We start from the raw sequence: 288,358 nt of genomic DNA, 5'->3' as shown, positions 1-288,358 counted from the left end.
TGCTGTTCTCTGATATTTTATAGATTTTTCACCCTCCTTCTCATGCATGAAAAATATGTACTTTCCAGCATTCTATGCGAAGGACTCCCACACTTGACTGTAAGATACTATGCCACTGACAGGTGGATTAAGTCTTCCACTGGAAACTACCTGTGGAGTGACTTTGTTACTTTGCCCAGGTCATCGTAGATGTTCAGAGGGTGGGAGATACTCCCTCATAAGGGTGAGAGCAGTCTTAGGTTTGACATTAATGACCCTATCTAATTTTCCATTGACTGATTTTGGAGTAACATTCACAAAGCAATATCCAGCTGCCCTCTCAACCAAGGATGGTGCATGGTCGTGGAGAAACCAAGATGGATGGAAATAGGACAAATACTTCCCGAGATGTTTATTTTTATTTTATTTTTATTCAAATATGTTCAATTCACTTGTGGTGCTTTAAGACCAAGTTGAAAATTGCTCCTGTCAGCACCACACTGTCTAGGGTTGGAATGACTAGTATGCCCACATGAAATTATTTTTCCCATTATGATTACATATATTAACTCAGGCTTTGAACTTGGGAGAAAATTTCTCCAAGATCAATAAATGCAAAAAGAGAACTGGATTTTATAAGAAAAACCTGTTAAATCAAAAGACAATGGCAGATAAAACCAAAAGAAAACAATGCCAGAATGAGAAATGGCAAACTTGAAAAGCTGTTCTCAACATTTGTTCACATGTTTGTGAAGTTGGTTAGCTCAGTTGGCTGGATGACTCATTTGCAATGCAGAGCGATGGCAATAGTGTGGGCTCATTTCCTGCACAGGTTGAGGTTACCACGAAGAACTCTCCTTCTCAACCTATCACTTGCTCAAGGTGTGGTGACCCTCAGGTTAAACCACCACCAGGCATCTGTCTCTAATGAGAGTGCAGCCCTCTGGTCTGGTATGACAATGGTTACTTTACCTTTACTTTGCCTTTACTTGTTGGGCCGAAGGGCCTGTTTCCACACTGTAGGGAATCTCATCTAATCTAATCTTACCTTAACCAACATGTTTAGTGATACACTATAATCCTATGGGATCTGTGCCAACAATTGCAAATTGTGGAGGGTGGAGATGGTTTGTTTTAAAACGGATGTGTTTTCTGGCACATCCAAAACTGCATGGGTATGAAATGAATGCCCCAAACAACAAGCCTTGATTGATGTTGGACTACAGCATTGTTGAAGTATCCTGGGTTAGGTTACAAAGGGGGAGATTTTGCTGAATGAAGACACTGTCTAATTTTTATTCATTCATGGGGTGTGGGTGACACTGGCTAGGTCAACATTTTGTTGTTCTTCCCTGATTACCCTGGAGAAAGTGGTGGTGAGCTGCTTTCTCAGACCACTGCTGTCGTTGGAGGGTAGGAACACCCACAGTACCATTAGGAGATGTAAGGAGAATGTGCAGATGGTGGTGCTTCTATGTATTTGCTGCTCACTGGTTTGGGTGATAGAGGTGGTGGATTTGGAAGGTGCTGTCAACGGAGCCTTGAAGAGTTATTGCAGTGCAACTTGCAGATGATACACACTGCTGCCAGTGCTGGAGGGACTGAATGAATGCTGAAACATTTAGATTGAGTGCCAATCAAGCCAGTTTCTTGAGTGTGGTTGGACTTGTACATATTCAGGCATGTGGACAGTATTCCATAATGCTCTTGCCTTTTAATCAGTGAATGTGAGATTAGACTGCACGTTATCAACAAATAGGAGTAATCAACAAATAGTTCTTTTCAATCTAATGTAGTTTGAGATGCCTGTTTTTCCTATTTCCAAATTATTGAACACCGTTGTAGTATTTTCCCGGGTACCTCGTGATATTTGCCTGCACTATCGGTGTGTGGTACTGATGGGTATGAATTTTGAGGCAGCTCGCTGCCACCAATTCTCCTTTGCCTTTGTCTTGGTTTGTGTCAGTCTAGTTACAGAGAATAAAGCAAATAGAGTTTTGTATTGGTTGGAACCACGTGGATCTTACTGACTATGAGATCCTTGTTTGGGGTTGTTAAACTGAGCCAATCAAGCAGGCTTAAGTGACAGACATAAATGGGAGATTCAGAACTTCCTTATTTCAGGAGACTGACTCTGAGCTGGCTGACCACCCAGTGTACTGTGCACATGTAAATAAAGGATGACTTGATGACAGGATACCAGCCTCTGTGCAGTTATTTCAAGTTTCTACAGAAGAGGTACTGTTCTTAGATAATAAGAAAGTTTATTACATGAGAGTATAAAAAACACAACTGAATTTAACCAAGCATGATTACTGCAACATCAGCAAACTTGTAGAATACATCTCCTCCATTCAAAAGCTAGAGTAGGACTTATTATCCCCAGACACATATTGTGTGTGACATCAGAAGAATGAGCCAATGTAAAATGAACCATTATCCTATACAACGTCACTGCCCCCCGCCAAGCTGATTCTACCATTGTTAATCCATTATTAACCATTTTACATCTAAAACTAAGATAATAAAATGTGAGGCTGGATGAACACAGCAGGCCAAGCAGCATCTCAGGACCACAAAAGCTGACATTTCGGGCCTAGACCCTTCATCAGAGAGGGGGATGGGGAGAGGGAACTGGAATAAATAGGGAGAGAGGGGGAGGCGGACCGAAGATGGAGAGTAAAGAAGATAGGTGGAGAGAGTGTAGGTGGGGAGGTAGGGAGGGGATAGGTCAGTCCAGGGAAGACGGACAGGTCAAGGAGGTGGGATGAGGTTAGTAGGTAGCTGGGGGTGCGGCTTGGGGTGGGAGGAAGGGATGGGTGAGAGGAAGAACAGGTTAGGGAGGCAGAGACAGGTTGGACTGGTTTTGGGATGCAGTGGGTGGGGGGGATGAGCTGGGCTGGTTGTGTGGTGCAGTGGGGGGAGGGGACGAACTGGGCTGGTTTAGGGATGCAGTAGGGGAAGGGGAGATTTTGAAACTGGTGAAGTCCACATTGATACCATATGGCTGCAGGGTTCCCAGGCGGAATATGAGTTGCTGTTCCTGCAACCTTCGGGTGGCATCATTGTGGCACTGCAGGAGGCCCATGATGGACATGTCATCTAGAGAATGGGAGGGGGAGTGGAAATGGTTTGCGACTGGGAGGTGCAGTTGTTTGTTGCGAACTGAGCGGAGGTGTTCTGCAAAGCGGTCCCCAAGCCTCCGCTTGGTTTCCCCAATGTAGAGGAAGCCGCACCGGGTACAGTGGATGCAGTATACCACATTGGCAGATGTGCAAGTGAACCTCTGCTTGATGTGGAATGTCATCTTGGGGCCTGGGATGGGGGTGAGGGAGGAGGTGTGGGGACAAGTGTAGCATTTCCTGCGATTGCAGGGGAAGGTGCCGGGTGTGGTGGGGTTGGAGGGCAGTGTGGAGCGAACAAGGGAGTCACGGAGAGAGTGGTCTCTCCGGAAAGCTGACAGGGGAGGGGATGGAAAAATGTCTTGGGTGGTGGGGTCGGATTGTAAATGGCGGAAGTGTCGGAGGATAATGCGTTGTATCCGGAGGTTGGTAGGGTGGTGTGTGAGAACGAGGGGGATCCTCTTGGGGCGGTTGTGGCGGGGGCGGGGTGTGAGGGATGTGTTGCGGGAAATACGGGAGACGCGGTCAAGGGCGTTCTCGATCACTGTGTGGGGAAAGTTGCGGTCCTTAAAGAACTTGGACATCTGGGATGTGCAGGAGTGGAATGTCTTATCGTGGGAGCAGATGCGGCGGAGGTGGAGGAATTGGGAATAGGGGATGGAATTTTTGCAGGAGGGTGGGTGGGAGGAGGTGTATTCTAGGTAGCTGTGGGAGTCGGTGGGCTTGAAATGGACATCAGTTACAAGCTGGTTGCCTGAGATGGAGACTGAGAGGCAACCAACAACTGCACCTCCCAGTCGCAAACCATTTCCACTCCCCCTCCCATTCTCTAGATGACATGTCCATCATGGGCCTCCTGCAGTGCCACAATGATGCCACCCAAAGGTTGCAGGAACAGCAACTCATATTCCGCCTGGGAACCCTGCAGCCATATGGTATTAATGTGGACTTCACCAGTTTCAAATTCTCCCCTTCCCCTACTGCATCCCAAAACCAGCCCAGTTCGCCCCCTCCCCCCACTGCACCACACAACCAGCCCAGCTCTTCCCCCCGACCCACTGCATCCCAAAACCAGTCCAACCTGTCTCTGCCTCCCTAACCGGTTCTTCCTCTCACCCATCCCTTCCTCCCACCCCAAGCCGCACCCCCAGCTACCTACTAACCTCATCCCACCTCCTTGACCTGTCCGTCTTCCCTGGACTGACCTATCCCCTCCCTACCTCCCCACCTACACTCTCACCAACTATCTTCTTTTCTCCATCTTCGGTCCGCCTCCCCCTCTCTCCCTATTTATTCCAGTTCCCTCTCCCCATCCCCCTCTCTGATGACGGGTCTAGGCTCGAAACGTCAGCTTTTGTGGTCCTGAGATGCTGCTTGGCCTGCTGTGTTCATCCAGCCTCACATTTTATTATCTTGGAATTCTCCAGCATCTGCAGTTCCCATTATCTCTGATACATCTAAAACTACCGATTTTCTCCCCTCCCCCCGCCTAAGCCAACACTCCAGGAAGATTGGATGTTTCACACTTTTCTCAGGATGCATTCACTTTGCATTTGGATGAATAGTAGATCTTTTGTTGGAAGACTATTGATCCTGACTCTGATCTGTGGACACTTCTGTGCTGGAGGATCCTTTATTCTTCGGATATCCTCTGTGGAAGACATTGCACTTTTTAGATGTTGCAGTTTGTTCATGACCTTACCTTGGTTTCCTGAAGTACCTTCCTGGAACATAGCTGCACTGTTTAAACAAATTATTTCCTCCTCACTGTATCCTGGACTTCTGGGCTTCGCAATCACTTTCTAATTGAAAGGGGTAGGATGAGCATACAAAATATGAGCAGATATAGATCATTCCACCACCCCAGCCTGCTCACCATTCAATATCCTGTTTAAAAAGGGAGGGAGGCAGAAGACAGGAGATCATAGGCCAGTTAGCCTGACTTTGGTCATTGGTAAGATTTTAGAGGCCATTATTAAGGGTGCGAGTATTTGAAAGTCCATGGTAAAACAGGTCAGCATCAGCACAGCTTTGTCAAGTGGAGGTCAGGCCTGACAAGTCAGTTAAAATTCTTTGTGGAGGTAATGAGCAAGTTAGTCAAAGCAAGTTCTGAGGAAGGGTCACCGGACCTGAAACGTTAACTGTTTTTCCCTTCACAGATGCTGCCAGACTTGCTGAGCTTTTCCAGCAACTTTTGTTTTTGTTCCTGATTTACAGCATCCGCAGTTCTTTCAGTTTTTATTAGACAAAGGAGAGCCAGTGAACGTGATCTGTTTGGATTTCCCAAAGGTCTTTGACAAGACACCGTACAGGAGGCAGCTAAATAAGATAGGAGTCCATGGTGTTAGGGACAAGGATGGAGGATTGGCTGACTGGCAGAAAGCCGAGCGTGGGGATAAAAGGGATGGCAGCCGATGTGTAATGGGGCTCCACAGGGCTCTGTTTTGGGACCATAACTATTCACGTTATACATTAATGACCTAGACAAAGCAACCGAGGGCATTGTTGCCATATTTTCAGGTGACACAAAGAGACTGGGAGGGACTAGTAGTTTAGAGGGAGCAGGAAGGCTGCAGAAGTTCTTGGACAGGCTAGGAGAGTGGACCAAGAAATGGCAGATGGAATACAACGTAGGTAAGTATGACAATATGCACTTTGGTAGGAAGAATAGAGGTGTACAGTATTTTAGAAATGGGGAAAGGCTTTGGAAATCTGAAGCACAAAGAGACTTAGGAGTCCTAGTTTAGGATTCATTTAAGGTTGACTTGCGGTTTCAGTATCTGTGAGGAGACAAATGCAATGTTCATGTTCATTTTGAGAGGGTGAGAATACAAGAGCAGGGATGGACTGCTGAGACTGGTCAGAACACAGTTGGAATATTTTGAGCAGCTTTGAGCTCTGTATCTAAGGAAGGATGTTCTGGATGTGATCCAGAGGAAGTTTACAAGAATGATCCCAAAGATAAGGAGCTTGTCACATGAGAAGCAGTTGAGGACTCTGGGCCCGTGGTCAATGGAGTTTAGAAGAATGAGGGGAGTTCTCCCTGAAACTTACAGAATGCTAAGTGGCCTGGATAGAGTGGACCTGGAGAAGATGTTACCACTAGTAGGGGGGCTAGGACCCAAAGACACAACCTCATAGTGAGGGGATAACACTTTAGAACTGAGACGAAGAAGAATTTCTTCAGCCAGATAGAGGTGAATCTGTGGTACTCATTGCTGAGGAAGGTTGTGGAGGCCAAGTCATTGACTGCATTTAAGGTGGCGATAGATTTTTGATTAGTAAGGAGCATGTGTTTTAGAAACATATCAGCCATGATCAAATGGCATAGCAGGCTTCATGGGCCGAATAGCCTAATCATGCTCCTATACCTCATGGTCGAACGTCACAACAGAGCATTTCTTTTTCTTTGGAATTCTACATTCCCCATCTACACCCAACAACCTCTGATTCTTCTGGCTAACAAGGATCTATCTATCTCTTCCTTAAAAAAAAGCTGACTCTCTCTACCATTTTCTGAGGCAGATTTCCAAAGTCTCACAACTCTGCTGAAAGAAAGCTCATCTCTGACCTAAAAAGGAACATAGTTCTGGATTCACTTACAAGAGGAAATATTAAGCTGAACATCTACCATATTTTGGTAAAGTATAATTTTCGTCAAGTTACATGGGGGATTTCTTTCCACAAGGATAAGTGGGTTTTCTTGCAGGATAACGGAAACTTCGCTTCATTAACTACCTGCCCTATTGCTGTGACACCTCTCTTGTCCAATGCTAGCCTGGTGTTCCTACTTACTGTGGCTGCAAATGCTGGCAGACCTTGGCATTGGTGCCATCTTTAAAAGGCCATTGTGTACAGGACCGTGGCACAATCTGTTAGACACTATGGCAGACAAGAGGAAATTGGTGTCCACTTTCAGAGACGATCTTCAAGGTCTTGGAGGGTAGGACCATGCTGAATTAGAATTAGAATTAGAATTAGCTTTTATTGTCACATGCACTCGAATGAGTGCAATGAAAAGTTTGTAATGTTCGTGACACCATTTAGATACAGCATACCTAGGCACCAGATACTTAGCTAGGTGTTATAGACTTGAGAGAATCATAAATAAAAGTTCAGCATATAAGTAAAGGATAAGGAAGCTTCCTAATAAAAAGTGCTTGCACTGTAATGAAGTGTGTGCTAGCTTTCAGACAGTTGAGCCAAGTGTATAGGAGATGATGGGCATCAATCCTGGAGGCCTCACTTGCAGGCCCTAAGAGGCTTGCTGCTGCCCCCATGCTGACGTATACTCCACTCACCACAGCGACTCACCTGGACTTGCTGCCTCCATCCAGCCCGGCCTGGGCCCTGCCTCCGGGACTCACCCCCTCCCACGCCAGCCTGGCCTGGGTCTCGCCTCCGTGACTCACCCCCTCCCACCCCAGCCTGGTCTGGGCCTTGCCTCCAGGACTCATCTTGACTCACTGCCCCAGTACCAGTCCCCTTCGGTCTCCACCAGTCGCCTCCAGTAAGTAAAAGCTGAAAGTTTGAAAAAAAAGAGAAATAAAGGAAAAGAATGGGGTGAGCAGAGGAACTTGGGCTGGAGCAACTTACTGTACCGCCATCTTGCTGAGCCATCATCTTCCCTCAGGTTGCCACAGTGCAACAGTGTAGCAAGAAGGTCAACCACCTTCTCTGCTCTGCCATGTAAGTGCCCCCATCTTCCCTCTGTTACCTCACTTTATCTCTGCTTCCGCTCACATCTCCTGCCAAGTTTTCACTGCTCTCTTCCTTCTTTCACTCTCCATAGCCCTCCGGCCCTATTGTGGAGGTCCATAATCCCAGCACATCCTCTGCACTGTCCACTCACTCAGGATACACCCTCACCTTTCATCCACACTTACCGGCAGTAATATCAGTACGAGCCACTTTCATTTAATCAATTAGGCCTGAGGATTCATCATTGAATCAAAATTCAAATTTAAGGGATACCCCTAGGTCAGTATCAGGAAGAGGTTTGGAATGGGAGAGGTGTGAGTGGGAGTAGGATGCAGGTGTGATCTCTATGAAGTTGCAGCAACAATCCTGTACAAGATTAATGTACAGGCAGGTTCTCTAATGACATAATGTGGTGTCAGCTCCACATTGGACATCACTAATTACTGTCAATGAATACTGAAGATTCCTTTATCAAGGAGGGATTGCTGTAAAAGTTCATTGCTAACTAAGGTGAGCTGACCAGGATAGCACTTAAACAAGTCCGCAAAAAGGCAGGTTCTTGGTTCATTGTCTGCTGATGTTTTATCTTCAGTTGTTCTCCTGGGTGATTTTGTCAATGGTCTCAGCCACAGGCTTGGAAGGCTGGGATTCGGCCAGGCTTTTCTGGTGAGACAGGAAGAGTTATTCACACCATAAGGAAAGTTACTGGAGTTTGCTATTACCTTCCATTCTCTGGGGCAGGGCAAGAAGCTAGGAATCAAATGTATCTCAGCCAGATTAGGAAACAAACCTGTGTGATTGGAATTTAAGCATATAGACATAGTTAATGCAAAATTAGACATGTGAAGTAAAAACTCACCTTCAATTCAATTATAATTAAGAGCATTCATACTTTGACATTACTTGGAACATGGAATTGACTGTGCATGGTAGCATTTCTCTTTTCATATGCCAAAACAACAGACTTAATAACAGTAGCTAGCATGTAACAGAAGCATAATGAATTATATCCATTTTATCACTGGATGTCATAAGATAAGGCATATGGCAGTATTTGAAATGAAACCCGCTGTGTGTTCTGTTCTGAAACCAATATATTTCTTATCTATAAAACTGTAGTAAAATGTTCATTTTGAAAGATAACACATCATATGCAAAATACCAAAATATTATTGTAGCAGTATTTTATTAAAATAAGTGCAGTATTGGAAAGATAAAAATCAAATGAGAAATGTTATTAAAGTCAACACAAAATTCACAGTTAGCAGCTATTATCCATCAGCCCTCATGAATTAAAATAAAACTGTTGTTTACTATATTTGACTGGGACCAGGCACAACATTCCTTTTGAGAGAACAAGGTGTGGAGCTGGATGAACACAGCAGACCAAGCAGCACCCTAGGAGCACAAAAGCTGACGTTTCAGGGCTAGACCCTTCATCAGAAAAGGGGAATGGGGAGAGGATTCTAAAATAAATAGGGAGAGAGGGGGTGGCAGACCGAAGGTGGATACTGGACAAGATAGGTGGAGATAGGGGATAGGTCAGTCCAGGCAAGTTGGACAGGTCTAGTGGGCAGGATGAGGTTAGTAGGTAGGAAATGAAGGTGCGACTTGAGGTGGGAGGAGGGGATAGGTGGGAGGAAGAACAGGTTAGGAAGGCGGGGACAAGCTGGGCTGGTTTTGGGATGCAGTGGGGGAAGGGGAGATTTTGAAGCTTGTGAAATCCACACTGATACAATTGGGCTGCAGGGTTCCTGAGTGGAATATGAGTTGCTGTTCCTGCAACCTTTGGGTGGCATCACTATGCCACTGCAGGAGGCCCAGGATGGACATGTCGTTTAAGGAATGGGAGGGGGAGTTAAAATGGTTCGCGACTGGGAGGTGCAGTTGTTTATTGCGAACCGAGTGTAGGTGTGCAGATATTCTATCATAAAGCTCGTCCTCGCCTCCCTAAACTGTTCTTCCTCTCACCTATATCTCCTCCCACCTCAAGCCGCACCTCCATTTCCCACCTACCAACCTCATCCCGCCCCCTTGACCTGTCCGTCCTCCCTGGACTGAACTATTCCCTCCCTACCAATACTCTCCTCTCCACCTATCTTCTGTCTGGCCTGCTGTGTTCATCCAGCCCCACACTTTGTTATCTCAGATTTTCCAGCATCTGCAGTTCCCATTATCTCTGATCACAACATTCCTTTTGCTTGCTTTCAGGATAATGCAGATTGTTAACTGCCACAATTAAGAATGTAAACCACAATTCATAAACATTTTTTTGGCTTTCAAATTTTTCCAACCCTTTGGGAATGAGCACGAGACAGGAACGCTGGCCTAATAATGTAAGTCGGTGTCAAATAGTGTGCTGGCCATCCTCCTGCAAACGGGAGAGAAGAGGTGGCAGAAATCCCAATCGCCCAGAACCAAATTGTAACAAATGGGTGCCCAATCAAGTATCATTTCACAACAGAATGAAGGATCATCTGTTACAGGTTACTGTCAGATAAACACTTGGTGGCCTCCCACTTGGCTCCAGAGGGACAGCCTGCTATTTGGCCACTCTTTGGCCCACACATGGAGTCCTTGCATTGGCAATGGGGCACGGTTACCTTCAGTGACCTCTGACCGTCTGACCTCTCTGAAGTCAGCCTGCTTGGCCTGTACCTTCCAATATTCTGGAAATACAACTAATGGGGATTTCAGCCCATCTTAGACACAGCAGTCAATACCTGTGACAGGATAGAGGAGCAGAAATCTTTTAATTACATGACCAAGAGTCTTCCTCAGGCCAAACAACATAATGGATGACTGAGTGACATCCAGCATGATCAATAACTCGAAGGAAATGTCAGAAATCACACGACATCAGGTTATTGTCCAGCAAAGTTTATTTGAAATCACAAGCTTTTGGAAAGCAGGGCCTCTGGTGTCATGTGGACTGTGTCCACCCCAGTCCAAAATTGGCACCTCCACATCATTGGAAATGAGCTGCATATGACTCCGTGTGTGCCACACCAAAGATCAAAGGCTTGGTCAAGAAATAAAAACTGCTCGATCGAAACATCTAGGAATCTGCAGGAAAATAATTACTGCGGAAAGGGCTGGTTTAGCTGTCTATAAATAAAGTTCTTGGGTGCAACCAAAGTCAATTAAAGAAATTAAGGTGATTGAATTCAATGATCAATCCTTGGGCCTAATCAAAAATGGTTTGTAGCAAAAGAAAAGTCACGTAAATCAAAATTCAAAAGCTGTCAGTTTTGCCCAAATGTCATGGACAAGGGATGAAATAGAATTCCCAGTGTCACCTGGTCGTGTTCAATTTATTAACTGTTACTTATCTGATGTCAGGTTTATTAGCTTCCAGCAATGGCTTATAGAGACTTTATGCTTTTGAGTTCTTGTATTTCCTGAGTGAATTAGGGCCCTGACGACCACATATTGACTGGACATATAAAAACATTCACAGAATCACTACAGTGTGGAAACAGGCCCAACAAGTCCACACTGATCCTCACAGCATCCCACCATAACCCACCTAATCTACTCATTCCTAAACACTGCAGGCAATTTAGTGCAGCCAATCCACCCAGCCTGCCCTTCTTTGGACTAGGGGAGGAAACCAACACAGTTGCCTGAGGGTGGAATTGAGCCTGGATCCCTGGTGTTGTGAGGTAACAGGGCTAACCACTGAGCCACCATAGTTTTGCTGCAATTAACCAAATAACCCAAAACACATTACAGGAAGCCAGCGGGACCAAATGAGAGAATGGTATGGGAGGTTATCACGGGCAGAGTGAGTTTAAAAGAGTTGTGTTGAAACTAAAGGAAAAGGTTGACAAGATAAAGACAAAGAGAATGCCATCTAATGGTTATAATGTGATGAAGATTCAGTGTTGATTGTAGAGTGAAGGCAGCAGGGAGGCACAATGCAGTTGAGTACAACAGTTGAAGACGCGCACTAGTACATAGAATGAAGGAGGTTGCAGATGGACCATATGTGAGACAATGAAGGTCAGATCTGGTTTTATTATCATCACCTATACCTACCTGCAGTTACCTTCTGAGCCAGTAAACTGGGCTTATTATTAACGTATGAATAACATGAATTTTACACAGGGGATTGTATAATTATATTAATTTTTCAATTGTGTGAATCCAGTACAGCTTCATTAATAATCTACCATAAAACTCAATATGAACACAACACTGTAAAACTATTTGATTTAGATTAGTCAAGGCTTTTGCTTAAAGTTTAATTATGAGAATATGTATATTATACTCACAAATGTGTTGTGGTGATGTGCTATATTGTGTAAAACTAAGCTTGTCTAGCTTTAAAGCAGACACAAGGAGTCTCTTAAGATTGCTCACAAAAGCCGCTTGAATACCATTGTAGATTCAGCTAGTGCTGGAGTCAGACTGTACTCGACACAAGATTAAATCAGAAGAGACTTTGAAATTTGTGAGCATTTCTAGAGTAAACAATCTCAGCGACATTGACTTTCCCAGGAATGTGATCAGGTCTTCCCAACTCACCAAAAAAGCTTGGCAGAAGAACATAGAACATAGAACATTACAGCACAGTACAGGCCCTTCGGCCCTTGATGTTGTGCCGACCTGTCATACCGACCTCAAGCCCATCTAACCTACACTATTCCATGTATGTCCATATGCGTGTCCAATGATGACTTAAATGTACTTAAATTTGGCAAATCTACTACCGTTGCAGGCAAAGCCTTCCATTCCCTTACTATCTCTGAGTAAAGAAACTACCTCTGACATCTGTCCTATATCTTTCACCCCCCAATTTAAAGCTATGCCCCCTCATGCTCGCTGTCACCATCCCAGAAAAAAGGCTCTTCCTATCCACCCTATCTAACCCTCTGATTATTTTATATGTCTCAATTAAGTCACCTCTCAACCTTCTTCTCTCTAATGAAAACAGCCTCAAGTCCCTCAGCCTTTCCTCGTAAGACCTTCCCTCCATACCAGGCAACATCCTAGTAAATCTCCTCTGCACCCTTTCCAAAGCTTCCACTTCCTTCTTATAATGCGGTGACCAGAACTGTACGCAATACTCCAAGTGCAGCCGCACCAGAGTTTTGTACAGCTTCACCATAACCTCTTGGTTCCGGAACTCGATCCCTCTATTAATAAAAGCTAAAACACTGTATGCCTTCTTAACAGCCCTGTCAACCTGGGTAGCAACTTTCAAGGACCTGTGTACATGGGCACTGAGATCTCTCTGCTCATCTACACAACTAAGAATCTTACCATTAGCCCAGTACTTTGCCTTCCGGTTACTCCTACCAAAGTGCATCACCTCACACTTGTCTGCATTAAACTCTATTTGCCACCTCTCAGCCCAGCTCTGCAGCTTATCTATGTCTCTCTGCAACCTACAGCATCCTTCGTCACTATCCACAACTCCACCGACCTTAGTGTCGTCTGCGAATTTACTAACCCATCCTTCTACGCCCTCAACCAGGTCATTTATAAAAATGACAAACAGCAGTGGACCCAACACCGACCCTTGTGGCACACCAAGAAGAGCTAAGAGACAAGTCACAAAAGTTAATTAACTGGACTGAAAAGACAACGATAGACCTGTCCTCCAGAGCTGGATTAACCCAATATCTAATGTGGAAGCATGATTTACCAGTTTGGAACTAGACCCATTTTTAAGCTTTAAACTGTGTGAAAGCCTGGCTGTGAGAAACTATTTTGTGCACATGTCTCAGGTATAAGGATGTCTTATTGCAAGTTCAGAGGGCCTTGGTGAGAGGAAGTCTGGAATATTGTATGGAATTTTGGTCTTCTTCCCTAAGAAAGGATAATTTTGCCATAGAGTGAGCCCAACAAATATTCACCAGGCTCTGACCTTCTTCAGGGAGGGAGAGAGGGAGTGAGATAGAGAGCAAGAAGAAGACAAATAGGTATCAAGCATTGTTGTTGTGAACTGGGCTACCAAAGGGCATCACCTGCAGTGCTGTATAAGTGAAACAAAGCAACCTGCACTCAGCCGTAGGATCTCTTTTGGCCAGTCCACCTACAAGCACTTACTACTTGATTACAAAAAGCATTCCAGCTGCTGGCTCTAGTTTCTAGTTTACAGCTACCCAAATTTAGCACTGCAGCCTCACAGCACCAGGGATCCGGGTTCAATTCCACCCTAGGGTGACTGTGTGGAGTTTGCACATTCTCCCCCTTTCTGCGCAGGTTTCCTCCGGGTGCTCCGGTTTCCTTCCACAGTGCAAGATGTGCAGGCTGGGTGGATTGGCCTTGCAAAAGTGCCCATCGTGTTCACGGATGTGTAGATTAGGTGGGTTAATTGGGATGAGTCTGGGTGGGATGCTGTGAGAGTCGGTATGGACTTGTTAGGCCGAAGGTCTTGTTTCCACCCTGTAGGAATTCTATGATCTAAGTTTGAAGTGCAAATCGTCAAGTAAGCCAGGCCAGACAACCTCATATTCACCTTCCTATGTAACTTCTACCCTTGCTTAAATTTGTATTTTAATGCATAACATTATTCTGTTTTACTTACATCACTTTGAGCTATAATTGTGTAATAAGCTAACATGTTGTCTTCCTTAAAGTATAAAAGGTGTGCAGCATTTGGAAACCAAAAGTTAGCCAGAAATTCTTAGTAAAGTTTCTTAGTTCATAGATATCTCCATGGACATATTTGGAGTGTGGTCGTGGCATTACAAATTATACAAGTCCTTCAAATTGAGTTGAGTGGGCAGAAAAGTGACAAATGGAATTCAAACTAGAAAGTGTGAGATAATGCATTTGGGGTGGTCAAACAAAGCACAATAACCCGGAGGTTAGAGTCGTAGAGGCAGTGAGAACTGAGAGTGCATGGTCCACAGTTTTTTGAAGGTGGCAGAACAGGGAGATTAGTGATACAGGAAGCATTTGGGAAGTTTTCCTTTACTGGATGAGGTCTACAATACAAAAGCAAGGCTGGAACTGTATAAAACAGATTGGACCAACTTACGCACAGTTCTGGTGACTGCATCACAGGAAGGCCATAATTGCTCTGAAGACAGCAGACGGAAGATTTACAGGAACGTTGCCAGGGTTTAAAAATTGTGGGTGTGAGGGACAATTAGATTGGTTAGTGTTGTTTTTCTTATAGCAGAGGAAGCTGAGGAATGACTTAATTAAAATGTACATAACTATAAAGGGTGTTGATAAATTCGACAGGAAAGACCTGTTTTCCATTTGTAGATGTCAATCACCAGACAGCACAGCTCTAAAGGTGACTGGTAGCTGATTTGAGAGGACATAAAGAAAATAAGTTGGTTGATGTCCGGAATTTGCTACTACATTTGTTGGTGGACACAGAAATCCCAAACCACCTATAAAAGTAGTAACATAAAAGCACAGGAAACCTGGAACAGGAATAGACCATTTTCCCATCTGCTTTATATTATCATGGCTGATTGTCTATCTCAGCACTATACTCCCTCTCTCTCCCTATGCCCCTGAGATCTTTGAGATCTTTGCCATCTAGAAATCTATCTAGTTCTTCCTTAAATGTAATTAATCACTTAGCCTCAACAGCAGCCTTAAGTGGTATAGATTTGCACAGATTCAGCACCCTCTGAGTGAAGAGATTTCTCCTCATCTCAGTCTCAAAAGACCTACTGTGTATCCTGAGACTGTGCTCCAGACTCCACACCCCAAAAGAAACGGGAAACGTCATCCTTGCATCTAATCTGTCCAACCCTGTCACATTTGCTAAAGTTTCAATGAAATCACTCTTTTTCACCTAAACTCCAGTGAATGCAGGGCAAATCAACCCAATCTCGCCTCAGATAACAAACTTGCCATTCCAGGAAGCACAGATAACAAGGTGTAGAGTTGGTTGAACACAGCAGGCCAAGCAGCATCAGAGGAGCAGGAAAGCTGATGTTTCGGGTCTGGACCCTTCTTCAGAAATAGAGGAGGGGAAGGGAATTCTGAAATAAATAGGGAGAAAGGGGGAGGTGGATAGAAGATGGATAAAGGAGAAGATAGATGGGGAGGAGACAGACAGGTCAAGGATGGGGTTGGAGCCAGTCAAGGTGAGCGTAGGGGGGGAGGTAGGGAGGGGATAGTTTGATCCAGGGAGTGTGGACAGGTCAGGAGGCAGGATGAGGCTAGTGGGCAGGAGGTGGGGGTGGGGCTTGAGGTGGGAGGAGAGGATAGGTGGGAGGACAGGTTAGGGAGTCAGGTATAAGCTGGGCTGGTTTTGGGATGCGGTCGGGGGAGGGGAGATTTTGAAGCTGGTGAAGTCCATATTGATACCATTGGGCTGCAGGGTTTCCAAGCGGAATATGAGGTGCTGTTCCTGCAACCTTTGGGTGGCATCGTTGTGGCACTGGATGGACATGTCATCTAAGGAATGGGAGGGGGAGTTGAAATGGTCCATTTCTGGGAGGTGCAGTTGTTTGGAGCGAACCGAGCGTAGGTGTTCCACAAAGCAGTCCACACCTTGTTAGCTCAGATTCTCCAGCATCTGCAGTTCCTACTGTCTCTGTAACAATTCCAAGAAGCAGTGGGTGAATTTATGATGTACTCGCTCTATGACAAATATCTTTGGTAAGATCATCAAAATTGCACACAGTACTCCAGGTTTGTCACGCCGAGGCTTTCTGAACCTGCAGTAGGGCATCCTTCATGATTGTACTAAAACCCTCCTGCAAGGAGGGCCAACATAACAGTTACCTTAACTACTTGCTGCACATGCATGCTTGCATTCAGTGTCTGGAAAGTCAAGTAAATAAGCATCATTAAATCATAAGCATGTCTGAAATGGGGTGTCTCACGGGATTACTATTGCTGGTTATGAACCAATTATTGTTTGATTTATTTATTAATTATGTTCGAAATCATATTATTAATTTCTAATATAAATATTAATTTTATAATTATTCTTTCTCACCAAGGTATCTGATCTGAAACAATTTAGACCATATTGGAGCAGCAGAAAATGATCTAGAAATACATGAATCATGTCGGCATTAGTAATGAACCTGAAACAGTAAGGAATCAGTTGTTTAACAGAAATGAGCAAGACTGCCTTTTCAAAAAAATGTGTCAAGATGCTTTTCAAACTAAAATTAACTGTGATTCATTATGCAGCAGCCAGGAAATAAGGTGAATGCAATTGACAAAAGACTGAAGTGATCTTACAATTTCATCACTTTTTAAAAATGTCTAAAATACTGAGCACAGAATTTCTACAGAATAAGCAGTAATTAGGTATACTGAAAATAGATTTAAATACATTTGTTACATATCGTGGAATACACTTAAACTTGGTAAGGTCTTTCTTTTTAGCCAGCACTCCAAATTCAAATATCCTTTCATATAAATGTATTTTTGTTGCAGTTATTGAACTGGTGATATAGTTAACAGAGTCTAATGTAAAATGTACAATCTTTTGGTTTGATTCCAAATTCAAACACCATAATGATCAATTGTAAAGTAATTAAAACAATATTTTAATTATTGTAACCATTTCTGCGACATGTTTATTTCTTGTGGTGGTTTTTAATTGTTAAATACTCATCAATAATCCAGAATTGTTTTGATATCAGGGTAGTACCTGTGAAGTCGCTGCTGCATGTGGATCTTGGAGGTCCCACATTGAGAAAAACAGACTGAGTTTTGCTCGAGCTTAGCTCTTTTATAAAGACTGTAAAGAGATCAGAGTAGCCCTGCCAGAATCCAATCTGAGCAACAGTGAGGAGGTTAATAAGTGCTGCTTCATAGCCCTGTTGACGACACCTTTTATTACTTTGCTGATGATCCAGAGTAAACTGATGGGGGTGATAATTGGCCAGATAGGAATTTTTCCTGACTTTTAATGAACAGAATGTACCTGGCCAGTTTTCTATATTGTCGGGTACTTGGAATACTGCGTCCAGTTCTGGGCACCCTATTATAGGAAAGATGTGGATGCTTTGGAGAGGGTTCAGAGGAGGTTTACCAGGATGCTGCCTGGACTGGAGGGCTTATCTTATGAAGAGAGGTTGACTGAGCTCGGTCTCTTTTCATTGGAGAAAAGGAGGAGGAGAGGGGACCTAATTGAGGTATACAAGATAATGAGAGGCATAGATAGAGTTGATAGCCAGAGACTATTTCCCAGGGCAGAAATGGCTAGCACGAGGGGTCATAGTTTTAAGCTGGTTGGTGGAAAGTATAGAGGGGATGTCAGAGGCAGGTTCTTTACGCAGAGAGTTGTGAGAGCATGGAATGCGTTGCCAGCAGCAGTTGTGGAAGCAAGGTCATTGGGGTCATTTAAGAGACTGCTGGACATGTATATGGCCACAGAAATTTGAGGGTGCATACATGAGGATCAATGGTCGGCACAACATTGTGGGCTGAAGGGCCTGTTCTGTGCTGTACTGTTCTATGTTCTATGTTCTAATTGTTATTATCCTTTACAGCTGCTCACTGTGACTACTTTAGAGTCCGTGTTTTAACAAACTAACAACTTTTATCACACTACACTATGCAGAAGCCATCAAAAGATTACAGCACTGTATATTCTCAAAACGACCTTCATAACGAATGACCAAAAACTAAATTTCAAAATGCTCAAATCTGAAAGAAATTGCTTCAGTTATAACTTTTATTATGATTTAAAATGAACCTTGTAAACAGTTTTGAGTCACAATGCGTTTAAAATTTCACAAAGCAGTGGTTATCTTTGCAAAGCTCTTGCCAAACAGTTGAAGTCGATACAATTTATATCACTGCAATGCAAAAAATATTTTATTACTAGCATGTGAAAACATCCTTAGGAAATGACTGATCTGCCAACAAGGTTTTGGGAAAACATTCTATAACAGAACCGGTAGCTGAAAAAGTTAAAGCACAAAGACTGTCCTTCTCCCCTCATGATGACTCAGCGAAATGGTGCATATGTTGTGTGCCACTGAGCCATTCAAAGCAAAAGTGTTCTATTTGAATTTCTATCTTTTGCTGGCTGTGAGTTTGTTACAAGTGCTTTCAATATTTTCAGGCTACATTGGGCAACCATTCATCAACTATTCCTGGAAGTTCACATTTATGGATACCCGGCAATGAGTAAGATATGTTTTCTCTTTACTCCTTCCAATTTGCTCATTGTTCTCCTGAAGGCACTGACTGTTACCTAGCAACAATTAAATTCCACAGGCATGTGACCAATCTTCATATATTAATCTTAATAGTGTGGCAAATCAAAACTTTGGTGGTTTCTGACAAGGCTAATACACTTTCAGAATGTGCCAGTCTGCAACACTCGGTCAAGGTCAACTCCTTGCTCTGGAAGACCAACAACTTTTGGGAAGAACAAACAGGCTTTCATCAAGTTGATCACCTTCAGGCACAATCAATGTTTGTCTCAATGTGTGTTCCAGGAACCAGACAATAGAGCACAGAGTCCTGCGTCATGGTGCTGCCCGAGTTAAATCTCAACAAAAACCACTGCATCTATCTCCAGACTTCCTTTGCAAAGGCACATTCCAGAAGGAGATGTGTAAAGGTCTCTACCCTGTGTAGCCATTCACAGGGCAGTGTGCAGTGACACAGAGAGCAGGGGCGTACATGAAGCATTCTCTCAGGTAGCGCCCTTCTCACCACCAACCTTGCTGGTGCTTGTTGGAAAGTGTTGATGAGGGATTCTGCCGAACGACTCTGACAGTCTGCTCAGCAACAACACAATAGGATCCACCCTGTTCCAGCAGGATCTCAAAGATGCCAAGTGCTGACCATTTCATGATGGACTTGTGGTCAATATTTCTTCTCACATTTCTCCATGAAGGACAGGTAATACAAAACGGTCCAACTACCTGGAGCATTGAGCAGCGATGAAACCAGACCTATCGTTCGCAACATCGGGGACAGGTAGAACCTTAGTACGTAGTGACTCTTGATCTTTGCATACCAAGCGTCTACACACAACTTGATGTAGCCAAAGGTGGCTATCAGGATGAAGGTGGCGTTGGATACATTCTTTCCCTCATTATCCAGAGTTGTGTTCATGGTATCTCTGTGGACATGGTCCATCTGAGACATTCAGATGAAGTGAAACTTGGTGACTGCAATGATGCAGACTCAGGGAATGGCCCGGACCTGCGCCACATACAACGGAGAGAGTGCCTCACATCTGATGACAAGGTTTTTTATCTACAAAGGAGTGGGAATGGTGCTTCTAAAAGCTCAGTTTCTGCCTCACCTTGGTATGGTACTCCTCCTAGGCTTTTGCTCAAGCCCCAATCCCTCTGAACCATATTCCCTGCACCTTCAGGTAGTCTGCCCTGATAGTGAAGGGGAAAAAGGATTGGTTGGCCCAGTGTCCAAAGAACATGTACCAGTTCTTGCTTTCTGTTTGCCTTGGCTCCCAAGGCGAGTTTGAACTGGTCACAGATATCCAAGAGTCTGCACATGATGGCAGATCCGAAAAGGAAATGTTCACGTTGTCCATATACAGGGAGGATTTGACCTGCAGGACGCTGCTACCTGGAACAGTTACCCTCTCAGGCTTGTATTATGCCTGAAGGACCCAACAAAGGGCATGCTATAATATATAAACAAGGCAGGTGGGAGTGGGCAACCCTGCCTGACTCCAGATCTGATTGGGAAGCTTTCTGATTCCCACCCTTTGACTGAGATTGCACTAGCGATGTTGGTGTAGAGCAGTCAGATCCAATTACAGATTCCCTCTCCAAAGCCCATTTAGGAGAGCAGGTCCCACATGTAGGTGTGTGATATCCTGTCAAAGGCCTTCTCCTGGTCCAAGCTGATGAGCCGATGACCACCCCCCTGTCCTGCACGTAAGCGATCATATCCCTGAGGAGCGCGAGGCTTTCTGTGATCTTCCTGCTGGTACAGCACAGGTTTGGTCAGGGTCAATCACCGAACCCAGAGCAGACCTGACCGGGTTGGTGATGATGTTAAATGGAATTTTGTAATCTGCATTCAGCTGTGAAATTGGTGACCAATTTCTAAGTTCCTCCCTCTCCCCCTTCTGCTTGTCAATGAGGGTGATGGTGCCTTTCCTCATGGATTCGCACATGGTACCTGACTGAAGCTTACTGTCATAGACCTCCAGCAGCTCCTGGCCAATCAAGTCTGACAGAGCCGAATACAACTCAGTCAGTATGTTGTCACTTCCAGGAGTTTTATTCTTTTCTAAGGACTCGAGGGCCTTGGTCAGCTCCTCCAGCAATAGCGGCTGGTCCAGCCTCTCCTGCGCGCTGTCATCTAAGACCTCTGTGATAGAGGATGGGATTGACTGGGAGGCTGTGCTGCCAGTGGGCTTCATGTCATACAGCCTGGCATGAAAGGATTTGCTGATCCTCAGGATGTCAGATCGAGATGACGCTACCAAGCCATCTCCTTCCTTCAGGCTGCTGAGCACAGATCTCTCCTTGTGTACATTTTTTCTATTTATTCATGGAATGTGGGCGTTACTGGCTGGCCAGCATTCCTTAACCAATGCTTTGTTGCTCTTTAGAAGGTGGTGGTGAGCTGCCTTCTTGAACTGCTTCAGTCCCCCTGCCGCACGTTGACCTACAATGCCATTAGGGAGGGAATTCCAGGATTTTGACCCAGTGACAGTGAAGGAACGACAAACTATTTCTAAGTCAGGACGGTGAGTGGCTTGGAGGGGAACTTGGAGGTGGTGGTTCTGCCCTTGTCCTTCTAGTTGGAAGTGGTCATGGGTTTGGCTGGTGCTGTCTGAGGATCTATGGTGAATTTCGGCAATGTATCTTGTAGATAGTACACACTGCTGCTACTGAGTGTCAGTGGTGGAAGGTGTAGATGCTTGTGGATGTAGTGTTAATCAAGTGGGCTGCTTTGTCCTGGATGGTGTCACGCTTCTTGAATGCTGTTGGGGCTGCACTCACCCAGGCAAGTGGAGAGTATTCCATCACACTCCCGACTTGTGCCTTGTAGATGGTGGACAGGCTTCGAGGAGTCAGGAGGTGTATTAGTTGCTGCAGTATTCCCAGCTTCTGGCCTGCTCTTGTTGCCAAAGTGTTTATGTGGCGAGTACAATTGACTTTCTGGTCAATGGCAACCCCAAGGATATTGATAGTGGGGGATTCAGTGATGGTAACACCACTGAATATCAGGAGGTAGTGGTTAGATTGTGTCTTATTGGTGATGGTCATAGCCTGACATTTGTGTGGCGCGAATGTCATTTGCCACTTGCCAGCTCAAGCCTGGATGTTGTCCAGATCTTGCTGCATTCGAACACGAACTGCTTCAGTATCTGAGGAGTCACAAATGGTGCTGAACATTGTGAAGTCATCGGTGAACGTCTCCACTTCTGACCTTATGAAGGAGGGCAGGTCACTGATGAATCAGCTGAAGATGATTCAGCCAAGGACACTATCCTGACAAACTCCTACAGAGATGTCCTGGAGCTGAGATGATTGACTGCCAACAACCACAACCATCTTCTTATGTGTCTGGTATGACTCCAACCATCAGAGCATTTGCCTCCAATACCCATTGATTCCAGTTTTGCCGGGGCTCCTAGATGCCACACCCAGTCAAATGCAGCCTTGATATCAAGGGCTGTCACTCTCACCTCACCTCTGATATTCAAATCTTTTGTCCATGTTTGAGCGAAGGCTGGAACAAAGTCAGGAGCTGAGTGGCCCTGGCAGAACCCAAACTGGACGTCACTGAGCAGGTTATTGCTGAGCAGGTGCTGCTTGATGACACCTGCCAACATTTTACTGATGATAGAGAGGAGACTGATGGGGCAGTAGTTGGTCGGGTTGGATTTATCCTGCTTTTTGTGGACAGGACATACTTGGGCAATTTTTACATTGCTGGGTAGATACCAGTGTTGTAACTGTACTCGAACAACTTGGCTAGAGGAGTGGCAAGTTCTGAAGCACAAGTCTTCAGTACTATTGCTGAAATGTTGTCAGGGCCCATAGTCTTTGCAGTATCCAGTGTCTCCAACCGTTTCTTGATATCACATGGAGTGAATCTAATTGGCTGAAGGTTAGTATCTATAATGCTGGGGACCACTGGAGAAGGAGGAGATGGATCATCCACTTGGCACTTTTGGCTGAAGTTTGCTGTGAGAGTTTCAGCCTTATCTTTTGCACTGATGTGCTGGGCTGTTCCACCATTGAGCTTGGGGATATTTGTGGAGTTGCCTCCTCCAGTGAATTGTTTAATTGTCCACCACCATTCATGACTGGATGTGGCAGGACTGCAGAGCTTAGATCTGATCTGTTGGTTGTGGGATCGCTTAGCTCTATCTATCACTTGCTGCTTTTACTGTTTGGTGTGCAAGTAGCCCTGTTTGGTGGCTTCACCAGGTTGAGGTCTCATCTTCAGATATGCCTGGTGCTGCTTCTGGCATGCCCTCCTGCACGCTCCATTGAACCAGGATTGATCCCCTGGCTTGATGGTAGTGGTTGAGAGGTGCATGTGCCAGGCCATGAGGTTACAGATTGTGCTGGAGTTCAGTTCTGCTGCTGCTGATGGCCCACAGTGTCTCATGGATGCCCAGTCTTCAGTTGCTAGATCTGTGTGAAGTCTGTCCCATTTAGTGCAGTGATGGTTCCACACAACATGATGGAGGTTGTTCTCAATGTGAAGGCGGGACTTCATCTCTGCAAGGATTGTACGATGGTCACTCTTACCGATACTGTCATGGACAGATGCAACTGCAGCTGGTAGGTTGCTAAGGATGATGTCAAGTATGTTTTTCCCTTTTGTTTGTTTCCTCACCACCTGCTGCAGACCCAGTCTAGCAGCCATGACCTATAGGACCTGACCAGCTCGATCATTAGTACTGATGCTGAGCCATTCTTGGTGGTGGTCATTGAAATCCCCCACCCAGAGTATATTTTGTGCTCTTGCCACCCTCAGTGCTTCCTCTAAATGTTGTTCAACATTGAGGAGAACTGATTCATCAGCTGAGAAAGGATGGTATGTGGTAATCAGCAGGAGGTTTCCTTGCCCATGTTTTACCTGAAGCCATTAGACTTCATAGGGTCTGGAGCCAATGTTAAGGACTCCCAGAGAGACTGTACATCACTGTGTCACCACCTCTGCCAGGTCTGTCCTGTTGGTGGGGCAGGACATATACAGGGATAGGGTTGGTGATGGTGGTTTCTGGGATATTGTCAATAAGATATGATTCTGTGAATATGACTATGCCAGGCTGTTGCTTGACTAGTCTGTGAGACAGCTCCCCCAAGTTTGGCACTAACCCCCAGATGATAGTGAGGAGAACTTTGCAGGATCGACAGGGCTGTTTCTGTTGTTGTCTTTTCTGGTGCCTAGGTCGATGCCAGGTGATCCTTCTAGTTTTTTGCAGCGATTGGTACAACTGAGTGGCTTGCTAGGCCCTTTCAGAGGGCAATTGAAAGTCAACCTCATTGCTGTATGTCTGGAGTCACATGTAGGTCAGACCAGGTGAGGGTGGCAGATTTCCTTCCCTGAAAATCATTAATGAACCAGATGAAACAAAATCAAAATTGCTGGAAAAGCTCAGCAGGTCTGGCAGCATCTGTGAAGGAAAAAAGTGAGTTAATGTTTCGGTTCTGAGGAAGGGTCACCGGACCCGAAATGTTAACAGTGGGTTTCTCCTTCACAGATGCTGCCAGACCTGCTAAGCTTTTCCAACAGCTTTGCTTTTGTTCCTGATTTACAGCATCTGCTGTTCTTTCGTTTTTATTTAGTGAACCAGATGAGTGTTCTCGACAATTGGCAATGATTTCATGGTGATCAGTAGATTCTTAATTCTAGACTTTCTAAAAAAATTATTGAATTCAAATTCCACTATCTATCGAGGTGGGATTCAAACCCAGGTCCCCAGAACATTAGAGATAATGGGAACTGCAGATGCTGGAGATTCCAAGATAATAAAATGTGAGGCTGGATGAACACAGCAGGCCAAGCAGCATCTCAGGAGCACAAAAGCTGACGTTTCGGGCCTGGACCCTTCATCAGAGAGGGGGATGGGGGGAGGGAACTGGAATAAATAGGGAGAGAGGGGGAGGCGGACCGAAGATGGTGTTCATTTCCTCCCAACCAAATCAAAGGCCAATGGGCTCGACCAGTTCCTGGAGCTGCTTTGTGCTGTAGCCCATAGTCCTGTAGAAACAGGAGGATCGCTTTGACAAAGAAACAGGGTATAAATGCTTTAATAATCTGATAATCTGATGACTGACCTATCCCCTCCCTACCTCCCCACCTACACCCTCTCCACCTATCTTCTTTACTCTCCATCTTCGGTCCGCCTCCCCCTCTCTCCCTATTTATTCCAGTTCCCTCCCCCCATCCCCCTCTCTGATGAAGGGTCCAGGCCCGAAACGTCAGCTTTTGTGCTCCTGAGATGCTGCTTGGCCTGCTGTGTTCATCCAGCCTCACATTTTATTATCCCCAGAACATTAGCTGGGTTTCCTGGATTAACAGTCTAGTGATAATATCACTGGGCCATAATCTACCAAGCTTCTGAAAGAAGAAGCGTGAGCACATCTCATTCTGCTCAGTCATGCAGACCCTGGGCTGGAAAATTATTTTGGAGACCTCCGAGGCAAAAAGTGAGGCTTGCTAGCTCTTCATCTCCTGGAGACCCTCCGTAACATTGACCCCCATCATCTGCAGCAGCATTAGGTTCTGCATATTTTCTAGAGTTTGGACAGTCTCCTCTGTCTCTCTCTTGCTTTCTGAACACCTTTGAGGATGAAGAACCTGTTGATCTTCCGCTTGTTTCCCATTGGAGATTCAAAGACGGGTTTCACAGTTCTCCAATCTGTGTAATCCCTTCTGAGAGGTTTGATGGTTTCTGGGGTCAACAGTTTCATGATCAGCTTCCACATTCCCCAGCCAGCTGCTGGTTATCCTGTAGGTGACAGTCAGCCAGCAGGAGGCAGTGGTCAGAAAAGAACACCAGCTTGCAGTCAATGGCTCTGACCGAGAACGCTCAGGACACGAACAGGAAATCTATCCTTTAGCGGATAGACCTGTCTGGCTGTGACCCAGTGCATCTATGCTCTGCTCAACCTGCAGAGGTGTTGAAGACATTGTGCAGCTCGGCATCTTCAACCATTTCCATCAGGAATCTGAATGTGGCTGCACAGTTTGCTGTCAGCGCCTCTATCTGCATCAATGATGAGGATGAAGTCTCCGGCCAGGATGACTAACCTGGACTTTGCCAACAGCAGTGGGAGCTGCTGCAGGATGGCCAGCTGCTCATTCTTTACCGCCAAGGTGTACATGTTGATTTGTTTCAGAAGGGTGTTCCTGTACATAACAGCTGCTACAACGAGACGCCGACCCTTCGGAGATGATGAAGTTGCCTTCTCATTTCAGAGTATCCAGGCCAGCGGGATGGTGTTCATTTCCTCCCAACCAAATCAAAGGCCAATGGGCTCGACCAGTTCCTGGAGCTGCTTTGTGCTGTAGCCCATAGTCCTGTAGAAACAGGAGGATCGCTTTGACAAAGAAACAGGGTATAAATGCTTTAATAATCTGATAAACTGTCAGAATGATCAATGATTAAATTCTGTTTGATTGTAACATGTCTGCTGTTCTCTTAAAATTTACTACTTAGTATACTTCTGAACAAGTAGCAACTTAACATTTCTCCACATTAAATGTCATTAACTATCAAATGTTATCTGTGGCTCAGTTGGTAGCCGTCTTTCCTGGGAGTTAGATAATTGTGGAATTGAGTCCCATTCTGGGATTTGAAAACAAAAATGCAGGCTGGTATTGTCGCAGGTGTTATCTTTCAAGAGAACCCTGCACACCTACTTAGATAGATAGAAAAAGATTTCAAGGTAGTTTTCCGAAAAGGAACAGGGAAGTTATCGCCTGTGCCTGGCCAATATTTATGCCTCACTCCATCAACATCCCAAAAGTAAATAGGTAAACAGTCATATCAGATTGTTAACAGAAACAGAAAATGCTGGGAAAACTCAGCAGCCCTGGCAGCATCGTGGAGAGAAAGCAGAGTCAACATTTCAGGTGCTTCTTCAGAGCTGTCAGATTGGTGTTTGTGGAGACTTACTGCACGAAATTTGGCTGCTGAATTCCGAACAGGATAACAGCGCTGCACTGGCGGTGGGGGGTGGTGGGGATGGAACGTCCTTAAGCTTCTGAGAGGGTGCTATGTAAATGCAAGTATTTTAAACAATGCACATTACAACCAACCCCCCCCACACCATTTATTTCTGAAATAAAACAACGCTCACTGGAGCAGAAATGCCACGAATAAATATAAAGACGACATTGTGTTGTATTGTACACGAGTTTATTGCTGGCAGTGGGAAAGGGGGTGTGTTGAATTGTTGGACTAGCTGAGCGGATGAGTAGCGGTGGCGGAGTGTGTGTGAGAGAGCCGGGCGGGACCGAAGTGCAGTTACCTGGGGCGGCGGGGAAAAGGGGAAGGAGTCTGGGAGGATGGCGGCGCCTGTCAGACAGTAAGTGACCGACCGTCTGTCCGTCCGTGCCGGGAGAGAGGGAGACGGCCCCAGGGCCCCAGTCCCGCCGGAGATAGACAGCTGTTACCCGGGCGGCGCTGCGGCAGGAGGCCCAGCCCAGCCTCGGTCTCTCCTTCTCCCGTCAGCCGCTCTGCTCGCCTCTGTTCTGGGCCCCTCACCTCAGGCTCAGCGGCCTTCTCTTGGGCTGTCACCAGGAGATTGACCGTGAGGCCGCCCAGGGTCACCTTATTGAAACAAAACAAGCCTGGCAGATAAATAAACAAGTTATTTTAAGTAATGTTTTAAACAGTTGATATAATGAACCCGGCCTGTTGATCCCTGGCACCTTTTTCTGGATTTGAGCTTCTTGAATAATTGACACTGAATAAAACATAGAAAGTGCGAGTAGGCCATTCGGCCCTTCGATCCTGCTCATCCTTTGATGCGATCTTGTCCAGGATAGCAAACTGAAGTGGAGGGTGTAATCAATGGGCCTTAAAAACTAATAATGTTTGGGCAGAAGTAACAGTCTGGCATTGGCAAGCATGAAGCAAAACAAACTTGTTTTTTTTTTCTCTGAAGTAGGGTCCAGGCCAGGAAAAATCAGCTTTCCTGCTACTCTAATGCTGCCTGGCTTGCTGTGTTCATCCTGCTCCAAGCTGTGTTATCTCAGACTCCTGCATCAGCAGTTCCTACCATCTCATTTGTATAGTACTCATGTCCAGAACGTGAGTCTTTTGAGCAGCCCAGTATAGAGGAAGAAATGTCTGAGTGGAGAATTGAAACAGAAAGAAAATATTGCTCAGGGAAGAGTAAGAAACCAGAAGTTATTGTACACATTGGTAGGAATGACATAATAGGGAAAAGGTTAAGTTTGTTAACTTAGTGAATATAAGACATTAGGTAGAAGATTAAAAGGACCGAACCTCAACAGTGGTGATCTCTGGTTTACTCCCAGTCCCAATGAGGAAAAGAATAAAAGCATAAAGGAGATGAATCAATGGTTGAAGACATGGTGTAATATTCAGGGATTTGGGTTCTTGGATCTTTGGTAATTCTTCTTGGACAGAAAAGACCTGTTTTTAAAAGAATGGATTTTACCTGTGCTAGAAAGGGACCAATATTCTAGTGGGAAGATTTGCTAATTCTGTTCAAGTAGACTGTAAACTATTGGGTGAGGGGTGGAGGGATCCTAAGTAGCAGAGTAAATAGAAAGATTGATGCAGATGGTTTTGAATCTGAAAATAACTTAATTAGAAAAGACAAATAAGAGCAAGTCAGAGAACAAAGTATCTGAAAAATTAAGCTGCATTTATTTCAATGCAAGGGGTCTTGCAGGTAAGACTGATGAACTCGGCACGTTTGGCAACATGGGATTGGGATGTCACAGCTATTACAGAAAGTTGACTGAGGGATGGACAGGACTGGCAGCTCAGTGTTCTGGGTTTCACATGCAATAGGAAGGATAGAAAGAGGGCAAAAGAGGAGCTGAAGTGGTTTTGATTAAGGAAAACACTTAATGCTGTAACTAGAGAAGATTTTTCTGAAAAATCGTCTTGTAAAAATATATGGATTGAAATTATAAATTAAAAAAAACCTTGATGGGATTGTATTGTAGATCCCCCCCCCCCGCCCCCGTGGTCAGAGGGAAGTTGAAGAACAAATGTTTAGAGAAATCTCAGATGTATGTAAGAATAATAATGTTGTAATAGTAGATTATTTTAATTTTCCAAACGTTGACTGGGGCTACCATAGTATTAAATGTTTGGATGGTTAAGAATTTGTTAAATATGATCAAGATAATTTTCTTGAATCAATATGTAAATGTTCCTACTGGAGAAGGAGCAAAACCTGACCTGCTGGGTACTAAGACAGGGCAACTGGCTGAAGTGATAGTAGAGGAACACTTTGGATCTAGTGATCATAATTCTATTTGTTTTAAAATAGTTGTGAAAAAAGATAAGACTTCTATAACATTAAAACTTTTAATTGGAATAAGGCAAATTTTAATAGTTTGAGACAAGAACTTGTGAAAATTGTTTGGAGTAGACTACACAGGACATTTGATATGTAGGAGGCTTTCGAAAGTGTGATAACGAGAATTCAGAGTCTTTAGGTTTCTGTTAGAGTGAAAGGTAAGGCTGGTAGGATTAGGGAACAATGGATGAATAAAGATGTTGAGATTCTAGTCAAGAATAAAAAAGAATCCTATTAAATATAAACAACAGGATTCAAATGAATCTCTTCAGCAGTATAAGGAGTGTAGGGACATTCTTAAGAGGGAGATCAGGAAGGCAAAGAGATGATATGAGATAGCCTTGGCAAGTAAGGTTAAGGATTATCCAGAGAGGTTCTGCAAGTACATTAAGAGCAAGAAAACAACTAATGAGAGAGTAGGACCTTCTAAAGATCAAAATGGTTGTCTTTGTTTAAAGTTTGAGATTTGTAGCTTGGGTTCTGGGTGAGGTTGTAGACATGCTCGCTGAGCCGGTAGGTTTGGTTTCAAATGTTTCGTCACCACGCTAGGTAACATCATCAGTGCGCCTTGGTGAAGCATTGGTGTTCAGTCCAGCTTGTTATTTTTATGCCTCAGTGTGTTGGCGTGTTTGGTACCACTCTGGTTCTGCTTCACCGGGTCTAGAATATATTCTAACCAGAACTCTGTCAACAAATACACTGAATTAGACACTGTGTACAAACCGCTGAGAAACAGACCTGGAAGTGGTACCAAACACCCCAACGAACTGAGACATATAAACAACAAGCAGGACAGATCAGAAATGCTTTGCCAGACGCACAGTAGCAACGTTGCTACCGAGCAGGGTGACGAAATATTTACACCCAAACCCACCAGTTCGGCGAGCATGTCTGCAGCCTCTTTGTGTTGAAGCTTTGGAAATGGGAGAGATATTAAATTAATATTCCATGTCAGTTTTTACTGTGGCGAAAGAAATAGGGGCTAGAGAAGTCAGGGAAATAAACATTGATGTTTTGAAAACTGTTCACATTACTGAAGAGGAAGCACTGAAGGTCTTAAACATATGAAAGTGGATAAGTCTCTGGGACCTGATCTAAAGTATCCCAGGACTTGGTAAGATGTTAGTGAGGAAATTGTGGGGCCCCTTGCAGAAATATTTGTATCGTCCATAACTATTGGTGAGGTACTAGATGACTGGAGAGTGGCTGATATTTTGTGTGTTTAAGAAAGGATGTAAGGAGAAACCTGGGCATGATAGAGGTGTGAGTCTGACTCTGGTGGGTAAATTGTTGGAAGTAATTCTAAAAGATAAAATTTATATGCATTTGGAGAGACAATGAATGATTACGGCTAGTCAGCATGGGTTTGTGGAAATCGTGTCTTATAAACTTGATTGAGTTTTTTGAGGAAGTAACCATGAAGATTAATGAGGGCAGAGTGGTAGATGTTATTTACTTGGACTTTAGTAAAGCCTTTGACAATGTGCTGCATGATAGACTAATTAGTAAAGTTAGATCACATGGGGTTTGATGAGATTGGCAGTTGGATACAAAATTGGCTTAGTGCCTTAGGAGACAGTAATGGTGTGGGGTTGTTTTTTGGACTGGAGGCCTGTGACTAGCAGTGTTCCACAGGGATCAGTGCTAGGTCCACTTTTGTTCGTCATTTATATAAATGAGTGAGATGAGAATATAGGAAGCATGATTCGTATGTTCAGGGATGAAACCAAAATTGATGTTCCAGCGGGCCGTGAAGAAAGTTGTCAAAGATGACAAAGAGATCTTTGCAAATGGGTCAGTAGGCAGAGGAGTGGCAGATGGAGTTTAATTTGATGAATGAAAGGTATAGCATTTTGGTAAAACTAACAGGGGTGGCTGGACTTATAGAATTAAAAATAGGGCCGTGGATAGTGCTGTAGAGCAGAGAGACCTTGAGGTTCAGGTACGTAATGCTTTAAAGTTTGCATCACACATAGATAAGGTGGTTAAGAAGGTGTTTAGCACGCTTCCCTTCATTACTCAGACCTTTGAGTATGGGAGTTGGGATCTTATGTTGAAGTTGTACAGGACGTTGGTGAGGCCTTTTCTGGAATATGGTGTCCAGTTCTGGACTAGGGAGGATATTATTATGCTGGGGAGGGTTAAGAAAGAATTTACCATAAATTTGCTGTGAATGGTGTGTTTGAGTTACTGGTAGGGACTGGGACTATTTTTCACTGCAGTTTAAGAGGAAGGGATGACCCTATAGAGGTTAATAAAACCATGAGTGGCACAGATAAGGTGAATGGCGAATGCCTTTTCCCTAGGGCGGGGGGATTTCGAAACTAGGGGACATATTTTTCAGGTGACAGGAGAAAGATTTAAAAAGACACGAGGCAATATTTTTCTTTTACGCAGACAGTAGTTCAGAGGAAGTGATGGATGCAGGTATTGTTACAACGTTTAAAAGACATTTAGATAAGTACAAGAATAAGAAATGTTTGGGGGAAATATGGGCCAAGCGCAAGCAGATGGGACTAGTTTAGTTTGGGATTATGGTCAGCCTGGACTAGTTGAATTGAAGGGTCTGTTTCCGTGCTGTATGATTCTATGAACAGCAGGGAGGGTGTTGAAAAATTGATGGGACTATACAGAGAATACTAATGGAGAATGGGTACTAATGTAATTGCTAAACTAACAGTCCGTGCAGTTGAACTGGAGACAGGAGAGTTAAAACAAATATCTAATAATGTGACATCTAAGATCAGATTTAAGGTGGTTAAAGAAATTTGGGAAAGTTGTGTCAGTGTCAGTGTTAGTTCTTTGAGAAGGTAGATGAGAGTAGACCAGTTGATGTGGTGTATATGGATTTCAGCAAGACGTTCGTAAGGTTCCCCACAGTAGGCTATTGTGCAAAATGTGGAGGAATGGGATTGTGGGAGATATAGCAGTTTGGATTGGAAATTGGCTTGCTGAAAGAAGACAGAGGGTGGTAGTTGATGGGAAATGTTCGTCCTGGAGACCAGTTACTAGTGGTGTACCGCAAGGGTCGGTGTTGGGTCCACTGCTGTTTGTCATTTTTATAAATGACCTGGATGAGGGCGTAGAAGGATGGGTTAGTAAGTTTGCAGACGACACTAAGGTCGGTGGAGTTGTGGATAGTGACGAAGGATGCTGTAGGTTGCAGAGAGACATAGACAAGCTGTGGAGCTGGGCTGAGAGGTGGCAAATGGAGTTTAATGCAGACAAGTGTGAGGTGATGCACTTTGGTAGGAGTAACCAGAAGGCAAAGTACTGGGCTAATGGTAAGATTCTTGGTAGTGTAGATGAGCAGAGAGATCTCAGTGCCCATGTACACAGATCCTTGAAAGTTGCCACCCAGGTCGATGGGGCTGTTAAGAAGGTATACAGTGTTTTAGCTTTTATTAATAGAGGGATCGAGTTCCGGAACCAAGAGGTTATGGTGAAGCTGTACAAAACTCTGGTGCGGCCGCACTTGAAGTATTGCGTACAGTTCTGGTCACCGCATTATTAGGAGGATGTGGAAGCTTTGGAAAGGGTGCAGAGGGAATTTACCAGGATGTTGCCTGGTATGGAGGGAAGGTCTTACGAGGAAAGGCTGAGGGACTTGAGGCTGTTTTCATTAGAGAGAAGAAGGTTGAGAGGTGACTTAATTGAGACATATAAAATAATCAGAGGGTTAGATAGGGTGGATAGGAAGAGCCTTTTTCCTAGGATGGTGACGGCGAGCATGAGGGGGCATAGCTTTAAATTGAGGGGTGAAAGATATAGGACAGATGTCAGAGGTAGTTTCTTTACTCAGAGAGTAGTAAGGGAATGGAAGGCTTTGCCTGCAACGGTAGTAGATTTGCCAACTTTAAGTACATTTAAGTCATCATTGGACAAGCATATGGACATACATGGAATAGTGTAGGTTAGATGGGCTTGAGGTCGGTATGACAGGTCGGCACAACATCGAGGGCCAAAGGGCCTGTACTGTGCTGTAATGTTCTATGAATCTACACTCTGACCTCTGAGTCAGAAGGTTGTGTCTTCCAAGTGTCACTGCACAACCTTAAGCACATCAGTCTCAGCTGATACTTTAAAGCTGTACTGAAATTGTGCTGCATTTTTGGGTCCCAACCCAAAACATCAGTATTCCTGCTCCTCCGAAGCTGCCTGGCCTGCTGTGTTATCTCTGACTCCAGCACTTGCAGTTCTTACTGTCTCTGAATATAATAGACACTGGATCTGTTAAATATCTCACATGAAAAACATATCTCTGAAAATGCAGCCCAGTTTCAGAACAGCTTTAAAGTATCAGCTGAGATTGGTGGGCTCACAGTTGCACAGTGACTCTTGGAAGACAACCCTCTGACTCAGAGGTAAGTGTGTACTGACCCAACTTGGAGAGGTCCTGACCCGAAACGTCAACTGCCCTGCTGTGTTCCTCCAGCTCCACACTGTGTTCACTATTATATTTAGGTTTGGATTCTGTCATTGCCACCGAACCTCATTTCTCTTTGGTGACTTAGGGTCTGTCTAATTAGCAATGGGAGAGGATAGACCATAAATGAGTCTAAATTGAAGAGGCACTTGTCTTGCCTAACAAGGTCATTTATTGCACAATGACAAGATGTACAATTTACATTAATTTGCTAGACATACCTACTTGAGACTAACAGGAGCTTTGCAATATTCAACTGCCTCCACCCACTGAGTATCATTACTAATTGCCTTCTCATTCCTCCATGTCACTTCCAATCCGCTAAAACACAGGCATGTTGTCAGCTGTCACTCAATTCAAGGATGACCTCTATTCAATGTAAACAAGTATGCAGAAAACTGCATAAATTAAAAGGATCATATTTAACTATTTAAATTTGTCACAGTTCAATAATTCACATCAAATTGCAAGATATTATGCTGAAATTAAATTATTCTACCGGTTTTATACTGTTTACTTCCATATTGTGGTGTGTTTCCTGGGGACCTAGTAGTAAACTGTAGCCCTTAACAGATCTATATGTCAGTCCACCGTGATTGGTGTTGGTTTTAGTGTGCTGTAATGATTATCTGTAAAGCTGAACATTGCAAAGCATACAGCTTTACACTTTTGGAGTGCTGTAGGAAGAGAAGACATTCTATGCGGATAATTTTTGTTCAAAATATCCATTCATTGTATCCATTTGTTAATATTTTGATTGAAGTTTTGTTTTCAAAAAGCATTCTTTCTTACGTGATAATTTTAGTCCCTGGTGTTTTTTTTTCTTGCAGTTGTGCCATTCCAATTATGTCTGTGCCAGCAGAAATTACCGTAGTTTCAATAATAAACAACAGGAACTCTTAACACCAAACTGACCTGAGAGTCACTGCAGACATCGGAACTTCATTAAACTGAACCACAGGCTGAGAATGCAGATTGTAATGATTTGGTTCACTTCCTATGTTCTCAAGAGGATAGCTTAACTCAAAAGTCGAGCCACAGCTTGCATTTTTATAGTGCTTTTGATGTTGTCCCAAAGAAAGTAATCTGTGGCAACATGCCCTATTTGGAAACTGCTTGTAGATTACTTGTAGAACTTTCACACTGAGATTACTGCAGTTATTGAAGAAAATAATTGATATGCCATGTCAGGCTTAAATATGAATCTGTTTTATCTGTAAATTACAATTTACACAGGAGTGCGAAATAATGGTGAAATAATGGTGAGTTGTTGTAGTTGATCCAAATAACGTGATCTTGAACACGTTCATGAATTGAAACTTTCCATTAGTAGAGCTCATTCAGTTACCTTTATTTCCATACTTTTTTTAAAGAGGCAGAAATGGAGTAGTCATCCGATTCTTCTAGTTCTTACAAAAGTTGGGTCATCCAAATATTCTAACTGCAGGACATGCACACAAATGCTAACGTATCAGTGTTTTCTTGCGTAACACCGTGAGTTCAAAACTATAGTCATAACTTGTACAAGTACTTTGAAATGTTGAGACCATCACTGAAAATCATCATATTCATCAATGAGTCATTACCAGAATTTCCCTTTCACATTACGGTGTATGCTGAGTGGTATTAAATAACACTTAGGCTGTAACCCATCTGTGCCTTTTCACTCCGTTGAAACTTTGCAATTTGAGTATTTTCCAAACACTTGATGTGTGAATGACAAGTCCTTTATGTTAAGCCAGTACAATACCTGGCAGTGAGAACATAGAACAGGACAGCACAGGAGCAGGCCTTTCTGCCCAACATGTCTGCCGACCCTGGTGCCATTTTAAATGAATCCCATCTGCATTCACGTGGTCTGTTTCCGTCCATTCCTGCCTGTTTTATATGTCTGTCTAATTATCTCTTAAAACTGGATAACACATCTCATTCTACTGCCTTCCCTGGCAGTGTGTTCTGGGCACCTACCATCCTCTGTATAAAAAAGACTTTGCTCAATGCACCTCCTTTAAACTTCTCCACTCTCACCTGTATTCCCTAGTATTTGACATTTCCACTTTGACTCCAACTATCCACCCTATTCATACCTCTTGAAATTTTATACACTTGCATCAGGTCGGCCCTCAGCCTCTAGTGAAAACTGCCTGAGTTTGTCCAACCTTTCCTTGTAGCTAATACACCCCAATCAAATATAACATCTTGCTAAACCTCTTTTACATCCTTTCCAAAGCCTGTACATCCTATCGTGTGGTGACCAGAACTGTGTGCAATACTCAAAGACTTAACTGAAGTCTTATATGGTTGCAACATGATTTGCCAACTTTTATACCCCAACCAATGAAGGCTAACTTGCCACGTGCCTTCTTTACCATGTTATCTGCTTGAGTTTCCACTTTCAGGGAGTTATGGACTTGCACCTGAAGTTCCCTCTGTATATCAATGCTTCTAAAGATCCTGCCACTTATCTTATATTTCCCTCTTGCATTTGACCTCCAAAAATGCATCACTTTACATTTGTCCAGATTAAACTCTTTCTGTTATTTCGCCACCCAACTTTCTAACTGATCTAGACCCTGCTGTATCCTTTGACAACCTTCATCACTATCCACAACTCCCAACTTCCATGATGTCTGCAAACTTACTCATCAGACATTTTGATCCAAACCACTTATATTGCAAACATCAAAGGTCCCAGTACTGATCATTGCAGAATACCACTTGTCACAGACCTCCAGTTCCCTCCACAACTACCCTTTGTCTTCTTTGACCAAATAAATTCTTTATCCAACTTGCCAGCTCACCATGGATTCTATGCGACTTAATCTTCTGGACCAGCCTACCGTGAGGATTTTTTTCAAATACTTTAGTAAAGGTCATGTCAACAACCTCCTTTGCCTTATTCTCATCAATCATCTTTATCACTTCCTCAAAAAATTCAGTCAGGTTTGTGAAACAAGACTTCCCCTGCATAAAGCCACGCTTACTATGCCTAATAAGTACATTCTTCTTCAAATGTGAGTAAATCCAGCCCCTAAGAACCTTACATAATTTCTCTACCACTGATGTAAGACTCACTAGCTTAAACCTTAAATGTGTTCCTTTTTATTTTCTTTTTGATGCCTTAAGGTTCAATGCCCTAAGGTTTCTACCTAGAATTTATAGATGATTTATGTAATACTCAATTCAATTATGTTTTCATGTATTCCCAGGCACATCCGATACACATTAGTATTAAAAAATGGTGTATTTATTCATGATCATGTGAGACTAATTTTAATGCTACCCATACCTCGATAATCTTTGTGCCACTTCCACTGTACCAACAAACTAAAACAATTTTAAAAATTTACCTTCCAAACCAGCAGAGTTAGAAGTGCAATCTCTGGTATGCTAATCGGTGAAATGTAACTGGGATGATTTTCCACAAGCTAGATTTGGGAAGATTTGAGCTTTGATACTTTGTTGTAATACAGCAGCCCCTACTGGAATAGAAATGGACTTTCTGGCAACTATTGTGTGGTTTAGTTGCTACCTCAGGAGCTGTGCATTGTTGAGGAAGGAAGTTGGAGAGGAAGATAATACTTTTCAAACTTAAAATTACAAACTAGAGAACTTAAATGTAGTAGGTTCCATTACAGAGATACTTAAATTCAGTTGTGTTATGTTGTATAATAGACTACATTTGAGGGGGAAAAACAATGGCTATGATTAAATTATTTGCATAATTTCAGAGTTCAGGAAACAGTGCCTAGATGTGTCTGTTGCTTTAGCCTTTCTAATCAATCTTTCTTTAATCATATTTCCTTTTGTTGAACGGTTTGCAAAATACGTTATAATATCAACAGATCTTAAAAGATTTTCATGTAATTAAGTTTGACAATGGCAACAGCTAGTCTTTTGGTATTTCAGCAAATGCTCTGATAAAGAGGAAATTGCATTTGGATAAAATAAGGTTATATTATGTGAGGTAGGAGCAGCTTTTTGCAAGTAACTTAGACTGCTCTGTAAAGCAAACAAATAATCTTTTTTATGTGTAAATTTCTCATGAAATATTTCTGCAGAATAAGAATCAAACTTACAAAATCTGGTGAAACGCACGTTAATTATGAAACACACGTTAATTTATGTCAAGGTTTTGCATGAGTTTTTGTAATTCTCGTCACTCTTCAGTGGGTGAGCTAAGAGCTAAACAAGAATAATTGCTCTTAAATTTTGTTTCCTTTTCCTCTGAGGGAATTTCTTACTGTTCATGATTTGTCTTTCTACTGGAAAGTTGAAAAAACCAAGTTATCTTGTAAAATTATGGATAAAATATCTGTTATGATGGAAGCAGGGTTTCATCTTGTAAGGCCTGTATGTACATAGGTATATAAACTCAACAAATGTTTTCTTGGAGTTTATGCCTACTCCCAGCTTGGGATGGAGAATACTACAAAATTAATCCAATTGTTACTTCATTTGGTGATTTTCTTTCAAACATTCAGCAAGTTTATTAAGGTTTTAATAAAGTAAAATCTTGCGTAATCTCTCTGCTCCCCAATTCTGAAGCCCCAATTTTCCTTGCAGAATTGATGTCAGTTTCAGCTACAGTTTTGGAATTCCTTCCTCAAACTTTACTGTTGCTCTAGCTCTCACTGTTTCTTTTAGGATAAGCCTTAAAATTTACTACCCTTACATACCTGTATTCAGTGTCAGATTATACTAGATAATAATTCTTGTGATGTGTTTTAGGATGTTTTTCTAGGTGGTATTCAAATATGCGCAAATCAATCTATAAGTAAGTCTGAATGGAAGCTTGGAACTTCTGATCTAACTGTGTTGCTTTATAGTTTTAGGAAAAGTCAGAGAGCATGATGAGCCTGAGTACATTGTGCATGGAGTAAATACAATGTTTGATTTTAATTATTAAACTTCAGCATGATGGCTTCAGCACAACAGTGTCCAAAAGAATAGATTTGGTCCATCTGGGGCATTTTATTTTTGCTGATGGAAACTATCAGGCTTTTAAAATAAGACCAAAGTGTTTGATTTTAAAAACTCAAATTTTAGCACCTACATCTATTTTTTGATGCACAATTGTGCAGTTTCCAAATTTCGTGAATGAATGTTATTGCTTGGTGGCAGCAGACAGCAGGCATTGTATTTTAGAGGAGAAGGAGTAACTCAAAGGAAAATTTCTGTCTTCCAAAGTTTAAGACAGAGCTTAGGGTAAACATTGCCTGCCATGAAGAAACCACCTGGCTGATATTAATAAAATTGATATTTAATCAACAAAAGTAAAAAAAATGCACATCAGGAGATAAATCAAAATAGATATACTGTTAAGAAGGCATACAGTGTTTTAGCTTTTATTAATAGAGGGATCGAGTTCCGGAACCAAGAGGTTATGGTGAAGCTGTACAAAACTCTGGTGCGGCCGCACTTGGAGTATTGTGTACTGTTCTGGTCACCGCATTATAAGAAGGATGTGGAAGCTTTGGAAAGGGTGCAGAGGAGATTTACTAGGATGTTGCCTGGTATGGAGGGAAGGTCTTACGAGGAAAGGCTGAGGGACTTGAGGCTGTTTTCATTAGAGAGAAGGTTGAGAGGTGACTTAATTGAAACATATAAAATAATCAGAGCGTTAGATAGGGTGGATAGGGAGAGCCTTTTTCCTAGGATGGTGACGGCGAGCATGAGGGGGCATAGCTTTAAATTGAGGGGTGAAAGACATGGGACAGATGTCAGAGGTAGTTTCTTTACTCAGAGAGTAGTAAGGGAATGGAAGGCTTTGCCTGCAACGGTAGTAGATTCGCCAACTTTAGGTACATTTAAGTCATCATTGGACAAGCATATGGACGTACATGGAATAGTGTAGGTTAGATGGGCTTGAGATCGGTATGACAGGTCGGCACAACATCGAGGGCTGAAGGGCCTGTACAGTGCTGTAATGTTCTATGTTCTAAAGCAAAGCAATAGTACAATGATCATTGATTTAAGAAATTCTTAATTATAGCTTAAATTCTTGATTCTTTCACACAGGGTATTGGATTTATTTGATTAACTCATAACTTTTATTAATAACACACCTCTAATATAACAAATCGTTTAAGGTGCTTCACAGGAACATTATCAAAGGAATGAACCATATAAGGTCATATGTGGGTAGATAACCAAAAACTCGGTTGAAGATGTAGGTTTCAGGAAATATCTTAAAGGAGGAAAGTGAGATGGTCAGAAAGGTGTAGGGAAGGAAATCCAGAGGTTGGAGCCAAGAAACTGAAAGTTCAGTCACCAGTGGTGGAGTGATTAAATTAGGGATGTCCAAGATGCCAGAGATAGAGGAGTGAAGGTATCCCAGAGCATTGTGAAATTTAGGATTGCAGAGAAAGGGGAATGAGTGAGGCCACAGAGGAGTATGAAATCAAGGATGAGAATTTCACATTCAGTGTTGTTTGAGTGGGAACTGGTGTAGTTCAGTGATTGGGGTGATAGAGAAGCAGGACTTAATGCGAGATAAGAATCAGGCAGAAGAGTTTTTTTAATGACTTCAGATATATGAAGCATAGAATGTAGGGGACCAACTAGAAACAGGTTGGAATAGTCAAGTCCAGAGGTAATGTAGACATGAATGAGGAATTTAACAGTATGAATGTTTGTTTGGTATTTGATTTAAACTTTCTTTAAGAAATTAGCAAAGTTCAAATATTTGAAGAAAATCACCTAGCTACACTTGCCGACTAGGATGCTTCACTAGTAGTGAATGATAAACCTGCTGAGTGTTTGTGTTGAAAAGTAAAGTTACCATAGTCTTACCAGACCATAGGATTGCTGTCTCATTAGAGAGAGACTGTTAGTGGTCACCATGCCTGAGGTGATGGGAGCGCTTGAGATGGAGAGTCCTTTTTAGTCGTAACTTCAGCCAGTGCGGGAATTGGATCCATGTTATTGGCATCATTTTGTTGTGTGAACCAAATGTCCAACCACCTGAGCTAACATGAAAAGGATAGGCACTTGTGAGGCTATAGTCACACAGCAGTTTTTGTATTTCAAGTGAAGTCTTTCAGCAGAACTCCAAGAAAAAGTACAGTACTCAAGCCAGGCCTGATATCACTCAGAATACTCAAGGATACCAGATGGAGAAATGCTTTAGCCTGGACCTTATTGTTTGTTGTGAATATCCAGCAATTTTTCTCTCCTTGTTGCTTGGGACTCCAGGAAGCACAATAGAGTGGGTTAAAGAGAAGAAAATAGGAGAAATAGGAATTTTGGGGGTCAGCAAATATTTCAAATCAAGCTTCAGGATTTCCTGTGAGCAGCATAGGAAATCCATGATTTGATTTTGAACTTTGGAGCAAGTTCATGAGTAAGAGGTTGAAAAGTAATTTGGAGCAATCAGAAATTAATGCCAATGTTGTGAAAGTGAAATCAAGTACTATATTTCCCATAGATTGGGGGAGAAATTGGCTAAATTAATGAGATTTGATGGCAATTCAATAATTTGGTGCTGAGCCATGCTCTGATTTTGGAGATCAATAATTCACATTACTAATGCTCCTCTATTTTAGATTCATTTACAATAATTTTCTTTCTCTCTTCAGATATGGGCTCATTCTGCCCAAGAAGACAAAGAGTACTATAGCATTATCCAAACACTCTATTTTTGATGATTCGGATGATGAGGTAAATTTAGATGTTTTACATAACATTATATATCCTTTTAATTTTCCATTTCCTACTGCAGCATGACAGGTAAGTTAGTGATAATTCAAACAAATATTATTGTTGTTGAACGACAGTTGTGAATTTTAGTTTACAGGTCAGTTAAACAGGTGAGAACATTTTGGAGATAGCAAGAACTGCAGATGCTGGAGCCAGACATAACACAGTGTGGAGCTGGAGGAACACAGCAGGCCAGGCAGCATCAGAGGAACAGGAATGTTAATGTCCAGACCCGAAACGTCAACTTTCCTGCTCCTCTATTGCTGCTTGGCCTGCTGAGAACAGTTGGATGCTACAAATTTATTTGATAGTATTGCACTTTATACTTGGAGGAACAGTAAGCCATTGTCATCCTGTAGTTAATCCTGATGGGATTGCAAGAACTATTCTCATACTGTTTTGATCTCTTACCAGGATATTAACATTTGCACTAAACATATTTTAGCCTCTTCAAAGAGGTCCCCTGACAGCAAAACAGTCACATCTCAGTAGACACGCTCATTTTAAGTTGCAGCTCAAGCTTTTGAGCATGTTTTAAAAACAATAAGAAAGTCATGGATTAAAGTCTTCATTAGGTCCCTGTTGTACGGCAATATGATTTTAATGTTCTCGCCTTTAGTTTTCAAACCTCTCCATGACCTTTGTATTTGTATTTTCTTAAGTAACCATGATCCACGTGTTTATGTGTACGGTTAGTGTGTATTTTTGCTCTATGCGGCTTGTCTCAATTTAAGTAATTTTCAGTAGTAAATTTTAATGAATTTAAAAGTAAAAATTGTTTATTATCGTGCACTTGCCTGGAGGTTGAACACAATGTTTCTCACATACTATCAACAACACAAAAGTCTGACAGAGATGAAGACAAACAAAAGCAATACAATTACAATGCATAATTATTTCCACATTTTTTGATAGCAGGCCTATAATTTCTTAGAAGAATTTATGTTTTAGTTCATATAATAGCCTTGGGAAACAGGGAATCCTCAGTCAGCTGTGAGGCCTCTTTTACCAGGAGGTTGACTGTCGGGTAAACTTGAATTTAGAATTGTTTGTGGGATAGCCCTTATCCAACTTTTGAGGTATAGTTACTTTAACTTGGGTTCATATCTGTCTTGCAGTTGGTTTGATTGCTGTTAAGATGGTATTCTGGATGGTATCTGGCACAGTGTTTCTTATCAGAATAGCTTCTGCTACAACTCTTGAAAAGAACAGGTGACAAACATGACCATGTTAGCCGATCAGATGTTATAAGACCAAAGTTGTTTTCCAAATAAGGTGGTGTATTAGCCTGATACACCTCCTGTTATGGCTTTTCACATTTGAGAATTTTGAGGTAACCATGGTCCTTATAGTTGAATAATCCATTCAATTTAAGTTACCCTTTTGAATGTCTTTCAAACAAATATATTGAGTTTGATTGCTGAAGGTGAAGTGGAAAGTTGACTCTAGTGGTACATGACGGTCTTGTATCTGTACAAGGACTCGCGAAGTTCACAAGTGGCTGTGATTGTCCATATTGTAAGAAGGTTTTTGCTGGAGTTTCAAACCCACCTGGAGTTGACCTTATTACAGTCACATGAAAGTCACATCTTAAAAATTGCTGTATCCATTTTTAAAATGTACTTTTGATGTTTGTAATATCTTCGTGCCTGCACTGTGTAATCTCTTATACTCCCACAAATCTCCAAGATGTACATTGTACTAATATCTAATTTTTTTCCAGTTTTCTAATTATTACTTTTTCCACCATCGTTTGCTTTATCTTCGGATGCCCAAAGCTCTTGAATTTCCTTTATAAATCGCATTGCCTCCATCACGTTTTCCTCTCTTCAGACACTTAAGATCTCAGCAGGTCTAGCATTTGTGGGAAGAACTCTGCTATCTCCCCACAAAGAGTGCCATACAAATGCAGCTAGACTTCTGCTTCCCTCCAGCATTTCCTCTCATTATTTCAGATGTCCAGCATCCGCAGTTTTTATTTTACTTCTTAAGACCTTCCTCTTTAACCAAGCTTTTGGCTACCTATCATAAGTATTTCTTTGCTAGGCTCAGTGTCTGATTTTTGCTCTTTAATCCTCCTGTACAGCATCTTAAGGCATATTGCAAAGTTAAAGGTGCCATATAAATATTAATTCTGAAGGTCTGAGATAAAAAGAAACATGCCATAGAAATTCAACAAGTCTGGCAGTGTTTGTGGACTCAACCGTGAGCTCTGTTTTCTCTTCACAGATGCTACCAGACCTGCTGTATAAGTATTTGAAGTACTTTATAAAATATGTATGCAGCCCAATTTTCAAGCTCCTTCACAATAGTTTAATGAATTTATGTATAGTTTCACTGCACTATTTCTAAGTTTTGCTTCCACTTTTATCCCATTTATTATTTTTGTTCCTGATGGAGTATAATTTTGTAGACAGTAAGTGCATGCTTTGTTTTATTACGTTCCTTCAACTCAATTGCTGAACTCAGTGGCAGTCCAAACCCAGTTAAAACAGATATGAAATGTTGTCTTTTTCCAGTGGCTCTTCACTCCAAATCCAATTGCTTACTCTATAACCTCGTAGACCATTTTGACCTCCTTACCCCACACCACCCCTGAAACATTGCACCCATTTTTAAAATTAATAAATAACATGCCTGCATAGAATCCCTACAGTGCAGGCCGTTTAACCCAATGAGTCCACACCAACCCTCTGAAGACCATCCCACCCAGACCCATCCGTCTACCCAATCCCTGTAAACCCTGCTTTTCCCATGGCTAACACACCTTGCCTGCACAACCCTGGACACTACGTGCAATTTGGCATGGCCAATCCACCTAGCCTGCACATCTTTAGACTGTGGAAGGAAACTGGACCCCTCAGAGGAAACCCACACAGACACAGGAGAATGTGCAAACTCCACACAGCTGGTAGCCTGACGGTGGAATTGAACCTGGGTCTCTGGTGCTGTGAGGCAGCAGTGCTGACCACTGAGCTACCATGCTACGTTGCTGTGATCAATTCTAATTTAACCTCGTGACATCAATTAGCTCACTTTAATCAGTAACATAACTTCTGTAAAGCTACAATTAGACAGAATTAACAATGTAGTGATAACATTTATGCTTCCTGTATCATAACATATCTATTCCATTTTATAAACAAAGAATGTAGACGGACTAGGGATACAGGAGCAAGAGGACACTACTTAGTGCATTGTTGTTCTTACGTCCTTTCTCATGCTTCAACAAGGTGCTTGGAAAGTATGATCATAAATAAACAAACAAAGTGTTTGATATTGTTCCTTTTTTATTTATAAAAAGTGTTTGTTTTTCAAACGAGCAGAGTTCTAATAGCAGCTTGTCTTTAATTGGAAAAACATTCTTTGTAGCAGTTTGAACAAACAGGTAAAATCCTTTTTTGTGACTGCATTAATGCTTGATGTGGTTCAAAGTGCCCTGAAAAAGCAATAAAACATTGCCTTTGGTTTGATTGTATCTTGAGGAGATAAGAAGTGTGTTTCTTCAACAAAAATAATTTCATTAGTTTAGTAATTTGTGAATGATGTAGATAAGTAAAATCATAGTAGGTAGGGAATTTCATTTCCTGTGAGGTATGAAGCTGCATGTCAGTTTTGATATTTGAACCTGGCTCTGAATGTTCTGCATAAACTTTGCTGTGCACTTGTTTATGCTTGGTGTTGTGACATTGTACTTACCCGTGCTGGAAGGAAATGAAAGACAGGAGACCAGATTAAGTAGATTTAGTTTAAAATTTGAACACCAGATTTTAAACATTCACGAAAGCAATATATTTTGTGACTGGGAATGGTAGGAGGATATTCTGCATTGCACCATTGAGCAAAGGATATGATAAAAATGATTAGTTGCAGGAAATCATCTATTTGCTATTCATCTGTAGCTCAGTAATATGCGCATATGTTAAACAAGACAATCAAATTGCAATTTTTCTAAATGAGTTCACACTGTTAAAGTCCATCCCATTTACATGTTTTCTTTGTACAACTTTTAAGAAATGATCGAGTGAGGCCATACCTTGTGCTATAACATAAAAGCCACAGTTTTACACCAATCTTTCAGCTGATGTAAACTGGTTCTGGTGTTATATTGCATTTTAACAGTGTAACTAGAGTCTGATCTCAGCCTGACTTAGCAGCAACAAGGATATGATGTTGTGAGAGGCCTTCCATTTGACTGTCTCATGTTATTGAGTTTTGCCCTGTGTAGGCAGAGGAGGTGGCAACTTGGATCTTTGTTCATGCTATTGTTGAATTTTTAAAAAAATCTTCAGTGCTGCACCAAATCTTTTGAGTCCCATGGAAGGGCATTCTTTTGAATGTCTCCTCTTGCCTGTGTCGTGACAACCCCCAGGTTAAACACCATCTCTCTCTTGAGCAGCCCTGTGGCTCAATCGTGCCTTGTGGCACAGTGATAATGCCTCTACCTCTGAAGCAGGAGTCCTGGGTTCAAGTCTCTCCTGCTCCAGAGATGTGTAAAAAGATTTCTGAACAGTTTAATTAGAAAATAACCTATTGAACTTCTACGTGTGTTAATACTGCTGCCTCACAGCCAGCAACCAGGGTTCGATTCCATCTTTGGGCAACTGTCTGTGTGGAGTTTGCACATTCTCCTCGTGTCTGCGTGGGTTTCCTCCAGCTGCTCCGGTATCCTCCCACAGTCCAAAGATGTGCAGGGGCAGGCTTGGTGAATTGACGATTCTCAATTGCCCATAGTGTTCAGGGGTGTGTAGATTCTGTGGGTTAATAGAGGGATGAGTCTGGGTGGGATCTCTGAGGGTCAGTGCGACCTGTTGGGCCAAGGGGCTTGTTTCCACACTAAGTGATTCTGTGACATTCTAGACCAGAGTGACAGCTCACAGCACATCATTAATCTTCTCAGCAGTAAAGTTATGATCTGGATTTTGCGAAATAGCTAGCGACCTCTGCCCTCCTAAGAACAATTAAATGTGGAAGTCCAAAAATTAGTGTTAGTGATTCCAAATTCATCCACAGGGTGTCCTTTTGAAATCCTCACTGATAAAATTGAGACTTCTTTTCAAATTGCCATGGACTTTTCTACCCATTCACACTAATAGTCTCACTGCAAAACCCCTTGAAAATGTTATAGCTTAGAGTAAGATGTATCTATAAGATGTAAGGTTGTCCTTCAGTTACACGGGCCCTGGCCATTCCCTATCCAGATTTCTGTGTACAGTGTTTGTGTCCTTTAAATGTGTTGGAAACAGTTCAGAGAGAAGAATAGATAGTAACTTGATTGATAAGAAAAGTTCCTGAAGTGCTTGACAGAGCAGATGTGGTTAGAGTGTTTCTTCTTTGGCAAACCTAAATTAGGGATTACGGTTTAAAGTCCAGTCTACACATTCAATGTGTTATGTGATGCAACCACCATGCTAAATGGGATAGGCAATAGACTTAGCAACTTCAGACTGATCATGCATGAGGCACTTTGGGACATCAGCAAAATTTTACGCAGTGTAATCTGCAACCTAATGGCCTCCACACTCCCCACTTTACAGGGGATCAGCCCAAGTTTATTGACGAGTACAGGGGAGGTGGGCATTGTCAAAAACAGGACCAGGCATAAGTCAAAATGGGGAGTCAACTTGAGGAAGCAGCAACACTGATCTGCTTGCACACCAAGCAGCATAAGCAGCAAGTGATAGACAAGGCATATTGATCCCACAACCGATGGATCAGATTTAAGCTCTGGAGTCCTACCACATCTATTCATGAATGGAGATTGGTAATTAAACAATTCACTGGAGGATTAGGCTGCACATATCGGTGTAAAGATAAGGCTGAAGCATTTGCAGCAATCTTAAGCCAAAAGTCCAAGTGGATGTCCCAGCTTGGTTTCCTCCTAAGCTCCTCACCATCACAGATGCTATTTTTCAGCCAATTCTGTTCACTCACTCCAAATGATATTGAGAAATAGCTAAAGGCACTGGATATTATAAAGGCTTTGGGCCCTGATAATATTCTGGTAATAATACTGAAGGTTTGTGCTCCAGAACATGCTGATTCCAGTACAGCTACAACATTGGCATCTAAACGATAGTATGGAAAATTGCCTAATTTTGTCTTGAACAGAAAAACAGGGCAAATCCACCCTGGCCAGTTACCACACTTTCAGTTTGGTCTTGATCATCAGTAAAGTGCTGGAAAGGGCTGCTTGATGTTCAGTGCCATTTGTGATTGCTGAGATGCTGAAGCGGTTTTTGGCCAGATGCAGCAAGATAGGGACAGTATCAAAGCTAGGATTGACAAGTGGCAAGTAACACTGTCAATCAATGGCTATCTCTAATGGCTAAGAGAGAATCTAACCATTTCCCCTTGACATTCAATGGCATTGCCATCACCAAATTCCCCCACTGTCAACATCCTGGTGATTACTATTGACGCAAAACTGAGCTGGACAACTGGACTAGCCGTGTAAATGCTGTGACTATAGAAGCAGGTCAGAGGCTCAAAATCCTGCAAGAAATAACTGACAACCTGATTTCCCCAAAACCTGACTACCATCGACAAGGCCCAAATCAGGAATGTGATAGAACACTCCCCAATTGTCTGGGTGAATGCAGCACCAGTAACACTCAAGAAACTATGCTATCCAAGAAAAAAAGTCATTTTGATTGGCACGATATCCATAAACATTCAATCCCTCCAACGCTGATGTATAGTAGCAACAACAAAGTGTTATATCTACAAGATGCACTGCAGAAATTCACCAAGGCACCTTAGGCAGCACTTTCCAAACCCAAAGCTAACACTATGTAGAAAGACAAGGACAACAGATGAATAGGAACACCGCCCCCTGACTTGGAATTATACTGCTGTTCCTCTTAGTGTTGTTTTATCAAAGTCTTGCGACTCCCTCCCTGACAACATTTTGGATTTAGCTGCAACAAATGCATGTCAGTGGTTCAAGAAAGCTGCTTGCCACCATCTCATTGAGAGTATGTAGGAATCAGCAATAAATGCTAGCCAAACCAGTGCAGCCCACTTCCAGTGATTGAATTTTAAAAAGCCACCCATTTAAGACTGAGAGAAGAATTTCTTTTCTTTTCTTTTCTTCTTTGTTGAGTGTCTTTGGAACTCTGCTTCCACCCTGTTTTGGAGGAGGAGAGTCTTTGAATATTTTGACAGCAGAGGTGGATAAATTCTTGGTAGCTGGTGGGAGAGGTTATTGGAAGGGAGCGGGAATGTAGAACTGAGGATACAGTCTGATCAGCTCAAATCTTATTAAATGGTGGTTCAGGCTCAAGGGGCCAAATGGCCTACTTCACCTTTACCTTGTATGTTAACATTTACCATCCACCTATTGCTTTTGGCATGTACGTGATCTTTGAGAACTGTGATATGAGTGTTCGCTCTTCGCAGGACTCTCTCGATTCCACCATCGATTCTGCACTAATGAGTTGCTTTCTTTATCTAGGCCACCAAGGTTCCTGTTCCCCATATTATCAGTCCATTGCTTTGCTCTATCCCTATCCATCGAATGGTTGTCATGGACGTAGAATCATAGAATTTTACAGTACAGAAGAAGGCATTTACTCTTCGTGTTTGTACAGCCTTCTAAAACAACTACATGGCTCGTCCCATTCTCTGGCCCTATCTCTGCAGTACTGTAAATTAACCACTTGCAAATATAGAGCTAGCTGCCTTTTCAAACCTTCTTAGAATCCCCTCCTCCATTCTCCTAGGCAGCGCATCTGCACCAGAACTTAGTGGAAGCTGAATGTTCAGCGTTGTTTTACAATTGGAAATTACTGTGGGCTTTTGTTTCGTTCCCTTAGCCTTGCAGACTAGTACCATCATGTCTGTTGTCAGGTTCTGCAATTTTCATTCATTCTGCTTTTGAACCTTTCCGTTCCATAGTTGGCTGCTGGAGGTGTGTTGGGTGCTTCATCCATGTTTCTGGCACTTCTTAATCAATGCTTGTATTTTTGTTTATTATTTGATGAAGAATTGCTGGAAATGGACAGTTTTGGCATTGAGTTCTCTTGGTGGGCTCTGAGCAATATAGATCTTTTTCCTTAATATTAGACTGTTTCCTTTAATATGATGTCGATATCAAAAAACTGTTGCTGTGAAACCCTTGCTGGTTTTACCAGTCTGATTTGGAATACTTAAATACTATGTTTTGTTTTCTCAATACTGTAACTATTGTGTTTCTAGTGGTGATGTAACTATTCTTATGATTTTCAAGGATCCATTTTTGATGCATGCTTCTCAAGATTTGGTCAGTGATTAGTTCCTGTTCGGATGGCACCTTTGGTTTTCATTATTCCATATTGCACCACATTTTTTTAAACTGATGCCAACAGCCTTCGTTAAAGCAGTTACTTGATCAGATACCAAATCATACAACTCTTCATTTGACAACAGCTTCATACTTTATTCCTTTTGCTGGAGGACTTTTTGTCACTTGCCATGCCTTGCATGGTCTGCTGTTTAGGTGTGTCTTAAACATCTTCGCAACATTGCTTGATCCCATGTGCTGAAAAGAATGTGGTCATCTTGTATAGTGATTTGACTTGTACACTGTGATTTATAGTTGTGACATCATGCAGCTTTTAAACGTTTTTTTTAGTAATTGGAACAATTTCAGGATTTTAGCAGTCCAAGTTTGTAATTTATTTTGTTGTTGATTGGATTTTTTTTTCTTTATTCATTCATGGGATCAGGATGTTGCTGGCTAGGCAGCAATTATTGCCCATGCCTAATTGCCCAGTTGTGAGTCAACCACATTGCTGTGGGTCCGGAGTCACATGTAGGCCAGACTAGGTGAGGGTGGCAGTTTCCTTCCCTAAGGACATTAGTCTATATAAAATGCAAAATGCAGCAGGTCCTGGAGATCCAAAATAAAAGCAGAAAATGCTGGAAGTATTTAACAAGTGAGACAATATATGGAAGAGAGAGACATTCATTGATATTTCAGTCATCAGAACTGGAATGTTACTGATTTAACAGATTTTAAGCAAGTACAAATGTAAACAAAGTTAATAAAAGAAAGGAGCTAACAACAAAGGGAAGATGTGTGATACCATGGAAGCAGGAGTAATTTAAATGGCTGATAGGATAATGAAGTAAGGCAAAAAGCGGATGGTAATGGGGCATGAAACAACAGATGCATTTAGAGGAGGTGTAAATGACAGCCACCATCTGAAAACATGAAACTGGTAGTTATGACCTAATCTTGTATTTATGGGATTAAGGTTTGTGGTACTTATGCAAGTTTTTGTTTTTTTTCATTAAATCTTGTGTTAGTCAATGTTACCAACTCATATACTGCATACATGCATCGAACCAATTTGTTGCCAAGTAATCCTAAAATATCTTTTCAAGCATAATCCGTTTATATGTACCTTGTTTCAATGTGATTTATTGTTCTGTAAAAAGTTTGCTCAATAAAGATCTTTCTACTGTGCATCTCTCTCACACATTGTCTTTTTCCAAACATCAGAATATTTTATATGAAACTTGAACCAGCATTTGTTAATTGTGCTTCAATAATCCAGTACCGCAAATCACAACTTGAGGAATTTGCACTGATAACTGCTTGTATGTTAGTTCTTTCCACAATAAGTGTATTTTAATATATTTATAATTGTATGGAACTGACTGGCTTGTTCGTTTCAGCTACATCTTTCTCCCTAGAAGTTTACGCAAACATCTTTAGGCATTTGAAGGATCCTTTTTTGGAAAAAGGACATTGTGTGAATAAAGGACATTGTGTGAACCGACATCTGGTTCATTTGCCATCTTGTGTTCTGTTTTAAATCTCTAACAAAGTATTAATATTTTTAGTGAGGAGTGAAATGTTGTGTATTATTACCACAATATTAAAAAGAACTAGGGTTACGTGTGATAGTAGGAACTGCAGATGCTGGAGAATCCAAGATAATAAAGTGTGAAGCTGGATGAACACAGCAGGCCAAGCAGCATCTCAGGAGCACAAAAGCTGACATTTCGGGCCTAGATCCTTCATCAGGAAGGGGGATGGGGTGAGGGTTCTGGGATAAATAGGGAGAGAGGGGGAGGCGGACCGAAGATGGAGAGAAAAGAAGATAGGTGGAGAGGAGAGTATCGGTGGGGAGGTAGGGAGGGGATAGGTCAGTCCAGGGAAGACGGACAGGTCAAGGAGGTGGGATGAGGTTAGTGGGTAGGAAATCCAACCTAGCTCTTCCCCTCCCCCCACTGCATCCCATTTCAACTCCCCCTCCCATTCTTTAGATGACATGTCCATCATGGGCCTCCTGCCGTGCCACAATGATGTCGTCTGAAGGTTGCAGGAACAGCAACTCATATTCCGCTTGGGAAACCTGCAGCCCAATGGTATCGATGTGGACTTCACCAGCTTCAAAATCTCCCCTTCTCCCACCGTATCCCAAAACCAGCCCAGTTCGTCCCCTCCCCCCACTGCACCACACAACCAGCCCAGCTCTTCCCCTCCCCCCACTGCATCCCAAAACCAGCCCAGCCTGTCTCTGCCTCCCTAACCTGTTCTTCCTCTCACCCATCCCTTCCTCCCACCCCAAGCCGCACCTCCATCTCCTACCTACTAATCTCATCCCACCTCCTTGACCTGTCCGTCTTCCCTGGACTGACCTATCCCCTCCCTACCTCCCCACCTATACTCTCCTCTCCATCTATCTTCTTTTCTCTCCATCTTCGGTCCACCTCCCCCCCCCCTCCTCCTAATCCCAGAACCCTCACCCCATCCCCCTCTCTGATGAAGGGTCTAGGCCCGAAACGTCAGCTTTCGTGCTCCTGAGATGCTGCTTGGCCTGCTGTGTTCATCCAGCCTCAAATTTTATTATCTAGGATTATGTGTGCTTTGAAGCACTACATTTAATAACAGTTTGATTATATCTCTTAGGCGTTCAGCAAAACAGGAAATTTCTATCAGTCCACAGGCTTGGGAAATGCTTATAGTAAACTGCTGATGCATTTGAATTTATAGTTTTACTTATTTGGTTGACTGTTTTAAAAGATCAAAGTAAATTGTGGCCTTTACACTGGGATTTAACTTTAACCACACTGTTCATTGATTTCTTTGTTAATTTCTGCAATACACTGCTTTGATGTCCAATTTCCACTATTCATAGAAATATTATTTTACCTGGGGAACATTGGTGCCTGACTTTTGGGGATTTCTAAAATTAAATAGAATGTTAATGATTTGTTTTAAAATGGGTGTTTCAGATAATGAGAAATGAATTCAGTTAATGGTTGGATCTAAAAGGATTTCTCCACTGCTTGTCACAGTTCCAGGTCCTCAGGGATAATGGGAACTGCAGATGCTGGAGAATCCGAGATAACAAAGTGTGAAGCTGGATGAACACAGCAGGCCAAGCAGCGTCTTAGGAGCAGAAAAGCTGACCCTTTATCAGAGATGGGGTCTAGGCCCGAAACGTCAGCTTTTGTGCTCCTAAGATGCTGCTTGGCCTGCTGTGTTCATCCAGCTTCACACTTTGTTATCCCCAACACAGGTCCTCGACTTAGTATTATCTGGTAGATTATGATGCAAGTATAAACATGTAGTTAAGCAGCACTTCTTTGTGCTTAAAGTTGAGTTTAGTTTATAGACATCCTGCATATGCTGCCAGCACGTGGATCCTGTACGTGCTGTATGATTGAGCATGTAGTGCCTGATGCATGCAAAATGCTATAATGCTTAGTGGAAGCCAGTGAATGGCTTTATTGATGAAATGACTTACTTTGCTGGAATGATCATTGCAAAGTACATTCCAGAAGCACATTGAAATTGTTGTAACTCTCCTGATTTAGGAAAATACTCTCAACTTTTTATAAGGCACCTAATGAAATTTTACTGTGATCAATGCCAATTTTTCAGCCTACTTCAAAACTCTTTGGATTTATAGGTTTGCCTGTTCATGAATTGGAGCATTTTAATTTTTTTTTGGAACCAACTTCCTTCAAAGACAGTAAATGAAATTTTTGCTAGTTTCTCTTTTTAAAAATAAGTCTAACATGTGAGATGTAGAATAGACCGGAGATAACAATTAATTAATCCAACAAATAACCAAGAATTGTTTGACAGCACCTGCCAAACCCAAAACCTCCACTACCTAGAAAGGACAAGTGCAACAAGTATATGGAAACGTCACCACCTGCAAGTTGTGCTCCAAAACATATATATCAATGATATTGTAATATAAAATTGTATCGCTGTTGCTTGATCAAAATCCTGGAACTTTCTTCCTTACAGCACTGTTAATGTACCGAATTGCAGTTCAAGAATGCAGCTCACCACCACCTTTTCTGGGACAATTGGGGATGAATAATAAATGCTGTCCTAACCTGCTTTATCCATATCCTGGGAAATAATTTTTTTTTTAAAGTCCTGTTACATAGATTATGAAAGGTCAGATTCAAATGTATTTGCTAAATCTTTTCTCCAAATCTCTGGTTATCATTTAGAATCCAAGTGGAATTTGAAAATTTTTTTCAGATGTTCAAACCTGTGATTATTCATATTATTAGGAATTGAACTAAGAGTAGGTAATTCTGTGAAGTTGATATTGTTGACCTGTCCCACCCCGTTGTAAAAGTTCATCAACTCTGCTTCGCTGATTTCAGACTATTGGCTGCACTCTGAGAAGAAATTGTGCAGCACTTTGTCATCTTGATTGTGAGGGTGAGTAGCTTATAGCTACTCTTGCCTACCTGCATAGTGAGCAGTTTAGAACTCAGCAATTAAGCTAAAGACTTGAAATATGCCCTTCTGTGTGATTTGGGATAATTTAGATCCTGACGGACCAGGTTAATAAATGGGATTTGTAATTCTGCTGACATGTGAATTGAGGTACAAAAACAGAAGTTGCTGGTAAAGCTCAGCAGGTCTGGCAGCATCTGAGAAGGAAAAAAAAAATCAGAGTTAATGTTTCAGGCCTGGTGACCCTTCCTCTGATTTCTTTTTTCCTCACAGATGCTGCCAGACATACAGAACTTTTCCAACAATTTCTGTTTTTGTTCTTGATTTACAGAATCTTCAGTTCTTTTGGTTTTTATTTAGTGTAAATTAGTTGCTCTTTTACTATTTTCTTAATTTGTTTGTCTGTTCTTGTGGATTGTGATGTGTTGTAGCATGTGTCTGGAAAAGGGTGCCACCTTAATGCTTGTTTTGTGTTATGAAGTTTTAGATGTATTTCTTGCTGAGAAAAATTAATCTATATTGACTCAATTTGGAGAAAAGTGTAGACCAGACATCATCTTTTCTAAGATTATTTATTTAATTAAAGCATGTATGTAGATGAAGACGTAAATCATATTCGCAATATTGACTTGATGCCATGTTTAAAATCGAATAAGTCACATTACACTAAAATTGCATTTTATTTAGGTTATAAAAATACTTAATACATTAGTGTGAAATTAATGTTTTTAGATGCATTCACCGATTCAAAAAATTTCATGCACATATAATAGCTAATATCATAATATCTAATGTCTAGATTCCTGTTTCTAAGTCTAATGACTATCACTTAGGTCTTTGACCCAATTTAAGTTAAATTTGAATGTTAATGTTTCTCCATTGGATTAATTAATCTCCATGTAAAAATAATAGTAATTATTTATTTATCCTTAACTTTAAAATAAATTATCCCATGTAGCTAAGACTGTGTTCAGGTGTTGTTCAGCACATTTTTATTTTCTGCTTGTAGACATCAGTCAATGAGACCCTTCAGAAGGAGTCACTGAAGAAGAAAGTGATGAAGCAGGTATGTTTCTGTTCAAACATTAAACTTTTTAACCTAAATTTTAACCTATGGAAAAATGATATTTATTTTAAATGTATCTAACTGTGACAAATGCTAATTAATTTAACAAATGCCACAGATGTTAAAACCTCAATGTGATTGGTATTATATCGTGACAGACATTCAAATACTGTACGAGAAAAGTAGTTGGTATTTCTTATATGTGATTACAGTACCTTGCATATGCCAATCTATTCAACCTAGGAGACATGACAGGAAAGGAAAAGGGTAACAAAGAAAATAATCAATTATAATGAAATTATATTAAAATGTAATGCTAAAGTATGAAATTTGTATACAGCAAATGTGTTTCATCTTAGTAAAATCTGAAGCTTCAATGGCCATAATAGTGGCTAGTCTTGAGTGGCTATAAAACAACTGTTGTGAATGACCAAGATATCAACTGGATTGAGTGTATATTAAACTTTCTAATGACTATACGAACATCATGTTGCGCTACGTTTTTTTAAAAAATTTGAACTACTATTGCTGGTTCTATTTGATTTAAACATTTTTCACAATCTCTGTGGCAGACGTATGCTATTTTCAACTCTCTAACATACTTTTGTAGTTAAAAGATGCTGGTACATACAGTACCAAACAATTTGTTTTGAATGTACAATCTAATATTTAGATAGGTGGCTTGAAATGTCTCGCAGAAGTACTAAGATGAAACACATTGAGGTTTTTCGGTTCAGGATGTTTGTTTAACTATATTGCATAGTTATGCTGTCTAATGCCAAATGCATTCAATTTAGACTATTTGTGGTTAAATTCTGGATTTGTATTTTAAGTGACCAAATATGGCTTTGTGAGAACATGCCTCTCTGTAATGCTCTTTGCCATTCAATTTGAACCACATTTACAAATAAAATTTTAATGCACCTTTTTTCAAGATATGATTCTTGAGATATAAGATATCCTTTCTTTAAAAGGACACGGTTTAAAAATAAGTGGTAGGCCATTTAGAACAGAGTTGAGGAAAAACTTCTTCACCCAGAGAGTGGTGGATATATGGAATGCTCTGCCCCAGAAGACAGTGGAGGCCAACTCTCTGGATACTTTCAGGAAAGAGATGGATAGAGCTCTTAAAGTTAGTGGAATCAAGGGTTATGGGGATAAGGCAGGAACAGGATACTGATTGTGGATGATCAGCCATGATCACAATGAATGATGGTTCTGGCTCGAAGGGCCGAATGGCCTACTCCAGCACCTATTGTCTACTGATTCAGGAAGGCTGCTTAGTACTATGTTATAATATTGCTCAATGACTAAAGTGAGATTCCTAAATTAATTAATCCAGGGAGAACATCTAATTGCAATTAAAATTGAGATTTCAACTGAAATCATTGAATTCATCCTGTCATAGCAGTTAAATGATGCATATTGTGGCCATCTGTTTTAAAAGGATTGTTTTGGTTGTATAGTTTTTAATTCTGTAATCATAATTTCCCAGGATACTGCATGGATAAGACAGTACAACAAGTAGCCATTTCAATGCTAAAGAAAGAAGGGAATTTTTTAAATAACATAAGACATCTGAAAATTGTTCTCATCTAATTGATTATTTTGGGGAGCAGTCACTGCCACATGCACAACTACTTGAAGTTGCATTTTTATAGCATTTTTCACAGCTCCAAGTTGCCAAAACGCAATTACTTCCTGTAATATTGTCACACAAATGGGGCAAATTAGTGGTGATGGTGATTTAAAAAATAGACGTTGGTTGCGATTGCAAGATAATTTTTAATGTTGCCAGGTGATCCTAATGAAGTGTCAGAATAGACTATTGGTTTATAATGTTATCAAGTTATGCTGTACAGAAACTGCCTTTTATGTTTTCATTGGCAGAAAATCACTGACTAATTTTTTAAAAGGACAAAGAGAGTGAGTTGTTAAGATAGCTGTTGAGGGTCATCTAATCTTTGAAACAAGCCTCCAGAAAAGGTCTTAATTAAATGGCCTGTGGAGGTGCCCTTCCTTGAACGGACATGTAGAGACAAAAATCATCTGTGGAGTTTGCACTTTTTGTTCTCTGTCTTGCCAAAACCCGATCCCTGGACTTCCAGCCTTATTGTGTTTACAAATTCAAAACTGATCAGACAATTGTAGTGAAACCATGTTCATCTTGATGGGTTTGAATAGCCCCATCCATCCCACATCCATTGAGTAATAATGACTCTGAACTCTAAATTGTACAGGTGGCCTATGGGAGTATTGATTAGATGGTCATATGCCCAAAACTGAAGATAATAAAATGTGAGGCTGGATGAACACAGCAGGCCAAGCAGCATCTCAGGAGCACAAAAGCTGACGTTTCGGGCCTAGACCCTTCATCAGAGAGGCCCGAAACATCAGCTTTTGTGCTCCTGAGATGTTGCTTGGCCTGCTGTGTTCATCCAGCCTCACATTTTATTATCTTGGAATTCTCCAGCATCTGCAGTTCCCATTATCTCTGCCCAAAACTGAGCAGATTTTTAAAAAGTCCTTTATTCAAAAAAAAGAAATAAGCCTGTTTGGAAACAGCAGCAAGTGTGTGTGTGTGTTGGGGGAGGGGTGTCTCTGTCTCTCTCCACCTAATCTTACAAACTTGCACTGTATCTGCTGTTTTTGACTATCCCTGCGGCATTGACAGAGATGTTTTTAAAGAACTCAACCCAGCAGTTATTGTTTCCAGAAGAACAGATAAATAAGGATGTGCATCAGCAGGATCGACTTCACATTCTGGAAATGACATGCCTAAACCCTTCTGACTATTCACCTCCCTCTACTTTTTGAACTTATATTAATATTTCCTTTGGATTATGACTATGCGAATCACTTTGGTATTTATGCCACTACGTGAATACTTGTAGCATTAGTATAGTTTTACAATGTTTCCTATTTTATGAAGAAAAGGTCTTTTCAGTGATTGGCTTACCAAACATGAACTTTTTTTAAAAACAGACTAAGTTAGAAATACAGAAGGCACTGGAGGAAGATTCCACAGTCTATGAATATGACAGTATTTATGATGACCTTCAACAGAAGAAGTTGGAAAGCAGCACAAAGTTGTTGTCTGGTACCAATAAAAAGGTAGATTTTAATGTGTGAAATTTACTTTAAGATTTTTTTGCACACCTGAGTTTCCCCTTTTCTTGAAAAAAAATTTTCCAACACACATTCAATGCCCCACTCTCCTTCCTTGGGATTTCCCATACCATGGATGTAAGAGAGCTGTCAGCTAAGTGCGTCGAAAGTCCTCTGGCAGTACTGCTCTGAACAACCCATCAGGTGATACAGTAAACCAAAATGCAGTGTTGTGCAATCTTGTTTTGTCCCTCTGATCTTAACAATATTTGGTTTTGAAACAAAATGAATGGACACTGAAAACCTGAAATTAAAACAAAAAATATCCAAACATAGCAAATGTGATGTGCAAAATAGTTTTTTCATGCAGTGAGTGATTCCAGTCTTGAATGCATTGACTAGAATCTTTTTGTTTTAAATTTGTTTGTGAGATGTGGCATCTCTGGATAGGCTGACATTTATTGCTTTTCACATTGTTAACCACATAGTTATGGATCTGAAGTCACACTTAGGCCAGACCATGTAAGGATATTGGTGAACAACATGGATTTTTATAGCAATTGGCAGTGGTTACATAGTTGTCATTGTTTAGCTTTCTATTTCAAATTTTTACTGAATTCACATTGCACCATCTGCCATGGTGGGATTCGAACTAGTTCAAACCCATGCCTCCAGAACATTAGCCTGATGTTCTTTGTCACTACTCCAGTCACGTTACCACTGCACCATAGGTTCCTGTCAAGGACAGTTCAATTTAGATGTCCATGAGAGCACTGAATGATTATTTCTATTCAAATAAAGTGCAAGGAAATTGGAAAAGGCACAATGTTTCTATGCAAAATGTTTATGGGATAGAAGTGCAGACATGACTGGTGAAATGGTGCTTCCTGTGCTGTAATCATTCTGAGATATGCAGGAGATCAGGCGACCACTGTGGAGATGGAAACAGATTTAATGCTCAGAATTCTATCAGGCTGACATGGCTATTGTCTATTGGTCAGATACCTGACTGGGAACTCTGTCGGTTCTTTTGGGGAGGCTTGACAGCATCGAGTGACTTTCCTGGTCATAATATGGTCTTTTGCATGATTGAGGTCCATGATGTTAGCGGTCTCATCCAAAGAGAGCTGGCCAACCGGTCAAAGACGAATAACTCCTCGTGCTGCTAATTCAGCAGTGGCAGCCAGTAACATTGCACCTGCCAGGGACCCAGGAACATCGTCATGAGATTCCAAATTAAATCTATCTGTAGGCTAGATGGGGATCAGGCATTGGGATTGAATGAGAGGAAGGAACAAGATGGGGCAGTGTGGTTTTCAACACCTACCTCAACATTGGGCCCCTCAATCAGGCCAGATTGCCTAATAACCCCATGTCCCCATCCCTGAAAGCCACTGGCTATACATTGGGCGTGCTGGATAGTTTTCTAAGGGTTCAGGAAAGCTATGGGGTACACAGGGCATTTAATCCCTGAATCACTACTCACTAAAATGCAGTGTACTCAGAGTCACTTGGCTTATTAATGAGCTTAATGTCTTGCCTGCGGTAGCCAGGACTCGTGCATCAGTCCTTGTCATGTTCCCACCAAATTGGGTTGGTTTTATCGCCCCTGCGTGCACAATACAGACTGTCCAGTCATTAAGTGCGATCACCCACCATGTTTCTCTCTATAAGGCTGCATTAAATCCAGCAATCAGCCTGAAACATGAAGTCTGGTCTGTCTTCTCAAGTCTTATCTGACATGCTGAGTACTTCCACTGTTTACTGTTATTTAATGTTTGACTCTTGGCAGAGGAAGCTTGAGGATATACTTGTAACCTACTGTGCCTCTACAAGTATTATGCTGCCAGGGAGGCGAATCATTTGTTTTTGTAAAAAATGAGTTAATTTATTTGTTGATGAAATAATCTAACTCATTTTGTTAATGTTTTTAATTGGTTAAAGCTGAAAGCCCATTTAAGCTTTGGTTATCAAGGTGCTTTGAATATGAAATATATTAGGAAGAATTGTTGAATAGTAATAAAAACCTCTGTGAAATTAACGTTGCTCAATAATTATTTTGTTTTGGATGCTTGTGTATATATGTATAGAAATTTCCCATAGAAAATTACCATGCGTGTAATTTGCTTGAGATACAAAGTTGTACTGGCATTTATAATTTGATTTTTTCCTAGCTATTTTGTTTCTGAGCATTGATGAAAAGCTGATACATTGTCCATGGAAATAATACTTCTACCTATCAGAATCCACTTGCTAGCCAATCAACATTCTCCTCTTGTACAGTATAAATGTTATTTTGTAGAAAACCTGAGGGAATTTTTGTGAATTATCCTGATGAGTTTGAGACAGTTGTATTTCAGCAATACTCAAGTTCTGTGCTGCCAAACGACTATTTGTTTTCTTTGAAAAAAATTTGCTTGAAATTTGTTTTTAAATTGAAGCTTATTTATTGATAGATTAACCGTTCTCCATTTTTTTTTGGTCTAGATCACTTAGCTAAAGTAAATGTTTATCTTTGCCCAATTGACCTTTCAAACTAAACTCAAAGCATTTGATCCAGCTTTTAATGTAGTAATATCAATGCTGGCCCATTTCAAAATTGCACTCCAGTGTTTTCAAGTGAAAAAATGAGCAAGCATCTGGATAATAAGTTTGAACATTTCTGCAGTGCTGCCTTTCTTTTAATAATATTCAAGAAATTATTCCCCAGTTTGTCTCAGAAAACATGCTGGAAATCATTATCAGCATTTATACAAGCAGCATATTTAGCAGGCTAAAACAAATTTGAAACAAAAAATCTCACATGTCACCAAAACTATATCTTCAATATCACCCTTTGCTTAAGAATGTCCATTATGGAATGCAGATGAAATCTTTATGTCCTGGTTCTCAATTGACCAGGTTTTCACATTAGGATGGAATTTTGGTCTCCTTTGGAGCAATTTCTACTTGTAATATAACATTTCCATTGGAAGATCGAGTAACGATAAAGACACTAAATATTCTGGGAATAGCTCATGTATTATATGTGGCAGTGTAGAACTGGACTTCAGACTAATAATTTAAGAATTTTCCATTTCTGTTGATTGTCTGTGTTCGTTTTTGTAAAATTTTAAAAACTGATTTTAGTTGAAGACTAAACCACATTTTTCTTCCCCCACTTTATCTTTAAAGCCCAAGTACATTGAGAGCTTACTAAAAGCTGTAGGGGAGCGCAAGAAAGAACAAGACAGAAGGATGGAACGAAAAATCCAAAAGGAAAGAGAGGCTGAAGGAGAGAAATATATAGACAAAGATGCATTTGTCACTTCTGCATACAAAAAGAAACTCCAGGAGCTAGCTGAGGAGAAGGAACGAGAACGCAGAGAAGCAGAAAGAGAGGGTGAGCTATAATGTATCTGTACACAAAGAACGGTCAGAAACACTCTTCCTAGCTTGAATACTCCAAGAATTTCAAACAACAGGATATAACCAGTATTCAAAGCATGCACAAGATTACATTTATTTTGAAAGGGACAGTCGTCTTAAAATATCCTTTTACAGGTGGTAGATTCTGACTTGTTTTATGCTCCAAGGAAATTACAAATTCGAGCAGGTATGATAGAGGGACTAAACAGGAGTTTATTTGCCCAAAAATGATTTTCTGGTGCTTTCTGCAAATGATTTGAGCAACTCCAAATTAGCAAGATGCTCCTTAAGAGGTGTTGCTGACCTTGGACCTCTTTGAGAGATGCATTGAATGTGCACCATATAACTTTGAAGTGAGCTGTAACTCCTAACACTCGGCACAAAAACTAAAAAGGCCGCCCATGATCCAATCTATTCTGGCCTCCAAAAGCAATCTTAAAGCATTATTTTTTTCAATATTGTACATTATAGAGGTAAGCTAAGATTTGATTAAAACTAATGAGTTTATAGTTTTTAATACAAGGATTTGTTTTGCTGGCACTAAAGAAGCACTGGCGACAGAAAGAAATACTGTCCAATGAAGTTTATTAGTAGCTAAGTTGAATGCTGGCCATGATTATCATCATAGCTATGAATATAGTTAGGAATTTTTACTTGTTGGCTTTTTTTGCACTGAAGCCTAGTACCAAGTGCTCAAAAAGTGGTGTGACAGAATAGAATAGGAAGAAAACTTCTGAAAAGGGAAACAACAGTTCCTATGAGCCAATCCTAACAAGCAGGGGGCAGTGTAACTACACAGTGTCTTTACAAAGTGAAATCTGCGCACACAACCACAAAAATTGCAATGCATGAGGCAAAGCATAGGCAGAGAAAAATTTTGCAATGCTAAGGAAATAGCGCATACAACTTTTATGCCTTTTAGCACTGTAAAGTTATCCAGGTGCACACCGCCTAACCCAGACCTAAAAGCTGATTTAGATTACTGAAGAACAGTGTTTTCTAAGTTGAAGTAGGACATGAGGGAAAATATGCAATATGTTATGCAAATGCAGTGTCATTTTGGATTGGTTTCAACAATGTCATTAATGTAACACACTTTTCTATGAATTGGAAATTTGTAGATGATAATTTCTCTGCTTAGAATGCAGGGGCACAGAAATTGGAGTCCTTGTAATTTTGTAATGTAAAGCTTGTATAGTTATTTGAGTTTTTTTTTCAAAAGACTTTGGCTGCCAAGAATATTGGCAGTCAGCAATACTTACCTCATTAAAGTGCCTGATTTGTCATTGTGTAGATACTTAGTTATAAATCAAATAAATCAGAACACATTCAAGGATTTAATACCAATCATCCTTTCATCAAATTGTGTCAAGCAGCTTCGATACTTTCCAAGGTAATTTAGTGAATCTGTGCAAGTAGAAATGTTGATTATTACAAATTGATCCATGATTTGAACTTTAGAGTGCAGATATATATGTCAAAGCAGTGAAGCAAATTGTTTTCAGGGCTTAAATTTTTGTTACCATATTCTAAATACTGCAATTTAAGGAAATGTTAATGCAGAAGTTTACGTTTGAATACTGGCTAAAAATATTCAAAAAAAAGTGCAGAATTTGTTTGGTCTTGTTATTTCACTCTCAAAAGAAATATATAGAATTAGTTTTTTTCTTATCTACCTTCTATACAAGAAAAGTCAGTTTAGCTGCTTAACTATTGTAGATTGAACTTGAAGCCGAGTTTACACAACAACATTCTTCCTTAAAATTAACTATGAGACTGCAGTTGACCCAGTATATTATTTGAGAGAAGTTAAGAATATGTGGCCTTTAGAGAGAGCAGATTTAGTTGACAGAGTATTACTTGTGTGACACAATACTGCCATACTAATTATAAAATCATGGCATCCCATGAGCAGTACCACTAGAGATTTCCTGCCTTATTGTTAACCACGTATTTAATGTTTTATTTTATTCTTAATAGCTTCTTTGGATGTAACAAAACAGAAAGACCTCAGTGGTTTCTACCGGCACTTTTTGAATCAGAAAGTGGGTGAAGAGTCAATTCCAGAATGCAGCATTCGTGGAAGCAAAGGGTAAGTTGTATAGTTTTACTGCAATATTAGCCGCTGCAAACAAGTCTCCCAGAATTTATACTCTAAATGCTAAAGGTATCAAATTGACAACATAAGACATGTGCAAAATGTTTGAACACATAACACTAAACCAAATATGGCATTTAGGTCATACTTAATTCATGCAAGCTATTTACAGGAATATGAGAATAAATTCTATAATGCTTAATTGTATGTCAGTTGTGTTTCACTACAAGCACTCCAGTGAAGTAGCTTCTGTGAATTAGAGAGAGTTTCTTTGTGTTTTGTTTAGATCATTTTTAGTGTACTCAAAATCTCAAGAGATATCTTCATTTAATATATACACAAAGTTTGAAGCTACATCAGCATTTGGAAAGAGCTTTTATCAGGTTCCTTTAATTCAATTGGTTTAGATAATTTACTCAGTGAATATGAATATTTATAAGGTGGAAATTTTAGATACCTGACAATTACATCACTCATATTCCTAATTTTAAAAAATAATTCTCAATTTTATTTGTCAGTCCTAATTTTCTTCATTTGCCTCCTCCAGTGTGAAAGAAGAACAACCTGGAAACTATGCTGATGAGAGTGACTATAAAAATCCTGCTGCCATATCAAGGGGATCTGTGGATGAACAAAACCCTGATGCAGACAGTGACTTTGAAATTGACAGTGATGATGATAACACTAAAAATGGTCAAAAAAAATTGGCTACCAAAACAAGAAATGATGAGAGTTCAGATAATAGTGAAGAGAAGGCAACAGGCCATCAATACAGAAGGCATGTTGAGTCCTCTAGTGAGGAAGAGCAAACTCATCAACATAAGAGTCATTCGCACAAAGAAGGAAGAAGTGAGAAAGGCAAGAGACACTCTAAGAGTTATAGAGACAAGGAAAAAAGCTTCAGAAATAAGGAAAGTTCCAGCTATAAAGAGCACAAACATGTGAAGGACAAGTATAAAGAAAAAGATCGTCATAGAAAGGAGAGAGAACATGAAAGATTCAAGGATGGGAAAGAACAGAAGAGAATCAAGGAGGAAAAATGTAAAAATAAGGACTACAACAGTGGAAGGGATGTTAGACATGGAGATTATGGAGAGAAACATAAAGAAAGAGATGAGCAAACAAGAGATGAAAAGCTCCAAGAACGAGAGCAAAACAAAGTGGGAAAGTATGCAAAGAAAAATGACAGAAGAAAGGAAGAAAAGTACAGGGAACTCCCATTAAAGGGAAAGTGGGACAAGGGTATTAGTGAAAAGGAAAAGGACACCTTTGAAAGAACTGATAAGAAATATGGAAGCTGTGATACAAGGGACGATGGCTCAGAGAAAGAAAAACACAGAAAACATGATCATAAGAGAGCTCGATCTGAAGAAGAAAGAATTGAAGAACTGAATGTAGAAAGTAGAGATAATGAAGATAAAGGGAAAAATCTGAATTTGTTGAATGAGCAAAAATCGAAAGATGATCCAGAAAAAGAAACAGATGGGGCTGCACCGCCCCAACCAGTCAGTAAATTTGTCAAGCGCAGCAACCAAGAGACTATTACATCTGCAAAAGAACGATACCTTGCTAGGCAGATGAACAGAGCTTTAACAAAGTCATATATTGAACCTGAGGAAAATGAGTAAATTTATTGGGACTGCTACAAAACTATAAAAAAAATCAGATTTTAAATACATAAAATAACCTTTGAATGTTTTGGCAAGTCTTGTATGAAACCATGACAACCATTAAAAACTATTTTCACTTCTTAATAGCAAGAGAAGTTCATTGTGACTGCATGCATGGAAAATAATTGACACATCACTTTTGAAGCTATATTTTAGCCTATACATATAAGAACATTTTAAGGCAAAGTATCTATTTTAATTCTCTGGTGACTATAAAAGTACATGCTTTGGTGATTAAACATATTCTACTGAATCTAAAACAGAACTTTTTTGCAGTAATTGCAGATGATTGTAGATAACCTTTGTTTAAATCCAAACCTGTTGTGGCTTAAATATTCTGAGTTTTTCCACGAGTATGACATTCTCTACAGAGGAAATCTTTGTCGCCTGGTATTTTATGACTGTGATAAAAAAAAACTAGAAATGTTATCGGCAGCTTGCTTCCTGTTAGCAGGTTTTTCGTTCATCATTCAATTTGTTTGAAGCTATTCATTGGTAGTAGTATTTCTCTTGGTTGCATTTGTGTTGCTTCTGTTTCTGAAAAGTATTTTCAAGTGCAAATACAATTTTGTTTTTTTTAAATTGAAACTGCCACAGTAAATTTTTGAACAAAAATAAAGTAGCTGAAATAGCTCAGCAGGTCTGGCAGCATTTATGAAGGAGAAAACAGAGTTAACGTTTCGGGTCCGGTGACCCTTCCTCAGAACTCAGTAAATTTTTGGTTCAGTTTTGAAAAATGTGGCAGGTCCCTTTGTTGGTGTGTGTTGCAGCAAATGCTGTCCTGAACAGCAACATTGACATCCCATGAATAATTGAAATGAATAATTCCAAGTGTGGGGAAAAAAATGAAGCAATCTGGGCTCACTTCTTGTAGATTCCTACAGCCAGCCTATTGCCTTCTGTGTCCTGGTTCCACACATCCTTATTTGGCAAACCGGCAACCATCAATCAACACACCACGATGGAAGCACATCACTCTAAACCTCCTGTTGCTCGCAGTGCACTATTAAACACACTTCCCTCAAGAATGAATATAATTTTCCAACTGCACTTCATTCATAGAGTCATGCAGCACAGAAACAGACCCTTCGGTTTAACCAGTCCATGTCAACTATAATCCCAAGCTAAGCTGGTCCCATCTACCTCTGAACATTTCTTATTAATTTCTTATTCATCTAACCACCACTTCCTTTGGATGTTCATTCCATAAACAAACCACACATTGTGTGACAAAAGAAAAAAAAGCCCTGTCTTTTTAAAATCTTTTCCTCTCCTTAAAAATATGTCCCCTAGTTTTGAAAGTCACCACCATAGGGAAAAGACATCTGCAATTCACCTTATCTATATCCCTCATAATTTTATGAACCTCTAAGGTCATTTCTCAAAATCCAACGCTCCAGTGAAAGAAGGCCCAACCTCCCCAGTCTCTCCTTACGATTTAAATCCTCTATTTTCGGCAACATCCTGGTAAAATGTCTTCCAAACCCTCTCCAGCTTGATAATATCCTTCCTATAACAGGGCAACCAGAACTGGGTGCAGCACTCCAGAAGAGATCTCCCCAACGACCTGTATAATTTCAGCATAACATCCCAACTCCTGTATCAAAGGTCTGAGCAATGAAGGCAAGCGTGCTAAATACCTTCTTAACTATCTGACCATTCTTTTTCAATCTTTACTCGGAAAATGCCTCAATATATAACACTATCTGTGATGATACCCGGGTTCGATACTATGGCTTTGAGAAGTGTAAGAGGAAGAAAGGTTCAGTCAGAGATACTGAGCAGTCTGCTCAAAGCCAATAAACAGTTTGTGAGTCCTTGGGATTTTTGTTAAAAGTTGGAACCAGAGAAGCAGCCTGAATGAGTGGAGTCAAGCTCCGACAGAACCAGGATTTTTACTTCTGGCTTTCTGCGCTTGCTGGGGTCTTAACGCTGGATGTGGAAGCTCTTATTCCTCTCTCTGCTACAGCTAAAAGCTGGAGTTCTCTCCCTACTGCTGGAATTGCATATGAGACAATCTATTTCACTGCATTTGCCTTTACCAAAGATGTGTTTATGGGATGTTAGTATATTGGAATAGTTAATTAGCAGTAGTTAATAAATATATTATTTTGTTAAGCATTTTAATAGTTAGCTAAGCCAATTTTCTTTTTATTTTGTCTGTATTTTAACTGTAGTGTACAAAGTTGATTAGTTTGACCAATCAGATTGCATCTGGAATACAATGCCTAATACTTGCATTTAAATAACAAAAATTTAGGATCTATGCTATCTTCTTAATATATTTTGAGGGAGTTTGGTCTGTACCCAACACAATTCAAATGTGTACCACCATACTAACAAGCCAAACCATGGTTCTAGATTTGCTCATAGAACATAGCACACTACAGCGCAGTACAGGCCCTTCGGCCCTCGATGTTGCGCCGACCTATGATACCAAACTGAAGCCCATCTAACCTACACTATTCCATTATCCTCCAATGTTTATCCAATGACCATTTAAATGCCCTTAAACTTGGCGAGTCTACTACTGTTGCAGGCAGGGCGTTCCACGTCCTTACTACTCTCTCTGAGTAAAGAACCTACCTCTGACATCTGTCCTATATCTATCACCCCTCAATTTAAAGCTATGTCCCCTCGTGCTAGCCATCTCCAACCCAGGAAAAAGGCTCTCACTGTTGCAAAGTAGCTTTAAAAAAAAGTAAATATGTAGTGTTTGTGATTCTATGTCATGCCGTAATACTTTTTTTTTTATGTAGACTGAAATATAAATTCTGGATTCATGATTGGGGTATCGCACTCCAGTACATTAATACAGTTCTGGAAAGGATTGTCAGTGAATTAATCACATTGCAACCTTCTGCCTTCTGTACAGATGGATATGATTTGTTTTGAAATATGAAAATAATGTGCTGTGGCTTTTCTTCTGTTTTGTTTTGGAACAACAATTTACAAAATGAAAGTAATTCCCTCAAAGAGCAGGATTTCTTTCTTGTTCTATAAAAATAATGATCTCTCTTGAACACAACAAACAACTAAACCTGGACAGCTCATAATGGAAGCCTTGTTGATGGAGCAACTTGTCTTTATTGATAGAGTAGTTTACTGATATTTCTTTATCCTTGTCTTACCAACAGTATTGCTGTCTTACTCATCAGCTTGTCTGGGGGTCAAGATTTTCATTTTGTCACAGGATTAACTTTGTCCTTCACAAAATCTCTCCAACTTTCAGGAAAATGAATTGATTTTTGAATGTTTTAAAATAGGATATTTAAAATATTATTTATTTTATTCTTGTTTTCAAAAACAAAAGGAAAAATCATTACTTTATATGATGCCATAAAAGAACATTATGATTGGTCAGGAAGCAACTAGATGAGCATGGAATATTTTTGCCTCCTTACAAATTTATTAAGTCATTACTCTAGTTAATGGAAATAATAAATTTTTATTTAATCATGTAAAATAATAATAACTGCAGGTACACATTGCAAGATATAATTACCACAACAATTTAGAAATATAATTTGCAACATACAAAAGCTGGACGAAAACATTAGACAGTAACACATAACTGACACAGTCAATAAATGTACAGACTTGAGCAAGAAATACAGAAGACATACAAAAATGGCTTCAATACATTGGCAGTTGCATAAGCAACCTCACAAATATGAAAATACTGTACTCAAAGACAGAAGTGAATGAAGCTGTGTGCACTCTAAAGAGCAGTTAATTATCTCTTTAATGTGCAGCAAATTCCAAGTACTTTTTCAAATGACTGGAATGTTATTGGAATCATAATCAGCATAAGATAATGTTACATTAGTTTATCAGCCATCAATCCGACAACTTGATCTAAAGCCAGTTTATTAGTCCCAGTTTAAACTCAGATTTTCTATGTGTCTGGTTCTTATATCGTGGAATGTTTTGTTGATAACCCAACATGATGAAAAACATATTGTTAATTAGGACTGAACTGCGAAAGCTAGTCAACTACAGGCACTTATCCCTGTGCTGAGTAAGGGAATAAAGGTTAATAGTCCATTGCTAAAGGAAGTGCATCTGTGTAGATAACAGAAAATGCCCTCATAATATAATGATAAAACAGGCAGGTATTGTCATGATTTACAACTAACTTCTGAATCCTTTTATGGCACCATGTTAACACCCTTAAAATCTGTTTACCTGAAAAATCCCATTATAAATGTTGCAAGAGGGGCCTCCTGTTATACCCTGGAACTGTTTAACTGTGTGATCAATGGATAAAAATGATTTAATTCTCCATGCACTACCTGTGCTTGTAGTATATCTAACATTTGCAAGAGATGGCTGAAGGGCTCTCTAGCCCATAATTCCAGTTGTGAAAGGGATAATGTACTTGAGCTTACTTGCCATTACGTTATTTGATTTGAAGTGCTTTATTCCTGCTTGTACAGTTAAGTACATAGGAATGTTCATGACTAGTTCACTTAAATGATAAATATATTGCCATTGAGGGACTTTGGCTGATTTTCCAAAACACAGTTATTGCCTAAATTGTACAAGAATCGGTTTGCAGAAAAAAGTAGACAATTCCAAAATTAACCACTCTTTGCATGAAGCGATTCCTTATCAGCCATAAATGCAATTGTGTCCCCAAGTTCTAGACCCCACCCCAGCCAAAGGAAAAGACCACAGTAACAAGGAATGGAATTGTACCTTTCTTATTGATGGCTTAAATGGTCTGGCTCATTGTGCCCTGAATGGTGGCAATGGTTATCCAAGTAGCAAAAGCAGATTTGGGAAAAAAGGAATGAGATCAATTGGAATTTAATCCAGCAGGAATGGATTCTTTAAACTTCCCCAATTCTTTTGCTTGTGGGAGAGGCAGAGGTAGTTACTTCGCAAACAAAGCAGTACATTTTCAGGGGTTAATCTCTGTGCTTTAGTTAATTGTTTAGTTAATTCACAGTCCAGTGGATGGAGTGCTTTGGTGCACTGCATACATCATTGAATACTTCAGAGGCAGCATTAGATAAGGGTGCCTATGGTTACTAATACTGCGTGGGAATATAGAGTTGAGGCCGCAAGCAGATCAGCAGTTATGTTATTAAATGGCAAAGCAGGTTAGTGGAGCCTAATGACCCATTCCTGTCCAAATCTGTGTGTTGTTATTTGCATTATTGTTTTAATGGGCTGGACCCATTCATCTACTGGGTCTTAATTTAAGTTGATTAATTAGATTCTTAACTAATAATTTCAATTGAACAACACAGTCCAGTGAACAATATATTAAATCATTAAAAACATTTTGTGTTAAGGGAACAACTTCACCTTTATAAATTCACTTTCAGATTGGTTAATATGGGTCACTTTTGAGTGTCTTGTTTGACGCAGGATTGTTCTTACTTTGTTTTAGTAAAAAATATTTTCTATTTTAAAATTTGTTTATTCTTACTGTGTTGTTAACTGGTTTCTTTTGGCAGAAGCAACAGCAAGGGAGATTGAATGAATTGGCTACAATCCTCCCTAGCTGTACAATAAAGTAATAACCATCTGAGGATAAAATGTCAAAATATTTGTTGCTATTGGGAAAATGTTTCTTCTTTGTTGCAATCAAAACAGTTTCAATTAATCGACTTCAGGACAAAATAATTTGGTCTGACCATTTTTAAAAATGAAGTTTTCAATATTTATGTTTATAGTAGTTCAGTAGTGCTTTGATTAGAAGAAATGAAATCTGCATGGTCAGATGCTGTGCCAACATTTTACATGATTATAGGAAAATAACTTTGCTAATCAGTCCCACTTGAGAGCTGAGCCAACAGCATCACAGAGAATAAAAGACATGAGCTCTGACTAACAGTAATCAATTAATGTCTTGTTAATTTACTGAATTATGTAGCAGTGACTTTTTATGGACATAGTGATGAATGTTGCCAGAACAATTACGTGAATGATTGATGATGCCTTTTAATGTGTCTGGGTACAACACATTTTATTTCATGACCCAATGTAAAGTGGTAACTGCAAGGTAAATGGTCTCGTAGGTTTCCTTTATTTGCAAAAGAAATCTTGAACGAAGAAAGAATTGGACTTCCAAATCAAGATGAACTTTTTTTCTTGCACTGTGCAATTCTCTTTTTACAAAGCTGGGGTAAAACACAATGAACTTAAGTTTTCGTCATAACTTGACCAAACTTGACTCAAATACTACAGGCCACTTTATAAGTTGAGAACAGCAGCTGTAGCATCAGTATATTCAGTAAAAATGCCACACAGACGTATTTGTATCAAAATTAGCAGCTCAGTCATCTGTACTACATCTGGATGTAGTTTGAATCACAACAATCTTGTCAGTGGATGCCCGTTCAACTTTCAACATTTCAAGTTGTTACTTGACTACAAAGTCCAGGGTAACCACCACATTAATTTTGAAGAACACTACCTAAGTGAGTTTTGAAGCTTTTTAAAATTAAAAAAAGTTTTATAAAAATTATAATCATGCATTTAAAACAGATCATTTAAAATAATTATGTACAAAAAAATAATGTTTACTATTCCAGTTAGCGCTTCATTTTGGTGACTTTATTTCCCATTTATCTGCAATTTTTGTTTAAAATATAAAAGCAATGACTTAGTATTGAAATATGGAATACAGTGAATAAGGCACCTGAACATAGATGTGAAGTATTCCATCAAACACAACAAAAAAATCAGATTCAGGACTACACTTGGACTAAAAGTCAACATTTTACACTTTTGAACAAATGCGCAAGCTAATCATAATGACTTCATATAACCTTTAATAACTGATCCAAACTCCATCTTATGTTAAAAATCAAGTTTCCAATTATCTTTGAAATGTTGCTTTGGCAGCTTGGTCATAAAAAATTCTGATGTAATTTAACAATAAATTGCTTGCCTTTAATTACAATACCCATTGCTTCAAAATACACAAAATGCATCATTTTAGGACATAGCAACAGTCTCCAGTCACTAGTATTCATTCATTATAAAAACAATGTGTAGCATAATGTTCTGTAGACATAAAAAGGAATACCTTTTTGCTGACTTTTACCATTGAGCTTCTGTGTATGTGTATGTGTATGTGTGTGTGTGGGGCCAAGAATATACAATGACCCCAGTAGAACAGCAAAAGTCTAAAGAACTGGGAGGGAATACTGACATCATTAAGCTGCTTTTTGAGGATTGATCTGTCTCCTCATGTCTATAATTTGGCTCATGATTTTGACCTCTCAAATACCATTGACTGATCTTAGCAGTCAGTCCAGGAAGTTAAGAGCACTCATGGTTGTATCAGACGGAATTCAGGTGGACACCAGAATTAGGAGTTTCATTTTCTTCAACTTCTGGAGTGATACTTCTCAAAATTCGCTGTTAGAAGGTAAGTTTTAAGTAAGTCATTACAAATTATTTCTTTGGTATACAATTAAAAAGCCACTGTATGAATCAACATGGTGCAAATTACAGATTCATACTTACAAAACAAAGAAATTTACCTTTCTTGCATTGTCATGAAATTATAATGGAACACCAGCTGTATAGCACTATAATGTAATCTACATTAGTGCTTTTTCAGTTTTACAGGTGTTTGCCCGATAAGAGTCCAATAAAAACTGCAACCATTCTGCACACACTAAACCTTCACATGGCAACACATCCTGTACTGTATCTGTGTGTTCATGAGCCAACAACTTCATCTCTACATCACAAAATATGGTTAAATTGGTATGGTTCTCTGAGCCAATTAGGGACGGGCAATAAATGTAGTCATGCTTCGATCCCTTAATTGAATATAGAAGAAAATGTGCCTAGGCAGGTTGCTTCAAAAACTAAATGCTTTGTAGTAGAAGTTTTAAGAATATAACCTGAAATTACAGGGCAGAACACACACTAATTCGTCCCAAAAGTGGAGAAATGAATAGCTATCTGTGATGTTGAACGACACAGTTCAGAAGTTTAGCTTAATCCTTATTGGAGTCAATTAGATCTTCAAATTGTCCCCAGAGGCATGGGGAAGTGAAAAAATCTTGACTGCAATCCAGTGGCAGTAAAATGTATCAGCTGTTTGCCAACATTGGTTGAGGACAGAACTGAATAGACTGATATCATACCTAGAATTAAATATACTAAAAGTAGGCACTTCAGCATGGTATCTTAGGCACACTACTTTCAGTGGAACATCACTCTGATATGTATTAACTCCTTTTGGGAAAGAAGCACGATTGCTGTGAATACTAAAGGGTAAAAACTGCTATCAATGACCCATGAAAACTTGCAACAGTCACTTATAATATCGACATAATTCATTTCTCTAATGAGCACAATGATTTCATGACATGATCATTTTATTGGCTAGAAAGTTGGGTTCCTTGTATGTAACTATTAAACCATTAGTCTGATTGTTCACCTCAACAAATAAATCACAATGAAATTGCTGTGGTTTTGATTGAAGGAGGAAAGCAAGATTGAAAGCAAGATTATCACCAAGATTTTGGCCAAGGGTCTCTCGACCCCACTGCCCAGCTCAAAGCGGCATCAGAAGCCTGCATTTTGTGAGAAAGGTGACCAACTGTGATTCTCTCCTAGGCTCATCTTCCATTTAAAAATGTTAAGAGGGTTCCCAAAGCAGCACTAATGAAGCAAACGCTTGCCTCCCAAGGTGAAAGACAGAGGGCAGATGACCTGCAATTTGTCCACCTTGCATCTGTGAAAGTAGCCTAGGAATAGGATGAAACCAGGGAGCCAGCATGCCAGTGGGTAGTGTGAAGTTCCCTGGCTAGCTGCCCCTGTGCTTGCTGCAATTATTGCGTAGTGAGTCAGTTCCATGTTAATAGGTCTGGAATGAGCCTTAAAACTATAGTGACATGACTCAAAGGCAGGAGTCTGCCAACTGAACTAAAACAACACCCAAGGTAAGTGCGCAACAAGGAAACCCCCAGGATGTTCCCTACTACAATATTTGATCTGTGCTGAATTCATTCATCTCAGCCAGGATCTTGGTTTTGGTAATTTCATTTTTTGTTCCTGACTTTAATCGTTCTTTCATGGGATGGAGATTTCACTGGTAAGGTTGGTGTTTTTTACCCATCCCTAACTTCTCATGAATTGAGTAGCTTGCTAGGCAATTTCTTCAGGCATTTAAGAGTCAACCCAGATGTCCATGGATCTGAGCTGTACTTTAGGCCAAACAGGATAAGGAAGGCAGGTTTCCTTCCCTAAAGGACATTAGCAAAGCAGATGAGTTTTTATAACAATGAGTAATAGTTGTCACGGACATCATTACTGGGATTAACTTTATATTAACTGAACTAAAATAGCACCAGCTGCTGTGACAGGGTCTGAAATTGTCCCCAGAGCATTAGCCTGGGCCTCTGCAGCCTGTCTGTCTCTGTCTCTCTCTTCCCCCTGGAATGGAATAATCAGCTCATGTTTCTGCTTCTTAATGCTTTCCAGTGATGCTTTCCAGCGACTCTTTCCAGAACAATCTACATTATTTGTGTCAGGGCAGGAATGGGTTCAGCTGTGCTGCCAATTACAGTTTAATAGGTTTTTACTGCCTACAATTTGGTGACGTGCAGCACTCTGGGCTTTGCACTTTTAACTTTATTTTTTAACTGCCAGATTTGTTTAGGTTCATACTGAAGGCCTGAAATTGTGAAGGACAGGCAATTCAGAACTCCCACTGACCGAGTTTCCCTCACAATTATGGGGCTACCACGAATGTAAAAAGGGTAAGTTTTATTGCAGGGTGTTTAAGCCTCTGGAGCTTTTAGCCCGGCATTAAAAAAATCTTACCCAAAACAGATGAGAAAATTGGCAGAAAAAGAACAGGAAGCTAAATACAAATTTCTCCTACACTTAAACAATGAGAAGACATCAAACACACTTCTAAAAATACACAAATGAATCAGCAAGTTCAAACAATCTGTGACACTTGCATAGTTTTCTTGGAATAATCTGAACATTGTTTGCTTTCCAGGATCGTGCTACCCCCACCTAGTCACTAAAACAGAGTGTAAAGACTTACTTGAACATCTGCCACTTACCTGTTTAAATGTTCCTGGTGTAATTATAATTTTGTAAACCATGTAGGACGGAACACAGATAAATGATGAAGTACCAACGCAGTAGCCAACTACTGCAGTCCAATAGGGATATGTATAATTAAAGAGCTTAAGCTCGAGAGGAGCTGACAGGAAACTGCCAATGATGAACTGTTGAAAAATAGGACAGCTGTTGTTAACAATAAGAGAAACAATCAAATATAAATAGATTTACAACACCCTCTATATCTCCTTTTTCAGTGATGCCAAAGAGTTGTTTATTGCGAAGTTCAATAATGCTGTTAAGCATTATACAAATTAGAGATGACAAAAGTATCAGCCATTTAAGTATGAGTGGAGATGTACTGAATTTGCATTAAACACTCCCAGGTCAGACGTAACATGGGTTGATGGTCATTCAAAGTTTCCCCAAGAGTCTTTCAATTTGCACCATTAACTCCAAAACTCCAAATTCAAAAAAAATTTTGTCACAACAGTCTAGCAATAAACTTAATTTACTTGTTCAACACTTTTCCCTTTAATTTATCTCCAAATTGTGTTTTTAGTAAAACTCAGGAAGCTTGAACAATGTTTTCTTGTTTTTGAAAACTTTGATTAATGATTTGTGGTAAAGCATTTTATACTTGAAATTATGTTAAATAATCTTTACTCTTTGTAACTCTTTACCTTGAGTATCAATGTCATTCCACAATCAAGAATATGTCCTTCTTATGGACAAAAATTGACCACCAATTTTTCTGAAAGGACAATTGGTTGTACAGAGCTTGAATGTTGCTTTAAAAGACTTTTACCAAAGCCTTTTATTTAGCGTATTCCTTCAGATGTTTGTAATGGGAAGAGTACAAATTGTACTCAAACAATTCAAGCTTGTAAAATACAAAGAAAATGCCACGTGTTAGATATCATTCCATGAATAGGCAGCAAGTGCTGAATATTCTTGAGTGTGCTAATAGCTGCAACAATGAACAATTTAGGATGATCCGTTGAGCTCATAGTGTAGCTCATTTATTCTTGCTTGAAGCAACATAAATTCGTGTACAAGTACCTGTTCTCTGCAAACAAAAGGAATATGTTCAAGCCTTGCACCACTTTTTATCTTACGCAGGAGCATACAGAGCTGGTGACCTGTTGCTTTCTTCAGAGCAATGTTTAACTACTGTTTTCTCCTGTGGTATTTGTTTAACATTCGGCATTCTTTAATTTGTCCTGATAAATGCAAAATGAAAAGCTTCGGCAACACATCTCTATTTTCAGCAATGGCTTATTTTTCTCCTCATAAGACCTCTTACAAATGATAAAGTGTCTGTGACTATTATTCATTAATGCAGCAGCAGATTGGGTACAAATCACTGCAACAGTTCATCTTAAATGGTGTCAAGGTGGTATTGCTTGCTTCTCAGATTTATTGGAACCAATGCCCATTTGAACTGAAATATAAATGTATATACATATAAATACAATTTTACTTCTGTTTATATTAATATTAATTTGATGGGACTTCTATATTTCCACCGAATGCATGTAGCCTTTCATGCTACAAACTTCAGCAGACCTAATTTGTGTTATGCTATGAATCAACTTAAAATCTTTAGCAATGTAACACTGCAGTCACAAAAATAATGCACTTGACTTAACAATAAATCGATTTTCTTTATCTCACTCATGGTTGTGGTATTTAGATAATGAACTGATAACTTGGGATCTAAAACCATTATCATCTTATTGTGAAGTGGCTTTACTTAATAGGTTCATTTAAGTTAAATATCTACTCTTAATCGGCCAAATAAATCTTGTTTTGAAATATTCCCTTCCAAGACATTTGACATGATTTTTAGACATTTTTTGCTCTTAGTTTTATGTATTCACAGTTTAAAAAAATCTTGAGACAAAACATCTGCAATTCTGTATGGTAATGTCCATAAACTGCTATGAAAAGGATACTAAATCATGATAGAACTGGGTAGATTTAGGCTAAGGCAGAGAGTACAACAAAACTTGAGATCAGCTGAAATAAAGTCCACTCATCCTTAAGCTGAGATTTTTTCAAAGTTGTCGTGTCATAGGTGTAAGGACTCAAGGGCAAATCAAGTCATATTGAGACAGATACTTTAATTCCATTATTTAAAGAGTGAGCATTTTCAACAAACCATTCTTTTACATGATGAATATCAACAGCATCACTAAAGGAACTGGTTGGGAGATTTTGTTGAATTTGATGATCCAAAGACAATTAACAATCAGTAACCCACAAGGTTCAGTTTCATAGATAAGAGATAATGGGAACTGCAGATGCTGGAGAATTCCAAGATAATAAAATGTGAGGCTGGATGAACACAGCAGGCCAAGCAGCATCTCAGGAGCACAAAAGCTGACGTTTCGGGCCTAGACCCTTCATCAGAGAGGGGGATGGGGAGAGGGAACTGGAATAAATAGGGAGAGAGGGGGAGGCGGACCGAAGATGGAGAGTAAAGAAGATAGGTGGGGAGGTAGGGAGGGGATAGGTCAGTCCAGGGAAGACGGACAGGTCAAGGAGGTGGGATGAGGTTAGTAGGTAGATGGGGGTGCGGCTTGGGGTGGGAGGAAGGGATGGGTGAGAGGAAGAACCGGTTAGGGAGGCAGAGACAGGTTGGACTGGTTTTGGGATGCAGTGGGTGGGGGGGAAGAGCTGGACTGGTTGTGTGGTGCAGTGGGGGGTTCAGTTTCATGTACAGTTTGTCAATTCAGTCCTCCCCATATTGCAAGGTGCTGGTATTCCTCCTAAGCTGTTTCACTGATGCTAGCCCTTGAGTTTAAATATATTACAAAATCTCATCAGGAAAAGATCCAAACAGAGGATGCTGATAATAATCTTTATTATAAGATTTTAAAAGGGGGCCATTGGAAGTGTTAATTATGTTTTAACTTCCAATTCCTGCTCTCCACTTTTGTACTAAGTAACAAAGTTGCTCTTTTGACACGTGTAAAGGTAAGTTTGCCATAGGTGCAGATAGTCCTTAGGCTGTCCTCATCAGAGAGAGATGACAGGTAGTGGTTTAACCTGAGAGTCATCACATCTCCGGTTAGTAGAGAGGTTTAAATGGGGGCAACGTCAGCTGCTGTGCTAATTGAACCCACACTGTTAATGTCACTCTGTAATTCAACCAGATGTACAGCAAACTGACTCCCAGCTATGGGTGGAGTCGCAGACAATAATGTAACCTTCCAATACTAATTAATCTTTCAAACAAGTAAAATCACCATGCTATTTGGAAAATAATACTTGCACAACAGTATTTTCATATTAAATCAGTTTAAATTCCATTGATAGCTCGTCCTTCTGCCAAACAGAAAGTGATCCACATGGAGAAGAAGTTTGGTATATGTTTACAACAGTAAGAACTACTTATATTTGTGGAGGTTCCTGTCACAACTTCAAGGCATCTGTCTTCTTCACTATCAGAAAAGAATTTTATTGATGCACAGTTCCTAATGGAATACAGGGGAAAACTACTGTGAATTTGCATACAGAAAAGTATGACAAACAGCAATGAGATAAATGACTAGAGGACCTTTGGTGCTACTGATTAAGGAGCAAATCGTGGCCTGGAATTCTGGAGAAATCTTCTGCTCTTCTTTCAAATTGTTAAGGGATCTTTTATGTTAGTTTGATCATTGGCGGTACCATTAATAACATTCTCAACTCTGCATGGGGCGATTTGCATGTTAAAATAGGACTGAGTCAGCACTGCTTCGTGAAGGGGAGGTCATGCCTGACGAATCTGTTAGAATTCTTTGCAGGAAGTAACAAGCAAGTTAACAGAGGAGAGCTGGTCTATGTGAGCTGTTGGATTTCCAGAAGGCTTTTGACAAGATGCCACACAGGAGGCTGCTAAATAAGATATTAGCCCATGGTGTTGGGCGCAGGATACTGGCATGGATAGATGTTTGGCTGACTGGAAAAATGCTTTTTCAGAATGGCAGCTGGGATTCAGTGTTGGGACCACGACTGTTCACCTTATTTATTAACAATGCAGACAAAGAAACTGACGGCACTGTTGCCATGTTTGTAGATAACACAAAGATAAGTGGAGGGACAGGTAATGTTGAGGAGGCTGCAGAAGGACATGGACAGGGTAGGAGGGTGGGCAGAGAAGTGGCAGATGGAATACAACACTGGAAAAGCGTGAGATTATATACTTAGGTAGGAAGAATAGAGGCTTGGACGTTTATAAATGGGGAAAGGCTTCAGAAACCTGAAACATAAAGGGTCTTAGGAGTCCTAGTTCAGGATTCTGTTAAGGTTAACACGCAGGTTCAGTTCGCTGTTAGGTAGGCAAATGCAATATCAGCATTAATTTCAAGAGGGCTAGAATGGAAGAGCAGAGATGAACTGCTGAGGCTGTAAAAAGCTCTGGTCAGACACAGTAGGAATATTGTGAGCAATTTTGGGTCCCGTACCAAATGAAGGATGTGCTGGCCTTGGAGAGGCTCCAGAGGAAGTCTATAAGAATGACCCCGATCATGGAGGCTGTTAGATGAGGTGTGGTTGAGGACTCTGGGTCTCCTCAATGGAGGTTGGAAGGATGAGGGGGGATCTGATTGAAACTTATAGAATACTGAGAGGTGAGGACAGAGAAGATGTTTCCATGAGGAGGAGAGACAAGGACCTGAGGGCACAGCCTCAGAGTGAAGGGATGATTCTTTAGGAGTGAGATGAGGAGGAATTTCTTGAGCCAGAGAGTGGGAAGTTTGAGGAACTCACTGCCACACGAGGCTGTGGAGGCCAAGTCATTGAGTGTATTCAGGACCGTCATAGCTGAGTTCTTAATCAGTAACGGGGTGAAGGGTTATGGGGAGATGGCAGGAGAATGGGACTGAGCAATGTATCAGCCATAACTGAATAGTGGAGCCAGCTTATTGGGCCAAATGGCCTAATTCTGCTCCTATATCTTATGGTCTTGTGGTCTGATTTTAACATACAAATAAAGTTAACAGAAAATTGATTGAGAAATGAATGAAGTCTAAGTGCAATTTAAATGCATTTTCACACAAGTGGTCCCAGTCTGGAACGCACTGTCTGAAAATATGGGACAGGCAAGTTCAATTGAGGCATTCAAGAGGGTATTGGACGTTTGTTTCAATTGAAATATTGTGCAAGGGAATGGGGAAAAGGCGGTGTTCAGTCAGAATGCTGACTGGAATGTTAGTGCAGACACAAAGGGCTGAATGGCTTCATTCTGCACCCTAACAATTCTGTGATTTTGCAGCAAGAAACATTGAGAAAATACTAAAAGCCAGCTATCAAAGAGTTCTATTTTGAGTGTCTAAGACCCCAAGGTTGTTTGATTTTAAAGGTCAGTCAATTCCAGGGATTGTGTACTGAAGCACATTCTAACACTGATATTCCACCTTGGTCCATCCAAAGGAGATGAAAGAGCCTTTATATCTTATGTTAAATAGCCCATTTTGATTCTATTGGACACATAGCAGACATCTGGTTTTACATTTGCCACTAACCAGAGTGTTTGTTCAATATGACAAAAGTGTGCAGAAACAGAAAGATCACCCTGATCAAGTGCAGGCTACATTATTGAAGCTGAGGATTAGTGTTATTGTTTCAATGCTGGGGAAATGTTAATCTGATTGCTGTTACAACCGTGTTGTAAGTTTCCTGTGCCTTGAAATGCATACCCAAAGTACTAGATATCATACAATCAAAGCAGTAATAAGTTGAAGGAGTATTGCCATCGTGGTTAATCTTACCAGTAGGAATATTGGGCTAATCGCAAACCAGCATATCTGCCAGAACCAGCCGGGGCTAAAGCCAAGCATTTCTTTAACATCCCTGCAGAAACGTTTCATTCCTAAAGTAGTAAGAATAGTACAGAAAATGAGTATGAATCAATTCAAACAAATGGAAGCTCTACATACAGCAGCTCTTTACTTACACAGTCCCTCTTGGTAATTCTATGTGAGAGCACAACAACTGAATTTTTATCACAAGATCTTCTAATAACTAGTTCATTTCCTCCAAGGGGGTCAAAACTAAGTAAAATTTTCAGGTGGAAATTACAGGATGGAGCACTCAGGAGTTGTGTGAATGTAATTTGGTCACTGAACATATATGGCTTTGTACATTAATCTTCATAATTAATTATCAGAACTTCCTGTATCATTCCAGCACCCAAAAAGCTCCTAATTCAACAAAGGTGGCACTAAATAAGAAAGACACTGATGCAGTCAATGTTGGCAGGGGTGACTTCCCATATGTTTGTCACCAATTTACATTTATTTCAAATAATCTGTAATTATTTTTTCTACTTCAGCGATCCCACCACCTCTTCTTTCAAAGCTGCAAAGCTCAAGTTAATATACAATTTACATATCAGAAAGTGGACATTTGACCCAACTGGTCCATTCCAGTATATATACTACACAAAAAAATCTCCTCCCACTCCACACCAACCAGCCCTGCTGACATATCCTGCTTTATACTTTTTCCCTGAACTCGGTTCCTCTTGATGCGTTTATACTTTTTGCCTCAACTGCGAGATAGAAAGATAGGGACAGAAGTGAGCCATTCAACCCATCCTATTAGCATAGTGGATACTCAAACATTTTCAATGCATAACCCCTTGCTTATTTGTCATAATCCTTCCTGAATGCCATTGGTAATCAGAAATCTATTGATCTCTATCTTAAACACACTCAGAGACAGAGATTCCATGGCCCATCGGGGTAGAGAATTCCAAAGATTCACAGTCCTTCCCACCTCAGACCTAAGTGGCATCCCCCTTACTTTTACATTGTTCAGGTTTGGCAGAAATGTCTTCCCTGTGTCTACCCTGTCTAGCCAATTAAGTATTTTGTAGGTTTCAATCAGATTACCTCTCATTCTTCAAAATTCTGAAGAATACATGCCAAGTTTGTCCAATCTCTCTTCATAGGACAGTCTTGCCATCCCAGGAACAAGCCAGATGAACATATATTGCAGTTCACCTAAGGCAATTACACCATTTGTCAGATAAAGGAGAACTAAAACTGCTCCCATATTCCAATACTACCTCTAATACTACTCACATACTCTAACCAAGCTCCAATAAAATTGGAGCAAATATGGTTACAAATATTACATTCTTAATTCTGTCTGGTTAAGAAAGTGTAAGTTGAGCCCTTTTTGGACTCCTTAATAAATATCATATATGTGCTTCCCAGTTTGGGCTTCTCCATAAATGGTAAGATCTGTACTGAGCCTTCAGTCATGTTTCTTCCCTATCACATCAATTTTATACTTGGGATCATTCTTAATAGGTTTTTCTTTCAGATCTTTTATCGTGGGAGTGGATCATTTTAAGCAATAATCTGATCAACATATTGTAAAATCTCACCAGGAGTAACATGATCAAATGATGTGTTTTTAAAAAGGACAATCCATTAAAGTTGTTTAGGTTTTGAACATTGTGTACTCCTCAAATGGACAATGATCTGAAATATGTTCAGCAATCTATTTTTACCGAACTTGTATTCAAATTCCCACAATGTTGCATATGATTCTGCTGTGTAAATTCACTTACCATAAAACCAAGACACTGCTATTGATTCTAGAAAAACAACAGCGATGATAGCAGCTCCAGTAGCATATTCTTCAAAAAACTTCACCACAAATGCTCCACCCTGAAATAGCAGAAGCATATGACAATGAATGGTCATTTAAAAATATATATATATTACGCGGTGTGAGCATCATTGGTAAGTCCAGCAACTGTTGCCCATCCCCAGATACCCTTGAACAGAATCACTTACTCTGCCATTTCAGACGGCTGTTAAGAGCCATTGTGGTGAGTCACAAATGGGGTTAGAATGGCAGGTTTCCTTCCCCGAATGAAAGCTGAATACAATTTTAACAGCAACTGATTGTAGCTGTCATTGTTACCCTTTGCTGAGACTAGCTTTCAATTCCAGATTTTATTAATTGAATTAAATTTCATCGAGATTTGAAACCGTGCCCACACAGTATTAACCTGAGCTTGGTTACTTAATCTAGTGATAATGGCACAAGACTGCCATTATTCTCTAAATGTGAATTCACAATATGGAGTCTTGACGAACTGTCTCATATTCAGCTTAGCAATACAAGAAAATCAACAGTGCATCAAAAATCATTGCATCAATTTTCTTTTGCTAGAAGAAAGCCTGACTCCCTAAATTTCTCACAAAATGTTCTTAAATAAATGTACAAGACACTTTAACAATAAATTATGTAAATAAATCATTTATTCCCATAGCATTATCATAACATGAAGGCACCCCAATGTGCTTTACAGACAATTAAAAACTTTTCAAGTGCATAAGCATGGCAGCTAATTTGTGTACAGGAAAATACCATAAGGAAGTAATGAATAGATCATTTGTTTGGATGATATTGGTGATGGGATAAATATTGGCTAGAATACTTGCAGGGTCATCAGATCCCTCACATACAAAGTGCAGAATCCAATGTACAGAATTATTAAAAACAGGTGCTTGAAACTTGTTAGATGTAGAGATACATACATTTACATACAGTGATCAGAGAAGAAGGTTTGCCTGACAGAGGTATTAATAAAAAGAATAATATGAATACATTGTGTATGAATTCTCAGGGTTGTCCAGACAGAGCACGAATGAGTGGACAAGATCTCAGGTTATAGAGAACAGAAGTTCATTTTCAATTCATCATTTTATTTGATCAGTGGACCACCAGGAATTAAAATGCAGCTTTGTAGAGCTACACTGTACAACAAATCTGGGAAGGTTCTTTCTGTTTGCACAATTGTGATTCTGATATCTAAAACCAGGATAATCCTACCATGCCAAAAAATATTTGGATTATATTGTATACATAGATGGAGGTCAATAGTTTTAGCCCAGTTAAAATATAGGAACAACCTTCTTTAGTTCTCTGCTCATGCCAAGAAACAATGAGTCAGAAAGATAAGCAAGTATCATTTAGTTCAACAAATGGAATTAACATTATAACAAGTCTAGTTAAATAATAAAGTGTTTGCTTCACATTATGTTGTTCAATAAAAGCAGTTGTGTAACCTACTTAATGGATGGGGTGGAGATGAAGAAAATTGGGAAGGATTTAAATCTTGGGTTTTGCCCAAACATTACAAGTTAAAATTATCTGCTTATAATGGGAGTAGTTGAGTCAAAGCCGTCTACAGATTAAACTATCTTATTCCTCTGAACAAGGAAAATAGCATGGAGCTTTGGCAAGTTTAACTTAACTGGGATGCACAATGTAGCTACATGTTTAAAAGAATCTGCTTGAATTAACCTACATCAGTGAAACAAAGCAAAATTATATTTAAAAAATAACTTTCGGACACTTGTTATTGTGAATGCAAAGTTTCCGTTCTATTTTCCCAATAGCCCAAGTCTTCAGAACCCGCTTCTAAGACTAAGATCAGACAAAATGCTACCTATTTATCTTTCCAGGATTTTCAGACCCAACTTTGATGCAAGTACAATCCCAATAGTGACAGTAAGCAAATCACACAGGCAGCAAAGGAACGGATCTTTCTAGAAGCTGCATGGCAATAACTGCCATGTTTCAGTAAGGAAATACTGTTCACGGCTCCCAAAGCCACTTCGAATACAACTGAGATGGAGGTAGCGTGGGTGAGGGAGTAGGGTTGACAATCGGGTTGATGAGCGGGTGACGGAATAAACAATGACTTGACAAAGCGTAGGCGACCAATCAACACTCTCCTCTCCTGCAGCATTAGTGTTGGTTTCCGCTCTCAGATTGGTATTCTTGCAAATTTTCCTGATGTGCACCATGACAGATTTCAAAGTGCCTCTTTTTCCGGCAATACTCAAATTCATCAACCATATTGTGTGACTATCTATTAAAGTAACTAAGAACCCCTCTGATTTTCGAATTCTAATTCAGAGCTGGGGCTTTGTCAGAGAGTTCCAGACACTGGATCTTTGCCCATTGAAATTGTAAACTTCCTTGGTAATTAGCACACAATCTGTGCACCCAAACTTCCAGAGATAACAAGGTGTGGAGCTGGATGAACACAGCAGGCCAAGCAGCATCAAAGGAACAGGAAAGCTGACGTTTCAGGCCTAGATCCTTCTTCAGAAATGCGGTGGGGGGGGAAGGGGGCTCTGAAATAAATAGAGAGAGAGGGAGGCGAAGATAGAAGTTGGACAGGAGAAGAGATAGACAGAGAGAAGACAGACAGGTCAAGGAGGGGGGGATGGAGCCAGTAAAGGTGAGTGCACGCATGGAATTGGGATGGGGGTTGGTCATTGAGAAGAGAGGGGCTGGTAAGTGGGAGAAAAAAACGACAGGTTTAGGAGGTGGGGACGAGCTGAGCTGGTCTTGCGATGAGGTTGGGGGTGAGGAGATTTTGAAGCTTGTAAAGTCCTTTTAAAGTTCCACCTTTATACAGGCAGAATATGAGATGCTGATCCTCCAGCCTTGAGGTGGCATCGTTGCCCAGGATGGACATGTCGTCCAATGAGTGGGAGGAGGAGTTGAAGTGGTTTGCAACTGGGAGGTGTAGTCGCTTGTCATGAACCAAGCGTGGGTGTTTCACAAAGTGGTCCCCAAGCCTCCGCTTGGTTTCCCTGATGTAGAGGAGGCCACAATATAATTTTAATAAATTTGAGATGTGTAAACAAAGCTTGTACTTTGCCTCTTTGCAGTTTACCTTTTGCTAAGTTACTAATAGTGGTACACACGAGGTGTTTCACCTGGTCCTTATCTAATAGCAAGTTAGTGTTTCATATCTTTGTTTCAGTGTCGCTAATTTTGTGACCACTTTTAACTAAATTAGCAGGGAAAGGGCCTGGGGGCAGGATCTAGGTAAGTTGATGTGGCAACAAGCCAGCACTGATGTGCAGATACAATATACCACATTAGCAGATGTGCAGGTGAACATCTGTTTAATATGGAAGGTTTTCTTGAGGCCTGGGATGGGGGTGACGGGGGAGGTGTAGGGGTAGGTGCTGCTGCAGGGAGAAGTGCTGGGTGTGGTGGAGCTAGTGGGGAGTGTGGAGTGGCCGAGGGAGTTGCGGAGAGAGTGATCCATCTGGGAGGCAGATAGGGGTGGGGAGGGAAATATATCCTTGGTAGTGGGGTCAGATTGCAGGTGGCGGAAGTGGCGGAGAATGATGTATTGAATCCGAAGGTTGATGGGGCGATACGTGAGGACAAGGGGAATTCTGTCTTTGTTGTTATTGTGGAGAGGTGGTGTGAGGGCAGAGGTGCGGGAAATGCAAGAGATGCGGTCGAGGGCATTTTCAACCATTGTGGAAGGGAAATTGGCTCACAGCCTGGCAAACACATTTTGTATTATAAATTCACAGCTGCTGACTTCACCAATTTTCAATTAACATAAGAGCAAGAAAAGATTTTTTGAAGCAATATTTCTATTTAATAGAAATTTACAGTGCAGGTGGCCATTCAGCCTACTGCATCTCTGTTGACACTCTGCTTTAGCACTTCAAAGCTGTCCCCTTCTCTCTTTGCTGCTTCTGCTTCAAATATTTGTTTGTGTAAGGGATGAATTTTATTCGTTTTCAGCTTTTCTTTTGAAAAATGTGAGCAACAAAAGAAGGATTAACAGCACAGAAGTCATTCAGCACATCATATCAGTGCTGGCTTGTGGCCACATCAACTTACCTAGATCCTGCCCCCAGGCCCTTTCCCTGCTAATTTAGTTAAAAGTGGTCACAAAATTAGCGACACTGAAACAAAGATATGAAACACTAACTTGCTATTAGATAAGGACCAGGTGAAACACCTCGTGTGTACCACTATTAGTAACTTTGCAAAAGGTAAACTGCAAAGAGGCAAAGTACAAACTATGTTTACACATCTCAAATTTATTAAAACATAAAGCACCAAAGTAAATATATTCCAATATTAGAGTGAGATTAAAATTAACACATATTAAGGAGGCTGTAATGTAATGAGAAGAGAGAGACAGAAACCAAATGTAATTTACAATGATTGAGGTTAAACCTTTGCACTTACATATGTCAGGGTGCTCAGAGCTCCCAAATAACAGACTATGACCAGGCCCAGCACAAACCATTCACGACGTTTTCGAAGTAGCTCTGAATATTCATCTAGTACTGCTGTTATCACTCCTTCCAGGCCTGCAAACTGAGGAACAAAATCAGAGGATCTGACCAAAAATCTTCCTATTTCACAGGAATATTCATATCGCAATGAATTTTCAAACTCACATGGAAACCATTAATTTACTGTCACTGTTTTTATTGCTATTAATCCTGCATATATTGTTGCAAATGAAAGATGATGATATGTAGTTCATTAAAAATGGTGAGAACCTTTTCCCTCCCCACCCTTATCTGCTTTCCGGAGGGACCACTCTCTCCGGGACTCCCATGTCCGCTTCGCACTCTCCTTCTGCCCCACCACACCCAGCACTTTTCCCCACAACCGCAGGAAGTGCTACGCCTGCCCCTACACCTCCCCCCTCACCCCCATCCCAGGCCTCAAGAAGACTTTCCACATCAAGCGGATGTTCACCTGCGCATCCGCCAATGTGGTATACTGAATCCGCTGTTCCCGATGTGGCCTTCTCTACATCGGAGAAACAAAGCGGAAGCTTGGGGACCGCGTGGTAGAACACCAACGCTCGGTTCGCAATAGACAACTGCACCTCCCAATAGCAAACCATTTTAACTCCCCCTCCCATTCCACAGACAACATGTCCATCATGGGCCTCCTGCAGTGCCACAATGATGCCACCCGAAGGTTGCAGGAACAGCAACTCATATTCCACTTGGGAACCCTGCAGCCCAATGGTATCAATGTGGACTTCATAAGCTTCAAAATCTCCCCTTCCCCGTCTGCATCCCAAAACCAGCCCAGCTCGTCCCTGCCTCCCTAACCTGTCCTTTCTCCCACCTATCCCCTCCTTCCACCTCAAGGCCCACTCTGATCTCCTACCTACTAACCTCATCCTAGCCCGTTGACCTGTCCATCCTCCCTGGACTGACTATCTCCTCCCTACCTCCCCATCTACACTCACCTTTACTCCAACACTGCCTCTTTGACCTGTCTGTCTCCTCTCCACCTATCTTCTCCTTTATCCATCTTCTATCCATGTCACCCTCTCTCTCTCTCTGTTTATTTCAGAGCCCCCTTCCCCTCCCCAATTCTGAAGAAGGATCGAGGCCCGAAACATCAGCTTTCCTGCTCCTCTGATGCTGCTTGGCCTGCTGTGTTCATCCAGCTCTACACCTTGTTATCTCAGATTCTCCAGCATCTGCAGTTCCTACTAGCTCTGAAAGAACTTTAATATGGTGTAGAAGGAAGAGTATGCATTTTTAAATGGCTTTAGCTCATGGTGGTTTTGGAGTAGGTAGCACAGTGGGTTGAATCTTAGTCCTTGATATTGCTGGGGATGGGGGGAGGGGAGGAGGGGTGATAAAGGCCAGCAGATAGGGGAGGTGGCCAATCAGGAACCTCAATGGCCCTTCCACATTACCATCCCAATCACTGACCAGCTACTCTTGAGCCATACCAGCTCCACTGAGAGAGCTGATCATCACTAAGGCAGTGTAAACAATGTGAGAGTACTTCCACCTTACAGGTATCTTCTGAGATGTGAACTTTTGATGTGGGTGAAGCCGGCAGGGTATGTCGGGTGAAACTGAAGCTCTTCCAGTGCCAGCAGTGTGCCAGGGTGAAGGTGAGGGTGGCATCGTTTGTGGCCAGTAGCTCCCTTCCTGAACCATAGAGTCTTGATCTCAAACGGCCAAGCCAGAAAGCTGCTCAGAGGGCCAGCTCCTGACAGCTGGTGGGGGGCAATGGGTCTCTGCACTGGCAAAAAGCTGACTGGCCACTGTTAGGTACAAATGACCAGACCAAAAGCGCTCTTTATTGTGCCAATGATCATTCAAATTGACTGCCCTCCTCAGTTTAGCATCCAGCCATTCCCATCTGTGAGAAATTTCCCTTCCCAGGGGATTGTATCAGGATGCTGTCTAAATGAAGAGTCCAGTGTTTGACCAATTTCCCTGGTCTCTAGATCTGCCATCCAAGGCCAGTAAAACTTCATCCTTTCTTTCAAACCAGAATATGTATTTATTTAATAACAGATAAACCCACAGAGCAAATCCAAGTATACAGGCAAATGTTTAGGCCCCATGTGGTGAAGTGGTAATGTCCCTACCTCTGAGCCAGGAGGCCTTGTTTTCAAGTCCCACCTCCTCCAGAGGTGTCTCATAATGTGAACAGACTGAGTGGAAAACATTTATCAACAAATGTTACTACTTGCAGTTCTATCAAACATGACGCCGTTTGGAGTGTTGAAATATGAAACAACTCAATATTGTTGAGGTGAAAAGAATTTCAGCAGGTGATCAGAATAGAGGATCTATGATCTTTTGCTTACCGTACTGTCCAAGCCCAATGTGATCAACATTAGGAAAAATATTATAGCGAAAAATGTGGATGCAGGCATATTGGTGATTGCTTCTGCATAAGTAATGAAAAGTAGACTGGGGCCTAGGAGGAGAAAGGTAACATCAGGTATTATAACATACTGTCAATATTTTCTTCCTTTAACCCTTTACATCCTAGCTTCTTGCATATACTCCATCTTTCTAAGGTACCAAACTCATGTAAGTAGACTACATACTTTCATTGTTCTTAGTTTTATACACAAATTAGTAAGTGAGGCTTGAAGATTGGACTGATAGTCCGAAAATACTTTGAATAGCATTCCCTCAGTTAATGCTGGAGTCCACCAAATTCTGTGCATGCGTTTGGTTGGTGCATTTAAATCAGACATTGCTGAGATGATAAACGGTTTATAATAAAACTGTCAAACTATTTATTTAGACCCTTAGATTTATAATACTTAAGGTGAATCCCATAATGTACATTGTGATAAAATTAGATTTTTACACTTTTGAATTTAGAGGAGTTATATATTAGAAATCCTTTTTAAATACTGTAAATATTTTAACAAAAGCTTCAGATCTTATTGTCAAAGTTGTTAGTAAGACGTTTTATCCTGCTGAACTTCCACTGTTGGCTTGGCATAATATGTACTCTCACAATTTGAAATAAACTCCTGGAATTCCGTGGACCCATGATATTAGCAACAAATGCCATAATTAGGTAATTGTGCTGTCTGATACTGCATGGTTAAGTTGCACCTCAACAATTTGAATACACCACAGATAAATAGGTGGAAAATTGGGAGCAGCATGGCCAATGGCCACTGAATAAAACCAATGAGACGTGATACTGCCTGGCTCCAGATTTACTGAAAACAGACGTTTAGTGATTATGCAGATGGGCAGACACTTACACAAATTGAAAATGTGGTAACATGATTTACCTCATGCACTGCCTCATGTCTGTTTAATTCACTGGGTGGAACAGTGACCCCTTCGATTGATATCTCTCCCCCATCCCAACTCCCACCAATTTCCTGTTGATGCTGTGCAAATAACAAGGAAACTAGAGACTTTAGATTTCCAGTTGCTCAAATAATTTGCAATGCTTGTGATTTGCTACTAAAGGTGTAAACAGGCACTAACAGCCACATGCCGCAAGATTAACAATCTGTTTTACATAAGAGAGTCACATTTGGATGGTAGGTTAAGGCTAAGTCAACCAACTTCAACCAAGGAAATATCATTTCGGCTGACTTGGCATTCACAAAACTGCCACAATAAATATCAAAATGCACCCAATGAGAGTAACACGATTATTTCTCAATATTGATTGACTGCACAGATTTTGAGCTCACCAGTGGCATTCTGCAATGATATAAGTGACTGTGGCATTTACTGCAGCTTTAATTCTACAATTCCAATCTTGTTGTTGATTTTCTTGGGGGCATTGCTATTAGAATCAATTTTTCAACTTTTCTGTTTGGGTCTGAAGAAATTATAGCGTGTTGTATGCAATGGTTTTTAGGAGCGTCTGTGCTTGGGATATTACATTCTAGCCCAATATCACTTCTCTCTTCTTCCTCTAATGAATGGGTGTTGGTCTCAGGATCTTGACTTAAAAATAATTCCTACAACTGTCATGGCAGTCACAGAGTCATAGAATGCTTCTGGGTTACTGTAATTCTTCGAACTGAGTAACCATCAGCTCACTTATTTTTAGAGTCTGATTAAACCCTGGGATTGTTTGTCAGTTTATCTACCTTGACCATTGAACAAACTTTGTGAGGAACTCCGGAACCACATGAACCACTGCTGTTCAAAGAGTCAGCTGGCCATTACCATTACAAGGGCAATTAGAAACAAGCTCAAAATGCTTAGCTTGCCAGCCATGATCTCATCCTATGAATGAGTTGAAATAAATTCTGATATTGGCAACAAACCAAAGTCAATCATTTTAACTTGTTTGTTAGTGACTTGTTGTGTAATATAGATGTAAGATTCCCTACAGTGTGGAAACAGGCCCTTCGGCCCAACAAGTCCACACCGCCCCTTGGAGCATCCCACCCAGACCCCTCCCCCTATAACCCACACACCCCTGAACACTACAAGCAATTTAGCATGGCCAATCCACCTAGCCTGCACATCTTTGGACCGTGGGAGGAAACCGGAGCACCCGGAGGAAACCCACACAGACACGGGGAGAATGTGCAAACTCCACACAGACAGTTACCCGAGGCTGGTATCGAACCCGGGTCCCTGGCGCTGTGAGGCTGCAGTGCTAACCACTGAGCCGCCGTGCCACCCATATATATATTGATTAAATTATCCTTCTGACAATCATTCCCAGTAATTGTTTATTTAATATCAGATATTAAAGGAAATAATCATAACTATCCATGATTCTATAACTTCTTAATTCCAGATATTTAACTGAATTCAAATTCCACCATCAGCTGTGGCAGGATTTGAACCTGGGTCCCCAGAACATTATCTGCGTCACTGGATTAACAGACCAGTGATAATACCACTAGGCCATCACCTTCCCTAAATTCTATGGCTTCATTCACATTTTGAAACCTCTTTCTTAATTTTCAGTTACCATATTGTTATAGTCAGCAATTCTTTCAGGTAAATACACTGAAAGCTCATGGTTCATGGGAATGGTTTATTTGCCTTTATGCTCCTCTTAGCAATTACATCAGTGAAAATTAGCTGTTTCGTATAATGCATATGCTGGTATATTATAGATGTGATTTCTATCTAGCTGAAAAATATTAAAATACATTATCTCAATAGATTTTTAATTAGTTTTGTGACAGTACTTTCAGTAAAGCAGAACCATAGTTGGCAAAGTTGTTCATTGGTAGCTGAGCACACTGTAAATAAAAATATTATTTTCTATATATGGCTGTCAAATGTAAGCGTGTTTAGGGCCCAGGAATTACAACTCCTCGAAACAACCTTCTGTCCGAACCACTTTTGGGTTTCAGTTTGTGAAGAGTCTAGGGGTTGATCTTTCTCAGAATAGCAAGGCAGGTATGGGGTCCAAAGGGATAGCTTTCTTGGAGCCTCCATCCCTGCTATTTTCCAACAGTTACAAGGTTATTATGCCTGATGAATTTATTAGAGTGATGCTAAGAGTCTACAATGACAGGCAGGTTAGATGATGGAATATAATGTAGGGAAATGTGAGGTGGTGTACTTTGGCAGGAAGATCGATAGGCTGAATATTAATTAAATGGGGAATGACTGCAGAAAGCTGCAGCACAAAAGAATTTGTATGTCCATGTGCATAGGTCACACAAAACTAACGTGCAAGTTCAGCAGGTAATAGATAAATTTATTTGACTGATGACTTTTATTTCAAAGGCAATGGAGTGTAAAAGTAGGAAGGTGTAGCTAAAACTATACATGACACTAGTCAGACCAGACCTGGAATATTATAAACAGTTTTGGATCCTTATCTAAGGAAAGAGAGATTGAAATTGGAGGGAGAGCTAAGTTGATTTCGAGTATAGAAGGACTTTCTTGAGTATATTGAGCTCGTATACTCGTTGGAATTTTGAAAAATGACAGGGGACCTTATTGAAATGTAAGATTCTTAGGGCACTTGACAGAGTAGATGGAGAAAGGAGTGAATCCTCTTTTGGGAGAATCTAACACCAGAGGGCATAGTCTTGTCCATTTGAAACAGAATGAGGAGAACTTACCTTCGACAGTACTGAATCTGCGGCATTCTTTACTGCATAGGGCTGTTAAGGCTGGATCATTTGGCGAATAAAGGCTAAGATAGGCTTTTAATCAATAAAGTAATTGGAATAGAGCAAGAAGGTGGAGTTAAGGATTATTAAATCAGACAATAACATTAAGTTGTGGAGCAAACTCAATTGGCTGAATGGCCAATGCCTGCTCATGCATCTTATAGTCTAATATCTTTATGCTATTGCTTAAAGACCACAAGTTTTTAATGGTAGGAAAGCAAGTTTCAAGTATCCCATTCCTTAACAAACTATTTTCTCACCAGAGCCCTCAATCTATTAAAAACGACTCTTTTAAATAAAAAAAATGGTACACAGTGATTCAAACTGTACATTTTGGGAAACACACCAGTGTCACTGGTTATCAACTTTTAGAACTGTTGGAATTTTGCACATTATTATTGTAATGTCATCCTACCGGTGTCTTTGGCCACATCTGCCACATCTTCATTCCTCTTTTCTGCCATGTAGCCAAGGACAGTAAATATAACACAACCAGACATGAAACTGGTCAAGCAGTTCACAGTGCTGATGACCAATGCATCCCTAAAGCAAGTAAACAAGAAATAGTCCATTGCCTGAATTCAATTTAGGTCACATTTTAATTTCTCACAAATTATTGTTGAGCAAACTTTCTGAATTTTGTTGTAAGATCACCTCATCTTTACATAGAATACTCACTGCATGAGGTTAATGCATTCACACCCCCTATTAATTAAGCTTTGATGCTATACAGTTTGCACATTAAAATGGGTGTCTGAGCTCTATTCAAAGCCTCATAAGATAAAATGATAAATAAAAACCAAAAGAACTGTGGGTGCTGTAAATCAGGAACAAAAACAAAGTTGCTGGAAAAGCTCAGCAGGTCTGGCAGCATCTGTGGAGGAGAAAACTGAGTTAATGTTTCGGGTCCAGTTCTGAGGAAAGGTCACCAGACCTGAAACGTTAATTCTGTTGTCTCCTCAGCAAATTTGTTTTTGTACAAGATAAAATGCAACTGGGAAAATGCAAAGCAGACATTAGGCCGCATTACACAATCAGCTCTTAATCAAAGAGATGATAATTCTTTAGATATTAAAGGCAACAAGAGTACTCTGAGAAAGCAGAAATATAGCATTGAGGTAGAACATCAGCTATGATCATATTGGATGGTGGAGCAGGATTAAAGGGCCGACTGGCCTACTCCTGATTTCTAAATGGGAATGGCTCTTCTACAATGTGTGCAGCCGGTGCAGTTCCTCGGTAGCCATCATTTGTCACTCTGCAGATCAACTCTTTCAATTCTGTTGACTCCCCTCTCTCATGTTTTAACAAAATATGTTGATTTTATAATCCTAAAAACGAGCAATTAATCAGAAGAGAATGTTACATGATAAGAATTACTTCGTTTTTTGGTAAATCATCATCGAAAAATAAGAACAGAAAATGCAGGAAGCAGCAGCTCAGACAGCACCTGTGGACACAGTATGACTCAGGTCATTTATATAAGGTCAACAATCTGAATCATTTAACTCCGTTTTTCTCTCCACTATGCTGCCCATCATGCTGAGCATTTCCAGAAATTTCTGGTTTTACTTAAGAGTTCCAGCATTTGCAATATTTCATTTTATATACTCAAACGTGTAACTCAGCTGGATGTTTTATCATTGTTAGTTTTACTGCTCTGATACATTTTCTATCCAAACCCTAAAGATGTTCCCGATTCATTACTGCTGTGAGTTAGCTTCATCCCATCATATGCCCAAACAGATGGAATGAAAATCTCGATTTACTCTGTTGCAAGAATGGTCCTGTTTCTAAAGTCTCATTTGATTAATTATCTAATGATTGAAAACACACTCAATTTAGCACAAAACTGGTGCAGTACTAGCCAGTGCACCTTTAAGGGTAGAAAATATTATTGAGGCAGCGTTTGATCCTCTGCCCAGCCATTATTCTAATTTACTTTGATCTGAATACTAGGAACTAAAAGTGGATTTTTTTTTCATTTTTCTGCATTGGCACACTCGATCTTACTGGGGGCCAAATGTCAATAATTGCAATGATAAGGGCAAGCCTAAACAAGGTAACTCGCTGCAAAGAAATCCATACATTGTTTAACAGACTGACTTGTAACAGTTGTTATTAAATTTGTTGTAGCTGGCGAATGCCAAGAGCACACCAAATCCTGGGCCAAGAGAAAAGAAAATCTGTGCAGCAGCATCCACCCACACCTGGAAATAAAAGAAAAGAAGCTGATCAAAACCTTACAGCTAGAGATCTCTACATTATTACAATAAACAAATGATGATGCATCAGTAATTGCCAAAGGACATATTAAACATTTAATTCCAACATGCATTTATTTTTAAGCAAGAGGAATGCTACAGTTTATTGCAGATGTAAATCCTCTGCAGACCTATGGCAAGGCACATCAGGGGAACGTCAAAAGGAAAGATCCAAAAGGCAGAGATAATGAGAGTCTGATTGCCCTGACCCTCTCAGCAGGGAGCGATCTTTCGCACATATGTTTGTGATCCCCTTTTGAAGATGTACCAAAATAGGGGTTAAAAATACAACCCTTGGTCTATACATTGGTGGCCTGACATGCTAGCTTGTGGACCGACACGCTGTGAAGGGCATAGCTTGAGAATAAACACTCCTGCACTGCAGGTAAATAAGGTAAGGACAATTTCATCCTCAACTATCAGCAGTCAGCCACTATCAAAAGGAGCCAGGTCAAAAGAATTTCAACAAAGCCAAGAATTTCAAAATCATCTACTCAACTACAAATGTCAGTACTACTGGCATCATTCAAAGTAACGTCCACAACATTACTCAGAAAATTGCTTTCATCATCTTTTTGTACTCACTTCATTTTCGTTATCTGCTTCTATGCATGTGGAATTATTATTAGCATTGTTGTGGCACATGTGGGGTTGGGTAAATAAAGAATAGGAACCAGTTCATTCCTTCTCAGCTGGGAATTCAATGATTTGAGGTATCCCCTCTACAACCATAAGAAATACAGAAACCTCTTCTGAGGACTGGTCATAACACAATGGACCAAGATTTGCCCAATTACTTCAATCCATATATCCACAAATATGTAAACTATTCCCTTCATATTGTCTACACCATCACCAAATTTCCCTCAAAGTCTCTGTTGTTCTAGAGAATACAGACTCAGCTGTCTGGATAACTGTAATTGGATATCAATACATCATTAATGAGTTGGTCATATCACTGTACACTTAGTGTTTCAAAAACTTTTCATGTCCTTCCATATTTAGTCACCCCAATCATGACACTCATTATTTAACAACCGTCGTGGCACTAATGCTGGCAACACACAGATAAAATAACTTATCTCTCTTCGACACATCCAAAGACTTTCCCATCTACTACGTCACAGGTCATGACTCCAGAAATGAAAATCCAATGTCATGGCATAATAAGTAAGAATTGAAGCTGAGTGCGATGTTCTGTTAGGTGGTTAATCACTGTCAATAAATTACAATTTCAAACTGAGTGGGTCTGACAATGTCAGACCATAATCATAAAGATTAATGACTGAAACATTATTTTTGTTACTAATGTAGTACCAATCTGTGGCAAACAGATTCATTTGAAGAATAAAGCCCTCTTGTCCCGTTGCCACCAGTTTGAATCCACATTTCAGAATACCACACCACCTTCCATCTTCAGTACCAACCCTCCTTATCTCCTCATTGAGCAAAATTGCCAATGCTGTGCCCAATAATGGCCAATAATGGGTCAGCATTATTCTAACTAATGTCCTCAGATTACTCATTCTCGATTATATCCAGAACAAGACGGGGCCCTTGTAGTGCAATGTAGTATTGTCCCTATCACTGAGCCAAGAGGCCTGGATTCAAGTCCCACCTGCTCCAGAAGTGTGCAACAATGTGTCTGAACATGGTGAATGGGAAAATACCTCTAACCACATAAAGAAGCAGAAAAACATCCTTCCTTGACTATAGGCCTAAAGATAATACTGATTTAATCCACAGTGTGGACCAATTTTGGATATGAATGTCAGCTGACTTTTCATAGATTTGTTTTAAGATTTTTAAACCTAAAAGGCTATTTTATTCCACTACTAGTTTTGTTGTTGAATTGATATGTTCAGAAGTCTATAAACAATATGACCTAGGCATTAAAGTTTACATTACAGGAAACCAATATCCGTTGGAACATGGGGTTTGGGAGACAATAATCATCCAAACATTAGCTGCCCATTCCTGAGGTAGACAGACATTGAAAATTATTGAGTCAGAGTCCTTGTTGCACCCCCTGGATGGCAAGCCCCTGAACAACTGCTTTGAGCGGTAAACACCATCAAAGCTTCTGAAAACGATATTCCCATATCAACACTAGAAGTGATTTGCAACTTGCATGTACAAATGGTAAAAAAGTAAACAGGGTAGACAGATAAGGGGGTTAAAAGAGGCATCTGGGATAGTTGTCTTTATTAGTTAAAGGCACAGAATTCAAGGACAAGAAGGTTATGCTAGAACTCTACAAAACACTGGAGTACTTCCATGTAGTTTTGGTCACCATATTATGGGAAAGATGTGAGTGCACAAGAGCGCATGCAAGATTTTCCAGCGTGCTGCTTGTACTGAAGAGAGTGAGCTACAAGGACAGATTGAAAAGGTTGTGTTGAGAAGAAACCAAAGCAGAGATCTGGTGATCAGGTAAACATCCACTTGTACAGGGGTCAATAAACAGGGGCAGTTGAGGAGAAAGTCTGGGATGTACTGCTGAAAAGGATGATTTAGTCAAATGAGTCTCAGAATTTTCTAGCATTTAGCTATCCACTTGCATTGCCATAGTCTCTTGGGCTATGGGTCAAAAGCTGGAAATGGGACTAATATAGTCAGAGTCTTGTTGAGTGGCACAGACACAATGGCTGTTTGGCCTACTGTAAAGTACATGTCTGTAAGTCTAACTGGGCAACCACTCAATATACACAATCCACCCATTTTAACTGGGCAGTGGTCAGCCTTACCAGCAGTGCTCAAAACTTCAATGTAGTTTTTTGGATGTAAATTTCATGTCCCAGAGATTGTGAAAGGTGCTATGAAAATGCAAGTTCCTTCTTTCACTTGGTGATATAGTTCTACAATGAAATCCAAGATAACTGATGCTCCATTATAATGCCTGTTGAACAGTGAGTTAATCAATAAGAGTGTATGCTGGGGCAAATTTAAGGAGGAGATAGGCAGATTTTTATTTAGTAATAGGTTGATAGATTATGGGGAGCAAACAGGAAAGTGAAGTTGAGGCTGAGATGAGATCAATCTGAATCCGATCAAAAAGAAGAACAAACTCAAACGGCTGGACTACCTAACTCCTGCTCCTAGTTCTTCTGTTCTTATGAGATCATTTCAATTATCTGCTCTCTATAATCCTAATTGTCTGACATTGTGTGAATCTGAAGGTCACTTCGTCCCTGGAGATAGGTAACGGTTTCTGATAAAACCGGGGATACAGTCAACGAATTATAATATCCTTTAAATTGGGAATCTGGAGAATTGACATGGTTATACACAAGTAATAAATGGTAGTGAAGAGGGGTCTGAATAAGGGTCCAGGCCCAAAACATCAGCTTTCCTGCTTCTCTGATGCTGCTTTGCCTGTTGTGTTCATCCAGCTCTACACCTTGGTATCTACAATAAATAATAGCACCTTGTTTGTTTGCCAAGTCAATATGCATGTCTTTTTATAATTATATTGAACACAAATGGACAAATCCCATTTAATTAAAGCACAGATTAATCGCCACCATGCGTTATTATGCATTTCCAAGTAACACAGGGGGACAATAATTCTTGGGCCATATTTCCATCAGCTGTTTGGGATGCTATTTTAGTGAGGGTGTTTTGTTCTTAAAGGATAGCTACTATTAAACACAAAATGAAAAATCACAATGAAGGGTTTCATACACAGGAAAACCAAACAGCTACCCAGGAACTAAATCTTTTACACATTTGGTTATATAGATTTGCTATACAAAGCTGCTGCTGCAATTTTCTTTAAAATCAGGATTGTGACATGATGAACTAAATAAAAATGAATGTGGAATGGGGTAAATCTCCATTGCGAACCTAACATGGGATGAATCACTTTAAATAAAAACAGTTATTAACTTCGGTTCTAGGACCATAATTCTTCCATATAAAGCTTTACATGCTGTAACATATTTGGGTATTATAATAGCTCTTGAGCATTCATTCCTCAGAGCACTAAGCTTCAAAATCACATTTCCCTCAATAAAAGGTAATTTGAGAAATGGGAACCAATTCCTACACCTCAAATCTTTTTAGAATTGATTCTTTTTTAATAGAATCCCTACAGTGTGGAAGCAGGCCCTTTGCCCCAACAAGTCGACACTGACCCTCAGAATATCCCACTGAGACCCATCCTCCTATAACCCACCTAATCTACACATCCCTTAACACTACGGGCAATTTAGTATGACCAATCCACTTAGCCTGCACAGCTTTGGACTTTGGGAGGAGAGTGGAGCAGCCAGACGAAATGCAAGCAGACATGGGGAGAACATGCAAACGCCACACAGACAGTCACCCGAGGGTGAAATTGAACCCAGGTCCCTGGTGCTGTGAGGCAGCAGTGTTAACCAGTGAGTCATTGTGCCACCTCGTGATTGGAAGAAAGGAGATGCAGCAAACAGCTCTGGTATAGATGAATATAAATACCAATCATTTAATTGTGATAGTAATAATATTGATAAAAGATTCTAACTTTTGGAAAAGTACAGTTACGTCCCTCTCTTTATTAGGAACATCACTCATACATCACTACATGTAAATGTAGATGGGTGGGTTAGTAAGTTTGCAGATGATACAAAGATTAATGGAGTTGTGTATCATGTCAAAGGTTGTCAGAGGATACAGCAGGACATAGATCAGTTGCAGATATGGGCGGAGAAAGGTATATGGAGTTTAATCTGGGAAAGTGTGAGGAAATCAAATGTTAAGGAAAAGTATACAGTTAATGGCAGAATCCTGGAAAGCACTGATGTACAGAGAGATCTTGCAGTTCAAGTCCATAGCTCCCTGAAAGTGGCCATGCAAATAAATAGAGGGTTAAAGAAGGCGTATGGCATGCTTGCCTTTATTGGTCAGGGAGTTGAGTACATGAGTCAGGGTGTCATGTTTATAAGATTTTGTTTAGGCCACACAGAGAGTATTGCATTCAATTCTGGTTACCGCATTACTGGAGGATGCGGAGACTTTGGAGAGGTTGCAGAAGATATCGGAATGCTGCCTGGATTAAAAGATATAAGCTATAAGAAGAGGCTAGAAAAACTCGGGTTATTTTCTCTGGAGCAGCACAGGCTGAGAGGAGACATGATAGAAGTGGAGGAAATTATAAGATGCATAGATAGGGTTTACAGTCAGAATCTTTTTCCCAGATCTGAAATGTCTGAAACTAAGGGGCATTCATTTAAGGTGAGAGACGGGAAGTTCAAAGGAGATGTGAGGGACAAATTCTTTTTACACTGAGAGTAGTAGGTGTCTAGAACATGTGACCAGGGGTGGTGGAGGAGGCAGATATGATAGGGATGTTTAAGGGACTTTAAGACAAACACATGAATAAGCAATGAATGGAAGGCTATGGACCATGGGCAGGCAGAAGGCATTCATTTAATGTGGTGTCATGTACAGTACAACATAGTGGGCCAAAAGGCCCATTTGTGTGCTGCACAGTTCTCAGTTCTATGTTCTATACCAAAAACCAAGATCCAAGAAATGACTGGAGCTGACCTTTATATGATGAGGAGGGTCCTACTAAGTAGGCACCCATGTCTAAGTGTTATGATGAACACAGGCAATTCTTACCATTATTCCCTTTTTTGTTCTTATGTTGTAAGCAATGCTGACAAGGCAATATCTCTTACCCGTGTCAAGTTCTTCTGAGGATGTTATGAGTATGCCACATCTTGTGGATTGTAGACTTCTGTGGGCCAGGCTGGGGAAGGGTGGTTGGCTGCCTTCCCAGAAGGACATTAACGAATCAATTTGTTTTTTATGGCGATCCAGTAACCATCATGGTCATCTTCTCTGGTGCCAAACCTCAAATTACCAGATTTGTTGAAATCAATTTTGTGACTTATTACTGTCTCTGCGTTGCTAATACAGTCCCTACCACTTACAATTATCCAATAATATTATTATAAGCACTGGACAATGCATCATCTTGACAGAGACTAAAACATTTCTCTCTAGCAGCCTAGTAAACCCCTTTCAGTGCATTTATCTCCTTCCTTAAATAAGAGCAAAACTACATAAAGTTTTTAAAATTAGGTTTCTCCAATGATCTGTATGTCTGAAACATAAACATCCTTACTTTTACATTTAATTTGTTTCAATAATGAAAGACAGCATTTCATTGGCCTTTTTAATTACTTGCAGTATCTGCATACTAACTTTTTGTGACTCATCCACTAGAATATCTGGATCCCTCTGTATCTCAGAATTCTGCAGTTGTTCTCCATTTAAATAATCAACACTTTTTTTATTCTTCCTGCCAAAGTGAACAACTTCATATTTCCTCAAGTTGTATTCCATTGGACAGATCTTTGCCCACTCACTCAACTTATCTACTTTCATCTGCATCTTGTGCGCTTTTTTTCACGACATGTTTACTTTTCTACCTAGTTTTGCATCATCTATAAAATTAGCTACTGCATCTTTGCTCCCTTCATTTAAGTCTTTGATATAAATTGCAAAAAGCCAAATAACCAGGACAGATCCCTGCAGGACTCCTGCCAATCAGAAAAAGACGCATTTGTGTACTCTCTCTGTTATCTGCGAGCCAGCTAATCTTCTATCCATGTTAATATGTTATCCCTTAATAAAACTCACTGAGTGATGAGCACAGCGTAGGAGAATTTTTAAGAGATTTAAATATAAATACAATATGATAAAGAGATAGAAAGACTTTACGGAATTTCCAAAATTCCCTAATTTCAGCCCATGATCATCCAAACATTACAAACTGAACTAAAAAGACAACAAGAAAGAGCTTTCATCACAAGGCCAACAATTTCTTTACATCTAATTAAGTACTTTTGGAGTGTATTCACTCTTTTAACAGAGGGAAACGCAGAATTCAATTTATACACAACAAGTTGTTGCAAACAAAAAATGAGATAACCACCTATTCTACGTTTAATGGTATGGGAGTGAAATAAAGATGTAACAGGTTTTGTAATGGTGAGATGTCTAAAGCTCTTGGATGCACTAAATAGCACCCTACTGTGCCATTTTGGCTCTGAAAAATAATTAAGTAATCTCAACATTTTACTATTGTCGGTTTGTAGTCAAACACAGGAGCCAATATGCCGACAGCAAGGCATTGCACCAAGCAATGTGGCAATTGGTCAGAAGATTTCTTTTTAATGGGGTTACTTGAGGTAATAGGTCACCTCCCATGTGATTCTTTGAGTAGTGCTCTGGAATCTTGTACGTCCACCCAAGCAAGCAGCTAATGCCTGTATTTGAAAGGTCACCCAAACACAATATTTCTGACAATGCAGCCCTTCAGACAATCGTTACATTGCTTGGTGCAATGCCTTTCTGTCGGCACATTGGCTCCTGTGTTTGACTACAAACTGCATCGAGGTATCTGCATTGCATGAAAAAGTCTCTAGAGTTCGACTGGAACTCACTGACCTCCTGGTTCAAAGACAAGATAGTGAGTCACTAAGCCAGGACCAATACAGAAAATTCATGATCAGGTCATTTTCAATACCATTTTCTAATATGCATGACCACCATTAGCCAAAATGAGAGAGTAAAATTTCAGCTAGTTATCTTATTCCTGGATACTGACAAAAGAAGGTTATCATTTGGAGTTTAGCTGTGTTTGTGTACTCCTATTTTGCCTACTGTGGTTGTCTGTCTCCCTGTGTGGCTTTGTTGTTGGCTTCATGCTCCAGAAGACAGGCTGCTGGGCTGTAATAATTTGCTACTGGGTGACATTGCTTGCAATGGCAACTGACTCAAGACCAGGGGAATGCTTCCACCTGGGCCAGTTTGGACTTGAACTGCTCATTTGGAATCACAGAGTCATGCAGCAATGGAAACAGACCTTTTGGTCCAACTAGTCCATGCCAAACATAATCCCAAACTAAACTAGTTCCACCTGCCCGCCCTTGGCCCTCCAATCCTTTCCTTTTCATGTATCTATCCAAATGTCTTTCAAACGTTGTAATTGTGCCCACATCCCCACTTCCTCTGGAAGTTTATTCCACATGTGAGCCATGCTGTGTGTTAAAAATTCGCCTCTTCTCTCTTTTTTAAATCTCTCTCCTCTCAACTTAAAAATATGCCCCCAACCTTGAAATCCCCCATTCTAGGGAAAAGACAACTACCATTATCTCTATCTGTACCTCTCATTATTTTATAAACTTCTATCAGGTCGCTTCTCAACCTCCCTCACTCCAGTGAAAAAAGTCCCAGATTATTCAGCCTTTATTTATAACTCAAACTTTCCGAACCCAGCAAATCCTGGTAAATCTCTTCTCTGCCCTCTCCAGCTTAATCATATCCTTCCTATAACTGGGTGAAGAGAACTGGACACAGTATTCCAAAAGAGGCCTCACTAACGTCCTGTGCGGCCTCAACATGACTTCCCAACTCCTATACACAAATGACGGAACAATGAAGGCAAACATGCCAAAAGCCTTTTTATGTCTATATGTGATGGAAACTTCAAAGAATTATGTACCTGCACCCCTAGGTCCTTCTGTTCTGCAACACTTCAGAAGACCCTACCATTAATTGTACAAGCCCTAACCTTGTTTGTTGTACGAAAATGCAATACATCACATCTATCCAGTTTGAGCTCCATTTGCCATTTTTCAGCCCATTGACTCAAAGATCTGTTTGTAATCTTAGAAAACTTTCTTCACAAACTACAATGCCACCAATTTTGGTGTCATCCGCAAACTTACTAACCATGCCTTCTATATTCACATCCAAATCATTATATAAACGACAAACAAAACAGGACCCAGAACCAATCTCTGTGGAATACACTGGTCACAGGCCTCCAGTCCGAAAAGCAACCCTCCACCATTACTCTCTACCTCCTGCCATTAAGCCAATTTTGTGTCCAATTGACAAGCTCACCCTGAATCCCATGTGACCTCAGTTTACTAATTAGTCTACCATGTGGAACCTTATCAAAAGCTTTACTAAAATCCAAATAACAATGTCTACTGCTCTGCCATCATCAATCCTTTTGGTATCTTCCTCAAAAAATTCAAACAAGTTTGCGAGACACGCTTTTCCTCACACAGAACCATACTGACTATCACTAATCAATTTTGGCCTCTGTAAACGTTCATAATCCTATCTTTTATAATCACCACCAACAATTTACCCACAATCAAAGTCAGACTCTCAGGTCTACAGTTCTCCAGTTTCTCCTTAGAACATTCCTTAAACAAAGGTACAACATTAGCCACCCTCCAGTCATCAGGCACCTCACCCATTGTTACAAATGAATGCAAATACTTCTGCAAGGGGTCTTAGAATTTCCTCTGACTTCCCACAACATTCTGGGGTATATTAGATCTGGTCTCAGAGATTTATCCACCTTTATATTCTCTAAGACCTCCCAAAAATCTTCTTCTGTAATGTGAACTGCCTTTAAAACATCAAAGTATTATTTCTTTACATTCTCAAGGCTCCATTTCTTTCTCCACAGTAAAAATTGACATGAAATATTCATTTAGTATCAACTCATGGGGTTCAACACAAAGAGAACCTCCTTGATCTTTAAGAAGCGCTACCTTCTCTCTAGTTACCCTCTTGATTTTAATGTATTGTAGAATCTCTTTGGATTCTTCTTAACCTTAACTGTCAATGCTATCTCATATCCTCTCTTTGCCTTCCTGATTTCTCTCTTAAGAATGTTCCTAAACTCTTTATATTGATTAAGAGATTCAATTGAACCAAGTTAACTATATCTGAAAGAAGATTTTCTTTTATTCTTGACTAGTATCTCAATATCTTAATTTACCATTGTTCCTTAGTCTTACCAGCCGTTCCTGTCACTCTATAACAGGAACAAAATGCCTTTAAACTCTCTCATACTTTGACTTGGAAAATACAGTTGTCAAGCTCAGTAACAGTTCACATCTAATAAACGTGAAAACTGAACTAGCAATCTTCCATAGATAACAACGGCAGTTATGTAGCTGACAGGTTTTGTTGAATTAGAGAAAATGAGAAATATTTGCATATTGTAAAGAACAAATAAGTAAATAAACGTTGGTGGTTTCCTCCATTGTTCTATGACTTGATGAAACTGTTTTTGATTAATGGATACAGGTGTAGTGTAAAAAGCTAGTGACAGCTTTGGTCAATGGAATTAATCTCAACATCTACATGAAGTGCAGCTTCGCTCAAGGAGCTGAACGCAGTCTAGGCTGACACTTCAGTGCAGTATTGAATGAGTGCTGTATTCCTCAGATTTCTTACAGAAGATGCCACATCAGACAGAATAAACAGATGGAAGATATTCTGATTACAATACTGTTGTATATTTTAGTGGCAGACATCAGCCAAGCTATTACACCAAAGCCTACTGTTTACTTACCTTTAAAAGCATACTGAACTGCTTAGGTCTTGGTAGCAAAGTTTCAGCTTTAGGCACTGATAATGATCTGGCCACTAATTATAGAATCCTTACACATTGAGAAAGAGGCCATTTGGCTCATCAAGTCTACACTAACCCTCCTTCCCAGTCCCATGCCATAACCCTGCATGGGGTTTTTTAACCATAGCGAACCCACCTAGCCTAAACATGACTGGACACACCTAACCTGCACATCTTTGGACTGTGGGAGGAAACATACAAACTTTACACAGACAGTGACCTAAGGCTGGAATTGAACCCAGATCCCTGGTGCAATAAGGTTGCAGTGCTAACCACTGAGCCACCACCCCACCCTAATATTCCAAATTGCGCCCATTTTGAGATATGTTATTTTATCATGTGTTTCCAATCAAACTCTTTTACATATTACTGAATACAAAAGCTGCCATGATCCATGAATTAAGAAATTTTTTAAAATTGCTCTCAAAAATATTCCTTGGTATTCTTCAGGTAGCCTACAGCAGTTTGACTAATGAGGTTGAAATGATACTTAATCAATCCACCACTATACCCTGATTCGAAAAGGCCCTGGAAGAGATTTCAAAATATACAAAACTGTATCTTAGTTATACTAGTTACTTCGTAAATTTCATAAAATGCAAACATTTCTTTTTTTAAAAAAAAACTTCTATTGGCCTCCTTGCATCCAAAAAAAACATTTTTTTTTTGCCTTTCCAAATTCCTGTGGATGAATGCCAATAACAAAGACTCCCATTGTAGATTAATTCATTCTGGGAACGTGGGCAGTTTTGTGGGAAGGGCTGGAGCCTAACACAATGGTTTTGAAAGTAATGTTTGAGATCGTGGACATCTGATTTGTATCAAACCTCATAAGTACTTAAAATTCTTCAATCTTTAGGGCAGGTCCCCAGGTCCGGATTACTGAGGGAAGTGAGAAAGGAAATAGCCGGGGCCCTAACAGATATCTTTGCAGCGTCCTTAGACACGGGTGAGGTCCCAGAGGACTGGAGACTTGCTAATGTTGTCCCCTTGTTTAAAAAGGGCAGCAAGAATAATCCAGGTAATTATCGACCGGTGAGCCTGACGTCAGTGGTAGGGAAGCTACTGGAGAAGATACTGAGGGATAGGATCTATTCCCATTTGGAAGAAAATGGGCTTATCAGTGATAGGCAACATGGTTTTCTACAGGGAAGGTCATGTCTTACCAACTTAATAGAATTCTTTGAGGATGTGACAAAGTTGATTGATGAGAGAAAGGCTGTAGATGTCATGTACATGGACTTCAGTAAGGCGTTTGATAAGGTTTCCCATGGCAGGCTGATGGAGAAAGTGAAGTCACATGGGGTCCAGGGTGTGCTAGCTAGATGGATAAAAAACTGGCTGGGCAACAGGAAACAGAGGGTAGTAGTAGAAGGGAGTTTCTCAAATTGGAGACCTGTGACCAGTGGTGTTCCACAGGGATCTGTGCTGGGACCACTGTTGCTTGCGATATATGTAAATGATCTGGAGGAAGGTGTAGGTGGTCTGATCAGCAAGTTTGCTGATGAGGAGTAGCTGATAGTGAAGGGGACTGTCAGAAATTACAGCAGAATATAGATAGACTGGAGAGTTGGGCAGATAAATGGCAGATGGAGTTCAATCCGGGCAAAACGAGGTGATGCATTTTGGAAGATCAAATTCAAGGGCAAACTATACAGTAAATGGAAAAGTCCTAGGGAAAATTATGAACAGAGAGATCTGGGTGTTCAGGTCCATTGATCCCTGAAGGTGACAACGCAGGTCAATAGGGTGGTCAAGAAGGCATATGGCATGCTTTCCTTCATTGGGCGGGGTATTGAGTACATGAGTTGGCAGGTCATGTTGCAGTTGTATAGGACTTTGGTTCGGCCACATTTGGAGTACTGTGTACAGTTCTGGTCGCCACATTACCAAAAGGATATGGGTGCTTTGGAGAGGGTGCAGAGGAGGTTCACCAGGATGTTGCCTGGTATGGAGGGTGCTAGCTATGAAGAGAGGTTGAATAGATTAGGATTATTTTCATTAGAAAGACGGAGATTGAGGGGGGGGGAACCTGATTGAGGTCTACAAAATCATGAGGGGTATAGACAGGGTGGATAGCAAAAAGCTTTTTCCCAGAGTGGGGGACTCAATTACTAGGGGTCATGAGTTCAAAGTGAGAGGAGGAAAGTTTAAGGGAGATATGCGTGGAAAGTTCTTTACACAGAGGGTGGTGGGCACCTGGAATGCGTTGCCAGCGGAAGTGGTAGATGCAGACACGTTAGCGTCTTTTAAGATATATTTGGACAGGTACATGGATGGGCAGGGAGCAAATGGACACAGACCGTTAGAAAATAGATGACAGGTTAGACAGAGGATCTTGATCGGCGCAGGCTTGGAGGGCCAAAGGGCCTGTTTCTGTGCTGTAGGTTTGTTTGTTGGGTCAACTTCAATTAAATTACATCAGAAGAATCTAGCATAACCAAGTAGAGATGCTAACTTATAGTTTGCAGGACAGAAGATGAATTTAAATAAATGCCGATCAATAAACTGTAGAAGTATACAGCTAGGGCTGGACGTTGCATGGAATTGTAAAAATAATTTTACTTTAACAGCCTAGTGAGGGCTCTCTGGGTTCATTCTTAGTGGCTTTCTGAGTATGTATGATCTATGTATATCATGGCTGATGAGGTGCATGTTTCATGCTTTTTGGGAGATCTTTGTATATTCACTTGCAAGGATTGAATGTCATCTTTGTAAATATTCAACCTTTAGATTCTTTAGTTCTCCAACAAGCCTCTCCACTTAGTTAATATTCATTATTTTCTATAAGATGGTCAGGCAAAAATCTACAAAATTAATGGAAGATATATAGAGACATGCTGTTGAAAATTTAGTCTTGCAGGACAGATGCAAGAATATCAAATTTCAAAGTAACAGTAATTTAGACAGCATGCACAATAGCAAGCTGATTGGGCAGCATTTTTAAAAATTCTTTCATGACATGTTGATATCACAGGCAAGGATAGCATTTTGATGCCTTTCTCTAACTGCCCTTGACTGAGTTGCTAGCTTGTCCATTTCAGAAGGCAGTTAAGAGTGATCATACGCTGTTGATCTAGAGTCATGTATCTTCCAGACCAGCTAAGGACAATAATTTTCTTCCCTGAAGGATATCAGTGAACCACATGAGGTTTTACAACAAGTAATAGTAGATGGCAGTCATTATCATTATGGAGACCAGCTTGCAATTTCAGATGCATAAAGTAAATTTAAATTGAGATTTGAACCCACGTCCACTGGGTTAGCCAACATTACCAGTGATATTACCACTGCCGTCATCTTCTCTGATGGATTCTGATAGCATGAGATGTTGTCACAGCAATGTGTTAATAACCAGAGTTCACTTGTTCACCAGTCAGCAAAGTTTTTAGGGTCATTAAGCCATACAGCATGGAAACAGACCCTTCTGTCCAACTCGTCCATGTCAAACAAGTTTCCCAACTAAACTGCTCTCACTTTCCTGCATTTGGCCCATATCACTAATCATTTCCTATTTGTCTGCCTGTCCAAATGTCTTTTAAAACTTGTACCTGGACTTGTTTCTACCACTTCCTCTGGCAATTCATTCCATATACGAACCACTGTCTATGTGAAAAGGATTGCCCCTCAGGTCCCTTTTAAAGTTTTCTCTTCTCACCTTAAGGCACTCTAGTTTCAAACTCCCCCACCCTACCGAAGAGTCTTTGCAATTCACCTCATCAATGCCCCTCTTGATTTTATAACTGCTATTTCTCATGCAGTATAAATTATTATTTCCATTGAAAATTGGCATCCTTACATTTGTCCTGATGAGTGCAAGGTGAAAAGCTTCATGAGCTGTTTCTTCACTCAGCAGTGCTCAAATTCAGTAATACTAAGTGACGATGGTTAAAGAAAAGGCACCTCCAGGGACACAACATTCCTTCAGTAGCACACTAAATTGTCAGCCTAGAGGTTTCACTCCAGTTTTGTAGCAAGACCTATCCCCATGGCTAGCTAGCTCAGTGATCTTATCCTCCACTTTCACATCACCTCAATTCCACATATGAGGTTTACTCATTTGCATTTAGCATCAGGGAGGGTGAAGAAGCCACACTGCAGATCTTTGTGGCATGAAAGAAAACACAGAGAGCTGGAGGAGGCAAAATGGCTTTTACTTTATTCCTTGAATGGGACAGGCTACAATAATACCACAACTGGATATGGTGCACACTGCTTATGTCCCTTTCACTAAAAAAAAACTTGATACAGTTCCCTGACAGTGTCATGTGGTCCTAAAATGGTATTGTACAAGTACTGTTCTTCTAATTTCATAGTATCTTGACAGCATTTAGAGCGTTAAACTATTGAGATTGTGACATACTTTGGCTGCCTGCTAAGTCCCAGAGGATCTGAAATGAGGTAAGTCAGCAGTACTAAAGCAAGGGCCACTGTGATTCTAAGATAATGAAATGTGAGGCTGGATGAACACAGCAGGCCCAGCAGCATCTCAGGAGCACAAAAGCTGACGTTTCGGGCCTAGACCTAGGGCCTATGTCAGCTTTTGTGCTCCTGAGATGCTGCTGGGCCTGCTGTGTTCATCCAGCCTCACATTTCATTATCTTGGATTCTCCAGCATCTGCAGTTCCCATTATCACTGCCACTGTGGTTCTGGTTGACTCACCTGGGTGGTAAGCAGTTTGTTCCATTCAGGTTTAAGGTAGAACAGCAGTCCTCTCCAGGCTCCAGGTAGAGTGGCACCGCGTATCAGGAGGATAAACAGTACAACATAGGGGAGAGTGGCTGTCACCCACACAACCTATACAAGAAATAACAACTTAGGCAATTTTAAAAATTAAAGTAAACATGCATTCGATATCCAGAGATATTTGCAATAAGCAGACTAACTGCTGCAAAGGTGCCAAACCAACCTGCGTAATTTATGACATGATGACGTTAGTGCATGTCAGTTTAAAAACTGTGGTGGTACTTTATTCTGCTGGGGAACATGGTTCCTGAGATTCAGAGCTCTGCAATTACATGCTTCAGTGCAGATTCAGGCTGCAATCCACAGTGCCCCAGGTTGGAAGAAGAACAAGGACAGCTCTGCACGGCACAAATTAAATTTTAAAGCCACATGAGTGGCCTCATGAAACATGCTCCACTGCGGACAGCAGGTATAAACATTTGGCTGTGGTCATCTCCCAGAAGGAATTTCTCAACTCCACCAGAGACCAGGTCAGGACACCAGTCATATGCAAGGCAACATGCCCTGTCCAGGAACTCCAGTGCCACTCTGAACTGGCTGCCAGGAGGAGCTGACTAACAATGAAAAGCCTACTGGTTCATTCATTCATCCAGATAAACCCAACATTTCCATTCAGCGTTGTGAGTAAATATTTGAGAAACAATTTCTCAATACTGTATCTGCCCCACTCAGACCAAGTGCGGAAAAGACCTTATGTTACCAGGCCTACAGCTGTCTCTCTTCATTTGAATCAATGTCTCTTTGTACAATCTGCACTGGTTAAATTAACAAGGTATTTACAGTGTCACTGGCCATCCAATATAATGTCAATGAATAGTCCAGGATGACTCATTTTCTGGTTCCATTTTCCTCCAGCAGTGCTAAAGGTGCTTGGGTTTTAGTGACTATCCATGCTATAGGAGCTCGGGACCTCAATAAACTGGAGATAAAAGTCTATATTTAATTATTTCAACCCTTGCCCTCCAACCTATATCAACCATGACGCAGCACATTGTTGACTGAAAATTGCACACCACACCACTTTCCTGGATACTCTTCACTTTAAAAGTGTCTTTAAAACAGTAATAGATAATACAGCTCAAAATTAAATACATATCTGGATATTTGGGCTTACAAATGACCAACAATTCTCTAGAACCCTGGTGCGGGAAAAGACAGCAAGGTTGCAGGTCTGAGAGACAGCAATCCCAGCCCCATGGGTAATCTCTTTATCCGAATGGACAAAGACTGTGGGAGGCCAGGCCCATTCTGAGCTACAGGCTGGTGTCATGTCGTTGGAATGTGACAACTGCTGCAGCAAGAGGTAATGGAACATTGGTGGAGCTTCCAGAGGTTATGTACATCCATGTGCAGATTACGAAGAGACCAACCGAGCCCTAAGTCAGGTGTGTGCATGTATATGATTTCTAACTTCAAGAGGTTAGTGGCTATCATGGAAAACCTGCTCCAGCTCTCACTCAGTGGATGCCAGAGCTGCACAGAACTCTGCATTCCAACAGCCTTATCTATGAGCTCAACACACCAACTGCAAAATGACGGCAGCCTGAATTCTCCACCAGCCAGGAGAAACACACAGCTTCACTTCAGCTGATTGCTTATTATTATTAACTGGAAACATCAAGCCTTGTTTCTGTTATGTCTTTCACTCATTCTTACTGTTTCCCCAACTGCTTTCTGCTTTGAGAGTTCTTACCCACAAAACAACCTTGTTCCTACAATGAACTAGAAGGGGTGGAACGTGGTGTGACCATCCAGCTCCTCAGCTTTGTCACTGCACACCCAGGCACTGGGCGAGCAGGGCAAAATGAAGGATGCATCATGAGAAGTGAAAACAGGTAAGGTGTTATTGAATCTTTCTGTAAAGGCAACAAGGTTACAGGAACCAGGATGTCCTTAAGTTGGTTTACATATATTTCACCATGCACAGCCTCTGGTCCAAAGATCCCTCATTCAGACTGGCCAGCTGACTCCTGCATATTGCCACGTCAGAGGCAAAATTGTGATGATGTTCTGAAGTTGTTCAGCACACAGCAGATCATTTTAATTCAGGAAACCTACACTGAGGCATGACACACTCCAGCAGATTGATCTAGGCTCTTGAATCACAACTTCAGAAGCCCCAAGGCCAATGGACTGCTCCCTCAGGTCATCTATGGTACGTATCGTCTCTCTTGCATGCATCCATGTGGACTTTCACAGGCAAGAATAGCCATGTCTTTATTTGATCTCTGATTTCCATGTATTCAACCCTGAAAGTGTACAAAGGATTGGAGAAGCTGCCACTGGGGCTGACCAACTTGGGGCTGCCAACATAGATGTTGGCATGTTATGTTATGATGTTATGATTGTCCTTTCTAAATGGTCACACTCCTGCCAGGGCAGACCAGTTGCTGTTAATAAAGACACTGTCAGGTCCATGGGAGCTTTGATAGTCTTGTGTATTCAGTCATTGACAACTTGCACTTGATTGGATCCAGCAACAGTCCCAAAGCCAATGGGCCTCTCTGCCTGACTTTCCAAATTGCTGTGGCATTGCTTATCATCTTGAACACAGCAATAGTCACCTCCTTGATGTATCAAAGTTCTGCAAACTGGGACATTCGAAAAGGAAATCTCCAATGCATTCATAGACACTGCCACAGAAGCTGATAGTCACAGTGATCTTCAGCACCACTGACGTTGGGTGTCCACCAGATCCAATGGGTCTCAGCTTGTCCTCCAGCACAGTGCAGAAATTGGAGATGGAGATTGGGGTTAGCACATGTTAGGAACAGAGATTGGGAATGGCCTCCCTAGAGTGCAATCTTCACTAAGCTCAATACTTGGGTATTTGGATAAGGTTCAGTCTCTGGGAGGGCTACACTCTTTCCTGGAGATTGGCTTTTCAGGGCTCATATCTTTTGATATGCTCTTCATCTCTGGCCTGCGCACCCTCTCCTCTTATTGGTCCCTCACGCACTCTACCTCCAAACTCACTCTAGATACCCTGATAAATGTAAAACCATGGTTACAAGGAGGCCATAGCTCAGAAATACCAGTTATAGAGTAAAGAATATTTTGAAAAGACAGAGTGAAAAAGGAGGAGTAGCCGTAATAGTAAAGAATGACATTAGAACATTAGTTGGAAAGGTTTTTTGTCAAAAGACCAGGAAGTAGAATCAACATTTGAAAAAAAGGAAAATGAAAGCTCTTAAGCCCCCTAACAGTAGTAACCAGTGAACTGTACATTAAGCAAGAAATAATTGAAACTGTAACAGAAGTAATAGAACAATTGTAAATTGTTTTAAATATACAAGGCACCAATCAAATTGTCAGAGGGAAGATTAGATTCCCTACAATGTGGAAACAGGCCCTTCAGCCCAACAAGTTCACACTGCCCCTTGAAGCATCCCACCCAGACCCAACCCCCTATAACCCACACATCCCTGAACACTATGGGCAATTTAGCATGGCCAATCCACTGACCATGCACATCTTTGGACTGTATGAGGAAACCCACACAGACATGGGGAGAATGTGCAAACTCCACACAAACAGTCACCTGAGGCTAGAATTGAACCTAGGTCCCTGGCGCTGTGAGGCTGCAGTGCTAACCAGTGAGCCACCATGCCACTGGGTCACCCTAGGCTGGAAGATGGATTTATAGGATGTCTTCTGGAACAATACATAAAGGTATCAATTAGGAAAAGAGTTACCTCGAATTGAGCATTGTGCAGGGAAGTAGTGTAAACCAGTAATCTCATAATAAAAATTGCTGAGAAACATGATCAACATACAGCAATATGCAGTTTAAGTACAACAGCAAGATACACTGTCCTAAGCAAAATTCTGAAACTTAAAGCAAAGTGTATAACACAGTATGAGAAGGGAGCTAGTTAAGGCTGGTTGGGTAAATAAACTGAAATGTATGGTTATAAATAAATAATGGGGAATATTTAAAGAAACAATTAAAAATGTTCAACTAAAATGTATTTCATGAAAAACCAAAAAGAAAGCAAGAGAGATCCACCTACTAAGCAAGTTAAGGATAGCGTTATATTGAAAGCAAAGGCTTAATGTTGCAAAGATCCGTGTTAAGACAGAAGATCAGGAGTATTTCTAAACTGGTGGAAATGAAGAAAACAGAATGCAGGAGTAAGCTAGCTTGGAAAATGAAAACTGTTTGTAAGAACTTTAAGAGATCATCATGGTCAATTAGGTATAATAAGTGCTTAAAAAGAGTAGAATTTAAGAAAACATCGGTCCCTTAACCGCAAAACCTGGAGAAATTTTGGTGCAGGAATTAAGGAAACAGCCATGACATACAATAATATATTGTGTTTGAATTCACATAAATTCATGCACATTACACACAGGTTAACCAAGAAGCTGAATAAAAGTAAGGAATTCATAAAGTAGTTAAGAACAGTTTAAAAAATGCATTAATGTAGAGAATCTCAAGGAGCTAAAATCTGACCAGCACACCGAATTTTAATGGCCTACATCCAAGAATTCTAACTGGAATTGCTGCAGAGATAGAGGATATGCTGGTTACGATTTTCCAAAATTTCCCAGACTCCAGAATGGTCCTTGCAGACTGGAGTCTGAGAAAGCAATCTGAGAGAAAACAGCCAGCTGTTCTGACATCAGTCATCAAGAAAATGCTGGAGTCGTTTATTAAGGAAGTCTTAACTAAGTACTCAGAAAACCTCAGCATAATCAAACAAAACAAACAGTTTTATGAAAGAAATTGTTCTCGGAAAGTTTATTAAAGGTTTTGACGATTTACTTAATAGAATAAGATAAAGGGGAACCACTAGATGTATTACACTTGGATTTTAAAAAGCCAATCACTAAGGTGTTGCACTAAAAGATTATATGCAAGGCAATGGGATGTAGAGTTGAGGGTAATACGTTACTAGGGATGTAAGATTAGTTAATGTCCTAGAAACAAAGAGTAGATATAAATGGGACATTTTCAATTTTGCAGCTTGTAAAGACTAGCGTATCACAAGGCTTAGTGCTGGGTCTCATTTATTTACAATATACCTTAATGATTTAGACAAAGAAACTGAAAGTAATCTATCCAAGTTTGTGAATGATACAAAGTTAGGTAGGAATGGATGTTGCAAGGAAGATGCGAAGAGGCCATAAAGAGATATAGATGAGTTAAATAAGTCTGCACGAAGATGGCAAATGTTTGAAGTGTTATGCTATTCGCATTGGTAGTAAGAAAGAAAAGCAGGATGCCTTTTAAAAGTGAAACTTGTAAATACTGATGTCTGGAGAGACTTGAGTTTACACATATTAGGAACACAGAAAATTAACTCACAGGTACTGCAAGCAATTAGGAAGCAAAGGGCATGTTGGCTTTGTATTGGAAGGGGGCTGGAGTACAATAAGAAGCCCTCCTATCGTTGTGCGGATTTTTGATGAGGACATCCCTGCATTACTGTGCACCAATTGGTTTCCATATTTAAGAGGAAAAACACTGTCTTGTTGTCAGTACAGCTAGGATCATAGAATCCCTAAAATGGAGAAAGACACCATTCTGCCCATCAAATCTGCACCAACCCACTGAACAGCATCCCACCCAGACCTCCACCCTATCCCAGTAACCATGGCCAATCCAGCTAACGTGCATATCCTTGGACTATGGAAGGAAACTGGAGCACCTGAAGGAAACCCACAGAGACACAGGGAGACCATGCAAACTCCACACAGACAGCCATCTAAGGCTGGAATCAAAGCCTGGTGCTGTGAGGCAGCAGTGCTAATCACTGATCCACCGTGCCACCCACTGGCTCCATTCGCTGGGCTCCAGCACATTGGTGCCTGGATTAGGGGTGACCTATGATAAAGAGTTGAGTAAATTGGGCCTATATTCTCTGGAATTTAAAACGAATCACAAGTGTTGAACGCAAGTATCTGATTAAACATGCAAAATTCTGAAACTACTAGATATCCAGCAGTTGACTGCCCTACCTGGGGGAGATATCTCAGAACAAGGGATTGAGTATCTTACACTGTGATGAGGGGGTATTTCCTGACTTAAAGGGTTGTGAATCTTACAAATTCTCTACCTCAAGTGTTTTGGATTCTCCATTGTTGAAGGCTCTTAGGGCTGCGGTGGACAGTTTTTTTTTGCTTCCTCAGGGAAACAAGGAAAGTGAGGGACAGTTATGAAAGTGGAGTAGCAGAAAAGATCAACTTTACTGATACTAAATTTGTGCAGCAAATTGAAGGAGATGTTTGGTTCACTCCTGCACCTACTGCTAATGTTGTCCACTGCTGGTACCTTCTGAAACTGGTGGGTTTCCCCATTATCAAATGCATTGTGGGTATTGATGCTACTAGAATAATATCTAGTGCAACCGTCTGATTGGGCTTCACCAGAAATTATCCTCAAAATTTGTAACCCCTTCCTGTGTCCATGTCTTTGTGTGGTGCAAGTTCACCCTCCTCCATTCATTGGACAACGGCAAGCACCAGGAAAATATCCCTGCTTTTTAGCACTTCTGCATTTGAGAGGTTCTGGAGGTCATGAATGACAAATTGTGAATGCAAGTATTTTTGTTTTCCCATTGTTAATTGTGAGCCAGACTCTTTTAGGTGTTAAAATGTGAATCACAAGAACTCATCAACTCTGCAATTAATAATGTTTCAATAAAAAATGCATAACATACAGTGCATAAGTTTACATGACAGATATTTGTGTAGCCAATGTGAGAGCTTTTTAAAAGACCTGGAATAGCCAAAGCAAGTGAATTTAAAATTGGAAATTTTGCAATATTTTTAATTACAAGTACAAGCCTAGTGATAAACTAGTTCAAACTCAACTAAAATGATTCAGAAGTTCAGTATTAAAACAATTGTTAACGGGTTAATGCAAGCATCATAAATATCAACTCATGGTATGTACAGAAGAGAACTCCCATGATTCAATAAAGTTAGGAATAGAAATTGGAGTATTAAACTTGGAAAAGGGATTCAAACCTTGGCAATGGAAGCAAAGGGCAAGTTCTGTCTTGGATGAGGTGGCGTAAAATGAGTTTTAATTTTTAACTTTTTTCATGAATTTCAACAGATGTATTAAATTACAGCTATTGTGGGGTCATTTGTACATGGTTGCATTTTGTTTCTCTGGAAATAGAACTCATGTCTTTGGCCAAAAAAACAGCAATTTCAAAGACAAAAGGATGAGATTATTCAAAAATAAAACAAGATTGTTTTGGCTGAACCCAATTATTGGTGTGAACAGCCAAGATCCCTGGTCATTTGTAATCTTGACATGAATTTAGAACATAGAACAGTACAGCACAGAACAGGCCCTTCAGCCCACGATGTTGTGCCGACCACTGATCCTCATGTATGCACCCTCAAATTTCTGTGACCATATGCATGTTCAGCAGTCTCTTAAATGACCCCAATGACCTTGCTTCCACAACTGCTGCTGGCAATGCATTCCATGCTCTCACAACTCTCTGTGTAAAGAACCCGCCTCTGACATCCCCTCTATACTTTCCTCCAACCAGCTAAAAACTATGACCCCTCGTGTTAGCCATTTTTGCCCTGGGAAATAGTCTCTGGCTATCAACTCTATCTATGCCTCTCATTATCTTGTATACCTCAATTAGGTCCCCTCTCCTCCTCCTTTTCTCCAATGAAAAAAGTCCAAGCTCAGTCAACCTCTCTTCATAAGATAAGCCCTCCAGTCCAGGCAGCATCCTGGTAAACCTCCTCTGAACCCTATCCAAAGCATCCACATCTTTCCTATAATAGGGCGACCAGAACTGGACGCAGTATTCTAAGTGCGGTCTAACCAAAGTTTTATAGAGCTGCAACAAGATCTCACGACTCTTAAACTCAATCCCCCTGTTAGTGAAAGCCAAAACACCATATGCTTTCTTAACAACCCTGTCCACTTGGGTGGCCATTTTAAGGGATCTATGTATCTGCACACCAAGATCCCTCTGTTCCTCCACACTGCCAAGAATCCTATCCTTAATCCTGTACTCAGCTTTCAAATTCGACCTTCCAAAATGCATCACCTCGCATTTATCCAGGTTGAACTCCATCTGCCACCTCTCAGCCCATCTCTGCATCCTGTCAATGTCCCTCTGCAGCCTACAACAGCCCTCTACACTGTCAACGACACCTCCAACCTTTGTGTCGTCTGCAAACTTGCTGACCCATCCTTCAATCCCCTCATCCAAGTCATTAATAAAAATTACAAACAGTAGAGGCCCAAGGACAGAGCCCTCTGGAACACCACTCACCACTGACTTCCAGGCAGAATATTTTCCTTCTACTACCACTCGCTGCCTTCTGTTGGCCAGACAATTCTGTATCCAGACAGCTAAGTTCCCCTGTATCCCATTCCTCCTGATCTTCTGAATGAGCCTACCATGGGGAACCTTATCAAATGCCTTACTGAAGTCCATATACACCACATCCACAGCTCAACCCTCATCAACTTTTCTAGTCACATCCTCAAAGAACTCGATAAGGTTTGTGAGGCATGACCTGCCCCTTACAAAGCCATGTTGACTGCATTTAATCAAGCCATGTTCTTCCAGATGGTCATAAATCCTATCCCTCAGAATCCTTTCTAACACCTTGCAGACGACAGACGTGAGACTTACTGGTCTGTAATTGCCGGGGACTTCCCTATTTCCTTTCTTGAAGAGAGGAATTACATTTGCCTCTCTCCAGTCCTCAGGCACGACTCCAGTGGAGAGCGAGGATGCAAAGATCCTCGCAAGTGGCGAAGCAATTGCATTTCTCGCTTCCCAAAGCAGCCGAGGACAAATCTGGTCCGGGCCTGGCGACTTGTCAATCTTAATGTTTGACAAAACTTTCAGCACATCAGCTTCCTCTATCTCTATCCATTCCAGCATGCACACCTGCTCTTCAAAGGTTCCATTCACTACAAAGTTCGTTTCTTTCGTAAAGACAGAAGCAAAAAACTCATTTAGGGCTTCCCCTACCTCCTCAGACTCCACACACAAGTTCCCTATGCTATCCCTGATCGGCCCTACTCTTTCTTTGACCATTCTCTTATTCCTCACATAAGTATAAAATGCCTTTGTGTTTTCCCTAATTCATTCTGCCAAGCCTTTCTCGTGCCCCCTCCTGGCTCTCCTCAGACCATTTTTGAGCTCCTTCCTTGCCTGCGTGTAATCCTCTCTAGCTGAACTTGACCCTAGCTTCCTCCACTTTATGTAAGCTACCTTCTTCCTTTTCACAAGAAGCTCCACCGCTCTCGTCATCCAAGGTTCCTTTATCTTACCCCTTCTTGCCTGTCTCAGAGGGACATATTTACTCATCACTCTCAACAACTGTTCCGTAAACAGTCTCCACATGTCTATAGTGCCCTTACCATGGAACAATTGCCCCCAGTCCATTCTTCCTAACTCATGTCTAATTGTGTCATAGTTTCCTCTTCCCCAATTAAATACCCTCCCATTTTGCCTAATCCTCTCCTTCTCCACAGCTATGTAGAATGTGGGGCAGTTATGGTCACTATTCCCAAAATGCTCTCCCACCACAAGATCTGATACCTGCCCCAGCTCGTTTCCGAGCACCAAGTCTAGAATGGCCTCTCCCCTTGTCGGCCTGTCAACATACTGTGTTAGGAAACCCTCCTGAACACACCTTACAAAAACAGCTCCATTCAAATCTTCTGCTTGAAGGAGGTTCCAATCAATATTAGGAAATTTAGTGGAAGCACAGTCAAATATATGTTGTAGAGCTGGATCAGTGCATAATTTAAGAAGTGATAAATGGAGACTAGAATTGTCAGAGAATCAATGGAGAAGTTGATCTCCACAAAACAGTATGACCATAAGAAGTGCACTTTGGAGCTCTTCCAGAGAGATGTCACAACTGAAATTGTACATTTAGTATTAGATGTTTAGAGCTTAAAAGTCCTGATTCTATCAAACCTGATCACAGGCAAGAAATGACCCAACTTAGGGAGTAAGGAATGTCTGAAAAGCAGAGACATGAGATATTCTGGCAGCAGTAGAAAAAAAAACCTGTGAGGGAGTGTCTACAACTATTCTCTTTCTTGGGCTGAATCCCTTTTATAAATGTTCTGAGCTTACTGATAACAATAACTGCTTGATAACAATTTTCATATGGATGTGAGTTTGCTCGCTGAGCTGGAAGGTTTGTTCCCAGACATTTTGTCACCATTCTAGGTAACAACATCAGTGAGCCTCCGATAAAGCACTGGTGTTATGTCCCGCTTTCCAATTATCTGTTTAGGTTTCCTTGGGTTGGTGATGTCATTTCCTGCGTTGGTGATGTTCATTTCCATGAGTGAATCAGCTTACACCCAGAACAAAATAAAGACCCACTCTTTTGTGGACAGAGAAAAGGAGAGCACAACTGGAAGGAAGACATTGGGTTGGCTGTGCACCCTTGCAACCGGTGGATCTTAATACTGGCTTCGGCCTAACGCTGGTTCAGGGGAGCAGCTAACCTGCAACAATGGCTGCGGCGAGTGCTCGTGCCCCGGGTCAGGGGGTCTGGAACACCAGCCGCGTTTCCGTGAAGAAGGTGGATGAAGGTGCACCTGTGGACTGCACCTTCTTCGTGAAGGCGGTCCTGTTGGACTGTTGTGGGTTCGCTGCTGCGGACATTTACTGCCTGCAGGATTTCCCTGGAGGAGGGTTTTTACAATGTAACCTTCAGGAGTGCCACGCTTTACGAGCGCTTCCTGGGGGTTTTCAAGGAGAAAGGAGGTGAGGGCCCCCTCTTTGTATTGACCGCTGTCCCACTGTTTGTGATGCCGGTGCAGAGGAGCCGTATGGTGAATGTACACATGTACAACCCGCATGTGCCAGCAGTTGATGTCCTGACCTTCCTTGGAAGGTACGTGAAGCTGGAAGGGAACGTAACCAACATAATGGACCCCTTCGGGATCTGGACCAGTAAGAGGCAGGTCAGGGTGACGCTGAGGACAGGCTCAGACGGGAACACCATACACCCACTGTCCAGCTTCGCGATCGGCGGGAGCAAGGGCTACCTGACCTACGCAGGGCAACCTAAAGTTTGCCATGCCTGTGGTAGTTCAGGTCACATGGCGGCCGACTGCAAAGCCACCATCTGCAGGGAGGAGGGACACCTTGCAAAGAATTGCCCACAAGAAAAAAGCTGCAAACTTTGCGGGGAAGTGGGCCACCTCTATAGGGCATGCCCCCAGCGGGGGACCACCTACGCCCAGGTCGCTGGCAGGGGTAATGCGGGGCAAGACCCCCCCCCACCCCTGGAGGAGAGGAAGGCACTGCAAGGACCCCCCGCCTAATGTGCAGGAGGGCCAGGTCGTGCAGGAGGGACCAGCCCCGCAGGATGGACCCGAGGCGAGCAAAGCGCCCCTGCAGGCTCCACTCCCCCCCCAGCAACCCGGAGTCGATGGAGGAGGCAACAGGTGACCCAGGGGAGTGGACGATGGTCTGGAAAGCGAGGAAGAAGGCGCGCCAGCGGGCCCAGGCACCGCAACCATCAGGCGGGAAGAGGCAGCCACACGGGGGTTATAAGAGTTCCTCTGACAAGGGAGATTCGGAGGAGGCCCGCCCAAAGCAGAAGCTAAAGATCTCAAGGGAGAAGGAAAGCAGCACCCCACTTCCAGGTGACGGGAGGCATCCTGAGGCTCCCTCCGACACACAGCCACGAGCCGCTGGGGCACTGGAGGGCCCCCTGGAACTTTCAGGCGGGAAGGAGGAAACAGCGCGTCCCCAGCCTGACACAGAGCCGGACTCTCCTGCCTCCATACCCCCGACGGGGGGATGCCACCCAGAAGGCAGCATGGATGGTTTCCTGAGTCCGGAGAGCGTCCAGCAGTTAGCCCGAGCAATGGGCATGAAGGGACGGATGGAGGGGCTGGACCTTGGACTTGGGAAGGGTACTGTGGTCACTGCCCACAATGGGGGTACGAGTTGCGAGCGTTAATGTGCGCAGTGTCAAGTCCACCGCAAGATGTGTGTCCACGTTGGCCTACCTGACCACCGTCAAGGCAGACCTCCTGTTTCTGCAGGACAGCGGGATACCGCACCTCAGCAGGTACGGGAAATGGTCGGGCGCCTGGACCTGTGGGCTTCGATCTGGTCGGGGGGTAACGACTGTCGGTCCTCGGGACTGGCTATTCTGCTGCGGGGGCGCAACATCGCCATCTCACAAGTTCAGGAGGTGGTGGGGGGGGCGCCTCCTAGTGGCTGATGTCACCTACAGGAACACTCCCCTGAGGCTGATCAACGTGTACGCCCCAGCAGTACGGAGTGAGCGGTTGGCCATCCTGCAGCAGCTTCCACCCCTGCTGGCTACGTCCAGGCCGGTCATCCTAGGCGGAGACTTCAACTGCATCATCGATGCAGATGGAAGATCTGGCGTGGGGACAGCAGGTGGGGGGAGTCAACTGGAAGTCACGTCCAGATTCTTGATGGGCACGGTGAAGGACGCCAAGCAGCTCGACGTCTTCAGCACCCCTGCAGACGGAGCGCAGCGGAGATACACCTGGTCGCGGCCAGATGGGTCTATCCGCTCAAGGATAGACTTCCTGTTTGTGTCACGGGCGTTCTCGGTCAGGTCCACCAGCGTCAAGCTGGTGTTCTTCTCTGACCACTGCCTCCTGCTGGCCGACTGTCACTTACAGGACGACCAGCAAGCCGGCAAGGGGGCGTGGAAGCTCAACACGACTCTGTTGGCTCCAGAGAACATTGAGGAGCTTAAGAGGGAGTACGCTGGTTGGAGAACCATGAAACCCCTTTTTGAGTCTCCTGGGAGACGTGAAGGAGAACATCAAGAGGTTCTTTGTCCTCAAGGGTGTTCGGAAGGCGAGAGAGAGGCGGGGAAAGCTGTCGCGACTCCAGAAATAGGTGCAGAACCTGCTCCTTCTGCAGTTGATGGGGGTCGATGTCACGGAGGACCTCCACAAGGTGAGGGGCCAGTAAGCCTCGCGCTTCGCCACGGAGGCCTCCAGGGTAATCTTCCGGTCCAGGGTTCACTCCGTGGAGCAGAACAAGATGTGCTTGCGTTTCTTCTTTCCAAAGGTGTACAAAGAGAGCTCCGTGCTTAGCTGGTTGAAGAAGGATGACGGCTCGGTGACGTCGTCTCGGCCCGACATTTTGAGGATCAGCAGATCCTTCTATGCCGGACTGTACAACGCGAAGCCCACGGACAGCACGGCCTCCGAGTCGTTCCTGTCGTCTATCACGGAGGTCTTAGACGATGGCACGAGGGAGTGGCTGGACCGGCCGATATCCCTGGACGAGCTGACCAGAGTCCTCAAGTCCTTGGAGAGGAATGAGACTCCCGGAAGCGACGGCTTAGCAGTCGAGCTGTATTCCGCTCTGTGGGACCTGGTCGGCTGGGACCTGCTGGAGGTGTATGATAGTGCCCTTCGGGCAGGGGAAATGTGCAAGTCCATGAGGAAGGGCATCATCACCCTCATTTACAAGAGGAAGGGGGAGAGGGAAGAAATTAAGAATTGGCGTCCCATTTCACTATTGAACGTGGACTACAAAATCCTGGCCAAGGTCATAGCCAACCGTGTCAGGTCTGTCCTAGAGTCGGTGATTCACCCTGACCAAACCTGTGCTGTGCCGGGCAGGAAGATCGCTGAGAGCCTCATGCTCATCAGGGATACGATCGCCTACGTGCAGGACAGGCGGGTGGACCAGGAGAAGGCCTTCGACAGGGTCTCTCGTGCTTACATGAGGGGTGTCCTCTCCAAATTGGGGTTCGGGGAGGGCATCCGCAATTGCATCCGGCAGCTCTACACCAACATCGTTAGCGCAGTCTCGATCAACGGGTGGGAATCGGACAGTTTTCCCGTCAGATCTGGAGTCAGGCAGGGCTGCCCGCTCTCTCCTGCCTTGTTCGTATGCTGCGTGGAGCCCTTCGCCGCATCCACCAGGAAGAACGTGAGCCTGAAGTGCGTGACTATCCCAGGCAGCGGAGGCCTTCAAGTCAGGGCCTCCCTTTACATGGACAATGTTGCCATCTTCTGCACCGATCGTCGGTCGGTGAGTAGGCTGTTGGACATCTGCGGCCAGTTTGAACTGGCCTTGGGTGCCAAAGTCAATAGGGGTAAGAGCAAGGCCATGTTCTTCAGGAACTGGGACGACCGCTCCTTCATCCCTTTACCGTCAGGACAGACTACCTGAAGGTGCTGGGTGTTTGGTTCGGTGGAGCTGGGGCGTGCACTAAGACTTGGGAGGAGCATATCACCAAACTGAAGCGGAAGCTGGGCAGGTGGACGCTCCGGTCCCCCTCCATCGTGGGTAAGAACCTGGTTGTCAGGTGCGAGGGGCTTTCGGTACTGTTGTATGTGGCGCAGGCCTGGCCTATTCCCTGGACCTGCGCCGCTGCAGTCACCCGGGCCATCTTCCACTTCATTTGGGGGTCGAGGATGGACCAGGTCTGCAGGGACACCATGTACAAAGACCTGGAAAATGGGGGAAAGGGCGTACCGAACGCCACCCTCACCCTGACGGCTACCTTTGTGTGCGGATGTATCAAGCTGTGCGTAGATCCTCAGTACGCAAACACCAAGCGTCACTACTTACTGAGGTTCTACCTGTCCCTGGTGTTGCGAAGGATGGGCCTGGCCTCGTTACCGCGGAACGCTCTGAGTAGTTGGACCGTCCCGTACCACCTGTCCTTCGTGGAGAAATTTTTGAAAGGAAACACCTTTGACCACAAGGCCGTCAGGCAGTGGTCAGCGCGTAGTATCCTCGAGACCCTTCGGGGGAAAAGGAGAGGGTGGATCCCGTTGTGTGGTTCCCCACGCAGACTGCCAAAGTCGTTTGGCAGAATGCCTCATCGCCAGAACTTTCAAACAAGCACAAGGACATTACTTGGCTGGCGGTGAGAGGGGCTCTGCCAATGAGATCCTTTATGCATACCCGGAATCTATGCGCCACTGCACGCTGCCGTCGGGGCGGCTGCCGGGGTGGGGGGGGGGGGGGAGGGGGGGGAGGGGAGGGGGGGGCGAGGGGGATGATGAGACTGTCTATCACCTCCTTCTGGAGTGTGCCTGTGCGCAGGAGGTCTGGAGGGGGATGCTGTGGTATTTGTCGAGGTTCGTCCTGAGCAGCTCCATGACACAGGACTCCATGCTCTACGGGCTGTTTCCCAGGATGCACACCGCGACCAACATCAACTGCGCCTGGAGGACAATCAATGCAGTGAAAGATGCTCTTTGGTCTGCCCGCAACTTGCTGGTCTGCCAGCTGAAGGAACTGACCCCGACCAAGTGTTGCAGACTGGCGCACTCCAAGGTCCAGGACTACGTGCTGAGGGACGCGCTAAAGCTTGGGGCAGCTGCCGCCAAGGCGCAGTGGGGAAAGACCACCGTATGAAACCCCTCGTCCAGAATAGAAACAAGGGCCCTATCTGGTAACTGGGCCCAGCTGGCGCCTTCCCCAACTGGTCAGGGGGCCAACAGGGACTGTGTGGGGAGACGACTGCCGGGGTATTTTCTTTGCTTTGTTTTTTTTCCTTTTTAGTTGGTGTACGTACCCGCTGGGTAACCCGGAGCGGCTTGCATAACTGGGTAGGTGTATAAATATGTTTTATTTTTTGTACATCTTATGCATAAAGTATATTTTTTCAAATAAAAATAAGTGACGAATCGTCTGAAAACGAACCTTCCAGCTCAGCGAGCAAACTTACATCCAGAACCTCAATCTGAGCTACAAATCTCCTCAAAATTTGTTAACAATTTTCATATCTTGTCCAGTGATGATATTATGCTCTTCCAAATTTCATTTGCTCCACTCAAGAAAATGAATGACTTTTTAATAATTTTTAAAATCTGCATAAGATTGGCTGTTCATGTCTATGTCTGCTGTGAAAATTGTAAGAATTAAAATGCAGCTACTAACTGCAAAATTTTACCAAAATAAATTACTGAAATGGTCTACATAACTTTACCAAGAATCATTAACTCATTAAAGGCAATATTGATCTTCTTCAGTTGCTCGTCCTGTGTCTAATTATTCAGTCCAATACTTTACATTTGATTTATTAACACAGTAATGGGTCCCATCTATTGCCTGGACGGTCTCCTCTCTGAGCAGCACAATGAGTGTGCGTGTATTAGATGGACTATAGCAGGGAAGTTCAGCACAAACTTCTGAAGGATAATTAGTGATGTGCAATAAATGTTGACCTTGACAATGATACTTCTAGCCCAAGAAAGTTATTTAAAATGCTAGATCAACACACACACACACATACACACACACACACACACACATACTCTCTCACACTCACACACAGACAGTCTCTTTTTCATATGATTTAGGTCCACCTACCTTTCCAGAAGTCTTTACACCTTTCCAAATACTAAAATACACCACAACAAATATAAAGAAGAGACAAAGTGCTAACTGCCAGCTGATGCCACCCAGGTCATCCAATCCGTTTGATTTGTTAACCTGAAGTACTTGGCGACTGCAATGAAAATAAATGTCACAGATTACAGCAATATTTTCAGATGTCAATTTGCAAACAAAATGCATCATTGATTTATTTTAGTCTCAAAGTTCCCTGGGTGATTTTGTTGCCTTACAATCTCTCATTCTCCTTCTTCCACAAGGCAATTAAAGATGGACGACAAATGTTGGCTTCACAAGTGATGAAGGAAAAGTTATCAGAGTGACAGAGAACTATAGGGCTGCTCTCTCATTAGGCTATTGATGAGTTTAACCTAACGGTCACCATGCCTCAGGCGAGGGTCAAGGTTAAGAATGTTGGACCCTTATGAAAGCCTCAGCAAGTGCAGGAATTAAACCCATGCCGTGTGGCATCACTCTGCATTGTAAACCAGCTATCCTACCAACCAGCCTAAAATGGTGAGATTTGCATCAAAGAAAATCTGGAACTAAAAGGTGGTCTAATGGCAGCTATTGTAAAAATCAATCTAATTCACTAATGTCCTCAGGAAAGCAACTGACATTGGAAAAGGAAATCAGGCAGAGTGTTAAACAGATTTCAACATAGCTACTGCCTTCTTTGTGCTGTTGCTCAATGTGAATTTCAGCATCAGCTAGACTTTTAGCTGGTTTGTTTTTTGCAGAACCCTAACATGCAGTCCCTTCTACTTTTCCTATTGTTTTTAAAATACAGAGTACAATAATATCAATGACGGAAGCGTCCACACCAACCTGTACTGGCTCTCTGTCCTCCAGTGGGTTGCTTTCAAGTTTCTCGTTCTTGTTTTGAAATAGCTCCATGATCTAAGCACACCCACCATAAATCTTCGCCAGCTTTACGTTCTAGCTCAGGTTGTTCTAAATCTGGCCTCCTCTGTATCCCTTCCAACTTGTGCTGCACTGTTGACTTGGTCATTATGTTTTTTCAAAAAAATCCTCTTTTGAGTGTGTTTATTAAAATACATCCACATACTTCAACAAGTGAGACTTTTCTAGGCACAAATATGCACATATCTAAGTGCAGTAACATCTTTTCACAGCCAGGGTCTAACATATTTTCTCAACTTTAAGAATGGAAAATGTTCTTAGTTAAGCCACATTAAGGTTTGAAATGCAGGGAGTAATGACTCTACCACTTGTTAGTGTGAGAAACTGGTAGAAGAAAGAGGGAGAAACCTTCCTGAGTGATGGAAACACAAATTTATGCATAACTATTCACATGAGAGATTGAAAAATCAATAAACAATGTCACTACTGTACAAGGAACTGTAATCGGATAAAGCCAAAACAGTGCCAAAGTGAAATAAAACGAAGGTCAGAATTGGGCAACAGCCAAAAGTCCACATGAAAGCAATTCTGACCCAAGTACATGTAGACAAATAATCACCGACAAAAAAAACTTATAATTAACTGAGGAACTGAATGCTTCAGTGATGATTTTATGAAATTTCCTATTTTTATATAGAAGCTTGTGGATTTCATGAATGTATATCCCTATACATCACAATCATATATCACACTATGTGAGCAGTGCATCGACAGTTTATGAAGAAGCGGATGATGACTGTAAAGAACAGTTGTGATGGGTTGGACTGCAGAATGGTATAAAATACACACTAAAGGTAATCTGACAGGACACACTTAATGATATTGTCTCTGCTGTTCCTTTACTGAAGGAGACAATGGCACTAAATTTCCTTCCCCCGCCGCAGAAAACGCTGCCTTTTTGTTGCTTTGAGAAAAGTCCAGGTGAATAGCTAGTATCCCAAACACTCTGCTCTTTTAGTACCACTATAAATTATCAAGTGCTACTCCCTGTCTACTGAGATATTCCCAGAATAATACAGCTCAGTAGGAGGCCATTCAGCTCATCATGACTGTGCTGACAACAATGGAAATCAAAATGGACTGACAATAGTACCTTGATCAAGCACTGACAAATGGATTCTGCAGTTTTGCTTTTAAAGTGACAATGATTCAGGCAGACTCTGCCAAGAGTCATTGGGTGGCATGAAGTTGGAAGTATTTTTTTCTATCTATGCTCCAGCTTCCTGAAACAGACTGGCAAGCCAGTTACTTAACTTGGCTGAGTTTTCTTGCCCGAAGCACAGCATCCAGTTACATGCACTTACATGTAAAACTCTTCTGCAGGAGAGGTGGAGTACTTGGTCCAGGTGATGTTATCTTTTACAAAGTATTGGGTGCAGTTCTGAGTATTCCATTTATTGTTACAGCTGGTCCATGGGAGCTCAGAAGTAAATGATGAGTAGAGGTAGTACAAAGCCCAGGCGATAATGGTATTGTAGTAAAAGGAAACATATAGTGCTACTATACAGATTGCATATCCAATCCCTACAAAGAATGAAAGGGGATAATGTTTGAAGGAATCTGGAAAAAGCAGAAGCTGAAGAACCATTACAATAGTTAGATATTTTACATATAAAAATCAACTAAGATTTCAGTTGATACCTGACTTCCCAACCTTGGTAACTGAAGTACAGAATAATAAAAAGGCAAAACAGCTCTAATGAAGCAGGGCTTAGCTTGCATTCAGTATTGTGTTTTACTGCTACTTTCTATGAGACAAATATTTCACAATGAGATTCTCAGCATGTATGATTGCAATGTTCAAGTGTGATTTTTGTTGTTTCTTTTGAGATAATATGAGAACACCCAGACAGCAATAAGTGAAGGTCCAAATTGAGTTATTGTGCCTGATTTTCGTTATCTGTAATGGAATTGGTTTTGGCTGGGTTAAATTCATTTTAATCATCACTTGCATCCCAATTACAATAGGAATGGAACACAAGTTAACCCACAATTCTAAGTCTCTCTTTACTCTAGACAGCGTATTTTCAAGCTCAAGTGACAAACAAGACATTCAGTGGCTGTGCACTAGCAATAGTTATAATAATAAAATTGACGATCAGAGGCAACTTTAAGACTTACTTACCTAAAACCTTGTAAACTGCACCTAGCTCTCTGTTAGAATTGGAGGAATGGAGAATTGTGTGGGAGGTTTCATGGTATGAACACATTTAAGAGTAAAATCATGAAAAGATTTAAAATTGAGGATAAAGATTGTGAATTTTAGTTGTTGGCAGAATGGAAATAATGTAGAATATTGAGGACAGGTGACAACTTTTGTGCTAGTTAGGATATGGGGAACAGAGAAAGCTCAGCAGGTCTGGCAGCATCTGTGGACAGAAATCAGAGTTAACGCTTCGGTTTGAGAGACGCTTCCTGAAAACTTCCTTAATTCTCTCTCAACAGATGCTGTCAGACCTGCTGTGTATCTCCAGCAATTTCTGCGTTTGTTTCTGATTTACAGCATCCACAATTATTTCGGTATTTTATGGTGAACAGAGTTTGGGAGGACCTGAAATTTAGACAGTATGCATGAAATTTAACATCTATGCCTGGATCTTTGATAACAGAGTATGAACCTCTGTCCTCATAAAAATTGACGTTTGATATTTTACTTTGTGCAACTAACACACAGTATAATCTGATCTAACCTAGTGAATAGCAGCAGCTAATTAAAATTTTTGAGGAGGCTTCACAAACGTCCTCAATAATAGGACAGCATGAAACTTCAGTACAATAGACAAAGCTGATGTATTTGCATCCATCATCAGCCAGAAATGCAGACTGGATGATGCAACTCAGCCTTCTTCTGAGGTTTCCAGCAATCAACCAATTCAATTCACTCTACACAACATCAATAAAGTGTAAAGACACCTGAAATTGAAAAGGTATGCACTCTGACAACATTCCAGCAATCATGCTGAAGAATTGTGCTCTAGAACTAGCCACGCTACTAGCCAAGTTGTTTTAGAATGGTTACAACACTGGCAGCTATCCAATAATTTGAAAAATTTCCAAGGTCCGCAAAAAAAACCAACAGAACACACACATAACCAACCACTTACTGCTCTATCAACTCATAATCAACAACAAAGTGTTGGAAGGGGTTGTCAATACTGGCATCAAACAGCACTTGCTCAGCAATGATCTGCTCAGTGGCACTCAGTCTGGGTTCGGGCAGGACCACCCAACTCCTGATCTCTTTACAATCTTGGTCCAAACAAGATCAAAATTGCTGAACTTCAAAGGTATGATGAGAGTGACTATCCTTGACATCAAACTGTGGCAAATCTAGAATCAATGGGAATCAGAGGAACTCTGCACTGGTTAGAGTCATACTTAGGGCAACAGAAGATGGTTCTAGTTGTTGGAGGTCAATCACCTCAGCTCCAGGACATCTCTGCAGGTGACCCACAGGGTAGTGTCCTAAGCCCAGCATATTCAGCTGCTTCAATGGCCTTCCCTCCAACTTGAAGGCAGCATTGGGGATGTTCACTGATGATTGCACAATGATTAGCACCATTCATGACTCCTCAGGTACTGAAGCAGCACGTGTTCATGTGCTGGACAAGTGTCAGGCTTGGGCTGATAAGTGGCAAGTATGAATTGCACCACACCAACGCCAAGCAACGACTGACTCAAACAAGAACGAATCTAACCGTTTCTCTGAAGAAGGGTCCCGACCCAAAACGTCAAACTTTCCTGCTCCTCTGATGCTGCTTGGCCTGCTGTGTTCCTCCAGCTTCACACCGTGTTATCTAAGGATCTAACCATTGTCACTTGCTGGTCAAAGGCATTACTATTGCTGAATCTCCCACTATCAACATCCTGGAGGATTACCACTGATGAGAAACTAAACTGGACTGGCTACATAAATACTGTGGGTACTGTAAGTAGGTCAGAAACTGTAAACTATGTGGTGAGTAACACCTCAGTGCCTGTCCAAGGAACAAGTCAGGAGTGGGATGAAATTCTCTCCATTTGCCTAGATGGATGCAGCTCCAACAATACTCAAGAAGCTCAATGCCACCCAGAACCAAGCAGTACACTTGATTGGCATTCTATTCACCACTTCCACATTTACTGTACCACAGTAGCAGACTGTAGCATTTACAAGATGCACTGCAGTAACTCACCCAGGCTCTTTTGACATCACTTTCTAAATCTGTGACCTCTGCCACCTACAAAGACAAGGGCAGCAGATGCATGGGAACGCCACTACTTCCAAGCCACACACCATCTTAACTCATAACTACATTGTCACTCCTTCATTGTTATTAGGTCAAAATCCTGGAATTTCCCATAACAACACCGTGGATTCACCCTGCACTAACCCCCTACAAGGCTTATGCAGAATCACTGATTAATCTTTGCTTGAAGCTCTTTGAGTATGAGTTCCCTGGTAGCAGGCAATGGCCTGCCCAACTGAAACTCATCACCTGAGCACTTTAAAAAAAAAGTCAGCAGGCTCTCGTAGCACAGTGACCCTATCTCTGAAATAAGAGGCCTGGGTTCAAGGCCCACCTGTTCCAGAGGTGTGTAATAACATTGATGAGCAGGTTAATAACAAAAGAAACAAAATAAAACAGGTCTGGAAGGCTCTTATGGCACAGTAGTAGTGTCCCAACCTCTGGGCTAGGAGATCTGGATTCAGGTCTCAGCTACTCCAGAAGTGTGCAGTAACATCTCTGACAATTGATTAGAAAATATAAATTAAAGCAGGCCTGCCTCTCTCTTATTGCTGATAGTGTGCATTGTCTATAACTGGTTTTGCACTTGAAGTATTCCATTGGAAGCATGGTACTTTATTGGTGGTTGTTAATTGAAGGAAAACAAAAACATGGTCATTCAGTGATGGCAAAAAAAAGTTAAGTTGTGCTGGTAACACTTTTCGATATAAATAAAATTAAAGCAGGTCAGCAAAGCTGTCTGTCTTGGTCGGAGACTATCCTACATATGCCATCGGTATTCTGATGTAGAACATGAAACAATATTCTTTTCCAAGATAATAAAATGTGAGGCTGGATGAACACAGCAGGCCCAGCAGCATCTCAGGAGCACAGAAGCTGACGTTTCGGGCCTAGACCCTTCATCAGAGAGGGGGATGGGGTGAGGGTTCTGGAATAAATAGGGAGAGAGGGGGAGGCGGACCGAAGATGGAGAGAAAAGAAGTTAGGTGGAGAAGAGAGTATAGGTGGGGAGGTGGGGAGGGGACAGGTCAGTCCAGGGAAGACGGACAAGTCAAGGAGGTGGGATGAGGTTAGTAGGTAGGAGATGGAGGTGCGGCTTGGGGTGGGAGGAAGGGATGGGTGAGAGGAAGAACAGGTTAGGGAGGCAGAGACAGGTTGGACAGGTTTTGGGATGCAGTGGGTGGAGGGGAAGAGCTGGGCTGGTTGTGTGGTGCAGTGGGGGGAGGGGACGAACTGGGCTGGTTTTGGGATGCGGTGGGGGAAGGGGCGATTTTGAAGCTGGTGAAGTCCACGTTGATACCATTGGGCTGCAGGGTTCCCAAGCGGAACATGAGTTGCTGTTCCTGCAACCTTCGTGCATCCCAAAACCAGCCCAGTTCGTCCCCTCCCCCCACTGCACCACACAACCAGCCCAGCTCTTCCCCTCCACCCACTGCATCCCAAAACCAGTCCAACCTGTCTCTGCCTCCCTAAACTGTTCTTCCTCTCACCCATCCCTTCCTCCCACCCCAAGCCGCACCTCCATTTCCTACCTACTAACCTCATCCCGCCTCCTTGACCTGTCCGTCTTCCCCGGACTGACCTATCCCCTCCTTACCTCCCCACCTATACTCTCCTCTCCACCTATCCTCTTTTCTCTCCATCTTCGGTCCGCCTCCCCCTCTCTCCCTATTTATTCCAGAACCCTCACCCCATCCCCCTCTCTGATGAAGGGTCTAGGCCCGAAACGTCAGCTTCTGTGCTCCTGAGATGCTGCTGGGCCTGCTGTGTTCATCCAGCCTCACATTTTATTATCTTGGATTCTCCAGCATCTGCAGTTCCCACTATCACTAATAAATATTCCTTTCCAGTCAGGTTATTCCATACCCACATACCAACACCGCAATGGTTGAAGAACGCAGCTCACCACCACCTTCTCAAGGGCAATTAGGGATGGGCAATAAATGTTGGCTTAGCAAATTATGCCCATATCCTACGAATTAATTAAACAAAAATCCATAGCTCTCAGAATTAATTCATGAACTATTATTCAAGCTACATTTTGCTTAAAATGACACCTATGAAAAGGAAAAAGGTTGAAGCAAGTATGAAAGAAAGTTGGCCTTACCTTTGAAAATTGGGCATATTTTCCTCCATATAGAAATTGCTCCATTTTTGTGATACTGTCCCAATGCTAACTCCATATAAAAGAGTGGGATGCCTCCAAACACAGCCATCAGGAGATAGGGGATGAGAAAGGCTCCTGGAATTTACAAAGTGTAATGACACCGTAAGCATTACCAAGACAATGAATAATCTTCAGAATGTGATGATTTTAACCCTGGCTTCTGGATTATGTGTTAATGACCTGTGCAAATTAGATAGCTATCAAATTTTAGCAAATCTTTTGAATGTTCAGATATTTGTTAGGATAAGTACATATTCAGAAGTCAATAATTCAGAATCCTTGATGAGTAAGTCAATGAACATGAGCCCAAGAGCCAGTATGGTTGTCAGAGAACTTGAATTCAGTTTACAATACTAGAAATGTTTTTTACAGCAAAGCACAAAGCTTCAAAATAGAGAACACAAGTTTAAACTACAACTGCTGGTAGCAATGAAAGAAAAAAAACTTGATTACGTTTGCAATAAGAATACACAATGGAGGAAAGACAATGATCAAATAAAATCATGAAAAGGGAAAACGATGTTTGATCTTAATAGGCTTGGAAATGTGAACTTCAGTGTGAAACTCATTTTAAGGCATCACATCCAAATTAGCAAAAACTCAGTGAGATTATCTTGTAACAGTGATAATGGGAACTGCAGATGCTGGAGAATCCAAGATAACAAAATGAGAGGCTGGATGAACACAGCAGGCCCAGCAGCATCTCAGGAGCACAAAAGCTGACGTTTCGGGCCTAGACCCTTCATCAGAGTGGAAGGGTCAGAGTGGAAGGGTCTGATGAAGGGTCTAGGCCTGAAACGTCAGCATCTTGTGCTCCTGGGATGCTGCTGGGCCTGCTGTGTTCATCCAGCCTCACATTTTATTATCTGAGATTATCTTGATTTGGTTTTCTTGATATTTCTTGATTTTTCATTCATAAAAGGAAGCATATGTGCCATACTTGCCTCAAAGATGCCTTCTGTCAATTTCATGGCAATTATTGCGTAATATTCAAATATGTTAATCATCCCAAGCAACTGAATCTCCTCTTTTTGTTACACATCATTCAAGTTATTTCACATCTTGGTTGTGTGTTTGATCATAGTAACCATAATTATAGAAATTTCGTAATGTAGAATATAAGGGCAGGAGGAGGCCATCCGGCCCCTCCAGTCTGCTCCACCATTCAATATGATCATGGATGATCATCCAACTCACTATCCTGTTCCTGTATTCTCCCCATGCCCTTTGATCTCTTTAGCCCAAGAATACACCTCGCTCCTTCTTGAAAACACTCAGTACTTTGGCCTCAATCACTTCCTGTAGCAGAGTTCCACAGGCTCACCACTCTCTGGGTAAAGACTCAGCATGATAATATTTACAGTACAGATATAATTTCAGATCACATGGGTTTCAGGGTATCTTTTCAATAAATTGCATTTTTAATAGAAGTCCATATTTAATACGCAATTATTCTATTTAATTACCAGCTTTTTGTAGAACTAATGTCTGGCTTGCAGCAGATGCCTCCCTGAAACAAATCTGTGATGATTGTAGGCAGAAGGAAGGTGTTGGAAATGCTTCCTACCACTTAATGACTGATCGCAAATACCTGAGGAACAGTTACATTTTGGAATCCTTGAGACAGTACCTAATTAACCTAATCCTAGAATACAATCAAAACTCAACACCTTGTTAATCCTAATCAACAAGGAAAAGTGTAACAATTCTCAAAATAATTTGCTTCACCCAACAACTATCCAAATTATTTATTGATATCATGGTCTAAAAGGTCCAAATGTAAGATTCAAGAGGGAATCATCTTACATATTGGTGCCTAGTGAGATGTTGTTTCTGATGCGAATTATTTGATTACATATTCTAACAGGGAATGAATATGATTCAGAAATACCCTGTGTCAAAGGAGGTGTGATATTCTCCACATGACTCAATTCAGACAGTCAATAATATAATGGCTTAAACATCCAGGCACGCCTGAGGGAATGAGAAACAAATGCAACCAAAACTAATAATTGTCAAGTACAGGGTATACTGGTACCAGAAGGTTTGGTAACCAGAATACATTGATTCAAATTAATTGGCAAAATTATCAGAGAGGAGATGAAAATGTATTTAAGCAGTGAGTTATCATGATCTGCTGAAAGAGTGGTGGGTACAGGTTCAATGTTTGAAAGGGCAGTGGATATGTAATTAAAAATCCGCAGCACTATAGGGAAACAGCAGGAAAGTTGAGATAATTGATTAACACTGTCAAGGGGCTGCACACACATAAGGGGCCAAATGGCTTCAGTCTGTGCACTATGGTTCTACGATAAGCATCATTGAATTGAAATATTGGCTATGTTTGATCATTAATTAGATTCTACAGCAGCAGGTGAGACAAAAGAAATATATTCTTTGTATGAAGATTTCAGTTTTCCTGGCTTGTTACTTTCTTTTTAAAAGCGATATGTGGAAAAATTATATAATAATTTAATATAATATAATTTGTAGTGCCAGAGATGCAAATTACACTTATCATCAGTACTACTTCCATCATTTATTTTTCATTTTGTAACCTGTCTGTAATATATTGTCACATTGATTATTACAGTCCAAGCTATTTTGTGGTATAAAACTGAAATCCCTCTTGATACATATGATCCAAATACAAATTACAATTGTTGAAAGAAATATGATGTCTGAATTCACTGCTAAGCCAAATGTAATTAATCCATTGCTAAATTTCATCAATGAAGTTGTCTAATTAGTAGTCGGGTCAATTTGAGTGAAATGTCTTATTTAGTATTTCCATTTTATGTCATGTAAATGACCGACAGGATGATTTAAATGGCTTTCAATGTAATGTTCTGATCTTTCTACCCTTGCCTTGTGCAATATTTAATCCTCAGCATGGTCATGATTCAAACATAGCAGTCACTGCTAAGTGGTGTGTTTAATCAAGGTTAATAATAACATGAAAGTTTCAAAACACACAGGTCATCACAAGTTATATTTATATAGTGCCCTTACAAAATGCATTGGGGTTTCCTTTTATTTCCCCAAACGGGACAGCAGCAGCAAACTGGCTCCATAAAAACAAATTCTGCATGTATTTCTTTTTCTCTCTACTACTGTCAATTGTTGCTGGGGTACAGCTCCATGGACGCTGGAATTTTCCCAGAAACTCACACTGATGACCAGTTTTAATGAGAGTTTAAAAATATGGGTATAAACATGCTGTTACTGACAGGATGAGAGATAAAGGAACATGGTCATTACCACGGCTGACCTTCTCACATCCTAAACAGGAATCACTGGTTAAAAATAGTTCAGACAAGATATCTTTTCTCTGCTTCTCCAGCTTGGGAAAGGAAATCAAAATTTAGGTGGCCCCTGCAGAGATAGGTTAACTTTAAACAGATGTAAAATGGACCTTGAACCTTTGTGGTCTGGTTCAGCACCACATAGGGCAGCATACTGACCTACCCACTCACTGAAGCAGCTTTGGCAGACTGGTCAGTCTTAGAACATGATGATGACGTTCTACACAGTGGAACAAGTTACCTGAACACTACATAAGATGACCTGCTGAAGTTAATCTAGAATTCACACTTTAAAATAATATCACCGACATTTATTGACTACAGGAGCGGGAAAAGTTTCTATAATTAAGGGATAAATATTATTTTTTCATGTAACCATTTATTATGGAAAAGTTGCTGGCTGATTAGCTAGTTCTGGTGTGGGAATGATTCCACATAATGCCATGCGCTTCTGTTTTAAATAATATTAATAGATGTATTAATATTGTTAAATACTAAGCTGTAACATTCATTTGGGAAGCAGAAGGCAGATCAAAGTTGCTGAATAACGTAGGTTAATTATATTATTGTAGCAAAAAATAGGAACTGTGTATTCACAGTAATGATTAGGGAAACACTTCCGACTAGAAAATAATGTTTAATCTAGTTACCATTTCACAAACATTATGGAAATCTAAAGATGAATGTTTGCAAAGAAAATAAAAGAACTGTGGATGCTGAAAATCAGAAACAAAAAATTGCTGCAAAAGCTCAGTAGGTCTGGTAGCATCTATAGGCAAAAATCAGAGTTAACATTTCACATCCAGTGAACCTTCTTCAGATAGCTTGAGTCTGAAGTTTCTTTTTTGAAAGCCCTGGAGTTTGTTTGAAAGGGCTAACTGCCCTTATTGTTACAACATCCCCTTTTCACAAGGACCAAACAACACAAGATTGTTAGAGAATCACAGAATCCCTACTGTGTCGAAGCAAGCTATTCAGTCCATCAATGGCCACTGAACAGCATCTTACCCAGACTCACCCTCCAACCCTATAACTCTGCATTTCCCATGGCTAATCCACATCTCCTGCACATCCCTGGACACTGTGGGCACTTTAGCGCAACCAATCCACCCTAACCTACATCCGCCATGGTGGCTCAGTGGTTTGCACTGCTGCCTCACAGTGCCAGGAACCCGGTGTTGATCGCACCCTTGGGCAGCTGTCTGTGTGGGGTTTGAACATTCTCCCTGTGTGTGCGTGGATTTCCTCCGGGTGCTCCGGTTTCCTCCCACAGTCCAAAGATGTGCAGGCTAGGTGGATTGGCCATGCTAAATGTGTTCAGGGATGTGCAGATTAGGTGGGTTCTGGGGAATGGGTCTGGGTGGAATGATCTGAGGGTCGATGAGGACTGGTTGGGCTGAAGGCCCTGTTTCCACACCGTAGGTATCAATTATGACGATTTCTATGATCTTCAGATCGAGGGAGGAAACCCACAAAGACGCAGGGAGAATGTGCAAATTCCACACAAACAGTCACCTGAGGGTAGAACTGAACCCAGGTCCCTGGCACTGTGAGGCAACAGTGCTATCCATTGAGCTACCCCAAAGATTGGACAGAGAAGGAAATATAGCCGAAGGATATAGCTGAGGATTAGGGTTAGGGTTAGGTTTTTTTCAGTGGCATAGATAACAAACAGTTACCACAAGGCACAGATTGAAGATAATTGGCAAAAGAACATGAGGTATGATGAGGAGAATCATTTTTGAAGGACATTGTGAATGTACTGTTTAACTGGATTGTGGAAACAGATTTAGTAGTAACTTTCAAAATAAATACTTATTATAGTCATACAGCACAGAAACGGACTCTTCAATCCAACCAGTCCATACCAACCATAATGCCAGACGAAACTAGTCCCACCTGCCTGCCCTTATCCTCCAAACCCTTTCTTATTCATGAACTTCTACACATACATTTTAAACGTTGGAACTGTAGCTACATCCACCACAAGTTCATTCCACATACAAACGACTCTCTGTGTAAAAAAAAGCCCCATCCAGCCCTTTCAAATCTTTCTGCTCTCACCTTAAAACTATGTCCCTGGTCTTGAAATCCCCCACCCTAAGGAAAAGATACCTGCCATTTACCCTAGCTCTATCCCTCTTGATTGTATAAGCCTCTATAAGGTCACCCCCAGCCTCCTACCACCCGGTGACAAAGGTAACAGGTTTGGGGGAGGAGGGAATGGCAGGAGGAGTGGAACCAACAAACAGTTGCTGGACTTGCGTCAGGAAGGGTCAGTGGACCCGAAACGTTAACTCGGATTCCTCTCCACAGACGTTTCTTTCTTCCTGCAATTCCTGGTATTATTATTATTCGAGCACTTACCGCCCCCGTTCTGGTACGCGATGTAAGGGAAACGCCAGACGTTGCCCAGGTCCACCGCGTAGCCGATGACCGAGAATAAGAAGTCGGCTTTTTTGCTCCAGGTTTCCCGGGCTGTAGCCGGCGCCTTGTCGATCTCCTGCAGCGGCGTTGAGGCCAGGGGAACAGCTCGGTCTCCATCGCCGGGGCTGCTCCGTCCCCCTGGGCTCTGCACAGCCGAGTACCCATTGAACATACGGCCCGCGTCCCCTTTCTCCAAGCTGCCGGAGGGTGACTTATCGTCGTCTTCGGAAAGCTTGTGGCCGGAAATGGAGTTCTTAATCAACACGCCATTCTCCTTGTAATCCTCGTCTTTAATGGGCTCCGAGCCCTCTTTTTCGGAGTTGAGGGGAGAGATCTCGTTGTTTAGGGGGAGAATCACCGCCATTCCTCTGCTTTAACAGACCTCTTTGATGTCCATTGGCAGCAAGAACTCTCCTTGCTTCAGCAGGTCAAGCCGCACCGGGTGGTACCTGGTCCCGGGTCAAAGTTGCTGCACTGTTCCGCTGGGATTTCCGTACTCACCTGGACATTGTACACACAGAGACACAAAGTATCAACACGAATTGAACAAGCAACACAAACCTGAGTTCCAGCATCTCTTATACAGAAAGTTAAGGCGTTTCCTATATCAACAAGGCGAAGCAATGTTTGTATGACACGATAATACCGCACGACACACGCAGATAAACGAAAGGAATTGGTGCGTTAAAAAAGTTCGCCCGAAACCCTGATAATAGTCTGTTTCACTTACGCTTTTACTCTTAAGTACGAGAACATACACTGTGTAAAATAAAGCGTGACTAATACAGGTTAGGTTGTTTGTGCGAGAAAACTGTAACCCGTCTCCTGAGAAAGACGCGTTCGTTTATCTACATTGAATGTACGTTGCTCGACTCCTTCTGAAACTCTTAAGTGTTGGAATTGACTACCTTCTGAATATGAACTTACCTATCCCCTGTTGATTGATCTGCAGAGAAACGCCAGCTATGTAACAACACAAACCAGACGTAACCTTGCAGATGGCTATCACCGATCTTGTTAAACATCTTAAAAATGACTGTGGGGGCCTATCAACATGTTCAAAATATTCAATTTTTATTTTATAAATACTAACTCTTCAAGAGGACTAATCGATAATTGTAAGTGTGATGCAAGTGGAAATTCCCAGGTGTGCTAACAGATATTTAATGAATAAGTTCCAGGAGTTTTTGTTTTGAAATCGAAAAGTGCTTTTTTGTGTTAAAAGGGATGGGAGCATCGCCCTAACATAGGCAGCCGTGGTGTTCCCTTTAGTGATCACGCTTTTTCAGTCCTATCTATCGCTGCAAACACACTGGAGACGGATTGGAAATTGGTAGTTAACTCTCCCATCACTCCCTTAGAAATAAGACCAATGCCATCGTTAGTGATCCGAGGTTCCTCAGTGTACCGTGGCAGCATTACATTCTCCCCATACAATACTTTAATGTAAATACAGACGTTTCGATTAGTTTTGGTGATAGGTCGATGAGGAATGGTGTTATGAAGAAATACGAATTCCAAATATATTTCCCATTTACAAAACTTAACCTAATGTCCAGCCGCTGTTTCATGTTCGATCGTTTTCGGCGATTGCCCGTGCTCAGGTATGTGTGTCTGATTTAGATTTGGATTATCGATACCTGCTTTAAGGTTCCGCTGTTTTTGCTGGATCTCTTTCAGATGCTAAAGAGCGGTCACAGCTGACAAGTTGAATCTGGAACTGTTCGTGTGGCGTCCTGAAATGTTATCAAAACATAAAGGCGCAGGTTGTAAAAACAATCTGAACTAGTTTCTCTAACTGGTCAGCTTGGATAAAGCAAATAACTGTGCCTTCACATCTGGACTCCTAACAACATAAACAAGCAATGCCAGTCAGAGTTCAGGCACAATTGTAAACAATCACCCGGGGCATTGCACAGGGCTGCAAAAACACAGCCAATTCCTCCCGCGGGGGTCACCGATAAAATTGCGAAATTAGAAATTAAGAAATAGAATCAACAAATCATTTGAAGGCTGTTGCCGGCCTGTCGGGGATCTGTTTTCGACGGCATAGCGAAAATACTGCAGATGCTGGAAATCTGAAACAAGCACAGAGAATGCCGAAGAAACACGGCAGGTCTGGCAGCATCTGTGGACAGAGAGAAACAACGTTAACATTTCGAGTCCATCATGATTTCTTCAGGACTATTTTCAGACTGGGGTGTCTACTGTGACGACGCTTCATTTTCTAACAGTACGATTTCCCACAATTACACACTCGCCGGTAACTTCGTCGCAAATTTATAAGTGACTCCAGTCAGCTGCCTTTGAAATGACAAGCGGAGAAATCCAGGACTGTTGACCATCAAACACGTCAAATTTCTCTTGGCTTTCCTCTCCTAAAACACTCGTTAAAACCTTCCCCCTAACCAAAATGTTCAACACGTCATCCAATACCTGCTTACTGTATCAGAGACAATAGGAACTGCAGATGCTGGAGAATCCGAGATAACAAAGTGTGGAGCTGGACAAACACAGCAGGGTTCATCCAGCTCTACACTTTGTTACCTGCTTACTGTAGCTCGGTTCCGATTTTTGATCAGGTTCCCGTTAAATATGTTTCATTATATGAAAGACGCCACAGAAGCGTCGTTTCAGTCAGGTATAGGGTGTTCGTTTCCTGATTAGTTATTGAAATTGAACAAAACTAGAAGTAAATCAACACTCCCAGTCGTTCTCTAGTTTTGAAAAGCCCGCGATACGCTCGCTATTGTACTTAAAATTTATTGCTAAATCCCTGACAGCTTAAGTCATTAGCAGTGCATTTTGCATCCTCATTCGCCCAGGAGTGCAGGAATTACATTTGCTGCGTACATCATGCTTTTTACGGCCTCAAAGGCGTTTTACATCTGACTAAGCGCTTTTTAAAAACTGTAATCACTGGTACAACGTAGATGAGCACCGTCCTTTTTAACTGCATTCGTTTAAAGCCCTCAATTAACATTTTGCAATAAATTGCCTTGTACCGGTAATAAAGTACTTATCTTGAAGATACAATGAGTCCAGCAGATTTCAATGTGCTGGCAATGAAGTTACCTGTACTGTGAAGCCTCATCTTCTCCGCTTACTTCCTCGCATTTGGAGCACAGTCTTTTAATGGTACCCGAGGCACTGGGGCAAGACTCGGTCGCATTAATTGCGAACAGCCGGCTTCTTTATTTTCTATGATTTCCTGAAACAGCCCGCAAAAGAATGAAAAAAAAAATGCTATCTAGAAGCTGTTTGAACACAAACAACACTTACCTGTGGCTGAGTTTGGACAGTCAAGCGGAAGTTTGTTCATGAACTTGTGCTGATTTCGTGCTGTGGGCGACCCGAGATGGACTGGTCAACACTTCCCAGGAAATATGGGCAATCCAACATATTTCAGAGCTTTTGTAGACGAGCTGTCTCACATGGTTTGATTTTCAGATAATCTGGCTGCCAAAGAGCTCTTTAGCGCGTTATTCACGTCACATTAACTCAAGCAAAGTTTATGTTTTACACACAGCGCTCTACACTTTGGCAAACGAGGACGGTCATTGATTTTTTTCCCCCCTCTCTTCCGTGAGTTGGTTCGCAAGGATCCAGTATTCGGACCTGTTAGAATGCTGCTAACCAACAGCGATCCTACGGTGACCTTATGTTTGCATAAACTAGGTTGAAGTTAGGTTACTAATCCGTACCTTTATCTAAGGAATGCTACAATATCAACCCCTTCAAACAATGGCTGCATGTTCTTAATCATATAAAGATATGAAGATTTAAAGTCTGTGCATAGCTAGGTTGTATTTGAATGGCTTTCTTTGGACGTTTCAACTTGCGCAGGTAAGTGAGAAAAGTGAGAATCATGCAATCTACATCTCTAGCTGTCATTCAACTTTTTATTCATTGGACAAGAACAAAAGTAATGTTTGTCGAAACAGAAGTTTGTAGCTTCACAGAGTTGGAAGAATGATGTGCAGACCACTGTCATTTTTAATAGAAATTTGGTTCAATGAGGTATTAAAAGTTTAAATAATTCGCCGTATCGTTCTACCATAGCGGCGGATACAATGGTGATACATTTGAAATGTCCGGCAGTTCCGGCAATGCAAAACTTGCTAATAGCATAGTCACTCTCAGCAGTCATTCAATTATTTATTGTCGAAAAGTCGCCACCCTTCAGGAGATCGGGGTATTGCAGACAGCTCAAACGTATCTCATGCAGTGCATGGCCGGGAAAAGGTTTTTGCTGCAATTAAACGGTATTTACATGTGAGGCGTGTGCATATTTTCTGCAACTTTGACCTTCAAGTGAACTTTGGCCAAAACAGATGGCTTTCGTTTTAGAGCTCTTCTCTAAATGTAGAAACTCCATATGCCTGAGCAAAACCAAATGCACATTGGAGCGTGCAGCAATTCCAAAGTGTTAAAGTTGCCTCTAAAGGAGCAACGAGAATACTACCGGAAATCACATCGTCGCGCCATTTCTTAAAATAGAATGATATCACAGGTGTGTTTGGATTAAAGGTATCTTATTCATAGCGTTGCCTACAAAACAAGAATGAATGCCTATGTTATAGCTCGCTCAATTCAGGGACGTGCCCGTCAGGAAAAGCAGACAAAAATTGCCCATCCGTGATTGCCGTTGAAAAGGTGGTGGTAAGCTGCCACTTAAACCTCTGCACTCCATGCCATGTAGGTACCCCATATGCTGTTAGGTAGGCACCTCCAGGATTTTGACCGAAGGATAGTGAAAGAAAGCAATGTGTTACCACATGGCCTTCAGTAGTTCAAGAAGTTGGCACAGCACCTCAATGATAATTGGGCACAGGCAACAAATGCTGGCCTAACCAATGCTGCCCAAACATTGCAAACAAATAAATCATTAAAACGAATCAGTAATCGGTCTCACCCTGAGAGGGAACACGGATGCATTGGTAGATCCTTGCATATGCTGTTCTAGTTTTTCTAGATGGTGGAGCCTCCAGCCTGGGTATCTTGCTGCAATATACCCTGCAGACAATGTGTAGTGCACTCAAGGTATGTAGATATTAGAGAGTGTGACTATTTAATTCATGTATAGGGTTTCACAGCACACCTGACTTGTGAATAGATATGTTGGGGAGTCAGGAAGTGTCATGGGATATCCAGCTTCAGACCTGCTCCAGTGGGAGCAGCTACCTCCCTCGACATGTGGTGTTGCCAATAATAATGAATAGCCGTAGTATATATGTGGCTGTTCTAGTTGGATTTTAATCACTAACAGTAGGAGCAGCATCAGGCATACTTAAAAATTAGGTGTCATCCTGGTGAAGCAACCAAACTGAACTACTTACATGCACACAGCATGTGGAGTAAGTGATAGACAGAACTAAGCAATCCCATAACCAATGAATCAGATCGAAGCTCTACAGTCCTGCAATTTCCAGTCAGGAATAGTGGTGGTCAATTAAACAACTCACTGAAAGAGTAGGATCCACAAATACCCTCATCCTCAATGATGGAAGAAACCAAAACATCAGTGCAAAATATAAAGCTGAAGCATTTGTAGCAATCGTCAGCCAGAAGTGGCAAGTGGATGATCCATCTTGGTCTCCTTCATTGACCCCCAGCACCACATTTGAGGAGCCCTAGCAAAAATTAAATCAGTGGGTATTGGGGACAAAGTCTCCACTGGTTGGAGTCATACTTGGCACATAGGAAGATGGCTGTGATTGCTGGAGGACAATCATCTCAGCTTCAGGACATTTCTACAGGAGTTCCTCAGGGTAGTGACCGAGGCACAACCATCTTCAGCTGCTTCATCAATGACATTCACTCCATCAAAATGTCAGTAGTGGGAATGTTTGCCGATGATTACACAATGTTCAGCACCATTTGTGACTCCTCAGATACTGAAGTAGTCCATGTTCAAGTGCAACAAGATCTGGACAATATCCAGTTGAGGGCTGACAAATGGCAACTAACATTCATGACACACAAATGTCAGGCAATGAATATATCCAATAAGAGAGATTCTAAACACCACCCCTTGCCATTCAATAATGTTACCATCACTGAATCCTTCACTGTCAACATCCTGGGGTGAACATTTGCCAGGAATTCAACTGGACTTGCCATATAAATATTTTTGCTGCAAGAGCAGGTCAAAGGCTAGAAATACTAAATTGAGGAACTCACCTCCTGACTCCCCAAAGCCTGTCGACCATCTACAACATAAAAGTCAGGAGTGTGATGGAATACTCCCACTTCTCTAGATGGATGTAGCTCCAAAAACACTCAAAGAGTTTGACACCATCAAGAACAGAGCAGCCCATTTGATTACGCACCACACCCACATGCTATCCACTCCATCCACCACTGATGTAAAAAAGCCCAGTGTGTACTATTTACAAGATGCACCGCAGAAATTCACCCAAGATCCTCAGACAGCACCTTCCAAACCTATGACCACTTCCGTCTAGAAGGGCAAGGACAGCAGAAACATGAAAATACCATCACCTACAAGTTGGAGATGGCAGGAACTGCAGATGCTAGAGTCAGAGTCAATACAGTGTGGAGCTGGAGAAACACAGCAGGTCAGGCAGCATTAGAGGAGCAGGAAAGTTGACATTTTGGGTCAGGACCCTTCATCAGGACAGGGGAGGGGAGACGGAGCTGGGAAATAAAAGGGGGAGGAGGGGTGGGGCTGGGGTGAGGTAGGTGAGATGGTGATAGGTAAATGCAGGTAGCGGTAGTGGGGATCGGTCAGTGGGAAGGATAGGGTGGGTAGGTAGGAAAGAAGATGGACAGGTAGTATCAGGTCAGGAGGCAGGGATGAGAGGGAGGTTTGGACATGGGATGAGGCTGGTGTGGGGAGATTTTAAAACTGGTGAATTTTATGTTCACGCCATTGGCTGTAGGCTCCTGAGGCGGAATACAAGGTGTTGTTCCTCCAGTTTCTGGGTCGTGTCATTGTGGCACTGGAGGAGACCCAGGAATGGACATGTTGCCAAGGGAGTGGGAGGGGAGTTAAAATGGTTGGCAACTGGAAGGTGTTGTTGATTATAGCATACAGACTGCAGATGCTTGTGAATCAGTCACCAAGTCTGTGTTTGGTCTCACCGATGTGGAAGAGGCCACATCGGCAGTACCCGATACAGTAGATCAGTTGGAAGATGTACAGGTGAACCTCTATCGGAAATGAAAAGATTGTCCTGGGCAATGGATGGAGGTGAGAAAGGAGGTGTAGGGGCAGGTGTAGTACCTCCTGTGGTTCCAGCGAAAGGTGCTGAGTGTGGTGGGGTGTGTGGGGTGGACGAGGGAGTCATGGAGTGAGTGGTCCCTGTGTAAGGCAGATAGGGATGGGGAGGGAAATATCTCTTTGGTAGTGGGGTCATACTGTAGGTGGCAGAAATGACGGAGGATGATATGCTGGATGCAGAGGTTGGTGGGGTGGTAAGTGAGTATATGGGGGACTCTTTGTTATTATTGTTGGGGGGAGGGACAGAAGTGCGGGAAATGCAAGACATTCGTTTAAGGTCATTTCGGATCAATGGAGGGGCAAAGCTGCGATCCTTGTAAAAGCAGGACATTTGCAATGTGCGGGAGCCGAACATTCCATCTTGGGAACAGATGTGGTGGATTTGGAGGAATTGGGAGTAAGGGATCGCCTTCTTGCAGGAGGGTGGGTTAGAAGAGGTGTAGCCAAGGTAGCTGTGGGAGTCGGTGGGTTTGAAATAGATGTTGGTGCTGAGACAGTTACCAGAGATGGAGACAGAGCGGTCTAGTAAGGAGAGGGAGGTATCATAGATGGTCCAGATGAATTTGAGGTTGCGATGTAAGGCAAACTGTCAGTCCTCAGCAAAGGACTCACATTCATTCCCCTGCACTCACACATGAACAAATTCTATCTCAGGTCTAAGACAATCTTTCCATGTCTGACCGGGGTTTTCCTGTACATCCTCCAATCTGGTCTACTGTATCCGTTGTTCTCGATGTGGCCTTGTCTGTATTGAGGAGACCAAACACAGACTTGGTGACTGATTCACAGAGCATCTGCGGTCTGCATGCTATAATCAACAACACTTTCCAGTCATCAACCATTGTAACTCCCCTCCCACTCCCTTGGCGACATGTCCATCCTGGGCCTCCTCCAGTGCCACAATGATGCAACCTGGAAACTGGAGGAACAATATGTCATATTGGGAGCCTACAGGCCTATGGCCTTGAACATAGAATTCACCAGTTTCAAAATCTCCCCACACTCAACCTCATCCCATATCCAACCTGCCCTCTCATCCCCGCCTCCTTGACTTGATTCAACCTGCCCATCTTCTTCTCCACCTATCAGCCCCACCCTTCCCACTGACCAATCCCCACTAATCCTACTTGCTTCCACCTATCACCATCCCACCTACCTTCGCCCAGCCCACCCCTCCTCCCTCTATTTATTTCCCAGCTCCCTTCCCCCTCCCCAGTCCTGATGAAAGATTCTGAACTGAAATATCAGCTTTCCTGTTCCTCTGATGCTGCCTGATCTGCTGTGTTCCTCCAGCCCCACACTGTATTGACTGCAGCAGTTCTAGAAGGCAGCGCATCACCATCATCTCAATGGCAATTAGCGACAGGCAATAAATGCTGGCTGACCAGAAATGCACACATCCCACAGGTAAATTATAAAAAGCCTAACCACAAGATGTATTTTATTTAGGGTCTTTCTTATTTGTTTTTAGAATATGTGCATTGCTGGCTAGACCTGCATCTTTGCCCATCCTTACTTGCCCTTGAGGAGACAATGGTGAGCTCCTTTTTGAACTGCTGCTGTCTATGGGGAGTAGATACACCCATAAAGCTATTAGGGAGGGAGTTTCAGGATTTGACCCAACAACACTGAAGGAACAGTGATACAGTTCCAAGTCAGGATGGAGTGGGCATGGATGGAGACTTGCATTTGATAGTGCTCTCATGCATCTGTTTCTCTTGTTATTCTAGGTGGTAGAATTTGTGGGTTTGGAAGGTGATATAGCAGGAACCTTGGTGAGTTTCTGTGGTGCCTCTGTGGACACTATGCGCTGCTGTCACTGTGTGTTGTGGAGGGAGTGAATATTGAAAGTGTTGGAAAGGGTTTCAAGCAAAAGCGACTACTTTTTCCTGGATGCTGTCAAGCTTCTGGATTGCTGTTGGACCTTCATTCATTCAGGCACATGGAGAGTCTGACATGTGCCTTGTAGATGGTGGACAGGCATTAGAAGGTTAAGAGGTGAGTTACTCGCCACCAATGTCCCAAGCTCTGACCTACTCTTGTAACCGCAGTATTTACATAGCCGGTCCAGTTCAGTTTCTGGTCAATGATAGTTGTAGTTATGGTAAAGTGATTCGATGTCAATACAATATTACGCTCACTCTTATTGGAGAAGATTTTTGCCTGATCATTTTTGATACCTCTGTGACCAGATATTTATGTGCCAACTCTGGAAACTCTCAAGTGCTTGCAGTGAGTGAGCATTGACTGCTTTAGCACCTGACAAGTTGCAAGTGGTACTGAATGCTCTATCACTGTCAGTGAACATTTGGGTTCTGATCTGATCATAGAGAATAGATGGTGGACAGAGCACCTCACAATATTTGGACCTAGGGTGCTGCCCTGAGGAACTCCTGCAGAGCTGTTCTAGGCAGAGAGGATTAGTCTTCAACGGTCAAAACCATCTTGCTTTGCAATATATCACTCCAACCAGCTGAAAATTTTACACCAGACTCTCAATAATTTCCGTTTCTTTCAATGGCTGCTTGGCATTTCACTAAAACATTGCCTTGGTATCAAAGGTGACCATTCAGTCACTCATCACTGCAATTCAGCTCCTGTATCTATGCTTGGACTAGTTAATGTTTAGTAATTGATAAATGGCAGGTACATTTTAATTTTAATAAAGAAATTATAATCTCTCTGCTAACATTAACAGAGGTACCTAGATCCCCAGCATTAAGTTGGATGTCTGTAGCTCACTGAATTATCGGGTCAGATACGTGTGTGAAGCTGAAGTGTGTGAAACTACTACATCCCCTTGAGGTAGTTTTCCACTATCTGACTAAGCTTAATTTGTGAAACTGCATCACTTAATACAACATGTGTGCTTCAACCACCTCATTTACTCCATTTCTGGCTAGTTGAGATGAGTGTCCCAAAGAAGAAAAGGTGCTGAATCAGGACATGCCTTTGATGGGATGTGAATAAGAGAAGTATACAAAAGTAACATTATGCCTTATACTGATTTTTATCTCACACTGAGGCTTTGTTGCACAGCTCTGACCACTGGCATTAAGGTCATTTCAATGTTATTACATACATGTGTAACCACATAAAAAAACCACAATATAAATCATGTTGTTAACAATTCTGCAGCTTTGCTGCTTTGGAGAAGCAGGCTGATCAGCCTGAAATTATCATCTGACATCCTTCATATGCAGAAGCTTTCAGAGCAGGATAAGAAAAGCAGTCTGACTAAGGCATGAGATTAAATTTATTAATCCCTTTTCAATTTTTCACTTCACCCAATCACATGCAATTGTTCCATTATTGAGCATCACCAAAGGTCGGAGTCAAAAGGTATTGGGTTTACATCAATTTCTAGACATTTGAGCCAAGATCTGGTTAGGCACTCCATTGCAGCTCTGAGGAAGTACAGTCTTTCAGATGAGATATTAAATCAAAGCAATGTTCACCCTCTCTGGTAAGTGGTTCCATGGATCTACTTTGTAAGGAGTTCTTGCCATATCTTATGCCTCAACCAAGAAAACTGAAAACATTTATCATTATCTGAAACATACACTTGTTGCTGTTTTTAGGAGAGTGATGTCTCAAATTGGCAACAGCAATGTAGTTCAAAAACATTTCATTCATGTTGCAACTGTACAAGATGCTAGTGCGGCCTCGTTTGGAATATTGCGTGCAGTTCTTGTTGCCCCATTACAGGAAGGATGTGGAAGCATTGGAAAAGGTGCAGAGGAGATTTACCAGGATGTTGCCTGGTCTGGATCGCAGGCCCTATGAAGAAAGGCTGAGGGACTTGGGTCTGTTCTCATTGGAGAGAAGGAGGCTAAGAGGGGATTTAATAGAGACATACAAGGTGATCAGGGGATTAGATAGGGTGGACAGTGAGAGTCTTTTTCCAAGGATAATGACTTCAGGTTGTACAAGGGGCATAGCTACAAATTGAGGGGTGATAAATTTAAGACAGATGTCAGAGGCAGGTTCTTTACTCAGAGAGTGGTAAAGGCATGGAACGCACTGCCTGCCAATGTAGTTAACTCAGCCACATTAGAGGCTTTTAAACAGTCCTTGGATAAGCATATGGATAATGATGGGATAGTGTTGGGGGAGAGGCTTAGATTAGTTCACAGGTCGGCGCAACATCGAGGGCCGAAGGGCCTGTTCTGCGCTGTATTGTTCTATGTTCTATGTAAAGAGTTTTGAGATAACCTGATATTGCTAAAGTCCTCCTTCCTTCCTTGGTCCTGTGATTTCAATGGTTTCAGCATTTGTAATATTTGGGCGCTTGACTGAAAAGAATTTGAGTTAGATTTTTACCTTAAGTAGACTGTGGGTGAATAGTTGCAGACCCATGCCAGCCAACAACCCGTAGATTCATTCTGAGAGCTACATTTCATTAACATTTGATGGCTGGGCTCTAGCTGGACACAGTACATCATACAATCCTCATTCAAATCCTCTCCAAAGTATTCACTTGGGATAGAGGGTTGGTCTTGACTGTTCTTTTATCTATCCAGTCCCAGCTATAAAATCACTAGCAGTGGTTTCTTTTCCTTCTCAGGTACTGTTACCTAACTAAATTTAGATTTAACTGACTAATTTTAATGTTGGTAATAATAATTAAGTATATCCTTAGAATATCTTGAGGATGGCAGGCCTAGTGTCAAGGTTGCAGCTTGTAGGAGTCACTGGATATCAATTTGACCGAGATCAAACACATCTGTAGTACATGCGTGAAGTTCAAACAGTGTCAGCTCAGACCTTATGAGCTGACACCTGAACTACACAAACCACAATATATCAGGGTAAAGGAGAACTTACCTGAATTCTTTGTGCCAAGAGGCAGTCTTAGGGTTTTCTGTTTTGGTCTGTGTACCAGGACATGAGGGACTGTGGGTGAAGCAGGTAAGGAGACTGAGAGGAAAGGAGCACACAGCCTTAGCCTTTGCAATTGTCCAACTGGTTTCAGATTAATTCAACTTGTCTAATTGAGAATGTGGGCTGCTGGGAGAATGAACTCACTGATGTTGGCAATTTGCTACAGGACACCTGCAGAAGTAGGGATTAAGAAGGATTGTAGTGGTAACAAGAGACAGTACAGTGAGGAGATTGACATCATTCTCTGGAGCAAAAAGCATATGCACAGATGATTGTGATCAGAGATAATGGGAACTGCAGATGCTGGAGAATCCAAGATAATAAAATGTGAGGCTGGATGAACACAGCAGGCCCAGCAGCATCTCAGGAGCACAAAAGCTGATGTTTCGGGCGTAGACCCTTCATCAGAGATGAAGGTGTTGCTTGTGCAGTGCCAGGGCTCAGGATATCTACTCAGGGCTGGAGAAGAACAGAGGGCATTTTAATCTATATATTGACTGAGAAAGGCAGAGAAAAGATAGCACAGATATCCAGATCATTGGATGTTTTCAGGATAGTTTCTTAGAATAACACATTCTGAAGCCAACCAGTGTGCAAGCTATGCCAGACCTGTGAAATGCAACAAGATAAGATTAAGTAATGATTTCATCATAAAGGTGTCCCGAGGTAGTGACCATAATAAGACATAATTTTGCTTCAGGTTGAGGGAGAGAAAAGTGGACCTGAGACCTTTTTTAAAAAATGAATAGTAATTATGAGGTTACGAAAATAGATCTGGCTAAAGTGAATTGGCAAACTAGGTGAAAGCACAGGTCAGTAGGGATGTAGTGGTAGGGATTAAAGGGGATGCTTCAGAACATACAGGATAGATACATCCCAACTGGTAAGGTAAATTGCAAGGGATGGAACCAGCATCCTCAGTTAACTAGAAATGTTAAACATGATACCAATCTTAAAAAAGACATATAGTTCTGCAAAGACAGGTGCAGCTCAGAAGATTTGACATAATATTTAAAAAGAAAAACCAAAAATTGAATAAAGGGGGGAAATTAGTGTACAAAAGAAAGCTAGCCAGAAACATGAAAACAGTACAAAGAGTTTCTATAAAAATATAAAGAAGAGTTAGCAAAATTGATTACATACAAGGTCAGACTGGAGAATTAATAATGGAAAGTGAGGAAATAACTGATGAATTTAACAGTTTTTTATTTCATCAGTCTTTATTGCAGAAGATTAAAAGTAATATCCAAAAAGCAGTGATAAATCAAGAAAAGGAAAGGAGAGAGGAATTTGGGAAAATCACAACTACCAGAGAACTGGTATGAGTAAGTTGTTCAACCTGGGAGCTGGCAAGTGCCCAGGTCCTGATGGACACCATCTGAAGGTCTTAAAAGAAATGACTAATGAGAAAGTTGATGTATTGGATTCAATTTTCTAAAACTTTCATTGGATTAGAAGATGCTGAAAGTAACTCCTTTATTCAAGGAGGGAAGGAGACAAAAAGCAGGAACCAACAAGCCAGTTAACATCCGTGATAAAGAAAATGTTAGAAACTGTAGTGTTGTGTTTAAAAATGATATCTTCAAACCGGGCCATGAGTAACAACATCAGAAATTGCTGTGAAATCTCAGCAGGTCTGGTGGTGTCTGTGGAGAGAAAGCAGAGTTAACCAATGACCTTTCTTTTATATCTGGAAGTGTTATCACACACAACCCAAAGACTTTTCCATCACCAAAACAACATGACATTGGGTCTGCTTTTTCCTTTTCTATACCCAGAAGTGCTATCACACACAACTGAACAACTTGCCCACCACTAACTCACCACAACATTGTATCTGCTTTACTTTTATTTAAAATGTAATAAAGATGTTATTACACACCTTTGGAGCAGATGGGACTTGAGCCCAGGTCTCTTGGCCCAAGGGTAAGGATGCTAACAGTGAGCCACAAGCACCCTTTTGTATCTGCTTTATGAAGGATTCAGATGAGTTCCAGCTGTGAAGACCATTCCCTGTTACCAAAGGAGTTCCTACTCATTGACGGAGATTAACTAGTGATTCTTCATGGATCTTGTTGTGGTTATTGCAATCATTAGGAGAACTGAATACAGAAGTAGGAAGGCTATACTTCAGTCATAAATGGAAGTGATGAGACCACATCTGTGCACAGTATTAGTCAACTCATTTAAGGAATTATGTAAATGCATTGGAGGCTGTTCAGGGAAGATTTACTAAACAAGTACCCTGAATGGTTTGGTTGTCTTAATGAGGACAGGTTTATATCTGTTAGAAGTTAGGAGAGTAAGAGGTGACTTGATTGAATCTGTGAAATCCTGAGGGCTCGTCACATGTAGGTGTGGAGAGGTTCTCTGAGGAGAGAATGTAGAACCAGATTCATTGTTTAAAAATCAGGAGTTTCCCATTTAGAAGAGAAATGAGACAATTATTTTTAGAAGTTCATGTGCCTTTGGAATTCTCTTCCTGAAAAGATGGTGGAAGCAAAGCCCTTGAATATTTGTAAGTCAAAGGCTGATAGATATTTAAGCAAAGGGAAGAAATGCCATTGTGAGAGGTAGGAATGCATATTTAAGATTGCAATCAGATCAGCCATGTTTAAACTTCTTAGGACATTCAAGTGTGAGGCATTCACTTAAATTTGAATTAAACACTGGAAATTAAGCAATTATCATAGCTTCCAAACATCACTTTGTCCCAACCTGGAATATTAATAACTTCCAATAATGGATACATGCAGCAATTTCAAATCACATGACTTTCTAAAGTTGTGTATTTGAGCTTTTTGCTGATTATACATTTGTTATGATGGAGGTGGTGAATTCTCTGGTATTCCATAACCTAAATTAGCCAAATACCCTCAAATGTCCTTTGGCGCTTTGTGTTTGCCTGCAATGTCAAAACAAATTGCCATTTAAACTGCAATAGAAGCCCAGGGACAATAATCTAATCCTGCAATTCATCTGCAGAAAAAAACAAACATTCAAGTTTTCTCTTGTGTTTTGAAGCATTGTTCAGATTTGGTATTACAATGTAATCTCCTGCCAGTCATCCAGTACCATCTATTTGTTTTTCTTAGATTAGGTTCCCTACAGTGTGGAAACAGGCCCTTCGGCCCACCAAGCCCACACCGCCACTTGAAGCATCCCACCCAGACCCATCCCCCTATAACCCACACACCCCTGAACAGTACGGGCAATTTAGCATGGCCAATCCACCTAACTGCACATCTTTGGACTGTGGGAGGAAACGGAGCACCCGGAAGAAACCCACGCAGACATGGGGAGAATGTGCAAACTCCACACAGACAGTCACCCGAGGCTGGAATTGAACCTGGGTCCCTGGCGCTGTGAGGCTGCAGTGCTAACCAGTGAGCCATGCCTCTCAGTATTCTGTAATGAGTATGAAATATGAGAAACGTGATAGTTAAGCAATAAGGACAGAAAGCATTGGTGAGACTCAGCACGACAAACAGCATATCTGAAGAGAGAAACAGAGTTAATGTTTCATGCTCAATATGACTTTTCGTCTGATGAATTTGTCAAGCACTTTTTGTTTCTCTGGTCAGATCACCAACATTGCTTTGATAATTGTTACACAAACCTGAACACTTTTTCTAGAAGCTAGCTAGCCAGGATTGTATTTAACATTGAACAGTTAACATTTTAACTGTTGCTGTTTAAATTCAGGGACTGGGGCTTAAACACAGGAGTGCAAACTGTCTGTTGAAGTAGAAAAGCTCCTTTGAACAGCTTTTTCTATAAACTGAAACTCAGCTAATTCTTCAGTTTTAGTATATATATAGGATATATATATATATTATAGAGTATCACAGTGCAAATTAGCAGAGTATGCCTTGAACAGATACTGGGGGTTTGGTGAGTTGGTAGAATTAGAGAAGGAAGTTCTTTTTTTTAAACTTTTCAACCTGTTGAAATTGGTTTCTCTTTATAGTTACAGGAAAGTAAGATGTTGAGTGAATATTTCTTTTTTTCGCTTTCTAACCTCTTGTAAATAAGCCATAAATTAAGCTGAAGGTATGACAGGGCAATTTGGCCACCCAGAATGCACATCCAGTGGCATGTGGGGAATCATGGATACCTTATGTCACTTAGATAAGCACATGTGCAGGAGAGGAAGCCATAGAGATAACTCCAGGATGATATGTTATGCCCTCATACTCAGGTTAAGGATGTCACCTTTGCTACTGCAGTACATCATTCTGGGAAGAGTGAAAAGCTTAGCCCATGTTAGGACTGCTAACAGAGTTAGGAAGGGACATCTGATCCTCCAGATAGAATTTATGGAGCTAAGTACCACAACCACCAGCATCCATCCCTCCACCACCAACATTCTGTAGCAGCAGTGTGTATCTATAAGATGCACGGCACAAATTCACCCATGATCCTTTGTCAGCACCTTCTAAGCCCACAAATGCTTCCATCTGGAAAGGCAAGAGCAACAGATACATGGGCACACCACCTCCTCCAGGTTTCCTTCCAAGCCGCTCACCATCCTGACTTGGAAATATTTTGCTGTTCCTTTACTGTTACTGGGTCAAAATCCTAGAATTCTGGCCCTATGGGTCTGCCTATAACACATGGACAGTAGTGGTTCAAGATGGCAGCTCATCACCACCTTTTCAAGGGCAACTGGGATGAACAATAAATGCAGGCCCAGCCCGCAATGCCCACATCCCACTAAACAATTTTTAAAAAGGCAGAAAATTAACAAGTAGGATTTCCAAAGTAGTAATCTCTGGACAAACTGCCTATGTCACATGCAAGTTGGGGTGGAGTTGGAATACAGGAGAAATTGAAACATTCTAAACCAGGGTTACAGAGCATACATGTGAATGCACAAAGCATGGTAGACAAGATTGGTAAGTTACAGCTGCATATTGCCATGTGAGTTATGATGTTGTGGCTATAATGGAGACCTTGCTCAAGAAAGAGCAGGATTGGGTGTTAAATATGTCTCAATCCATGGTGTTCTGCAAAGGAAGAAAGACTGGAGAAAAAGGAATGTCCCAGTAAGTTCAAGAATAGAATTAATTTGGCTAGAACTAAGGAGCAAAGAAATGTCCAATTACTTTGCTTGATGTAGCCTAGTGGCAAGGAGCAGAGGAACAAATCTGCAGGGAAGTTATGGAGAGTTGCAAATATTATAGAATAGTTAGAATGGGAACTTTAATTATCCAAATGTAGACTTGGACGTGGTCCTAGAAAGAGCAGAGTGGACATGAGTTCCTAGATTACATTCAGGGTGGCATGGTGGCTCAATGGGACTGTTGCCTCACAGTACTTGGGACCCAGGTTTGATTCTAACCGTGGTTGGTTGTCTGTGTGGAGTATGTATATTCTTCCCATGTGTATGTGGGTTTCCTCCAAGTGCTCTTATTTCCTTCCACAGTGTCAAGTTAAGTGGATTGCCATGCTAAATTGGCCTGTGATGTGCAGGCTAGGTGGGTTAGCTATGGTAAATACAGGGTAGGGGTCAGTGCAGTCTTGATGGGCTGAATGCTTTCCATTTACACCGCAGGGATTTTATGACTTTGAATTTCCCTTCTCCATATGACATATAATTTTTTACAGAAGTTTGTATCCAATCCAATGGCAAAGGAGGCAAGACTCATCCTAGTTCTTGGGAATGAGGTGAGCCAAGCAGATCAAGTGTCACTGGGGTAACGTGCAGGGGACAGTAATTATTAGATGTAATTAGGTTTAGCCTAATGATGGAAATGAACTATGAACAACGCAGAGTAACTAGGGAGAGCTGACTTCAATGGGCAATGGCCCCATAGACTGGACCCACAGTTTGAGAGGAAGAAGTGTTAAATACAGGGGTACCTTTTGATTCACTAGTATTTCAAACACTGAAAAGTGATCTCATTGATGCTTACAAATTCTTACAGGGCGTGACAAGTTGGATGTAGGAACGTTGTTTCCTCTGGCTGATGAGTTAATAATCAAGTAACACTGTCTCAGAATTGTGTCCCTAATGGCACTGTGGGTCTACCTACTACACAAGGACTGCAGCGGCTCAGGCAAGCAGCTCACCACCACCTTCTCAAAGGCAACTAGGGATGGGCAATAAATGCTAGCTAGCCAGCCAGCAATGCCAACGCCCCATGAGTGAAAAAATGGGAAAGAATATGGAGTAGGCCATTTAAGCTGAGATGAGGAGGAATATTTTCATTGAGAAAGCAGTGGATCTTTGGCACCATCCACCCCAGAAGGCCAAGGGAGTTCAATCATTGAGCACATTCCAGACAGTAATCAATAGGTTGCAAGAGACAAATGACACCAAGGGATTTGAGAAGCAACTTTGAGATGGGTGATGAGCCATGACCTAACTGAATGGCAGAGGTGGCTTGACGAACAGAATGGTCTACTTCTGCTCTTATGTTCTTTCCTACCTTGTTTTTGATAAATTAAGTGGATGAATCTTATATGAATCTTCAACTGGTATATTTTCATCTTTCAATCACTGACTTACAATATCTCTGTATTCAGCATAAATAGACAAATAATCTGCCAGTTTCTGTACAATATTTGGTTGCTTATTTTTCTCTTACAAGTAAATAAACATAAACTTATTATCTTGTGGATGTAAGTTTGCTCGCTGAGCTGGAAGGTTCATTTTCAGACACTTTGTCACCATTCTAGGTAACATCGTCAGTGAGCTTCCAGTGAAGCGCTGGTGTTATGTCCCGCTTTCTATTTATGTGTTTAGGTTTCCTTGGGTTGGTGATGTCATTTCCGTGTTGATGTCATTTCCTGTGTTGGTGATGTCATTTTCTGTTCTTTTTCTCAGAGGGAGGTAGATGGACTGCAAATCAATGTGTTTGTTGATGGAGTTCCGGTTGGAATGCCATGCTTCTAGGAATTCTTGTGCGTGTCTCTGTTTGGCTTGTCCTAGGATGGATGTGTTGTCCCAATCAAAGTGGTGTCCTTCCTCATCTGTATGTAAGGATACTAGAGATAGTGGGTCATGTCTTTTTGTGGCTAGTCAGGCAGGAAGAGGCAGCTACAGGGGGGCTATAAGAGCTCCTCTGACGAGGGGGATTCGGAGGAGGCCCACCCAAAGCAGAAGCTGAAGACTTCCACTGAGAAGGAAAGCAGCACCCCGCTTCCAGGTGACGGGAGGCGTCCTGAGACTTCCTCTGACACACAGCCACGTGCCCTGGGGCCCTAGAGGGCTCCCTGGAACCTGCAGGCGGGAAGCAGGAAACAACATGCCCCCAACCTGACCCAGAGCTGGACTCTTCTGCCTCCGTACCCCCGATGGGGAGATGCCACCTGGAAGGCAGTACGGACGGTTTCCTGAGGACAGAGAGTGTCCAGCAGTTCGCCCGGGCAAAGGGCATGAAGGGACAGATGGAGGGGCTGGACCTTGGACTCGGGGAGGGTACTGCGGTTACTGCCCACAATGTGAGTACGAGTTGCAAGCATTAATGTGTGCAGTGTCAAGTCCACCGCAAGATGTGTGTCCACGTTGGCCTACCTGACCACCGTCAAGGTGGACCTCCTGTTTCTGCAGGAGTGCGGGAAACCGCACCTCAGCAGGTACGGGAAATGGTCGGGCGCCTGGACCTGTGGGCCTTCGATCTGGTCAGCGGGGTAACGACTGTCGCTCCTCGGGCCTGGCTTTTCTGCTGCGGGGGCACAACTTCACCATCTCTCAAGTTCAGGAGGTGCTGGGGGGGGGGGCGCCTCCTAGTGGATGATGTCACCTGCAGGAACGCTCCCCTGAGGCTGATCAACGTGCACGCCCCAGCGGTACAGAGTGAGCAGTTGGCCGTCCTGCAGCGGCTTCCACCCCTGCTGGCTACGTCCAGGACGGTCATCCTAGGCAGAGATTTCAACTGCATCATCGATGCAGATGGAAGATCTGTCTTGGGGACAGTGGGTGGGGGTAGTCAACTGGACGTCACGTCCGGATTCCTGATGGGCACGGCCAAGCAGCTCGATATCTTCAGCACCCCTGCAGACGGAGCGCAGCGGAGATACACCTGGTCATGGCCAGACCGGTCTATCCGCTCAAGGATAGACTTCCTGTTTGTGTCATGGGCGTTCTCGGTCAGGTCCACCGGCGTCAAGCTGGTGTTCTTCTCTGACCACTGCCTCCTGCTGGCCGACTGTCACTTACAGGACGACCAGCAGGGCGGCAAGGGGATGTAGAAGCTCAACATGACTCTGTTGACCCCAGAGAACGTCGAGGAGCTTAAGAGGGAGTATGCTGGTTGGAGAACCGTGAAACCCCTTTTTGAGTCTCCGGGCGACTGGTGGGAGACGGTGAAGGAGAACATCAAGAGGTTCTTTGTCCTCAAGGGTGTTCAGAAGGCGAGAGAGAGGCGGGGAAAGCTGTCGCGACTCCAGAAAAGGATGCAGAACCTGCTCCTTCTGCAGTCGATGGGGGTCGATGTCACGGAGGACCTCCGCGAGGTGAGGGGCCAGCAAGCCTCGCTCTTCGCCACGGAGGCCTCCAGGATAATCTTCCGGTCCAGGGTCCGCTCCGTGGAGCGGGACGAGACGTGCTCGCGTTTCTTCTTTCAGAAGGTGCACAAAGAGAGCTCTGTGCTTAGCCGGCTGAAGGAGGACGATGGTTCGGTGACGTCGTCTCGGCCCGACATTTTGAGGATCAGCATACAACGCGAAGCCCACCGAGCCTCCGAGTTGTTCCTGTCGTCTATCACGGAGGTCTTAGACGACGGCACGAGGGAGTGGCTGGACCGGCCGATATCCCTGGATGAGCTGACCAGAGCTCTCAAGTCCTTGGAGAGGAATAAGACTCCCGGGAGCGACGGCTTAGCAGTCAAGCTGTATTCCACTCTGTGGGACCTGGTCGGCCGGGACCTGCTGGAGGTGTACGATAGTGCGCTTCGGGCAGGGGAAATGTGCAAGTCCATGAGGAAGGGCACCATCACTCTCATTTACAAGAGGAAGGGGGAGAGGGAAGAAATTAAGAATTGGCGTCCCATTTCACTATTGAACGTGGACTACAAAATCCTGGCCAAGGTCATAGCCAACCGGGTCAGGTCTGTCCTGGAGTCGGTGATTCACCCTGACCAAACCTGTGCTGTGCCGGGCAGGAAGATGGCTGAGAGCCTCGCGCTCATCAGGGATACGATCGCCTACGTGCAGGACAGGCGGGTGGACACCTGCCTCGTCAGCCTGGACCAGGAGAAGGCCTTTGACAGGGTCTCTCATACTTACATGAGGGACGTCCTCTCCAAATTGGGGTTCGGGGAGGGCGTCCGCAATTGGATCCAGCTGCTCTACACCAACACTGTTAGCGCAGACTTGGTCAACGGGTGGGATTCAGACAGTTTTCCCGTCAGATCTGGAGTCAGGCAGGGCTGCCCGCTCTCTCCTGCCTTGTTCGTGTGCTGTGTGGAGCCCTTCGCCGCATCCATCAGGAAGGACGTGAGCCTGAAGTGCGTGACTATCCCAGACAGCGGAGGCCTTCAGGTCAAGACCTCACTGTACATGGACGATGTCACTGTCTTCGGCACCGATCATCGGTCGGTGAGTAGGCTGTTGGACATCTGCGGCCAGTTTGAACTGGCCTTGGGTGCCAAAGTCAATAGGGGTAAGAGCGAGGCCATGTTCTTCGGGAACTGGAACGACTGCTCCTTCATCCCCTTCACCATCAGGACAGACTACCTGAAGGTGCTGGGTGTTTGGTTCGGTGGAGCTGGGGCGTGCACTAAGACTTGGGAGGAGCGTATCACCAAATTGAAGCAGAAGCTGGGCAGGTGGATGCTCTGGTCCCTCTCCATTGCGGGTAAGAACCTGGTTGTCAGGTGCGGGGGGCTTTCGGTACTGTTGTATGTGGCGCAGGCCTGGCCTATTACCTGGACCTGCGCTGCTGCAGTCACCCGGGCCATCTTCCACTTCATTTGGGGGTTGAGGATGGACCAGGTCTGCAGGGACACCATGTACAAAGACCTGGGAAATGGGGGAAAGGGCGTACCGAACGCCACCCTCGCCCTGACGGCTACCTTTGTGTGCGGCTGTATCAAGCTGTGCGTAGATCCTCAGTACGCAAACACCAAGTGTCACTACTTACTGAGGTTCTACCTGTCCCCGGTGTAGCGAAGGATGGGCCCGGCCTCGTTGCTGCAGAACGCTCCAAGTAGTTGGACCGTCCCGTACCACCTGTCCGTTGTGGAGAAATTTTTGAAAGGAAACACCTTTGACCACGAGATCGTCAGGCAGTGGTCAGCACGTAGTATCCTCGAGACCCTTCAGGAAAAGGAGAGGGTGGATCCCATCGTGTGGTTCCCCACACAGACTGCCAAAGTCGTTTGGCAGAATGCCTCATCACCACAACTTTCAAACAAGCACAAGGACATTGCTTGGCTGGCAGTGAGAGGGGCTCTGCCAGTGAGATCCTTTATGCATGCCCGGAATCTCTGCGCCACTGCACGCTGCCCTTGGGGCGGCTGCGGGGGGAACGAGACTGTCGATCACCTCCTTCTGGAGTGTGCCTGTGCACAGGAGGTCTGGAGGGGGATGCAGTGGTATTTGTCGAGGTTCATTCCGAGCAGCTCCATGACACGGGACTCCGTGCTCTACGGGCTGTTTCCCGGGATGCACACCGAGACTAACATCAACTGCGCCTGGAGGTCCATCAATGCGGTGAAAGACTCTCTTTGGTCTGCCTGCAACTTGCTGGTCTGCCAGCTGAAAGAACTGACCCCGACTGAGTGTTGCAGACTGGCGCATTCCAAGGTCCAGGACTACGTGCTGAGGGACGCGCTAAAGCTTGGGGCAGCTGCCACCAAGGCGCGGTGGGGAAAGACCACCGTATGAAACCCCTCATCCAGAATAGAAACAAGGGCCCTATCTGGTAACTGGGCCCAGCTGGCGCCTTCCCCAACTGGTCAGGGGGCCAACAGGGACTGTGCGGGGAGACGACTGCTGGGGTATTTTCTTTGCTTTGTTTTTTTTTTCTTTATTTTTCTTTTATTTTTTTCCTTTAGTTGGTGTACGTACCCCCTAGGTAACCCGGAGCAGCTTGCATGACTGGGTAGATGTATAAATGTTTTATTTTTTGTACATTCTATGAATAAAGTATATTTTTAAATTAAAAATAAGTGACAACGTCTGAAAATGAACCTTCCAGCTCAGCGAGCAAACTTACATCCAGAACCTCAACCTGAGCTACAAATCTTCTCAAAACTCACTTATTATCTCATTTATAGCATGACCATACATTAAGTTTTTATTCCATTAAACTGTTTTCCTGGGCAAAAATGACATTAACTTATCAAACTGAAGGCCACATATATGTAAGTCCATTGCTAATCAACTAACATTTTCCCTTCTAATTGGAAATTTTAGTAAAAGAAGTGACTGATTCAGCATTGACCTAAAAGATTTTTTCCTAGCAAGAATGAGTTTAAAAAGTGTATTTATCTTTTTTGTTAAAAAGTTGTGGTAGTCCAGAGGTTATGCTATTGGAGATAACCCTGTCTTCATGAACTTAAATTCAGTTGATACATTACTGTTTAATTGGAACAAAAATGTCATACACAATAAACACACTAGCTTTCATTTTAATCCAGTTCTACGTCAGATGGTGCACGATGATAGATTCCCTATCTCTGAAACAGGAGGCTTGGGTTCAACTCGTACCAGGACCAGAAATGTGGGAATATGGTTGGTTTAGATGAGTTGGACTGAAGGGTCTGGATCCATGTTGTATGACTTTGACTCTTTCACACATTGATTAAAAATATATAAACCTCTAACAATCTCTGAAGCTGTCTATTCAGATGTGAAACATCCATTCCAAAACACAGTTAGCAAAGATTCAGGTGTCAGATCAGTTCAAGTAAGGTCTCATGACATTCCAGCATATTTAACCCTACATTGTTGTAGCCTGACTGTTAGTACCAAAGGTGAGACGACGATGCTACAAATCAGTCAAGCAATACCCCCGCTAAGGTTCCTGCTTAAAGAATCACATGGAACTGCCATATCCACAGCCTCAGATCTGCATTTCCAAATATGTCCTGCCCTACCAGCATGTGCACTGGGATATACTCAATGAAAAGTAAAGTACCGTGGATGCTGGCGATCTGAAACAAAAAAAGTAAATGCTGCCGAAACTCAGTAGCCTTGCAGCATCTGTGGACAGAGAAACAAAGTTAATGTTTCAAGTCCGATCTGACTTTTTTTCAGAACTGATTGTGATAACTTACTATATAGTTGGATAGATCTGTCTCTGAAAATCCTTAACATTGATTTAACATTGAACAATAGGGGTATAGGTTAGACAAAGTGAAGGAATTCCTTCCCTCCACCCTCTTAATAGGAATTTCCTATGTAAACTGATCCTGATGTCACTATTGTTGAAGGTTGGGATCTGTAGGTGGTGCTGTAGCTCTACAATATTGTGATTATCTGTGCTGCAATACCATGAGCAATACTATAGGAGGTGTGCTGGCAATTAAAAACAAAGTAAAATAACTGGAAGACTATTATGAGCTGCAAATAATGGCTAATTTCTATTGATGCAACTGGACTACAAATCTCGATACTTCTGACCTCTATTTGGAGGTGGCAATGGTATAGAAATGTAGTCACTGAATTATTAATCCAGAGACCCAGGAAATGTGCGAGGGAACTGGGTTTGACTCACATTACAGCAGAGGGTGGAATTTGAATTCAATTAAGACCTGAAATTAAAAGTCTGGTAATGAGAATGCAACCATTTTTGATATTTGTAAAAATACATCTGGCTCACTAATATCCTTTAGGGAAGGAAAGCTGGCATCTATACCTGGCTTGGCCTACATGCAGATCCACAGTATTGGGCTTAATTTTCAATTGCCCTCTGAAATAGCCTAGCGATCTATTCACTTGCAACAACTGCTAGAAGTCTCAGAAAAAGAATGAAACTGGATGGACAACCTGGCATCAACAAAGGTACCAGAAATGACAATGGCAAATGCAGCCCTTTTGACCCCATAAAGCCCTCCTTACTGACATATTTCCAAAATTGGCAGAGCTGTCCATAGACTAGTCAAGACTGATATAGTCATATTCATGGATTCCTACCTTACAGATAATGTCCCACCACCATCTCCCTTCCTGGATATTTCCTTAGCCATGGATAGGGTGGACACAGCAGAGGTGAAGACACAGTGGCAAGTAGTTGGGAGGGAGTTCCTCTGGGAGCCCTCGACGTTGATTTCACATATGTCATCAGATCAAACGTGGGCAAGGAAGTGTCCAGCTGATTACCATGTTCTGTCCTCCCTCAGCTGATGAGTGAATATTTGTTCATGTTGAACATCACTTGAAGGAAACACTGAGGGTGGCAAGGGCACGAAATATATTTTGGAAGGGGCTTTCAAGACTCACCATCAAGAATAACTTGACAATGCCATTACTGATTAAACTGGTCAAGTAGTAAAGAACATTGCTGCCAGACTGGTTCTAAGGCAAGTGGTGGGAAACAAACAAGAGGGGAAAACATATTTCACTTTATCCTCAAGCAGCTCCACAAACATCCCCATTTTCAATGTTTGGGGAACCCAGCACATCACTGCAAAAGATAAGGCGGAAGTATTCACAACAATCGTTAGCCAGAAATGCCAAGTGGGTGATCCATTTCAGCCGTTTCAGAGGTACCCTTATCACAGATATCCCCATATCACAAACCCCTGTATCACAGATGCCAGTCACCAGCCAATTCGATGCACTCTGTGTGATATCAGCAAGCTCAGCCTCACAGTGTCATTCTTTGAATTTTTGATTGCCTACGCTTTTCCTCCTATCAAATAATTATATTTTGTTAGCTAGTTGTCCTTTTAATTAAGGAGTTTGAATTCATGCCCATTAATAGCTACATGGTTAGGATGCATTAATCAATGTGTGGTACCTCAACTTTGATCTGACACTTTTGCGTAGTATTTGGTACTTCAGGTCTCTCCAATCAGCTATGTCACAAAATAACATGCAATTAGCAATCCTTAAAGAATCAATGAAATATTGGATGTAGGCCAAGGTCATAATTACTCTGTGCTTAAAGTCTTGTTTAATATTTTTAGTTAATTTATCATTTTTGTTAAATCTAGCTGCAAGTTGCCATCACTTGCAAAGCAGATGTCATAGAGAGTCAATGTTCCTACAGCATGGCATGCTAGGCTGTTTATTCTAATCCCAGCATTTGGCTGCTAGTGTTGCATGCCATGGTCTTTCAAGTGTTCATCTAAATACTTCTTAAATGTCTTGAGGTTCCCACCTAAATATCCTTTTAGGCAGTGAGTTCTAGATACCCAATATCCTCTGGGAGAGAAAGTATTCCCTCAAATCCCTTCTGAACCTTCTGCACTTTACCTGGAAATTGTGCCCCTTGGTTATTGACCCAGGAGGAGAAAGGCTTCTCCCTGTCCGTGCACCTCAGAACTTAACACAACTCAATAAATTCCCCTAGACTTTGTCTGCTCTATTGCACAAAACCAGCTTATCTCGTCTCTCCTCATAGTTGAATAAGCTGGCTGAAGACAGATACCATCTTTGCATGGTAATCCTTTTAAAAGCTGGCCAATTCTCATAATGTTATTCAAGTTTTCTGATCAAAAAGGTATAAATTAATAAAAGCTTCTAAATTCAATCAATTGTGTCTGACAGCCGACGGCACATGAGAATAGCCCCTATTTGTGAAACAACCTTCCTTCCTTTGAGTAATACTTTTTCCCAAACATTAATTCTGTTGATGCATTTCAAGACATCATTACACAATAAACAGCCGTGTGAGTGCATGTATTTTTACAAATTTAAATCTGAAACCAGTATGTAGGTGTTCATCACTGCTTAAATTATACAACAAACCAATCAACCATGGATTGAACTATGGAAATTGCTGGCAGTATCCTTTTTTTAATAACAATTTAAGTTATTGCATGTTCCAAGTATGTCAGGACCTATATCCATGAGAAATAAAGATCTGAAAGTTTAGAATGTTTGGGTAATGCTGCATAAATGTATGATCCACAATAATGTCTGAATTCTGAGGATAAAGCAGGTGCACATGTAGCCCCCACAAATAACTGATTAGGAACATGCTCAAATGACAGGGAGGTAAAAATCAACTGTTTCAACAAGGCTACCCCACGCTCATAATTGGTGGAGCATCATTACCAAACACTTCCAGACAGCATCCAACACCCTTCCCTGACCCCACTACCCCGCTTTACCTTCCATCTAGCACCCCTCCAACCTTTACTACCTAGCACAGTCATGTAATGCCCTTGGGGAAACAAGAAAATAGAAAAGCCTCAGGTCAATATGACAGAAATGCATTGAGGAAATTTGTCTCAGGTACCCTCAGGAGTTTTTTTTATGTCTGAAGTTACACTTCATCTGAATGATCAATGGTGCACAATCCAGTGTTCTAATTTTGTTCACATCTACAACTAAAAACAAAAGTTGCTGACAATAATGGGCCAACGATTATACATCCATAAGGCACTCCTCTGTGTGTTGCTTAATAGAACTGGTTAGAATTTTTGTGAATATATTAACACATCTCTGAAAATAGCAGACAATGAAATCTCCATATAATTGTATCAAACATTTCTACACTATTCTTGGGATCTGTAATTTCTGGATATATTTAATAGCAGAATATATTTTACAAGGTTCTTAAAACTATGATGCTGAATAAATTAAGCAGCCAAAGAAATCCTATAGTCTAGCAAGTTACTATTTTATCAAACATATACCAAACACTAGAGTCAACATTGTGTAGCCTACATGTCTGAATCCTGCACATTGCCACAGATTATGATCATGGCTCTATTTGTGATTATTTATCTTTCCGTAAACAGCACACACGTAATACACTTCAAAAGTATGCCTCATAAGCTCTAAAGTTTCCAGATCTTACAGGTCCAAGTTAAATTCTGTTTCTTCTGTATTGATCTTACAATGGGGGTGTATGGCTCAAATTTAACCTCTTCACTTCCTAGAATTCCATTTTTGCTTAATACTATTCCTTCAAATTTGCTTCTTACCTCTTTTCAAGCAATTGCATTACAAATGTATTTCTACGATGGGAGTAATGTTTCTTGTCAAGAAATAAAGGTATTATTTCATAAGGAATTAAAATGTATTTTGGCAACATATTTGTGACTGGAAATGAAGAAGTTAAACTCAATGTTCAGCTGTACAGAAAGGAATTTACAAAGTCACCTTTTGCTTTGAAGCTTATTCCTTCTACCGATGCATGCCAATAGCTCAGTTTAAAAGCTTAGTGTTTGAAGATTGAAAAGGCTTTTTCATCAAAAAGCTGTGTACAATGAAGAAACTACTGGCATCCTTGATCAGAAAGGGGTACTTTTAACTTTTATGCTAGTTCAGCTTGGCACACAACTTTGATAGGATATTTGAGTACTTCAGACTCATGTTTTATTAATCATATCTGAACAGTTCTAACATGCGTGTGCTTGCTGTCAAGTATCCATTTTGTTCACGAGGCATATTTAGGATTAGTAGAATATATTCACTAATAAAAAAATGACAACAAATTTCCAGCTTATGGCTCAAGTGCCATTCGTACCTTTCTTTAAAAAAAGGACACATTGTGATTCTACAACAGATTTGATACTTCTGTCTCAAGGTTTAAGCGGCTTTCTGTCCAGGCACCTCTCTTAGAAAGTCTGACCTAGCATGTTAATAGGTCACATTTTATTTCAGTGAAAATGTGAAAATTGAAGGCCATAATCTAATGTTTTGTCTCAGATCAATTTAATCCATTGTGACAGTGGAGAGCTTTAGTAAAGCCTTCATAAACAAGTTTTTTATTTACAGGGAATCATTCTCAGATGAATATACCACTACCAGATGTTATGTGTAAAATACTTGACCATACAATAGTCAAGAACTTTGTCGGATGTTTCCTTGTGCATATTAAATCTCAATTTTCAACTCCATTAGAACAACGATGTAGTTCCAAACTGCAGCCAAAATATTCACTTAATTCATGCTGACAGTTGATGTAATCTCACAAATCCACTTGCCTGGCACAATCAACATTATCATTTTTCTTCTAATAGACAGGCAGATCATTTTTGGCACTCTGCTTTCTGGTTCCCTGATATTATTATTGTGTACGAGAATCTAAAAGGTTCAACATATGCTCAAAAAGAGCAGCACTTTCTCGTTGAGGTCGTTAATGGAGATCAAGCAATTTTTCATGGAAATGTGAGAGTGGACAAAAAGAAATGGTAGGCAGAATCTTCTAGTACCCTAATGGTATAATTTGTCATAGAAATCTGAGACAATTGCATGAAAAGTCTAGCAAGGCCTTTCTTGACGTTAGGAGCAAGTAGCCACATTTTCCAACAGATTTCCAGACATCAAGATGAGAGTTCTCATTATGGAGCAGTGAGATGGCCTTTAATGGGGATTATTCCTCGTTCTCACCAAATATTGCCTCATTAAATGCAACTTATTCTCATAACATGGAACAAATGGAAACTAGACATAAAGGTTAGAACGAACAGTTGGCAACATCAACGTGTTGTCTACACGTCTGGACCTCCATATTGAATATCCAGTACCACCCTCTCAGGGTACTCTTGGGCAGCAGTCGTGAACAACCCATGTCTATGGACCTTGGCATCTGACACATATCAGCCTTTATGTACCTTTATGGCACATCTCTGCTCCACATGCAGTATGGTTTTGCACTCTAATGCTTCACTTTGGAGAACATAAGAACATAAGAAACAGGAGCAGCAGTAGGCCATCTGGCCTATCATGCCTGCTCCACCATCCAGTAAAATCATGGTTGATGTTTTTGTGGAATCAACTCTACTTACCCGACTGCTCACCATTACACATAAGTCCTTCATTGTTCAAAAATCTATCTATCTTTGCATTAAAAACATTCAGTGAGGTAGCCTCAACTGCTTCACTGGGCAGGAAATTCCACAGATTCACAACCCTTTGGGTGAAGAAGCTCCTTCTCAACTCAATCCTACATCTGTTCCCTCTAACTTTGAGGCGATGCTGCCTAGTTCAAGTTTCACCCACCAGTGGAAACAATCTCCCTGCATCTATCTTATCTATTCCATCAATAATTTTATATGTTTCTATAGGATACCCCCCATTTCTTCTAAATTCTAATGGTTATAGTTCCAGTCTACTAAATCTATCCTCATAAGCCAACCCTCTCAACTCCAGAAAGCAACTACTCTTGATATGGTGCTGCAAAGGCACTGGGACTTGGTGCTTAGGCAGGAAGCCAGCTCACAGATGGAGTTGTATGTCAGCGTTTCTCGTGCTCTCTTCCACAAGCATGCTTGCAGCAACCCCACCATGCCTTGCTATGTCATGCCTTTTAGCATGTTTGTGCCTCACTCAGTGCATAAAGGCTAACTGTACTTCTTCACTGACTTGCTGTTTCATGCTAACACTGAGCTAGGCAGCTTGTTGTGCTTGATGGTAGTGATCATTGCAAGGATTGGGCATCTTGCTACATGGTACTGTGCTATGTCACACTTACACCATGTGCCATCTTCTTTGTGTAGCAAACACACTGCTTTTGCTTCAACTAAATGGCCATGTGTCAAAGTCCATGGGGAGCAGCCCACCATTGAGTCAAAAGGGACACCTTTTAGTCAGGGGATACTGGGACAGTCAATTAAGGGCAGTATCCACTCACCATCCAGAAGCTTGGGAATGGTCTGTTGGCTGCTTGGGGTGAGCATGGAGAGGGGTTCAGTCTTACTACACACCAGGAAGCATACCAGCATCTGTCCTGCAGGCCCAGCAAGCAGTTGGGGACTGGTGAATCATCAGTTGGGGAGTAACAAAGAGAACTACCATCTGGTCAGTCTTTCACCAGAGATGTCCATCAAAGATGGTCAAAGGGGTAGGGAGCAGTCCATCCTGGGGGTGTGCCTGTCAATGGAATGTCAGGGCAGGATGGAAGGGGCCACTGTTGCAAGAGGGAGGAGGGGTGATTTAAGGTTGGGGAAGGGAAGCAGAAGCCTGGGTTGTGGAGGGGTCAAGGATGATGATGGTTGGGAAAGTGAATGTACAAAGGAGTAAATAGAAGGGCACGATTCATTTGGAGTCAGCTGTCAGAGTGGCAGTATCTCTGACACTCCCCTTTTCATCTGTCAGCCAAGGCTCCCTGATTGGACCAGGTTAACAGACCCAATCAGGGAACTCCTATTCTATGAGATCCACCCGGTTACCCTTGTTACAATCATTACATCCCTCCCATTCTGAGTCCACAGACATAGGCTAGCCCTTTTTTCTTGGAGAACCTCCTGGGATGTTTTACCATTGGGTTGGGTTCCTCCAACTCGGCATCTGATAAATATGGTGTGTAACACATGGGAGCTTACCTTGAGCATCAGGAGTGCCTTGGTACAAATTCATTCTTTTTCCAGCAGCAATGTCATCGAGGCAACTACATCCATCATATCCATTACATACTGATTACAAGGACTACAAGGAGGGGGTGAACCCATGGGTTCTGACTGCTTTCTGACTGTTCTGAGGGGCAGAGCACATGTGAATTTGCAGCTTTCATATAGTCCATGTGCTTGTTCAGGACCCCACATTTACCCAAACTTTATACATGACTCGTCCTGATTTCGCTATGACCATGCCACTTATCCATGTAGGATCATTTCCAACAAACTTCACCATGACCCCACCCCCTGCCTCATATCAAACTGTCTCTCTTGTAGTCTTGTATCCAGCACTGGCATTCCTGATGCTGTTTCACCCTCCCCACCAAGATCCGGGAAGACCAGACTTAACCTAGTGTGATGTTTTGTATTCATTAGCAACTCTGCTGGTGCTATTCCTGTAGTTGCAAGTGGGATGGTCCTATCATCGAACAGGAACCAGGACAGTTTGATATCGGTGAAGCTGTAGCCTATTTCTTCAAGCCAGCCTTCAAAGTTTGGACTGCTCTTTCTGCTAGGTCATCAGATAATGAGTGATATGGAGCTGTCCTTATATGTTGAATCCCATTTGACTTTAGGAAAGACCAAATTCTGTGTTGGTAAATAACATTCTGTTATTTGTGGCCAGCACTTTCAGGAGTCCATTTCTTGAAAAAGATGCACGCAGTTTCTCTATCATCATCCCTGGGTTTGATGAATGGACCCTATGCACATCCAACCACTTTAGGCGGGCATCCACAATGGCTAAGAAGATTGAGCCCATGAATGAGGTTTGATGTTGACGAGTAACCGAGACCAAGTTACCCAGCCATTCCCATGGATGTGGGGGAACTCATGGTGGTAATTTTTGTCCTTGTTGGCACTCTAGGCATTGTCCCACCAATGTGACTATCTCTGCATTCAGGCCTGGCCACCAGACTTAATTTCTTGCCAACATCTGCATTTTGGAGATCCCTGAACTTCCCTGGTAGAGTTCAGCCAGTATTTGACAGACACTTTTGCTTGGCACAATCACTCTTGATCCTCATAACAATATGCCATCCTCTGCTGTGAGCTGGTCTCTCCAGGACCAAAAAGGTATTGGTGAACTTCTTGACTCCAAATATGACTGCCAAATTTTCTTCCTTTATTTGGGCATATTTACAGTCTGCATTATCTGAAGACGTGGATGCATATGCTATTGGGTGTTCCCCTTCATTGGGCCACCTATGAGCGAATACCACCCTGGTTCCATACAGGGAGGCATCAAATGTCAATACCAGATCTTTCTTGGGACCATGGTGTGCTAACACCTTCGAGGATGGTGCCTGTTTCTTTACTTCACTGAAAGGTCACTTAGTGGGTGGCGTGGGGGGGGCTGGGTGCCAGGAACACACATAGTCCAAGGCGTATGACGGCTGGGACAGTTGCAATGAGCCTATGAAAGTAATATCAGAAATAAGGCGCCTTCTTAGTAATGTGATCATTCAGCAGTTGCAGTACACAAAAATAACATTGGAACAGTCTTTCAAACATTGGGACATGGAGACATCTGTAATGGAGCCCAATGGAATATCATCATATGAAATTTACACATCATTGTCCTGATCCTGCTGTCCATTGTTCAAGCCCTTTTGTGAACATACAGTAACAGATTGTGCATGTGGAAGAAATAATGATAACCTTTCCCCCAAACCTTTGCAGTACCCAGGAAAGGCAGCATTGTGCATAAGTGAATGTTGTGGGCATTTTATGTTCCAAGGTGTGAGCTGAGCACCTCTTGCAGAATGTGGGACCTGAGAAAGTGATTGGCAATGAGGGTGAATCTTTCTATCCTGTAAGACATTGCATGTGCTTCATGGCCATGAATAAGATTGATTTGTAATGTTGAATAATGTTGTCAAAGGTGCTTGGGGCCCTGATCACTAGCCAGCTCTGTAAGACAATGCATGAGGTTCACATTTGTGATGTCCTTCATCATTACTTGGTGGGTGTCTGTTTCATGCTATTGCCCGTCAAAGGGCCTCATATTGCAGAAAGCAGAGCCCTGTCCCTCAGAGAAAGAATACACACTCGTCCCAGACCTGATGTGCTGAGTATTTTCGTTGCTCATTCATGATTTGGATGAAGATGCAAGACAACTCAAGTAAGTGTTTTGTAGAGTGAATCACAGGCTCAGCCTGTCTGGCTAAGTTCCCTGCTCCCTCCCTAAACCTCTAAGTACCTTTTTTCCTTGCATTCATTGTTTGCTCTTCCCAAGTTCCCACCCAACATGCTTATTGAAATTCTCATCTTCCCATTCACCACCAGAACCCCAGGCATACAGCTCGGTCATGTCAAACATAATCATGAGCTGTAGCCCCACACTCCCCCCACCCATACACACACACACACCCACACCTTAAAACCAGGGTAATCAATGACTTCTTCTGTCGTACCTTTTGCCATGCTCTTGCATCTCCCCTCTATTTAGTTGGATTCCCCCATGCCTCCACCTTCACAATTATAATTCTGCATGCTGCTCCCAATCCCCACAAATGAATTCTCCAAAGTCCCCAGCAAAGTCCATAGCAGTGGCTCCTGTGACACCAACCCGCCCTCCTCACCCCCAACCCCAACTAACTAGAATTTCAATTCCCTGGATTGACTGGAGCTCACCCTATCTCACCAACTGGGAATGATAGCCTCAGCTGGTGACTGAACAGATCTGTGAGTGATTCATTTGCAGCTTTCGACTAACTCACAGACTGGTTGAACTGGACCGACTTTGGACCCTGGACTGTAAACAAAAAAAAGATTCTCTGACCCTGAAAGCCCCAAGTGGCAAACTGACCATGTCCAAGTTTTTGGGTTGAGATCAAACAATGTCTTTGACGCACTGTGCCTTTACCATTGACTAAAGGCAGCTGCTTATGACTTGACTGAAGACAGCTCCCCTAGGACTTTGAGATGTGGCCGTTTGGTTGAAGCGCATTCTCAGTATGCGTTTGTCACATACACTGCTGGAACCTGCTGCAGTGTGACATTGACATGGCACACCCACACAATAACATATCTACCCTTTTGACTGCTGACAACTGTAGCGAGCTGCCTGGCTTTGTGTCTGCACTAGAAGACAAATCAACATGGAAGGACTGCGACCCTGAAAGTTCCAAACGAGGCAGCAAAATGTAAAAAAAAGTTAGACAATGCATGCAGAGATGCTGTGAGCAGAGAGCTAAGTGAGTGAGCACTAAGAGAGGATGCTTTAGATAAACCCTAGCCATATCCATGAGACAGATGTATATCGCTATGCACAAAGTTGTTTGACAGCAGCATTACAGTGAATGGTGCTGCTGCACTCCAAAGTATCAGATTGACGTGGGGAACAACTTGTGGGTTGGAGATATGCTGTGAGGATGTAAACCAGGTACCCTCTCTGACTTCCACTTTGGAAATTGTTGCTGTCTAGTTTCACTCTGACCGGTGAGAGAATAGAAACTACATTTCAGTGATTAGGTGAGATTGGGTAAAGGCATGCAAATACACCTCTTGATGTTCACTACTGAGATTCACATCTTCCTGTTCAAACCTTGGTTACAGAATCATAGATAGTAAGAACTGCAGATGCTGGACAAGCTGAGATAACAAGGTGTAGAGCTGGATGAACACAGCAGGCCAAGCAGCATCAGAGGAGCAGGAAAGCTGACGTTTCGGGCCTAGACCCTTCATCAGAAATGGGGGAGGGGAAGGGGGTTCTGAAATAAATAGAGTGGAGGGAGGCGGATAGAAGATGGATAGAGGAGAAGATAGTGGAGAAGAGACAGACAGGTCAAAGAGGCGGGGATGGACCCAGTAAAGGTGAGTGTAGGTGGGGAGTTAGGGATGGGACAGGTCAGTTTAGAGAGGACAGACAGGTCAAGGGGGCAGGATGAGGCTCGGAGGTAGGAGATGAGGGTGGGGCTTGAGGTGGGAGGAAGGACAGGGTGAGGAAGGCGGGGACAAGCTCGGCTGGTTTTAGGATTCGGTAGGTGAGGGGAGATTTTGAAGCTTGTGAAGACCACATTGATACCCTTGGGCTGCAGGGTTCCCCAGCGGAATATGAGGTGCTGTTCCTGCAACCTTTGGGTGACATCGTTGTGGCACTGCAGGAGGCCCAGGATGGACATGTCATCTAAGGAGCGGAAGGGGGAGTTGAAATGGTTTGTGACTGGGAGGTGTAGCTGTTTGTTACCGCCTTGGTCCAGCAATACCCCACCTACGTCTGTGACACCACCCACCCCCTCCACCTCCTCTAAAACCTCCGATTCCCCGCTCCCCAATACCTCATCTTTACCATGGACATCCAGTCCTTACACACTGGCATTCCCCAGCAGATGGCTTAAAGGCCCTCCGCTTCTTCCTGTCCCGCAGGCCTGACCAGTCCTCCTTCACTGACACCCTCATCCACCTAGCCGAACACGTCCTCACCCTCAACAACTTCTCTTTCAATTCCTAACACTTCCTACAGACAAAGGGGGTGGCCATGGGTACGTGCTTGGGCCCAAGCTATGCCTGCCTCTTTGTAGGTTATGTGGAACAATTCCTCTTCCGTAGCTACACTGGCCCTAAACCCCACCTCTTCCCCCGTAACATTGATGACTGTATTGGTACGGCCTTGTGCTCCCACAAGGAGCTCAAACAGTTCATCCACTTCTCCAACACCTTCCACCCCGACCTCAAGTTCACCTGGACCATCTCTGATACCTCTCTCTCCTTCTTGGACCTCTCTGTCTCTATCTCCAGCAACCACCTAGAAACCGATATCCATTTCAAACCCACCAACTCCCACAGCTACCTCGAATACACCTCCTCCCACCCACCTTCCTGCAAAAATGCCATCCCCTATTTCCAATTCCTTTGCCCCCACCACATCTGCTCCCAGGATGAGGCATTCCACTCCCAAACATCTCACATGTCCTCAATTTTCAAGGACCGCAACTTCCCTCCCACTGATCGAGAACGCCCTCGACCGTGTCTCCCACATTTCCTGCAACTCGTCCCTCACATCCCATGCCCGCAATAAAAAAAAACCAAAACAGAATCCCCCTCGTCCTCACATACCACTCCACCAACCTCCGGATCCAACGCATCACCCTCTGACACTTCCACCATCTGCAATCCGACCACACCACCAAAGGCATATTTCCCCTGCCACCCTTATCTGCTTTCCAGAGGGACCACTCTCTCCGTGACTCCCTTGTCCGCTCCACACTCCCCTCCAGCCCCATCACACCCGGCACTTTTCCCTGCAACCGCAGGAAGTGCTAAACCTGCCCCTACACCTCCCCTCACCCCCAACCCAGGTCCCAAGAAGACCTTCCACATCAAGCAGATATTCATCTGCACATCTACCAATGTGGTATACTGTATCCACTGTTCCCGATGTGGCCTCCTGTACATTGGGAAACCAAACAGAGGCTTGGGGATTGCTTTGCAGAACACCTACACTCGGTTCACAACAAACAACTGCACCTCCCAGTCGCGAACCATTTCAACTCCCCCTCCCATTCCTTAGGCAACATGTCCATCATGGGCCTCCTGCAGTGCCACAATGATGATACCCGAAGGTTGCAGGAACAGCAACTCATATTCCGTTTGGGAACCCTGTGGCCCAATGGTATCAATGTGGGCTTCACAAGCTTCAAAATCTCCCCTTCCCCCACTGCATCCCAAAACCAGCCCAGCTTGTACCCGCTTCCCTAACCTGTCCTTCCTCCCACCTCAAGTCCCACCCCCATCTCCTACCTACTAACCTCATCCTGCCCCCTTGACCTGCCCGTCCTCCCTGGAGTGACCTATCCCCTCCCTAACTCCCCGCCTACATTCACTTTTACTGGCTTCATCCCCGCCTCTTTGACCTGTCTGTCTCCTCTCCACCTATCTTCTCCTTTATCCATCTTCTAATCACCTCCCCCTCTCTCCCTATTTATGTCAGAACTCCCTTCCCCACCCCCATTTCCGAAGAAGGGTCTTGGCCCAAAACATCAGCCTTCCTGCTCCTCTGATGCTGCTTGGCCTGCTTTGTTCATCCAGCTCTACACCTTATTACAGGATCATATGTTAATTTCTCTGAAAATCTCTTTTTCCAAAATTTCACCATACATTTCCAAATGACTTGCCATTGTACATGTTGCTCAGATACAAACAAAGCTCAGCCTAATATTTTATTGAAGGTGAAAAGAAAAAAGGCAAGGACATTTCTTGAAAAATTGACAAATGAAATAACAACCCCAAACCTTGCAAACTTTTCATACATATTGTTAACTATTTTACAAACTTGTTTCCCATTCCCATTAACCCAATGCAGAAAAGAACGTGGAAACACACACTTTGACAAACAGATCTCTCTTCATTTTGTTTTTGCAATTTTTAATTGTGAACCTGTAAATCAACAGCGGGCTCTACCTGTTGTACCATGGTGCAAAGGCAAAACTGATCGATAATAGATGCAGCAGATGTATTTTTATTGCTTTGAATCACCCTGGCCGCTTTGGAGAGTAAGCAATTTATTGCTTGTTTTTTTTTCTAAAATGTAAAGTAAATTGTGTTTGTAGTTTGGCCTCTTGTGTTTAACATTGTGTGCATGTTTCAATAGCTCATTTCTGTGGAAACGGTTTTATGAGAGTGACTTATTTATGGCAAAGATAGGTGGGTGGAGCTGTTTTATATTCAAAACATATGAGCTGGCACCCTTCCAAACATTAAAAAAATTGCATTTTATGTTGCACCTTTCATGATCTCAAGACACCTCAACAGCACTTTTCTTAAGTCCAGAAGTGCTCGTACACACAACTGAATGGTTTATTCCCATCACTGTGACTAAGGCAGCACAGAGGCCCAGTGACTAGCACTGCTGCCTCACAGGGTCAGGGACCTGGGTTTGATTCCATTGTCAGGTAACTGCCTGTGTGGTGTTTGCACATTCTCCCCGTGCCTGCACGGGTTTCCTCTGGGTGCTCTGGTTTCCTCCCACAGTCCAAAGATGTGCAGGTTAGGTGGACTGGCCATGCTATATTGCCCACAGTGTTCAGGGATGTGTAGATTAGGTGGGTTACAGTGAGATGGGTCTGGGTTGGATGTTCTGGAGGTCATTATGGACTCGTTGGGCTGAATGGCCTGTTTCCACACTTGAGGGATTCTATATGAGAAGCACTTGATTTTTTTAAACTTTTTTTTGTTTTTCTTTTTATTTCTTACATCCACTAGTGTTCTTATACACAACTGAATGCTTTTGTTTGCCCCAGCTGCAAATTACTCTCACTCTTCTTATCATTAACCAGCCAATTAAGTACTTACATGCAATGCCCATTAAGGGCAATGCAAACCATCAAAAGTGAGGGAGGGGTAGGGACAGTGGGAAGGGACTAAATCAGATTGGAGTTGGAGGGGAAAATAAATACCGTATCCCCTGCAGTGCCCACCTCTCTCTGAAGGCATCGACAGCATTGATGGACACCATGTGCTCCTTCGCCAAGGACACCCGGGCACAAACTGACTGCAGAATGGGAGTAGAAAGTTCCAAAAGCACTTTATTTCTTGCTTTTATACCCAAAAGAACTTTACAGCCACAGTTGTAATGTATTAAACCTGGCAGCCACTTTGTCCACGTCAGTGTCCCACAAAGAACAATTGAAATGATAGCCAGAAAGTCTGGTAAATTCTTACGGGTTTGGTCTTACAATTGGTAAGGACACTGTCAGCAGGTCGCGCCTACTTTTTTGCCATGGGATCTTTTCATCCACCTCAGAGGGCAGTGTCAGAAGGAGAACAAAGTTGCTGGAAAAGGTCGGCAGGTCTGGCTACATCTGTGAAGGGAGAAAACAGAGGTAACGTTTCGGGTCCAGTGACACTTCCTCAGAACTGGGGAGCTTTTCCTGCGACTTTGTTTTTGTTCCTGATTTACGGCATCCTCAGTTCTTTCATTTTTTACTCAGTGCAGTGTGGGCATTTGGGCATTCCATATCACATTTGAAAGAGGCAATGCAGAAAAAAAACTGACCTCTATTTTTCTTCTATTTAATTGTCCTTTACCAAATAAGTTGTAATACATGTTGAACTGAAAAATTTATTTTTGTATATTGTTCACCTTCTGTACAGTTTATTTTAAAAACTGGTTAATTGGCAATTTTTAACATTGCATTTTTCAACAATAAATGTTTGAATTCACTTTATCAAATATGCGGTTGATCAGTTGAAACATGATAACAAAGTAATCTAGACGTACTTGTGATGCAGTTGTAGTGTCCCTATCTCCGAGCCAGGAGCCCCAGGTTCAAGTCCCACTGCTCCAGAGGTATGTTACAACATTGCTGAACAAGTCAATTAGGACAATATAGCATGGAATTTGTGCAGCTTGTAACAGAATCTCACAGATTGGATAAAAGAAAATTCAGGGTTCATGTGGGGCTGTTTTAGTAACCCTACCTCTGAGCGAGGCATTCCCAGGCTCTAGTCCTGTCTGCCCCTGAGATGTGTAATAACATCTCTAAACAGGTTAACCTATCCTAATATCTGACAAAATAATCACAAGGCAGCTATCTTATCTTAGAGAGGGTTTGTAAAAAATAAATAAATAATTTTGCACACAACACCAATTCACAGTTATTACAGTACAGTCCACTTTGTTTTAACTGGCACTCTCAATAAACCAGCAAAATCCATGTGCCTTAAATACTGCAAAGTTTACTGTTTTACCGCAATCTCCACTATGTCCAAATAGTCAGGTGATGGTGTGATTGAGAAGGCTTTCTGCCACTAAATGTTATTTAAGGCAAGGTTTCATTATTATTTAACTGAGTTAGCTGTAAATAAAGTATAACAGTGATGAGCAAACCCCCTGCATTATGTTTTATTACTTAGTGTGTGTTTTTACATGGATTATGAGTGCCTCTTGATCAACTGGAGGAGTTGGCTAACTGGCATACTTCTGGTCAAGATCTGCTTTAAGAGTTTAAAGCAAAGAGAAGAATTCTTTGTGAGTAGTTAATGCTGTAGGACAAGGCATGCTGTTTTAAATGGCAACAAAATACCAAATAAAAACAGAATGAAGTTGCCATGCCTTGATTTCATCTATATACTAGGGCATCAAAAGCAATGTAATGTTTCTTATCGTTTGTCTCTATACACTCTATACAGCACCAACATTTACATCCATGTGTGCAGAATGAAACCTGCTAGTGTAGCAATCTGGTTGTCAGACTTCCTATCCTGTTTCCCCAAACTCAGTTCCTTAGAACAGACTTTTATTTGTATCTCGTCGAAAGGAAACAAAGAATGACACAGTGCAAATGTACTGGGACAACAAATACTTTAAAATGAAAGCACATGGCAACTCCCACGCAGTGAATTCCAGAATTTCTGTTGCACACTTCAAAGTAGATGTCAGCTAGAGGTAGGTAAGGAATTTGAAGGTCCGTTACGCCACATTATTTGTATACATCCTTGTAATTTACTTCATTGTGGTTTTCGGTGAGGCCTGGAACAAGATCTCTCACCCTCCCTTCGAGATGAGAATCACTGTCCTTGGAAGATTTAAGGAGAGGAAAGAACAATGACCTGTGTATTGCAGTAATAGTGAAAATTGGTAGAAAATGGTTGTTTTTCTTTTTAAAAAAAATTGTTGGTTTGAAACAAGTTCTTTCGTCTGAAATTAAGGCCAGGAATAATGAAAAATGTGAATGTGATGAGGCAAGATACAGCCATGGATTTGGGGAATTGCCAGTCAGCTAGAGGGCAGGAGCCCCAGCTAGCTCTCCAGGGAAGAGCCCATCAGTACTATACGCCACTCAGGCAATTGGGAGACCTCTAGTGGAAGACCCTCAACAAGATCAGAGCTCCAAGATCAAGATCAGAAAGTGCTATTCAGCCAGTCGGTGAAATGCCAGTGACTTTTTGCACTCAGCACTTGTCAATGGGGAGGTGGTCATGTTGGCCACCAAAGGCCCAGAATCTTGGAGCCACTCAGATCAGAGATGATAATGGGAGGGGTTTCGCAGGTTGGGTACTGTGGAGGAGACGGTGTCGGCACTAAGGCTGGTGGGCAGGAGCAGATCGGCATTCAGCAGTCCTTCCTCACTTACATCTGCCTTGAGTAGGCATTGAGTGTCTTTTGCACAAAGGGCTCCCCATCCCTACCCAGTCAGAGACCAGATGAAGACTGCACAGATTTTTCGTTTGTGCTTCCCAACTGGCCAGTCTGTTGCTGGCTTAATACTAACAGTGGTAAGATGAGGTCCTTAAGTGGTCATTAAATGCTTAGTGAGATGGGCCTCACTTTGGGTGTGAGATGGAAAATTTTCCATGGGTCTTCCCATCCTTGACTTAAGTTTGGCAGAGGTGAGAAAGCAACAGAATGCTGCTCTGCTACCCTCCCACCTCACTACGTGCTCTGCCAACTCCAGACAACTCACGAAAGAAGGGATAATATTCTTCACCATACACTCTCTTCTAGGAAATATGTGCCAGAATGAAGTTCCTAAAACAAGGACTTTAAAATGTCTCTTGCCTAATAGATGGTACTTCAAATTGTCATCACCTGACATACAGTAGACTTCTCTCAAGGTTTAGAATGGACGGTTGACAACTTAGACATATAAAGTGGCAGCTGTACACTGCTGTGCCTCACATTATACTTGGACAGAGGTGACTCGATGCAGTCACTGGGTGTTTGTTCTGAGACATCTTTGTTCTTTGTCTTGAGAAACATAATAAATCTCATTTGCAAACAAAGAATTCATGTGAGGCATACTTAATGAAAATATTGACCAGTTTTTGTCAAGGTTGGAAAAGGACACTATCAGTTAAATGACATTAAACATTAGGACAACAAAACAGGAATACAAGTAGTCATTTGCTGGTATGGAATTTGAATATTGCAGAAAAACAACATACATTTCCCTAAGACACAAATCTTTCAAATTTCACTCATTAGGACAATTTGCAAGAAATACAAGGGAAAACAAGGTTTCTACTGTAGGAGTGTATTGATTCGTTGGCAAGGAGATTAATACTGCCACAGGGAATGCACCAGTTAATGGTAACTGATAGCTAACTGCCAAACTTTATTCATAATTTATATTTTACACCAAGCAGGTTGCATCTCAATGGTCAAGATACTGACAAAGAAACATGGAAACGGGGAGCAGGAGTAGACTACTTGGCCCTTCAAGCCTGCTGTACCATTCAATACGATAGTAGCTAATCCTCTATCTCAATGCCATATTCTCATTTTCTCCTCATATCACTTAATGCCTTTAAAATCCATACATCATTGATCTCTTTCTTAAACATATGAGAATTGTACCAGACAGTGGCTGTTATTCTGTTAAGTTGAAACAGGTGCAACATATGTACATGTTATTGCTGTCTGTGAAGAGCAGATACATTAACATATGTAGTTTCCAACATGCGGATCTGACTGACGATCCTAAATTGGTTGTCAGTTTAACTCTTGCACACTCAGGATGATTTAGTAAATGTTATCCAGTGCAGAATCATATCCAAAGTTGAAAACTGTTTTAGGGTTTTATCTGCTGGTCAATGTGGTCAGTAGCTTGCTTACAGTGAATAGCTGAAGGGATATGCTCTGTGTTACAACAGGCAAGATACAATCTAGGATTGTCAATTAATCGCACACTGTGGTGCACTTGTGAAGACTGAAAGGTAAGTATGCTAATACACAGGGTCTTGCAGTTTAAATGTGTATACACACTGTGTTTCAACTCAACAGAAACAGGTGACAGCCATTCTACGGTTTATTTCTCTTGTTGAGTCAAATGTAAATTACACTTGGCAGTTAACTATCAGTCATCATTAAAACAGTGCAATCCCCACAGCAACGTTGACCAGCATTCTCCTCTCAAACAGATATCATTTTCCCGTTACATTGGTACTTCTTGTTAATGGTTCCTATAATTGCAAGTTTAAGAAGCTTAGGCAAAAATGTCTTTTCTTCTGAGGAATATTTCTTTCAAAAATCAACAATTTCGTATCTTATGCTTAGTTCACAATAGTCAGAAGAAATATCCAGCTAAGTGTAGGAACAAATATATTTTTGTAAACAACTTTAACTTTGCTTGAAGAACATAAAACCTTTGTTGTTCATGCAAGAGAGCCCATTGGATCCCAAGCTGGTAGAACTTTGGGTTCCTCCTCCATTATTTTCAAAGTCTCTGCTGATATGTACTTTTTGTCCACAACCACTTCGAAGGTATATTCAGTGAACCAATCATCCAATAAAACCAGGTAACCTTCCAAAACAAAAAGCAGTTAATCAATCATTTGACATGACAACTATTTGCTGTGTGCACCTGCAGGAAATTGTTAAAAATCCTAACATTCATTGATCTAATAGGGCATTCATTTCATCATGTTCACATGTTCGTACTGTTGAAATATTGACTATTTCTTCCTGCTGTCTGACTTTCTGCCTTTTTTCTTAGTTTACATTTTTTCACTGGAAATGCCACTTGTTGATTGCCCATTCACATAAGTTCTCTTAATTAAAAACCCTAAGTATGTGTACATTTTGCTGCTCTCATGTCATTACCCATTATTAGTTAAAAGGTAATACTATACAAGTTACTGGGACTGAAGTTTGGTGGCCCTGCACTTGAAAATCCACACCCCATGGAGGTGAAAGAGATGTTTACAGAGATAATGGTCATCTTTCAAAATTCTATGGATTTTGCAATACTTCCTGCAGTTTGGAAGGCAATACATGGAATCTCACTATTTTTGAAATAAGGCAGAAAGAAAACTGGATTTGACAGACCAATAACCCTGACATCAATGGTGGGGAAAATGCTCGAATCTCAATACTTCTAATCAACATGTTGAGATGTGTTGTAATAAGCATCTGGAGAAGGTAGGACTTGAACCAGGGCCTGCCAGCTCAGGGCTAGGAACACTATAAATGCACCACAACAGGCCCTAAATATAATGACAGTTTATTCAGCAGAGGCAATATGGACGAATGGAAGAGAAACTCTGTGTAACAAACTTATTGGAGTTTGATGGATTTGAAACTAGCTGAATAGATAAGGGGGAGATATGGCATATTTGGATTTTCAGAATGCATTTGATAAGACCCAGCAAAGGGTTAGTAAGAAAAACTGAAGCACATGACATTAGGGGTAACACACTGACATGGACTGAGGATTGGTTAATGGTTAGAAAGTGTAGGAATAAATGGGTAATACCTAATTTGACAGGGACCCCCAGCTGTTCGCAATAACAATGATTTATTCGCATGTGGGAGCCAGATAAAATATTTCCAAGTTTTCTGACAACACAATACTGGGTGGGAATGTGAGTTGTGTGGAGGATGCAAAGATGCTTCAATGGGATTTAGACAGACTAAGGTGAGTGGTCAAGAACGTGGCAGATGGAACATAATTGGAAAAATGTGAAGTTATTCACTTCGGCAGGAAAGTCAGAAATACACAGTATTTCTCAAATGGTGAAAAATTGGGAAGTGTTGATGTCCAAATGGGACTCAGGTGACCTGGTTCATAAGTTATGAAGAGACAGCACTAAGGTGCAGTAAGTAGTTAGGAAAGTAAATGGTGTGTTGCTGTTTATTGCTCGAGGATTTGAAATTGGAAGTAATGGTGTTTTGCTACCATTTTATAAAGCCTTGGTGAGACTGAAGTTGGAGTATTGTGTGCAGATTTGGTCTCCTTATTTAAAGAAGGATGTATTTGCCATAGAGGGATTGTAACAAAAGTTCATGAGACTATCTGACTCCTGGGATTGAGGGATTGGCCTGTGAGGAGAGATTGAGGAAACTGGACCTCTATTTGGACAATAAAAGGAGATCTCATTCTGGCAGGACTTGATGAGTGGAAGCAGGAATTGGGGTGGGGGTGGGGGTTGTTTGGGCTTGGGCTGGATGATAAACAGAGAGCTAGAACCAACAGCAGAGTCTCAGATCAAGGAATAATCCAATTTCTTCACTCAGAGTGTTGTGAATCTTTGAGGCTGTCCACCTTACGTTGCTATGGAGACTCAGTTACTGTATGTTTAAGATAGAAATCGATATATTTTGATAGATATAAATACGTCAAGGCATACATGGATAATGTTAAAAACTATCACTGAGATAGCAGATCTACCATTACCCAACCAATGGTTAATGCTGCTCCAATTTCCTATAGTCCCGACCAATCAAAGCCTACACTCTATCTATTTCTCATGTCTCTAAATCTCATCTGTGTTTTCCTGTCAGATTATAAACAAGTATTTCCAACTCCCTTCATTTAAACAGTGAACATAGAAAGAGGAGTAAGCTGTTTAGCCCATCGAGGTTATCCTGCCATTCAGAAAGATTATGGCTGATGGAACACTTCAGTGCCTTTTACCCACCTTATCTCCATGACCCTGTACATTCACTGGTAATTGGGAATCTCTCAATCACAGCCTTTAATGTACTCAAAGACTGATCTTGCACAGGCCTCTTGTGGTAGAGAATTCCAAAGGTTCAATATTGCTGAGTAAAAAGATTTCTTCTCAACTCCAAGCTATGTGATATCCCCCTTATTTATAAACTGTGTCCCCAGGTTTTAGACTCCCCAGCCAAGGGAAACATCTTATAGAACATAGAGCACAGAAAAGTACAGCACAGTACAGGCCCTTCGGCCCACGATGTTGTGCCATGGAATAATCCTAATCCAAAAATAAACTAACCTAACCTACATTCCCCTCAATTCACTGCTGTCCATGTGCATGTCCAGCAGTCGCTTAAATGTCACTAATGACTCCGCTTCCACGACTACCACTGGCAAACTATTCCATGCACTCACAACTCTCTGGGTGAAGAACCTCCCTCTGACATCTCCTCTATACCTTCCTCCTAACACCTGAAAACTATGACCCCTCATGGCAGTCAATCCTGCCCTGGGGAAAAGTCTCTGGCTATCGACTCTATCCAAGCCTTTCATTACCTTGTACACCTCGATCAGGTCACCTCTCTTCCTCCTTCTCTCCCGAGAGAAAAGTCCGAGCTCAGTCAACCACTCCTCGTAAGACAAGCCCTCCAGTCCAGGCAGCATCCTGGTAAACCTCCTTTGCACCCTCTCCAAAGCCTCCACATCTTTCCTATAATAGGGCGACCAGAACTGGACACAATATTCCAAGCGTGGTCTCACCAGGGTTTTGTAGAGCTGCAACATAACCTCGCGGCTCTTAAACTCGATCCCCCTGTTAATGAAAGCCAACACACCATATGCTTTCTTAACAACCTTATCCACCTGGGTGGCAACTTTGAGGGAGCTGTTCACTTGAACACCAAGATCCCGCTGTTCCTCCACACTGCCGAGAATCCTGCCTTTAATCCTATATTCAGCATTTAAGTTCGACCTTCCAAAATGCATCACTTCGCATTTATCCAACCCAGCTCTGCATTCTGTCAATGTCTCGCTGAAGCCTGCAATAGCCCTCGATACTATAAACGGCACCTCCAACCTTTGTGTCATCAGCAAACATACTAACCCACCCCTCAACCTCCTCATCCAAGTCATTTATAAAAACTACAAAGAGCAGAGGCCCAAGAACAGAGCCCTGCGGGACACCACTCAGCACTGACCTCCAGGCAGAATACTTACCATCTATAACCACTCTCTGCCTCCTGTCAGCCAACCAATTCTGAATCCAGACAGCCAAATCACCCTGTATCCCATACCTCCTAACTTTATGAATGAGCCTGCCGTGGGGAACCTTATCAAATGCCTTGCTGAAGTCCATGTACACCACATCCACTGCTCGACCCTCGTCAACCTGTCTCGTGACTTCCTCAAAGAACTCAATAAGATTTGTAAGGCATGTCCTGCCCCTCACAAAGCCATGCTGACTCCCTTTAATCACGCTATGCTTTTCCAAATAGTCATAAACCCTATCCCTCAGAATTCTTTCCAAAACCTTGCTGACCACAGACGTAAGACTGACTGGTCTGTTACAGGGATTTCCCTATTCCCTTTCTTGAAAAGAGGAACAACATTTGCCTCCCTCCAGTCTTCCGGTACGGCTCCCGTGGAGAGTGAGGAAGCAAAGATCTTCGCTAGCGGCTTAGCAACCTCCTTTCTCGCTTCCTGGAGCAACCTAGGATAAATCTGGTCTGGCCCTGGGGACTTATCAATCTTAATGTTCGCTATAATTTCCAGCACATCAACTTCCTCAATCTTGATCTGTTCAAGCCTGTTTTCCTGCTCCTCAAAGTTCTCATTCACAACAAGGTCCCTTTCCTTAGTGAAAACCGAAGCAAAAAACTCATTTAGGGCTTTCCCTATCTGCTCAGACTCCACGCACAAGTTCCCTACACTATCCCTGATTGGCCCTACCTTCTCCCTGATCATTCTCTTATTCCTCATGTATGAGTAAAATGCCTTCGGGTTCTCCCTAATCCTTCCTGCCAAGCCTTTTTCGTGCCCCCTCCTGGCCCTCCTCAGTCTACTTTTGAGCTCCTTCCAAGCAAGCCTGTAATCCTCTAAAGCTGTGCTAGACCCTTGCTTCCTCCACCTTACGTACGCTGCCTTTTTCTTTTTGACAAGAAGCACCTCTGTACCCGTCATCCAAGGGTCCTTAATCTTACCCCTTGTTACCTGTCTCAGAGGAACAAATTTACACTTCACTCACAACAACTGCTCCTTAAACAGCCTCCATATGTCTGCTGTGCCCTTTTTGTGGAACAATTGCTCCCAATCTGTACTTCCCAACTCCTGTCTGATAGTGTCATAGTTTCCTTTACCCCAGTTAAATATCTTCCCCTGGTAACTGCTCCTTTCCCTTTCCATGGCTATGGTAAACGTGAGGCTGTTGTGGTCACTGTCGCCAAAGTGTTCTCCCACCACGTGATCTGACACCTGTCCTGGCTCATTGCCGAGCACCAAATCCAAAATGGCCTCCCCCCTTGTCGGCCTGTCCACATACTGAGTAAGGAAACCCTCCTGAACACCTGACAAAAATGGCTCCATCCAAACCATCTGCACTAAGGAGGTTCCAATCTATATTGGGAAAGTTGAAGTCACCCATAACAACAACCCTGCCACGTTTTGCACTTTTCAACAGTCTTCCAGCCAAAGAGTTCTTCGATCTCCCTACTGCTATTTGGGGGTCTGTAGAAAACTCCCAGTGAGGTGACTGCTCCCTTGCTGTTCCTAACTTCCACCCATACTGACTCAGTCGACAAACCTTCCTCGGCAACCTCAGCCCATACCACCTCAGTAGACGAGTCCTCAAAGGTTCTTATCTGCATCTATTCTGTCTATGCTATTTAATTGTCTTGTAGGTTTCAATGAGATTATCTCGCATTCTTCAATACTTCAAGAAGAAACAGGTTCAGTTTGCCCAATTTCTCCTCACAGAACAGTTTCACTATCCCAGGAACAAGTCTGTTGAACATTTTTTGCACTCCCTCTATGACAATAATATCTTTTTAGAAATAGGGAGACGTGAACTTCACACAGTACTCTAGATACAGTCTAACCATGCTTCTAAATAACTGAAGTAAGACTTCACCACCCATACTCAAATCCTCTTGCAATCAAGACTACCATTCCATTAGACTTCTTTATAGTTTGCTGTACCTCTTGTTAGCCTTCAGTGAGTTACTTACGAGGTCACTTATTTCCCTTTGTACATCTGCACTTTCCAGCCTCTTATCATTTGGAAACATTTTGCATATTTGTTTCTACTACCAGAGTGAATACCTTCACATTTTTCCACTTTATATGCTATGTTCTTGCCCATTCATTAAACCTCTCCAAATCTAGCTAAGCCACTTTACATTTTCCTCACAACACATATTCCCACTTAGCTCTTGGTCATCTGCAAACTTGGCACATTAGCTTTGGACCCTACCTCCAACTCACTGATTTAAATTTATTCATTTAATTCATTTATTTATTTGGAAAATTTAATACTATTTCGTTTTTGTAAAAGGCATTGCAATCCTCAAAACAAAAAGGAGGATTTAAATTTTTTACACGGCATTCGCATAATGTAGAATTTAATATTACCTCCTAAAGTCTGGCTGCAGCCTTTTCTGAGATAACAAGGCGCAGAGCTGGATGAACACAACAGGCCAAGCAGCATCAGAGGAGCAGGAAAACTAATGTTTCGGGCCTAGACCCTTCTTCAGAAATGGGGAGGGGAAGTGGGTTCTGAAATAAATAGGGAGAGAGGGGGAGGCGGATAGAAGATGGATAAGGGAGAAGATAAATGGAAAGAACACAGACAGGTCAAAGAGGTGGGGATGGAGCCAGTAAAGGCGAGTATAGGTGGGGAGGCAGGGAGGAGAAAGGTCAGTCCAGGGAGGATAGACAGGTCAAAGGGGTGGGATGAGGGTAGTAGGTAGGAGATGGGGTTGGGGCCTGAGGTGGAAGAAGGGGATAGGTGAGAGGAAGAACAGTTTACTGAGGCAGGGACAAGCTGGGCTGGTTTTGGGATGCAGTGGGAACGGCAGATTGTGAAGATAGTGAAGTCCACATTGATACCATTGGGCTGCAGGGTTCCCAAGTGGAATATGAGGTGCTGTACCTGCAACCTTCGGGTAGCATCGTTGTGGCACTGCAGGAGGCCCAGGATGGACATGTCGTCTGAGGAATGGGAGGGGGAATTGAAATGGTGTGCGACTGGGAGGTGCAGTTGTTTATTGCAAACCGAGCGTAGGTGTTCTGCAAAGCGGTCCCCAAGCCTCCACTTGGTTTCCCTGATGTAGAGGAGGCCACATCCGGTACAGCGGATGCAGTATACCATATTAGCAGATGTGCGGGTGAACATCCGCTTGATGTGCAAAGTCTTCTTGGGGCCTGGATAGGGGTGAGGGGGGAGGTGTAAAGGCAGGTGTAGCACTTCCTGTGGTTGCAGGGAAAAGTGCCGGGTGTGGTGGGGCTGGAAGGGAGTGTGGAGCGGACAAGGGAGTCATGGAGAGAGTGGTCCCTCCGGAAAGCAGATAAGGGTGGGGAGGGAAAAATGTCTACACCCTCCCCCTCACCCGCATCCCAGGCACCAAGAAGACTTTCTGCATCAAGCAGATGTTCACCTGCACATCTGCAAATGTGGTATACTGCATCCGCCGTTCCCATTGAGGCTTCCTCTACATTGGGGAAACCCAGTGGAGGCTTGGGGACCACTTTGCAGAACACCTACACTCAGTTTGCAACAAACAACTGCACCTCCCAGTCACGAACCATTTCAAATCCCACCCCCCCCCACCCCCCCCACCCCCATACCTCAGATGACATGTCCATCCTGGGCCTCCTGCAGTGCCACAACGATGCCACCCGAAGGTTGCAGGAACAGTAACTTATATTCTGCTTGGGAACCCTGTGGCCCAATGGTATCAATGTGGACTTCACAAGCTTCAAAATCTCCCCTCCCCCTACCGCATTGCAAAATGACCCCAGCTCGTCCCCTCCTCCCTAACCTGTCCTTCCTCCCACCTCAAGTCCCACCCCCATCTCCTACCTACTAACCTCATCCCGTCCCCTTGACCTGTCTGTACTCCCAGGACTGGCCTATCCCTTCCCTAACTCCCCGCCTACATTCACTTTTACTGGCTTCATCCCCACCTCTTTGACCTGTCTGTCTCCTCTCCACCTATCTTCTCCTTTATCCATCTTCTCTCCGCCTCCCCCTCTCTTCCTATTTATTTCAGAATCCCCTGCCCCTCCCCCATTTCTGAAGAAGGGTCTAGGCCTGAAACATCAGCCTTCCTGCTCCTATGATGCTGCTTGGCCTGCTGTGTTCCTCCAGCTCCACACCTTGTTATCTCAGATTCTCCAGCATTTGCAGTTCCTACTATTTCGGCAGCCTTTTCTCTTGTTTTATAGTTTTTCTTCAGAAACAGAAATTATCCTTTGCTTAATGACCAATGTGCTCCAAAACTTAAGATACATGTATGTGCGTTCCAAACAGGAGGCATATCAGACTCAAAACATTAACTCTTCTTCTCTACAGATGCTGCAGGAACTGCTGAGTTTCTCTGGCAACTTCCTGTTTTTACTTCACATGTAAACTTTGTTGTTTGCACGTCACTACTTCAATGAGGTAAAAATCCCCTCCGTATCGCGAAAATAAGGACAAGTTCCACAGAAGCCATGCGGCAAGTATGTTTTAGTCTTTTTTATGTACTAAACCATTCAAATCTGATCTATTAAAAATCTCACATCTCCTGCCTGACCCGTCCACATCGCTATTTTACAACTGTCTAATGATAGCGCTCTGTCCTTAAAAAGTTAACATTTTATAAGACCGTAGACTATTAAAATTAATCCTTCTACAATATAATTTTACTACAGTACTCAGGCTTCAGGCTGCATTAGGGTTTTACTTATTTTTTCTGGATAATTTTGCTCGAATGCTGTCTAAGTTGTGTAAATGTGTAAGAACAAGTTGATGGAACTAGACACTAAACCTGCTTCTGGATTGGTCTCACAAAGCAACAAAAAGTAGTTATGTAGCTCCTCATTACGTTCCTCAAATTTCCCAAAATATTTCAACTACATTAGACTGTCTTGAAATTAACTAGGTTTTGTAATTCCGCAGAAAACTGCAGTATCCTGTAAACAGCAATGACCCAAATTACCGATCAGTTGAGGGGAGAATGCTCGTTATACATTGGGATTTCTATTCACCCTTATTCAACATCCAGCTCAACATACTAATGACCCAAAGGTTTATCACTTAAACCCTGATCATTTTTCTCTTCTTACGAAGTACTTATATGTAATCATCATCGGCTCACTGACTAAGTAGATCATTACATTAGAAAGCTATCCACCCCTACCACTAAATGCAACATGGCTTGGCTTATACAACATTTGACGTTAATATTTGAACAAAGATTGTGCATTAAAAGGTGATCTATAAGACAGTAAACTCTGAAGCTTGATGAACATACTTCAAGGCTGTTCTATTTTTGCCTAACAAATTAACAATGGTCACTAGAATCAGCTGTACTTTGGAACCTATTTCAAGTAGCTTTTATATGGGCAAAGTAATGGCTGGTTATCATGGTCATGATACAACTTTGGGCTAGTACATACAGTAGTGACAATGTAAAGTTCAACAAGCCCCTGAATCCCAACTATTATACTCAATGCCTCTTTATAAATTCAAACTATGAAAAAGGAAGTAAGACAATCATCAGAGATAATGGGAACTGCAGATGCTGGAGATTCCAAGATAATAAAATGTGAGGCTGGATGAACACAGCAGGCCAAGCAGCATCTCAGGAGCACAAAAGCTGACGTTTCGGGCCTAGACCCTTCATCAGAGAGGGGGATGGGGGGAGGGAACTCTCCCTATTTATTCCAGTTCCCTCCCCCCATCCCCCTCTCTGATGAAGGGTCTAGGCCCGAAACGTCAGCTTTTGTGCTCCTGAGATGCTGCTTGGCCTGCTGTGTTCATCCAGCCTCACATTTTATTATCTAAGACAATCATCAGGCTGTTTTATCATCCTACTAGTTCATGCAACCACATAAACCATTCTCCAAGTGTTTATTTCTAAGTCCAGGAGAATGAAAGAATGAAAAGAACCACAAGACGTAGTCAATTCACAACAGTATTCTAGTAAATATCCTTAACTTAAACCTAAAATATAGATCCCAATATACAGCAAGTTTCAGTATAGCACATCACCTGGTTCTCTCGCCAATGATACATCATAAGACACACTTAGACAATTAACAAGAGCTGGGTGTCCATTTAACACATTATCCATTAATAGTATTCAGGTAACAAAAAATAACTGGAGACTTAACAGTTCTCATATACAAAGGCTCAGGTTGAAAAAAATGTTGTGTTGGTGGTGCATTTTATTAAATGTGTGACCCAGTAAATAAAAGCTGGTAACTGAATAAAGATGAAGCTCTAATATTCTATCCTTAACAACTAGCTACCAGAGTTCTGACAGCTTCCCAATATATCAAAGTCTTTTGGGGTACTGGACTCTTCACCATATGTGCTCAGTTCATTGTTTGCTGTAAGAGTACATTTCCTATGTACATTTTGAGTGCCAACTTGCCATTGCCTTCCACTCTCACTGCAATAGGAAGGGGGAGGTCCCCAGTCTACCTCGGTCAGAAAGGAATCAAACCTGGGCTGTTGGCATTATTCTGAACTACATGCTTATGGGGTAAAGCTGTGAATGTGGGAATTCTGTTCAAAGACTGAGTAATTTCAGCAGATAATAGATTTCATATTGCACTTTATTCTGATACTCTTCCACCGTTCTGTCTGCCAAGGTTTATGCATCACCTTCTTGAAAATTATCATATTCTGTCATTTGTTTCTGATCAAATGTTGATTGTATGCAAGTTCGGCCTTTTCCCTGTCAGTGGGATAACTTGGCGGGGTGGTGGGGGGGGCAGGAGTTGCGTGGTCAGTGTTATCTTTGTGGCATGCTACGTTCTTAACAGGTTTTAAACTAATAAAATATACTCCATGTTTGTTTGTGGAAATGGAGCTTATTCAACAACAACTTGACCTCCTTTGTTTGGACTCATCAGCTCAACGGTCGCTAGGAACAAAATTAAATCTGAACTCCGGGTTATTCACTACGACTTGGCAGAGAAACCATGAGTCACGCTGTTGAGGAAGTTGGGTCGTGAGCTGAGTTAGACTGATTAGCGAAAGGGATACCAGCATGTGCAAATGAAACAGAGCTTGCAAAATGAGAAGACTAACACTGAGTGCAAAAAAAATACGAAAATCAAAAGTTTCACTCAGAAATAAATAAAAGCACAACACCAGATCAGCAAAAATAGATGAAATGAATAAACTAAACCTCACAGCAAGATCAGTACCTTAACAATAAGAAGAATAAAAACAGTTAGAATAGAATAGAATCCCTACAGTGTGGAAACAGGCCACTCGGCCCAGAAGGTCCACACCGACCCACCAAAGAGAATCCCACCCACTATCCCTGTAACCCTGCATCTTCCATTGCTAATGCACCTAATCTACACATCCCTGGACACTACGGGCAATTTAGCATGGTCAATCCACCTAGCCTGCACATCTTTGGCCTGCGGGAGGAAACTGGAGCACCCAGAAGAAACCCACACAGATACAGGGAGAATGTGCAAACTCCACACAGACAGTTGCCTGAAGTTGGAATCGAACCTGGTCCCTGGCGCTGTGAGGCAGCAGTGCTAACCACTGAGCCACCGTGCAGCCCTTAAAATAAGGAAGCCCTTCGTCTCTGGGCGCTTTCAAACCACCGACCTTCCTGTTAGCAGTTGAGCACTCTAACCTGTTGCATCACCAAGACAGGCAAAAATTAACGAAAGCAGGCTGCTGTTTTCGCTCGGTTTCAAACCAGGGACCTTTCGTGTGTTTGGTGAACGTGATAACCACTACAGTACAGAAATATAAGAAAATTCTGTACATCAGGTATAAAGGTAGATGAACTAGCAGATTTTACACCAATTTTGCACAAGCTGAAAGTTTAAGAAAGGGATCTTTTGAGTTTTACAGGTATACAGTATAGAAACAGGCCCTTTGGCCCAACTTGTCCATTCTGACTAGTTTTCCTAAACTGAACTAGTCCCAGCATTTGGCCCAAATCCCTCTAAACCCTTCCTATTCATATACCCATCCAGATGCCTTTTAAATGTCATTACTATACCAGCCTCCACCACTTCCACTGGCAGCTCATTCCATGCACGCAACACCCTCTGCACGAAAACGTTGCCCCTTAGGTCCCTTTTAAATATTTCCCTGCTCACTTTAAACCGTTGCCCTCTAGTTTTGGACTCCTGTACACCTTGGGAAAAGACCTTGGGTCATTCACCCCATCCACGCCCCTCATGATTTTATAAACCTCTGAACGGTCACCCCTCGGCCTCCTACACTCCAGGGAAAACAGCCCCAGCCTATCCAACCCCTCACTATAACTCAAACCCTCCAGTCTCACTAACATCCTTGTAAATTTTTTTTGCACCCTTCCAGTTTAATAGCATCCTTCTATTACATAACTAAATAACTTTGTATTCTATAGAAGTATTTCTAAAATCAATTTTAAAAGTGACTATCTGACCAGCCATTTTAAAATAGGAAAATACTTTTTATCACAACTTAATTGCAGCTTATTGCGTAAGTAATGGTTTTCTATTTTAGTTTCAGAGCACAGTTAATATTTTTACACTACAGAGAAAGTGTAATTTTGTGGCTTTCTAAAAACAGAGTAGTTCTCATCTAGAGTTGGCTTTTGTTGTCAATTCCTATGTAGGTTTGCCAAAAATTAAAAACAGGGCCAGATGTGATTTTGAAGCCAACATTCCTGCATCTGTTCTCTCAGTTAATACTCCAGCTATGTAAACGGCACACATTTATTATACAATTGGTGTCAGCTTTTACAGTGCAATGTGAACAAAATGTATTATATATTGTTAAATAAAATCTTCCAGCTTTCCAGAAGTTAAAGTTTATTCACACAAAGCTACTACTGTACCATTGGAATCCATTCAGAACTGCTTCTGATGGTTTTACGGTTGGCTTCACGTATTTATTTTACTGTTTTTCTACTTAGAACACTTTTGATTGCAAAGGGAATATTTTCGAACAATACATATTTTCAAAACTTTGTCACAGCACCTGTTAGAATCTATTTCAATATCTTTTTTACTGCTAATTATCAAACCACTTTACAAAAAAATTAAACAGTGCCTTTTTGCAAATCTGTAAAGCCGATTTTTCAATTTCAAAACTGATTTGTTTCTCATTAGTTTTATGCTTGTGATATTATTGTTGAAAAATAAATTTGAACATATTCAGATCGTACAATTAGAAGAGTTCTGGGCAATACCTCAGTAGGAAAATAAAATTTCACACAAGGTCATGGGTATGCAGAGTATATTTGCAGAGAAAGTAGTTTATTGAAACACAGTCACACTTTGAAAAGGAGTTGGATTGGTAACTATTATCATCTCCTGAAAAATGGGACTAATATAAAAATCTTCCATTTTTGTACCTTTCATAAGCACAGGAATTGGAACAATTTGAAGTGTAGTTATTGCTGTAATGTAGGAAATGCAGCAGCCAAATTGCACACAGCAAAGTCCCACGAACAGCAAGGTGATAATGACCAAATTTTTTGGATGATGTTGATTCTTGTTGAAATATTAACCAGGACACCAAGAATAACTTCTCTTCTTTGAAATGATGCAATGGGACTGTCCTACAAGACAGTATCTCCAACTAACTTTAGAGTCAACTTCGATTCTTGTGCTCAAATACTAGAGTGGGACATGAACTCTTCCCTTTCCTTGCTCAGAGCTGAACAAGTTATCAACTGAGCTACAGCAGGCACCTAATTAAATCATATATGCTGACAGTCCATGCTGGCATAATCATGCACTGTCTAGATAGGTCTCTATAGATGAAATGGGTTTTTTACATGACTGAAATATAAGGTGAGAGCGGAAAAAATGGATCATTTTAAATGTAAACGTTACCTGTTGACTCTGAACTATAATATTCTAATATTCTTATGTCAAAAGGGGTGCAAGGCACTGGGCGCAAAGAGTCCAACAGATCACTTGCAAATATTTGGATTTTTATGTTCTTTTAATCTTATGAAATAACAAAGTGCTTGTTAGTTATGGTTAATTAATGTTCAAAGTTTAATTCTAAGACTGCTTGGAAGTAACAGTTCTATTTTTGCTTGGGCCATGAACCATAACTCTGTCATAAGTTATCGATGGAAAATAGCAAGAGTTTTTGCACAAATTCTCCAGCATTTGGATTCTCTCCACATTGTAATTAAATAACTTAACAGTAAAGCATTTATCAAGTCTGACAGTAACAATCCAAGCTATTCCAACATACAAACAAACTAATGCCCAGACTAAACAATTGACTATCTACTGCTTAAGATCTAGCTCCTCCATAATGCAACAGATTATGAATCAAATGAAAAAAAATCAAAAAATAACTAATTGGTTTATAAATCATAGCTGTAAGCTCTCTGATATCATTGTCAACAATTGTATTTGGAGTTATTTATGTAGTTGGCAGGCTGAAATAATCAAATCAACAATGAAACTAATGCACTTGGAGTACGTAAACTATATGGCACACTTCAGCCATTTTATTACAACTGGACTTATTTTGTAATGGGTTAGTGTTGAATAGTGCAAAGCAGTGTCAATGCAGTCAGTATGACTTTCTTTGCAGTACTGGCCCCATCCATTGCTACTAACACCACCATGTTCCATGGAACATAGTGGGACGGGTGGAAGTCCTGGTGCAACTATGTCCCTGTGCAGCTGACTCCTTGCAAATTTCCCATGCAATTGAAACTTGCTGTTGGGCGATTCCATGCCATCTGGACCCATCTGAAGAAGTTCCCAACTCTGGAGATTTTGTAAAGTTCAGATTTACTTCTCTTAAGGGGTGCTTTTGAGAGAGAGATAACTTCTAGTCTGAAAATTTCCCTGACTGCTCGTGGAGGGACGCTATAAACAGTTATTAACTGTTTCAGGACTGCGTTCCTATCATGATGCTTAGTAATCTAATGTTGGGTTCTCTGATAACCTTTATGTTTGAGGTGGTCGTGGGGGTAATGTATTGGTTTCAGGATTCTGTGGAGATCTTTGGGTCCCTTCTGTTCCTTAGGAAACTGAGCTGCAAGGTTTGAGCTGGAGTAAGTGCAGACAAGAGCCTGGAGGTGAAAAGAGAGAGATCTGTGTTTAATTCAGAGATACTTACTCTTGAACTATACTGGTGGCAATTATAGAGTCATACATCGTGGAAATAGTCCTTTTGGTCCAACTAGTCCACATTGACAATAATCCCAAACCAAAACAGTCCCACTGGCCTGTATTTGGCTCTTATTCCTCCAAACCATTGCTATTCATGTAATCTTCCAAATGTCTTTTAAACATTGTAACTGCACCTGCACCCACCACTCCCCTCTGGCAGTTCATTCCCCACAAAAATCACTCTCTGTGTAAAAATGTCCTTTATAAATCGCTCTCCTCTCATTTTAAAAAATATGCCCCCTAGTTTTGAACTCACCCACACCAGGGAAAAGAACTAGGTAAAAGTAGTTGGTGCGGTTGAATGTCAGTACAGTTAACCTTCTAGGCGGCTTCGGAGAGAAATTTGGACACTACTGTCCTTTCCCTGTTGTACTGCTCTACAGGTTTTCAACCAAGTGAGGCATCTCTCTCACTTTCACCTTGTCTACATGAGAGAAGATTCCAGTTCGCTGACTTCTCACTGGGCCATTGAGGGAATGGGCTTCTTTTCATCCACAATCCTCTGCCTGGTTTGGGAACATCTTGCTGCATCCCCCTGCTACTTCTGGAGATGACTCTGCTGGCCATATTTTGGCTGCGTCTCTTTCGATCTCCGCTACTTTAGCCATTCGCTGTGTTTGGCTGTATTTGACTGGATGGTGGATCATTCACCACTGGCCTGTCGATATGAAAACCCTCAGAACTCCCATTCCACTCGGCTAAGAAGCGGGTCTGTCAATTCAACTTAAGGTTTATCCGCTTTGACTCAAAGTTCCTACAGTCCCTTCTGTCATTGATGGTCTGGGTTCTGAGTGTTTAACCAGGATTATCCCAACCCTTTTGGATTATACTGCCCCCTGCTGGGCCCTGAATCATGTCCGTTTTCTTCACCTTTGCAGAACTTTGCTGTAAAGCAGTTCAGTCTGAGGCACCTTCTTTCTTTCCCAGGAGCCAGGTCGGATCCCGTTCTTTTCCTATGGATCTCCTCTTAGCCCTAGTTTATTACAGTTACATTATATTCCATCTGCTAGATTTCTGTCCACCTTTAACATATTACATCCTTTTGCAGATTCATTATATCCAACAGGTTTATTTGAAATCACAAGCTTTCAGAGCACAACAGGGATGTTTGAATGATTAAAGATTCAACAGGAGGCAGTCAGTCAGCCATTTTGGGTTTGTTCACTCCACGCACACCAGTTGTATGATCCTTTGATCTCTCTGCTGTTCATCCCTCCACCTATAAACTCTGTGACTGTGTGCTCATCTCCTCTCACCACGCTTGACGAAGGGGCTGCACTCTGAAAGCTTGTCATTTCAAATAAGCTGGTAGGACTATAACCTGTGAGGCTGGATGAACACAGCAGGCCAAGCAGCATCTCAGGAGCACAAAAGCTGACGTTTCGGGCCTAGACCCTTCATCAGAGAGGGGGATGGGGGGAGGGAACTGGAATAAATAGGGAGAGAGGGGGAGGCGGACCGAAGATGGAGAGCAAAGAAGATAGGTGGAGAGGGTGTAGGTGGGGAGGTAGGGAGGGGATAGGTCAGTCCAGGGAAGACGGACAGGTCAAGGAGGTGGGATGAGGTTAGTAGGTAGCTGGGGGTGCGGCTGGGGGTGGGAGGAAGGGATGGGTGAGAGGAAGAACCGGTTAGGGAGGCAGAGACAGGTTGGACTGGTTTTGGGATGCAGTGGGTGGGGGGGAAGAGCTGGGCTGGTTGTGTGGTGCAGTGGGGGGAGGGGATGAACTGGGCTGGTTTAGGGATGCAGTGGGGGAAGGGGAGATTTTGAAACTGGTGAAGTCCACATTGATACCATATGGCTGCAGGGTTCCCAGGCGGAATATGAGTTGCTGTTCCTGCAACCTTCGGGTGGCATCATTGTGGCAGTGCAGGAGGCCCATGATGGACATGTCATCAAGAGAATGGGAGGGGGAGTGGAAATGGTTTGCGACTGGGAGGTGCAGTTGTTTGTTGCGAACTGAGCGGAGGTGTTCTGCAAAGCGGTCCCCAAGCCTCCGCTTGGTTTCCTCATCCCACCTCCTTGACCTGTCCGTCTTCCCTGGACTGACCTATCCCCTCCCTACCTCCCCACCTACACCCTCTCCACCTATCTTCTTTGCTCTCCATCTTCGGTCCGCCTCCCCCTCTCTCCCTATTTATTCCAGTTCCCTCCCCCCATCCCCCTCTCTGATGAAGGGTCTAGGCCCGAAACGTCAGCTTTTGTGCTCCTGAGATGCTGCTTGGCCTGCTGTGTTCATCCAGCCTCACATTTTATTATCTTGGAATCTCCAGCATCTGCAGTTCCCATTATCTCTAGGACTATAACCTGGTGTGTTTGTTTCCTGACAGCTAATCGAGCTTCCATCCACAGCATTATGTTATCAATTACTGTATGAGCTTATTTTACGTAATGGCTTTTATGTGACATTGTGTCAAATACCTTCTGGAAATCTAAGTTCCCCATTACCCATACGGCTTGTTAATTCCTCAAAAAATAAAACTTCAGTAAGTTAGTCAAATTTCAAAAAAACCATCAAACCACAACAACAACAGATTCTGCCTGATTGCATTCATAATTTTCTAAGAGCCCTGCTATATTCATTAATAAAAGATTCCAGCATTTTCCTTAGGCTGTGACTTGTGTTTTCCTGATTTCTGCCTCCCCCTTTCTTGAAAAGAGGAGTCACAGTTGTCATTTCTCAAATGTGGGACATTTACAGAATCTCAAAACATTTTGCAAAATTCAAACTAATGCATCTACTAGTTTGGCAGCCACCTTTTTTCCAAACTGAGAATGAAGCCCATCAGGGCCTGGGAACATATAATTCAAATAACATTTTTCTCTACCCTGCCCTTGTTTAATTGATTTGCGTTCTGTGCTCTCTCACCTCTTGATTATTTCTGGGATGTTACATGTATCCTCAACAATGATGACAAATGTAAAGTATTCAGCATTCCCTTACTTTCCAGTATTAATTAGCATACTCTCCATATCTATAATGGAAAGTGACTTTATACAACTGTCATACCCATATTTACACCCTGTCATTGGAAGCATTACAGTACCAATGACAGAGGGTCTAACTGTAGCATGAGAAGTTCACTTAAACAATTTCTATTATCAATGTGAACCATGTCATTTATAATTTGAATATAAAAATACACAACGTATAATTCTAAACTGGGGAGCGAATTATGTCTCCTTATCCTTGCTGAATTATCTCGACCCTCTGATTTTTACTCAGTTAAAGTTTACATAGAACACAGAACATAGAACAGTACAGCACAGTACAGGTCCTTTGGCCCACCATGTTGTGTCGAACTTTTACCCTAATCCTGAGGTCTATTTAGCCTCCACCCCTCCCTTATACTATCATCCATATGCCTGTCTACTAGCCGCTTAAATGCCCCTAATGAGGCCAACTCCACTGCCTTCTCCGGCAATGTATTCCATGCCCCTACCACTGTCTGAGTGAACAGCCTATCTCTGACATCTCACCCATATCTACCTCCACTCACTTTAAAACTATACCCCCTCACAATAGCTACCTCCACCCGAGGAAAAAGTCTCTGGCTGCATACTCTATCTACACCTCTGATCATTTGGTACACCTCTATCAAGTCACCTCTCATCCTTCGTCGTTCTAAAGAGAAGAGTCCTAGCTCTCTCAACCTTTCCTCGTAAGACCCTCCCTCCATCTCAGGCAACATTTTGGTAAATCTCCTCTGCATCTTTTCCAATTCTTCCACATCTTTCCTGTAATGAGGTGACCAGAACTGGACACAATACTCCAGATGTGGCCGAACCAGGCTTTTGTATAGCTGGAGCATAAATTCACGGCTCTTGAACTCAATCCCTCTTTTAATGAAAGCTAACACAACATACGCCTTCTTAACAACTCTATCCAACTAGGTGGCAGTTTTCAGGGAACTGTGGACATGAACCCCAAGATCCCTCTGCTCCTCCACACTGCCAAGAATCTTCCCATTAACCCTGTATTCTGCTTTCACGTTTGTCCTTCCAAAATGAATCACCTCACACTTTTCGGGGTTAAACTCCATCTGCCACTTCTCAGCCCAGCTCTGCATCCTATCAATGTCCCTTTGTAACGTAGAACAGCCCTCAGCACTATCCACAACTTGACCCACCTTTGTATCATCCACGAACTTACTAATCCACCCTTCCATTCCTACATCCGAATCATTTACAAAAATCACAAATAGTGGAGGACCCAGAAGAGATCCTTGTGGTACACCACTCGTAACTGAGCACCATGTTGAATATTTTCCATCCACTACCACCCTTTGTCTTCTAAGGGTCAGCCAATTCTGAACCAATCTGCCACATTTCCCCCTATCCCATGCCTCCTTACCTTCTGCACGAGCCTACCCTGGTGAACCTTAACAAATGCCTTACTTAAATCCATGTATATCACATCCACTGTTCCACCTTCATCCATGTGTTTGGTCACCTCTTCAAAGAAATCAATAAGGTTTGTGAGGCATGATCTACCCCTCACAAATTCATGCTATCACAAATCAAACTTGTTTGAACAAGGGAATGACGTTTGCCTCTTTCCAATTTTCCAGCACTATACCCGTGGACAGTGAGGACGAAAATTACATCGCCAGAGGCCCTGCGATCTCGTCCCTCGCTTCCCATAGAGTCCTTGGATAAATCCCATCAGGCCCGGGAGACTTATCTATCTTCAACTTCCTCATAATTCCTAGCACATCTTCTTTACTAATATCAACCTCCTCTAGCCGACCTGCCTGTTTCACAACATCCTCCTCTACAATTAGGTCCCTCTCAGTTGTGAATACTGAATAAAAACATTCATTAAGGACCTCTCCTATCTCTTTAGGCTCTGTGCACAAATTCCCTTTACAATCCTTGATCAGCCCTACCCTTTTCTCTGGCCATTCTCTTATTTCTCACGTACGTGTAAAAAGCCTTGGAGTTTTCCTTGATCCTAACTGCCAAGGCTTTCTCATGCCCCCTTAAAGCTCTCCTAAGCTCTTTCTTCAGCTCCTTCCTGGAGAACTTGTATCCCTCTAGAACCTTTTCTGTTACTTGTTTCCTAAACCTTATACAAGTATCCTTCTTCCTCTTAACCAGTCGTTCAACCTCTCTTGAGAATCAAGGCTTCCTCACTTGACCGCATCTTCCCTGTCTGCTAGGGACAAATACGCAGTATTCATTCCTTAAACAATCTCCACATTTCAATAGTGCTCTTCCCTGACAGCATCTGTTGCCATTTTATGTTACCCAGTTCTTGCCTAACAGAAATGTAATTATCCTTCCCCCAATTATAAACCTTACCCTGCTGTATGTACCTATCCTTTTCCATGACTATTGTAAAGGTAACAGAGTTATGATCACTACTGCCAAAATGCTCTCCTACCAGCAGGTCTAACACTTGGCCCGGTTCATTACCAAGCACCAAATTCAAAGTGGCCTCTCTTTGTGTTGGTCTATCTACATACTATGTCAGGATTTCTTCCTGAATGCACTGGACAAAATCCACTCAATTTAAACTACCACAACTAAAATGTTTCCAATCAATATTTGGAAATTTGAAGTCACCCATGACTAGAACCTTGTGACTTCTGCACCTTTGCAGTATCTGCCTCCCAATCCACTCCTTCACTTCTCTGCAACTATTAGGGGGTCTGTTAAAAAAAAACCCAACAAAGTGACTGCTCCTTTCTTGTTAATGACCACAACCCAAACTGACTTCGTAGGCATATCATTCTCAAACTACCTTTCAGCACCTACTATACTAGCCCTGACTAGCCACTCCCCCACCTCTTTTTCCACCCTCCCTATTTCTTCTAAAGCATCTAAATCCTGGAACTTCCAACAACCATTCCTGTCCCCGAGTTACCCAAGTTTCTGTAATGGCCACAACATCGTAGTTCCAAGTACCGACCCATGCTCTAAGTTCATCCGCCTTATTTCTGATACTGATACTTACACTTAGTGTTAAATCACAATTACAAATGGATTAGTTTCCACAAAAAATGTAAGATACCCGTGGTTGAGCTAAGGCTATTTGGATCATTTTAATTCAGCTGCCAGTGACTAACATAAATGTTTCCCATTTAATTGATAGATCCAGCGATATTTGCTCCTATTACTTTGCACCAGAAGCCTCTTTCAAGGACTGCTGATGAACCTTCTGAAATCAGTCCGAAAGTTAAGTTATTAATGTATTTCTGTGTCCTTTTATCCTATACTCATGGTATTGACTGTTGCAGATGCTTGCTGTCCAGGGTGTAAAGCTCCATGTCTTTACTGTCCTGAGCATAAAGTCCGTGTCTCTCTTACCTTTCCCCATAACTCAGACTTGTTACTAGGAATCAATCTCGACATTCTGCCAGCACTTGAATATCACCCTTGTTTCTCACTGACCAGAACTGTACACAGTACTCAAAGTTTAGTTTGACTAGAGTGCGGTACAGTTTGATCATGACCTCCCTTGACTTATATTCTCATGTTTTGGCTACGTTGCTTAACATTCTACAGTCTCTGTGTGAAATTTTCTACGGGACCATATGAACAAGGCACACACTACTAATCTGACAGTTGATCGAATGGTAAATATTTGAAAAAGCGTCCAAAATGATTTGTACTTTTAATAGGCTGCCACAACTCTATAAGTTTATTACAAACACTCCGACACAATGAGCACTGACACTAATTGCTCTGCATGTAGAGTGGTTAGTTGGTTTTTAAACTGTGTTCGTTTTATGTCATTGTGCTGTCATTCTTCCCTGAATTTCATCCCCCAACTCCTGGCCCCCAGCAACTGGTTGTAAGACCCCTTGTGTATGCAAGTAAGGGGATAAACTGCAATACAGATGTGTGAACACTGGGACATAGCTCTTTCCACAAGACCAGAACAAGACTTTGACTTCATTTGAAAGGCAACTTTCAAACAGAACGATTACGAAATAAGTTAATACCAGAAATCAAATTCCACAGATGTCCAAACAGTAATGATCTAAAAGAATAAAGTGAATTAGCTTTAATTTAAATGGTGTCAAGAGTAATTTATGATTTTAAAAAAATCAACGATTTTTATCACTTGGGGCTGTAACATTGTCAACACTTCAATTTAAACATTACCAAATATATTTAAAATGATTTAATCAAGCCCCTGCAGGACTAATTCTACAAATTTATGTTCTTAATTCTTGAATTCTTGAATTAAATGATCCACATTATAGAAGAAGTGCTAGAGGTCTCAAAAGGAAAGTTAGATAAATCTCTGGGACCTGATCGAGTGTATCCCAGGATGTTGTGAGAAGCTAGGAAAGAAATTGTGGGGCCCCTAGCAGTGATTCTTGTATCATATATAGCTGCCGGTGAGGTGCTGGAGGACTGGAGGGTGGCTAATGTTTATTGAAGAAAGGCTGTAATGAGAAGCCTGAGAACTATGGTGTGGTGAGTCCAACATCAGTGGTGTTGGAAGAGAATCAGAAAGAAAGAATTTACATGTATCTGGAGGGGCAAGGAATGATTAGGGATAGTCAGCAGGGCTTTGTGCATGGGCTATCATATCTCACAAACTTAGTTGAGTTTTTTGAGGATGTGACCAAAAGAATTGCTGAGGGCAGAGCAGTAGACATTGTCTACATGGACTTTAGTAAAGCCTTTGACAAGGTTCCACATGGTAGAGTGGTTAATAAAATTACATCACATTGGATTCAGGGAGAGCTTGCCAACGGGATACAAAATTGCCTTGCAGTTAGGAGACAGAGGGTGGTGTTGGAGGTTTGCTTTATCGGACTGGAGGCCTGTGACCAGCAGGGTTCCACGGGGATCAGTTGTTTGGCATTTATTTAAATGATTTGGATGAGAATTTAGGAGGCATGGTTGGTAATTTTGCAGATGACACCTAAATTTGTTCTACAGTGCACAGTGAAGAAGGCTATCTAAGAATACAAAGATCTATTGGACCAATGGGCTGAGGAAAAGCAGATGGAGTTTAATTTGGATAAATGTGAGCTATTGCATTTTTGGTAAAATAAACAAGACTTATATAGTCAAGGGTAGGGCCCTGGGTAGTATTGTCAAACAGAGACCCAGGGATTCAGGTACATAGTTCTTTGGAATTTCTGTCACAGATAGACAAGGTGGTTAAGAAGGAATTTAGCACACTTGCCTTCGTTGCTCACACCACTGAGTATAGGAGTTAGAATGTCATATTGAGGTCGTACAGGATGTTGGTGAGGCCACTTTTGGAGTACAGTGTACAGTTCTGGCTGCCCTGACATAGGAAGGATATAATTAATTTGAAGAGGGCTCAGAAGAGATTTACAAGGATGCTGCTGGGACTGGAGGGTTTGAGGTATAAGGATAGGCTTGTTAAGCTGGGACTTTTTCTGCAGCGTCAGAGGTTGACAGCTGACTTTATCAGTTTTAAAAATCATGACAGGCATAGATAAGATGATCAGCAAAGGTCCTTTCCCTAGAGTAGGAGAGTTCAAAACTAGAGGGCATATTTTTAAAGTGAGAGGCAAAAAGAGTTAAAAAGGAACTTTTTCACAAAGAAGGTGATTTGTATGTGGAACGAACTGCCGGATGAAGTAGCAGATGCAGGCACACTTACAATATAAAGACATTTGGACAGATACATGAATTAGGAAAGTTTAGAGGGATATGGGTCAAACACAGTCAAGTGGAACTAGTTTAGTTTGGGCAACTTGGTCGGTATGAACGAATTGGATGGAAAGGTCCTGCTTCCATGACTCTATGATTCTCTGATTCCATGACAATAGCTCTACCAATTAGTAGTTGGAATGATTAAGATGGTGGTGGAATGAGGATGCATGTTCTATCAACAGATGCACAGAGGGGTTGGTGGTTTCCTTGGAAGGTGTAGAATCTGTGTGGGCAGAGTTAAGGAACCGTAAAGGGAAGTTTGATAGGAATTATGTACAGGCCTCCGAGCATACTCAGGATATGGGGCAGAAAATAATCAGGAGAAAGAAAAGGCATGTAAGAAAGGCACTATTACAATAATCATGGGGGACTAAAATATGCAAGTGGTCTGAGAAAGTCAGGTTGGTCATGGATTTCCATGAGATGGTTTTTTGGAGCAGCTTATGGTAGAGCCCAGTGGGGAACAGGCAATTCTAGATTTGGTGATGTGTAGTGAGGCAGACTGGATGAGGGAACTTAATGTGAAGGAATCCCTAAGGGGCAGTGACCATAATATGATAGAATTCACCCTGCAGTTTGCAAGAGGGAAGATTGAATCAGATGTAACTGTATTACAATTGAGTAAAGGTGACGACAAAGACATGAAGGAGGTGCTGGCCAGAGCTGGTTGGAAGGACAGTCCGACAGGGAAGACCATGCAGCAGCAATGGCAGGAGTTTCTGATAGTAATTCAGGAGCCACAGCAGAAATGCATCCCAAGGAAGAAGAAACATATCAAGGGGAAGATCAGCCAACCATGTCTGACAAGGGAAGTCAGTGACAGCAGAAAAGCAAAAGACAAAGTACATAATGCAGTGAAAATTAGTGGGAAGCCAGAGGATTGGCAAGCCTTTAAAACCAGCAGAGGACAACGAGAACAGACAAAAGGGAGAGAAGATGAAACAGAGGTTAATCTAGCTATTAACATAAATGAAGATTGCAAGAGTTTTTTTTAAAGAAATATAAAAAGGGAGAGGCAAGAGTGAACAATGGACCACTGGAAAATGAGGCTGGAGAGTTAGTAGTGGGGAACAAAGAAATGGCAGAGGAACTGGGTAGGTACTTTACATCAGTTTTTGCAGTGAAAGACACCAGAATGTGAAGAGCTTCCAGGGCAGAGGTGAATGTAGTGGTCATCATGAGGGAGAAGCTGCTGGGGAAGCTGAAAGATCTGATAAATGACCTGGATCAGAGGGATTAAACCTAAGAGTTCAAAAGAAGATGGCTGAGGAGATTGTGGTGGTCTTTCAGGATTTACTGGAGTCAAGGAGGGTCTCAGAGGACTGGAAAATGACCAATGCAACATTTCCTTTTTAAGAAGGGAGGGAGACAGAAGATGGGAAATTATAGGCTGGTTAGCCTGACTTCAGTGGCTGGTAAGATTTTAGAGTTAATCAAGAAAGAGATTGTGGCGTACTTGGAAGTACATGGCAAAATAGGACTGGGTCAGCACAGTTTTGTCAAGGGGAGGTCATGCCTGACAAATCTGTTAGAATTCTTTGGAGGTGGTAACAAGCAACTTTGACAAAGGACAGCCAGTGGACATGACCTATTTGGATTCCCAGAAGGCCTTTAACAAAATGCTGTGTAGGAGACTGCTAAATAAGGTAAGAGACCATGATGTTTGGGGCAAGGTACTGCGTAGATACAGGCTGACTGGCAGAAGGCAGAGAGTGGGAATAAAGGGGTCTTTTTTAGGATGGTAGGTGATGACTTGTGGAGTCCCACAGGGGTCAGTGTTGGGACCACAACTATTCACATTACACATTAACTATCTGGATGAAGGAACTGAAGTCATTGTTGTTAATTTTGTAGATGACACAAAGACAGGTATGAACAGATAATGTTGAGGAGGTCAGGAGGCTGCAGAAGGACTTGGACAGGCTAGGAGAGTGGGCAAAGAAGTAGCAGGTAGAATACAATGCTGGCAAGTGTCAGGTTATAGACACGGTAGGAAGAATAGAGGGGAAAGGCTTGGAAATCTGAAGTGCAAAGAGACTTAGGAGTCCTAGTTCAGGTTTATCTTAAGGTTAACATGCCGGTTCAGTTGGCAGTAAGGAAGGCAAATGCAGCGTTGGCATTCATTGGGCTAGAATACAAGAACAGAGATGTACTGTTGAGTCTATAAAGGCTCTGGCCAGACCGCATTTAGAACATTGTGAGTAGTTTTGCGCCCTGTATCTAAGGAAGAATGTGTAGGGGATGGTCAAGGAGATAATAATCAGGGACAGGAGTGTGGCTATCCACAGCAACCCCCCCCCCACCCCGCCTGCTCCACGTCCACAGCCTTAGCCAGGCACTGATTGACTTTGATCAAGGGACTCGCTGGTTGATGAGCATCTGGCAGCCATTCTTTTGTCAGGAACACTCAGTGATAACAGGCCCTCCCGTATCTGGGGTAATTCCAACAGCAAAGGCCCTCAAGTGGTCCTCGGTTGGCCACTCGGGGTGGAGGGCTAAGTTGATGCTGAGTCAGGAATACCAAACATGGACTTTCCTGCCTCAAATTTAATCCTGGTGGAGGTGGGTAGGCAGGCAGGGTCGGCTGTGACACTAATTTTCCCGACCCGCCTCCATTGTTCCCTCCAAGCTGCGCACAGAGCCGCTTGGATGACCTGTGCATGGCGATCAGTGCATTCAGCATGGCATTGACTTCTGAATCCCAAAGTCCTGAACCCTGCTTGTTTCCCAGCTCATCCCCAGATTTCTGGGCCTCTTCCCTCCTCACTTCACACAACATTTTTTTAGTGACAGGTTATGTAAAACAGTGCTTATTCTGTCTTGAATGATGGACTTTTTTTCTCATGAAGGGTCTAGGCCTGAAAAGTCAGCTTTTGTGCTGCTTGGCCTGCTGTGTTCATCCAGCCCCACACTTTGTTATCTTGGATTCTCCAGCATCTGCAGTTCCCATTATATCTGAGGTCAAGAAACGGTTGGAGGCACTGGAAAGTGCAAAGGCTATGGACCAAGACAAGATTCCAGCAATAGGACTGAAGAGTTGTGCTCCGATCCTTGCCACTCCATTAGCCAAGCGTTTCCAGTACAACTACAACACTGGCATCTACCTGACAATGTGGAAAATTGCCCAGGTATGTCCACATACATTAAAAGCAGGACTGATCCAGCCCAGCTGATTACCTCCCCATTAGTCTACTCTCAAACAACAGTAAAGTGATGGAAGGTGTCAGTAACAGTGCTATCGAGCAGCACCTGCTCAGCAATAACCTGCTCAGTGACGCCCAGTTTGGGTTCCACCAGGGCCACTCAGCTCCTGACCTCATTACAGCTTGGGCTCAAACATGGACAAAAGAGTTGAATTCCAGAGGTGAGGTGAAAATGACAGACCTTGACATCGAGGCTGCATTTGCCCGAGTGTGGCATCAAGGAGGCCTGGCAAAACTGGGATCAATGGCTATCAATGCTCAACTGGTTGAAATCATACCTGGCACATAGGAAGATTGTCGTGGTTGTTGGAGTCAGTCATCTCAGCTCCAGGACATCTCTGCAGGAGTTCCTCAGTGTTGTGTCCTGGTCCTAACCATCTTCAGCTGCTTTCAGTGACCTGCCCTCCAGCATAAGGTCCAAAGTGGGGATGTTTATTGTGCAATCATTAATGTTGAGCACCATGCACAATTTCTCAGATGCTGAAGCAGTACATGTTCAAATTCAACAAGATCCCAACAATATCTAGGGTTGGGCTGAGAAGCAGCACGTATCATTCAAGCTACACAAATGACAGACAAAGACCATCACCAATAAGAGACAATCTAACCACCACCCTTTGGATTCAATGGGTGTTACCATCACTGAATCCCCCACTATCAACATTCTGGAGGTTACCATTGACCAGAAACTCAACTGGACTCAACATATAAATACACTGGCTACAAGAGCAGCTTACAGGCTAGGAATAGTGCAGCGATTAACTCACCTCGTGACTCCCCAAAGCCTGTCCATCATCTACAAGGCACAATTCAGGAGTGTGATGGAATACTCCCTATTTGCCTGGATGGGTTTAGCTCTATCAACATTCAAGAAGTTTGATACTATCCAAGACAAAGCAGCCGACTTAATTGGTGCCACATCTACAAGCATCCACTCCCCCCACCATTGACACTCAGTAAACACTACTGATACTACTTGCAGGATGCACTGCAGAAATTCACCAAAGATCGTTAGACAACACGTTCCAAACCCATGACTATCTAGAAGAACAGGGTGTCGGATACATGGGAAAACCACCATCCCGACTTGGAAATACATCGCTATTCCTTCATCATCACTGGGTCAAAATCCTAGAATTCCCTCCCAAAGGGCACTGTGGGTCAACCTGCACCATGTGGACTACAGAAGTTCAAGAAGGCAGCTATTACCATCTTCTCAAAGGCACCTAGGGATGGGCAATAAACATTGGCCAGCCAACAGTGCCCATCTCCCACGAGTGAATAAAAAATGCAAGGAATGTGGAACTCACTACTCCTGATGATAGGGTTGCCCACAAATGGTTCTCTTTGTTTCTGTCTCTCAAGGCAAATGGGGCCAGTTAACCTCTGCTCCAAAGCTGCATTCCACTACAAAAATCAACTCAAGCCACCGTGGCAATCATTGTCTTACAGGACGATAATGCTTCGAATGTGTTTGAAGTGTTTTACTAATGGTTTAGCACAGAACTACAAACCAAAACTCATCATTATCAGAACCACTTTCAAGAATGTTCAAACACTATGTAGAAATGAGATACAAGTCAGTACAGACATGTTGACTCCCTCATTTCTTATTTGTCATTCTTCACACTTTTTAAGTCAAGCCCTTGCATTGTTATCCTAAGGAGTGGTGGGAAAGAAAACGTTCATATAGTTCCATTTGAACTATAGACAAAAAAAGACCTTCGAAGAGTCAGCAAACACAATGGGCAAAATTTCAGCCTTCTGTACTGTAAGATCAGAATAAATATTCATGTACGATCATGAACAAAAAGTTCCTTTTATATTGTGCCATTTGTAATCACTGAATATATCACAGTGCTTTATGGATAGTAAAGTTTTTTCTTAGCGTAGTCTATGTTGTAATGTAGCAAATGTGCCACCAATGTGAACGCTGCTCATTCCCACAAACAGCAATGTGATAATGATCCTGTTCTATCATGATTCTTGTTTGTAATGGTACCATGGGGTCTTTTATATCTGTCTGAGAGACAGGGCCTTAGATTAACATCTCATCCAAAAGTAATGTCTTCTGAGAGGGCTGCCCTGCCCGTCCACATGTGAATGTCAGCCTCAATTACTATACTCTTGTTCTCATGTGGGGCCTGAATTGGGAATTACTCAGATTTCACAACAGCCGCAGCAAAAACTTCTAATGTGACCCATATGTTTTACTCATTGTTTGTCCTTTAAAATTTTCCTTCAGACACCCAGCAATGCGAACAGTATCTCAAATCTTAACTGCAAATCTTTCCATTCCCTCACTGGGTATTAGGACAAGAGAGAAACAGTGCAGTGCTGCAGCTTTTGATAAGGTCTCACAGTCACAAGGTCCATCATGTGTTAGTAGCATGTCCAATGAGCCTAACAACTTTGAGGAGCAAGGTTGAAGCTACTCAAAGTCTGAGCTTCCACTGTAATTTTGCAATTAGACCAGGAGAAATAGGAACAGGAGTAGGCCATTTGGTGCCTCAAGCCTGCTCCACCAATCAACAGAATCAAGACTGATCCAACACTCATATCCACTTCCCTGCATTTTCCCCATAACTCTTGACTGATCCTGAATCTAACTATCTCAGCCTTAAATTTATATAAGGACTCTGGTCCCATAGCTCACTGTGGCAAGGAGCTCCAAAGATTCACAACCTTCAGAGAAGAAATTCCTCTTTATCTCAATCTTAAATTAGTGCCGCTTTATTCTAAGACAATTTCAGTTGAGACAAGAGATAGTAAAAACTGCCGATGCTGGAGTCAGAGATAACACAGTGTGGACCTGGAGGAACACAGCGGTCTTCAGCGGGAATTTCCTCAGAAATTCTGATGAAGGGTTCTGACCCGAAACGTCAACTTTCCTGCTCCTCTGATGCTGCCTGGCTTGCTGTTCTCCTCAGTTCCACACCGTGTTATCTCCAGTTGAAACAAACTGTTTTTATTTCATTGGTGAATCTTCCTCTGCAATGATAAGTATTTGAATATAGTCCAAATCATGCATCGAGATCCATAAGGAGAGATGAAGCTCATCATCTACAGTGGTTTTAAACGTCTGCCAGCCAGCGATGGAGACTTTTCAGCGACTACAGTCTCTGACATGAAATGTTCCAGCGCCTCGATCAGAAATCTTTCCACTTCAAAGATTATTTACTATGTTATGTCTACATTTCTAAACAGAACCCAGCCTTTCCATTTGATAAAACAGAGCATGCCAGTGAGCAATCAGAGCATTTTGGAATTGAAACAGCAAACAGGTTCCAAAATTGCACTTTAAAAGCAATGGGGCAGACAGATGCCTCCATTGATAACTTCAGTGGGCTGCAGCAACATTATGGAGTATCAAACTATAAGCAGTACACATTTCTGCCTTCAAAAAGATGTGATAATTCAATTTGCCAATATCTAAGTAATGTGCCCTGGATCTATGTGCCTGTGCTATGAACAAAAGGACCTTGAACATTGTTCAGTTGGATCCTGTATTGTACGATGCTCCAAACTGAAAACAAGCCATACTTTACCATTCAAAATCTATCCCTCGAGAAATAATTTCTACTGTCAACTAATGGGGAGGTGATGGCCTAGTGGTATTATCGCTAGACTATTTGTCTAGAGACCCTGGTAATACTTTGAGGACATGGCTACGAATCCTGGCATGGCAGATGGTGGAATTTGGATTCAACAATTATCTGGAATTAGGAGTCCAGTAATGATCATGAAACTTGCTGATTGTTGGAAAAATGTGTTGACTCATGCCCTTTCAAGAAGGAAACTACCAACATGTGACTCCAGATCCACAACAATGTGGTTGACACTTAACTAGCTTCTGGGCAATTAGGGATATCCAGTGATACTCACATCTTGTGAATGATTAAAACAAATCTTCTTGCAAACTAATAAATAACCTGTTAAGAAAGTTTTTGAGATACTTGATTTTACAAATGAGGAAGATCAGTGCAAAATTACAGAATCATTGTAAAATGTCATAATTCACTGGTTAATCCTCACCTCGAATTAGTGTGGGCACCACACTTTAGGGAAGAGGTCAAGGCCTTGGAAGTGAAATAGAGAAGCTTTACCAGGAATGAGGGACTTGGTTTACATGGAATGGCAAAATTGGCAGAATTCAGTTTACATTAAAGATGATTAAGTAGAGGCTACAGAGGTATTGAAATTTGAGGGATTTTGATATGGCAAGTTAACAAAACCAAATTTCCTCCAGTGAATTGGCGAAGGTCATACATTTAAGCTAGTGGGTAAAAGAAATTGGAAGGGACGTCAGGGCAATATCTACACGTACGTATACACACACACAGACACACACACACACACACACACACACACACACACACACACACACACAGCTAGTGGGATTCCATCAAAACTTTCAAAAAGTTAGTGTGTGTTCCAAGAGGACTAATTTGTACAATCAAAGGGAAGAAGGTAAGGTGTGCAACTAAATCAACATCACCCGTCTACGTCAAAGGAGCTGAGCCTGACGTCTCCCCGACTTCCAACGTAGATGCGACAGACAAGAAGGCACAACAATGCCTCTTCTTCCTCAGGAGGCTCAGGAAATTTGCATGTCCGTAAGGTCCCTCACTAACTTCTACAAATGCACCATAGAAAGCACACTGTCCAGGTGCATAACAGCCTGGTATGTCAACTGCTCTGCCCAGGATCATAAAAAAGGTGATGTGCACAGCCCAGATCATCACAGAAGCCAACCTTCCATCCATGGACTCTACTTACACACTCACTGCCACCGAAAGGCGGTGAACATCATCAAGACCCATGGCACCTTGGTAATGATCTCCTACAACCTCTTCTGTCAGGCAGGAAATACAGAATTCTGCAGAAGCAGGTTCAGGACCAGCTTCTTTCTGGCTGTTATCAGACTGTTGAATAGACTCTTGCCTCAAAAAACATAACCTGCCATATAACCCATGTGCCTCTAAGTCCGTTTAATCTGTACATACTTTACTTGCTGTGATCTACCTGTATCCTTGCAAACAAAGCTTTTGTCTGTATTTCGGTAAACATGACAATCAATTGGTCAATCAATCAATTTACAAACTGCATGATCCCATAAACAGCAATGCGATACTGACCACATAATCTATACTTATGATGTTGATTGAGGGATTGATATTGGCCAGGATTCTAGCGATAAGCCCAATTGGAATGGTGCCACGGTATATTTTATGACCATTTAAGAAAGCAGGTAGAGTCTCAGTTTAATTCTTATTGAATGACCTCTGACAGTACAGGATTACAATGGACCATCAGCCAAGACTGTTGAGCTCAAGGCCCACCCCACAAGCATCTGACTCAGTGGTAAGTGCCATCAACTGAGTCATACTGACACACAAATAGGATTCCCAATTATGAAACAGGAAAAATATGAGGGAAGTATATGAAAAAAAATCATCGGGAGATCTCTGCACTTCTCAATGGATTGTAGTATGGGTCCCTTTACAATCTAGCAATGTGAATGTATCAAAATGATAGTAGTTCTTATAATGCAGCATTCCCTCAGCATTATACTGTGGCTTCAGAGTAAATAACATTGTCAAATCCTTGAGTAGCACGTAAAAGCACAAGTTTTAGACATGAGCTATCAACTAAACCAAAATTCTACAAATGCACTCTAGAACAATGAAGGGGGAATAACTTACGTAAAATCTTAGTCTCAACCTCAGAAGGGCAGTTTCAAGGAAATTCAGTGATTATGCTGTTCTGAATGGTTTCTATTCTGTCAGAGATAATTAAACTGTAAGAGTAAAATATGGATTTCTATGCTTACAGTAAAATTTTAAAAAAGACTTCTCCAGACAAACTTATACACTCTATAGGCTAAGAACAGTGGGAATCTTCCAGAAAGGCCTTGGGCACCACATAGGAATAGCATGTTAGGAGACAGAGGAAGGGAAATGGGAGAACAGAAACAACAGAAAGGGATTGAAGCAAACGATACCAGGTACAGCCAAGCAAGGACACAATTATGTGGTCCCCGACTGGGTAAATGAGATATCAACCTGGGCCTAGCATATACAGCAGTTTCTTATGTTCATACGAAAAAGATTGGAATTTGAATAATGAGTTGTCTACCTGACTCAAAATGATATGAAAGATACTGCAATTTCCTATATTCCTTCGAGTTATTCTGGCTTAGAGTATACATCTATACAATGTAAAAACAAAAATACTGCAGAGACTAGAAATCTTACATAAAAACAATGCGCTGGAGAAAGCCAGCAGGTTTGTCGGCAGGTTTGTGGAGAGTGAAACAATGTCCTCATTGTGCATTTTACCGTCCCAGCCGTGATCAAGACACTTGGATTTTAGTGATTTAAATAATGAGAAGAAAGGGGAGCTTTCTCAGGCCACAACTCTTGGTAATTGTATTTATTTAAATTGAAGAGAGAAATCTACCTGCAGCAGTCATGGAAAATTGTTGAACTGGCAGCAAGGTATAAGAATCGAGACTGAAACAGGCACCTTGCAAAGTGTAATGGAGAAGCATGTAAGCAATCAACTTTACCCCAAAAACATGCTGTGAATATTCAGTGAGATGATACCATCTCCACCAAGGCTGCCAGAACTGCAGAGTCTCTCCAGCACTTCCTGTTTTACAAACCTGTTCAGACGTGTGATGACACATTTCTGGAGCCTGTGGAACCTGAACGTGGACCTTTTGGCTCAGAGGTTGGGGCATTGCCACAAGAGCCCCCACCTTCTGTTTCATATTAGTGTATACTCTCCCCGCGTTTACTTAAATAAAAGATTGTAAACCTGTGTTTGGACCCCACTCTTTGAATTTTAGCGGGTAACACAACAACTATTTCTGTTGCTTTCAGGAACTCAGTAAATAGCCATTTCATGGTCTATCAGCTGTGTTTTCCATTATGTTCTGTCCCTTCTACACAGCATGTTATTTTTATCCTATCAGGTGAATATTTAAACCACTCCAATAAATTCCAATCTTCTGCTCATAAAATAAACTAGTTAATGTCTTCATTATGATTGCAGCTAGAATTATGCAATAGTTTAATTTATTATGAACTTCTTGCAATGTGTTTTGCAACTGTCAAACTACTTGCACATTTTAAGCAATGAGCCACCAGTGAAAATGTTTGAAGTTATGTTAGAATTCGAGTTACGGTTTTCATCTCCCATGACAGGCATTCTACTGATTTTCTTTTTTGTGTAAGGCTGCCATTTAATGATGCATTAAAACAGAATTGTATAACCTTTAGGAACAGAGGGCAGAGAGTGCTATAAACAGACCAGAATTTAATTATTTGCCAGTCTTGTAGAATTAATTAAACAACACATTATGTTTGAAAGAGACATCATTCATTCTGAAGCAAAGTGTTAAATTTGAATAAGGGAAATAATTATGAAGGTAAGGCACAAATTGGCCGAGGTGGATTTTGAAAGTGCATCAAAAAGCATCTCTGAACGTGATTATTTAAAGACTATCCGCTGCCTCATTAAAGACTTACAGCAACTATACATTCCTTCAAGGCACAAAACATCAACAAAAAGGGTCAGTGAATCTAGCTAACAAAGGAAGTTCAGCATTGTATGAAACCACAAGAAATGGCCTATAAAGTTGCCAAACACAGCAGTAATTCTAACGATTGGGAGTTTTATGGAATATAGCAAAGGAGGACCAAAGAACTAATGAGGAAAGGGAGAGTAAAATATGAACACAACAGAGCAAAAAACATAAACGTGGACTGCAAAAGCTTTTTACAGATATGTTTGAAAAAAATATTTGGCTAAAACAAATGTGAATCCATTACAGGCAGAGTTGAGATAATTTATAAATGGGAATAGAGAAATGACAGAGAAGCTAATGATTACTTTCAGGTACCACAGCCACATCACCTTTCTCAGCACCTGCCCCAGGTACCACAGCCACATCACCTTTCTCAGCACCTGCCGCTCTTCCCCCCCACCCACTGCATCCCAAAACCAGTCCAACCTGTCTCTGCCTCCCTAACCGGTTCTTCCTCTCACCCATCCCTTCCTCCCACCCCAAGCCGCACCCCCAGCTACCTACTAACCTCATCCCACCTCCTTGACCTGTCCGTCTTCCCTGGACTGACCTATCCCCTCCCTACCTCCCCACCTACACCCTCTCCACCTATCTTCTTTACTCTCCATCTTCGGTCCGCCTCCCCCTCTCTCCCTATTTATTCCAGTTCCCTCCCCCCATCCCCCTCTCTGATGAAGGGTCTAGGCCCGAAACGTCAGCTTTTGTGCTCCTGAGATGCTGCTTGGCCTGCTGTGTTCATCCAGCCTCACATTTTATTATCTTGGAATCTCCAGCATCTGCAGTTCCCATTATCTCTCAATGATTACTTTCTTCTATTTTTACTGAGTAAGATAGCACCTGATCCAAATGGCTAGCGAGAATGAGGAGAATTAGCATTAGTAGGAAAATCATACTGGAGAAATTAATGGAACTGCAAGTTGTTAAATCACCAGGACCTGATGGTCTACATCCCAGAAAGTTGAAAGGGCTAGTTACGGAGATAGTCAATACAATGATGATTATCTTCCAAAATTCTACGCATTGTGGAATGATTCCTGCGGTTGAAAAGCTAGTAAATATTACAACCCCTATTCAAGAAGAGAAAAAGAGAGAAAACAGGGAACTAGAGATTTGTTTGCCAGTTTTGCCATCTTTGAACCTTCCTCAAAAATAGGCACATACTACCGCACAGGATGAAAAACAAAAAATTATTGAAATTTGTTTTAACAGTTTCTTGTAATGGAAACAAACTAGTAACCTCCCAAATTCTTGAACTCAAGCTGTTCAGAAAACACATTCTAACCAAATGACTTGAATTTACGAAGTCTTACATTGTAACTAAACTTTAGAAAGAAATGAAACACAAAGCTGCCATACTGGAAACTGAATGGTGCATGTACAATAAACACTTGAGCACATAAGATTAAAGGGTGATCTATTCAAGATAATTATAGACAATAGATGCTGGAGTAGGCCATTCGGCCCTTCGAGCCAGCACCACAATTCATTATGATCATGGCTGATCATCCACAATCAGTATCCTGTTCCTGCCTTATCCCTGTAACACTTGATTCCAGTATTTTTAAGAGCTCTATCTATCTCTTTCTTGAAAGTATCCAGAGAGTTGGCCTCCACTGCCTTCTGGAGCAGAGCATTCCATATATCCACCACTCTCTGGGTGAAGAGGTTTTTCCTCAACTCTGTTCTAAATGGCCTACCACTTATTTTTAAACTGTGTCCTCTGGCTCACGACTCACCCATCAGCGGAAACAAGCTTCCTGCCTCCAGAGTGTATGCAATTAAAACATTAAAAAGGAGTTAAAAGAGAAAATGGAAAAACGATCATTTTTAGTGCAAGAAGCCAGAACAATAGGGCATAATTTTTGAATTAGAGCTTGTTCATTTAGGACTGATGCCAGGAAACCTGAAACTTTGACCTCCAAAACTTACTGACGCTCAGTCAATCAAAAATTTCAAATTGGAGATTGGTAAATGCTAATTAGACAATAATATTAAGGATTGCAAAAAGAAGGCAGGTAGATGGAGTTAAGCTACAGGTCAGCCATATTCTAATTTTATAGAGCCTGGAGGGCTGAATAATCTATTACTGTTTGGGGACCGCTTTGCAGAACACCGATGCTCAGTTTGCAACAAACAACTGCATCTCCCAGTCGCGAACCATTTCAGTTGCCCCTCCCACTCCTCAGACATGTCCATCCTGGGCCTCCAGCAGTGCCACAATGATGCCGCACAAAAGTCGCAGGAACAGCACCTCATATTCTGCTTGGGAACCCTGTGGCCCAATGGTATCAATGCGGACTTCATAAGCTTCAAAATCTCCCCTCCCCCCACTGCATCCCAAAAACCAGCCTAGCTTGTCCCCGCCTCCCTAACCTGTTCTTCCTCCCACCTATCCCCTCCCCTATCTCCTACCTACCAGCTTCATCCATCCCCCTGACCTGTCCGTCCTCCCTGGACTCCCCCATTAACTCCATCTCTACACTCACCTTTACTGACACCACCCCCACCTCTTTGACCTGTCTGTCTCCTCTCCACCTACCTTCTTCTTTATCCATCTTCTATCTGCCTCCCCTTCTCTCCCTATTTATTTCAGAATACCCTTCCCCTTCTACATTTCTGAAGAAGGGTCTAGACTCGGAACGTCAGCTTTCCTTCTCCTCTGATGCTGCTTGGCCTGCTGTGTTCATCCATCTCTACACCTTGTTATCTCTATTAGTGTTCCTGTTTTAATTTTTAAAAATATAGAAAGATCAGTGTGGACACATTTAATTTCTAACGTTAAACGTTGCTTTCATTGTTTCTTATTTGGTTTTTGAAGATTTACTTGTGGTGTATATATCTCATGAAAATAACAACTTGCAAACATTTCGGTTAATCTGCTGCAGATCCAGACTTCAGCATATATGTTCAATCATTCAAAGCTACATAAAATGTTTGCTTCTATCCTGATTATCCTAATCCAAGCACAATATTTATTTTAATAGCCATACTTTCATCAAGATTCACACTGGGTGATCTGAGTCAATCTTTTACATACATATTTTCTTTAAACTTACCTTTGTTCCCACTGTCCTCTCCCCATGAATTTTCCACTCTCCACTTTTCAAATCCAGCTTCGTTTCCAACCTGTGTGCCAAAGTATACAATAACAGCGTGTCAACAAAGACTTTAGTTATAATATTCAATGTACATTAATTTAATGAATATGTATTTTGGGGAATAGTGTAATGCAGTAGCCTTTCTCCACAAACTGTAGAGTATTTAAATTAAAAACAACTAGGCAAATAGATTTTGGGGTGCATAGCTCTCAAGTGCTTTCTAGTTGAGGCAGCAATCCATATTCATTCTGAACTGACACCATCTGGTGTCCCTGTGGCTATATTAGCAATGACAACGAGTGTAATTTTATGAGTGATTGAGTTTTAAATCCTACTTAGGTTTTGCTTTCTCTACATTAAAAGCAAATCTAATTTCATATGATTTTTCCAAAATTATGATTTTTTTCCCCTCTCAAATCTCCTATTTAATACCAGCATCATTTTCATTTTGAATTGCATTGCGACTATCAAGCTTTATAAGCCACTTAACTTAAACTACACTTTCACAACACAATTGGTCTGGCTTCAATCTCAAATTACAAGGTCGAACGGTTAAATTAATTTTCCACGATGAATTGTGGCCAAATGCTTGTAGGGGGCAGTGCGGTATGTTTTAAGACAGTTGACAGCGTTGGAAGGAAGTTACAGATTAATTTAAGTGAGTTTTGACTCCAACATGGTATTATACCTGACGTGACAATGCTTGTTATCTTCCTAGCATAAGAAACTAGAAGTGGTTATCATGATATTGAACAATCCAAGACATTTATCACAGCTGGCTATTATAAACAGACATTACATTCACACGCACATATGTGTTAGGTTAATGTTAAAACTGTTAGAATAGAAAATATGAACATTTTCCAAGTGAACCCACAGTGAAATGGAGTATGCGATCTTTATGACATCAGATCACATGCAGTGATGATATCTGTAGCATGCCTCCTGACATATTGGCTGTGAGATGTAACATAACAGTGATGAGTGGTTATGACAGGGAGAAAAAGGATCCAATTGTGCTTAGTAAGGTCAACGATTAAACGAATTGTACGACACAAATGTTCAAATCTGCATGTTGTGGATTGGAGGAAAAAAAATTGATGGCCTATGGAAGGGAATGACTAGGGTAGGACTCAGTAGGATGACTAATTTTTCTCTGCCACAAAATGTCCCTGAATCCACAGCTGCTAACTTAATTGAATTTCTAAAGTCTACTTGACATGTTCGTTATAATGTACAATTAGCCAGATGATCGCTAACTAGTGACGTAGATAATTTCTGGTAAAATTCAGCCCCATGTGTTAACTTTGGCAGGTTTCATGGAGGTTTTCTCTGTGAGCTCTAACTAGTTTGTCTGTGCTATCTTTTTAAACTTGCCTCATTACCCACAAACACTCCTATGATGCTCTAGTCATCATATTTTCCTATTCATTTCAGGCAGAAGTACGGCCAAGACCTCCTCAGATTCCTGGCACTGGCACCCTCTTGAAAGCGCAGTCACACACCCAGTCAAGCGGTGCCAGTATGCAGCTGCCCTGCATGGTTCCTATCAATTGTTCCAGGCATGTTGGTGCATAGTGAAATTAACACCCCTCTTTACTGACCTGGAGACCTTAAGAGTTGCTGCCCATTGAGCATGCTTTGAGATCTTGTCAGTGACCGAGGTCAGTAGGAGTAACAGATGAACTGGAGTCACGAGTTACTGCTTTAACTTGCAGTTTGAGAATTGTCACCATCTAATTTCTACTTGAAAGGTGGGCAACTACATCTGAAGACACCTCTTGCTGCTCACTTGTCAGAATCTTGTCTCACGACTTAACTTTCAGTTTTGGAAAATGGGACTTTTACTTTTTGGAAGCTCCTCTCTGACTAACGAGGAGAACTACATTCTTTCTTCATATATTTCAACTCGCCGTTTCAGAAGACAATTGCAATTGAATATATTTACGACGAGGCCAGTTGGCACATTAAGTCTGTGATGGACTTAATTTCCTTCTAATAGTGTAAGCCAATTGAAAACGTGGTGATTTAGTTTACTTAGTGGTGCCAATATGAACAGGCAGACCTCATTTCTCCTTCCAGGTTCATCAAAACCTGCTTGTAGTTCCACCTTTGAGGAAAGGGCTTGTTTTGGAAATGCAGCTGCAATATGGGATTCTGCCATCTGAAAACCTGATCTATACAAGTGTCAAAAGTCCTTTTATGAAGTATTTGCAATATGGTCTTCAGATGATTGATTCAAGCATGTGACAATTCACTCCTGAGATCTCCTTAAAATCATCTCAGGGTTTGTTGCAAAGAGCTTTGGGTGTGTTTGAACATTTAAGTTGGGGCTACTTCAGACAAAATAAGGGAAGTGGGCTCTATCCCATCTCAAGAATTAGAAACAGAAAACTTCTAAGAAAAAGGAGATTCTGGAAGTCATTAGTGAAAACATGCAACAGATTCACAATATGTATTGGCTTAAGAGATCTTACTGTAGTGGGCATAAGCAACATTTTATAGCTAGCATTATCAAATGATAAAACTGAGTGATATTTCTAAATTGAGCATAGTTTATGAATGGGCATTAAAGTTTATTGGGATCTTATGATTATGTGAGCAGTTTAATGGAAAGCAGCCAGCATTTTTACCTCACCACTTTGACAACTTTCATAGATTTTATCATGGAATCCCTACAGTGTACAAACAGGCCCTTTGGCCCAACAAGTCCATGCTGACCTTCAGAACATCCCATCCAGACCCATCCCCTTAAACCCACCTAATCTACACATCCTTGAACACTATGGGCAATTTCGCATGGCCAATCTACATGGAGCACCCAGAGGAAACCCATGCAGACACTGGGATGATGTATAAACTCCACACAGTCAGTCACCCGAAGGTGGAATCGAACCCGGGTCCCTGGCGCTATGAGGCAACAGCGCCAACCACTGAGCCCCTTAAGATATCTCCTCCTTTGTTTGCATCTCTCCAATTTTATTGCCTAAAGCAAGGTTCATGAGCTTTCCATCCATGATGTTTGGCACTGTGTGCTTGCATCAAATTAGATCAGCAGGTCTGGCAGCATCTGTGAAGAAAAAAATCAGAGTTAAAATGTTTCGGAACTCAGTTCTGAGGGAGGGTCACCGGACCCGAAACGTTAACTCTGTTTTTTCCTTCACAGATGCTGCCAGACCTGCTGAGCTTTTCCAGCAACTTTGTTTTTGTTCCTGATTTACAGCCTCCGCAGTTCTTTTGGTTTGTTATTTAAGTAAAATTAGATGTTGTATTAAGGAATTCAATTTCAAAATGTTTCTTCAGGTCATTCAGTTTGTGTAAAGATGAGTAAAAGGTCCAATCGAATGTTTTTTAAAAAAGTCATTTTATTGATTTCAAATGAAGCAGAACACACACGCAACGGTGAAACTACAAAAAAGTGTAAAATGCAATGACATGTTGAGGAATTTAGAAAACACTGGTAAAACTTAAAAAGCACAAGACTTTTGGCTGTACCAGATTGAAAGAGAATGCTCAATTGTCAGCCTGTTGTTTATGCAATTTTATTATGCGCAAATCCAAAGTTTGCAAGTTCATGACACTACCCTGCCTTCTTTGAAGCTGAAAGTACACAGCAGCGATGTGTTCCAGTCAGATTTCAAAACCAATGTATTCACTTTTGGTAGAACAATGGGCATGATTGTGAATGAAAGAGCAGCCAAACACAGTTATCCCCTCACTCCGGAAAACATCGCTACAAATCAAATGATTCTGGACAGATCCAATCACCTGCGTAAACAAAGCTTGGGCGTGGAGCGAGGGGGGAGGAACTGTTAACTGTTGAGTGTGAATTACCTTTTCAGAGAAGCCGGTTAAAACCATAGCATGAGTCATCTGTGATTCACCAAGCAGCAGTCGTTCTGCTTTGCCCAAGTTACCCAGAGAGACTCCAAACAGCAGCTCTCGGTTAAATCTGCAACACGTGCAAACTTGTATGAATAATCAGTATGTTTTGATGTTTACATTCTGTTATAATTTGATCATATTTATATACTCATTTGCATTTAGTAGGCATTGCCTCTAATCTCTGTGACAAGGTGCACTTGTGCATATTCCACATGAGACATACATGAAGAGTGAGTACCATAAAACTGGTAGATTGGTTAAAATCTTGTACATTCGTCACAAAAGTAAACATTATCCTGTTGTCATTTGACAAAAATGGCATGAGTAACCACAAACTATAAGCTTCACTTTTAACTAAAACAATTTTGATGTCTTCTGATTATTATAAGCAGGTACCGTATCTTTTGAGGTCATACAATCCTTCTTATTATGCATTATTAACTGCATGCTTCCAGTAATAAAGTTTAGCCAGTTTACGAATATTAAAAAGGCACAAAGGATTGGAGTTAGTTCTTGGATTCTCTCAGAAAATGGAATCCGTGTTAGTGGCAGAAATTCACATGCAGCAAACTTTGTATTGTGCAGCATTCTACCAAAATCTGTAATAATTGGACCTTCCTTGTTTAAAAAAAAGCCAGTCTCTTTCACTGTTCAGATAATGCTGTTTTTAAAAATTATCCTGTGTAATAACAGCGTAGTACAAATTTGGGAAGTCATTCTTAGGCTGTATATTGAAATGAGTAAAATTACTGGGTCGGTTTGGATACTGTATCTGAATAAAAATATACCATTCAGAACAACCGTCTGCTCAAGTTATTTTGAATACCTGTTCCGAAGATTGTGGTTTTAGCCTAGTCTTCGATTGTGTGGATTTGACTGTTTTGCCCTGTCATGCTGGGACCTTTGACTGCCCAGTTACTTCACTGCTTCCCTCAATGATATCTTATGTGCCTGGAGTATTGCAAGGCCTTTTTTATAAATCATCTGCCACCTCCGATGCCCTGGGTATGCCAAATGACAGAGTTTACTCTATAATCTTCTATATCAGGCTTACTTCCTTCTCCCTACTTGAAGCAAGCATTGACGATACATACTCCTTTCTCTGTAAGGGCACTCTATGGTAATAGTCAGACACCACCCAGTGTATCCAATAGGTACAATTACAGGGTGTACATTGTGTGGTTTTCAGCAGAATAGTGTTAACATTCCAACAATTTATTTATTCAGGTGTCCATCCCTCTTAATTTGTTCATGGCTTGTAAGCATTGCTGGCTGGATCAGCACTTATTGCTCATCCCTAACAGCCCTTGTGGAGATGCAGGTGACCTGCCTTCCTGAACTGCTACAGTCCTTGGGGAACAGGGGACACCCACAGTGTATTAGGTAGGGAGTTTCAGGATTTTGATCCAGAGACAATAGAGGAATGGTGTTTTAGTCTAAGTGAGGGTGATGTGCAGGGGAACCTATAGGTGGCGGCGTTCCCACATGTCTGCTGCCCTTGTCCTTCTAGATGGTAGAGGTCACAGGTTTTGAACTTGTTATCAAAAAAGCCTTGGTGAGTATACAATATTTTATTTTGCAAAAATATACACTATTCATAAACTTTTTATTAGGACATTACAACGGTCCAAAACCAGTTCTGTGCAGACTTTGCAGGAAAACTTCACAGGAATTTTACATTCCTCCAGTTGCAAAAAAAAATTTTCTAATCGTGCAAAGAAACTATTTACATCCCATTAAGGCCACAATACTGTTTTGGATCTTAACAGCCCTCACTATCATGCTTATGCCGCTGTGGCTAAACATCAATTTTTAGCTTCTGCAGATGAGTGAACATAAGAACACATGATAGTTAATCATACAACTAGCATTTGTTTTACACAGTGACTGCAATGCAAGGGAGCTGTCAAACCTTCTTTTGACTGGTGCTAAGAAAAAATGAAACAAAAAACAAAGAAAAAGAAGCTATGAATGCAAAAATACTTGCATTGAAGAAAGAAATGAATAATATTGAGACCTTGTCTGATTGAAATAAATAGGTATTCAATTTAAGACCTCGTTCAAGTTTTGCATGATCGACTCAATTCTGTTTCTTAGGGAACAAATAAATTAGAAAATCATTTGGCTATGATATTAAACTGCTGGTGGATTAGAGGCAGAAGTGGATAGGGGAGGGGCCATTTACTTGCAATGTGCTTGGAAAAGAATTCATTTGCTTATTCAAACTTTAATTGGGGCGAGCCGATGGCCCAGCTTTATTATCGTTGGACTGTTAGTCCAGAGACTCAGATAATGTTCTGGGTTCAAATTCTGCCACAGCAGACGGTGGATTTTGAATTCAAAAGAAAATCTGGAATTAAGAATCTGATGATGACCATGAATCCATTGACGACTCTCAGAAAAATCCATCTGGTTCACCAATGTCCTCTGGGTGAAGGAAACTGCCATCCTTACCTGGTCTGGCCTACATGTGACTCCAAACCACGTTGCTGTGGGTCAACTCCTCACTGCCCTCTAGGAAATTAGAGATGGGCAACAAATGCTGGCTGAGCCAGCGACACTCTCATCCCACAAATTAAATTTTAAAAAAAAATTACATGAGCTGATTACAGCGAGGGGAATCGGTTCAGCTGAATTTTCTGGTTCAAGCATTCCTCCAGGCTTTTGTCTGCACAACCAAGTTAATCCACACTGGGGAGAGGCTGTTTGGCTGCAGTGATTGAGGGAAGATCTTCCACTGTTTAGCCAAGCTCAACACACAACAGCAACTTCACAATGAGGAAAAGCTGCTCACCTGTTCTGTGTGCACTAAGAAATTTCTTCATTTGTTCAAAGGGCTCCTGAGGGACGAAGCACAGGGACTTGAACTGCTTACACCAACACTTCAGCAAATTGAAGTATCAGATTCCAATAACATCATCCATTTACAGTTCTATTGTTTTGTTTTGTCGAGAACGCGTGTGGATAAGACAACGCAAATGCCAGTGTTTAGGGGACCGATTGGAAAATGAGATTTGGGATGACTGTGGAGGCTTTGAGAAGATTGTCTGAAGATGGATTCAGAATGAGCAGCAACAGTACCGAACTTCATGATGTTTTCCTTGAACTACTGCTGAGTATTGAATTGGGCATGGGGACCCATAATTTTCCAGAGTAATGGCAGGAGAAGGGAGGGACCAGTTAGTTCATTTAGCCAGGTGGTTAGCACATGGTTCAGGATACTGAGTGTAGGGTTCAATCCCCACTCTGGCTGAGGGAGACTTGGGGTCTGCCCTCTGGTCAAATCAACTGCATAAACTGTGATTTTTTTAAAAAATGCGAATTCTATCTGAAAAAGACGTTTCTTTTTGTTTCATGAACAGAAATTGCTGGAGAAACTCAGCAGGTCAGGTGGCATCTGTGGAGAGAAAGCAGAGTTAACATTTCGGGTCCAGCGACCTTTTAGAAGTGTTTGTTTTATTCATTCATGGGACATTGGCATCACTGGCTAATTTGTTACCTATCCCTAATTACTCTGCAGAAGTTAATACTGAGCCACCCTCTTGCATTGCTTGGGTTGTATTGCTATTGAGGGGTTCACAACTCTGACCCCAAACAGGAAGGAGACCCACACCAAGAAGACGATTATCAAGCAGTCTTTTGGGTGGGTTGGCCCTCAGTGGCTCCATAATCCAGAGGAGTTTGGGCATGCAGCCACCTCAGTAAAGAACAGGGACCATCAAATCTGAACGATTTGACTTGACCTTGAGGACACTGAGCACTTTATCCTTGCTCATCTCTCGGATTTTTATGTTGCAAAATTCTTAACAGGGATTCCCAGTGAAATCACTTCACTCTTGAGGGTCTAAGTTAAAATATTTCAAAAAATTGAATTTCAATAAAACAAGCATAGAATTAGGACACCTGAAGTGGATAGATGTTAAATAGGCCTATTATTTTGACCAATATCTTACAATGTATCATAATGCTTTGTCGAACATTTAATCTCTCCAGTGCAACTTTATTTGTTCCTTGGTGAGGTGAGGTACTTACATTTTAGGGTCATTGATCCCTAGCTTGCTGCAAAAGGCCTTCCCCACATCACATCCAAACCAGACTGCCTGAACAGTAAAGATAGTGACCAATTTCAAAAAGAAGCACAGGAACAGGATTCATTAAATACATTAAATCTAACTCATTAGCTGTAAAATGTAATCATTACTGTAACACAGAAAACATAGCAGCCAATGCTGCACAGTAAGGAATGATGAGAAAGGCATCTGTTTTACTGATGTTGGGTGTGGGGTAAATATCGACAATGACATAGGGAGAACTCCCATGTTGATCTTTAAAATACTGTTGTGGATTCCAAGAGGACAGTCATCTTGAACAGCAACATGCCTGGTAATATACCAGATCCTCCCTATAATACCGATGTGACATTGCAGGCTTTGTCCTCAAGACTCTGGAGAAAGACTTAACCCACAAGAGCGCTGATCCAAGGCTGGCACTCGTTTGTAATCAGCAAGATCAACTTTTCATTTGTAACACAAATAAAAAAGGTTGTGTATGCTGATGGGAATTAAGACACAAGATTTGCAGAGACCACACTGACCCCCAAAGGCTGGCGCTCTCTCTCTCTCTCAGTCAGTCAAAAGAGCCATGCACCAGTGACTTTACTTGCAACATTTCTAGCGAAGGATCAATACACCTAACCAAGGTGAGCGCTCTTTTTGGGCATTGGTAGGCACCCTAGCTGCGAGTCAGGAGGCCTGCGTTCAAATCCTATCTGCTACAGTGCTGTGTAATAACTTCTCTGAACAGGTTGATACAGAAAGTATCCACACAGCCAGAACAGGAGCTACAGATGTTGGGTCTTTCCCTCTGTAAGCACTTGAACTGGACAGGGAGACTGCTTGGTTGGTATAAAAACTGCAGGCGCCAGCATATAAAACAATAGCAGATTACATTGAAGTGGAGTTGAAATGCCCATCAGTCATGATTTAAATGGCGGAGTGGGCTTGACGGGCCGAATGGCCTTACTCCCACTCCTATGTCTTATGGTCTCATGGACAGCGCACAGCGGAAATACAGCACCCATCAAGTGTCAGCTCCCACTTGTCTGACACAATCTGTCAACGTGGAGACAATGACATGGATCCAAAGTAACTTTTAATTTGTTCTTTAGGAAAAGCAGACAATGCTGTGATGACAAAGAAACTGCGTGGAAGTGGGAAGATATTCTGAAATTCGACAAAACTCTTGTCAAGAAGCAAAAAGTTCAAAAGGAATGATCTGGATTTTACCAAACACTGGTCAAGCCTCAATTTTATGGAGTTTCTCTCCACAAGTGCATTTTCTCATGCAATTCTCCGCAGTTCGCCTCATTATCTAACCACCTGACCTCCAAAGCCCAACCGCGTTACTACGTGTGCAGCCAAAGGTGAATGTGCTCACCACTGCCACATCCTCCCAGAATGCTGGCACCAAATTTAACACACAGCCAAGCACCAGTTCAAATGGCATCAATCAGGAGCTGCCCTTCACTGTTCCCATGTGTGAAATACTACCCCAGAAACAGCTGTGGAGTTCCTGATGGGTGGGGTGGTGGAGAGAAGGGCCACCCACTGTCCTCAGGTCCACCAGTGGTGACCATGACAGCAGACCTTACCAACCTGCACCAAGGTACTACCCAGCTCACTGCAGCGTCCATGGGTGGGGATAGGCAGATCCAGCAGTGCTGAATAGTCAATGACCTTCTCCATTCCACCAGGCCAAGTATCACCACCTTCTCTACAATACCTCATACTCACTCTCTCTCTGCTAGTCCAAACATCTCCCACCGAGGCTCATGCCCTACTACTCTCCCCTGGCTGCAACATCACCCCTGGCTCGCAGTCAACCCCCAGACAACTGACCATGCATGGTCTCTGCACTGGGGTACCTCACAACCTTTCCCCAACCATACCAGCACAAACAGCTCCGCCAACCACTTTCAGCTCAGCCAATCCTCCCACTTTGTCTCATTCCAAGAGAAAATATCCCACAATAGGGTAGACAGAGCGAAGGCAGATGGTGGCGTGCCTGACAATGCGACAGTAAGAACTGCAGATGCTGGAGTCTGAGATAATACAGTTGCAGTGGGACAAACACAGCAGGCCAGGCAACATCAGAGGTGCAGAAAAGTTGACGTTTCAGGGTGGCCTTCCTCTGATGCCGCCTCGCCTGCAGCGTTCCTCCAGCTTCACACTATTATATGTGACCGATTGACTGTGTCCAGCCCTACGGACTTAGGACGGACATACCCTCATCTTACTGTGTCATTACTCCTGACTGCAGGCTGTCTCCTTTGACCTGACCGAGGACCACTCCCCTTGGACACTGAGACATGACAATTTGGTTGAAGCACACGGTGTATATTTGCTGCACAAGCTGCTGGCACATGCAGGCGCGAGGTTGATGCAGCACTGCGCCACAAGTGACACAAAAACCAAAAGAACTGGATGCTGTAAATCAGGAACAAAAACAGAAGTTGCTGGAAAAGCTCAGCAGGTCTGGCAGTATCTGTGAAGAAAAAAAATCAGAGTTACCGTTTCGGGTCCGGTGACCTCTCCTCAGAGCCAAGGAAGGGTCACCAGACCCAAAGCACTAACTGATTTTTTTTCTTCACAGATACTGCCAGACCTGATGAGCTTCTAGCAACTTCTGTTTTTGTTCCATACAGCGACATGTCCATTCCCTTGACCGATCACTGCTGACAACATTAATAAGCTGCCTGGCTTTATGCCTGTGCTAAAAGATAAAGGCAAGACAGAAGGGCTGGGAGACATTAAGCTCTGAATGAGACATCAAAGCACCGGGTGCAAAGTGAGTGAAAGAGTTGAACGAGTTTCAGTTAATTAAAAGGTTAAATTTCCAGTCAGGAATGTTTACAGTAAAAGCTGAAGAGCCAGAGATGTAGAGGGACACACAGAAAAGCAAGACCAGGAATGTAGGGAGTGACACAATCAACAAACATTTAAAAAAAGGCTTTGTGTAAAATACAGACAATATCTGGCATATACACAGTGGGAAATGAGCAAGTAACACTGGGACCAGATGGCCAACATACTGTATGAACTGATAAGGTCAATAACTTAATTCCTGACTCGTAATATATAAAAGATGGCAAATGTTGAGACTTTGCAGAATTAATCTTATATTAGTAAGACTGACTCTCCCTGCATGGGCTTGAATAAATACTATTGCTGTGAAGCTGTATCTTCCGGCAGCTGGTCAAGTTGAACAACAACTCGAGCCCGAAGAGGGTGAGTGAGCAACCCTGAGAAAGCACCCTGGCCCAATCTAGGAGATGGGTGTCCAACACCATGTGTGCAAAGTTACATGCCAGCTGCACTATATTGCAGTATCAATGTGGAGAACTACATTTTAAGTGAGTCAGAGTGTGCCGTGATGATGTTATGAGGGTGCCATGTATCTGATGTCAACCTCCATGGACAGAGGGGACAGAAAGTTGCTGTCCATGGAGTGTGACTGGAGATGTTGGTTACCACTGTCAGAAGTTGCAGACCTACAGCAAGCAGTGAGCTGGAGCAGACAGGGGCCTATTCCGATTTTTATGTTGGGAATTGTCACCATCTATTTTCACTGTAATAGGAGAATGGAAAAATGCATATCAAACAGGATGGTATTAGCTAATACCATCCTAATGTATGCAAATAGGTCTCACTACTCACTAAGCAAGGTTCAAACCTTTGCTGCAGAACTGGCCTTTTTGCCCTTGATATCGACAATCTTATTTATTCTGTTCTCACTATATTTTCCCTGACTGCCCCACCATTGCCGGTGTTATTCAGAAGCTGGAAAAATTCAGCCCAATGTTTTAACAAAATCCATAAAGGTTTTGATGAATTTTCATGGCGAGTATTGGGGATGTTTGGTAAAGAGATGACCATTAATAAATTATCACATCCAGAGAAAAGTCTATTCAGGTTGTGAGATGTTTTCAATCTCACAGAGCCATCTCTGATCTAGGAAATGACTTCAACCAAGAGGGGAAGGGTGGAGGAAACTCTTAACTGAGGATTGAGGGGCCACTTTCACATACAAAAGGTTGCGATTCTAGTTTGAGAGAGAGGGGGGTACAAGGAGCTGACAAAATCCACTGCATCAACCATCCAGACTGATCGCCGTAGCACCTTTGGTGAGCTTGCTGAAAACAAAGACTTTAATACAATTTAGCTAAATTGCTTTAATGGGTCAGTTTGCTGGACAGCAGCTTTGCAATGCAGAGTAACGCTAACAGCCTGTGTTCAAATCCTGCACTGGCTGAGGTTACCCTGGAAGACTTTCCTTCTCATCTCTCTCTTCTCCTGAGGCATGGTCACCCTCAGATTTAAACTACCACTAGACGTCTCTTTCTCACAGCGAGAAAGCAGCCCTCTGGTCTGGGAAGACTATGGTGACTATACTTTTATTTTGAGGTTACAATAAGGTGAGTTACATTCCAAAAAAGAAATGTCTTTGAGCAATACCATGGAAGACAGAATAGAGATGTTGAAACAATATTTTCAGAGCAGTATCACCCATCTACACGTAACTTGTACTCTACAAGTGGAGCTGTAATTATACTTGAAACAATGTGTATATATTGTATGGTCCTCATTGTGATGTTTAGTTTAGAAGTTAGAACTTCAAGAAACCTGGTCTTGTACACTAAGATCACAGCTCTACTGCTCCTTGTGAGACGTGGGAGACTCCCAGACTCTTGGAAGACATCACGATGGAGTAGGTTGTAGTTTTGAGGGGATTTCCTTGGAGAGGGATTTGAGGTAATGGTGCTGGGGTGGGAAGAGAAGCCATTGAAGATGCAAAATAGAATCACTAGTAACAAAACCTGACCATTGAGTTGGGAAAAGGAGGGAAGTCAGAGGAGAATGGTACATGTGACCTTGTATGAGATGGAGAGAGCTTGAGAAAGGACAGTGGAGCTTGATCACAGTCACAGAGGACGGAATCATTAACAGTGCACGCTGTCAGCTCGAAACAGATTCAAAATGCGCCCTTGGAAAAACAGATTAAGTGAAACTTGCCAGTGAAGAAGCAGGCACTTTATAACATTCAAAACTATTCTTGAGTCAGGCTACTGCTTCAGGTTCCTCTCCATTTCCACTACCCAAACCAGGATGACTTCACCCCAGCACCCCCACACACACTTCTTCTGAGGAACAATTCATCTCTTTTCACTCCAGAATTTTCAATGTTTCACCAGCATTAACAGGTAAAGAGGGAAAAGCTGTGACTCATTTGTGCTTTGAATCTGCAAGGGTGAGCAAACACCCCTCTAATCTCACTGACTTGGATGGGGAATTCCATTCTATTTTTGGTTGTGTTATCCTCTTGTCCTCTTCCTCCTTGTTCCTACGTTTGACTTATTCACTTCTTGCAGCTGAACACACAGCTGCTCCCCAGAAGAGACTCACATGGTAGAAAATCAGTACAAGAATATTCCAATGGGTGCAGCCATCCAATTATGTGTTCCCTCTTCCCCCCCAGGCAGTGGAAATGGTCTTTGGTCATGGCCTCATTTGAATGGCAGCAGGATTGAAAGACATTGGTGCAAAACAAATAAGTGACTCTGAAACATTGCCTGGAATTTCCTCCTTGGGGTATACAGAATTTTCTCACAGTCAATAATTAGAAGCAAATGGAGACTGTAGAGATTTGCTACCTCCTCTCTGCTTCCATGGATTTACATTGTACCTTGGGGAATGTTTTAATTTTACTACAAATTAGTTATAGAAGAGTAAACATGACAGAATGCAAACCTCGCCATCTTTGATTGAAGCTGCAGCCGACTGCTTTAACACCTCAATCGGCTGATTGATGTATAAAGTTTTCCTTGCATTAACCATGTTGCTCAGAAATTCAACTGTGTACAGCTTTCCATAGGGATTGAAGGATCTGGGGTCATTAACCAAGCACACCTATAAAAACAAACAGTAATAATGCTTCTTCAGCAAAGGACAAACATTTTAATTATCCAAATAATTTAAATCATATGCAATCATCTGAATTGTAACTAACCTCAAAATATGCTTTCCAATCAGTTTTTTTATACCCAGCATTGAACTGCACCTTTGTTTCTGAGGGGAAAACTAACAAACATCAAGGAATTTTATTCAATATTGAAAACTACCTGTGGTGAAGTGATCGCTTTTTCCATTACCGTGTTTTGCAGTAAGATTTAGAGTGTATTGGATCATCTGACTAAAGCCAAAAGCTCATGCCAGATCCATTTTACTCCTCAATGACTTATTTTTAGAAAATGTGAAATTTTAAATGACTTTGCTTTTATCCAAATGCAACACGAAAAGATGCGAAGTGATGTACGTGACACAAGAAGGAATGGAAAGATGCGGTGAAAAACTGAATTAGGATGGGAGAATGCTGATAAAGAGGTTAGGCATCAGCTTTGATTAGGTCAGGCTAAATGGCCTGTTCTGGGGCTATAAATTCTGTGTAATTCAGAACATTACTTCTGTTTGGTGAAGAACAGAGTTTAACTATCGTTAAACTATCGTTAAACTGGAGAAATGTTGCTAAATTAAAACCATTAACAGAAAGCACAGTTTGACTACTCAACAAGTCCAAAAAGTCCCTGCTCCTGTACCTTGTCTTCCATGTTGAAAAATGGCTTCACGTGTTCGGTATAAAACTGAAGAGGTGTTAGTGGTCCAATCTTCTGGTAGTTCTTGACTTTGTCTCGGAATTCCCAGGTAAAAGTTTCAGGAGGTGTGCCCAGGCAAATATTAACTATTCTGAAGACCTACAAAAGGTATCAGACAAGTAACCCATTAGCAAATAATGGAAATACTCACTCAGGAGAACATCGCTAAAACAGGAAGAATGTTTTTCTTTTTATTTCTGGGAGGATAGTTCTGCTTTAACAATGCATTGTGAGCAAGGTCTCAACAGAAACAAAGTTGCTTAAAAAGTTTTACTAAACATTGAAGGGACTCATTAAGGCTACCACTAAGTAATTTTCTGTGGATGCCCTGCTTCTTAATTTCTTTGACATTTTCATTTTGTTGGGAATGCACATGCTCTTTAATCTCTGTTCCTGGGTTAAAATCCCGAGATTTTCTGTCTAACATCATCATAGAAACCCCATCGATCTGCAGTGGTTCAAAGAGAAAGCTCGCCATCACTGTCTCCTGAAAACAAGTTCAGTCAGCTTCACATCACTTAAAAAAAAATTGGAATTGGAGCAAAAATTGTACAAAATCATAACAATTCCTTAACTAGAAGGCATGCACTGTGAAAAATAAAACATAAATGTCAATCTCACTAATCTATTTTGGGTGTTTATAGGTTACAATAGCTTGGAAGTGTTACCAATGACCTTGGGTTTCTCATAACTCTTCAGAGCAACATTAGGTGATAATTTGCACCATATGTGGATGTGTTAAAGTAATTTAATTTTATGAATCTGGGTCCTCAGCCTAACCAATGCTGGAAAAGTCTCTGCTTAGTAGTAATGTGACACTGCACTGCATAGGTGGGCTCCCGAACAGAACAAAATGGTCTTCACGTACGCATTACCATTCTCCTACCCCAGGACCAATATTTATTTCCAGACCCACACCATTCTCAACCAGCTATCCAGCTGTCTGGTACTGGTAAACTCTTACAGTTAGCATGCTGATGTTTCTGTTCTACCTGTGAAATCATGGCAACAGAAACAAGTCCCTTGATGATTCCCCCTGCTTTATTAGGTTATATATAGTCAAAGTCTCAGATATAAACAAGTATTTTATACATACACATCCTTACATCCTGTTTTCCTGTTCTATTACCCTAATGCACTTTGTGTGGTATGATCTGCCTAAGCTGCACACAAAACAAAAAACTTTTCACTGTCCCTCATACATGTGCCAACAATAAATCAGATCAAATATATAAAACATTTGATCAATACTGCTAGTATTTGCCTGTTAGTGCAAGTGAGAGTGCAACATTTACCAGCAAATAAACTTGCTCTCTTTTTGCAAAGTGGGAATTGAAACAACACACATCAGAAGTAACAAAAACTGCAAAATGTAAATACTGTTCAAGACACAAAACATTCCTGAATTAGCATTCAAAGAATCTGAACTCCTCTCCCAATAATTTGGAGAACACATTACAGTTGGATACTACTCCCTTTCTCCATGCATTCTCTCATAGTGTTTAGTAAACCTTGGGCAGCTGCTTCAACACCTGATGCCTACTAAGCTCTAACAGTTAACCTACTGATTTCTTTCACTAATCCAACACAGCAGCAGACAAAATAGAAACAGAAGTATTTGTATCTTTCTAAAACTACATCACAGTCTGCAGAATCACAAGCATCTTAACCACCATCATTTTCAAATAGATGAATCTGTCTTCAAAAGGAGTTATAAAGAGCAAGCAGGTGTTTAGATTTGGTCAAGCCTCTCAAATTGTGATAACATGTAAACTGGACTTTAAACACCGTGGGATAGATTTTCAATATCCTTGCTGACAGGATGGTTTCTATAACGAATTACCAATTTTCATTTCCATTGGGATTGGCACTAGTTCAATGCTCAGGCTGTAAATTGGAAAATCCATTCTATTTCCTGTTGTGGATTTACAGGATGAACATCCTAATGAAGAGATTTTCTTGTGTATGTGCTACTTCCCTCAATTTAGAATTACAACTGTCCAGTGTACTCAAGTATAGGAATAGATGAGTACCAGCGAAAAGTGTACAAAGTCGTCAATCTCTGGCGCCATCTTGTTACAAAACCAAAACTTTAAAAAAAACAGAAGTAAAAGAAAGCCAAAAAGGTAAGAAAAACATCCAAATCTTAAAATCTAGGTCGTGAGAAGCAATTTAGAAACAAAACTATCGGTAAAGAGCGAAAAGGTCACTATCCCATCTGTACAATTTAACCTTGTACATCATTGATCCTCTGAGGTAAAGTAAACAAAAATGATCAACTTGAGAGAAAAAAAACAAACTTTTTCCCTGCCTCATTAACAATGTAGGACTCCAGGAGTCTTTAGAAGCTCAACGTGTTTCAAAATTCCAGTTTACTCACCAGCTACAACTGGAAACACTGTCCGACAAACCTCCTCTCTATTGAAAGGAAGAACTCACATTTATACAGCCATTTTTATGGCCTTGAGCTATCCCCAAGCACTTTGCTTACAAAGATGTCTTCTTGAAGCGTAGTCATTGATGTAACATAAGCAAATGTGGCAGCAAACACCAAGAACTTACAGACAGTGATGACATTTTATAGAGTTATTTTTCTGAGTTTGAAGTTTGTCGCAGAAAATAAAATAATAATTTGGGGCAATAGATAGAATCTATTCTAAACTTCCAATAAGCTCAGTTATTTCCCATAGCCTGTCCAGTACAGCCTGCGGGATTCTATTCCAAAATGGAAAATGGCTTCATGAGGCAAGAGGTTTTTAAACCAAATTTGGAACAAGGTGTATTATAAAGGAGTAAAATGATAGTCTGCAGAATTTCTAATCTCCTGTGACATGTTCAATTATAGAAAAATGTTCTTTAACATTTCAACACTGATAAGGAGCAGGCAGCTCTGCATCACGTCTTTAACCTTTTAGCATAGGGAATTCTTGCCAAGGTTGCTTTATGGTATCAGTCTTCAAAAAAAGTCTACTGGTGATCCTGCAAGTCACAGCGAATTAAAGGTAATAAAAATAAGCCCCATGCAAGAAATTGCACTTAACAATAATGATTTAATGCATTTTAACTATAGTCTTAGCATCTAACTTGAATAGTTTATGTTGCAGATTTATATTCTCTGGGAGAAGAGTTTCTTGCGAATTCATAGAACCGCAATGGTATCATTTTCTTGCAGTTCAGTAGCACAGATTTTCTGAGTCCTACAATACTAGAAAGGCCATATATGCAATTGATTTACCAGAAAACTGTAGGAGCTTTGAAAGTGATGAAAATATGCACCCATGACTTTGCAATTTATCGTACTGTTTTGGAGGCTTAAGTGTTTGGGTGTAGCTTTGAAAAGATCTACCCCAAGTCACTGACAACTTCCCCAGGGAAGTGTGTATTGAAAACACTGATATTGCTCACGTGCTGCATCATAAAACTGATTTTACAGGTTGTTAAGTGAACTCTTCCATCGCTGTTCTTGGATGTGTGATTTGTTTTGGGTCCTTTGAACTAACAATGTCTACTGAAGATTTCTTTGAAGAGGCTCTGGTGCCTGAGAAAGAAAAATACGTACAAAAAAAGATTAACTATATCAAAGATAATTTAATATAACAAAATAATATTGATGTAACTGCTCTATCGAAATCCTTGGTGGGAAGGATTTTTCATTTGTCCAGTGTCATGTTATCATTGGTTATCGATACATTTTCCGCAATTCTCAGTGTTCGAATAAATTTGTTGGAATAATAATGATCCTTAATAACTGTCTCTGTTTTTTTTCCATACTGAAACAGGGTAATATATTGAGGGAAACTTTTTAAATTGGTGAACTGTTTTAATAATATGCAACGCCAACGCAGAGAGTTTGGCCAAGTTCACCAGTTTCCAACTTTGCTAAATGGATAAATGATAAGATTTGGAACTTTTAAACTGAAATCTCAATACCCATGGCTGCCCGCACCAAGATAATAATGATGGAGTCCAGCCGTCCCAGGAACGGGTGTTCATAAAACAAGGAAAGTGCCAAACTGTGCCTATTGCTTGGGCATCAGTGGAAACCCAAGTTTCTTGCTTCTTATTGAAATAAATCCCTTTTCGTTTCTTGGTCATAAAATCACAGCCATCACATTCTTCATTCGAAAGCACTTCAAACAAGGGGCTGTCCCACCGCAAGGGTTTACTCCTGTTTCTAGACTGTTTCCAAAGACTTGTTCTTTAAGATCTGGATGTTTTGCTTCTCTTTTGGCTTTCTTTTATTTCTGTTGCTTTTTTGTAAAAAGCTGATTTGTAACCAAGATGGCATTGCAGAATGGTGACTTTATACACTTTTCACTGTACTTGTGTATTCCAATACTTGAGTACGTGTGGCAATTCTAATTCTTCCTTTGTGCCTCAAGCGCAGCACAACTTAAATCATTTCTATTTCTACTAAATACAGATTCACACTTCCTTTGCCACAGCAGTCAGCTGAAAATCTGAAGCTGAATCTTATTCTCTTGCACCTGGCCGAGGACTTCTGCGTGCTCATCTCCCAGCCCTTCCTTTGCTGCAGGCTACATTTCACTCAGAGCATGATGATTTGACATTAATTTGTAGTCATCCATTTATAATAATTTACCATTCTGACCCAATCAATCATTCTTTCCACCCACTGAAGCCCAGTGAGAGAAATAAATTTTTGTCACTTGCAGTAAGGTAGCTGCTTACATTTCGTCCAATCTGGGACATGCAGCATGCAGGAATAAAAGCAGCAATGTCCTAATGACAATCATATCTTAGGAACAGTGTCAGCTTGCTTGAAGGAATGTACTCCTTGTTAAGGGAAACAGTATTAACTATCAAGCCAGATGTGGTGTTCTTGTACCAAATAGCACAGTTGTTAAATAAGGAATGCATTTGGTCTTAACATAAACACCATTAGGTGAATACCAGCCAAGTTTGCATTTCTGACATTCAAGGGTACCTGACAATGTTTGAGTGAGTTTTTGTTTTAAAAACAGAGACAAGTATTCTTCACAATGTTGGAATATAAAGTGGACATTGCAAGATTTCGTTAGCTGGCCATATCCAGTGACCTTCCCAAAAATTATTTGGGTTCTTGATTTGATCAACTTTTAAGCACAGGCAATGGTATAAGGGTAATTCCACTGGAATTATAATCTACAACATCCAGCTAATATTCTGACGGCTCAAAACCCACAATGACAGATAGTGAAAGTTGAATTCAATAAAAATCTGAAAAGAGCAAGTCTACTGGTAAGTGTTGTAAAAATCCATCTGTGTGACTAATGTCCTTCAGGGAAGGAAATCTGCCACCCTTATCTGGCCTGGCCTACGGGTGACTCCCAGACTCCTCAGGACAATTAAAGACAGGCAATAAACACCAACTCACATTCCATGAACAAATAAAAACAAACTACCTAGAATAAGGCTTCCAAAAATCCCTGCTGCAAAAGGGGACATATCTAAACTGTACCTGTGAGAGTTTATTGGAGTAAATATTCGTCATGGCGGTGCCAGTTTTCTGTACAAAAACTAAGGACACAAATATCAAATTTTGCAGAGTGACGTCTCAAGCAAGTTTGAAAAACATCCACCAATATTTAATCAGGCCATTGGTAAACTAGCCATTTACAATTGTTGTTCTAACTGCACTTGTTTTTGTAATCAGCCAAAAAAAATTGGAACACCACATTGAGCAGAGATTGATTATGCGTGGGGTCTGGCAAATGACTGCCACCAAAAAATTAAACACAAGGTTTCTAAAAATATTGTGAGCAGCACCCTTGGGGACCATGATTCAGACAATGTCCCACAGTACACCTCTACTCTACCAACCAAATACTTGGCTGAGGGTTGCTCTTGGTCAGGCAAGTAGCCCAAAATTATGTCCAAAAAATTGCGACCCCCAATATGTACGAAACACCATGAAGATAGGATCTTCTTCAGCCCATTTCACTTCATCCTGCCAGGATACAAAGTCCAATAACCCATATTCCACCACTCATTCTGGCAACCTGCTTCAATTGTTCATTACAATCATTCCTGGTAGTTACTCTGAAAACAGACAGCTCCAGAAGAAATCTTTCATCAGAAACAAGTGCTAAGGCCCTACCAGATTCAATTATAAGCACCTCACCAGCTTTCCTGATGCTCAGCATTGATGCTGGGATATTCCTGTTCTCTATGATTCAATGATACACTAAGTTTTTGACAGGGCTGGTTAACTGCTGTCCAACATGAAATTAAAACCAGTTTATCTTAAAATGGAAAATGCTCCCAAATTTTAAAATAGGATTCCCATTATGTTAACCCCACACTAATAAGCGAACATTGCAATGGGTGCGATTATCGTAAAGCTATGGCTTACTTTGTAAATTGGATTTCATGCCAGTTACTGTCATCTGTGAACTCAAGGGATGCCACTATTATATGTAATCTTTTGCCATTCAACTAAAAAATGGTACTTTGAAGTAACCGCATATCCATTGGTAAATGCACAGCACAATTAAAACAATGAAAACAAAGCCTGGTAAACAGCACTGAAGTTTGCACAGTAGGGATACATGTACTTGCTAACAGACTGACAACTACAGACTTATCTTTAAATTAACTGCACAGAAAAGTTTAACTTTGGAGTACAGAATAGGCCATGGCTTCAAAACAAGTTTGTGAAACTGCTTCAAGAACAGGTATAATAATTAACTGTGCTTTGTCTAGCTAGTAATCTCTGTCACTGCACTGTACTTATGCAGGCTTGAAAAGCTTCTACTGTACAATCTGCTTCTCCTTTCATGTATAAGTACACAGCTAGAGACACAAAAAAAACTAATGACTTGTTAATGCCGTCCTCAAATCTTGTTTTGACAAACAACATCAATCTATGCAGAAAAAGTACGTAGTCGTTAACCATTCCAGAGAGATTCTGGCATCAATTAATGTCATTTTCAATACTGACATGGAATCACTGATCCCACTCAATTTTCACCTACACAAAAATGGACACAAAATATAATCCTTTTAATCCTAAAATATTCATTGCTTTCACTTTATTTATTACAAATCCAGGGAGATCGAATTCTACGTGAGGTTAAAAATTCAATTTTGGCTCCGCATGGAAAACAGCAACTATGAAATGACAATATCTATAAAAATGGATGTACAGCAGGTCACTCGGATCCAAGGCACAGTCATTGGCTTTAATCTTGTAAACTCTTTATATTTTTATGATGACTGATGGCAGCTCTAATTCACAGCTGGCTGAGGTGCCTCAATGGCTCCAGTTGGTAAGCACACCATTTACTGATGAACTGGACTAAACAAACCACCAAAATCAAAAATTTGAACCTCTGTTTAAAACAAAAAAAATACATAGAAACACTTAACAAGTGTGGAGAGTACAGGGATTGTGTCAGATACAAAAACCATCCATGAATTACGTCGAATGAATGGATCTTACCCAGAATGCACAGCAGATGCCCTGAATGATGGGACCGTGGAAAGGTTTGATTAAGAATTGTAGCCTGCTCCCTGCTCGGTATCATGTAGTTGCTGCTGGAGAATACACATGCCTGGAGATTGGATCAGGTCAGCAGTGGCACAGCCTCAAAGCTCAGTAACTTGTCCAGCCTCAAATGAGAGCTTAAGCAAGATGCTGAACCACTTGCTGAACTTTACCAGAGCATGATTTAGTGATGGTTAGAAACAGAAGTTGCAATTTAGCAACAAACAAACAAACTTATGGTTTGCACTTTGGTATTAGACTTCTTTTTCCAACGTAACCCAGTTGAAGCAATAAAACTGAAAAAATGAGAGAGCTGGAATAAATAAGTAGTTACATTAAGGGACTGGGATATTATTGAGTAGGTGGTGCCGAGCTGTTACTCAAATAGTGGATAAATCTTAACAGTTAGTACCTAAGCTGGTCCACCTCAAGTGTTTAAGGGTATAGCTACTCAATATTTTTCTCCGATTCTACTGTGAAAGATGAAGCAAGTTAGGATCAACAAATTGGCAGATAAGCACTAAAGGGCCTTTTTCTTACAGCAGTAACTGTTTCGGGGACTTAATGAAAACATGTAAACTGTTTGTCAGAAAAATGCTGTAAACTGGTAAAGTCATGCATCTTTACACTCTCAAAAAAAAAACAAGATTTGTAGAATATACAAACAGTTAGTACATTTATTATACACATGCAAATACAAAGATTTGTTCCAAATTGCAAAATACCACAGGGAACAATATTTTGCTCTTATTGAACTTACTCTCATCTGGTATATCAAGAACTATGCTATTAGCAATACAGTGCTGAAGATTTACAAAATAAAAAGCTCACTGCAAAATTCAGCATGTGTACATGTTGAAGAGATGTTTGGCAAAAAGTGCCTCTGGTTAAAAGATTTATCTTATTGCAACTGACACACAAAAGTTTCAGTTTCATGTCCCTGTTTGCATCAGTGGCTATTAATAAAGTTTACATTTTCCGAACCATGTACAACAAGCATGGCTTAAGGGTGACAGGGTCAAGCATGCAACATAAATGATTAAGAATATTTAAAACTATTGTGCAAAGCTTATAAACCATTTACAAAGTGCTTTGAACAGGAAGAATCAGCCTTCTGCCAATTCATTGTAAAAGTGACTACATTTGAAAAATTCTTTTATTTCTTGGGTGATGGCACTGAGAATGTGGAAACTGTTATCTACTCTGCTTTACTTTTCAAATAGGGGAAAAAAATTAAAAAGGATATTTAATCTAAATAAAATCATAATTTCATGAAATTGCACAGAAGCATGGTCATAGTTAAACCAGCTAATTTTAAATCATTCATAAATAATGCAGTCTTTCTTTCCTGCCCTTCTTGTCGAGGTATTTGGCAATATCACAAAAAAAATGTATTAATAGCAGAGTCTGGTTCTCCTTTCATCCAATACCTGCACAATTCCCACTAAAGTTCTCTGTATGTATCACTCGTAAGGAGCCCCAGCCGATTTCCCTTCCTCAACAAAACATAACAGGGGAAAGTTAGATTTGAGGCATTACAGCAGCTGTCTCAGCCCAGGTCAGGGAAAAATTTCACTGATTTCTTGACTGCACGTTTCAGTTGCAAACTGCAGGAATTGAGGAGATCAGACCCATCATAAAAGCAATAGGACTTTGTAGTGCTTTTAACAAATGATGAAAAATCGACTTCTTGAAAGTTCAGTTGCATAAATAGAAATAAGTAAATCAAATGGAAGTCTTCATTCAGTATTGTACTATGCAAATACTATCATAGAACACTTTAGTCCTGGTGTATTTGGAGACAGCAGCTGGGATTGTACAAGTAGCTATGAGTGGAACATTGCAAGTAATAAAGGAAACCAATAAAAATCAAAATTCTGCAGATGTTATAAATACGAACCAAAAACAGAATCCTAGAAACCCATAATGTGTGTCATTATAAGTATCGAGTACAACTGAACATCTGTTTCAAATGAAGGCCCTTCTTCAGTTCTGAAGAGTAGACTGGATCCAAAACATTAACCTGTCTGTTCTCTCCACAGGTGCTTAATGACCTAATGAGGGCAGTTAGGTTAAGCTACTTTAAAAGAAAAACTGAAGTGCCTATCGTGTTTCACTTCACAAATGTTTTTTTTCTGAAAAGCAGAAGAGAAAATGATCACCAACTGCGCAAATCTAAAACACAAACATAAAACTCTTGGGGGAAAAACAGTGCGTTAAAGTCAGCAACTGGGAAAAGTTAACTTGCTGGCAATTAATGGGTCAGGTGTAGATTTCTAGAATGTTTCTGGATACATTACATTTTGCGGATTGGTTATTATTGTAATGCAATGTGCACTATTTTACATATATTGCATTTTAGGCATGTTTCCATGCCATTTCAGTATCCATTCGTAATTCAAAAGAAGAGATGTTGTATTTATTAAGCTATCTATGGTAGATCCTGCAAATGAGTCCCAAGTTAGAAAGTGTCAGTTGCTCTCAATATAAAATGTATTTGGATGTTTGCAACGCAACAGCATTTCGAAGGAGCATAAATCCCTCATCTTATACAGGTTATTTATGGCTTCTCCAAGCCGGTATATTTGCAACTAGTGGGTGCTTAACGATGAAGTGTGTGGCTAGCCCATTGGCTTCTCTCCAATCCATCCTGAGCTGTCCCACATCATACAGTGGGTGAGTAAGGCATTAGCCAGCTAACCCTTAGGTGGACTGAGGCCCTTGATTAAGGAACTGTTTTTACTCCCACTGCAACAGCACATGCCACTATGGAAAGTGAAACAAAGAAGGCCAGGCAGCTTCCAAGCCATGTCAGGTGGACAGGCAGTTGGGTGGAGTGAAGAGGGAGCATCTCTGGGGGATTCCCTGTACCCATCAAGAACAGTCCCTCTCCCCAGCTTAGGGACTCCAGACCTGGTCTATAGAAACTGGTCACCTAGTTTTTGCCCTCAATTCACTATCACTGCTGATCGAATTCTTTTTGCAGTCTGGCATTAATTTCCATGTCCTCAGGATTTCTTGCAGTCTCAGCCACACCCAAGAGCGAACTCTGGCACTGCTGTTGGCTAATTAGATTGGCTGACAGTTCTAAAGACTATGACGTCCTCTCTCAGAAGGGCAGAAGACTCTTAATTTCCTTGTTCAAGTTGCTTCAGCACAATATTGCAATGCACAAACCCCAAAGCCTATCCAAGCACCAGTCCAGTAAAATGCAGCCCCACATTCATACAGTGCACGCACAGTGCAAGTTTAGTGCCAGTATGAAGATAATTTGGCTCAACTTTCTGTGTGTAAACGGATGCAAAGACTGGAGCCAACTTCAAATAAAAACAGTGTGTTCAGGTTAAATCCAGGTGATTGAATTCTCTTTGTCTTGCACTACAACTGAAGAGAAATAGCTTCACACCTGTGTCATAGTCGTCAGGTGACTATCATCTGACAACAGTTTTAAGACTATTATATGAAGATCAATCTTTCATTTAATCCTTACTTACAAAATATTTAAAGCATGACAAACTTCTTAGGCATCTGCATTACAACTGTAACACAAGTATAACTTTTGTACTGATTCCACAGTTGCGTGTAAACACAACCCAAATAACTTCAGCAAAAATATGCATGAACAGGAAAAATTGGAAAATTTTTCAGCTTTTCCTTCTGTTCAGTGGTTGTCAAGTACAGCTTTAATATGGCTTCAAAAATCATTAGTTTTCACTGACCATTTACTTCAGGCTCAAAAAAAACTCTTTCGGTATTTGCTACAAATTTTTAAATACCTGATGCTTTCAAACAGAGCACCTGGTACCTCGTGCAGCAAACAGCCTAAAGGAAATTCGAACAATTTTTCTCCATTAAAAGGCACTACCAAAACGTCAGCTGCTGTTTACCTATCCATTTACTGATAATGACATCCTAACATTGTTGAGATGCCCAATTTAGGTCCCTCTTACTGAAGCTATTACACATCAGTCAGGTTTTTGTCTTCAGACAAGCAATTATCATTCTGGCTGAAGTTCACACTTGTAAAAACCTTGTCTGCTCTGTTCAATTTTGTGTTTAGGAACCAGTGTGGGATAAATTTCTCTCTCACACCTCAATTCTACAACAGCACCTCTTAAGACACAAAAACATAGGAATAGCTGAATGAATAAAGAACACAATCCATTTTAGAGATAGTAGAACTGCAGATGCTGGAGAATCTGAGATAACAAGGTGTAGAGCTGGATGAACGCAGCAGGCCAAGCAATAATCGGAGGAGCAGGAAAGCTTTTCTGCCTCCCGATACTGCTTGACCCACTGTATTCATCAAGCTCTACACCTTGTTATCTCACAATCCATTTAATATTGCTTCTACTGTCCTGATAGTTGCAGAAAAGAATAATATGGGAGTAGCTGACTGATCACTGTAACCAATGCATGAACACACAGTAAGGGCGGCACGGTGGCTCAGTGGTTAGCACTGCAGACTCACAGCACCAGAGACCCAGGTTCAATTCCAGCCTCGGGCAACTGTGTGTGGAGGTTGCACATTCTCCCCGTGTCTGCGTGGGTTTCCTCCGGGTGCTCCGGTTTCCTCCCACAGTCCAAAGATGTGCAGGCTAGGTGGATTGGCCGTGCCAAATTGCCCATAGTGTTCAGGGGTGTGTGTGTTATAGGGGGATGGGTCTGGGTGGGATGCTTCTAGGGGCGGTGTGGACTTGTTGGGCCGAAGGGGCTGATTCCACACTGTAGGGAATCTAATCTGATCAAAGTAGGCCATTCAGTCCCTCTACTCTGTCTCTCAATAATGATTAGATTGCAGCGTCAATTCTAAAAAAGTATCTCCTTCTGCCTTAAAAACATCCAACAACCTTTCAGGTTCTTGCAAAGATTTCTGACCCTGCCTCCACTGGAGAAGACAGTTCCAAAGACTAAAGAACTAAAAAGAAAAAAAACCTTATTTGTCATCAATATACATGGGCAATATTTCAAATGCATTGCCTATTTCTGGACTCTCCCATAGGTAAAACGTCCTTTCAGCATGTAGCCGGTCAAGTTCCCCTCAGGGTCTTTCATAATTCACGGGTTGCTGCGAAATTTAATGTTTCGGGCCTGTTACAGAAGGTCAGGAGGAGGCCATTCAACTTGTAGAGCCCATTACAAGGGAACAGGAGGCACTAATTCAGCCTCACGATTCTGTTAAACTGGAACAGGAGGAAGTCATTCAGCCTTGAGAGCCTGTTTCCATCCTACTATCAGTTGGGTAAACTTTCCCTTAAGTTGCTTCAAGTGCTCTTTTTTAACATCTTTCTTAAATAAAGTAGGTGATTACTATATGAAGTGCTCTAGATGCGGCCTCACCAACATTCTATACAACAATAGCAACAGATCCTTAACTTTTATATTTCATTTCCCTTGCAATAAATGGCAAAATGCCATTTGCCTAACCTTATCACTGCATTTCGGGCCTAGACCCTTCATCAGAGGGTCTAGGCCCGAAACATCAGCTTTTATGCTTCGGAGATGCTGCTCGGCCTGCTGTGTTCATCCAGCTCCACACTTTGTCATCTTGGATTCTCCAGCATCTGCAGTTTCCATTATCAGTTATCACTGCATTGTTATGTTACAAAATTCATGTACCAATACACCCAAAACCCCCTGTGCCTCAGAGTTCTGCAATCTCTCTCCCTTTAAATAAAAAAAGCTCTTCTATTCTTTCTGCCAGAGCAGACAAGTTCACATCTTCCTTCATTATAATCCATCTGCCATTTTTCTTTTGCCCACTGACTAAACTATTCATATTGCTGTGTGGTCTCATGTCCTTTTCACAAATTAGTTTCTTACCTATCTCTCATCATCAGCAAGTTCAGTAACTATACATTCAGGCCTTTCATCCAAGTCATTTATATAGATTGTAGATAATTATGGTTCCAACACTGATCCACGTGACACACCACTTGTCACATCGTGCCAACCCAACAATGACGGTCTGATTCTCACCCTCTGCCTTCTAGTAGCCAAACAATCCTCTATCCATGCGAATGTGTTAGCCCCTACGTCATGAGCTCTTATTTTATGCAGTAACCTGTGATGTGGTATCTTGTCAAATTACTTCTGAAAACCTAAGTACAGCACATCTACTGTTTTTTCTTTACCTACATATAAAACTCTATCAATATTCTACACACATTTATCAAATTCCTAAAGATGGAACATTTAAGGAATCATAGGTCATTTTGCACTTACCATTTGGCATGTTTCAAATTAGTCATCCCATTTAGGAAACTATTATTTTGAAAAACAAACTCATTTATATTTGAATTAATTATCTGTGTCTATGATCACCTAAGACAGACTTTTCCATAGATATACCAACTGTTCACAGAAATGTTTCTGCAGATTGGTTTTGAATTCACACTCTTAAGTCCATATTCCATAGTTCAACTCTACAGAATGAAAGTAAAGCAGCCCATCATTGTCTGCATTATCTAGTCTCTTTACAATCCCAAAACAGCAAACATATCAATGCTCAATGTACTTTTTTTTACTGAAGGCATATCCATATAATCACTCCACAAAATCCAATTCTCCCATCCTCTCAACCACAGAATTGTTATGGTGCAGAAGGCCATTCAACCCATTATTTCTGTACTGGCTCTCCAAATGAGCAGCATGACTAAGTGCCAATCTCCCATCCAGTCCCCATAACCCTGCACTTCACTTCTTTTTAAAATCATCAAGCTCCCTCTCGAATACCTCAAATCACTTCCAAGATTTAGACCATGAATATAAATCAGGAAAAGTAAAGGTCCTGATACTAACTCGTCGTCAACATCACTATGAACCTTCCTCACGCCAGAAAAGTATCCATTAAACTTTATTTGGCTTCCTAACACACAGGTAGTTTGTAATCTCATTACTGTGATTGTCCAATATCCTCAACTGCTCCAACATCATCGTGGTAAAGGTGTGCCAGATCAGTGGATGGAATTCTGTACAGTCACACCAATGATTTAGAAAAGGTGGCAGGACGATTACATTACATCAGCTACGTTTTGTGTTTTTACTACCATCTGGTTGGTTGATTCATTGCAACCTGCCTACCCCATCACTTGACCAGGAAATATTTCTACGGGTTCCGTTCAAGTAACAGCTTTACTCTAGGAAGTGTATGTAGGCCTTTGATGAGAGTCAAATGCACCATATTCATCCTTAAGATAATTTGGACGCACCTTTAAAAGAAAGCCAGTAAATTAAAATGGCAAGACATCCATTTCATGGATCCATTGTAACTGCGAACATTTCCCACTTACCACAGCAGGGTCAAGTGGCCTTCAGGTGAAAGTGTTGATTGTCGGCTTTATACTGCGGTTCCAACTGTACTAATAACGTAACTGAAACTACACAAACTCATTCTGCCTCGAACTCTGAGGTAAACAGAGAGTCTTTCATCCCATCAGTCCCAGACTGGATTGTAAACCACATCTCTGTGATGAAAGGCCAATGTGTAAACCCACTTTAAGACTATGTACAGAGTACTCCATCCAAAAGAACACTTGGAATGACATAGGTGCCAGTGCTGGAACACAGCAGGAAGATCCGAGAGACCAGAGAAAGCACATAAAGTCCTGATGTTTTATTTTAAATGCCTATGGCAGCTGCAGCACAGCTGTGCTTACCAAGGGCACTATTCAAACACCGACAGAATGCAGGCCATCCACAAAGAAACCACAACCTGCAGTGTTTTATTTTTCCCTTTCAGGTTTAATTTTTCACTCCTAACGACGGAAACATTCCCTTTTGTCACCATGACTTCAAAGCCAAATAAAGAGCAACAGGACATTATCCCTAATTAAATATGCCCATGCCCATCATATGAAATGGTCAATTAACCCCTTGCTATTAGCCCTGACCACCAGAAAATTGTTAACAGCCTGCAGTGCATCGTTGTAATATTTTCCTACTAACAGTCACTTGCTAATTAGCTATGCATGAATTCTACAAAGAAAATAATAAAAAAGTGCAATAGCTTATTGTTTAAATCCATATGTCAGCCTTGGTAGTACTTTTAATACAAAGTGATAAGGTTGTGTATATAAACCTCATTGCAGAGGGTTGATGTAGGCCAGCATTTCAGCACAATGCAGAAGGCACGTTGCAATGTCTTGGCTAAGACACTGAATCATGGCTCAATCCGCCCCTCAGATGATTGCAAAAGATCTTGTAGCCCTATTTGGGGAGAAGTTGGGAGGCTGTCTTGGTGACCTAACCAATACTGAACACTTAACCAAAACCAAAGAAGATTTGTCTTGTCCCTCTCCAATTTGGTATCTTGTTGTGCTCAAACTGCCTGCTACATTTGCTTAATTACACCAGTAACAACCCTTTAATCTACTGAGTGTGTTCTTTGAAGGGCTTGGGACAAAAGCTATGCACAAATGTAAATGACCTTGCACTCACATTGCCTCCAAGATCAGGTCCTATGGCACAGTGTATAGCATCCCATTCTGGACCAGAAGATCCATGTTCTAGTCCCATGCCAGTACCTGATGACCATGGAACATGTGTTTGTAATGTAGCCATAACAGGCTGACCATCAGCCTGCGAATCCTTCCGATTTGCCCAATGGCCGGTGTTAAGAACAAGAGAGATTCCTGATCAGCCTTTCCACAGAAGGGAGTGAAGTACTTTGCATATAGGCATGGATTGATCCAATGGGAGGCCAAACTTTGGAAAGGATGTTCAAGATCACAAATGATAAAGAGCAGTTAAGAAAGGCAATTCAGCTCGCTTAGCCTTTCATGGAGGCCTATAGACCTCCTCGACCCACAAGATGGCACCTTGACTGAGTTAATGACAAAACGAAATTCTACTCCGGGTACAGAATATTGTCAGAATTACAATGATTAAACCTCCCGAGAACTGCTCATGTTGCAATATCTCAGAGCTGAGTTTTTGCAGAATCTCAGAGAAATATCTTGAATCTTCTCTTCATTTCAGAACACACATGCACTTAGAAATCTTGTGAATGTGGCGACTTGGATAATGTAATAGTGAGTCATGCTTTATAATCATAATGTAATCTGCTAATGGGGAGCATTTAAAAGGGTAATTCTGCAACTGAATCAGCTGCCTGACATAAGGTTGCTGCAGGCCCTACCTGGTAAAGCCCATTTTTAGAAGTCTGTCTTTTGTTTTTAATTTGCTCATGGGATGTGGGTGTCATTGCCTAGCCCACCATTTATTGTTCATCTCTAATTGCCCTGAAGAAAGTGGCCGTGAGCTGGCTTCTTGAGCCACCACAGACCTTTGGGAGTAAGGACACTCACAATGCTGTTGAGGAGTCCCAGGATTTTGACACGGTGAGAGTGTGAAGAAATGGTGGAGTCAGGATGGGCTGGGGCTTGGGAAAAAAAATGAAGGTGGTGGCATTCCCATGTATCTGCTGCCCTTGTCATTCCACTTGGAGGTCATATGCTCAAAGGGTATTGCCTGAGGAACCATGGTGAGTAACTGCAGTTCATTTTGGAGATGGTGCACACTGTTGCCACTATGTGTGGGTGGTGGAGTGAGTGGACATTGAAGGTACTGGATAGAGTGCATTATCCTGGATGCTGACAAGCTCTTCAAGTGGACAGTATTCCACCACATTTCTGACTTCTGCCTTGCAGATGATGGTGGGCAGACGTTGGGGTGACAGGAGGCAGGCTGCTCACCCAAGAATCCATAGTAATCTCTTGTATATACAGTATCATCAACAGGCAGTCAAAAACTGTTTTCAAATATAGATAGTGGATTTTTAAGTGGGAATAATATCAAATTTAATATAATCCAGCGCAATCCTTTCACAGTCCCAAAAACATCACAAAGCTTTTCATAATGAATTAACTACTTTTAAAGTGTCATCACTAAAGGAAAATTAGGACAGTAGGAAACGTGCAGACAAATTCCTGTCCAGGGGCTGAGCTCAGTGTTGAAGACTAGTATTCCCTCACTCACCTTTTACAATCAACTTAAAGTAATTTCCAATTGCTGTCATGCGTCAGCTAAGTATCCTGGTTGAAATACCCAAGGACTGCAAGTATAAGATGTCACTACTCCAAGCCAGTATTCCATTTTCACAAAAGATGTTGCACCACTACACCTCTAAATTGCTAAAGTCAATTTTGAAAGATCAGAGATAATGGGAACTGCAGATGCTGGAGAATCCGGAGATAACAAAGTGTGGAGCTGGGTGAACACAGCAGGCCAAGCAGCATCAGAGGAGCACAAAAGCTGACCCTTCGGGTCTAGACACTTCATCAGAAAAGCTTTTCTGATGAAGGGTCTAGGCCCGAAACGTCAGCTTTTGTGCTCCTAAAGATGCTGCTTGGCCTGCTGTGTTCATCCAGCTCCACAGTTTGTAATCTTGAAAGATTTTGTTTTTATATTGTTTTGGGGAAGCTGGGGGGCATAGTATTGTTAAATGCAGGAATCTTTCAGGAGTCTGTCATTCTAGCAAAGAACGCATAAATTGGAGATTAAATTAGTTATATGTTACGAGAGACTCTCATTCAAACTTCTGTCAGAGTTGTTGGAAAAGTAGGTTCTAAAAGCACTGCATACATCAGAAATTATTATTTGTGATGTGTTTTGTAGTAATGTGATTTTATTGCTATATTTGTAAATCATCTAAATAAATTCTGCCAATTGATTCTGGCCCAAGATAAAAATTGTGAGGCTGGATGAACACAGCAGGCCAAGCAGCATCTCAGGAGCACAAAAGCTGACGTTTCGGGCCTAGACCCTTCATCAGAGAGGGGGATGGGGTGAGGGTTCTGGAATAAATAGGGAGAGAGGGGGAGGCGGACCGAAGATGCAGAGAAAAGAAGATAGGTGGGGAGGTAGGGAGGTGACAGGTCAGTCCAGGGAAGACGGACAGGTCAAGGAGGTGGGATGAGTTTACAGGTGAGTATAGGTGGGGAGGTAGGGAGGGGATAGGTCAGTCCAGGGTAGACGGACAGGTCAAGGAGGTGGGATGAGTTTAGAGGAGCATAGGTGAGGAGGTACTGCTCGACCATGTCCTGAAGCCACCTATCTTCTTTTCTCTCCATCTCCGGTCTGCGTCCCCCTCTCTCCCTATTTATTCCAGAACCCTCACCCCATTCCCCTCTCTGATGAAGGGTCTAGGCCCGAAATGTCAGCTTTTGTGCTCCTGAGATGCTGCTGGGCCTGCTGTGTTCATCCAGCCTGACATTTTATTATCTTGGATTCTCCAGCATCTGCAGTTCCCATTATCACAGATTCTGGCCCAAAGTGGCTAAGCATAGGTGGAAGGTTTTTCATGTTAAATTCATGTAGGCAATTTAAAGTAATCAGAGTTACATGCTACTGGATTGACCTGTAATAAAACTAAAATCTCTGACCTAAGGAGTTAAGAAAATAGTCTTCAAGAAAGGAATGATGCAACAATAGGTGACTTATACCAATGCACAAGGCAGGTGTTATGAAAAGGCAAATTCAGTGGCAGCATCGAACCATACAGAAACCATGTTCAAAGCACTGTGCCCAGAATGTGGTTTAGTTCTTTGAAGGCAACTTTGCTTCAATGCTAAAAAGGCAAGAAAGATTTTTGTATCTCTTTGTAGTAAACCTAAACATCTAAGACTTGGTTTTGCACACGTCTAAGTCCGTTGAGCTGGAAGAATTTACTTTGAGTCTATGACACACAAGTCAGTGTTGTGGAACTTGAAATGCTTTTTGTTATTTCAGGTTAAGAGGGGCAATGGTTTTAACTATTGTTCACAGCAACCATCTTTGCAAGTCTCCCTGAATAAACTAGGCCAATTAGTGTCAAATTATGGGTGAGTTTGTGATGCACTGGCCACTCAAACTTCCTTGCCCTTCTGCTGAAAGGGCTTTAAGAGCTATTATGTAAAAGTAATTTTTCATTCCAGCTGCCTGAAGTGCATCCCAAGTCAAAAGTTACAGTTTCATTCTAATCAGTCTGTCCTCACATGGCATCTTAAATTGTACTATGAAGTGTTCCATCATTAAAGGGAATGGTTTCCTCTATACGAGGAATTAGTTCATATATGTGCGGGGAATTCGAGGACTAACTAGCTGCCAAGTCCAATGGGTCTGCACCAGTTCCAGCTCCATTTCACTATGTGGTTTGTGCAGCAGAAAAAGACAAAGCACAAACTGAGCACAATCTGTCTTTTAACTTTAAGTATATAGCATATTACATAGGTTTTGCTGGACTACATCAGTCTTCCATAAGTAGAATGCACACAGGCTCCAGTATTGTACCTCTGGATGAGATCTAAACTCCCCAAAAGTGAAAACGCCCATGAAATGGACTTTTTAAAAGAACAAGTGAAATAACAGGCAGTGGTTCACTGGCACCAGCATTTGTAGCTCAGTGTGGGAGTTAGAAGGAGAGAAAACAACAAATAAAATCTACGTGGTGTGTTCCAATGAGATACACATTCTATTCAGCGAAAATAAAATGGACTGAAAATCTAATTTGTTGCAGTCATACTGCATGAAATATTCAATCTCTGCTACACACAGTAGGCCACGAACTGTACAAGGTGTACAGCTGGTGAACACTGCAGGCCAAGCAGTATTAAAGGAGCAGGAAGGCTGACATTTCGAGCCTAGACCCTTCTATGATCTTATGAACTGTACAGCTGCATTAACAAGTGTGCATAATATTAGTCTGAAATCATAATACAAAACCAAAAGGACTGCGGATGCTGCAAATCAGGAACAAAAACAAAGTTGCTGGAAAAGCTCAGAAGGTCTGCAGCGTCTGTGAAGGAGAAAACAGAGTTAACGTTTTGGGTCTGGTGACCATTCCTCAGAACTGATGGTGGCTAGGAAAACATCAATTTATATGCAGAAAATCGGGAGGTGAGTGGGGTAGGGAGTAAACGATACGCTAGAGTCCAAAGAGAGAGAAAGACAGTTGGACAGACAAAGGAGTTGCTAACGATCAGACTGGGAGGGTGAATAGTTGTTAATGGAGACGGTTAGTAACTAACAACAGTGGGTGAGTAATGGCAGGCTATGTGGTAACAAGCCTGGTGTGTGGGGTGGGGAGCTGGGACATGGGGGAGTTTAGGCCCTAAAATTATTGAACTCAATGTTGAGTCTGGGAGAGCCGTAGGGTCCCCAAGCAGAACATGAGGTGTTCTTCTTCCAGCTTGCGTTGGGCTTCACTGGAACACTGTAGCAAGCCAGAGACAGAGACGATGGTCAGGGAGCAAGGTGCTACATTGAAGTGGCAGGCAACAGGTAGTTCAAGGACTTTTCTGCGAGCAGAACATAGACGTACACACACCAGGCCTTGTTACCACATAGCCTGCCACTACACACCCCCTGTTGTTATTCACTAACAGTCCCCATTAACAACTATTCAACCTCCCAGCCTGATCGTTAGCAACTCCTTTGTCTGTCCAACTGTCTTTCTCTCTTTGGGCTCTGTCCTATTGTTTACTTCCTACCACACCCACCTCCCTATTTTCTGCACATAAACTGACGTTTTCCCAGCCACCATCAGTTCTGAAGGATCATAGAACATAGAACATTACAGCACAGTACAGGCCCTTCGGCCCTCGATGTTGTGCCGACCTGTCATACTGATCTCAAGCCCATCTAACCTACACTATTCCATGTACATCCATATGCTTATCCAATGACGACTTAAATGTACCTAAAGTAGGCGAATCTACTACTGTTGCAGGCAAAGCGTTCCATTCCCTTACTACTCTCCGAGTAAAGAAACTACCTCTGACATCTGTCCTATATCTTTCACCCCTCAATTTAAAGCTTTGCCCCCTCATGCTCGCTGTCACCATCCAAGGAAAAAGGCTCTCCCTATCCACCCTATCTAACCCTCTGACTATTTTATATGTCTCAATTAAGTCACCTCTCAACCTTCTTCTCTCTAATGAAAACAGCCTCAAGTCCCTCAGCCTTTCCTCGTAAGACCTTCCCTCCATAACAGGCAACATCCTAGTAAATCTCCTCTGTACCCTTTCCAAAGTTTCCACATCCTTCTTATAATGCGGTGACCGGAACTGTACACAATACTCCAAGTGGGGCCGCACCAGAGTTTTGTACAGCTTCACCATAACCTCTTGGTTCCGGAACTCGATCCCTCTATTAATAAAAGCTAAAACACTGTATGCCTTCTTAACAGCCCTGTCAACCTGGGTGGCAACTTTCAAGGATCTGTGTACATGGACAACGAGATCTCTCTGCTCATCTACACTACCAAGAATCTTACCATTAGCCCAGTACTTTGCCTTCCGGTTACTCCGACCAAAGTGCATCATCTCACACTTGTCTGCATTAAACTCCATTTGCCACCTCTCAGACCAAGTCTGCAGCTTATCTATGTCCCTCTGCAACCTACAACATCCTTCGTCACTATCCACAACTCCACCGACCTTAGTGTTGTCTGCAAATTTACTAACCCATCCAGGTCATTTATAAAAATGACAATCAGCAGTGGACCCAACACTGACACTTGCGGTACACCACTAGTAACTGCTCTCCAGGATGAACATTTCCCATCAACTACCACCTTCTTTCAGCAAGCCAATTTCCAATCCAAACTGCTATATCTCCCACAATTCCATTCCTCTGCATTTTGTACAATAGCCTACTGTAGCGAACCTTATCGAACACCTTGCTGAAATCCATATACACCACATCAACCGGTTTACTCTCATCTACCTGTTTAGTCACCTTCTCAAAGAACTCAATAAGATTTGTGAGGCACAACCTTCCCTTCACAAAACCGTGCTGACTATCCCTAATCAATTTATTCTTTCTAGATGATTATAAATCCTATCCCTTATAACCTTTTCCAACACTTTACCAACAACTGAGGTAAGGCTCACTGGTCTATAATTACCAGGGTTGTCTCTACTCCCCCTCTTGAACAGGGGAACCACATTTGCTATCCTCCAGTCATCTGGCACTATTCCTGTAGACAATGACGAGTTAAAGATCAATGCCAAAGGCTCGGCAATCTCCTCCCTGGCTTCCCAGAGGATCCTAGGATAAATCCCATCCGGCCCAGGGGACTTATCTATCTTCACCCTCTGTAGGATTTCTAATACCTCTTCCTTGTGAGCCTCAATCCCACCTAGTCTAGTAGCCTGTATCTCAGGATTCTCCTCGACAACATTGTTGTTTTCTAGAGTGAATACTGTTGAAAAATATTCATTTAGTGCTTCCCCTATCTCATCTGACTCCACACACAACTTCGCACTACTATCCTTGATTGGGCCTAATCTTACTTTTGTCATTCTTTTATTCCTTAAATACCTATAGAAAGCCTTAGGGTTTACCCTGATCCTATCCGCCAATAACTTCTCATGTCTCCTCCTGGCTCTTCTGAGCTCTCTCTTTAGGTCTTTCCGGGCTACCTTGTAGCCCTCAAGCACCCTAACTGAGCCTTCACATCTCATCCTAATATAAGCCTTCTTCTTCCTCTTGACCAGGGATTCCACCTCCTTCGTAAACCATGGCTCCCACACTCTACAGCGTCCTCCCTGCCTGACAGGTACATACTTATCTAGGACACACAGGAGCTTTTCCTTGAATAAGCTCCACATTTCTAATGTGCAGTTTCCTTCCCCTTTCTATGCTCCCTATGATCACTGGAACTTTAACTCTGTTTTCTCCTTCACAGGTGCTGCGGACCTACTGAGCCTTTCCAGCACCTTTGTTTTTGTTCTTAGTTTGAAGTTGCGTCCTTCATAGTTTTATCTCTACCGCACGAAGCACAATATTCTTTTTCCACTCACCATGTTGGACCTTCTTAGCTTAGTTAAGTACAGAAGATATACTACATAATACCAAAACCGCTGGGGCAGCTCACAAAAGATAATGGTTATATGAGCCAAGATGTAGTTATAGGAACAAGTGGACCCCTCGAGCTTGCTCTACCATTCATTCAAATGGCTCATTTGTACTATAATGCAATTTGCCTAAACTTTAGCTCCAATATTCTGTAAATGTGGGAAGAGGATTTAATCATTACAGAATATTACTCTATCCCTCTCATTTAGCATTTTGATTTCCATACGATATGTTGACAGGACAATGATGACATTGATTATCTCACTGTGCCACCTACTGGTCCATTCTGCAAGCTACTGCAAATAAAGAAATTCACATCGTTGTGTTCACTGATAAATAGGAGAAATAACTGCTGAAAAGATCTGACCTGAATTTATCCCGATACTTCCAGTCTATTCAAATGTATCATCACATTGTCTTCATGTTCTTGGCCGGTTGTTGTGTTCCAAATACATATCCAGTATGGTAACAGTCCTCAATCTCTGTAAAACTACCAGTCTGTATTAAGGGACTTCCCACATGGATGCATCTTACACACCTTCCCCCAGAAGAAAAAAAAACTTATTTAAAATTACCAAAGTATAACTGGGCAGCAAAAAGCTATCAGCCTCATCTGAAAAAAACAGTGGCTAAATCTGTCAACAAACATTGGCAAAATTAGTCTCCTTGGAGCCGACGAACTCTACACCCTTAAAGAAGCAGCTCTACAATTCAAGGCCAATGCTTGACGCTGCAGGAGATTTATGAATGTTGCAATTTAGTTGTGTCAGGAAATAAAAACTCCCACACAGTCTGTCACCTGAATTCGACAAGAAAATGATCAAATTCCACCATTTTATCAGCCAACATTAACTACATATGCAGCATTGGCCTACCTCAAAAATTGGATAAAATATTAATGAGCTTCAGCTTGCAGGAAACAAGGCTGTACCAGGGTTGGTGAGAAAGCCATCCTTATTGAGATGACTACCTGCGAGAAGCCACAGCACACACAGGTGTTCCATATTATATGGAAAATGGCACAAAATTAAAGTTGATGTTGATATCCAAGTGCAAAACATCTCCAAAGAGAAATTGTAGAAAGGGCTGGTCATCCTTGCACACAAGAGAGAGGGCAGCACAGTAGCTCCGAGGGTAGCACAGTGGCTCAGCGGTTAGTACTACTGCCTCACTGCTTCACCTCGGGCAACTGTGGAGCTTGCAGCTTCTCCCAGTGTCTGCTCGGATTTCCACCAGGTGCTCTAGTTTCCTCCCACGATCCAAACATGCAGATTAGGTGGATTGGCCGTGCTAAATTGCCCATACTGTGTATAGATGTGCAGTCTGGGTGGATTAGCCATGGGAAATATGGAGCCATGGGGGTAGGGTAGCTTTTGTTTTATTCCATTGTGATGCTCAATTTTGGGCCAACATCAAGTATACGTATCAATCCCACAAAACAAAGCATTACCAGTGTTAAGTCATGCATGGATTTATGCAATAACACCTGATAATTCATCAATACACTGCCTAATATTGTGCTGATTAAATACACAATTCATCAGGTACAGGGACAGGAGATGGGCAGGCCACAGAATTAGACAAACCACAATATTTACATTCAATTTACATATGTTATAGGAAAGATGTGGAGGCTTTGGAGAGTGTGCAAAGGAGGTTTACCAGGATGCTGCCTGGACTGGAGGGCTTGTCTTACGAGGAGAGGTTGACTGAGCTCAGACTTTTCTCTCTGGAGAGAAGGAGGAAGAGAGGTGACCTGATCGAGGTGTACAAGGTAATGAGAGGCTTGGATAGAGTCGATAGCCAGAGACTTTTCCCTAGGGCAGGATTGACTGCCATGAGGGGTCATAGTTTTAAGGTGTTAGGAGGAAGGTATAGAGGAGACGTCAGAGGGAGGTTCTTCACCCAGAGAGTTGTGAGCGCATGGAATAGTTTGCCAGTGGTAGTCGTGGAAGCGGAGTCATTAATGACATTTAAGCAACTGCTGGACATGCACATGGACAGCAGTGAATTGAGGGGAATGTAGGTTAGTTTATTTCAGTTTTTGGATTAGGATTAATCCACAGCACAACATCGTGGGCCGAAGGGCCTGTACTGTGCTGTACTTTTCTATGTTCTATGTTCTATATACACGTATCTTGAATGGTGGCCTATCCAAACAAACTACGATATCACTTTGCAAAGTGGGTGGGCTTTGTCACCACTAGCAAGTAAGTGGCTCTTTCTCAACATTGAGCTCTGCATTAGAAAGCAATGGATTGCAGCAGCAGCAGTTTTGGAACACCACGGTGGATAACAGCAGCAGAAGACCACTTCTTAAAAACATAATACTCACGGATTAATATGTTAAATATAGTTGCCCATCACCAATTTCCCTCATATCGGTGGTGAACTAGCTTTTTGAAGCACTAGAGACCACACAGCAATGAATACAGTGAATGCTACCTAATGTTGCTTGTAGCAGGTCAGGTCTAACGCAACAATGTCACATTGATTTCTTCCAACATTTTCCCTAAATTTGCTTTGAAGTCACAACATTTGAAATAAATGAATGGAAATTCAAAGTATTTATCAAGAGAAGCTCACCTCTTCAATCATATTGTCCTTTTCAACCGAGAGCTCCTCATTAGATGATCCATTTTTCACCATTTTTCGTAGATGGTAACAGTACTCCCGTAGCTGACCACCGGAAAAGGAAATGAAACAGCGCAATTTAAAGGAAGTAATGCCAAAGTGGAGAGCAGAACCTACAAAAATAATCATCTCAGGATTACCATCTGAGCCTAGAAGCTGGCACAGGGTAAATAAAGTCTGAGGGTTAAATGTGCGGCATGAATGGTTTTCAGTACATGAGTCACTGGCCCCAGTACCGGGGAGAAGGCAGCTGCTCCAGGGTATGAGCTTCACTTGAACCATGTTGGGGCTGACATCCTGGGAAAAAAAAATGTCAAAATAACCAACATTGCAGCAAGGGTCTTCAGCTGTAATGGAGGGCAAGAGGTCTGGAGAGGGAGTGCTGAGGCTTAAAAAGCGAGAGGATATTGAGGCGTTTCAGGGCAGCTTTTTAAGTTGTGACACCTAGAGCGTGACCAGAAAGGATAGAGTATACAAAACGAGAAAAAGCAGCAAACAGTTTCAAATGGATAAAATGGTGAAGGGCAAATTAATGGGACTTTAATGAAATGCAATTGATATTCAAAATAAAATAAACTGGTTAATGGCACAAATTGGGATTAATGGTTTGATCTTATAATCTTTATTGAGGTCTGGTTAGAAGAAAATTAGGGGTAAGGACAGGCAAGAAAGAAACAGTGGTGGGGTCATTTTTTTCGTACGAGATAGAAGAATAGCAAGAAATTATCTTAGACCAAAAGATATAGAGTCCATATGGATTGAGGGACAAAATAACAAGGGGAAGTAGACACTTGCGACAGTATTCTATAGGCCCCTTAACAGCAGTTGCACTGGAAGAGTGAGAATAGGAGGGCATGTTAAACAGGCAGTAAATTAATCGGGGTGATATTAATTTTCCTGAAGATTTAGAATATCAAATTAGAAAAAGGTAGCTATGAGGAAGAATTTATTGACTGTACCATGGCCAGTTTCCTGGAACAATATGCTGTGAATCCAGACAGGGATCATATTAATTTCTATCTAGTAATGTGTGATGACGCACGTTCAATGCATGATCCCCCAGTAAAAGGTTCCCTAGGTAAGTGACCAGAACATGGTAGAATTTAGCATTCAGTTGAATAGTGAGGAACTTTGGTTGGAAACAACTGTGCTAAACTTAAATAAGGGTAATTACAAAGGAATCAGGGCAGAGTTGGCTGGAATGGAGTGGGAAAGGGGTTTAGCAAACGGATGATGAGCAACTGCAGGCATTGTAGAAAATAGTTCATGACGCACAGCAAAGATAAATCCCAGTAAGGAAGAAGGATTTTAGGTGGAGGATAAACCGGCCATGGTTAAATAAGGAAGTAAAGGATAGCATGAAATTTAAAGAACAAACAAACCAGGTGGCAAAGATTAGGGGTAGACCAAAGGATTAGGAACAGTTTTAAAGGCCAACAAAAATGACAAAAAAAATTTAAAAAGGGGAAAAAAATAAGGGTAATCCGGCAAGTAATATAAAAACAGATAGTATGAGTTTCTTTGAATATATAAAAAGAGAGAAGCTAAAGTGAACATAGGCCCCGGCATGAGAAAGACATTGGTGAAATGACAATAGGGAACCAGCTGAATAAATACTTTGCATCAGTCTTCACAGTCGGGACACTAACAGCGTTTCAAAATTACTAAATATTCAAGGGTTAAATATTGTAGCGTGGATGGCGAAGAAATAAGGAAAAGGGTTCTAGGAAAATTATTGGGGTTAAAAGGCTGATAACGTATCAGATTTGATGGGTTCTATCCTAAGATGTTATAAATTTATGTTTTTTAATCAACTGTCATTTATAAGTGACTATGTTAAGTTGCAATTTTTTGTGCTATTTCTTTCCAGTTACAACATTTAGAAGATATTTGGATAAATACATGAATAGGAAAGGTTTGTTGGGATATGGGCCATACACAGCCAGGTTTGGTCAGCATGGGCTATTTCCACAAAAGGGTCTGTATGACTATGATTCAATGACTCTAAGTAGCTACAGAGATAGCAGATGAACTGGTACTAATCTTCCAACAATCCTGGGAAAGTTGTGATAATTGGAAAACTGCCAATGTTATTCAAAAAAAACGGAGAGGGACAAAAAGTGGGCCAGTTAGCTTAACAGCTGTCATTGGGAAATTGCTAGAACCTATCATAAAAAGAAGTAAATGCACAGCATCGAGAAATACATAAAACAGAGTCAATGTGGCTTCTTCATGAAGGGGAAATCAAGCATGACAAATTTATTATAATGTTTTGGGGAAGGGATATCAGGATAGCTAAATGAGAACCAATAGTTGCAATACATATTGATTTCCAAAAGTGTTTGATAAGGTATCGCACGCAAGGTTATTTAATTAGATGGTGTTGGGGGCTGTATACTCAGCATAGAGAAGTGGCTAAGTAACAGAAGAAGACACAGACTTGAAATAAGGGGTATATTTTCAGGACAGCAACCTGTAACTCAAACCAGTGCCGGGGCCACAACTGTTTACAGTGACTTGGATGGCAGATGTGAATGTGCATGACAAAGATTAGGTGAGAAGGCAAGTAGTGAGTATGACACAAAGAGTCGATGTGAGATTACGTGAGTGGGAAAAATCTGGCATTTGGAATATATTGTGGGAAAAACCGTGAGGTTATGCACTTTGGTAAAAGAACAGACGAGCTGAATATTATTGAAATGGAGAAAGAACCCAGAAAGCTGCAGTACAGAGGGATTTGGGAGTCCTTGTATGCTAGCTATTTGTGACTTACGCACAAGTCCAGCAGGTAGTAGGGAAGCTCATGTAGTTTCAAAGAAATGAAGAATGAAAATATGGAAATCTCGCTAAAACTATACCAGGCACTAGTTAGACCTCAGCTGGAATACTATGATTAGTTTAGGTCTCCTTATCGAAGCAGAGATTTACTGACCTTGAAAGCAGTCCAGAGACTATTCACAAGGGTGATTTTGTTTATGGAGGAATTTTCTTCGGAGGACAGATTGAGTAGATTGGGCTTGTATTCCGAGTTTAGAAGAAGGAGAGGCAACTTTATTGAAACACAAAGATTATCAGGAGACTTAACAGACAGATGCAGAGAGGTGGTTTCCCTTTGAGGGAGAGTCTGAAAGCAGAGGGCAAAATTTCAGAGTAAAGGGTCAGCCATTTAGGAGCAAGATGATGACGAATTTCTTCTGAGGATTGACAGTCTGTAAGATTCTTCACCGTAGGGGGTTGGCAAGGCATTTTCAAGCCTGCAACTGACAGATTTTTAAGCAGTAAAGGAAATCAAAGGATATGGGGGAAAAGCAGGAAACTGGAGTTGAAGGTTATCAGACCAGCCATAATCTGATTGAATGAGGGAACAGGCTCGATGGGCAGATGTTTTGGTTTCACATCTCAGCTATCCTAAAGTCCCACACTGGAATACTGATTTGGATTTATTGTGCTCAAGACCTGGAGTGGGCGTTGAATCTGGAGCCTATTGATTCTTAGGCAAAAATAGTACCATTTGTGTCAAGATTGAGAAACTAGTCAATTAAGCAAGATTCAGATTTGATCTCTGCATTTCTTCTGATGTCCATTTAAGAACATGATGAATATAATTGGCCATTCAGCCCCTCTAATGTCTCCTCTTCCAATGCCTTCCAACCCTCTTTTCCAATTTGGTCATACTAAATTAGTCATCAATTTTCTGTAGTTTGTTCTTCACTCTCCACTCTAACTCTAACTAGCCCATCCTCTGAATACCTTCACTGTTCAGGCCAAGACTTTCTGCAACATGACAGATTTATGTTTTATGTTCACTAATGGAAAACTTCACCTGTTCTGACAGTTTTTTGCTCACAGTCTCGGGCATTTGTACGACTCCCCAGGATTTCTGTTTGGAATGCAATTTGTGAAAAAAGTGCATGAAAACCAATCTAACTGTATTTCAACAGTCATTTTAATTTATTCATACCTTGTGATTCAGAACATCATTCATGGCCTTGCTGGCTTCTGAACTATAGGATTCAGGAAAACACTTCTTAGGCATAACTCCATGTTTTTCTACAAAGTAGAGAAAAGTTTTTTTTAAAAAATCTGGAAATCTGTTCGTTTCAAAATAAGAAGCTTCCTTCTATTAGTTTTGCTTGCTCTTTCACTCCACGAAGTTCAAATCGTGCTCACAAGTCCTTTCTCTTGCATTGTTTTAGCTCTTTTAATTGTTTTCTTAAGTTCCCTCCTGCACTTCTTGTATTCGTCAAGGGCTGCAGCTGAACTACTCCCTTTGGTCTTGCTAAAAGCCCTACTCCTCTTCATCATCCATTCCTGAATTGTCCTAGACATCCAGGGTTTTCTAGATTTTCCTCTAAAGGGGTAAATGTTGGACCTGTAATCTCCCCAGGTCTTTGTTGAATGTCATTCCACTGCTCTGTGGCAGACTTACCTGCAAGGAGCTGTTCCCAGTCTAATGTGGCCAGGTCCTGTTTTATTTTAATAAAATCTGTCTTCCCCAAATCCAAAGCCATCTTTTGCAGGCCATCCTTTTCCTTGTCCAGAACAAATTTTAACCATACCACGCTGTGGTCACCATCACTAAAATGTTTCCCCACTACTACACTGAGCATTTGTCCAGCTTCTTTGCCCAGAAGCAGGTCCAGCACTGTGCTGTCCATTGTTGGGCTGTCTATGTATTGATACACAAAACTCCCCTGGGTACATTAAGAAATCTGGCCCCTCTAAACCCTTTACTTTATGACAATCCCAATTTATGGTGGGGAAGTTGAAGTCCCCTAGTATAATTACTCAATTGTTCCTCTTACACACTTATCAACTGTCTATATATTTGCTTCTCTATTTCCCACTGACTCTTTGGGCAGTCTATAATACTTTCCCAGTTAAGTAGCTGCCTGTTCAACATTCCTAATTGCTACCCACTAAACCTCTCCTTATTACAGTAATTGACAACTTAATTAATAAAGCTACACCCTCCTCAGTCTCACCTAAAGATTCTGTAGACTCTTAATTCCAGATTTTTATTGAAATCATACTCTATCATCTGTCATGGTGCAATTCAAACCCTAGTCCCCAGAACATGACGTGGATATCCAGATTAGTGGTTCAGCATTAACACCACGAGACTATCACCTCCCCACTTTCTGATTCAGACCATCAGCAGCTAAAACCACATTACAGGAGTGTTCACCTCTGGTCAGTAAGAACTAAGGTGAGTTTGCTCAAATGGGTTTAAAATAGAACCTCCAAGGTGAGCAGAGAGACAACTTTAATTCTGCAGGTCCAGGTTCCATCCTGACACATATCCGGAACAAAAGTATAGTCTTTTAACTGACTGTTTCCCAGACTTACATTATTCTGAAGATTGCATGGTCTATTACTGCAATCTTGACATTTCTGAATACATAAAAGCCAAAAGAACTGTGGATGCTGTAAATCAGGAGCAAAAACAGAAGTTGCTGGAAAATCTCAGCAGGTCTGGCAGCATTTGTGAAGAAAACGTTAACTCTGATTTTTTTTCTTCACAGATACAACCAGACCCGCTGAGCTTTTTCAGCAACTTTTGTTTTTATTTCTGAATACATGACCTTGTGATATTCTATCCTGTAGCCGTCCTGACAAACCTCATCTTTGTACCAGCTGTACAGCAGATATAACAGGGGACATCTTGCGATGTCAGCACTCTTGCCTTCTATAGATCCAAGACAATATGTAACAGAGATCAAATATATCAGGTTTTGGCAAAAAAGACAGGAAGTGAAACCATAAAAATGCGTCAGAATATACTGCTGCCTTCTCCAGTCTCGATGTGTAAATGCAATGTGTAATTTTCTAACTAAGTAAACACTGGGCTAATGGCCTTCAACATTATTTATATGCAAATGCCACAGCAACTTTGGATGAGGAACAGATGCACAAATCAGCATGGAATCTAAAAGTTGTTGCAGCTGAGCCACACCACTGTTGACAAGATACTATTTGTGCAGAAATATCTGGTTCACACTGAAATGCACTGAATGTCCTCAGGTGCAGTTGATATAGACTAAACTTGCCACAGAAAACCAAGTCTTGTCATTGTTAACAATTTGCTAAATATTAACAACAGCCCGTGAATTTTCAATGTCACGGATGTTGATCTTTACAAACGTAGAGTCCCATTGTTGAAGATCTTAAAAAAAAGGCAAAAGAATTTATTTTCCTTTTTCAATAAATTCAATTATTCTTTCACTTTTATAAATGCTCCAATGAAAGATCACAAACCTGAAATATTAATTCTGTATGATTTGCTGACATTTCCAGCATTTTCTGCTTTTATTTCAGGTTTTCAGTCTTTACAATATTTTGCTCCTAGGCTCTCATTGCTTATGCAGATAATTTGACAATGTATATCTCCTTAAAAAAATTAGACTGAAACAATCAGATGCCTGTTGACTCAGATCCGAGACATTCCTTGCTATGTCAATGACAGCTCCCATGTTCAGCAACTAATAGGGACATCGGTTGGGCACTTTTCCCCTTTAGCCATTCAACGTTAATCTAGGGCCCAACTTCATATGTGTTCCATGACCCTACACACACTTGGCTAGCAAAAATCTATCATTCACATCTCAGAAACCGATCTAGCATGAGTTGATGGTTGCAGAAGAAAATTTCAAATTTTTATTACCACTTATGTGTGGAAGCATTTTCTAATTTGACTCTGGATAGGTCCGGTTCTAGTTTGCAGTCTATGTCCCTGGTCCTAGAATTCAGAACTAGCTGCTCTCTACTAACCCTACCTGTTCCCCTTAATAATATGCAATTATAGATCTTACTGCAGTTAAACAAGCAAGTCCAAAGTGCAAGTCATTTGTTGCTGAGGAGAAGTGGATTCTGTCACATTACCAGATAATTACTTCAGTTTTAAAAACAAGAAAAAAGAAAATGGGCCTTACCGACGAGGTTAACAAGCATATCCCACTGGCCTCCATCATTTGCAGGATTTGTAAGCAAAAATTGCAAAAGTCTACCATCGAAAGGTTCTTCCTTCTCACCAGTCCTCTGAGCAATCTCAATGAATGCATTCAAGAAGTAAAAGCAACGCTCAATCTGTGGAAAAGGAGATATTTACTTACGTTCAAAAGTGCTGCAACGTCTCGACATTGCTGGGTTCTATAATGATCAAGAACACATTTGCACACATTTGCCTTTAAATGTAGTTGCTCACTGCACAGTTTTCCATAGGCGAGATAATACCAGATCAGAATGTGGTAGGCAACGTGTTGAAGCTTCTACCATCATCATCCATGGTTTGGGGTATGGTATGTGTGCAAAAACACATGTTGCCACACCAGCCTGGACTCCCTACCTCACTCCCATATGAATTCTTGCACAATATTCTCCGAAACATGGAAAAACCAGCAGGAGTTGTACAAAGTACAAATCTATGCAGGAATATAATCCTTGCTCCAAAAAAAATTACAGCAATTATAAATAAACCTACAGAATTTTAGAAGGTGGATGATACTCTAACCCTTAGAGAAACACATGAAAAATACTTAAAATTGAGCACCTGGAATTTTTAGAATCGATTACAAGAATTACAAATTATATGAAGGATTTTGAGTAATATGTACAGCATAAAATCAACCTGAAATTGTCATCTTAGCTTGATATTACTGTAATTTATCCTAGAAATCTGCACCATTGTGTTACTTCTTTATCCTCAAGCACTTGTAAGTTTTAACATAATACAGAAAGTTAAATATTAAAATCATGACAAGTCAGTGAGCTTCCAGATATCCCTCACCATACCTTCATGATTACTTTATACTGATTCTAAGTATGTAAACAATATACTATATAAATTACACAATATTATATTGCCCCTTTCGCCTAAAAATATAAGTTACATTTTATAGATGCATGCTATAATTTTTGGGTACCTTATCCCAGAAGAACAAGTAGGATTGACTGAACTCAAACTCTTCAACATTAAATTTCTTCATCAATGGAAGCCGCATCACATTGAGGCAAGAGAAAATCCAACACCGCCCTAAACAAAATTAATAGGAATAATCAGTGTCTTGCAGAGTGATCGAGAGTGAACAGTGAGGGAAAGAATGGAAAATTAGTCAGCATTAACATTTACATAGTCATCCATACTCTGATAAGTTTTGTTTATGGAAAGCAGGAAAGCATCAATCAACAACTCTGCTCTTTCATAAAGGAAGCGAGTGTAGGATTCAAATGGAATCCCATCTCCAAACCATTTACCTATGTCTGAGGGTTGGGGCGTGTGTTTGGGGGGGGGGGGGGTGGGTGGGTGGGTGTGGTGGTAGGTTGCAAAGAACTATTGGTAAGACTCACATGTTGACCTCGTTAATCAAGTTACATTGAGTTCAACTGACAGAACTTTTCTTTAAAATTCAAAAAAAAGGAAGTTCTACAATCTGGTTTGCTGTGACAAACAATCCACCCATGGTTCACCTCATTAATTACGCAGCCGGATTCTTCCAATCCAAAAGAGTCTCCACATGGAAACAGATGTGCTGTTCAAGCAGAAGGTGCAAGTACTCACCACTGCCAGGACCTTGCAGTATTCACCATATTACTACCATGCTTGAAAAGAAAAATGCACACCACTTCTAAGGCTACAACTCAGGAGCTGGCCTCCACACTGTAGTGCTTGACTATTATCACCGAGGACAGCACCTGGAAAGGAGAACCCATACTCTGTTTCACAGAGAGGGACCAGGAGCCACCGGTGGACAATATGGTGTGGGGGATGTAAATCCCTTTCCCTGCCGACTGCCACAGGGGGCCACACGACCAGACACAGCCAACCTGGAGCCAGATAGTGTGATCCTCTTGGAAAAGGCCTCCGAGTAGTATTGGAAGAAGTTCTCATCTTCTCTCTGCTACCTCATACCCACAGGGCCACCACTCACTCAGAATCTGCCACTAGTCACACATCTCATCAAGGCTCATAACCTGCAACTCTCACTATTGCAAGCATCATGCCTTCTCAATGGCTCTCAGCCACTAAATTAATAACTTACCTGCCTTCTGCATTTCCCATTTACTCACCAGGGACAGCTCCCCATCTCTCTTGCTCATACATTACCACGAACTGTTCTTCCATCCAATTCCATCATTTTCTATTCCTTTCAGTCTCACTGCAAGAAAAATTGGACCATCCAGAGTGATGTCTCCAAAGCACCCAAATAGCCTTCCTGTAGTTCTGGTCTGGTAGCAGTTGACCTGTAAGACTTACCATGGCTCAATTCTCAGATGGCAAGGGAACAAATTCCTAGGCTTGGTCAGACTGTGCCCCGGACTGAGGTGTGACCAACCCACTGAACTGCAATAAGATGAACTCCCTGACTGACTGGCAACAGTACCCCCTAACTGACCATACAGCTCCTGACCCTAAAGAGAACAGGTCCTCCTTCACTTTCAGATATGGCCAATTGCCTGAAGCATGTGCAGTGCCTTGAATGTACTTGCTTCAAACATGCTCTCAGGGAATGCTTTCTGATTCCAAACATTCACTGTATGAAGATTTCTCCAAACTATCCCAATGAAACTTCATGTGAATCCTCTCTGGACATTCTCTAATGTCTTCTCATCTTTAAAAAAAAAGTAGTGCCTTGAACTGCACACAATGCGCCAAGAGGCCAAGCCAAAATTCAATGTAACTGCTTGCATTTGTACGTGTCCTTTTTAAAATTGGATACAGTTTGTTTTTTTAATCGCAATCAACCATACTTAAATGATTTATGCACATGTACATCCAGGTCATTCTATTCCTGAACCCTCTTCAGAATTCTATCCCTCATTTTGAAAATTGTCTTGCCATGTTCTTCCTTCACAATTCTTAGCATTAAATTTCATCTGCACTTGTTGGCCCACTCTACCAACCTATCTATTGCTCTTTTGAAGGTCTACACCATCCTCCTCACTGTTCACATTGACATGAAGTTCGGAAGCATTCACAAGTTTTGAAATGATGGCCTGTAAACTGGGCTGAAGTCATTTACTGATACCAGGAAGAGCAAAATCTCAATCCAACGTTGGGGAACTTCAGTACTGACCTTTCCCCAGTCAAACACCCTAAATTGACCATCTTCCTTTCACTCAACAAATCTTGTACTCATTTTGCTACTGTCCCTTTTAGTTGAGATGGTGCTGTGATTGTCAAGACATTATGTTGTCCCTTTTTTTTGAAGTGAGGATGTAAGGCAGAGGCACAGAGCTGTCTTGACGTAAGTAAACAGCGAGGGAGGCACTGGGATTTTTTTTAAAAAACGTTGGAACAATGGAAGCAGCCTGGGTGTGGCCAGCTCTCTCAAACCAGGCTTTTAGCTTTTCGGTTCAGCTTTTAAGCAGAAGCCTTTGGGGTCTCAGAAGAGTTGTAAGCTTCAGTGAATATTTCCTGGCTGATACTCTGAATTTTCTCTCGATGTTTTTCCCTCCTGGACTGGTGAACTGCATGTGAGAACGTGTCTTAATTTTCCTTTTTTTTGGCCGAGGGGTCTGTTTAAAGGATGTTATTATATTGGAACAGTTAATTAGTAATTGTCACTGCATCTATTATTTTGTTAAGTTTCCAGTAGAGTTATTCTAAATTCCTCTTACTTTGGTTGTATTTTAACTACGGTGTTTAAATAAATTGTGTTTTGCTTAACATTGCATTGTATCAGAAACAGACATTTTACATTTGCATTTAAAATAAGAAAAATAAGTTAGGGTCTAGGCTACTTTCTTAAAATATTTTGAGGGGGTCTGACCTGGTCCATATTCCATAAGTTATAATTGACCCTTATTAAAAATATTGTTGCGTGCAGTTTGGGCAGGGGGAAGAACCAATTTAACAAGTCTTTTGTGCTCTGTAACTGTATTGAGGGTACTCACCCCCAAAAGCTGTTTACTATCTGAGAAACAAAGATGTGATCAGATTTCATTCACTGTACTTCCTACTGCATCAGTGATGAATCCCCGTTTCATTCTTCAAATAACCCAAAGTACATTCCCAATGTACTCACATGAGACTCTGACTGTTTCATAGTTGACAAAGCAAACATGACTCGTTATAATCCACAAATGTCACATTTCATAATATCCTCACAACAGCCATGAGCACTGTCACAGGAATTTTGCTAGGTTTTTACAATGATGCAAAAATTCGTACTATTTCAAAGACTTGACAAGGCAACAAGTTCAGGTAACTCAAAATCCTGCGAGGTTCAAACTCCTCCTGCTTGGCATAAGGCATGCTCAGCATTCGGATAATGCTTGATGTGGAACTTTGATTTGAACAGCACCAGCATGAACACGACTATCACAGCCATCACAGTGACTAATGTTACGGACAAAAAAAAAAATCACAGGCCGGTGCTAAGATAACAGGGCAAAAGGCTAAATCCACATAGACAATAGGTTTGCTGAGCACTTTTAATACAAAAAATTTCAAATAACAAATTCTGATGAGCTGTAACTTGGGTGATCAAAATCAGTATTAACAAAATGTACACCGTCCAACCAACAATAAAAGGATATTCTATTGTATAAGTGATTCAATTAGTAAATGCTTATTGTCCATAACTGACAGTGAATACTTCAAATTGAACAGTAAGCTACAAATTTAGACAACAAATTTTAGTGAATCACTATCAGCATTAGATCTGATGCTTATTCTTTTGTCTATCAGCATGCAAGGTGATTATAAATCCTCGATGGTAAATCAAAGCTTTGCTGATGAGTTATTACTCCTCATCAAAATCACAAGATGTCAACGCTCCAGGACCCAAGCAGAAGTCTTACCACCATGAAAAGATACCCAGTACACAACTCAAGATTAGTTGTGGAAGGGCTGTTAGAAAAACATGGTCCATGATAGCCCAACCACTGCATGGGCCACCTTCAGCCAGCACCCTCCTCCCACAGCTTAGGAAGTTGAATTAGACACTGTCTGATATGGGACTAATCCAAACAAACATTCAGCTTTGTCCCAAGTGTGCCCAGCAGAATGTGCTGAGGTAGCTGCTCTCAAAAGACAAAAACAGAGCTACAATTGGTCCCATTACCTGAAAAGTGGCATGGGAATGAAAATAGCCACTGTTTCCTACGTGATGTCCCTACATAGTAACTCCGCAGAAATGGGGTACATAGCCGATCATATCATTATTTTTCTTCACATGAACTATTTAGTCTCATCCCTCTGCCTTGCATACTTTCAATTTCCTAGAATATTCCATTCAATTCCCTTTCAAAAATATCAATGGCCCCTGTGCTATTAATGGCATGTAATATTGTACTTTCCAATCTTATCATCTGGTAGGATGATAATCTCTCCCATTTAATTCTTCAGCAATTGTAAAAGTTTGCAGTCTTTTATTATCAGCTTGTCGACCAATGTCATTATCTATTATCTGCTGCAACATAATCCTTAAAGATCTCAATGTTTTCCTTGTCACTCCAAGTGTAAACATGTTCTAATTTCACATATTTTCGTAAACGTAACTCTCGAGCATTAACACATTCTAAAATCCTGTCTGTAAACGTACAACATCCTTGCCATTGCTCCTCAGAAATGTTGCATAACTATTTAGCAAATGTGCTTTCAGAAACCAAACACAAGTGTCCACAGCTTTGGTGAACAGAACTGAGATTAATTACTAATCACTCATTTTATTGTTCACCATCCTGACTTGGAAATATATCGCCATTCCCTCAGTGTCACAGGAACAAAATCCTGGAAATCCCTCCCCAACAGCATTGGCCTACCCACAGCACGTAGACTGCAGCTGTTCAAGAAGGCAGTTTACGATCACCTTCTCAAGGGCAACTAGGTACGGAAAATAAATGCTGGCCCAACCAATGACGCCCACATTCCCTGAGTAAATAAAAAAGGGAAGCACAGAAATATCTGTAAGAAGTTTCGCCCCCTCACACAATCTTGCTCTTCTTCCGATAGCTGTGGGATTAACACTGGAGGTTTCTAATCATGCCAGATCAAAGAGGCCAAGTATTTGATGGAGTTTAAGATATTAAACAAATGTCCTCCAAGTAATTTACAAGAAGGTCTTCTGTGTTAAGCAAAATGAATATTTGCAATTGACATGAAAAATAACAGGAACATAGAAAACAGAAGCAGCAGGCGCCTGCTCAGCTATTCAACAGGTCATGGCTGATCTTCTATTGCAAAGCATTTTCCCAAAGTATTTCCATATCCCTCAATATCTTGATATTTTTATGGAGTTGTAGAAAAAAAAGCAGCTTGCTGGGCCTGGATATTAAGAAATGAAAAACTGTTGAAGGCTGTGTTAATTGAAGATGTGGCAAAATCCCACGCAGCTTCAGCACAAGTATTTTGTGCGAGATTCAGACAGGGTTGAACACAAATAATTACATTTTAAGCATTTTCATGAAGGTGGTGAATAGGCAGTATTACAATATTAAAAGCCAACTGCTACTTCAATACTGAAATAACAGAAGATTCTTGAAACACCAGCAGGTTAGGAGAGAGAAGCCAAAATTTAACATTTCAGGTGATGAACCTCACACCAGGTGCAGTTGGCAAGCATAGACACTTGATTTTCATAACACTGGACACTGGGGTATAAGACTTTTTCTCTCGGAATACTTACATCAACCAAAGCCACTGCTGACTTCAGAGCTCACTGCCAAACATTTGTCAGCAGTTGGGAAGGTAAGTCGGTGTCAATTAAATTAAAGTCAACATTCTTCCGTTAGAATTTTTTCCCAAGCAGTAAACATCAAAAGGGAACTACAAGTATTAGAAAGAACTTCAGCAGTACAAGTGGAGGGGTGTGTACTTGGTACGAAATAGGACATACTTACAATAAATATCAACTCATTATTATTGTGAAACGTTTATCTGGCATAAAATGAAATATTCCAAGAGGTTCAGGTCTCTGTGTCTATCTATTTCAGAATAATTCATTAAATGATAGTTACCTGAATTTTTCTGGTTTGTAACTGGCTTCCCTTCAGCAGGAATGACATGTTTGAACACTTGTGATGTTTCCTGAACAACTTTTCTTTGTAGGTAAGCTTGTAAAAGGTCACCACTGGTTGCTATATTCTGAGCAAGGCTATATTGTGGCACTTCTGAGAAGTTTCTGGTGAAAGCCGCCAACTTCTCTGGACAAAGACCTATGACAAGTATCAAAAATGACAGTCAGGTTTGATGTCTCACAGAAAAATGCACTAAGTTCTTTTCAACACTAGTTTACATGCATTGGATTTATTGATTATATTCTGTCGCTTTACTGTTGCAAGCAAGGAACTATGCTCTGAATGTGATGCTAAAATTGCACCAATGATTTTGAACTGTCTTTGAAATGTTGTAAACCAGATCAAGTTGCTTAAAATGTGTGGGTAATTCTTTTGCAATTTCAAGCATTTACTGCAGACTAGATCAACCAGAGCTGTATACTGTGAAACAAACTACTTGAGACATTCAACAGGTTTTGCAGCATCTGTGGAGAGAGAAACAGAGTTAATGTTTCAAATCTGATCACAGTTTTTTGAAACAAATTTATATTTGTAAGTTTGGATAAGGATATCACACAAACTGCAGATGCTGGCGTCAGAGGCAATACAGTGTGGAGCTGGAGGAATACAGTAGGTCAGGCAGCCTCAGAGGTGCACAATTTATACCATCAACTTTGTTGCTCCTTTGACGCTGTTTGACCTGTTGTGTTCCTCCAGCTCCACATGTATTGGGTTGGATAAGGAGATCTGTTACCCATGCGTAATTTTCTACCTGTGCCAAAATTTTCACTAAATGCTGATGTAACTCTATCACTGTGAACTTATTTGGATCTATAAACAGATTGACTCTAGCTAGCCTTTAGCTTAATTCAAGTATAATACCCAAATGCAACAAAATTAGATCTGATTTTACTTTAACCATTAATTCAGATTCTAAAAAGACTGGCGCCAGGTGATTGGAAAAATTATAGTTACTTACAAATATATTTCATTAGCATCTCAATGCACTACACAATAAATTACTTCCTTTCGTGATGTAGCTGATATATATTTCCACAGTCTGACCTTTATTGCTAGGTCACCTGAACACACAGGGACTTGCAGACAGAAGACTTTGGATTTAATAGCAACAAATTTTGGAATGAACAACTTTTTACATGTGTCATCACAAAACACAAAGGAGAAATTTGCAAAGCTTGCTATGTTGCTAGATGGAAACAGAAGGTTCCAGAATCAGGTGCAGAGTTGGATGAACACAGCAGGCCAAGCAGCATCAGAGGAGCAGAAAGGCTGACGTTTTGGACCTAGACCCTTCTTCAAAAACAAAAAAAAGGGTCTATTCCCAAAATGTCAGCCTTCCTGCTCCTCTGAAGCTGCTTGGCTTGCTGTGTTCATCCAGCTCTACACCTTGTTATCTCAGATTGTCCAGCATCTGCAGTTCCAACTATCTCTACTCCCTCTCGAGTTCCAGAACCAGTTCTATTGCTTTATCTTGGGCCATAATCTTGACCAGTAGGGCTGCTTTATTAGAAACAGTACCGTGCAATTGTTAATGCACATCAATAATTACAGCCTCAGTGCTGCCTCTCCTAATAAGACAACATTCAGCTGCCCATGTGTCCGCAATCAATTGCTATAGGGAGGTAGCATCTTCTGCAAAATGAAATAAACGACTGCATTTCTTAGCACAATTGATGGTTAGGGAAGGAGGTGGGGAGAGGATGAGTGAGAAATATCAGATTTTGAGAGACTACACTCTTAAAAGATTTTTTTTAAAATTTACTGGAGACAAAATAAGTGACTCAATCATATGACGTGAAACATTGTGATGCTAAATAAAAACAGAAAAATCTGCAGATTTACTGTAAATCAGGGACAAAAAGGAAGTTGCTGGAATAGCTCAGCAGGTCTGGCAGCAGTGAAGAAGAAAAAAACTCAGAGTTAACAGTTTCGGGTCCAGTGACCCTTACCCAGAATACATTATATGAAGCTTGTGGCCAGCAGTATAAATCACTGCAGAACACTATGTTCCCAGGTGGCTTAACAATAAATGAAATGTCAGACTTTGGAAATATTCAACTATGTCACTGCAAAAAAAAAGTAATTTATCGAATAGCAAGTTGAGACACTAATGAAAGATATTTTATAGCTAGCCATAATGCAGTAAATGGCGTTTATATAAATGACTCATTACCAAGATTGTTGTGCAAGGAATATCTGAGAATTAAGAGGTAAGTAAGCTAGTTTTTTTTTAAAAAAGCTAGTTGCTACAGGTATTGTCTTTATTTTACTCAAAGTTCACACTACAGTTCATAATGACGATACCATTGTTCACGTTAAACTGCGAGCGTCATGGCCATGCAGTAGTCAGATTGTAACAGTGCAATTTGAGATTCTCTACATAGGGCCTGGGATCTGTGTGACCAGAACATCCAAGTGCATATCCCTTTAGCAGATCAGACTAACAATCATCAATTTGCACTGCAGTCTGAAGCAGAAAGACCATAAGACATAGGAGTGGAAGTAAAGCTATTCGGCCCATCGAGTCCACACCGCCATTTAAATCATTGCTGATGGACATTTCAACTCCACTTCCATGCATTCTCCCCATAGCCCTTGATTCCTTGAGAGATCAAGAATGTATCGATCTCTGCCTTTAAGGCATCCAACGTCCCGGCCTCCACTGCACTCCGTGGGAATGAATTCCACAAGCTCACCACTGTCTGGCTGAAGAAATGTCTCCTCATTTCAGTTTTAAATTTACACCTCTAATTCTAAGGCTGTGCCCACGGGTCCTAGTCTCCCCACCTAACGGAAACAACTTCCTAGCGTCCATCCCATCTAAACCATACATTATCTTGTAATTTTCTATTAGATCCCCCCCCCCAACCTTCTAAACTCTAATGAATACAATCCCAGGATCCTTAGCCATTCATCATACGTTAAACCTACCATTCCAGGGATCATCCGTGAGAATCTCCGCTGGACACGCTCCAGCACTAGTATGTCCTTCCTGAGGTGTGGGGCCCAAAATTGGACACAGTATTCTAAATGGGGCCTTACTAGAGCTTTATAAAGTCTCAGAAGCACATCACTGCTTTTATATTCCAACCCTCTTGAGATAAGCGACAACATTACATTCACTTTCTTAATCACGGACTCAACCTGCAAGTTAACCTTCAGAGAATCCTGGATTAGCACTCCCAGATCCCTTTGTACTTCAGCATTCTGAATTTTCTCACCATTTAGAAAATAGTCCATGCCTGTATTCTTTTTTCAAAAGTGCAAAACCTCACATCGAATTCCATCAGCCATTTGCTGGACCACTCTCCTAAACTGTCTAAATCTTTCTGCAGCTTCCCCACTTCCTCAGTACGACCTGCCTGTCCACCTAATATTATATATCAGAAAACAAGAAAAAACTGAATTATGAAACAGATTTTTAAAAAAGTAAAAGCATCTCCCATCATTATAAATTGAAGGAATCAAACTCCACACTTGTAAAACTTATTCTCAGTGTTTACAGAGGTCGCTTGGCAATAATTAAGATTTATCACACTTAAATTTTTGCTTACATGGGAACAGGCAGGCCGTAACTTGTACTGACAAATTTAAGAGATTAACAGAATTTAGTAAATTCCTAGAGTTCGAAACTACATAGTTATGTGTATGTATATCCAGAATGCCACAACACTCATTACTGGTCAGATACACCACGTGGGAAAATCTAGGAAACACAATTGAAAAAAGCTCCAGCATTTTGTTTGTTAAAGCAGGATTGTTTTAAAACTCTGGGAATGCTAAGATCTATCGTGCGAGAACAGAGACTTCATCATACCCCCCCAATCTATCTGAACACCGAGCCTGGAGAGATTCTAGTTCGATCAGACCTTCAGATTGTCTCTGATGGAAAGCAGCTTCCTTATTTCTGCGATAATGGGAACTGCAGATGCTGGAGAATCCAAGATAATAAAATGTGACGCTGGATGAACACAGCAGGCCCAGCAGCATCTCAGGGGCACAAAAGCTGACGTTTCGGGCCTAGACCCTTCATCAGAGAGGGGGATGGGGTGAGGGTTCGGGAATAAATAGGGAGAGAGGGGGAGGCAGACCGAAGATGGAGAGAAAAGAAGATAGGTGGAGAGGAGAGTATAGGTGGGGAGGTAGGGAGGGGACAGGTTAGTCCAGGGAAGACGGACAGATCAAGGAGGCGGGATGAGGTTAGTAGGTAGGAAATGGAGGTGTGGCTTGGGGTGGGAGGAAGGGATGGGTGAGAGGAAGAACAGGTTAGGGAGGCAGAGACAGGTTGGACTGGTTTTGGGATGCAGTGGGTGGAGGGCAAGAGCTGGGCTGGTTGTGTGGTGCAGTGGGGGGAGGGAACAAACTGGGCTGGTTTTGGGATGCGGTGGGGGAAGCGGAGATTTTGAAGCTGGTGAAGCCCACGTTGATACCACTCCCCCTCCCATCCTCTAGATGGCAAACTATTTCCACTCCCCCTCCCATTCTTCAGATGACATGTCCACCATGGGCCTCCTGCAGTGCCACAATGATGCCACCCGAAGGTTGCAGGAACAGCAACTCATATTCCGCTTGGGAACCCTGCAGCCCAATGGTATCAATGTGGACTTCACCAGCTTCAAAATCTCCCCTTACCCCACCGCATCCCTAAACCAGCCCAGCTCGTCCCCTCCCCCCATTGCACCACACAACCAGCCCAGCTCGTCCCCTCCACCCACTGCTTCCCAAAACCAGTCCAACCTGTCTCTGCCTCCCTAACCTGTTCTTCCTCTCACCCAGCCCTTCCTCCCACTCCAAGCCACACCTCCATCTCCTACCTACTAACCTCATCCCACCTCCTTGACCTGTCCGCCTTCCCTGGACTGACCTATCCCCTCCCTACCTCCCACCTATACTCTCCTCTCCATCTTCAGTCCGCCTCCCCCTCTCTCCCTATTTATTTCAGAACCCTCACCCCATCCCCCTCTGTTGAAGGGTCTCGGCCCAAAACGTCAGCTTTTGTGCTCCTGAGATGCTGCTGCGCCTGCTGTGTTCATCCAGCCTCACATTTTATGATCCTCATTTCTGCACTGACTGACTGCTGGTGCTTCAGTTATTCCTAAATCTGGCCTGACCCATTAGGCATTACATAGACAGCTACAACCTGAAAAGAACGTTCTTCGCTCTTGTACTTGACTCATATGATCCCAGATCAGAAGTTCCAACAGTCCAAAAGACCCAGATAACACAGTGTTGCAAACGGACCAGCTGAAAGGAAACAACTGCCGAAAACTAACTTGCGTTCCAACCCTCCCTCTCTTTGTTGCTTTTGTTTTGCCATTCTTATTCCTTTGCAAGTTAGCAGCATTGCCCGTGCCAAAAAGTGACAGCGGTGCAGGTCCAAGAAGCAACAGTGCCCCGGGAATTCGGCACAAAGAAGATGTTGTAACCCTGTAGGTCAGAGAAATACATACTGCCTGCAGGCCTTAACGGTGATTCAGCATTTACCGAATTCTGCACAAACTCCATTCGCGGGTCGGAGCAGCTACCATTCACACAAGCAGACCCCTAAGCACATACCCACAGACACACACTGCATGGGACTACAGATATCACAAAGGGATAGCTTAGTTCCTGCTCTCCAACAAAGACAGGCTGCGGAGAGGGACAGGAGAACGTTCTCACCTGCTGGCATCCTGTAACGAGGCTCACTCAAAAGATCCCTTCTACAGAAGACACTGGTTTCTGCAACTTAAAATAGCCTGAGCAGCTGCAGCGTCTTAGAGGAATAACCGGAAACAGGAAACTGAGACAACTTGAAGCAGTCCAGAGACTGAGGCAGCCTGGTGTCTGTCAGGAACTGGCGGGGAGGGGGCTAAGCCTGGCCTTTGTTCAACAGCGGGATCGGGACTACGTACAATGTCATTTTTGGAAATTGAGATGTTGTAATTTTCGCTCAAATGGCAAAGAAAGAAAACACCCAACACTGTTACACACCTTGACGACAGAATGCATTCCATTTGTACAGAGGCTGTGCGCTCTTTGCTGCGGGAAATAACACAAAACTTTAACGATTTGGTGTTACTTCAACCAAGAAAACCTCTATCCCTAGCTAATTGCAAGATCGACAAAATAAGTTAGGAATTTATTTAATAACTTTGATTGCTTTTGAAGGATACCCCTATAAATAGGAAGAGCGGAAAGTACTGTTATTCGCATGTAACTGAGCTTCCGAAATTTCAGAATTTTCGAAGGATCACTTCCGTCCGAAGGAAAGCATAGCTAAAACCCAGCTGAGTAAAAGGTCAAACACTGCCGTTCAGGAATACCCCTTCACTTTGCGGATAGCAGGAAAAAAAGAAAGCTTCTAAGGCTATATAGCTGGCACCGGTAACAGTGCATTGGAATCTCAGGAGCGCAAAAGCTAACGTTTCGGGCCTAGACCCTTCAACAGAGAGAGGGATGGGGTGAGGGTTCTGAAATAAATAGGGAGAGAGGGGGAGGCGGACCGAAGATGGAGAGTAAAGAAGATAGGTGGAGAGGGTGTAGGTGGGGAGGTAGGGAGGGGATAGGTCAGTCCAGGGAAGACGGACAGGTCAAGGAGGTGGGATGAGGTTAGTAGGTAGGAGATGGAGGTGCGGCTTGGGGTGGGAGGAAGGGATGGGTGAGAGGAAGAACAGGTTAGGGAGGCAGAGACAGGTTTTGGGATGCAGTGGGTGGAGGGGAAGAGCTGGGCTGGTTGTGTGGTGTAGTGGGGGGAGGGCACGAACTGGGCTGGTTTAGGGATGCGGTGGGGGAAGGGGAGATTTTGAAGCTGGTGAAGTCCACATTGATACCATTGGGCTGCAGGGTTCCCAAGCGGAATATGAGTTCCTGTTCCTGCAACCTTCGGGTGGCATCATTGTGGCACTGCAGGAGGCCCATGGTGGACATGTCATCTAAAGAATGGGAGGGGGAGTGGAAATGGTTTGCGACTGGGAGGTGCAGTTGTTTATTGCGAACCCAGCGGAGGTGTTCTGCAGAGCGGTCCTCAAGCTTCCGCTTGGTTTCCCCAATGTAGAGGAAGCCACACCGGGTACAATGGATGCAGTATACCACATTGGCAGATGTGCAGGTGAACCTCTGCTTAATATGGAAAGTCATCTTGGGGCCTGGGATGGCGGTGAGGGAGGAGGAGTGGGAGCAAGTGTAGCATTTCCTGCGGTTGCAGGGGAAGGTGCCGGGTGTGGTGGGGTTGGAGGACAGTGTGGAGCGAACAAGGGAGTCACGGAGAGAGGGGTCTCTCCAGAAAGCAGACAAGGGTGGGGATGGAAAAATGTCTTGGGTGATGGGGTCGGATTGTAGATGGCGGAAGTGTCAGAGGATGATGCGTTGTATCCGGAGGTTGGTGGGGTGGTGTGTGAGAACGAGGCGGATCCTCTTTGGGTGGTTGTGGCAGGGGCGGGGTGCGAGGGATGTGTTGCGGGAAATGCGGGAGACGCAGTCAAGGGCGTTCTCGACCACTATGGGGGGCAAGTTGCAGTCTTTGAAGTACTTGGACATCTGGGATGTGTGGGAGTGGAATGCCTCATCGTGGGAGCAGATGCGGCGGAGGCGGAGGAATTGGGAATAGGGGATGGAATTTTTGGAGGAGGGTGGGTGTGAGGAGGTGTATTCTAGGTAGCTGTGGGAGTCGGTGGGCTTGAAATGGACATCAGTTACAAGCTGGTTGCCTGAGATGGAGACTGAGATGTCCAGGAAGGTGAGGGATGTGCTGGAGATGGCCCAGGTAAACTGAAGGTTGGGGTGGAAGGTGTTGGTGAAGTGGATGAACTGTTCGAGCTCCTCTGGTTTTCACTATGGACGTCCAGTCCCTATACACCTGTATTCCTCATGCAGATGGCCTCAATGCCCTCCGCTTCTTCTTGTCCCGCAGGCCCGACCAGTCCCCCTCCACCGACACCCTCATCCACCTAGCCGAACTCGTCCTCACCCTCAACAACTTCTCTTTCGATTCCTCCCACTTCCTACAGACTAAGGGGGTGGCCATGGGCACCCGCATGGGCCCCAGCTATGCCTGCCTCTTTGTAGGTTACGTGGAACAGTCCATCTTCCGCACCTACACAGGCCCCAAACCCCACCTCTTCCTCCGTTACATTGATGACTGTATCGGCGCCGCCTCTTGCTCCCCAGAGGAGCTCGAACAGTTCATCCACTTCACCAACACCTTCCACCCCAACCTTCAGTTCATCTGGGCCATCTCCAGCACATCCCTCACCTTCCTGGACGTCTCAGTCTCCATCTCAGGCAACCAGCTTGTAACTGATGTCCATTTCAAGCCCACCGACTCCCACAGCTACCGAGAATACACCTCCTCCCACCCACCCTCCTGCAAAAATTCGATCCCCTATTCCCAATTCCTCCGCCTCTGCCGCATCTGCTCCCACGATCAGGCATTCCACTCCCACACATCCCAGATGTCCAAGTACTTCAAAGACTGCAACTTTCCCCCCACAGTGGTCGAGAACGCCCTTGACTGCATTTCCCGCAACACATCCCTCACACCCCGCCCCCACCACAACCGCCCAAAGAGGATCCGCCTCATTCTCACACACCACCCCACCAACCTCCGGATACAACGCATCATCCTCCGACACTTCCGCCATCTACAATCCGACCCCACCACCCAAGACATTTTTCCATCCCACCCTTGTCTGCTTTCTGGAGAGACCGCTCTCTCCGTGACTCCCTTGTTCGCTTCACACTGCCCTCCAACCCCACCACACCCGGCACCTTCCCCTGCAACCGCAGGAAATGCTACACTTGCCCCTACACCTCCTCCCTCACCGCTATCCCAGGCCCCAAGATGACATCCATATTAAGCAGAGGTTCACCTGCACATCTGCCAATGTGGTATACTGCATCCATTGTACCCGGTGTGGCTTCCTCTACATTGGGGAAACCAAGCGGAGGCTTGGGGACCGCTTTGGAGAACACCTCCGCTGGGTTCGCAATAAACAACTACACCTCCCAGTCGCAAACCATTTCCACTCCCCCTCCCATTCTTTAGATGACATGTCCATCATGGGCCTCCTGCAGTACCACAATGATGCCACCCGAAGGTTGCAGGAACAGCAACTCATATTCCGCTTGGGAACCCTGCAGCCCAATGGTATCAATGTGGACTTCACCAGCTTCAAAATCTCCCCTTGCCCCACCGCATCCCAAAACCAGCCCAGCTCTTCCCCTCCACCCACTGCATCCCAAAACCAGTCCAACCTGTCTCTGCCTCCCTAACCTGTTCTTCCTCTCACCCATCCCTTCCTCCCACCCCAAGCCGCACCTCCATCTCCTACCTACTAACCTCATCCCACCTCCTTGACCTGTCCGACTTCCCTGGACTGACCTATCCCCTCCCTACCTCCCCACCTATACTCTCCTCTCCACTTATCTTCTTTTCTCTCCATCTTCGGTCTGCCTCCCCATCTCTCCCTATTTATTCCAGAACCCTCACCCCATCCCCCTCTCTGATGAAGGGTCCAGGCCCGAAACGTCAGCTTTTGTGCTCCTGAGATGCTGCTGGGCCTGCTGTGTTCATCCAGCCTCACATTTTATTAACAGTGCATTGGAAATTGACTTTCACATTACATGCAGGCAAGGAAGGAGCTCAAAAATGGTCTGAGGAGAGCCAGGAGGGGGCACGAGAAAGGCTTGGCAGAAGGAATCCGGGAAAACACAAAGGCATTTTACACTTACGTGAGGAATAAGAGAATGGTCAAAGAAAGAGTAGGGCCGATTAGGGATAGCATAGGGAACTTGTGTGTGGAGCCTGAGGAGGTAGGGGAAGCCCTAAATGAGTTTTTTGCTTCTGTCTTTACGAAAGAAACCAACTTTGTAGTGAATGAAACCTTTGAAGAGCAGGTGTGCATGCTGGAATGGATAGAGATAGACGAAGCTGATGTGCTGAAAATTTTGTCAAACATTAAGATTGACAAGTCGCCAGGCCCGGATCAGATTTGTCCTCGGCTGCTTTGGGAAGCGAGAAATGCAATTGCTTCGCCACTTGCGAAGATCTTTGCATCCTCGCTCTCCACTGGAGTCGTACCTGAGGACTGGAGAGAGGCAAATGTAATTCCTCTCTTCAAGAAAGGAAATAGGGAAATCCCCGGCAATTATAGACCGGTAAGTCTCACGTCTGTCGTCTGCAAGGTGTTAGAAAGGATTCTGAGGGATAAGATTTATGACCATCTGGAAGAGCATGGCTTGATCAAATACAGTCAACACGGCTTTGTGAGGGGTAGGTCATGCCTTACAAACCTTATCGAGTTTTTTGAGGATGTGACTAGAAAGGTTGATGAGGGTCGAGCTGTGGATGTGGTGTATATGGACTTCAGTAAGGCATTTGATAAGGTTCCCCATGGTAGGCTCATTCAGAAGGTCAGGAGGAATGGGATACAGGGGAACTTAGCTGCTTGGATACAGAATTGGCTGGCCAACAGAAGACAGCGAGTGGTAGTAGAAGGAAAATATTCTGCCTGGAAGTCAGTGGTGAGTGGAGTTCCACAGGGCTCTGTCCTTGGGCCTCTACTGTTTGTAATTTTTATTAATGACTTGGACGAGGGAATTGAAGGATGGGTCAGCAAGTTTGCAGACGACACAAAGGTCGGAGGTGTCGTTGACAGTGTAGAGGGCTGTTGTAGGCTGCAGCGGGACATTGACAGGATGCAGAGATGGGCTGAGAGGTGGCAGATGGAGTTCAACCTGGATAAATGCGAGGTGATGCATTTTGGAAGGTCGAATTTGAAAGCTGAGTACAGGATTAAGGATAGGATTCTTGGCAGCGTGGAGGAACAGAGGGATCTTGGTGTGCAGATACATAGATCCCTTAAAATGGCCACCCAAGTGGACAGGGTTGTTAAGAAAGCATATGGTGTTTTGGCTTTCATTAACAGGGGGATTGAGTTTAAGAGTCGTGAGATCTTGTTGCAGCTCTATAAAACTTTGGTTAGACCGCACTTGGAATACTGCGTCCAGTTCTGGGCGCCCTATTATAGGAAAGATGTGGATGCTTTGGAGAGGGTTCAGAGGAGGTTTACCAGGATGCTGCCTGGACTGGAGGGCTTATCTTATGAAGAGAGGTTGACTGAGCTCGGTCTCTTTTCATTGGAGAAAAGGAGGAGGAGAGGGGACCTAATTGAGGTATACAAGATAATGAGAGGCATAGATAGAGTTGATAGCCAGAGACTATTTCCCAGGGCAGAAATGGCTAGCACGAGGGGTCATAGTTTTAAGCTGGTTGGTGGAAAGTATAGAGGGGATGTCAGAGGCAGGTTCTTTACGCAGAGAGTTGTGGGAGCATGGAATGCGTTGCCAGCAGCAGTTGTGGAAGCAAGGTCATTGGGGTCATTTAAGAGACTGCTGGACATGTATATGGTCACAGAAATTTGAGGGTGCATACATGAGGATCAATGGTCGGCACAACATTGTGGGCTGAAGGGCCTGTTCTGTGCTGTACTGTTCTATGTTCTATGTTCTAAATACTTTGCATCATCATCTGTCGGCATGTTATTTGTAGCTGCAGCTGTGGAGATTATCCATCCTGAGTGTCACTGCTGTTTCCCAAAAAACCCAATGTGGCACATCTTGCTGTGGGTGTATAACATATTGTAATGCCTTCAAGTAGCTGTTTAATAAATGTTAGTATTAGTAATGGTAAAAGCGAATAAAGAACAGCAAAAATGCTGCATTTGCTGCTGGGACTAAACAAGGGTTGCCTAACTTTCCAGGAACAAGAGATTTACAGTTGATGAATGATGACTTCCCCCATCCTAGACCTAGTCAATTAAATACATTCTGGCTTGTTGTGCCTGACACTGCAGCACTCTGTCACAGTGAAGCTGATGTCCTTCTTGCTCAATATTCCGCTTGGAACCTGTCCCAGCTCTTAAGTATCTATTACACCTCTTCTTTGCCTGCTACAGTTGTAGCATAACAGGATTTTGCAGGGCCCTCTGTCTGGACTGTACTGGAAGGCCAGACCAGACTATTCCAAGCCATCAGAACAGCAAGGCTGTCCTCTAATCCATGTTGGCCTTGGTGGAAGAGTGAACTGCATTGCTCACCTTCTGTGAATGTTTGCATAGTAAGGCCATGCCCTATGGTTACAGAGCATAACCCTTATCTCCCAGCATCTGTCCTTTTACAGCATCTAGCCCTTGAACTGAAGCAGGAACATGGGAATTCCGAAGGATATAGGTATCTTGGCATCTTCCAGGGCACCTGTTGCAGACTTCTAAGATGCGGGTGGAATGGAACTCTTTTCCATTAATGAGTCCATCACTTTAGGATATGGTAATGTCACTCCATATTGTACCGTGGAGGGAAGCTAGTGACGTTGGCAAAGCCTGGACTACAGCACTGAGAGTCATCACAAGGAACCA

General features: G+C 42.0%; 3 protein-coding genes across 8 annotated transcripts; 1 reads left to right on the top strand and 2 right to left on the bottom strand.

Moving 5' to 3' along the window:
- Nucleotides 1-27,113: 27,113 nt before the first annotated feature.
- On the top strand, nt 27,114-65,822 carry nsrp1 (nuclear speckle splicing regulatory protein 1). Its single transcript, XM_048557177.2, has 7 exons — nt 27,114-27,244; nt 41,228-41,309; nt 55,061-55,117; nt 58,103-58,231; nt 61,400-61,607; nt 63,614-63,725; nt 64,279-65,822. The coding sequence occupies exons 1-7, from the start codon at nt 27,225-27,227 to the stop codon at nt 65,357-65,359; spliced, it is 1,689 nt and encodes a 562-aa protein (XP_048413134.1). The 5' UTR covers nt 27,114-27,224; the 3' UTR covers nt 65,360-65,822.
- Nucleotides 65,823-72,416: 6,594 nt separating this feature from the next.
- Nucleotides 72,417-144,120, bottom strand: slc6a4a (solute carrier family 6 member 4a). 3 transcript variants are annotated; one of them, XM_048557115.2, is made up of 15 exons: nt 143,768-144,118; nt 142,126-142,221; nt 140,426-140,986; nt 134,694-134,828; nt 129,662-129,881; nt 127,410-127,548; nt 111,022-111,156; nt 95,766-95,869; nt 94,075-94,202; nt 89,886-89,998; nt 87,491-87,622; nt 83,028-83,127; nt 81,217-81,317; nt 75,457-75,624; nt 72,417-72,781 (listed from the first exon to the last, which is right to left on the bottom strand). In XM_048557115.2, exons 3-15 carry the CDS (start codon nt 140,847-140,849, stop codon nt 72,704-72,706), a joined length of 1,977 nt encoding a protein of 658 aa, XP_048413072.2. In that variant the 5' UTR covers nt 140,850-140,986; nt 142,126-142,221; nt 143,768-144,118; the 3' UTR covers nt 72,417-72,703. The 3 variants fall into 3 exon arrangements, 2 of the variants coding, with proteins under 2 accessions (XP_048413072.2, XP_048413071.2); XM_048557114.2 differs by having other exon boundaries at nt 142,126-144,118; XR_007250049.2 differs by lacking the exon at nt 72,417-72,781 and adding an exon at nt 76,520-76,680 and having other exon boundaries at nt 75,522-75,624; nt 142,126-144,120.
- A 34,219-nt stretch (nt 144,121-178,339) lies between these two features.
- blmh (bleomycin hydrolase) lies at nt 178,340-281,918 on the bottom strand. 4 transcript variants are annotated; one of them, XR_009447295.1, is made up of 13 exons: nt 281,625-281,917; nt 275,904-276,101; nt 269,867-269,976; nt 268,877-269,030; nt 265,906-265,994; nt 261,897-261,989; nt 235,925-236,080; nt 235,080-235,238; nt 229,306-229,373; nt 225,223-225,340; nt 221,347-221,416; nt 216,402-216,478; nt 184,215-184,329 (listed from the first exon to the last, which is right to left on the bottom strand). XR_009447295.1 is itself a non-coding variant. In XM_059655230.1 (12 exons), exons 1-12 carry the CDS (start codon nt 281,632-281,634, stop codon nt 184,181-184,183), a joined length of 1,374 nt encoding a protein of 457 aa, XP_059511213.1. In that variant the 5' UTR covers nt 281,635-281,914; the 3' UTR covers nt 178,345-184,180. The 4 variants fall into 4 exon arrangements, 3 of the variants coding, with proteins under 3 accessions (XP_059511215.1, XP_059511213.1, XP_059511214.1); XM_059655230.1 differs by lacking the exon at nt 216,402-216,478 and having other exon boundaries at nt 178,345-184,329; nt 281,625-281,914; XM_059655231.1 differs by lacking the exons at nt 184,215-184,329; nt 216,402-216,478 and adding an exon at nt 198,103-198,743 and having other exon boundaries at nt 281,625-281,918.
- Between the last annotated feature and the right edge of the window lie 6,440 nt (nt 281,919-288,358).

The sequence above is a fragment of the Stegostoma tigrinum genome, chromosome 27, assembly GCF_030684315.1.
Source record: "Stegostoma tigrinum isolate sSteTig4 chromosome 27, sSteTig4.hap1, whole genome shotgun sequence".
In the NCBI taxonomy this organism is placed as follows: Eukaryota; Metazoa; Chordata; class Chondrichthyes; order Orectolobiformes; family Stegostomatidae; genus Stegostoma; species Stegostoma tigrinum.
The sequence above is the reverse complement of the archived record's forward strand: the minus strand, read 5'-3'. Positions and strand labels throughout refer to the sequence as shown.

What these genes read in the sequence shown, in the direction of transcription:
- nsrp1 (XM_048557177.2), top strand. Translation starts at nt 27,225, where the DNA reads ATGGCGGCGCCTGTCAGACA. An exon ending in AGAAGAAAGTGATGAAGCAG is followed by an intron (nt 55,118 to 58,102) that starts GTATGTTTCTGT and finishes TTTTAAAAACAG; the next exon opens with ACTAAGTTAGAAATACAGAA. An exon ending in CAGAGAAGCAGAAAGAGAGG is followed by an intron (nt 61,608 to 63,613) that starts GTGAGCTATAAT and finishes TATTCTTAATAG; the next exon opens with CTTCTTTGGATGTAACAAAA.
- slc6a4a (XM_048557114.2), bottom strand. Translation starts at nt 140,849, where the DNA reads ATGGCGGTGATTCTCCCCCTAAACAACGAGATCTCTCCCCTCAACTCC. An exon ending in ACAAACTGCTTACCACCCAG is followed by an intron (nt 95,870 to 111,021) that starts GTGAGTCAACCA and finishes TTTTATTTCCAG; the next exon opens with GTGTGGGTGGATGCTGCTGC. An exon ending in CACCAGGAACATTTAAACAG is followed by an intron (nt 72,782 to 75,456) that starts GTAAGTGGCAGA and finishes ACCTTCTAACAG; the next exon opens with CGAATTTTGAGAAGTATCAC.
- blmh (XM_059655230.1), bottom strand. An exon ending in CTTCAATCAAAGATGGCGAG is followed by an intron (nt 229,374 to 235,079) that starts GTTTGCATTCTG and finishes TTTACTGTTCAG; the next exon opens with GCAGTCTGGTTTGGATGTGA. An exon ending in TAACCGGCTTCTCTGAAAAG is followed by an intron (nt 221,417 to 225,222) that starts GTAATTCACACT and finishes TTTGGCACACAG; the next exon opens with GTTGGAAACGAAGCTGGATT.